The 267203-nt window shown below is 45.5% G+C and overlaps 2 protein-coding genes, 1 long non-coding RNA gene and 2 pseudogenes across 13 annotated transcripts; 1 reads left to right on the top strand and 4 right to left on the bottom strand.

Moving 5' to 3' along the window:
* The first annotated feature begins 42596 nt into the window (after positions 1-42596).
* Positions 42597-154734, top strand: CHD2 (chromodomain helicase DNA binding protein 2). 11 transcript variants are annotated; one of them, XM_070775052.1, is made up of 41 exons: positions 42605-43195; positions 43536-48704; positions 49232-49355; positions 56975-57072; positions 61501-61732; positions 65677-65763; positions 67370-67431; positions 73950-74054; positions 76829-76969; positions 78547-78680; positions 79376-79601; positions 80918-81018; positions 81897-81941; positions 82089-82267; positions 84270-84394; positions 87607-87823; positions 89610-89699; positions 90581-90771; positions 101146-101334; positions 103018-103180; positions 103513-103665; positions 105395-105466; positions 108552-108701; positions 109390-109538; positions 110687-110783; positions 111197-111289; positions 114704-114874; positions 115813-115988; positions 120817-120858; positions 121415-121554; positions 124412-124550; positions 124734-124884; positions 125996-126118; positions 127342-127470; positions 128302-128442; positions 130139-130273; positions 134644-134822; positions 136808-136907; positions 139462-139675; positions 144736-144982; positions 151261-154734. In XM_070775052.1, exons 3-41 carry the CDS (start codon positions 49350-49352, stop codon positions 151592-151594), a joined length of 5526 nt encoding a protein of 1841 aa, XP_070631153.1. In that variant the 5' UTR covers positions 42605-43195; positions 43536-48704; positions 49232-49349; the 3' UTR covers positions 151595-154734. The 11 variants fall into 11 exon arrangements, 9 of the variants coding, with proteins under 9 accessions (XP_070631153.1, XP_070631152.1, XP_019838864.2 ...); XR_011562553.1 differs by lacking the exon at positions 151261-154734 and adding an exon at positions 139799-140082 and having other exon boundaries at positions 42603-43195; positions 43536-49355; positions 144736-144874; XM_070775051.1 differs by having other exon boundaries at positions 43536-49355.
* LOC139178167 (adenosine 5'-monophosphoramidase HINT1 pseudogene) lies at positions 60697-61137 on the bottom strand (annotated as a pseudogene).
* Positions 105373-106021, bottom strand: LOC139178168 (uncharacterized). The gene is made up of 3 exons (XR_011562555.1): positions 105830-106021; positions 105619-105746; positions 105373-105506 (listed from the first exon to the last, which is right to left on the bottom strand). It is a non-coding gene; the product is annotated as an uncharacterized lncRNA (long non-coding RNA).
* Positions 154735-166964: 12230 nt separating the features above from the next.
* Positions 166965-216774, bottom strand: RGMA (repulsive guidance molecule BMP co-receptor a). The gene is made up of 4 exons (XM_019983726.2): positions 216626-216774; positions 195218-195333; positions 177824-178338; positions 166965-169315 (listed from the first exon to the last, which is right to left on the bottom strand). Exons 1-4 carry the CDS (start codon positions 216637-216639, stop codon positions 168593-168595), a joined length of 1368 nt encoding a protein of 455 aa, XP_019839285.2. The 5' UTR covers positions 216640-216774; the 3' UTR covers positions 166965-168592.
* Positions 216775-240646: 23872 nt separating this feature from the next.
* Positions 240647-241094, bottom strand: LOC109575701 (large ribosomal subunit protein uL29 pseudogene; annotated as a pseudogene).
* Positions 241095-267203: the final 26109 nt, after the last annotated feature.

Raw genomic sequence — 267203 nt, 5'->3', positions numbered from 1 at the left:
ATTTATAATCATTTCAAACTGTTTTTGAAATTATCTGGTAGAAGACTCTTGTGCATTTACCTACTAGTGTTTTTCTTACTGAATGTTACAACCTTGTTAAATACTGAGACTACTAATCCTGTTCCATGTTCTTAGTAAATAGGTCCCCTCATCTAGTGTTTGCCTTTTTTCCCCTTTAATTGGCTTATTTTTGGCCCAGAAGATGTACATTTATATTTGTTCAGTTCTCTCTATTGAGTCATCCATAATTCATTTCATCGCCTTTGAGGCCAGAATAACCTACTTATTGCATCTTTTCAAGAACTGTGTAGAAGTTGAAGGAAAGTCCATCTTATGCTTATAGCCTGTCAACAGGGGGATTTTCTAAGCATTTGTTTGTAGAGCTAAATTTATAACTCATTCCATCTTTGGATCCCAGGTATGTGGACTTAAGAAAACATCTTAGACATCCTTCTTTTAGGGGTTTTGCCTTATTGGTGCAACTTTCATGTGGAAAGCAAATCACTTGGAGTCGTCAAATGCCGTTTTTCTTTCTCCTCTCTTTCCCTTCTACTCAGAGTGGAAAATTACTAAAGGCTTGGTCTCTAACCTCTCAATTAGTTCATCTCAAGTCTTTCTTTCAAATTCATCCTCTTCTTGTGGCTACAACTAACAATGAATCTGATCATATCAGTCAGGGTTCTTGAGAAATAGAACCAATAGGATACACACAGACACACACACACAACCTCTCTCACATTAAAGCAATACCCGAGTGAAGTACGGAGAGGGAGGTTTATTTTAAGGAATTGGCTCACATGACTGTGGGGGTTGGCAAGTCTGAACTCCAAACAGCAGGCTGGAAACTCAGGCAGGATTTCCACATTACAGTCTTGAGGCAGAATTCCTTCTTCTCTGGGAAACCTCAGATTTTGCTTTTAAGAGATTCAACTGATTTGATGAAGCATTATTGAGGGTAACTTTCTTTACCTAAAGTTAACTGATTGTAAATGTTAATCACATTTACAAAATATCTTCACAGCAACACCTAGTCGAGTGTTTGACTGAACAACTGGGCACCATAACCCAGCCAAGTTGACACATAAATTAACCTTCACCCTGATCTTCCCACTGGATTGGCTTTCTTTATATCATATACCTAGTCTTCTGTTCCTTTTAAGGTTTGTCTGTGAGTATGAGTAGCTTTTATTAAACCCTGAGTATGTAGTCCACTAGCTTTTATTAAACACTGAATATGTAGTCCACTTGGAGGAGGCAATGGCAACCCACTCCAGGATTCTTGCCTGGAGAATCCCATGGACAAAGGAGCCTGGCAGGCTACAATCCAGGGGTTGCAGAGTCAGACACAACTGAAGTGACTTAGCACACACGCATGCCGTCCACTAGCTTTTGTTGAACACTGAGTATGCAGTCCACTGTGTGTGCTGTGTTCTTAGTTGCTCAGTCATGTCCGACTCTTTGTGATGCCATAGACTGTAGCCCGCCAGGCTCCACTGTCCATGGGATTCTCAAGGCAAGAATCCTGGAGTGGGTTGCCATGCTCTCCTCCAGGGGATCTTCCCAACCCAGGGTTCGAACCCAGGTCTCCTGCATCGCAGGTGGATTCTTTACCCTCTGAACCACCAGGGAAGCGGTCCACCAGCTTTTATTAGATGTGTCGTATGATTTTGATAACACTCACTTGTGGGTACGATCATTGCCAGATTGTTTCTATCGTTGGTTCCCTGGCTACGCAAATGTACTGCTCTAGAAGTAGAACTGCAGTGAAGCCCAACCTTGGAATTAGGAGGACATCATGTATATCTCTGACAGTATGGTTATTGGAGAGTTTGAGATCTGATAGGATATTTGATAAGAGGAATTGTTGATGGTGCATTAAATACCCCTTGTCTGGGGGTGGTATGGAGGTTTGGGCTAAAAATACCAGCTTTGTCCAGCTTTGTCCCTTACTAGTCTTGGGAACACAAAGCAAGGACTGGGAAAGGGAGGATGGAGGCATTGGTTGGTCAGAGTGCCACTAAATCAGAAGAAGAATATGGAACCAGATGTGAAAACCTGCAACTGCTCAGATACTGGGAGGAGGCAGGGTGGGAACCACCCTAGCAAAGGGGATGGAGCTATGTGGGCAGCTGCTGCCAACCTGGCAATGAAGCACAGCTGATGTACAGGATTGCAGTTATGGGAGGTAAAAAAGGACTTTACACCCCCAGCACTGATGGTGGGGTGAGGACACAGTCTTGCATCCAGGTTCTCATCCAGACAGAAGAAATAAAGTTGAACCTGCTTCTTTCTCATAGGACAGGTCAGTCCTTGGCTTCCTGAAGACTCACAGTCTTGAAACTAAGAGCAGTAACAATCACTTTTCCTAAAAAACGAAGAATCTGAGGTCCAGAGAGTTCAGTTCAGTCGCTCAGTCATATCTGACTCTTTGCAACCCTATGGACTGCAGCACGTCAGGCTTCCCTGTCCATCACTAACTGCCAGAGTTTACTCAAACTCATGTCCACTGAGTCAGTGATGCCATCCAACCATCTCATCCTCTATCATCCCCTTCAATCTTTCCCAGCATCTTTCCCATACATAGGACTGATTTCCTTTAGGATTGACTGGTTTGATTTTCTTGCAGTCCAAGGGACTCTCAAGAGTCTTCTCCAATACCACAGTTCTAAAGCATCCATTCTTCAGCGCTCAGCTTTCTTTATAGTCCAAATCTCTCACAAGGGGTCATTTATAACTGTATTCACATGTGTTATGAGTTGTGCCCTCTCCCCTCCAATTCATATGTTGAAATCCTAACCCCCCCAGTGCCTCAGAATGTGACCTTACTTGGAAATTGGGTCAGAGACGTAATTTGTTAAGATGAGGTCATACTGAAGTCGAGTGGGCCACCAAAAATGGGGAAACTCTACAGACATTGCATACAGGGAGCAGTCATGTGAAGATGAAAGCAGAAAGCAGGGTGATGCTTCTTTTTTTTCTAAATAAAATTCCCATTTTAAAAATAGCTTTATTTATTTAGTTATTATTTTTGACTGTGCTGGGTCTTTGCTGTGCAGTCTTTTCTCTAGTTGTGGAGAGCAGGGGCTACTCTCTAGCTGCAGTGCTTCTTACTGCGGTGACTTCTCATGTTGTGGAGCACAGGCTCTAGGGCACGTGGGCTCAGTAGTTTCGGCTGCTGGGTTCCAGAGCCCAGGCTGAATAGTTGTGGTGCACAGGCTTAGTTGCACCGCGCCATGTGGGATCTGCCCGGATCAGGGATCAAACCTGTGTCTCCTGTATTGGCAGGCAGATTCTTCACCACTGAGCCACCAGGAAAGCCCAATGTGTTGCTTCTGTAAGCTAAGAAACACCAAAGGTTGCCAGCAGTCATCAGAAAGAGAAGAGGCTGAAACGGATTCTTCTTCTTGGTCCTTAGAGGGAACCAAGCCTGCTAGCATCTTGATCTTGAGCTTCTAACTTCCAGAATTGTGAGAGAATACATTTCTGTTGTTAAACCACCCAATTCATGGTATGTTATTACAACAGCACTAGGAAATGAATACGACATGGAAGCACGTGTTACTTCATTTTTAGTTTAGACCTAAGCATGTGGTTGTATTCGTGGCTACAGTTTATTACAGCAAAAGAATATGGAACAAAACCAGCAAAGGGAAAGACTCTAAACTTGGCTCAGGCCCAGTGTCACAAACAGCTCCTCTGTCATCGATAGAAATCACTTCTACTCTGGGTTTGATTTGCTTGACTTCACCCTCTTGTACTGACGTAGGTCCATCTCTCTCAAGGCTCAGTGGCCTAAACACCACACTCTGTTCCACCTTCCACCTCTCCTTCTCTCCCTTCCCTCCCATAATAGTAATAGCCAAGTCTCATAGCAATGTAAGATACACCAGAAACTGTTCTAAGGGTTTTGTATATCAACTCAGCTAATCTTCATAACAACTCAATATGGTACGTGTGTTGTCATTGCTGTTCAGTCACTAAGTCATGTCTGACTCTTTGCAACCCCATGGACTGCAGCATGCCAGGCTTCCCTGTCCTCTACCATCTCCCAGAGTTTGTTGAAACTCATGTCCATTGAGTCGGTGATGCCATCCAACCATCTCACTACCTCCCTTTTAAACAAGAGAAAACAGAGGAATAAGCGGTAAAGCACATTCTTAAGATCTTACAACCAGTAAGTGGCACAACTTCAATTCAAAACCCTGTGGTCTGGCCCCAGACCCAAGGTCTCAGCTCTGTAGAACTGCCTCTCAGACTAACACACTCTGAGCTGCACACAGGCACGGGCCCATGGCCCAAAGCTGAGCTAATTACAGACCTTCCAAACAGTGAAAAACAGGAACACTAACAGAATCAAAGCCTGTCCTCTACTAGCTAAAACTCCACTTACAAGCGTTTCCAAATTTCTTGAATGGCCATAGCTACTGTTCTCTGTAATGACACTATGAACCACAGAATACTGAAGTGCTTTATGAACTCTTAAAAAAAAAAAAAAGCTGTGCATAATAGTACAACAATGTGTATGTAATTAATGGCATTGAACTGTATATTTTAAAGTCATTAGGGGAATTCACTGGTGGTCCAGTGGTTAGGACTCCACACTTTCACTGCCAAGGATCTGGGTTCAATCCCTGATTGGGGAACTAAGATTCTGTAAGCCATGTGACTCAGTCAAAAATGAAATAGTAAAATAAAATAAGGTGACTAAGATGGTAAACTTTATGCTGTGTATTATTTTACCACAATTGTTAAAAATGCAGATACAGTTCTATATATTTTAGTGTGTTATGAATGACCCTTCCTCATGCATCAAAGGAGACTTTAGAGAGAAAGGTAATACTTTTATTTGGCCCTCCATCCTGATTTGAGGAAAAATGACATATCTAGAGTCCAATTGCCACTTGAAGCCTGGTCATGAAGATCAGGTGACCATTTGTATAATGCTGGTTTGAAAACAGCATCAATGCCCATAAGATAGCATCATGAATGTTTAATTGCCCTGTTACATATGGGAACAGCAACGTGATTCAGTTATCTGTATATTCTTCTTCATCTTCTTTTTCATTATAGGCTATTACAGATCTTGAATATAGTTCCCTATAATATACAGTAGAATATAATATGCAATAGGTCCTTGTTTATCTATTTCATATCAGTAGCTTGTATCTGCCAGGAGGCTTCCCAAGCCTTTGGGGTAACCCCGCATCCTCCCCAGTCGTGGAGATGTTTTCTCCTTCCAGAGCCGGGAGGGGGGTCCACTTCCATCCTCATCTGTGGTCTGCGTTGACTCTCATCGGTTTGGGATATCCACTGTTTCGAATCTTCTTGATAGTCTGCTTCTTCTAGAGATTTTTTTTTTTTCCTCTCAAACATAGAAAACAAACATGGTTACCAAAGGAGAAAGAAAGGCGGGATAAATTAGTAACTGGGGATTACTAGATACAAACTGTGTGTGTGCGTGCTCAGTTGCGTCCCATTCTTTGCAACCTCATGGTCTGTAGCCCGCCAGGCTCCTCTGTCCATGGGATTCTCCAGGCAAGAAGACTGGAGTGGGTTGCCATTTCCTCTTCCAGGGGATCTTCCTTGACCCAAGGGTCGAACCCATCATACCTCTTGCCTCTCCTGCATTGGCAGGCAGATTCTTTACCACTAGCACCACCTGGCAGATACAAGTTACTAATATGAAATAGATAAACAACAAGGACCTACTGTAGAGCATAGAAAACCATATTCAAGATCTTTAATAGCCTATAACGAAAAAGAAGATGAAGACTATATAGATAACTGAATCACTTTGCTGTACACAGAAACTACCACAACATTGTAAATCAGCTGTACTTCAACTTTTTTTTTTTTAAAAGCTTTTTTCTCTGTCCAAGGCTGTTGATTCTCAGCACCACAGTTTCAGTCCTACAGGGAACCTGCTCAGCCTCCCACCAGTACTTCTTCTATTTTATTTCCTTCTCAGGTATTAAAAACCTTACCTCTGCTCTCAGAAACCAAGACCAAACAGGCCTTTACAATCTCCAGGGCTCCCTTCTGCTTTTTCCTTGTAGGCCAGGGTATTGTTGTTGTTCAGTAGCTAAGTCGTGTCTGACTCTGCGACCCCGTGGGCCGCAGCATGCCAGGCTCCTCTGTCTTGCACGATATCTCAGAGCTTTCTCAAGCTCATATCCATTGAGGGGGTGATGCTATCTAACCATCTCATCCTCTGCCACCCCCTTCTCCTTTTGCCTTCAATCTTTCCCAGCATGAGGGTCTTTTGCAATGAGTCGGCTCTTTGAATCAGGTGGCCAAAGTATTGGAGCTTCAGCATCAGACCTTCCAATGAATATTCAGGGTTGATTTCCTTTAGGATTGACTGGTTTGATCTCCTTGCTGTCCAAGAGACTCTCAAGAGTCTTCTCCAGCACCACAGTTTGAAAGCATCAGCCATCTTTTTGATCCAACTCTCACATCCATACATGACTACTGGAAAAACCATAACTTTGACTAGACGGACCTTTGTCAGCAAAGTGATATCTCTGCTTTTCAATATGCTCTCTAGTTTTGTCATAGCTTTCCTTCCAAAGAGCAAGCGTCTTTTAATTTCATGGTTTCAGTCACCATATTGTTACTTAGCTGTGAATCAAACCCATGAGTACAGCTATGGTCTTTATCCATTGTATTTACAACTAAATATTTAAACAGAGCACGGAGTTCCTTAATTGTTCTATACCGAGACTGAGGAGAAAGGAGTAAAGGACTCCTTTCAGTAGCTTTTCTAAACTTTATTTTGTATGGTAGTTGTACAAAGTTTTCTGTGCTAAAGCACATCCCTTCCCCTGTCTTTATTTATTTATGTAAATTGACTGAACTGGAGACTTCTGGTGAAGAAGGGGTTAAGACTGCAGCCCAGTGGCATTTTAGGAAAGCAGTAAAAGCTTCTCCTTGGCTGTGGCCTCCTGAGAGTCTTAATTTTTACTCAGCCTCACAGTTTTTCCTTCTAAATTTCAGACTTTTCCTTGCCTTTTTGGGTCTTCTCACTGTAACAACACCCTTCCCTGTAACTCTACCCATATTTCTTGAACTTTACATGTTTTCCCACTTTTGAGTACACTGGAAAATAACAGCTCCTAGAATCTTGTCCTTCTCTTCTTTTTCAGTTTTAAACCATGTCTGTCAGAGCTGGGGAATTTAATGCCTTCAACTTCACCTTTAAACTTGGTCATGTCACACATAACACTCTCTGACTTCCAAGTCTGAAGTGATGTACACTGATTTTTTCTGCATATCCCGCATACTTTGCTGTAGTATGCAGGATCTTTTTAGTTGTGGCATGTGAAATCTAGTTCCCTGACCAGGGGTCGAATCCAGGCCCCCTGCATTGGGGATGCACAGCCGTTGGACCACCAGGGAAGTAGAGTTGTATTAATTTTTGCATGATATATACTGCACTCAGTATGAAGTAGGACTTGGCTGAAAGGCTTTTGAGCAAAGCTAGTTATCTATTATATAGTTTGCTAGTTTTAAAAAAACTAGGCATTTGTTAGCTAATTAGAGGATTATACAGTGTACCTACATTCTTCCTTCTTGATGCTTTGGGCATTTTTCCTTTATTACCGAACGGTAAAGACAATGGAAACAAATCACCATTGATTCAGATGGCAGATGAAGAGCTTAGAGGGAAGGACAGAACAATGAATTTATTGAAAATCTCTGGTGGAGATCAGGAACATGATAAGCCATAATGAACCGCAAGTGTTGGATTTTGGTTGGGGAGGGGCAAGCAGTTTTGGAATGTGGGATAGAAAACCATGAGACATGTAGTTTTGTCCAGAGTTCTGACAAGCACAGGGGAGCCAGAATGAGGCCTGCGCCCCTGGTCCCTGGAGGAGCAGCCGTTTCTTTACCTGTCTCGGGCTACCTTTACGTAGATGCTTCTCTTTATCCCAGTTTGAATAGCTGCTATGTCAATGGACTAACTTTAACATGTATGACTTTTCAAAAGCACGGCGTAGGGGACTGATGCCAGCTCTGCTACTTCCTACAAGTAGGAGCACCCGCCTCCTACTTCTGCTTACCTAGGTCCTCACAGCTCAGGGTATAACTCCACTTCTCTAAGAAGCTCCCCCAGGCAGTCCCCACCGTCTGTTCTCTCCTCCCCTGGACCTCACGAAGCCATTCTTATTTGGCCCCTCGTTTAGATCCTTAATCATATTCCGGCTTCCATGAGACACTCACTTCATAAATGTCCCTCTTGCCACCTAACTTGGATGACAGCTTCTCAGGGGCAAGGCTCTTAGCACCTGTGTGTGCTGCATTCTTGGAGTTCCTGCACAGATGGGGGCTGACGTGACGGCCTGGGAAGGAAAGCAGTTGCTCATAAAGGGAGCAACAACAGAAAACAAACTTCCAGGGTAAAAAAAAAAATCAGCATGAGAGGGTTGCAAAATATTACTGTAAGTGATACCAAACATACAGTTTGACTACGTTCTCTTACTATTAGGGGGTATTTTGCAACCTTGATTGACAAACTTTGAAAAAGCCTTGGGCATTTTAAGTAAAGCAGACAAGCAAAAACCAGACCTCCAAAAGTCAACTCTTTACCGCTACCTGATCTTACATGCTTCTACAAAAGAAAAAAACTAAAATAAGAAGTGAGAAAAATGGCCTTTAGATTCTGAGTAGCTGGGGACCAACAGGAACGTCACAAAGTCACCAAATTCATTCATTATGCAGATAGGTGTAAAATGCTAATAATAAAAGACTACTGTATCTTCTCCACTTGACTAAGTCACTGAAATGAAAACCCAGGATTATTAGATGTCTAATTAACTGGATGGATCAGAGGAAAATCTCATCCGTAACAGTCAAAAATTCTTCTGCTGGTTTTAGACAGCTTCTAATGTCCTTTCCTATTTAGCGCTGTATAGGAGAAGGCAATGGCAACCCACTCCAGTACTCTTGCCTGGAAAATCCCATGGACAGAGGAGCCTGGTAGGCTACAGTCCATGGGGTCCCAAAGAGTTGGACACGACTGAGCGACTTCACTTTCATGCATTGGAGAAGGAAATGGCAACCCACTCCAGTGTTCTTGCCTAGAGAATCCCAGGGACGGGGGAGCCTGGTAGGCTGCCGTCTATGGAGTCGCACAGAGTCGGACATGGCTGAAGCAACTTAGCAGCAGCAGCAGCAGCAGCAGAAAAGGGAAACAATCTTATTACATAATTTCTCAGTAAGAGAAGCCATGTTTTCCTTGAGTGGGTAAAGAGTCTTCTAAAGAGAAAAACAAAACAAGATAGAATTACCCCTGTATATAAAAGTTACATAACAAAAGTACAAATGTTATATGATACCAGTTATATGCTACTGAAAACGGGCATATTCATAGAGACTGAAGGCAATGGCACCCCACTCCAGTACTCTTGCCTGGAAAATCCCATGGATGGAGGAGCCTGGTGGGCTGCAGTCCATGGGGTCACTAAGAGTTGGACACGACTGAGGACTTCACTTTCACTTTTTCACTTTCATGCATTGGAGAAGGAAATGGCAACCCACTCCAGTGTTCTTGCCTGAAGAATCCCAGGGACGGGGGAGCCTGATGGGCTGCTGTCTATGGGGTCACACAGAGTCGGACACGACTGAAGTGACTTAGCAGCAGCAGCAAGGTAGAATAGTGGTTACCGTGGGCTGGGGAGGGAAGAATGGAGGATTATCATTTAACAGGTACAGAGCTTCAGTTTGAGATGAAGAAACAATTCTGGTGATAAATAGAGGTGATACTTACACAACATTGTGAAATATTTAATGCCACTGGATTGTACATTTCAAATCATTAAAATGGTACATTTTATATTATATATATTTTATCACAATAAAAACTTTAAAAAATAAGTAGCAAGAACAACAGTTTTTGATGAGACACTAATGAGATGTCACCAAGAAATTACATAAATTTGAAAATGTTAGTTGCTCTGCCCATGGGATTCTCCAGACACGAATACTGGAGTGGGTAGCCATTCCTTTCTCCAAGGGGTCTTCCCAACCCGGTGGTCGAGCCTGGGTCTCCTGCATTGCAGGCGGATTCTTTACCATCGGAGCCACCAGGGAAGCCCAACTGTACAGGAAACAAATAAATTAATGTTACACAATTTTTTTAGGAGAACCCTTAATTTCTATTCCACAGTCTGTCCTTTAAGAACTTAATATATACAGTAAGTATAACTATTGTACAAAAAATAATGACACTGTGAAAAACACAGAAGGTGTTAGCTCGTTCAAAATTATGGTTGTTTCCTGTATATGAGTCTAGAGTCTCAAATCATGTCAGGCTTGAATTACGTCAGCCGAGTCCAAGTTCACTTTGTCAAGGATATGGATTGAGAATGGAATTACATCCTATTCCTGGGTTCTGGAGAGGCAAAGCAGTAGTCAGGGTCACTCTGTTAGCACAGACTTATCCCAGGGTCAGAACCCAGAGGCCAAATAGATCTCAGTATTTGTTAGCTGCCGTGCAATTTCTGAAGGTCACCATCCCATTCGACCTAGGAGCTCACAGATCAAACTGGATTGGCTCATCCCTGCTTAAAGAGCAAGCCTGAAGACAAATGACTGCTAATTATTATCCCATTTTGTGTGCAGAGTAATTTTTTTTCCTATGAGATCTCATCTGACCGTCATACTTAACTGCCCTGCAAATAAAGCGGGGCAGATAGAATCATCTGTATTATATGACTGAGGAAGCCATGAGGGTTAGGTCCAGGAAGGCCAAGTGTTGAGGCTTTCATGGCTGTGTTGGGTCAGAACCGAAGCCTTTTGGTTACCAGAATTCCTTTTCTGCAACTCTACCATCCACGTAGGACTGGGGTTCAGGTGAACGCACTTGTCTCAGGCACAAAATTTAAGAGGTGCCAAATCAAGACAAATAATATTTTTATGTAATGTTTTTAAAGGGGAAAATTAATGCTAAAATATCCCTGATGAACAAAATATCAAATATTTAAATCAAGACTGGCTATTTGCTGGGGCTTCCTTGGTGGTGCGGTGGTTAAGAATCCACCTTGCGATGCAGGGACATCATCAGTTAGATCCCTGATCTGGGAAGATCCAGAGGCATGGGAGCAACTAAGTGTGAGAGCCACAACTCCTAAGCCTGTGGCTCTAGGATCTCTGCTTTGCGACTAGAGAAGCCATCACAAGGAGACTCCCACACCGCAGTTACAGAGTAGCCTCTGCTCTCCACGACTAGAGAAAACCAGGGAGCAGCAACAAAGACTCAGCACAACCAAAAAAAAAAAAAAGGAGGGGGTGGGGGGATTTCCCTGGCTGTCCAGTGATCGAGACTCTGCACTTTCCACTGCAGGGCGGGGTGGGTTAAATCCCTGTTGGTTGAAGAACTGCTGCTGCTACTGCTAAGTCGCTTCAGTCGTGTCCGACTCTGTGCGACCCCATAGAGGGCAGCCCACCAGGCTCCCCCGTCCCTGGGATTCTCCAGGCAAGAACACTGGTGTGGGTTGCCATTTCCTTCGCCAATGCATGAAAGTGAAAAGTGAAAGTGAAGTTGCTCAGTTGTGTCCGACTCTTCTCGATCCCATGGACTGCAGCCTTTCAGGCTCCTCCTTCCATGGGATTTTCCAGGCAAGAGTAGAACTAAGAACCGGTTATTTGCTTGTTCTCTGATCTTGAGTTACTGTGTAACGGGAATAGTTGTTTCCCCATCAGCCTGAGGTTTCCAGGCCCCCTAGGCTACCTCATCCCCCTCCTGTGGGTTTATGAGGGTTGATGATGCTGTGCAAACAGACAGGGAAATATGAGGCTTTCTACAGAGTCACAGGTTATGTTTGGAGACAAGTATGAGAACCTGGCTGCAGAGAGCCAGGGAGCAGCCAGGACCAGGTTGGATCCCACAGCTGAGGATGCCAAGGTCCATGTGCTCTGCTTGCTCCTGCATTGCCTCTGTCTACTCCCTCTCTTTCTAGTGCCTACATCTAGGAAAGAGAAAAGACGACAAGGTATCACCCTACGGCACCCTGAAAATCAGAGCCCAGGTGAAGTCCCAAGGAGTTCTCAGGACAGAGTCGCTTCTGGGTGGCTGGTCAGGGGCTATTGCATAAACATATCAGAGTTCCAGACAGTCTATCAGAGTGCCAGGGGCAAGATCTATTTTTGATCACTGACATACAGGGTGTGCCCTACTTTTAAGAAGCTCTAACTGGAGAAGGAAATGGCAACCTACTCCAGAATTCTTGCCTGGAGAATTCCATGGACAGAGGAGCCTAGTGGGCTGCAGTCCATGGGGTCACACAGAGTCAGACATGACTGAGTGACTAACTTTCATTTTTTCAATAAGTGGAAAACTATATTTACATAAGAAGTACATGAAATTGTGATGATTTACTTTGGCTAAATCATGTTGAAGCGCATTCAGTATAAAGTTCTCCTAATCTAGTTAATGGAATCTGATTACAGTTGGTGGGTATTTTAACAGAGCAAATCTTTCATCAGCTGATATTTGAGCATCTACAACTACGTAGTAGTAAACAAAGTCTAAGTAAGGTTTTCGGCTGTCAGCCAAAGCACGTGGAGCCTGCGCAGGGACATGTGCTCCATATACCCAAGTAGACAAATATTAAGCTATGAAAGAGCCCGTTGAGCACAGAATAACATAGCCATTGTTGTTTAGTCACCAAGTCATGTCCCACTCTTTTGCGACCCCCATGGACTATAGCCCACCAGGTTCCTCTGTCCATGGGATTTCCCAGGCAAGAATACCAGAGTGGGTTGCCATTTCCTCCCCCAGGGGATCTTCCCAATCCAGGAATTGAACTCGAGTCTCCTGCATTGCATGTGGGCTCTTTACCATCTGAGCCACCAGGGAAGCAACATAGCCATTAACTCATGGAAATTCCAAGGTGGGAAAGTAGTTCACTTTGGAGGACAGAAGACAGAACAGTTCGCATGAACTGGTTCAGTCCAACAAGCACAGCCCACTGTACTCTCAGGAGATGTGGGCTGCTCCCACTGAGGGCTAGGCAAAGGTGAGGGGCAGGCAGAGGCTAGATAGAATCACAGGAGCGTGACATCAGCAGTCTGGCTGAGTAGCTGCTTTATGAAGCTGGCAAACCACCAATGTTATGCTTGAAAGTGGCTATAGGAAGATGACTGAGAAAGAAATGGCTGAAGCAGTTAGAACAAAGCAGGGCCGGTACATGTCCAGGTCTGAAGAGCTCCAGAGGTGAGAGGTTAGTGGGTGATGCAGGAGGAAGGTCAAGGAGAGAAACACTTGAGACTGATGGTCATATCTGTAGGGGAGAGAATGTTGGGATGGCATGACTTCACAGGGGCTTGACCTGTCTGTCTGATAGGCCCCCCAGTCCTGCAGTCTTAGAGCCAACAGATAAAATACAACCACACTCTAAGTCATCTTGGTATTGTGATCCTTATAATAAAATCTGAAATATCTTTGGAAGGACATTGGGGAAACTGGTTGCATTGATTGGTTTCAGAGAGGAGCTCTGGGTAGAATAGGAAGAGAGAGGGGAGACTTTTCACTGTATAGCCTTTGAACTTTGAACCAGGTGTTAACTCTAAACCTTTTTTTTTTTTTTTAATTAAAAGATAAAATCCAAGTGTGTTGGAAAAAAGAATGAAATAGGAACATAAGGTTCTAGAGTACAATCTTCACAGGATCCGCCATCAAAAAAAACAAATAAGCAGGGACTCCCCTGGTGGTTCAATGGCTAATACTCTGCACTGCCGATGCAAGGGGCCAGGGTCCAATCCCTGGTCAGAGGACTGGATCCCACATGCTGCAAGATTCCACATGCCACCAACTGAAAGATCCTGCAGGCAGCAAGGAAGATCAAAGATCTCAACTAAGACCTGGCACGGCCAGAAAAAAAAAAAAAAAGCAAACTCCGGAAAATTTTAAACAAACAGCCTTATTGAGGTATAAAATTGACGTACAATAAGCTGCGCATATTTAAAGCATACAATTTGGTATGTTTCAGTGTGCACTTAACAGTTGCAGAACTATCAGCATGAAAAAGATATTCATCACCTTTAGAGATCTCCTCCCTCATGCCTTGTGATGTCCCTGTTTTACATCCCGCCCCATCTTTCTCCCATCTCCAGGCAACCAAAGCACTGATCTACTTTCTATTAGTTTGCATTTTCTAGAATTTTATATAAATGGACTCATATAGTATGTACTCTTTATTTTTGGCTTATTTTCCTCAGGCAAAATTAATATTGAGATCAACCCTGTTGCTTGTATTGATAGCTTATTCATTAAAAGTGATGGATTAGTATTCCTTTTTTCTTTTTTGGCTATACCACGTGGTTTGTGGGATCTTAGTTCCCTGACCAGGAAATGAACCTGGGCCCTAGGCAGTGAGAGCATGTACTCCTAACCTCTAGACTGTCTCCGAAGTCCTGAGTAGTATTCCCGTTTATAGACACGCACCTGGGTAAAAATCGTACATTAAGTATTTTGAACTGAACAAGAAACGGCCAACGTTTTCCAAAGGGGCTGTACCATTTGGCACTTTCAAAAGCAAAGCATGAGCGTCTTTTATCGTTGCTCTGTATCCTCCCAAGCTGGCAGAGTTTTTTTATTTTCATTTTTCAGTTTTATTGAGATGTAGATGACATACAGCATTATATAAGTTAAAGATATACACCATAATGATTTGATTTTCATCCATCATAAAGTGATTATCACAATAAGTTAACATCGGTCATCTCATATAGGTACAAAATTAAAGAAAGAGGAAAAGTGTTTTTCTTGTGATGAGAACTCAGAATTTACTCTTACTAACTTTCATAAATATCATACAATGGTATTAATTATATTTATCATGTATATTATATCCTGCTGGGACAGTCTTTTTAAACTCTCAAGTTCCTATTATGTACATAGTAATATCTCATTGCATTTTCAATTTGAATTTCCCCGGTGACTAATGATACTGAGCATCTTATTTTTCTTATTTGGCTTCACTGCTTGGCTTGCATAACCTTCATTCCCCAACCAGGGACTGAACTCAAGCCCTAGCACTGAACCAATGGACTGCCAGAGAATTCCCCTAGCATTATTTCATGTGTTTATTTACTATTTGTCTATCTTCTTTGGTGAACTCTTTATGTATTTCACTCACTTAAAAAATTGCATTTTTTATTTTTTTATTATGTTTATTTACTTTTCATTGATTCATGATTTCCTTACAATATTGGTCTGATTTCTGTCACACATCAACATGAATTAGCCACAGGTGTACATATGTCCCCTCCCTTTTGAATCTCCCTCCCCCCTCCCACCCCATCCCACCCCTCTAGGTTATCACAGAGCCCCAGTTTGGGTTCCCTGAGTCATACAGAACATTCCCATTGGCTACCTATTTACATATGTTGGTGTATATGCTCCCATGCTGCTCTCTCCATCCATCCCACCCTCTCCTTCCTCCCCCTCCCCCTTGTCCGTAAGTGTTCTGTATGTCTGTGTCTCCATGGCTGCCCTGCGAATAGGTTCATCAGTACTATCTTTCTAGATTCCATATGGCCCATGCTCTCTTCTCTCTGGTACTCTGCCCTGGTAACTCCAGCCACCGTGCCCTCCCTGGGCTTCCTGGACTGCCAGCCCGTCTCCTCAGCTCAGGGAGATGGCAGGGTTCTGCCTGGGTTTCCTCTCCCAGCACCGAGGCTTGGAGACAGGGTTGCAATCCAGGCAGTAAGCGGGGGTAACAGCAGTGCTTATCACATTTGTTTCCTGCACTCAGGAATCATGGTCCTTTGTTAGCTGATGCCTGATGTCTTAAGTACCCTTGCATTTTTCTTGCCTTTTGTCTGTTTGTTTCAGGCAGGTGTGTAAATCTGGTTCCTCAGGCTCTATCTTGGCTGGGAAGCACAAGTTCCCTTACACTCTGCTTGAAAGTTTGATAGAATTCAACTTAAAATATATATTTATCTGGCTGTGCTGGGTCCTAGGTGTGGCACATTGGATCTTTGCTGCAGCATTTGGGATCTTTAGTTGTGGCATATGAACTCTTAGTTGCAGCATGTGGGATCTAGTTCTCTGACCAGGGATCGAACTGAGGCCCCCTGTACTGGGAGTCTGTTGTCTTAGCCACTGGACCCCCAGGGAAGTCCCTGAACAGTTATTACTTACTTTGGAAAGCCTGAGTTGTAGGCACTCACCTAGCTATCATGGTATATTGGCAGAGTTAGATGAAGGCTCCCAGGAGACGGCAAAGAGACGCATCTGCAGGTTGTAGTCTGACTGAGGCTTCCCTGGGAATTTACGAGAACCTCACCTCGGCAACATCAGGAGTGAATCCTGGAGAAGACACGCTGCAGCACAGTGGGGGCACTGACAGGACAAGACAGGAGGCGAGTGTTGTGGCAGTTACGTGGTTCGGGAGTACGCTGTTCCGTTTTAATCTGCTTCTCACCTTGGTCTAGCAGTGGGTCAAAGCAGACCGTATCTGTGGAGGAAGAAGTGAGTCCTCAGCTGATCTAGATGGTGTGGCTTAATGGGGGAGAGAGGAATTTTATCAATACCTGGTCCAGATAGGTCACGTCCAGATTATAAGCTAGGTCACAGGTGTGACCCCTGAGTTAGGAAGATCCTCTGGAGGAGGAAAGGGCAACCCACTCCAATATTTTTGCCTGGAGAATCCCATGGACAGAGGAGCCTGGGGGGCTTCAGTCAATGGGGGTCACAAAGAGTCAGACATGACTGAATGACTGAGCAAGAAAGCAGGTTCACCTGGGTATTCAGTCCTCAGGCACAAAGGAAGGAACCAGGGGAGGCAGATCCCAATGAAGCTATCCTGGAGTCTGTCTCTTGGGTTACGCTGCTCCAGTTCTGCCTGGTGGCTGTCTGGAGCAGACTTGACAGCCTGGGATCTCTCTGTACCGTCCACTTGGGGACTCTGTTTGCCCACCTTCTGCAATAGATCTCCCCTGTCCTCTGATTATGACTTCCTCTTCCTTGGTTGCTCCCTTGCAGGATACATTCTCCAACAGCTCCTTGAGAAAGCATTCATGGGAGGTAAACTGTTTGAGATTTTGCATGAAAGTTGTCTTCATTTTACCTTCTACATGCTAGATACTTTGGCTAGAAGTAGAATTTGAAGTTGAAAATCATTTTTCCCTTAGTGTTTTGAAGATGTTGCTTCACTAACATGCTTTTTTTTTTTTTCTGGCCGTGCCTGGCACATGGGATCATAGTTCCCAGACCAGGCATTGAACCTGCATCCCCCGCTTTGAAAGCTCAGAGTCTTAATCACTGGACTGCCAGGGAAGTCCCTTCACTAACTTCTTGATTCCAGTGATGTTATTGAGAAGCCTGAAACTATTGATTCCTGGTCCTTTGTATGTGACCTTCCCTCCTTGAAGCTTGTAGAATCTTCCTTTGACTTCTATGTTCTGGAATTTCACAATGATGAAACTCAGTGTCTACTTCATCTGTTGGTCTTGCTTCTTGATCACCCTTTTCCAATTGGAAATTGTGTTCTTCAACTCTGGAACATCTTGAATTATTTAGTTGATGATTCTTTCCAACTCATTACCTTTGTTTTCTTTTTCTGGAGTTTCTATTATTCAGATGTTGAACCTACATGCTGCTGCTGCTGCCAAGTCGCTTCAGTCGTGTCCGACTCTGTGAGACCCCATAGACGGCAGCCCACCAGGCTCCCCTGTCCCTGGGATTCTCCAGGCAAGAACACTGGAGGGGGTGCCTACATGAGTTATCCTTTAATTTTGTCTCCTAGTGTCCATCACTGCAGATGGTGACTGCAGCCATGAAATTAAAAGACGCTTATTCCTTGGAAGAAAAGTTATGACCAACCTAGATAGCATATTCAAAAGCAGAGAGACATTACTTTGCCAACAAAGGTTCGTCTAGTCAAGGCTATGGATTTTCCTGTGGTCATGTATGGATGTGAGAGTTGGACTGTGAAGAAGGCTGAGCGCCGAAGAATTGATGCTTTTGAACTGTGGTGTTGGAGAAGACTCTTGAGAGCCCCTTGGACTGCAGGGAGATCCAACCAGTCCATTCTGAAGGAGATCAGCCCTGGGTGTTCTTTGGAGGGAATGATGCTAAAGCTGAAACTCCAGTACTTTGGCCACCTGATGCAAAGAGTTGACTCACTGGAAAAGACTCTGATGCTGGGAGGGATTGGGGGCAGGAGGAGAAGGGGATGACAGAGGAGGAGACGGCTGGATGGCATCACTGACTCGATAGACTTGAGTCTGAGTGAACTCCGGTAGTTTGTGATGGACAGGGAGGCCTGGCGTGCTGTGATTCATGGGGTTGCAAATAGTCGGACACGACTGAGCGACTGAACTGAACTGAGTGTCCATTTCTGTCCTTCATACTTTGTTTTCTCTGAGTTTTCTCCAATTTTATTATTCTTTCTATTGAGTTTTCCATTTCTGTCACTATGTTTCTTTTTCTTTCTTTGAATTATTTCTTTATATGGCATCCTTTCCTTTTTCATGGATCCAATATCATTTCTTTCCCTTTTGAAATACTAATGATGATTAAGAAATTTTATTTTTTAATATCCTTTCCCTTCATGGCCTGTTTTTCCTTCAAGTTACTTTTTTTTTTTTTCATTCCTCTTGGTTTTGGTCCTTATCGTTCATGTGAGAAACTTTTATTAGTTGTTTGGCATTAGTTATTTACTATTAACAATTTATTCCTTATCAAGAGTAGAGTCTGAAAGGGTGACTGGAAGCTCCGACTGTAAGATTGGGTCTTATTGTAACTCAGCCAAGGTTTTCCTCAAGAAAGAGCCCAAGACTTACACACAGGGGAGTGATGACATGATCCAAAGAAGCAGGAGTGGGGTTGGTGGGAGGGAAAGTGGCAGAGCACAGCATCAGCGTTAGACGTGTGCCGCAGCGACCGGTGGTCTGTTTCACAGCATCTTCTGAGTCCCGTAGAGTCTGTCTCAGCTGTCCAATCAGGGGACCAAAGTCTTCAAAGGTATCCTCACAGGTATTATCTTCCATAAATTTCTGGCTTCACATTCCTCCATGCTGATGCCGAGTGATTCTGTTGACCCAGAGACATCAAAGCAGCTTTGAGACAGAAAGTACATTCAGGGACGAGATAGGTCTAGATAGAGATAGTATAGGGAACTGGCTCAGGTGATTATGCCGAGAAATCTCATGATGTGTCATTTGCAAACTGGAGGGCAGAAGAACCAGTTGTGTAATTCAAGTCCAAGAACCGGGGGAGCCAATGGTGTAAGTTCCAGTGTGAGTGTAGGAAAAGACAAGTGACCCAACTCAAAAAAAAAAACATTAGGCAGGAAGAGTAAATTCTCTTGTCTGCTTTTTTGTTCTATCAAACTCTCAACCGATTGGATGAGGCCCAATATCTGCTCTGCTTCCCTGGTGGCTTAGCAGTAAAGAATTCACCTTTCATGCAGGAGATGCTTGAGATGTGGGTTTGATTCCTGGGTGGGGAAGATCCCCTGAAGGAGGAAATGGCAACCGCTCCAGTATTCTTGCCTGGGAAATCCCAAGGACAGAGGAAATTGGAGGGCTACCGTCCACAGGGTCGCAGAGAGTCAGACACGACTGAGCATCCATGCAGTATCTGTTCAGTCTACCAATTCAAATGGTAATCTCATCCAGGAGTGCTAATTAATATCTGGGCATCTTGTGGCTAGTTAAAGTGACACAGGAAACCCATCATATTTGCTCTGGGAAGCTATATGGAACTTGATGGAACAGTGGCTATGACTTTGGGTAGAATAACAGCTGAGGTCAAGAGGATTAGGAAGCAGTGCACAAAAGGTGTCTGACACATTGATCCTGAGCTTTTCTGAAGGGTGACCTGGTTGGACCATTGTCAGGAGTTAGGAATGCCCCCTGTGGGCCTTCGTCATAGACCTATTAGATTCCTCAAAAAGAGTCTTCCAATCTCATACCCAAAGGTAAATGTCACATTGCCAGCATTCTAAGAGCCAAATTGGGATTGTGGGTGTGCCCAGTTGTGTCTGACTCTTGGCAACACTATGGACGGTAGCCAACCAGGTTCCTTTGTCCATGAGATTTCCTGGGAAAGAATACTGGAGTGTGTTGCCATTTCTTCTTCAGGGCATCTTCCCGATGCAGGGATCAAACCCCTGCAGCTTGGCAAGTGGATTCTTTACCACTGAGCCTTGGGGCAGGACGACTGGAGTCATCTCACTTGCTGAGCATCTGGCCTCCGGATCTCCTGATTTTTGGTGTGGTAGCTAGGCCCTCCAATGTGCCTGGCATCCTTCAGACCAGAGACTCTCTCTTCAGAATAATCTCCAGTCTCCTGCTGGAATCAGGGATGGGATGTGAGCTCTAACTGCTTCTCAAACTGCTGTCACTCAGCTCTCTTTATTTCACCCTTCCCCTTCCCACTTAGTCCCAGTGATCCCCAGCTCTGGTTTCTGAGCCTTCTGAGTGTAAGTTGGGTTGGATCTTAGCTTTCTCAAGCCTGCTTAATTTTAAGATAACCTTCATCCATCTATTTTCCAGCTTCGGAAATTGTGTTGCTCACTTGTGTTCTTTCCCTGATAAGTTTATGAAAAGAAGAAAAGAAGGAAGTAAAGAAAGGGAAAAGAAAAGCTGTTTAATGCAGTTTGGGGATGGAGCAAAATTAGCTGCATGCATACCGTCTGCCATGTTAGCCTGGAACTGGCTACACATAGCTCCTTCGTGTCCTTCTGATTTAATTTACATGTCACCTCCTCAGAGAGGTCTCCCCTGACCACTCAACCTGTGGTTAGGCCTTCCATCAACATACCTAACTGATGACTACTTGGTATTTTCTTATGTACAGACTTCTGCCCCATAAGAATATAAGTTCCATGAGAACAGGAACCCCAGTCTATGCAGCATCCCCAGCTTCTAAAATGGTACCTGGTGGGACTTCCCTGGTGGTCCAGTGGTTAAGAGTCTGCCTTGTAATCCAGGGGACACAGGTTGGATCCCTGTTTGTGGAACTAGGATCCCATATGATGCAGAGCAACTGGGCCTGTGGAACCACAATGCAGCTACTGAGCCCGAGCCCTCAGGGGCCCCAGTGCCACAACTAGAGAATGCGTGCACTGCAGTGAATATCCCGTGTGCTGCAACTAAGACCTGGCACAGCCAAACAAATGGACTTTTTTTAAAAAGGAATAAAGTTTAAAAAAATAAAATAAAATAGTACCTGGTACATGGAAGAAATAAGAACTGTGTTCGGAAACCTTTTGAATATACGAGTTTCAAGCTTGCGTGTGATGTACCCTGGGAAAAAGAAAGACCGCCGTCTGTGAAGAAGGAGCAGGGTGTATCCAGAAATAAGAGAGGCTGCATGTAAGTCACGTGAGTGTGAGCAGCAAGAGAAACTGCAAAGAGCAGGAGCAGAGAAACTCTGCCTCTGACATCAAGGTCATCCTAGGTTTTGATTGAGCCTCCGTGATGAGTTGGGCTGACCCTCGAAGGGAGACACTCCAGGCAAAGGTGGATGTGTAGGACAGGACGTAAGGCGGGAAGCATGTCTGGCTGGCTCTTCTTTAATGGCCACCAGAGGAGAGGAGGGCAGAAACGGGAAACAGGCTCGCGGAGCTGCAGGGACGCAAGCAAGCAGCTCTGTCCTGCAGTGTGATGCCACAGCTCACGGGGACCGGGAGCTGCTGCCCATCATATGTGCCAGGGACCCTTACCATCAGCCAGGGACACTCCAGGGGCCATTCACATCTCTGGAGGTCCTGAGTGTTGTATGACCTTTGTTTCATTAAAAAAATAAAAAAAGGTACAGGTGTTTTGTGCAGCCAATGCAGATGACATATACACAAATTTTTTTTAAAGACTTTTTGGATGTGGACCATTTTCAAAGTCTTTATTGAATCTGTTACAGTATTGCTTCTGCTTTGTGTTTTAGTGTTTTGCCCACAAGGCAAGGGGAATCGCAGCTCCCAGACCAGGGAACGAACCCACACCCCTGCATTCGAAGGCGAAGTCTTAACCATTGGATGCCAGGGAAGTCCCCACAAAAAAATCTTTTTTAAGTTACCTTTATAACAGTAGCAGCTTTTAGCCCAGGAGATCGAGTTTTCTCCCTTTTCTCTCTTCATTAAAAAGGTAATACCTTCACATGGTTCAAAGTTCAAATGTCACGAAAGGATATAGAGTACAAAATGCCCTTCCCACTTGATTCTCCACCTTCCTCTCAGGTCTCCTCAGAGGTGACCAGTGTAAACAGATCCTTGTATCCTTCCAGAAATAGTCTCTGCCCATCGAAGTTTTTTTTTTTTGACAAGATTAAATTGGAACAGATCTACTTAGAGCGCATGAAGAGGCCTTTCCTCTGAGGAAGTCAGGGCTAAGGGCTGGGTTCTTCATTTTCACTGGTAAAGAGATACAGTAGTAATAGGAGCCTGCGGGGGCTGGGGAAGGGAGTGACCTCCTCTGGGTTCACTGGCAGATCACTTAGCACGAAAGGAACTGTGGTGGAAGTAGACTGTGGTCAGCCAGGTATCAGGTGCTTTTTTTCAGGACAGAGCTAGTCTACCTTCCCCGGTGGGTTTTCTTGGTGTCTTAGTGGGAAAGATTGAGGGCAGGAGGAGAAGCGGACGACAGAGAGTGAGATGGCTGGATGGCATCACCGACTCAATGGACATGGGTTTGAATGGATTTGGGGAGTTGGTGATGGACAGGGAGGCCTGGCGTGCTGCGGTTCATGGGGTCGCAAAGAGTCGGACACGACTGAGCGACTGAACTGAACTAGTGGTAGAGAATCAGCCTGCCAATGCTGGAGACACAGGTTCGATTCCTAGGTCAGGAAGATCCCCTGGAGAAGGAAATGGCAACCCACTCCAGTATTTTTGCCTGGAGAATCCCATGGACAGAGGAGCCTGGCAGGCTACAGTCCATGGGGTCGCAAGGGTCGGACACGACTTAGCAACTAAACCATCACCACCAGTCTAGCTTTAAAGAGGATGGCTAAAGGCACAGTGTTGACATGGCAAAATAAATCATGACTGTCATGTGTGAGGTGATAGGGAAAACATTTCCATTGGGTAGATAAGGGCCTTCTCTGAAGAAGACGTTATGTGGAATGTAAGCTTGGGAGAAGAAAGCTGTTTTCTGTAAGCCACCCAAGATGTATCTTCTTAAAAGGGAGTCACTCCACAATTGAACCGTGAGGATCCACAATTGGACAAGGAGTAAAACAGGAGAGCTAGAGGGACTTCCCTGGTGGTCCAGTAGTTAAGAATCTGTCTGCCAACACAGGGTTCCAATCCTGCTTCTGGAAGATTCCACATGCCGTGGAGCAACTAAGGCATGTGTGCATGCTAAGTTGCTTCAGTCGTGTCTGACTCTTTGCAAACCTATGGACTATGGCCCACCAGGTTCCTCTGTGCATGGGATTCTCCAGGCAAGAATATGGGAGTGGGTTACCATGTCCTCCTCCATGGGATCTTTCCGACCCAGGGATTGAACCGGAGTCTCTTATGTCTCCTACACTGGCAAGCAACTAAAGCCCAGGTGCCATGACTACTTAAGCCCATGTGCCTAAAGTGTTGTTCACTGCAACAGGAGAAGTCACCACAATGAGAAGCCCGAGCACCGCAACCAGAGAGTAGATCCTGCTTGCTGCAATTACAGAAAGCCCACACACAGCAATGAAGACCCAGCACAGCCGAAAACAAAACAAACGAACAAAACCAGAACTAGAGACCTAGAGTTCCCAGGTGGCATGCCAGGCGATTGATAGCAACAGGGTGGAGGATGGGGACCAGGTCTGGGAACCAGGATTAAGTTAAAACGGATCTGGTATCTCCCAGTTGGAGGGAGGCCCGATTCTGAAGGTGGAACATGTCAATGAAGTAGGGGAGAGAGCACCTGGCAAATCAGACAGCTCCCACAATGGCAGATCCAACTGAACCCATCTGGCAAGGGGACAGTCTTGGCCAAAAACTGGGAGAGGCAGAAGGGAATGGGTCTGGAGTCAGACTACTGGACTCAATGCTGGTTCTAATATTTCTTAGCAGTGTGGACCTGAGCAAGTTAAACTTGCGTCTCAGTTTCCTAACAGAGATAATACACAGTGATAATAACAGCCTCTCATAGGGGTGCTGTGTGATCACCTAAATCAACCTCCAATGAGGGCTTAGAACAATGCCTGGGGCATAGCTTACTCAATGTTTTTGAGTCATACCTATTTTTAATAAGGACCTGTTCAGGCCAGTTTTGCTGGCAGAGAAGTACTCCATGATGAACCGGGACAAGCAGAATCATAGATGGATTTCAGGTAGGGCTAGGAGGGAAAAGGTGGGGGGATGAACAAAGAACACACAAGAACGAATCAGGAAGGATGAAGACAAAAAGTTCAGGGTGGGGCTATTTCAGAGAACAAAGCCTGCAGCAGGTCTACAATGTTCAAAGTTAGATTGTGTAAAGGAATATCTCTTGGAAATTAAATGGAGAAAAGCTGAATTTCAGTTAAAGAAGCATTCTTTTTGTGTTCACTTAGAGCTCAAATTACACTCTTAAGAAGAATGGCCAGTTTGCACAGAAGGAACCCTAAGATCTATATAAAGTTAGGAGATTTGAGTTCTAGCCCTAGTTCTGTCCTAAGTAGCTGATGCTTTTCAAAAGAAGGGGCCAGACCTAGTTCCTAGGCCTCATGAATATTTAACATTCTCTGATTCTAATTCAAGAACAGAAAACAGGGTCTTAAGAGAATTTCAGAGTTGCCCACCTTTCCCCAAGACTCCTTCCCTCAAATAAATCCGTTAGGACTAAGAGCGTCTAGTGTTCCTTTCCTTTTTCCCAGGTCCCTTGCCAAAAGGAGCAAGATTTGTAAAATGCTGGCGTTGGGAGAGAGCCACTACTTTTTCTTTTCCCATCCATTTCAGTAAAGTTTAGGTTTTCAGTTATTTCTCGGTCTGCCAAGAGTTACTTCCAGATTTAAGTAGGAAGAAGGGGAGAGGGGGCGGGGAAAGATTTGCTTAAAGGAAGTGAAGCTTGTTTTGCCTGAGTTCTGGGAGAAGGTGGTTGGCAGGTAGACTATGACTGTTCAGCTTCAAACTATCGCTTTAACATACTGGGGAAGGGTGGAATCTGGCCCAACCAGGATTAAGAGATCCTGACTTACAAGGCCGAGTAACAACGTACCTAATACACTGCCTTTCATAAACGGTCAACAAGAAGGTTACAAACTCTCAAATAATTGGCATCTCAATTAGGATGCTTGGCTAGGGGGATGTGCTGGTTGGAAAATCACTTGGCTCTAATTCTTTGACCTTTAGGGAACGATTGGGTTGTTTAGAAGAAAAATCTTGAGTTCTACAGTTGAGGAGAAATGGCTGTTGCCCAAGGGCTATGAACCTGCATCTTGTTTGCCCGTCATCCTCTCATTTTCCTTTTTTTTTTTTTTTTTAAAAAAAGACAAAAATCTGAAGTCAAAAACACCGAATTCCAAGTTTTTTCCAGGAGCGAAGGCCCCATCTCTAGGCCACTGTACTAATAATACTGGCCTGGACTATTTCGCGCCTGGAACCCCCCTAGTCTTCTCCGAGGGGTCCGCACTGCGGGGTGCAAACCCACAAACCAGCTCCAAACCAAATGTTCCATCGTCAGCCAATCGCTGGCTGGGACCCCTCAAGAAAACCAGAGACACCTACAGAAGGTGAGTGGCATTAAGGCCAGCCTATCCGCGGGGAGGCAGCTGAAGGGGGTGGGTTCAGAATTAGCCAATAGTCTCCAAGTGGTTGTTGTTAGGCGGGAGGAAGACGCTTGCGAGCGTGCGTGAGGCCGCTCCCCGGGAAGGGGGTGGCAGGAAGCTCGAGGAGCCAATGGCCGCGGCGGGCGGGCGGTGGCGCGCATGCGTATTGCCACCTGGGGCTGCGGGCGGGAGGCGGGGGAGGGTGGGGGAGGGGAGCCGGCAGGAACGCGGCGGAGCTGCTGCCGCCGCCGCCGCCGCCGCCGCAGCGAAGAGGCCATGTTGTGTGGTGTGTGGGGCGGGGGGGAGGAGGAGGAGGGAGTAGAGCCGAGAGAGGAGACGGGAGAGAGACACCACACACACACGGCACAAGATGGCCGGAGAGGCAGCAGCACCCCGAGCTGTCAGGCGTTCCGCCGCGGCCGCGGAGCCCGCCGGCCGGCGAGGACCTACTCCCGGGCGGCCCCCAGACCCGCGGGAGCAAAGCGGCCGTGGCTGGGGGGTGAGGCGGGCCGCGCGCCGGGCTGGGAGCCCGCGGCAGAGGCGCCCGGGGCGGCCGGGCCCACGACGCGGAAAGCGCCGCTGCGGCAGCGGCCGCCGAGGCTCCCCGGGGCCCCGGCGGCCCGACCCGTACGGGCGGGAGGCTCGGGCGGGCGCCCTGGCGCGGGAGTCGGGTGCAGGCGACCAGGAGGGGTCGGCCGCGGCGTTCGGACCCGGTGAGTGGCTCCCCGGCTCCTTTTATTGTCCTTTGTCCTTGGGAGGAAAAGCAAAATGTCCTTGAGCGCGCGAGCAGGAGGGGGCGGCGGGCCGGGCCTCGCGGGCCGGCTCTCCCCCGGCGGCGCCGCTCGCTGGCTCTTCGGGCGGGAAGCGCCGCGGGGCCGGGGGCTGGGGGCGCGGGGCCCCGCTGCAGACCCCGCGGCGGGCGGGGGGCCGTCTTGCTGCCCGGACCGGCCCCGCGGGGAGAGGGGCGGCGGCGGCGACCGGGCGAGGAGAGCCCCCGTCTGTCCTGGTGAGTTATTTTGATATTTAGGGTAAGGAAAAAAGAATCCCCTTTTCATATCCTTCCAACTGCGGAGTTTTTTTTTAACCCCTTTCCCGTGAGGTGGGAACTCATCTTCGTGGTCGAATTTAAAAGAACAATGGAACCCTGACTACGTTTCAACAAAAAATAAAAACTTGTTTTTTTTTTTTTCCTTTTGGGTGTTGGCTTTTAACTCTTTCCAAGCCGATTTTGAAAACGGCTGCAGTGTTACAGATGAAAAGGTAGTTGCTGCTTGTTCAACCCTTTACTGACTTTAAGGTTGTCTTTTTAAAAATGCAAGTTGGAGGAGTGCTTCTGGTATTTCAAAAATTACGAAGCCAAGTTTACTATGTCGTCAGGGCTGTTTAATGGAAATAGATTATAATTACGGTGCTAGAAGATGACGTTTGATTAAGGTAGTTTATTTTACTGAGTGATTACGCCAAGATTGTTTGACATTCTGTTGTTTGAACGATGATTAAATCTACTGTTGGGGTACTTTTAAAAAGGTCATAAGGAGCCGTTATACCACACCTGAATGTTAGGAGGTACTTGGGTCAGTTCCTAGACTTTTAAAAGTTTAAGTTCGTCGTTTGATTATTTTTAAAAATAATGTATATCCTCACAAGCTGTGGTCGACAAAACTTCTGCAAAGGAATATTCAGAGACCAAATCCCTTTGTGAAGTTACTTTCTGGTAGTGTAAATATTAAAGTAGGATTGCTCGGTAATGGGCGATGAAGAGGAGCCATATTTGTTGCATGCATAAAAATCCAGTTATGCTCAAAATGGAACAGTATTTCAATAGTGTATTATGATTTTTTAAAAATTTGTAGAGTCCCCTGTACAGTCTAGAAATTTGAAACCTTGTCTGAGAGGGAATTTAAGTTTAGTGATTTGAAGAACAAACCACAAATGCACAAACCTTTGTGTATTTTAGAATATATTTGTCTTCGTCCTGCGGTAGCTCGTGTGGTGTTGTGGAGGTGAAGATCTACGTAAAAATAGTGTTGGGCAGATTTACGTAGTACTTGTAAAATCACAGGTACTGTTGTATTTTTTAATGTTTCTGAGGGTATTTTTGTTAGTGAAATTGTTTTATTTTCCTAATAGCATTCATATACTGCTACACGTTACATCAGTTGCGCATATCTTGATTTTACAGACTGTGTTGTTTTAACCGTTTTGGTTTTTCAAATCAACGTTTTTTGAAATTTTTGAACCTTGCAAGTCGTTTGACATTAATATTCTGAATCTTAGTTTTTCAGAATCCTCTAAATAGCAAAATGCAAAATAATTGCTAGTTGTTTAACCTCCTAAGATCTTTTTACATGAGAAATGGGGGAAGGGAGACTGAAAAGGTTAGAGACCTCAGTTTGAAATTGAATAAAGATCATAGATAGTACATGTTTTAGATTTGCTTTAAAGACAAAGCTAATATCCCACTTGGTGAGATCAAATAACTTGTGGTTTAAAAATTTAAAGTAACCAGTAGCCATTTTAACTTCACTTATTTCTCCTGGAGTTAATTTTTAATTGCTCATTTCTTGTAAAAGGTAGTTCTAGATGGTAAAGAAAATTTAAGATGATTTCAATCTTTACCAGTGGTAAACTTCTTTGTTTTAGTATATTGCTTGGCATCAAAGAAAAATAAAAATGAAAACAAGGTTATAATCTTAACCCTCTCCAAAGATGTGAATTCTTTCTTTTTTAATCTCCTTGCTTTCTCTCTAATGTTTATGCACGCACCCAAAAGATGAGGAAAACAAAGAGTGATAGGCCCTCTGATAAATAGCTGCAACCTCACATGTACAGGGAGCGCGTTGATGAGCATCTTCTTGATTTATCCAGTGAGCATGTCTCTGGAATATTTTCTCATTGTTCCATCACACTGAAACTTTGGCCAAGAATTGTTCAAAAATCAAAACACTGATATCTTTTTTTTTTTTTAAGGTAACTTACAAGATTAAAATTAAATTTGATTGACGATGATTCTGAACAAATATGCTGTTTATTTGAGGTAAGAATGGGTAAATTTTACTACTTTGACATAAAAGTAAGCTTATTAGGTTTTTATTTTCTTTGATAACTTATATTTTTGATACTGATTATGAGTAAGTATCTGAAATAATTTTACAAAATCTTTAAACCTTTTCATTGAGAAGTATTACGTACATAGCTATTGTAACTTAATGTGCCTTTTGAATAGTTTAAAATATTGAAGGTCCTTTAAGCCTTTGTTTAATTTTGGGACCAAGAAAAAGACTGATTATACTTTCAGGAAAACCATAAACCAAAGATATGGTTTTTCTTTTTTGCTGCCTAATATGCTGTGTAAACAGTTTTAATCTTTAATATTAAATAAGTTCATTGGAAAATTCAATCTAGTTACTATTCATATTAACATTTTAGGGGAGAATGTTTTAAAAACTAGCGTTTTGTGAGCATAGATTTTAGTTTTTGTTCCTTTTATGAAATAAGAACTTTAAAAACATGTATTCCTACTTGGCTTTTGGTGGTTCCATCAATGAATTGTTTAGAATATTGTTTTCTTCCCCCCCCCCTCCCCCCCAAAAGGTATGCCATTTTGAAGACTGAGACCATGGAATTTTGTCCTTGAGGATAAATCTTTGTGATAGTCTGTATTTTGTATAGCAAGTAAGTAAATGTTTTTACCCAACATATGAAGTCTAATAGCTACCAACATTTGAATAGGAAAATATCAGTAAAGGTTGTCAATGTGACATAAATTGTAGACTTAATCTCAAAAAAGGGATGAGGAAAAGCCCGTCAAGTGCATTTCCTTGTATCAAAGCAGTTTTGTGTTAATGTTAAAACAGTTGATACATGTGATTTATATCAGCTGTGAGACATTCAGTAATTTTCAGTTAAATGGTGATTTAGATTTATGGTTAAATCAGAAGTTGAGTCATCTTTACAATCTGAAATGTACATTCTTCAGCCATTTTTTTGGTGATATAGATTATGTTTTAGAAATGGCGTAGAATTTTTGTATCTGCAGATCTTACAATTCTTAAAAGAACTGTATTTCAAAAATTAAGTAGACCCTTTCATAGTCTAGTTATTATTTAGTGGATTTAAAATAGTCATTTTACCTATTTTTGTGAGTCTTTCTTCCCAAACAGGTAGAAAAATAAGTTATTTTACAGGAAACTAAAATGATGTGACAAGAGAGACTTGTTATCTATAGCTTAGTAAGTCTTTAGAGCTTGAAAGGAAGGAATAATTTCAACATGTATATGGTTTTTTGATATCCTAAAATTAGATACATGAATTTAAAAAAATAGGTACAGAATTGTCAGGAATAATTTCTTACTCCTTAACACTGAATGTGGAAATTAATGTCAAGTGATATTAACAAGGGATTTACCAGAGGAAATATGGAATATAATGAGATATCTTGGGAAATTTTAAGGATAGTCAAATAACCAATTAATTCATATAAGGGCAGGTTTGCATTTGTTCTTATAATTTTTGTGGATAATTTATCATTGGTGTTAGCTTATTCTGTTGATTCAAATAGATGATAGAGGTAATATTTTTATTTCTTTTAATTTAGCTTAATTTTTGCTTTTTGGTCCTTTTGCAGTTTGGTCAAATTTGTGTTTTTTATAATGTACAAAGGAAACCAAATGTTAGACCTTTAACAGTATAAAGTTTTAAGATGTCATATATGTAGAGTCAAGACATGTTTTCATCCCAAGCGTCTTTAATACAAATATCAAGGTTAGGGATTCCTTCTTGTAAATGATAGGATGTTACTTTGGCATTCAGATGTGCTTGGACACTGTTGTAAAAATTGAGAATTGAGCTTCTTAAGACACAAATATATGTGAAGTTTAAGGTAAGTTTAAGTAGAAATTGGCAGTGACTTATAATAGACTACCGAAGTTGTAATTTGAATCCATAAAAGTAAAAAAAAAATAAAAGACTTTAAGATTAAAATATTAAATGGAGATTTTAATTTTTTTGTGTAGTATTAATCATTATAAAAATACTTTAAATGATATAGAAACTCCTAAATTAACATAATGGAGTTCAGTTTTCCTTTTTATCACCAACAAAATAAATATCTTAAAAAGATCTGCATGTCCTTTGACCTTGATAATAATACGGTCAGTGTTTTGAAATCTGCTGAGCCAAGCTTGTAAAATTGGCAATATTTCTGGTAGACAAAAAGAATGGATACATGAGAGCAAATATAACCTAAGATTCCATTATTTTAAGTTTGTATAGTTCATAAAAAATTATTTAGTTTATTACTATTTTCTGTTTGAGTCAAAGTTAAAAATACTTAAATACTTGTTTTTATTTTAACATTTTGAATTCTTGAATCAAAATAACCTGATCAGGTTCGAGATTGAATTCCATTGTGTTTATCATTGTGGCAACAACTGTTTAAAAAATTCCCTGGAGTTCCACAGATAATGAAGGAAGCCATGCCCATAGTTAACAAAAGGCTTTCATGAACTATTGCATTATAATTAGAGGCTAGATTATATGAAATAGGTAATTTTGAATATAAATTTTCTTTCAAGCTTAGTTTACTATTCACAGTTTCTTGATAATTTAAAATTTTGGACTGTGGACAACCAATTAATTTGCCTTGTTTACTCTGATTTTCTTCTTTGTTGAGAGGGAAAAAAAGATAACTTGGGGATATCTCCATCTTCTCCATTAATGAGAGGTGTGTGAAAGAATGGAAAGAATAACTGATTGAGCAGAGAGGAGACCCAGCTTCTAATGTGAATTAGTTCTGTAATCTTGACATTTTATTCACTGTGGGCTTTAGTCTTCCTATTTTGTATAAAATATTTGGAGTTTTCCAATCTCACACCAGTTTGCTCTTAAATTGTGTGGTAAAAATAATAGAATGTCTAATTCTCTTAAACTGGAGAGCAGTTTTTATAATTTTTGCATTGCAAATTGTAGGTATTAATTTTATGTTGAAGAAATTTGAATAACGTGAGACCTGGGCCGGTAGTATACCTGACTTTCCTAATTTTGATGGTGGTTTTGTCCCTAAATTGTGTCTGACTCTTTGTGACCCCATGGACTATAGCCTGCTAGGCTCCTCTGTTCATGGGGTTTCCCAGGCAAGAATTCTGGAGCAGGTTGCCATTTCCTTCTCTAGGGGATCTTCCCGACCCAGGAACCTGCGTCTTCTGCATTGGCAAGAGGATTCTTAACCATTGAGCCACCAGGGAAGCTGTTTCTTAATTTTAGGCATTCTAAACTATTAATAAATAGTATAAATGCAGACAATGGAGAAGTGTCTTTAAAAAATAGAGATTTAGAATGCTGCAATGAAAGCGTCTTGAATTTTTTTCCTAATTATTTCATTAAGTAATTTAAAGATTAATGTATTTAATGTAACATTTGCAGCTGACTATCATGATTATAAAGCTTACATGCTTGGCATAACCTATATAATTTTCTCTGAATACAACTGTATTTCAGAGATAAATATTCTCTTACTCAGCTGCCTTTCCCTTCCAGGTTAAGTAGCTCACCACACTTAATTGTCAAATTGAGTGTTATTTCTGAATATAATTAACCATGACAATTTAAATTCAAGGATATTCTGAACTTTGCAAATAAAAACTGATTTGAATGTTTACATAACTTCCAAGAAGCATGTTTACTACAACAATTTGATTTATACATTGTGTAAAGCTAGATAATCCACTGTTTTGGAAAACAAGCTTTTGTTTTTTGAGTTTATTTGAAATTGAATATTTTCCAAACAAGCAATTATATCCTTAATATATATTACAGAGTAGTCAAAATCATTTTAATTTAGGTTATCAAGCTAAATATTTTGCTTAACTTTAGTGGTTTATGAGTTGTGAGAGTTTTCTTATAACTTGATGACTTTACCACTAGTATCTTATTTTTGTGAAAAATTTCTTATATTTCACAATGCTCTCAAACTTTATTCTTAATTAAGATGTTAGGTGGTTTTGAGGACTTCAAAAGATGACAATCAAATGTAAGAAAAGCACAGATGGCCTAGTGTTAATGTAAGACTGCACTAAAGTCATCTTTGCATTTTATTATAAAGTGACCAGCAATCATAATATACCTTTCAGTTCAGTTGCTCAGTTGTGTCCGACTCTTTGCGACCCCATGAATCGCAGCACGCCAGGCCTCCCTGTCCATCACCAACTCCCGGAGTTCACCCAGACTCACGTCCATCGAGTCAGTGATGCCATCCAGCCATCTCCTCCTCTGTCGTCCCCTTCTCCTCCTGCCCCCAATCCCTCCCAGCATCAGAGTCTTTTCCAGTGAGTCAACTCTTCGCATGAGGTAGCTAAAGTACTGGAGTTTCAGCTTTAGCATCATTCCTTCCAAAGAAATCCCAGGGCTGATCTCCTTCAGAATGGACTGATTGGATCTCTTTGCAGTCCAAGGGACTCTCAAGAGTCTTCTCCAACACCACAGTTCAAAAGCTGGATCTCTTTGCAATCCAAGGGACTCTCAAGAGTCTTCTCCAACACCACAGTTCAAAAGCATCAATTGTTCGGTGCTCAGCTTTCTTCACAGTCCTACTCTCACATCCAAAGATGACCACAGGAAAATCCATAGCCTTGACTAGACGAACCTTTGTTGGCAAAGAAATGTCTCTGCTTTTGAATATGCTATCTAGGTTGGTCATAACTTTCCTTCCAAGGAGTAAGCCTCTCAAATGAGGATCCTTGTTACTGCAAAATATTAGAGATAGATAGGAATATGAGCAAAATTGATATATCAAAGTTTGTAGTCTGCTTAAGGTGAACTTAGCTTGTGTTAGTGGCTCAGTTGTGTCTGACTCTGCAACCCCATGGACCCCATGGACTGTAGACTGCCAGGCTATGCTGTCTGAAATTCTCCAGGCGGGAATACTGGTGTGGATTGCCATTCCCTTCTCCAGGGGATCTTCCCAACCCAGGGGTCAATCCCAGGTCTCCACATAAAGGAAAGCTTTGTCATTTTGGAAAGGAGATTGAGTGGTAGATTACATCAGTGTCAGTAATTTTTGTGGTGGTGCAAAGTGTGATCCAACTTTTCATCTGGTTTTCATGGAGTGAGCACTCTGAACCACATACTTATACTGGTAGAGAGCTTTTTTTAATAAGCTGATGAGTTTTCCTCGGATATTTCTTTCATGGATATTCCCTTAAGTCATTCCTGCTCTACTCTCAGGGACTAAATCAATTTATTTTACTTGATTGATTTAGGATTTATCTTTGTTCAGTAACTGCCTTCTTTATATAAGGTCAGGTTAAATTTGGAAGCTTAAAAATGAGTAATGCTGTGTTTCTTATTAATTGCTTCATTTTATTAACTTGTTGGGAGGAAATTTTAGCATCTTGATCTTAGAAGAAATTTTGAAGCAGGTCTTTGCAATATTTCTTGGATATGAATAGTCAAAATGATTAATGGGTTTTGGTAAAGTTATCAGGAACTTGCTTTATAATTTGAAAATTGGAAACCTTGGTCTTGGAAAACATTTAAGGTAGCTTAGTTGTTGCTTAAATCTTAAACTTTATTTTACTTTCTAAAAATTCTTAAATTGGTACTTTTTTATATTGAACTTTTAAACAAAGCATTTTGGATAGTTCTTGCCATTATTTTGATTATTATAATCATACTTTGGCATAGGAGTGACGGGAAAAAGTATATACCTGTATTCTCAAAAATATACTCAAGATAGAGAAACATTGTCTTCCATGTTGGTGAAGTATTTCAGTCTAACCAGTGAAAAGTATGGGTATGGTATTTTTATCAAGCCACATACTTTAGAGAGGCTTAGTGTTGATGCTGGGAAAAATTGAGGGCAAGTAGAGAAGGGAGCGACTGGATGAGATGGTTGGATGGTATTACCAACTCAGTGGACATGAGCTTGAGCAAACTCAGGGTGATAGTGATGGACAGAGAAGCCTGGCATGCTGCAGTTCATGGATTCACAGGGTCCAGCAAGACTTAGTGATTGAACAAGTGTTGAGTAGGTCCATTTAATTAGTAGTAAAGGAAAGTTGGAAATTATGCTTAAGGTTTCTATCCCAGAATAGTGTTGATTTGATTAAGGTTCACGATAATATAGTAATACTGAAGAGTGAGAAACATGGCCTTGCCAGGATGGAAATGGACGTTTTCCTTTAGAAATGTTGAAAGCAGGTTAGATGAAGGACCAGAAGATAAAATACTACTCTTCTGTTGAGTGAGGTTGGCTCTGTTAAACAACTGTTTTAACAACCATGACTGCCTGTTAGGGAGCCCAGATTTTTACCTAGGAAGTTCTTGGGGACTGAGACTTAACATGTGTTTTTATAATAACATTCTACAGGTGAAGCTCCGAGCATTCAGGTTTAAGATTCTCTGGATTTGAACTTTTGATCTTTTGGAACTGTCTTTATAAATACATGTCTGGTAATTGATTCTGATAAGATGTTGAAATTTCCAAGTCTATTTTTGTGTTTCTATTCATAAAATTGTATTCCTTTTGCTTTCTGCAGGAATATGAATCCTGAAGCTGAATTACCTAAGGGGCCTCTACGGTGAAGTGAAATAGATGTTGGTGGAAGCATTTAGTAAGTTTTTACTCAATTTACATGTTTAATCTGTTTTTTAAGTTTAAATATGACTTTGGAAATTTTAAGTAAATGAGTCTATAAAAACAGATTTAGTGAGATTCAAAACAGTACAAAAATAGACCCATATGGTTAGGTGTGTACCAAGTTTATTAAAATCTTATTAATTTACTCCAACCTTTTATTACTTTCTGCTTTTCTAACTTAGGTTCAGGCAAAGTTTAAATGGCAAGAAATCATATTTGAATATGCTCTTAATACTATACCTAGGACTTCTCTTGACGGCCCAGTGGTTAACACTGGGCTCCACTGCAAGGTGCAGGGTTCGATGCCTGGTCAAGGAAATAGGAGGCCGCAGGCACAGCGCAGCCAAAATAAAAAACCTGCACCGTAGATCTAGGTGTTTGTAAACTGCCCTCTGTTTTTATAAATAAAATTTTATTAGAACACAGCTATGGTGTTTCATTTATACATTTTCTGTGTCTACTTTATTTAGAGCTACTGAGTAGAGAGTAGTAGTTGTAGCCAATGGCCATAAACCATTGAATACTTAGTATCTTGTCCTGTAAGCAGTTTAGCTTATTCTGGATCCTTCTTTTTTGTCAGCTTTACATATATAGAACTCAGAAGCCCTTGAATTCTCTTGGTAATAGAGCATACTTTTTACTGGATTTCATTGTTACTAATTCAAATAAATGAAGTAATCATGAGCTTTCCTTAAACTTGAAAGCCCAACAAAAAGTTCTTTTTACACTGGGGTTTTGCCTTGATAGTGTAGAAGGTTTGGTTACTACTATGGAATTTCTAATTCACCATCTGAGAAATAGTGAGAAAAGAGTGGTGAGACTGTATAAATGAATTTGGATGAATTTTCAAATGGATTTGTTTATTTTTGACAAAACTTTTTAGTATAATTATTTAGTAATTGTTTTATAAAAGAGTTTTTGAATCACATTTGCGTATCTAGATTCTATATGATAATCTTTGTTTCTCATTATTGTTTGAACCTCTATTATATAAATGGTGACTAGGACCTGTAAAATTGAATTTTTTTTTAATGGGGGGTGGTGAGGACAGAGATGAAAACTTACCTAATGTAGTATAATTTATTGACTTCATGCCTTCTATTTTAAAGTGCTTAATTGCCTGGCACATAGTGGGTGCTCAGTAAATACTTGTTAATTTAATGTATATAGTTGCTGTTGAACATTTGTCAACTAGTGTTTGGGGTCTAAACTAAAAATGAAGGGAAATTCATGGTTAAGTTTATAATGCTTTAAATAGTAACTTTTAGATATGCTTTGAATACTAAACTTTGACTCAGTAAAAGCTTAAAAGTTACAAGAAACCACAACGTTCAATCTTTTCATGAACATGTAGTCAAGTTTTAAACTAATAGGGATAATGGGGAAGATCTGATAATAAAACTTTTAAGTAAGATGATTTTCTTAGCCCCCATAGTTGAACAGCATAGTTTTAACAGTGTGAACAACAGCTGGCTGCTTTTGTTTCTTGCATGCCCACCTTATTTAGGACCCAGACTTGTTAATATATTTTAATCCTATTGAGGAGTCAAGCTGTTTTTGGTAATAAGACAATATGTGAATTGACTATATTAAATATTTTCAAATTTAAAGGCTGTGCAAAGAAGATTGAAATTATGACATAAGTACCAGGAAGATTCATTATGTGATGATAATGATCAATTTCTCCTTCTTACTGTAATTTTGTACCCATTTGTCCCACTCATTTTGCATTAAGTCTTTGAATTTTAACAAATTGTAACATTTATTAGAACCACTTGTTTAAAAAGTTGAGTCATTCATCTTTTTCCTTGTGCTCTTCCTGTCCTCCACATTTTTTTGTTGCTTGTAAAATGGGGGTTTGCTAAGAAGTAGAGGTAAGGAAGTGGCTTATTTTAGGGGAACCTCTCTTAAAACACATCCAGTAATAAATCACTTGCTTGAATTTCAACTAACAACTCATTTTACAGTATCCCAATGTGTTTTAAGCAAATTTACTGAATTAGAATTTAAAACTTTCTTGTTCAGTATTGTGTTTTTAATTTCTGGCTGTACAGTATTTGGGGATTTTAAGAGATAGTAGATACTTAATACCTTCTTACCATAAAAGTTTGTCTAGAACTGACTTAGAACAAGCAATTAAAAAAAAAAGTATAAGTGACCATTATAGTGGGAAAATTCTCTTAACTTTTCATAGTATTAGCTTGAAGCTTGTATGTTTGATGATGGAATTCTGGATCAAACCATCATCTCTTCAGTATGTTTGCAGTAATCCACAAATTGCTGAAAAGATATGGAGTAGTAGGGCTTTGATACTAAACCCTATTCAGTTTTCTGTACTGATCTTATTTTAATGCAACATTAGCATTATGTTAGTTACTCAGTCATGTTGGACTCTTTGTGATCCCATGGACTGTAGCCCACCAGGCTCCTCTGTCCCTGAAATTCTCCAAGCAAGTATACCTGACTGGGTTGCCATTTCCTTCTCCAAATGTGACATTAAATTCTCTTTAAAGCAGAAATTGTTTTTGTCTTTTAAATAGTTGACCCCAGGACCCTATAGATTTTTCAGAGATACCATGACCATTGGAATATAAATTGTTTGATTCATTAAGGTTAGTCTGTAGGTCCTCAGGTACTTTGGTTACTCTGGTATATTGGAGTAATAACTAATATTTATTGAGGTCGTTCTATATGCCAGGTAATGTAAAAGCTATAAATGTTAATCTTCACCACTACTGCTACATAAGGTAGGTACTACTGTTACTTCTGTTTTACAGATGAAGAACTGGATTTAGTTACCAATGAAATTTCCAGGCTCAACTCATGCATACCTTTTCACTTTTTTAACTTTGGTTATTTGCAAATTTAATTTTTGTAAGAAATTGAAATTCCATGAAATTAAATGGCTCATTCTGAAATCCTTTATTGTTCTTTTAAGTGCTTTGAATGCTTGACTTAGCTCTTTTGCTTATTAACAGAATGCTTACTTTCTGGGTTTTGATTTGCTTCATAGGAATGCAGATTGATCATGGCTTTTCTAGTACCAATCTTTTTCTTCATCCTACTCACCCCCCTCCCCCTTTTTACCATCTTATATATGATGACAGTATATATGATAGCACAACCAATATGCTGGTATTTTTTAATTTCTACTTTTGTCACACAAGATGATGTATTCTGTTAATTAATTTTGATATGATTTTAATATCATTTGGCTTCCTTGTGAATCTTTAAAAATATGGTTTTAATTTTTTAAAATAAGGCTTTAATATTTTACATAGTGTCAAGAATGGATTTTTCCTCTTGCCTTGTGGCAGGAGAGTATGAAGCCCTGAGTTTATCACTTAGTGTACTAGATTGAATAAATTGCACCTATTGCTATTGTAATGACTGTAACTTGATATCAATGCATTAATGTCATTGTTCATCATAATAGTATTTACATTCCAAACATCATTTAGAGCTTGATCCTTCATTGTAACAGTTTGAGAAATTGGTTTATAATTAACTAATCAAGAGGAATGAAGGTTTTTATCTTTTTACTTTAATATAGAGATATATGTCCCTTAATTTTAAGGAATGAACAATTCAAGTGGAAGCTATTTTACTGATCTGGGAAATAAATGAGTTATTTTTAGTTCTCCTTTTAGGCTGGAGAGATATGGGCAAAAACGTTTGGGAGAAATATCTTTTGTTTGATGTTTATTGATGTTGTGACACTCATTTTCAGTATCTGTTAAATGAGTGGTGATATCTCTTGGTTAATCATGTGATTTATTCAGTAGATTTTTGTACTGTATATAGTAGACAACAGCAACAATGAATCCTTATAGTTTTGGAATGAATGTATTAATTACCTAAAGAGCAAAAAATGCCCTTGTATTTAATAACTTCCAAGTCAGTCATCCAGACTTTATTGGTATAAATTTTAGTTTGAGAGCTGTAAAATTTATAGAGAAGATCAGAGTTAAAGCTTATTTTTCTAATTATGTTTGATCATGATGAATCAGGGCCATTTATTTAATGGTAAAATCTTCTGACTTCCCTTAATTCCTTTAGCTCAAATTATTTAAGCAGTTTTTTTTTTTTAATGAGGAAAATTTGATGTTTTTGAAATGAGAATTTTACTTGAATTTGAAATCTGATACATCAAATAAGACAGGCAGACACTCTGCATTTTGATCATTTTGTTTTCTAGTGGCTATATGTTTCCTGCATTCTCATGTATGTAGCTCAAGATTATCCATATCCATTTGTGTTACTTATGCAAAATTAAGATCTGTTGCACCAGAGAACTGCTATGATCCACTGCTTTGGTCTTTTTTTTTTTTTTTTTTTTAATTCTTTAAGATTCTTTTCCATATTTAGTTTTATTTGAAGAAGCTTGGAAAGTTTTCTGCATTGAGATTTAGAATCCATAGTGTTTGCTGTACTTTAGCTTTCCAGAATTGTGGATTTGACTTTTTGTTTCCATTTCTCATGTAGATAGTATAACAACATTTAACTATTAAAAATGTGACTCTTACTGCCACATTTTTATGGTTACTCTGTATCTGTGACAGGAAAAGAATTTTGTTACTGGTGTGCTGCTGTTTGTGCCATGCTTCTATCAGTGAGAAGTTGTCTGTGCAGCACATGCTACTTAATATAATACAATTTTAGAGTTTAAAGTTGTTACAAAATTATTAAAGCATTATGTATGGTAAGCTTATCTTCAAGGTGGGTAGATGTTGTCTGTTTGAAGGAATATGATTGTTGATATTCCAACAGCATTTTTTTTTTTTCTTTTAATGTTTTCATCAAGCACCCAGTCAGCTTGAAGAGTCTCAAATGGACCCTACCACTGAGAAATCAAGATGGCAGTCCACTATGGGGAATTGAGAAAAATGGATTAATACAAGAGTGCTGTGATAATATACAACCAAGACAGGGTTCTTTTAACATGGATTTCATGAAATGAATGAAGATATAGGTTTTTTAACAGCACAAATGGACAGTAAATTTGTCTTTCTAGAGACTTTTTGTATCATTAGGAATATTTTTGACATTTGGAGAAAAAGATGGCACATTAACAGATGATAGTTTGTATGCCTGGAATTTTTTCAGTTTGATTTGTATGAGTATGACCTTGTGGAATGTTAACTTTAATAAAATTTCTAACACTTTAAAATTTCTCAGTTTGGGTTTTTTTTTTTTTTTTTAAGCTCATGTTTCATTAAATATTCAGTGTCGCCTTAAATCACACTTTGACCTTTACAGTTGCCCAGCAGTCAAATGTACTGAATAAAGCTGGTAAAATGGAAATGGTGTGCTGGAAAATATTTTACTTGGTTGATTAACATTTGTCTTTTTACAAAGTTGTGGAAATTTATTTGTGCCTTAAAAAATGGTTGTTCAGGTAAAATACTATTCTATACTTTCTTAAAGCATCTTGCTTAACCAGTGGGTCAAGGATATTTGATTTTGTGAGACTTTAATGAACTTTAAAAAAAAAAATGCCTTTTGCTTCAGAATTCAGCATGAATGATAGAGTATTTTTCTGAATTAGTATGTTTTGATGGAAATGGTCCCTTTCACCTATGCTTATTAAATATTATAAATAAAACATCTTGTAGAATATCTGAATATTCAAATTAAACTGAATCCTCCTTTTGGCTTAATGGTTAATATTAGGTGAAGAGGTGTTGGATTTATAGGAAGGTCCTTAGGGTATTCTTAGAAGAACTTAACATTTTGGTGTCAATAATGTCTACAATAGATTTTATAAGATAAGATTGCTTATTGTATTTTTCTGATTCTGTACATTTAGAAGTTTAGAGTAAGTGAACCACACTATGTCATTGATAACTTTTGTTTGAATTCTGGGTGAATGCTGCAGTTTCATTCATTGATAATCAGTTAAAATTATTTTCAGTTACTATTATGGGGTGTGGCCGACTTTGATAAATGAATTGATTATATTTTCCCATTATATAGAGAACAAATGATATTTCAGCTTTTGTTTTTTGTTTTGGTGAGAAAATGTTAATCACGCCATATTTGTAATTAATGGCAAATACCAGGATACACAAGTCAGTGATCAATGGAGATGTATTCCTTCTCATTGGCTGATTTGAGTTGGTTGGTTGGTTTATATAGATCAAAAGTGGAATTTTGGATTTTGATTTTTGGTACAAAATGGTCTTTTGTAGAAAGTATGGAATTGAGACTGGGTTTTGTTTATGGATTTTACATTTACCTGGGTGCAGATTATTGCTTTCGTTGAGTATAAATCTAAAGTTGGCTTCTCAGTGAGGCAAGGGTGGTATTCTGGCAGATAACGTTGAGTAAGGAAAGTTGATTGCTTTTGGATGTGTGAATGTTTTCTTGGGGTGCTTGTTGAGAAAGTTGAATAATTTGGTTTTGGCATTAGTGATTTTGTTTACATAGATGTCATGGTTTTGATATGTAGGAGATATGTGACATTACTTTGGTAACTTTTCCATCAGATATGACATTGTTACTAGTTTACCATTGTTGAAATTGGTATATACTTAGAATTTGATTTGGAGTACAAGGGGATGGTTGAAATACATGTGTTGGTTTTGGAGGTGGAGTTTCTTGGGTTTGTTTTTTCATTGGTAGTTCCATGCTCTTGAATTTAATACCATTGTTCTGCGTGAATCAGTATGGTATGAGAATTTTTGGGGTATGGTTTTGGCAAGGTTGTATAATGGGTTAAAGAATCTTGTGAAAATACAAAGAAAAGTTGAGATTTTTGAATAAAAACTAGTTGCATTAATTTTTGCCCTAATGCAACTGAACACTAGGGAGGCGCTCTTGTGCCCCTTCCTTTCAGTTGGGATGGAAAATTCCCCCTTAAACTTAATCCTTAGATAATTTTTAGGCTTCATAAGGAAGGCAAAACTTGAATTTTAATTTATGAAACTGAGGTTTTGCTTTTATTTAGAAACCATTTTACCACGGTGGGGGTAGTTTTTAAAAAGATTAGTACTTAAGCTGAGCTTTATATTCTCCTAAGAATTATCCCTTTTTCAAAATGGCTTGATAAAACACCACTTCCTGTCCAGAGAGGAAGTTATTTTAGCTCAAGGACTGAAATATTTAGCAGATCTTTAGACAAAAGGAACAAATTACATTTCTCTCTGGCTTAAAAAGGGTGTTTGAGCCAGAGGGGGTTAAGAAACCCTCCCCCCTCCGCCTGATGGGGTGGTCTGGAGGGGCAGGGAGGGGTGGGGGTAGGGGTCCTTAGGCTCCCTGGGATGGAGGATCTTTTTTTTTTTTTTTTGGTGGAGATGAAGGGGTGGGTCTATGGTACATCACCTGAGTTGTGGGGTAAATGTAGAGAGTGTCAATCAAAGGCAGAGCTCAGAGCTGGGAAGGAGGCTCTAGATGGCGGCTGTGCCTTAGAGAGAGCGCGCTCAGCTCCCTGCCTTCGCCTCACTTTACGCAACTTTCCCTAACTTTCGGGCAGCCTCAGGGGGCCCCCGCAGCCCCCTGCCTCTCCTAGTGACTTACTGGGGTCGATTCGAACCTTTTTTAGGGAGAAAAGCAGCTTTTGGGAGCTTTCTTTTCGTGCCTTGTTGGAAAGAAGCAGCCGTACTGAGAGCCCAGGTCGTTGTTTTTTCCAGCTTAGAAGCCATGGCGCACCTCCATTTTTGTGCGCTCTCCTAATGAGGTTTTTTTTCTTCCGGACCCGTTTCAGGATTAATTGTTGCTTTATTTTTTTGAACAGTTAACATATTTGAGGATTATATTATTTATTTTTTGCTTTTTAGCGGAGAATTTTGTTTTTATTTTTAATTATTTGGGATCTGATATTTTTCTACTACTAGATAGGACTCTTGCTTTGGACCTACTACATGGATCAGGTAAGTTCACGATCATTAGTGGTAATTTAAAAGATTTACATGTTTAAGTTTGCTCTATTTTCTGTAAATATGTGAAATTCCTGGATGACGCAATAAGATACAGAGATTGTTATTTGTATCCAGTGTGTTACTTTGAGAAACTTTCCTTATTGATAGTGATGATTCCCTCTGTTCGGTTTATCATGTTTTTTTTTTTTAAGGAAAAAATAGAAATATTTTGTTTTCTGGTGTTTACCGCCGTTGTGTTATAACAATATCGTTACATAGTCAGGACTTTGTTCCTGATAATAAAAGCCATCGATAGAAGCTGGGACCTTACCTTTCTTTCAACTTTTGACAGTAAATACCTGGGCACAGGACTTCAAAGCAAACACAGATTCCCCCTCCCCCTTAATATTTAAGACTTAAAAGATGATGAGAAATAAGGACAAAAGCCAAGAGGAGGACAGTTCGCTACACAGCAATGCATCGAGGTATGAGCTATCAACTTTCTTCCTTTTTTCTTTTTTTTGGGGAAACCTCAGCTTACATTGTTTACCTTGACAGACAAGGATAGCTGTCTGTTTTATTTTAAGAATTTTACTAATTTGAGTTCGTTTTTTAAAGCGTGACCTTGAGATTGCTAATATGCCACACCCTAATTTTTTGGTAGCAATTTATGAAAGTTAAGTTGTGACTTAAGGCCTCTTACAGCAGTCAAAAGGTAAGGTACCTTTATTCAAGGGGGCCTTTCCTGCAAACCACAGGTTTTTTGACAGTAAATTTCAGTTTTTAGGTTTTCATGCTGTGGGAAAATGACCTTGTCGGTTTAGCCATTGCTGCATTGCACCATTTTACATACAAGGCAAATTTTTTCTTTGAAGAATCTAGGATACCCAAACTAGTAACTGAAGGCCATAGAGGAGCCTTGTGGTAGTAAATTATAGTAAATAGACATTTGAGAAAGTTATATGAATGAAAAAATGTACATTTTAAAATGAAATTGCATAAAGGACCCTTTGACTGATGCCTCTCAGTTTATATTTTTATTTGACTCTATGTTTCTTTTGATACTGTTGACATTTTAGGAAATTTTGGTAAGATTTAATCAAAACCTTTACTCTTGATGGTTACAGTTCCTGCATTTATAAAATCAAACCTGTGATCACAGAAATCTTGGAATACGATTAATATGCTTCTGTTTTGTGTGTGTTACTGTGATTCTAATTGTTTATTTTATATTTAAAATACTTTAAGGTTTGCATTTGTATGCTTATATTTAGACAATTTTCTCTGGTTGGTAGATGTAGTATTTTATCCTTGCATTTTAGTTGTAGCTGCTTTAAATTTATTGATTTATTTCGACAGAGTCGTCTGGAATGCTTTATCTTCTGAAGCTTACAAATGTTACTGTTTGTTCAAATCATGATTTGTTTCACATTTGTTGGAGTTCACCATATTAGTGACTAAGTAATAAAGCCTCTAAGATATCTTGTTGTATGAAAATCCTCTAAGATGTTTTGTTGTATAATCTGTATATTAATTTTCTAAAGTATGTATGAATACATTTCTTGATGTGTATTCTATGAACTGTCACATTACAGATTTTAAATTAATGCATTTAACAAGAACTTGATTGGTTTATATGAATTTTTTCCCTCCCCAGTTTGCTTTTACTTTTACAATTTTTTATAAACAATACATATTACTAGGTTAGTGATATGAAAGTTTTGAACATGGTTTATTTATAATGTTGAATTCTTATTTGTGTTATAAGACTTAAAATATTTTCACCCTTGCTTTGAAAAATACCTTTCCAAATTCTTTTGCAAATTGAATTGTCACATAGTTTGGATTACTGTCTTTGAAATTGAATTACCCGTGTAATTATCTAGGCAAGATTTAGGACAGAAAACTCGTGATTCTAAACTGATTTTTCTGAAAAGTGATGGTGACTTGAAGAAATAGGAATCCCCAGAAATCTTTGACAAATTATTAAAGATTCAATACCTAAAATTGGTACTCCCTTGAGTGAATGATTTGCATATTTCACATGGGTTCTGGCTTTCTCATGCAAGGTTTGTGGTTAACGTCATTGACCAGACTCTGCTTTCTAATTTAAAAAAATTAAATGGTTTTGTTATTCTTTCATTAATTTACTCTGACCTGGAGAACGACATGCAAGTTTCCATGCATTTGTTTTCTGGTTATGGGGTTGCAGCTTAACTAGGAGCATGCACTGTACTTTTGAATGTTTTGTCAAGTATATTTTGGTTCATACACCTGATGAGTGTCAAATATTTGAGACACCTTGAAAAGAAGATGGAGTTTTAAATTACTGTTCCCCCTAAATTGCATACTGATACATGTACATAATTATGACATCACTTCCTTTAAAAATTGTAAAGCTAAGAGAATGTTAGTGATGTTTTATTGTAGTAAATTGTTATTTTTAAATGAGCTAAAACTGTGACTTACCACAGCTAGTACTTGGTTCCTTAATGCTTCAGAATTTCTCCATAAGGACCTAGTTTCAATGGCACAAAGTCTAGTGTTTGGGGAATATTAGAAAAATCACTTTTGCAGCCTGAGCCATCAGAGGAAGGGAGGAGTTTGCAGGTCAAGTAAACTTTTTGGTCTGTGAAATTACTTTAGGACCTGGGAGAATTGAATGTGATCTGTTATTTTCCTGTTTTGGGAAATAATGGCAATACTTAATAGTCATTATGTAAGTTTGTTACTCTTTTGAAGTTAATGCTTAAGTATAATGTTAACACTTTGTGTGTCATGGTTTTTGAAGGTTAAAAGTTCACTTTCAAAAATGTTTTGATTTGGTATCTAAGTTTTAAGTATTTGAAACAAAGTTTTAGGGATGGACAGAGAAATGAGGATCACACACTTAGCTAAGACAATTCGCAGTGGGGGTGACTTCAGTAATAATGGGAAGGGAAGGGAAGGGCAAGTGAGTGGAAGTGTGCACACAAAGAGCTCTGTGTTGTAGGACGCTGCGTTTTGATTTTATCATAAAAGTTTATTAAAATTTATCTCCAAACCCTCTGCCTTTGAACCAGATTTATTTTGATAAGCTGGGCTGCGGGCAAAATCTGCTTTTTAAATCAGCCTTTTAGTTGTCGCTCTTAAAAGGCTGGTGATGGTTAGAAATTGGCATAATGCAGTTGCTTGTGAACTGGAACAGGGAGTTTTTTAAGTGGCAGCCATTTTATGATGCTGATAATTCTTATGAGTCGGGATTTTTTTGAGAAGACTGAAAATAAAGCAAATTTAAACCTGAATTACCAAAACATCTGCCCCTCTCCCCCCTTTTCGTTCTTTGGTACTGAAATAAAGGGCAGCTTGGTAGTTAGCGCAGGCAGCAGCTCTGAGTCCCTGGCATCTTGGTGCAGGTCCAGCTCAGTCACAAAATGGCTGTTCCTTTGTGCCGCAGCGCTGACAGACATACTGCATTGCACTGTGTACTCGCCAAACAGCAGGAAGTTGCCGTGCGGAGTTCAAAGGCCGGCCGGCGCCGTCGCCGACTGCTGATTGGCTGTGCGCGCGCCTGGCAACAGCGGGTCAACAGCGGCGGCCTTCGGGCAGGCTCCGCCCCGTGACGTCACGTCCCTCTCCACAGGGAGGGGTGTACGCAATGACGTTAGGTTGCGTGCGCAGCCTGGTTCGTTCTTTTTCGCGGAACCAGCCGCCAGCTGCGGGGCACGGGGGGTGGGGAGGGGCAGGGACGCTGGCTGGGACTTTCCGGTGGGCGGCCTCTCCCGGCGACGTCCTCCGCCCTGTCCGTGGCTGTCTCCACCCTGCGGCGTGTGTTCTTTGCCCAACCCTAGGAATGGTTTTCCTGATTTAGAAGCGGCTTCAGCTTTTGGAGAAAGTGAAGGACCTGCGTGTTGTTTTTACAATTTTCGTTTTCCTTTCTCATATCCTAGAGGGTTTTTTTTTTTTTTTTCTCTTTTTTATTTTTGTGTGTGTGTTTCCTGTGAAGATTAGTGAGTTTGTAACCATTAACCAAAAGCGTTTCACTGTTAGGAGATATTTTTAATTGAAAGTTCGTTAATGGTGTTACAGCTGTTTTAACACATGGCTCATAAACAAAGGGAAGATTATTTGAACTTGTCCCCGTGCATTTTTACTTGGTACCAAATATTTTCTCAATTGACATTTGATGGAGAAAAACTCAGGTCAGTATGTGCAAAGTGATTTATTTTTAAGGGATAATTAGGTAGAAAATAGCAAGAGATTTTCACCTTCTTAGTAACTATTAGTCTACTAATGTTAGGTTAACAAACGAATACATCAATAGCCATTCATTACTATAAACAAATGTTAGGAGACAAGTCTTTTAAGTGTTAGAGCACTTGCTAAAGAATAGTGACTCCCGAAGCATGTGCAATAGTGGAATTCCTTGGTAAAATCTTAGGAAACTTTACCCGTTCTGGAAATTTTAATTCAGTCCTGGCAAACTTGTTAAAATATTACAATGATGCTCATAGTCTGCCTTTTTAGCAACCCTTGCAAGGATTTCTGGTTAAAAAAATAATCATAGCTTACCAACCATGACTTTATAATTTGGTCATAAGTAAGGAATTTAAGCACAGAGGAAAAACAGTATTGGTCTGTACTCAATACTGTAATCATACCCCGGTGAAGAGTTTTTTTTCCAAGCTTTTGGGGGTGTTTTAACAGTAAATGGAATATCAGATTGTTGGCAATAGTTAAGACTTTTTTTTTTTATAGAGTAAAATATACTTCCAAAGAGATGTGAAACTCCTGAGTGCAGGTAGAAATGTTTATCTGGGCATATCATGAATTTTTTTCTGAGTCAAGTTTGTAGAGTAAAATTCACTACATTATTAATTGGTTTTGTAGATTCGCATAGTCTTTGTTCTTTAGGAGGAATTGTTGAAACTTCTAGGTGAAATTGGGTTTTCAGTTTGTTTTATAAACTTGTTCATCAAATATTCTGTAAATGATATTTCAGTTATATGCTCAAATATATATGATGAAAATTTTAACAGCCTTAGGGACAAGTACTTAAATTTGAAGATCATTAACATATTAGCAACTTAAGGTGAATATAAAACAAGTAGAAAGGTTTGTTCTTCCTATATTTTGTGATTGAGTTCTGGTTACATTAAAATTTTGTTTGCTAAATGCCCTAAATTAAAAGAGAATTAAGTAACACTGCAGTTGTGTTCTAGAATGTAAACTGCTCTGTAGTAGATGTCATAGATACTACTGTGTGAATTAAAATGACTATTATGATACATCCTTAGTCTCTGTGAACTATTTGCATGCTACTTGGAACCAGTTAATTTATTGAAGGGAAGTATTAGGTCTCTTCATTGAGCTTTCTATGGATTTTCCTCATGTGTGCAAAACGTCATGAAATGGCAAGAAAAGTGCTGGTTAATCTTTTTTCTTTCTTTTAGATTCTTGACTTGAAAACCTGCAGTTTCCATTTGATATTTGGCTTTTTGGAGTGTAACATCTTTAGTAAAGGTTAAGCAATTGCAGGAAGGTGGGCCAACTATTTCATGAGGTACTTTAGTTATAAAAATTTTTAGCAAGTTATTTTTTGAGAGGTGAATCTGGAAGTTCGGTTGCATTTTACTCGACAGTATGTGAAACTCACAGATTTTATAATTGGTTGGCTTCCTTCCTTCCATATGGAGTTAAACCCCTGACAATTGTGAGATCTACCTCCTAAAACCACTTATTTCTAGACTCCTGTCCTTTCACACAAAATGTAGCATAGCCAGCTTGTTCCTGACATAAATATTAAGTGACTGCTCTGTGTGACATCTGGTAATTTTATTCTGGATCAGAGCATCAATTTTTTAAGGGGTTTTTTTTTTTTTTTTTTTTGGGAAAGCCTTAAAACTTGGTTGGATTTCTTGAAGAGATATTTCCTTTAGGGAAGAAACAGTGTTTTGTTTTGTTTTTAATCACTCGAGAGTAATTTTGTATACAATTAAAAACAACTGTGTTGCCTTACTTATGCTGCTATTTGTTACTATAGCTGACTACTTCCCTCCTGCATTTCAGCGTGACTGCACATTGAATTCGAATTCATACCTCACCAAAACTGCCTGTTACTACGTCTTTGGAACTTGAGTGTTATTAGTATAAAGCCGAAACAACAAAAGTTGACACAGTTCAGTAAATGCCAGTGAGTGTCATATGTTTATTATCAGTGATTTAGCAGTGTTGGAGTACATATTTCATATTTGTTTTATAAGTGGAGGTTTATACGTTTTAACTACCTTCATTTAACTCCCTGTCCCCTCAGACTCCTTACTCCCCTCCCCCTGAACCATTCCCAAGCCCTGCCTCTGGTTCTCAAATCTCATCTCTATGTCTATCATTTACTTTATTTTTGAAATATAATTGACGTACAGCATTATGTTAAGATGCTTGGCTAATGTCACCTTTTTTGTTACTTTAGTGATAACTTTGGAGAGACCTCACAGTTTGGGGGGTGGGTCTCCTCTTTATGAGGAGAATGTTGCAGAAAAGTGATGAGGCATCACTGTGATGATTGTGATTTTATACCCATGTCAGTTCTGATGGGTCGTTTTGTGATTTGTGGCGTCTTTAGCAGTTCCTTCTCCGCCTGCCCTGGCGAGAGCGGGTGCAGTGATGAGCGCTAGTGCAGCATTGAGGCTTCCCTGCTGGCTCCGTGGTAAAGAGCCCGCCTGCCATGCAGGAGACACAGAGACGCAGGTTCCATCCCTAGGTGGGGAGGATCCCCTGGAGGAGGGAATGGCAGCCCGCTCCAGTATTCTTGCCTGGAGAATCCCCTGGACGGAGGAGCCTGGTGGGCTAGAGTCCACGGGGTTACAAAGAATCGGACACGGCAGAGCACACAGGCACGGTGCAGCCTTTACTTTAGTACAGACGACTTCTCTCAGTTTAGGCCAGTGAAGTACACTGCTGGAATTTTCTGATTTTTGAAGTGTGGATATGGGACCTCCCTGGCGGTCCAGTGGTTAAGACTCAATTCCGCTGCTGGGGATGTGAGTTCAGTTTCTGGTCAGGGAACTAAGATCCCCCGTGCCTTGCAGTGCAGCCAAAAAAAAAAAAAGTGTGGATAATGTCAGTCTTCATTGGGTTACAAAGATTAAATTATGTAATGCTGATAAAGTGCTTAGCAGAGACACTGTTAGGTTGAAAGTACTCAATAACTGCAAGCCACTAGTAACACTTTATTCCTCATGTTTCATCTTTCTTTTTCAATACTTTATAAGTTCCTCTTTAAGAGCCAGGTCGCCCCTGAGGCTGGTGGCCAGGCCTCCCACAGGAGTCAGTTGAGGCCAGTTAGGTTAAGATGATTTTAGAAGGCAAGATCTCTTTTAGTTCGTTGAAACCTTGGGTGTATTTTGTAGTTAATCCTAGGATTTTTTTTGCTTGCTTTTTCCTGAGAACCCCAGCCTTCTGAAGGGAGCGTGTGAGTCTCTCTGGGCTAGACCAGCTTGTGTTGAGTCATAGTCTTCTCGCAGTCACTCTGAGTAGAGGCCTTGTCTCCTCCTCCCTGAGCTGGTGTTCACTGCCCCGGTCTACCCTCTGCCTCGTCTCCATCTCAGGCTGTGCCAGAGGGAATGATTCATACCAAGGTGCAGTGCTGTTTGGATATAAATGTAACTGCTATAATATTTCAACAAATGTCAGATTGGCTGTAGGTTGCTTTTACTAGTCAGTCTTCCCCATAGTGGCACTTAATTTCATTTAACATAACGTGCAGTGTCCAATTTATTCTGTTAGACCTGTAGTCTCATGATTTGTGTTTCCCTTTCCCCTCCTTCCTTCATTTCCTTCACTTTTGGTTTATGAGTTCGTTGAGTTCTGTCTTTTGTTTGTTTGTTTCTACATCAGACCTTGGAGAGCTTCTAAAAATACCAATGTCCAGCCCAGCCCTTGTGATTCAGTTTTAAAAGCTCTCCACCTGTTTCAGATTTGCCTGTGTTTCCATACATTGACGTGATTCCCCATGTGTTTCAAATCTTCCCATGGCGCACTTGTTACATTCTTTCTAACCCTTCCTCCATTACCTGTCCTGGTTTCTCAGTTGCCTTTTTAGGGCAACTGGCAGTTGGTCTGGTAGCAGTGGGGGATGGGGTGCTAGTAAGGAGGTGGTGTAGGGAAAGAGGGAAAGTTTGCATTTGAACGGCGTGCCAGATCCTGCTGTAGCATACCTTTAAACTGTTCATAGTGTTGGGTTTTTTTTTTTTCCCTTGGCCCCAATTGCTTTAAACTCTTGCTCTGTCTCTTCCTTACTGTGATTGTCTTCTTAAACCCTCTTGTTCAGTTGCTCAGTCGTGTCCTATTCCTTGCGACCCCATGGACTGCAGCACGATAGGCTTCCCGGAGCTTGCCATCCAGCCATCTCATCCTCTGTCGTCCCCTTCTCCTGCTGTCAGTCTTCCTCAGCATCAGGGTCTTTTCCAGTGAGTTGGCTCTTTGTATCAGGTGGCCAAAGTGTTGGAGCTTCAGCATCAGTCCTTCCAATGAATATTCAGGGTTGATTTCCTTTAGGATTGACTAGTTAGATCTCTTTGCAATCCTAGGGACTCTCGAGACCCTTTTAGAGACCTCTAAAAGTTTGGATTGCATAATTGACTTTGAATGCAGTTACATTCCCTTCAGAATTCCTTCCCTCCCCCAGCTGAGGAAAGGTAGCTCAGGGCTGGAGCAGCTGCCCAGGGTCGTCCTGTGAAGCAGTGATTCACGGTCATATTTGTCACCCATTGGTGGGTTGTGAATTGTAACCAGCATTAAGAATGGAATAAGAAAATAGGATATAAAATAAACCTCAAGGTATTGCATATATAGGAGTGATTGCTCAGTCCAGCCATGGCTGGTAATCTTTCATATTGGATTTTTATCTTGAAGGAAAATAACATATGTGGTGAACATTTTATAAGAAAATACCAGAGTCGATTTACATTTTATGGAGCGCTCACTGTGTCAGGCACTGTTTTAAGGAGTTTCGAATGTAGATTTTATTTAGCGCGAAGGTTAGTGTAGCAGGATTGCTAGTGACCTCCTTCCGCTAGCTTTCCCAGGTCTACCGTCCCCAGAGCTTGCCTTTGAACTTCTGTGGGTGGTCCTGCATCCTGCTGAGCTTTTTTATACTAAACATGTCACCCCAATCCTTCAGTTTGGGTTGTATACCTAGCTAGAGCGTTTGTCGTTACTTCTCAGATTCGTTTTTGCTGGCTCTGCTTACAGTGTTACACTTGGGTTAAATATCAAACCAGTAGCTCTGATTGTTGAGAGATGTTTCATTGAAACCTGTGTTGATTTATTCTGGAGAAGTTCAGTAATTGCCAATGGCAGTGGCTGCTGTGAGCCTGCCGCTTGTTCTGAGTCCTGGGTATGTGTTCCTCTGAGCCGTCTGTCCTCACGTTGTATCTGTGAGGCAGGTACGACCGTTACTTCTCTGTTGTAGATGAGAAAACTGAGGCACAAGGGCGAGCAAAGGGTAGCCTTGGCTTCAGGCACTGGCAGTTTGGCCCCAGGATGAATTATTACAGATGGGTAAGCGGAAAGTACATAGGTGATTGAAAACGTAGAATAATTCTGTGTTCTGTTTACCTTAAACTTACTAAGAAACCAAAAGATGAAAATCACCTTCTGATGACTGATGGTGTGACTGATGAAGAGACACATTGCTTTTCAAAAGGCCATAAGGCCATACTTTTACAAGAAACGGTTCAAGTTAAATTGTTCCGGGAAGTGATTGCCCTGGGGGTAGTGGTGGGTGGGGGGAGGGAGCCCTGCTCTGGAACCTTGCCCTTGCCTGGTTTGACCTTCTCCAGCCACGAGTGCTGCAGCCCATGGGGTCGCAGAGAGTCGGACACGGCTGAGCGACTTCAGTGTCATGCATTGGAGAAGGAAATGGCAACCCACTCCAGTATCCTTGCCTGGAGAATCTCAGGGACAGAGGAGCCTGGTGGGCTGCCGTCTATGGGGTCGCAAAGAGTTGGACACGACTGAAGCGACTTAGCAGCAGCCACACGTGTACTTTGAATTTGGCCAGTTTGTAGACGCTGAGCTGCTCATTTTTCTCTTTTGCTGTTGGTAAGCTTAATTTCCCACTGTAGGCTTTGCATCAGAATCACTTGTGAATTCAAAACATACCTGATTGGATTTTGGGAGGGGAGGGAGGGAAAAGGAGACGGGAGGGGAGAGGAGGGCGTGGAAGGGAGGGGAGGGTGGGGAGGGGAGGAGAGGGATGGAAGGGAGGGGGCAGATAATCAGAATTATGCTCCAGGTGTGGCCTTGTAAAAGCCAGGGCTGGAACAGCTATTCTATGTGTGCACTAGAGAAGTAGTTCCTGATGGTGGGTGTCAAAAGTCCACTCCAGTTATTCGACCTTCCCATGGAGGTCGACTATGGCTGGTAAGTTATCCTTTAGAAAGGGAAGTGGGTGATGGGTCAAATTCTTGTAGTGCTCCTTTACTCTTGCCTGATTAAAAGGTCTGTTCCTTCTGAATTTAGCTTTATATAGGCATTTAAGTCCCCAAATCTACTTGCTAAGAATCACCTGAGTTGCTTGTTAAACATTCCAGGCTTGCCTGGAAGTTGTAACTCAGTCGTTGAGGGATGTATGTGTGTTCAGTCACTTCAGTCTTGTCTGACTCTTTGTGACGCTATGGACTTGCCTGCCAGGCTCCTCTGTCCATGGGATTCTCCAGGCAAGAATACTGGAGTGGGTTGCCATGCCTTCCTCCAGGGGATCTTCCCAACGCAGGGATCGAATCCGTGTCTCTCTGTGTTCTGCATTGGCAGGCAGGTTCTTTACCACTAGCACCATCTGGGATGGTGCCCAGGAATCTGTGTTGACAACAGGCTCCCTTGATTTCTGCACTCAGGCAGGTTTGGGAAATAGGGGCTAATGGGACAGGATTTGGGGTCAGTTCTGTTTCTTTTTAGCTATTGAATTGCAGACAGGACACTCTGAGCTTGTTTCTTTGATAGAAGTTAGAATTAAATAATGATTTAATAAACTAGTTTTGAAATAAAGGACACCACCTCCCCGCACCCCTGCAAAACTTTGGCAGCGTCTGGAGGTGTTGTTGGTTGGGGTTGGACGCAGTTGGCATCTAGCGGGTAGCAGCCAGGGACCCTGCTAAACATCCCACCATACACGAGCTTGTCTTTCTGCTCCACCCTCTCCCCAACGGGGTTGTCTGGCCCAGAACAGTGATGGCGAGTGTGAGAAATTGGTCTAAAACAGTACAGTTTTTGCCTCGAAAACTGTTGGCTGTTCTTAAAGTTGGGAGCCCTCACCTTTTCTGTGGACTGGTTCAGGGGCCTCACTTCCTGTGACAGTGTGGGCATAAGTTCCACATTTACTACTGAGGTTAGCAGCCAGGACGTTTAAATCTCTTTTGAACTCTGGAGTTACTGTCTTATAAAAGTCTAAGACAAAATTGCCTGAACGTTTATTAATAAGGAAAGAAAAGACTCAAAGGGCTGAAAGAAACTGGTTAAACAAGTTCATCCAGCCTCAGGGTTTAAATAGGGGTAAATACATCAGTTGATATGGTGGATTATGCCTTTGTTGTTCAGTCACTAAGTCATGTCTGACTCTGCGACCCCATGGACTATATAGCCTGCCAGGCTCCTCTGTCCATGGCATTTCCCAGGCAAGAATGCTGGAGTGGGTTGCCATTTCCTTCTCCCAGGGATCTTGCTGACCCAGGGAATGAATCCTTGTCTCCGGAGTTGGCAGGCGGGTTCTTTCACTGAGCCACCAGAGAAACCCATGGTGGTTTATAGGGCTAGTTTTACTTGTAACTGCCTTTCATTGCATGAAGGGTTGGTTTTCCATGTTACCTGGGTAGAAAGCTTGCCTTTTGTGTAGTCCTTAGGGCATTATCAGATCCGGATTGGGATAGGTGTTTGTGAAATGGGTATTTAATTTGTGCCTTACCCAGGCTTCTTGTTGTAACCCACTTTTTTTCCCTAGTGATTTGTTTGCCCGGATTCCGTTTGTTTTACGCTTTTTAAACCATTGAGGGCCACTCCTGTGTTTCCTGGTCATCGGGCAGCAGAAGCAGCATGATAGAGATGCAGGCGCCCTCTGCCTGACCCCAGCTGAGGATTCCAGGCAGATCCCTCCCCCGCCCCCGTCTCTGCCCCGGGCTACTTCTTGGGAGCAAGAGGTGGTTACTGATAGGACTTAACGTTTTATCTTCTGAAACTGTACATGGCATTTTGGTGTGCATTTTGTCTCATATGGGTTATTGGGTTGGCTGAAAAGTTCATTCGGCTTTTTCCAAACCTGAATATACTTTTCAGCCAACCCAATACCTTTATCTGAAAAGAGAATCCTTCGTGTTCCCAGTGTTAAATTCCCAAAGTATTGCTGAATCTGAGGATGATCTGCGTCAGAATACTGATTAGTTTTGCAGTGTTAGAAACACAGCTCTTTTTGAAAAGTTAAGTTCAGAAAAGTTCAAAGAATGAAATTAAAGTTTAAACAAGATAGGTACAGTTAAAATCCTATCTACCCCTTTCCCCTTGTCACTCTCGTGAACTTGGCATATGAAAAACTTTGCATTTTAAAAATTATGATTCGTGCAATATATTTTGTTAAAAAATATAGCCTTGAAATTGTCATATTTTTTTTTTGAAATTGTCATATTTTTATGGATGACACATCCCTAGTCTTAACTGCTGTAGTTAATTGCATAGTATGATTGAGTGACTGAACGGATGACTTTCATATTTTATCTTTGCATTTTCGTGTATGAACATGTAAGTTAATTCCTTTTCTAAAATCTTGTGAGCAGATCTCTGAATATTTTTATACTTTTCCACCTCTTGCACACATATGATGATTTATTTAGGTTATATACCCACTGATCAAATCACATGACTCATACGCGTATTTTTTATCTCAACTGGATAACACAAAATATGTTTCCAAAGCTTCTGCTGATTACTTCTCCAGTAATCATATATGAGTACTATTTTCCCTACTTTCTCATCATCCTTTAACGTTACCAGACTTTTTAATTTCTGCAGAGCAGATGACTGTAAATTTAATGTGTTGTAATTACACTTCCCAAGTTACTAGTGAGGCCTGATTACCTTTTTTTTTTTTTTAATGTTTATTGGCTTCTGCTGTTTGGTTTTTTGTAATTGCATGTTCATTTCCTTTGCCCAGTTTTTTACTGGAATTTTCTTTGCTACGTAATTCTTCCTACCTTGTATGTGTAAATGCTTTGTTGTGTGTACATTGAAATTTCTGTCTCTTGTCTTTGAACCTGACTTAAAATGTAGCTTATTCTTCAGAATCATGGGACTTGAACCAGAGGTGGAGGAGGTCTTAAAGATAGGATTCAACTTGTTAGAGGAACTATATCTAGTGTTTTTTATTACGAATAAGAAACTTGTGACTTAATGATCCCTGCCTTTCTATCCTCTTATGACACAAAGGAGTGATTGAGAAGGACTTGTCCTGCACACCTTTGAAATGGTTCTGGCCTTGGTCTCTTGCTGGGTGGTTTAATAATCTCTTTAACTGATTATGACAGGGACAGAAATACCACTTAGAGGTTAATACTGTGGATTTCATAATTGAGACTGGGGATGGGGTTGACATAGACACATTCTTGGGCGAGAACTCTTCTGTAAAATGAGGGTGCGGATTAGAGGAGAATGTTAACGTGACGCAGAAGTGCTCTGTAAATTGCTAGTTATTTTATTATTGATAGTACATAGTCTGGAAGTAAGCTTTATGGAATTCCAGTGTAGATTGCTTTGTGTTTTTACTAGATTTTCCTTTCACCACCACCAACCAGAAAAACAAGCTCTGCCAAGCAACTCGGCCATTTTGTAAGTTTAGGAAAAACAACCCAGCAAGTGCTGAAATGGTAAGTTCGTGGGCAGAGACGCGCAGGCTTGCTCTTCAGTCAAGTGTTGCTGTGCTGCCCTCGTGTGGTCATTGCTAAAGTGGTGATTGAAAAGGGAACAGCTTGCTTTCACAGTCGAGTTGTAAAGACACACTGAATCTCTGTGTTTTTGCCAGCTTGAAAGGGATTTTCAAGAGTTATCAAATCTTTTTTAGCAGTGAATGACAGGAAGTGTTAAGCTTTTTTAAATAAGTTTTTTCTATTGGAGTCCAACAGTTCCCAGTTTTGACTTCAGTCCCCTGTATGTATTTATGCATTGTGTTTCCATTGTTGTGGTTGTTCAATCAAAAATTACAGAACTTGTCTGCAACTTAGGTTTTGTGTAATTTTTAGGTAAACTTATTTTTCATGAGAATTCTGTATGTATGGTGGATAATCATTCTCAAGTTCCATTTTTCATTGCCTTATAGCTAGCTATTAATGCCATTGGAAATCAGGTAATTTTATGACTTTAATTTAGGTGAAAGCTTAGTTAAAAGACTACTTACCCTCTAACTTGATTTGTCCTTTTTTCTAGTCTTGTGGACTTTACATATCTCCTACTCTAAGCATCTCAGCCTACAGTTTAATATTGATAGTATTTTGTATTATCATTAGGCATTAACAGTGAATCTTCATAATATTTCAGGAAATTTCATGTCTTTGGAATTAATAATTAGGTCATCAGTATCTTAAATGTGGAGATATTTATAGTTTTTTCCTAAATATTCTTTTTCTAATTTTATATTTAGGAACTTGTCCTCCTAGAAGTAGTATGCAAATTAATTGTTATATCTTTATTAAGGCTTATTTTACCCCCCCCCCAATATTATTTTAGGTCGCTTAAATCTGACTTGTTTCAGAAATGATTTAAAAAAAAACAAAACCCTTGGTCTTACTCTCATTCATATCTTTAAGTTCATTTTGTGTAGGATTGGGGATTTTTACACCCCTTGCCTTGAATTTGACTCTCGGTTGAATTTATTATGAACAATTTGAAAGACTAAAAAGATTGATACATAGCGAACGGCTATGAACTCAACCACTCAGCCTCAGTCCTAAAACCTGTCCATATCATTTTCTGATTACATCTGCCTCCCTTTACCCCCAGAAGTAAATACAGTTGAAAATTCATGTTATGTCTTGGGTTTGACTTTCAGAGTTAACTGTTTTTGAGGGCTTCCTGTGTAGCTCAACTGGTAAGGAATCTGCCTGCAATACAGGAGACCCCAGTTTGATTCCTGGGTCAGGAAGTGCCCCTGGAGAAGGCATAGGCTACCGACTCGGGTATTCTTGGGTGTCCCTGGTGGCTCAGCTGGTAAAGAATCCGCCTGCAATTCGGGAGACCTGGTTTCAGTCCCTGGGTTGGGAAGAACCCCTGGAGGAGGGCATGGCAACTCCTGGAGAATACATCTGCCTCCCTTAACCCCCATAAGTAAATACGGTTGTAAATTTGATGTTTTCTCTTGGATTTGACTTTTAGAGTTACTATTTTTATTTTTAAATTGCACAAGTAAGTAATTCATGAAATTCTCAAGGTACTTCAAATAACCCACCCCATAGAGTAAACCAGTGTTAGCAGTTTGGTGATTAAAATGATTTTATGCACGTAGCTATGTTTTACCTAAAAGGTGTTGTATGCCTGCTCACATTTCCAGAGGTCACTTTCCTACACAAACACAAATATAGAGCTGCACATGAGGCATATATACAAAAACAGTTTTGTTAAAGTGCACAGTTTTAAAATCTAAATATTTTGCTCAGGAATACAGAGATATGGAAGTATATCAATGATATTTGTAGCTTATTAGTTAAGAGAACAGTTTAAAAATTATGTAAATGTCCCTTTAATAAGGGAGCAGTTTAAATATGTGTTCATCCTGTGAAGCCATTCAAAGAGAAGGAGGTATTCATGGACACAGGTGTACCCTGATGTGGGAACTGGTATCAAATTGTCTCTATCATGCATGTTGGCAGTGACTAATGGCATGGGTTGCAAGAGGGCGCAGGCCTGAGATGATCTATGGTGGAGACCCACACCAGGAGGGCCAGAGCCTGCACTTTCTAACTGGTCACTTCCTTGTGTTCCTTCTCGCTTGCTGAGCACCTTCTGAGTGGTCACAGGTGGAGAAGAAGTGAGTTGAGATGGTTAGTCACCTGGACTAGTTAACTTGACTGTGCCAAGGACCCAGGAGTCAGTCAGTGCGGTGGGGCCTTGAAGGTACTGAGTCACCATTTTACAGGGTTCAGGTTGATTGGCTGAGTCTCTAGGACTTTGAACTCCTGTGGTGAAATAAAACATGAGCTTTTTAGAGCCACACTTCAGGTGGAATTTCTGCCTCACTCCCCCCCAGCACTCTCACCCTCCGCACGAGGGTGGTAAAAGTGTTGTGCTGGTGGATATATAAGTTAAACAGACATGTAAGGTACTCGGCATCTATTACATGATCAGACAAATGATAAGTCGCTTTCCCCTTCTGCTCCCTTTCCCAAGGTAGACACTCGCCCACTCCCTGTGTTCTCATTGCTTCCTCGTGTCAACTGAAGTCCCTCTGACTGTATTTTGCTTGCTGTGGGTCACACGGGATATTTGGGTCAATGCCCCATCCCTGTGTACTGTCCTGTTCATTCTCTGGACACATCTGTCAAATGGTAGCACTTCGTTTCTGGTTTGGAAGAGAGTGGTGGTAGATAAACAGCCTCGCTCTTGTTAAAACACCCTTTCTGATTTTCCTGCCGCGTGTCTTTGTCTTCTGGTCGCTACACCTGAGGTCCTTTGTGTTGGCACTGCTTTAGGTTCTGGGTTGTTGCCTGCTTCCTTCTCTGCCCTGCCTCTCCTAAATGAATAGAGGGTTTCTAAGCAGAAGAGCTGGGGGAGCTCTCCACCTTTTTTTTTTCCTGTAGAGTCCATCACATTTAGGTCTCTTCTCTATAGTGTCCTCATTCCTGCCACCATGCCCCTGGCTCTCTTTTTAACATTGAAGAACATGCCTTCTGTTTTATTTTTTGGTGTGACTTCTGCTGTCGTTCACGTGTTGCGCTTTCCTGGGGGGGGCTTGGAATGATGAAGTTGGGGTTGTGTGGGAGTCCAGTGGCAGTCTTTATTGGACTAGACTCTTTGTTTATCCTTTTCTTTTAAGTCTACCAGGTCTGGGACTCACCTGCAGGAAATTTCAGGGCAGGAGATCTGTTGGGGTTACTGTGTATATGTTTTTAATTTGCACCTGTTTTTGAGAGCCATTGATTGGATAGTTGGAACGATTGCATTTTTACTGTTTGAGTGACTCTGCCTTGGTTTTGTTTTGTTCTGTGTTGTTTGCTTTTTTGTTTGTTCCTTTTGTTTTGATTTTGTCTTTGTCTTAAGGAGGGAGGGGCTGAATAATGAACAAATAAGACTTAGTGGATTCAGACAGATGTACCTGGTTTCAAACACTACCTGCGTCATCAAGAATTATTCAACTACTTTTATTTTATTTTCAGGCTATGCAGCAATATCTTTTATTATGTATGGGTTTTTAAAATTATTTTTGCAATATCTCCATACACAGGCCAAAAAAAAAAAATTGTTTAGCATATTGGAACTTGCAAACCTGATCACTGCATAGAGAAGGCAAAATTATCCCTATAGCACACTTAACCAGGAGGCCAGTTCATCTGCCGACCTCCAAGAACATGGAGAAGAACCTGATAAGACAGACTGGCCCCCATCTGAACCTTCATTCACCACCATTTTGATAGCCCTTCTTCAGGCCCAGATCAGCAGCACATTTCTTGGCGACAATCATCAAATGCCCAAGAAGACTTGCATCATCATCATCTGCTGCAGAAATCTGGGATGTATGTTTCTTGGGTATCACCAGAAAATGTGTTGGTGCTTGAGGGGAAATGTCATGGAAAGCAAGACACTGGGCATCCTCATAAATGATTTTGGCTGGGATTTCCTTGCGATTGATCTTATTGAAGATGGTGTCGCCGCCAGGCCGGGCGACCTGAGCCTTGGCGATCTCATCTGCCATCTCTGCCTCCCTCCCGTGCGGCCGGCTGGGGAGAAGGCTAGGAGGAGGGAGGTTAACTACTTTTAAGCTTCAGTTTTTCTTCATCTGAGTGAAGGACAAAATAATATCCCCCGTTTTATTTTATTTTTTCAAAGAGCTAATCTATATAAATTATGTGGCGTATGGCATCATGTAAGTAAATCAGGAAATGGTAGCTGTCAGGTGTCAGGGATGTTGAGAATGGCACTAGTGACATTATTTGCAAATAATATAAAAGTATGTTTGAAAATTTTGATCTCGTATTACCAAATTACTATCTGCTGTCATATTAATGCTAGGATTTTTCTTTTAAAACCGATTTATGTGGCAGTTCTTAAATTTTTTTTTTAATCTTTTTTTTTTTTTTTTAATTAAGTCATTCAGCATCTGAAGAAGCTTCGGGTTCAGACTCAGGCAGCCAGTCGGAGAGTGAGCAGGGCAGCGATCCAGGAAGTGGCCATGGCAGTGAGTCAAATAGTAGTTCTGAATCTTCGGAGAGTCAGTCGGAATCTGAGAGTGAATCGGCAGGTTCCAAGTCCCAGCCAGTTCTTCCAGAAGCCAAAGAGAAACCAGCCTCTAAGAAGGAACGGATAGCTGATGTGAAGAAGGTATCGGCCTTGCTTACAGTACAAGTGTGCCGCGAGCCTGGACCAGAGCGCAGGCCCCTGCGTTCCTGTGGGAAGCTCCTTAGTGTGTCTTGATAATGAAAATTCATCTGCAGCTGCCTTTTCTAATAATACACTGTCTCTGGATCTAAATGGGGACTGCTCTCTGCTCTACTAGTTAAGACACAGGGCTATGAGGAAAATATTAATAATTACATGAACCATCATATAGGGCAGAGAGACATTTTGTTGTTTTGATTTTTAGCATTTAAAAAAGATGGTTTCACATATATATATATTTTTTTTAGCACAATAGTAATACAAGAGAAAATCATTGACAGATGACTGTGAAATGCAGTTGTAGTTTGATGGATGATTCCAGTCCAAGAATAAGGGATGTTTTATTTTATTGAAGAATAGAAGGAGAAGTACTCCTCACAGAAAAGAAATTATCTTTACCTAGGCAATGTAGATATTCTTCGCCTAACAGAAGAATTTTCCAGCAGAGAATGCAAAAAGGTGAAAATTGAGTTGCGTAGAATTTTCTCACTGATGTCCAAACTTTTGGATGCATTCCTTTTGGGGAAAAATAATGACTTGGTCTAGGTAGTCATGAGATGCAGCTGATCTTTTGAAATTCTAATTTGAGAGAATTAAGTTTAGAATCACTAGAAATATTTAAAAATTGCTTTTAGAAATTTAAAAAGGTCTTATGCTGAAAGCTTTATGAGAAATCAGTTTTTCCTCTAAGATACAAATCTGTGTCTGCACACAAGAGATCTTCCCTGGAGGACAAACAATTTTAAATTGCCTACAAGTTCTGTAGAATAGCTTCAGCAATCCTGAAATTAAAAAAACAAAGTGGCTTTTAACTGTTGGCAGAATTGAGATTAACTGGTATTTCAGTTCTTCTGTTCCCAGTATAGTCATTGCTTAAGGTTAAATGGCCCTGAAGGATTGGTGGGAGGTTGGGGAATGCTGGTGGTGGTGTAGTGTTAGGGACAGGGAAATGAAAACTCCTTCTTAGCTAACTCGTCACCAGAGAAGGGACTTTCAGACACTCAAGGATTGTGCTGTGTTGCCTGCCTCAGTATGTGGAGGCCCTTCACAAGAGACATGTCAGGTGGTGACTTATTCCAGAGAGACCCTGTGTATGGAAGGTACCACTTACGGTATCTTGTCTGAGTGTCATTCAGCTCAGAAATTAACCTGCAGAAGGCCTTGCTTGGCTATTTTTTTAAACTTTTTTCTGAACAGTGAAGAGTTCTTTACTTGCAGAGAGTAAAGAAAGCCACAGAAACCACGACTTGCACGGGGTGTTTAAAACTTTACTAAAGTCATGTTGACTGGGATTCTGGGAATCAACTGTAAGGCCAAATGTCTATGTGTGTGTGTAATATACATATATATATGTAAAACTTAATTTAAGGAGAGACTGGATTAAGATTGCATGTCACAACGGAAGTACAGGTTTAGGCAGAAATATTAAAGTTAAGGTGATCAATTTTAAGAAGTTAATAGATGGATGTACTAGCCAGTTAGAATGATTAGGTTATGACTTTAATAATTATTCTGAAACGAGCTTCTAAAGAACCGCTCTTTGTTTTCTGTACACTCTTCTTTTTCACATGGTAGTTTTTATTGAAGAGTTGATTAGGTATCACTAGCCCTCAAAAGGGAGAAGGCACTGGCACCCTACTCCAGTACTCTTGCCTGGAAAATCCCATGGATGGAGGAGCCTGGTAGGCTGCAGTCCATGAAGTCGCTAGGGGTTGAACATGACTGAGCAACTTCACTTTCACTTTTCAGTTTCATGCATTGGAGAAGAAAATGGAACCCACTCCAGTGTTCTTGCCTGGAGAATCCCAGGGACGGGGGAGCCTGGTGGGCTGCCATCTCTGGGGTTGCACAGAGTCGGACAAGACTGATGCGACTTAGCAGCAGTAGCTGCTGCAGCCCTCAAAAGGACAGATGGGAACACAAGATGATTTTAGGATGTACACATTACAGTGTGTGTTGTAGTAAAGTCCCAACAGGTGAGCCTGAATGCCTCAGATTTTAAAATGGTAAAACTAATTAATGTAGTACCATTCCCAGTTAGTAAACACTAATTCCTGTGGAGCCACTTCATAGCTCTCAGGTTGAAGAAAGGGTGGATGTGGGTTGATTGGCAGGGCTGGAGCAAAGCTCTTGCTGCCTCCCTTTCTCTGCCCCACTGGTTCGAGTTGTGGACATTGGCTGCCTTTTTTGCCTTTATTTCCTGCCGCTTGATTGTTACTAATTCTTGGTTGGATCTTTTGTCCTCTGACTCGTATTATTCTAAGGTTAAGGATTCTTCCCTTGTGTAAACTGAGGACACTGACCTACGTGGTTATATGGCTTCTTGTTCTGAAATGCCTATTCCTAGAACAGCATGCTTGTTATCTTTGGAGGGGTTGTTTTTCTTCGGCTTTCCTGGGATTTTTTTTTTTTTAAAGGTACTGTTGATTATGTCCTCCCTTGACTTTGTGACATATTGTGTTCCTGAATCGTCTTTCATCATTTTTGTCTTTTTAGGGATCCACTTTCCACACATTTCATGATGAGCCACAGCCCGAGGCTTCTCTTGCCTCACTCCAAATATTTTCATGACCTTAGCTGCCTCCCGTATTTCAATGGCAAATCCAGCTTTCTAATCTTGGCTTTCAAGCATCTCTTCTAAATGTTTAACCCTGTTGTGCATCTTCACTTCAGTGTTCCACAATCTTTTAAATTCATTTTGCCTGTAGGTGATTGATTTCATTAAAAGAACACACAACATGGGCTTCCCTCATAGCTGAGTTGGTAAAGAATCCGCCTGCGATGCAGGAGACCGCAGTTTGATTCCTGGGTTGGGAAGATCCCCTGGAGAAGGGAAAGGCTACCCACTCCAATATTTTTGGGCTTCCCTTGTGGCTCAGCTGGTAAAGGATCCTCCTGCAATGTGGGAGACCTGGGTTCGATCCCTGGATTGGGAAGATCCCCTGGAGAAGGGAAAGGCTACCCACTCCAGTATTCTGGCCTGGAGAATCCCATGGACTATATGTATAGTCCAGGGGGTAGCAAAGAGTCGGACACGACTGAATGACTTTCACTTCACTTCACTCACACACAACATACTTATTAGCCATACCTGTGGGAAGAATAGAGGCTGGGGGTTAGACGAATCCTTAGAGCAGCAGGGAGAAAAGGGAGGCCTTTTGTATTTTTCCTTTTGGTTTGTTAATTTGAGTCTTTTAAAGTGAAAGAAGGTTTATTTGTGGAGATACACACTCCACAGAAAGACTGTAGGCATAGAAAGACTGGAGGCCATCTTGGAAGGCAGGAGAGGCCAAAATCAGGTCTTAAAGGCAAAGGGTAAATATTGTTAGTAACATGAAGTGTGCTGGAGCAGGGGCGCCAGTGGGTCTTGTTCTGAGACTTAAAGCTGAATGTTGGAAATAGTGAATTTTGACTGTATCTGGCATGTTGCACATCCTGAGGAATTTTTAAATATACACAAGTAAACTGATTCTTACTTAACAAAAAGTTGGTGGTGGGGTTCTATTGATTTTATTTGAGTTTCTCAGATGAGTCTTAGGCAGTCAAAGCTGAAACTGAAAGCATTAGGGACTTAAAATTCATAAGTAAATATTTTTTTAGTGGAAGCGGTTGTTCTCTTACGTCTCCATATTATTCAACTGTAAGTTTATATTTTGACAATGGGTAAGCAACGTACTTTCTAGTTTAATAGCCATGGAGTGATGAAGAGGCATTGTCACAACTTTAATGAGTTCTAGGGTAATTGCTTTATTCTTTTTAAAGATGGTCCTTTATTGTCTCATTAAACAAATTTGAATTCACTTAAATTGAAATATATGTTCCAATAATGTAAATAGTAAATGGGGATCAAGAAAAAAAGATTGATGTGTAGTCTGTTAATTTTACAGATGTGGGAAGAATATCCTGATGTTTATGGGGTCAGGCGGTCAAACCGAAGCAGACAAGAACCATCACGATTTAATATTAAGGAGGAGGTAAGAAAAAACAATGTTTTAAGGGAATATGATCACACTCCTTATCTTACCTCATCCTTTCTGACTCTGGTTTGTATTACCATGAACTTCAGGCATGGGAGTTAAGTGACTGGAAAGCAAGTTTTTTAAACCTAATTCAGCTGGAAAAGCCACATGTGGCTTTAAAAAAAAACTACCAGAAGATCAAGTCATAGGGTGTGCTTTAGTGGAGTGTTATATAAAACTGCCCTTGAAGTTTTGTTTGTTTGTTTCTCATAGTGCAGTTGATTATAGCAAGAAGTTTACTTTTTAAAGCATGGAGTTTGTAAATTCTAGATTTTGTTAACTGGGTCACCAAGCAACGGTGACAGTGAAAGTAGTTTCAGATTTTCTGCTGAGAAGGGAGCGTGTGCCTAAGTGATTATTTTACCTAAATTGTTAAAATTCGGTTTCCGAGTTCATTTTAATGTGCAATATGAATGCCTATTTACTTTCTGAGATTGAATAGATTGATGATTTTAAAAACTAGTGTTATATATTGGATTTTGTTGTCTGTATAGAATCAGACCTTTCCTCAGTTTGTGTGAAGTTTTTGGGGAAATCCTCTGTTTTAACTCTGTGTTAGGTTTATAGACTACATTCTGAAGAGGTGTTCTTTGGTCTCTCAGTGAAATGTCCCCTCTGCATTCTTTGGAGGACTTTGCTGTTCTTAACTATGTAACGTCCCACTGGTAACAGTTAAATATTAGTAGCCAAAGGTTAATGAGTTTGGGGCAGTAAGTATACTTTAAAAATGTGATTGACCATAACACACGCACAGCATTTGTGGTGTTTTATTTTGAGTGACCTCTCAGCTGGTTAACCTTAGTTAGCTTTCTTTTTCCATGTTTGTTACAGCCAAGCACATGGTGTATATACCTTTTCCCTTTTGTATATAAATTAACACATTGTTGATAGGTCACAGGACCAACAGAAATGGGAGCATCTTGCCGATTTGTTTTAACACGTGGGGAAAAGAGTTGTTCAGATGTCCGTGACTGTAATCGCTTGCTCTGCTGCTGTCAGCAGAGTACTGCTGGCTCATGACTGAACAAGCGCTGTATTGAGTCTGAAATGAAACAGGTTCTTAGTCACCGCCTTTAAAGGCACACTTAATGTTGTGTGGCATTTTTGTGCCAGACATTCTATATCAGCACCCAGTGTGGTCGCCATTAGACATGGGTCTTTTAAAATGTGTATTAGGTGAAATTAGGTAAAATGAAAAGTCCATTCCTAAGTGACACCAGCCACATTTCAGGGGCTCAGCCACGTGTGACTGCTGGCTGCTCAGTGGGCCACTGCAGATACAGGATGTTTCCTTCATCACAAAATTTTATTAGACTATGTTCTCTTAGAAGTCCAGCTGAAACAAATACTTCTTGGCGTTACAGGTAACTCAGCAGTAAGAGACAAATTAATTTTAAAAATGAAAGAGTGAACACCACCAAACAGAGGCTTAGGTGTCTTTCTGCCTGAAAGCTCATATTGAGTAATGTTGCATTGAGTAGATTGTGGAACCGGGGTTCGTGTTGTCCCTGAGAACTGTGAACTAAAGTCTGTGATCTTTTTCCCCCCTCACACCCTGAAGGCAAGTAGCGGGTCTGAGAGTGGGAGCCCAAAGAGAAGAGGCCAGAGGCAGCTGAAAAAACAGTAAGTCTCCCCTGGGGTGGTCCTGCCTGGGGAGTCGGAGCGTGCGGCTGTCTCTGGGCCCGCCTGCCTTGTGTCTGCAGTGCGCCCTGGGCCCCAGAGCCCGCTTCTGTCTCTGCTGTCTTGGCTTCCTGTCTGTCTGAGTCTGCTGCAGCAGCAGTGGCATTTGAACATTGGGCTGCTTTTCAGGGCACACCACAGCTATTCCATCTGATTTGCCCTATCAGCCCCATTATTTTTTTTTTCTTAAAAATGTGCACAAATCCCAAACATACAGGCATTTGGTGTTCTGTTCCAGTTAAGCAAGGAACACATGTAGACTGGCTGTTTTTCCTGTTGATTTGTTCTCTGTGTAGGTGTGATAAAATTATACTGATTGGACACCCATTTTAATATGAAATACCTTATTGTGTCAGTGTAGTTTTACTGTTGGCGGTTCATAAGCAAGAAAATTTTAATTCACGAGGTTGATGTGAAATTCCTTTATGATATGGATTATATATTTGTTATTGTCAAACTTTAAAAACTCTACTTATGGTAAAAAAAAATTGACTTTTTTTTGAGAAGTAATTAAATCTTTATGGGGTGGAATGTATGAACCCCTTTGACAAACTGAATTCTACAGCTTGTCTTCTCAGAAAAATACTCAAAACCCTGCACACAAATTCAGGGGTTTCTCATGGTAAACGGCTGTCCTTGGCTCTTGTTGAGAATCTCAGTTATATCTTCTCTGTTCTAAAGTATTGTAATCCTTAACTTGGGCTTCCCTAGAAACTCAGCTGGTAAAGAATCCGCCTGCAGTGCAGAAGACCCCAGTTCAGTTCCTGGGTCAGGAAGATCCCTTGGACAAGGGATAGGCTACCTGCTCCAGTATTCATGGGCTTCCCTGGTGGCTCAGACAGTAAAGAATCCAGAATCCATCTGCAATGCGGGAGACCTGGGTTTGAGCCCTGGGTTGGGAAGATCCCCTGGAGGAGGGCATGGCAACCCATTCCAGTATTTTGGCCTGGAGAATTCCATGGACAGAGGAGCCTGGTGGGCTATACAGTCCATTGGGTCGCAAAGAGTCAGACATGACTGAGTGACTAAGCACAGCATAATTCTTAAGTATTTGGCCAGAGGCACAGTAACGTGAGTCTTTAAATTTCCCCATCTCTAAAATAGGGTAATACTTATTCTGGTAACTTAACACAGTTATTAGAAACTATGGTCAGAAAAGTCATAGTGTTTAATTTTGCCCTGCCCAGAGGGCATGCAATTTCCATTTGTGCTTTAAATATTTCATTAGAGTTGCAGAAATGATGACTGTAGGCAAGCCCCTGCTTCGTGGCAGCTCAGAAGGCTCTATCCCCATCCCAGGGCCTGCTTAGGAGATCTCAGTTTCCCAGGCTAAAGGCTTCAGAGGCTTTTTGGGAAGTCCATGCACGTGTGTTTTCCTCCACCGTCTGGCTACATTCTGCTGGTCCATTGGTGGGAATCTAAATGTTCTGTACTTGAAAACCTGAACTCCTAATTTTTTTTGGCCACTGTGCATGTGGGATCTTAGTTCCCTGACCAGGGATTGAACCTTTCATCACTGGAGTGGGAGCACAGAGTCTTGACCATTGAACCACTAGGGGAAGTCCCTGAACACCTCATTTATGTAGCTTTATGTGGGTGTAAGAATCCCTCCAGCTTTCAGCCCCTGTGTAATACATCAGACTTGCTATTTTGACTGATTTCTGTATTTGCTTTTCCCTCTCCTTTCAATCCTGAGAGCTCTCCAAAGTACGCAGCTCTCAGAGGCCCTTGTGACTGTTCTTTGCCCGAGTAGAACCTTTCCACTTCTTGTCGGGGAGAGGGAGAGGGGGTGTCTTCTGTGAGGCTGCTTGTCTACTTCTGGGCTCTTCCTTAGGAACTTATGTAAGCGGAGGTTCTCCTCATGCCTGTTTGGTTGGGCCCTGGGCTGGCCTCCTGCCATGCCCTCCTCTGGGCAGCTGGAGGGCACTGGGGTTTGTGGAGAGCTCTTCTCCCAAGTCAGTTTAGTTAGTAACATAGATTAGGGGAGGTCCTGCAGGTGCTGAGACTCAGGTCACGAGAGGCGGCACTGCCGGGCCCTCTGTGGTCTCAGCAAGGGCGACAACCTAGTGTGTGGGCACATGGGCTTCAGAACTGAGCGAGACGCGCTCAGAGGAGTGGACATTGTGAAATATTAGCACGGGGCAGTGTTTTTCCAAAACACTGCAGATTGTCTCACAGATTTTAAAGTTTTTAAAAGGAACCATTTTTTAAACTTTTTTGGGGGGATTAATTTCAAAGAGTTGAAAAATTTTAAGGGTAAGAGCAGTACAAGGAATCCTGTATACTGAGATTCACCACTGTGTACCGTTTTTGCCCTATTTGCTTTATCATTGTGAGAGTTCTCTTTATATATATTTATGTATACACACAAGGTAATATTTTTTCTGAGCCATTTCAGACTAAGATTCATACAGCATGGTCTTTAACCCCTAAATACTAAGTGTGTGTTTTCTAAGAATAAGGATATTCTCTTTTGTAAGCAAAATACAATTTTAAGGTAAATAGATTTAACATTGGTACAATACCGTTGTCTAATTTGGATTCCAATTTGGTCATTCAACTCAACAATGTCATTTATAATATTTTTCTACCCACAGTACAGAATCCAGTCTCAGGTTAAATATTGTATTAGATGTCAGCTTTCATTAGTCTGGAGCACTTTCACAGACTTTATTTGCTTTTGTGACATTGACACTTTAAGGACTACAGTCTTAGAAGGGACTAACTCTGCTGGAGTCATGTGATTAGCATTTTAAAAGCTTAGAGGAGGAAAACATTCTTTTAATTAATTGGCAATTCTTTATGGTCCAACTCTCACATCCGTACATGATTACTGAAAAAACCATAGCTTTGACTCTGTGGACCTTTGTTGTCAGAGAGATGTCTCTGCTTTTTAATACTGTCTAGGTTTGTCATAGCTTTTCTTCCAGAGAGCAAGCATCTTTTAATTTCACGGCTGCAGTCACTGTCCACAGTGATTTTGGAGCCCAAGAAAAAAAAATCTGTCGCTGCTTCCACCTTTTTCCCATCTATTTGCCATGAAGTGTTGGGAGTGGATGCTCAATGTTGAATGTTGAGTTTTAAGCCAGCTTTTTCACTCTATTTTACCTTCATTAAGAAGCTCTTTAGTTCCTTTTCGCTTTCTGCCATTAGAGTGGTATCATCTGCATATCTGAGGTTGTTGATATTTCTCCCCACAGTCTTGATTCCAGCTTGTGATTAATCTGGTCTGGATTTCTCATGATGTACTCTGCATAGAAGTTAGATAAGCAGGGTGACAACATATAACCAACACACTCCTTTCCCAAGTTTGAACCAGTCCGTTGTTCCATGTCTAGTTCTAACTTGCTTCTTGACCTGCATAGAGGTTTTGCAGGAGGTAGGTAAGGCAGTCCCTATTCATGCTGTCCTAATTTGTGAAATGTTGGGTAGGATTTCTGCTGACTCATTGCAGTCCCAGTAGTGTTCAGCTCCACTGAACAGTGGTTCCAGAACCCTCTTTTCCACCTGGAATTTAAAAAATGATTTTATCTGTAATCATTTGAAGTTATTCTCCTGAGATTATAGTTGAGATTATAGTTGTTTCTTCCTTTCCAGTGCAGTAAAGTGGAAGTCTGTCACAGTCCTGTGACACAGCAGAAGAGAGTCCTTGTTAGAACAGATTTATCCTCTTCATTGAGACTTGCTTTTGAACACCATCCTCTTTGGGAAAATCGACTGAAAATCAGTGATGTTAAAGCAGTTAGTTCCCTGTTTTCCTTATCTGCCTTCTAAAGTGGAGGAGAAAGGAGTTCCCTTCTTTGAGCTCTTAAAGACAGTTAATTAGGAAGCCTCAGTGGCTCTTGGCCAAATTTTAGGCCTATTTTATTTTAAAATGGCTTTTGTTCATTCCCTTCTTTATAGTTGTTTAGATTCGATTTTTCCCAGTAAAGAAAAAAGGAATCCACTTTTTCCCAGTAAAGAAAGAAAACCATACCTAGTTAACTTGCATTCTGACTTTTTCCTATCTATTTATATGGCCTTGAGGCCTCAGTGGTCAAATCTTGGTATTTTTTTTCCCTCAGTTCCCAAAATTTTGGCCAAAGTTCTATTGAGTCCCATTTAGGGAATCCCACTGGTGGCTTCTTAGAACTGGATCTGGCAATTCAAGTCTCCTTTAACATGGAAAATATTTCAATCATGATCCTATATTTGAGACTTCTCTTTGTAGCCCAGCTTATAATATGGCTTAGTCAGGGAGTCTTCCTCCTACAGTCTACATTATTTGAGAAGCCAGCAAACTCTAGGGGTGGACGTTGGTTTCACCTGTTGGAGAGCCCTTGGGGCAGTAATCTGTTAGTAATTGATTGCCCTTTTCACTTCACCACTTAGACAGAATTAACAGTATTGCTGGTCCTAACTTGCCCCCTCCCCCACCATTCTTGAAAATTAAAATGAAATTTGAAATAATCCACCAATTTCAGATACATATATATAAAACTTCTTTCAACCTTTTAAGCCTCTTAACTGTTCAGCTCCTCCTGGAATGGTCTTCAGTAGGTTCTGTTGAGAATAGCAGAAATGTGGGTTTGACATACACCAAACAGCTTGTTCCCACTGGGCTTGATTTTCCCTCTGTGTGGGAAGAGTACTTTGGACCAGTTGCTTGGCTAAGTTTTTGTACCTTCTCATATTGGAAGATTTGAAGTCCTCTTGGTTATCTGTACGTCTACAGATCTGCAGTTTAACTGGAAAACTCTCAACCTCCATTCTCTCAGTGTCTACTGCCACTTTAGTCTCTAAAATTGTTGAAGCAGACCTCATTAGCTACTCTGATATAACAGTCTCAGTTCCTGGCAGAGTTATAGAAATTACGAATGACACTTGATTGTAGATCTTTCTCATCTCATCTGCTTTCCATTAGGTCTTACGTGCATGTTCTTTCAAGCTTGTTTCCTGTGAAACCACTGCTCTCCAGTTTGACTGTAAGCTCCTTCTAAGGGGTAAATAAACTGTTCTAGTCTTGGCCAAGGAAGGCTAGATCCTTAGGTGCCAGTCTCCCCACTGCTGGAGACATCTTTTTTCCTCCTGGCCATCACCATCTATTCCTTGGATCCTTTAGAACACATTTATTGTATGAGGCGCTAGGAAACGAGAATAAGGCGGGTGCCCAAAGCATGGTTTGCTTTAAAGAGGGAGGGATGGGTATTGGTGATAATAGCAGACCTTAATATTTTACCAGTCACTGTCCATAAGCACACTCTACCTGTCTGGCAGACTGATAGGATTCATTCTTTGTATTTAACAAAGGTGTATCTCCACTTGCCTGCCTTTGTGCCAGTAGAACTTGAGTAATGTACGTGGAAGTGCTCTATGGCCTTTTCATGGAAGGCTTGAGAACATTTTCTTTCCTGATGTTTCGACTGAATCAAGTGTAGGACTGTTTAGAAAGGTTCTTCCACTATTACTTTGAGTTATTTTCCCATGAAGAATATTGACTTGACTTTGCAATTTGACAGCAGTTGTCTTTAACATAACCTCATTTTCTGTACAGAGACCCAGAGGCACATGGTAATTGTTTTGTTTAGAGAGAAATCCTAAACCAGGTTCTTGCCTGTTGAGTTTTTTGTTTCCCTGGATGTTTCTCGACCAGTTGCTATTATGTGTGTTCCTTCCTTCTTCCCTGCAGGTGGGAAATGAGCTGAGTTCCTGTGATTTCTTTTTTGGTCTTCAAGGAAACTTCAGAAACTGTTGGGGCATAGCAGGGCACCTATAGGGTATGGCTCTCCCATGCCATCTGTTATCTTGATGAGCAAAAGGACACCTACTGTATTTAGTGATTATTAAAACTACTTCATTAGCTGGACAGGTTAATTAGTAGGTGGTAGGTTTATCATTAATAACATAATTTTAGGGATTGTTTAATCAACATTCTGAAGATAGCTAGTGTAGTACTCAAGAGAACTCTCTCAATAGTATCAGCATCATCTGAATTTGGTAACATTCAGATTTTTAGGCCTCACATTAGACCTCCTGAATCAAAAACTGGCTGTGGCCCAGAAAACTCTTGCAGCAAATCCTTTATATAGTTCTGATCCATACTAAAATTTGAAAACCTCTGATCTAGTATATATTATAGCTTCAGTCTGATCAATGATAATAGTAAATAAAAATAGAGTATTAGAGAATTGGCAACATTTTTTTTTTTTTTCAGAACCAATAGTTAAAAAAAAAATACAGCCTTAGCTTCATCATTTATTTTGATACCGGATACAAAATAGGAATAGATATTACACATCGCAGGAAGGAACCCAACCAAAATTTGAAGCTAAAACAAATCTTTTAGCATAATATCTAAAATATACACTTTCTGCCTTTTTTGGCTCTTCTGCTTGAAATTGGTTTTGTCAGATTCTTCAAGCGAAACGATCTCGAGGAACTCTTTTAGAAAAAAAAAAATTTTGCTTTGCTTTTGATCACAGAGAAAAACGGAAATGGGAGCTCTCGGACGATGAACAGGAACAAGGCTCCAGTGCAGAGAGCGAACCAGAGCAGACAGTGAAAGCCAGAAGACCTGTCCCCAGAAGGTGCCGTGCGTGCTTGCGCGTCCCTGCCTCTGGTTGAGCTCAGTCTGTGTTAGGTTGAGGAGGACGGTGTAGTGCTGGCACGGGGGCCTCAGTTGCCAAGCTGCAGTGTGTTGTGACTCTGGATTCTGAATGCCTGATTAACTTCTTGCTCATCTGCTTCGTTAGCAAGTAATTAGATGACTGAGCTGCTGTGGATTTTGTGTGTTTGCATGGTACATAGCTAGAGAGTGAATCTTGCTGTTTCATATTCCAGGTGGACTGGTTCTGAGGAACAAATATATCTTCCACTCTTAAAAAAAATCTCTCTGTGTATTTGACCAGGGTACAGATTCTTTTGGGGAGAACTAATTTTTCCTACGTTTAATTGGCTGATTGAAACATACTTGACTGTTTATTACCCTGTTCGTACGATCTATATGACATTAAGCAAAGAATCTGTCCAGAGATGGAAGTAGGTGGAAGTGGGAAGAAACTGGTAATTTCTGATCAGACAGATGGCAACAAAAGGTATTGGTGATGGGGGGAGGAAGACAGGAGGCAACGAGGCCCCAAGAAGATTTTTCTCCTTGCAGTGTTAGGAGGGGTTGGCAAATGTTGTCTTTGGGCCAAATCCCACTCCCTGCGGGGGTCCCCCCCCCCCCATTTTTATGTGGCCTGTGAACTCAATATAGCTTGTTTTTAAAAAGTTTTTGTGATGTGAACCATTTTAAAAGTCTTTATTGAATTTATTACAACATTGCTTCTGTTTTATGCTTTGGTATTTTTTGACCACAAGGCATGTGGGATCCTAGCTCCCCGACCAGGGTTCTGCATTGGAAGGCAAAGTCCAACCCCTTGGACTACTGGAGAAGTCCCTCAGTATAGCTTCTGGTGAACATTTGTAGTTTCATGATAAGGAACACTAAATTCGAACACTAATTAAGTGAAATGCTATCATCACTTCAAAAAGAATTCTGTTCTTCTCATTAGTAGATGTTGTATCACAAAAAATACACTTGATCATTATTATTTTATTTTGAATTTTTCTGTAAAATATTTGTTGAAATTTATTTTCTCTTGTTATTTAAGTACCTATTTGGTAGCCTCAACTTTGCCTCTTGTCTGAGAAAGTAAAAAATACTTATCCTCTGGCCATTTACAGCAGAAATATTTGTCTGTCCATGGCTTAGGATGTTGTACCTCCCCCCTCACCTTCCACCCCTGTCGGGAGATTCATTAGTGTTGTCTCCTTTCATCTGAGTTTCAGCTCTCAGCCCTGGAATCCACTCCAGGTCTGTCTTCTAGATTTTACCCATCTTTTATTGACTCTCTGGTCATCTGTCTGTGGAGTGTTGGTTATGGCAAGTATGAGAGAAAGAGATGGCTGTGATTGTGAGTTTCTGTCACTGTCTTTCTCCTCTCACTTTTCGCCGCTGCTGGAGTACTTGATTTCCTTGTGAGAGCTCCTAGTCTGTGGCCCTCAGTCTTGGCTGCAGGGGAGGCGCCGCCTGCAGAGGGCCGATCTCCTCAGCTGTGCCCGTGGTCTGTGGCAGGGCACAGTCTCTCAGGTAGTCTCCAAGGTGTCTTTTATATACATGGAAGAAAAAATGTGTAGTTATTTCTTGTCCTTTACTTCTTTATACAGATGATAACGTTCCATGCATCCTCTCCTGCATTTTTCTTTCATTATCTCTCTTGGAAATCTTTCCTTACCAATGCACGGAAAACTGCTCCCTCTGTTGTTTTTTATGGTCGCATGGTATTCTGTTTTCAGACCCTGATGCTGGGAAAGATTGAAGGCAAAAGGAGAATGGGGTGACAGAGGATGAGATGGTTAGATAGCATCACTAATTTAAGGGGCATGAATTTGAGCAAACTCCAGGAGATACTAGTAGACAGAGAGCCTGGTGCAGTCCATGGGTTGCAGAAAAGTCTGACGTAACTTAGTGGCTGAACAACAATAACAAGTATTCTGTTATTGAACTAGTCCCACTTGATGACTATTCAGTTTTCCTAATCTTTTGTTATTGCAAATACCACAGTGAATAGTTTACTGTGCCTGTATCAGTTTATATCTGTTTGTATCTTTTACTTATTCCCAGAAGTAAAATGGTTACATTAGTAACTTTGGTAGATATTTCCAAACTGCCCAGAAAAGAGCTGCCCTCAGCAACAGGCCGTGTGTGTATTGTGTCAGGCGATCCTGAGGAGCGGTGGAGAGTCGTTGCCTGAGAACCCCCAGTGCGGTCCTCCCTTCATCCTTGCCAGGGATGCTAAATAGATGCCAGAATCCACGGATGCTCAAGTCCCTTCTTATATGAAATGCTGTGCTGTTGTATTCCGTGTAGACTAGGCCTCTCCTCCCGTGTACTTTTAGTCATCTGTTGATTACTTTTAATACCTGCTGCAATGTTAATACTTATGTAAACAGCTGCTAATGGGCAGCAGTTTCAAGATTTGCATTTGGGAACTTTGTGGACTTCTTTTCCCCCCAGATAAGTTTTTGATCCCTGGTTGGATAAGTCCGTGGGTGTGGGACCTGCAGTCACAGCGGCCGACGGTGTCTCCTGTAAATGACTGGAGGGTGTCAGCAGTAGAACCGTTTTGTTTCTAGTGAAGCAGATTTCTCATGAACTAGAATCTCATGGAACAGGACCTAGGAATATTCATGTCTTAACATTCCCTTGGTTAATCTCTATGGTAAGCCCTGCTCTGGGCAGTACAGTTATATAGATTTGAAGTAGACACCAAATGATGAAATAAGGACTTGGCCATTTTTCCTTTTCTCACTTTAGAACAGTGCCCAAACCTCGTGTTAAAAAGCAACCTAAGACTCAGCGTGGAAAGAGGAAAAAGCAAGACTCTTCTGATGATGAGGATGAAGATGATGAAGCTCCCAAAAGGCAGACACGCCGCAGAGCAGCTAAAAATGTGAGGTAGGTGATGTCCCGGAAGGGTTTCATTAGTGAGAGGAAGGGGCATAGTGTAACTGGCTAGAGCTTGCTTTTAATAGGTCCAGGATCAGACATTTGACAGGTGAAAATAATGACCTGTGTCTTGAGATTGTATTCAGAAAGGTTCTTTCAAAAAGAATGGTCCTGGCCAATAGGAAAATGGAAATAATAGTGATAAATCATATCAAGCCTTCATTCCTATGAAGAGAACTACTTCAAATTCACGTTTCCTTGAGTGGTAGTGACATTATCTTCATTTCATACCATTCTTTGGGACTTCCCTGGCAGTCCAGTGGTTGAGACTCCATGCTTCTAATGCATGGGGTGCGGGTTCGATCCCTGGTTGGGGAAATAAGGTCCCACATACGCTGTGGTTTGGCCAAGAAAATAACAAAAATAAAAGTATAGCACTGTTTTTTAGGAAACACATTTGGATTGCAGTCTTACTTTTGAATTATACTTTCAATCAGATAAATTCCTTTGAGTTTCAGCTTATATAGTGTTGGGCTTCCTTTGTAGCTCAGCTGGTAAAGAATCTGCCTGCAATGCGGAAGACCTGGGTTCCATCCCTGGGTTGGGAACATCCCCTATTGAAGGAAAAGGCTACCCACTCCAGTGTTCTGGCCTGGAGAATTCACTGGACTGTATAGTCCATGGGGTCGCAAACAGATATGACTGAGCGACTTTCAGTTTCTTTATATAGTGTTACATGGATGTAATAATCTTATCAAGGTTATGATAGTGTATGAATAATTAATAGAAAATGAAATAAAGGAATAGATACAAAACATACATACTTTATACCAGTCAGAGGGCATTTAATTTCATTTTAGAAGGGTACATAGTTTTCTTTTGGTCTACTTAAAGATGGTGAAGCTGAATCCTGAAGTTATTAATAACCTGTTAAGTGAATCCAGTTAATAATTTGAAAGCTAAGACTAGGCTTTGAATATATTAATGTGTAGTTTAGCACTTTTTCCTCCTATAGCTAGCTGTACTGCATCCAGCATTGTGTTTTTCTCTTTTGTAACTCCCAAACCCTTTGTTGTTAATATAATATATGGTGGAAGGTTATGTTTTAATATTTTTAGTACCAGGAAGCATGCTCAGTGACTTGAAGACTTAAATTTCATATTCTTGTTATTGGGAGACAAAATGCAGGGTTGATGCATTAATCTTAGAACCAGTTTTTTCATTAGGCAATTTTTTTCATTATGCATTTTCTTTTTTTCGTAGTTGTTTCCTTGTTTATACATAATAATGATGTTGTTAAAAAATGAAAACATAAGAATGTCCTTGTAGTTTTCTGTGTCTTGCTTACAAAAATCACTTTAGTCAGTTTTTATTTTGAAATATGAGTTAGCCTTCCTGCCGCTATCTGTGAACATGCAGTAATACTTTAAGCAGGAACAAAAAAATGAACTTTGAGCCCACTTTATCGTGGCTGATCTGCAAAACACCATGTTGGAGCCAAAAGGGTTGTCCTAATGATCTTACGTAAGGTAATTTTGGATCTGAAAAGATAGTTTCTTATTTATTCGGCATTATTCCTCATGCAGTTATAAAGAAGACGATGACTTTGAGACTGACTCAGATGACCTCATTGAAATGACTGGAGAAGGAGTTGATGAACAGCAGGATAATAGTGAAACTATTGAAAAGGTCTTAGATTCAAGGCTGGGAAAGAAAGGAGGTATGCAAAGACAGTGCTTCATTCTTGCTATAGGTGGCAACAAGCGTTAGGGCAGGGAGCGCAAATGTTGAAGGAGGAATGGATTTAAGGGTCACTGTTGCCTCAGGCACAGAAACAGCTTCCCTTTTTCTGGCTTTCTTAACCCCCTATGGCCCCGGCCCTTCCCTGCAGCCTCTGCTGTTAGCTCCCTGAGTTCCTTCTGCGCCTCTTGTTTCTGCTTGAATGCTGCTGCTTCCTTGTCCATCTCCTCAGCCTGCTGCTTGCGTTGCTTCAGGAGCTTCTTGCCACCTTTGCGGCTAGACATGGTTCCTGCTGCCACTTCCCTGCCATTGGAAGCTGGCAGATTTCTCTCTGCTCAGAAAGGCCCAAATTTTATGTATTTAGTCTGAGTTAGTAGGGACCAAAACAAAAGAATGTTGCTGTTCCGTATTTATTGTGTTTGAACACAAAGATTTCTTTGATTTCACCAGCAAATTTTAGACTGTTTAAATGGGAAAAATTGGGTTTGCATCTTGAAAACATTTGAAATTGCTGGGCATGTTCATTCTGTATTGTTTGTGAATATCTGCATATTTGAAGATAAAGGATTTTGGTACTTCATCCAAAAAGAGACTCTTTAGATAACTGTGTATTTGGGAAGCTTTTCAGGGTCTGGTTTCATAGACTTCTTAAAATTTAACTGAATCTTTTTGCAGCCACGGGAGCTTCTACCACTGTGTATGCAGTCGAAGCTAATGGAGACCCTAGCAGCGACTTTGACCCTGAAAAGGATGAAGGCGAAGTCCAGTACCTCATCAAGTGGAAGGGCTGGTCATATATCCACAGCACATGGGAGAGTGAAGAGTCCTTACAGCAACAGAAAGTGAAGGGTCTGAAAAAACTAGAGAACTTCAAGAAGAAAGAGGATGAAATCAAGCAGTGGTACATTACCTTTCCTAGATAAAAGAAATACACTTGCAGCCTGGGGGAAGGGAGAGTTTTTAAATGGTGGAGAACATGACTGTCTAGAATATCAAATTTTGCCTCTGTCAGACTGAATGAACGTGGAGGCATCCATGGTTACCTTTTATAAAACTGTGACCTGAAGATAGTATGTATTTTTATGTATAGCCAGAAAGTCTGTAGAGTTTAATAATAACAACGAGTGTATGGGGCGTTTTTCAGACCTGATCTTGTCGTCAGTCCTCACAGTAAGCCTGTGAGATTTGTACAGAGTGCTATTTGTTGACAGTGAGCTGCAGAGCCGCTCTGCGGCCCTGGACGCCCGCAGCCTGAGTCCAGGCTCATGTCCTTGAGCACCTTGTCACTTTCTCTGGTTGTGCTGGCCTAGCCTGGGTGTCAGAAGTTTAGTGTTCTAGAACTCTCTGGGATATGGTATACTTAAAACTAATCTTGGTTTTACAGTTTACAGAAATGATGTGACAGGAATGTTCTGAAACTGTGATCACCTTGTGGTTTTTAGCTTGCTTACAGCTTTGAACATGTCAAGTTGTATGAGAAACGTGGGGCCACAATACACACACCCCTAAACTGATAATAAATAAGAAGTGTAAGGTCTCCCTGGAGACACACGCTTCAGTATCATGTGATCAGGTTAATTAGTGTTAGGAGTAGGGACAAATGGGTTCCAATTCCTGTTTGATTACTGTGCAGAATATGCTATTTCAGTAAATCAGATACTTTTTTTCTTTGAGTCAAAAACAAAAATATATATCTCTGAGTATGGGTAGTTTGTAAAGCAATTATTAGAATTTTGAAAGTCCTTGAAAGTTATAGTAGTATTTAATTTCAAGTTGCTGGTGTTGTTTTATAACTGAAAATAATTGGTTTTCTAAAAATGTCAACATTTAATCACTCCTAAAGTCCATCATATATGAAAAAAAGACATCTTTTCTTATAATCTGAGTTTTATTGGCCTTGTCTATTAAGATACATGAATTTATCACAGATCACATGAATTTATCACACAAAATAGTTATTTTTAGGTTTCTTTATAAAACAGACCACATCAGCAAGAACAACTGGTGTGTCCTTTAAGTCTGAGGTTTCAGTGTTTTCTACAAGTCTTACATGTTTTTCTTAAAATCTCTGGCCTAATTATTAGTACAAGATTACTAAAGGGACATATGAAAGTAAAGACTAAGTTTCCTTTCCTGTTTTGACTTTGCATTGATAGATGAGTATGGATTCTCCAGATCTAATTAGTATGTACTCTTCCTTGTTTGACTTCTGGCCAGGTTAGGGAAGGTTTCTCCTGAAGATGTGGAATATTTCAACTGCCAACAAGAGCTGGCCTCGGAGCTGAACAAACAGTATCAGATCGTAGAAAGAGTAATAGGTAAGTACATGGAAACTCATTTAAGCAGTGTTGGAGTTCCAGGAATAAAGGAACTTCCTTTTTTGGGAGTAATGTATAGATATTAAAAAATGTATTTTTGCAGGTGTAAGTTTGGAGAATAGTCAGATGCCTAGATTTATTTTGAAGGAAAAGCTAACAAGACTTGGTGGTAGATTTGGAGATGGGGGAAGACAGAGGGGTGGTGTCAGTATTCCTGACCTGAGCAAACAGGAGATTGGAGGTACCATTTACTGAAATAGCAAGACTGAGGGAAGAGAAGTCAAGAGCTTAGTTTGTCAGTTTGATATACTTCACAGTCATCTAAGTGGATAGTATTGTGAAGGCTGTAGAGTATGTGAATCTGGAGTTTAGAACTCAGTCTTAGCTGGAGATTGAAACTTGAGAATTTATCTCTGTGTAGATAGTATTTAAAGCCTGAGGTTTAATGAGATCATCAAGAAATGTACACATGGTGAGAGCAGAAGTCTGAGGGCATTCCAGCTTTTGAAAGTTGTGAAGAAACCAACAGAGGAGCGTGAGAAAGGCCCGCCAGTGAGGTGGCAGCCAGGGGGTAGGCGTGCCAAGCACCAGGTGGCTCGGGCGGCAGGTGGCGTTGCCAGTCAGGGAGGACTGGGGCTTGGTCCTTCCGCTCGGCAGTAGTCCTGGCCCGGGGGATGAATCCATGGGGTGGTGGGGCTGCAGGTGGGGGTAGGGAGACAGAGAAATGGGGCCAGACAGGGTCGTGAGAACAACACGGCTCTTTTTTATTTTGTTAAGATGTGAGATAGTAGAGTATATTTGTACTCTTGCTCACAGGGCCTGAAATGTCACTGTTTTCTTGGTTTTGTGATAACTTACCTGATTTTCCATTTATTTAGCTGTGAAGACAAGCAAATCTACACTGGGTCAAACAGACTTTCCAGGTAAGTGAGAGATTTTGTTTATAAATATTGTCTAAGAGCAATGCATGCTTTGCCACGTGGTGTTGCCTTGGTTACACATAAAACAGAATGTCACCCCTCTCCTTTAATTGGCAGTTGCTGATCTGTCAATTTTTGTATGTGAAATAGCTCACAGCCGGAAGCCGGCCCCTTCCAACGAACCTGAGTATCTATGCAAGTGGATGGGACTGCCCTATTCAGAGTGCAGCTGGGAAGACGAAGCCCTGATCGGAAAGAAATTCCAGAGCTGCATCGACAGCTTCCACAGTCGCAACAACTCAAAAACCATCCCCACGAGAGAATGCAAGGTGTGCTGACTGCTGGCGTTTGGGCTTTCGGGGAAAGGTGTATTGCTTAAAAGTCTGGCCACACACAGATGTGGGGGAGAGAAAAGACTACAGAAGTAAAGGACAGTTCTCATGTTGAAGAAGATGACCTAATCTTGGTATCAAAGGAAAACCATTAAAACAGGAGAGCAGGATGTGTTGTATAATGGCTTTACTGACTCATTTCATCTTATTATTTACCCAGTTAGATATATCTAGTTCAGAGATACTGTGGAGACTCCTTGAAAGAGTTAAAGCACTTTAAAGAGAAGTGGCAGGAAAAGGAAGTGACTCTGAATTCTACAAAAGACAAGGATCTGTACAGGCTTTCTTATTTGATTGATCCAGAGACTGGATCAACCAGTCTCTGCTAGACTGGTTGTACAGATCCTTATCTTTTGTTGGTATTTATTCCCTGTATAAAGTGGAATGCTTGGGTCCTCAGTAATAAAACTATACTTAAGATATGGCCTCTTTGTCCGAGAGGTTGTCTTCAGATTCATAGAACCAAACCTGTACCTATAAAAAGCAGTGTGTCACTGGAGGTCAGTGAGTGTGACGATATCCAGAGGCAGAAGTCACTGAGCCACAGGGATCACTGAAGGGGTTTTAAAACTAGAGGAAGTTGTGGTACATGAAGTGCCCTACCCTTGAAGAATAGATTGGAGCTGGTTAGACAAGATAAAAGGGGGCCCAGGTTATTGCCCTCTTGTGAAAGATACTAAGAGAAAAATGTTCTTGTAATATAGTTGGGGGACCACCGGGCCTCAGGGTTGGAAGAGGGAGGTGATATTGACAAATCAAAGTGTGTATGTATTGAATACCTTGAAGGATATGTTGACTTTATCCTGTGGGTATTGATAAGCCTACCCTCTTGAGCAGAGCAGCAGGCCAGAAACAGTATTTCATTTAGAAAGCTTAATCTAATGATTCTGTGTTGGAGACTCCAGAGTAAGTAATTGTTAAAGCCAGAAGGTCCCACCAGGAAGATGTAGAATAAGCCCCTGAAGGGAGAGTTGGTGTGAGGATGAGGACGGTAGCAGCAGTTGAAGGGTCAGACGGGAGAAGCTTTGTGGGGAGACTTGGCGGGAGTGGACAGCTGCGAGTGAGGCATCTGATTCTGTTGACTGCCCGCTGCTCACAGAGGAGAGCTGAGACAAACAGTAATTACCTTATCAAATACTTTAGTAGGATGACACTTCTTAATAGGGTACTCATTCCAGAGAGTGCTCATCTTCAGAGAAATGCTCCCTGCAAAAAAGGCTTTTGTGGGCACATCACTCTGGGATGCACTCCTGAATGAGCTTCTCCTGTTAACTCACGGCATCCACAAACATGGTAGACTTGAAAAGGCACGAGCCATGGGATGCATGTAACTTTTTAACCCAGTGTTTCCCAAACTGAGTTGCCCGTAGAACACACATTTTGTGCAAACCATAGAGACATGGCTTTACTAGGCTGCCAAATCCTCACACCTGTGAAGGTGAGAGCAGCATCTTTTCCTTCAGAAAGCCAGACTCACAGAGTTGGGGCTTCAAGGGAGGTGGGCTGCTTTTCAGAATTGACAAATGCTGTTACGGTAGCGTAGACAGACTTCCCGAGAGGCATTGTTTTGTGCTGTTTAGAGAGTAAGGTAACGCCAAGAGGAAAATAGGTGACTCACTGCCCCGCTGCAGAGATGATGCAGAGTCAGTGCTGTTTAATGATGTTCACAAGCTTACTTCAGGAAAGAAGCAATGACTAACAACATCTCGGGCTGCAGTCTGGCTTTGGGCATGTAGACAGCGATGCAGGAACTGATGGTCGGTTGGGTGTGGTTGGTGATACAGATGTGAAATTTCAGTTCTTATGCTTTCATGTAGAGTGCACAAATCATGGTTAGCATTTTAACATATGAACAGGTTTGCATATGAAGAAGGTTAACAGGTTAACATATGAAGAAGGTTTTCTTCATACCTGGTTTTTGTTCAATTCTGCATTTCAGGCCCTGAAGCAGAGACCACGATTTGTGGCTTTAAAGAAACAGCCGGCATATTTAGGAGGAGAGAATCTGGAGCTCCGAGATTATCAGCTGGAAGGTCTCAACTGGCTTGCTCACTCCTGGTGCAAGTACGTAGAAGATTATGTTTGATGTTTTCTCTACTGTTTCTGGCTGTTTAAGATGTTAGATGCAAAGAATTACTCCTTTTTATTCCCTTCTTCAGGGGATCTTCCCAACCGAGGGATTGAACTTGGGTCTTCTGCATTGCAGGCAGATTCTTTACCATCTGAGCCACCAGGGAAGCCCCATTGTATATTATTATTGTTATTTGTCACTATGTCGTGTCTGACTCTTTTGGGATACCATGGACTGTAGCCCACCAGGCTCTTCTGTCCGTGGGATTTTCTAGAATACTGGAGTGGGTTGCCATTTCCTTCCCCCTGGGGATCATCCTGACCCAGAGATCGAACCCATGTCTCCTGGATTGGCAAGTGGATTCTTAGCACTGAGCACAAGGGAAGTCCATTGTATATTATAGAAAAAAAAATCATATATATATGTGTGTGTGTGTATGTGTGTATATATATATATATATATGTATGTATGTATATATATGTATTTGATTAAGAGAAATCACTTCTGGGAATTGCCCTGTATGTGTAATTACCACTTTAGCCTGAAGTAAAAAGTACTTTGTTATTTAGTTATTGGGAGGGTAATAGCCAGCTACCTGTGTCATACTGTGTTATTCGTGAGCACAAATAGCAAGGTAATTTGCCCAAATCTTTGGTGTGGAAGGAATTATTCTAAGACGAGAGAAGATCTTTAATTTACATACTGGTGCTAAAGAGTCTTGTGATTCCCCTGCTCCCCAATTGCTGTACAGGCCATCCCATTTAGAGAAAGTTTTCTGACAGTTGAACTTGTGAAATTATCCTTCACTTTTTGTAATAAGATTACCGTAGTCTTGGGAAAAAAGAAGAGAGATGAGACAATGAGGTTTAAAGGTACTTTGAGACTGTACTCATGAATTTTATTCACCAAGTTCAATTGCAGACTCAAGTATTCCCTAATTACTGTGCATTAGGAACCCATGTAGGCCTTGAGAATTTAATAGTGAACCAAGACAAGACAGGATTTTCCTGTCCTCATAGAACATACAGGGTGAAAAGTACCTTTTTAAACCCCCTCAAGGTGTTTTATTTGCAAATATGTATTATATCCCTTGAAAAAGAATCCAAAGGTTTCCCCTCCTGTGTTTTCATCTTGCTTCTTCATGGTCCATCATGCCCACTGAGGTTGTTGGTACAATGAAAACAAACTGACGGGACGGGAGCAGGCCATTCTGCCATTTTTCTAGATCTTTCAGTTGCACATCAAATCTGGGCCTGGTCACTCCACACTTAGGAAGCCTGCCTCTGAGGCTCTCAACAACTTGTACAGCGCAGTGATCATGGATGATTTCAAATTTGCCAGCGTAACCAGGCTGCTTCTTCAGGGTTAGAAGCCTGACAGTGGCTTTGGAGCGTGGTTTGATAGGCACCTGGCATTTGCCTCTTCTCCGCACTGTTGGTATTCCTGAGAGCGCCAGCCCGGACACCCATGTGCAGCATCACGGCGGCACAGAGAGGCGAAGGAGGGAGGGGAAGCACCTATGTCTGTCTGCACATTCCTTCCCCAGATGGCAGCTCTTAATTTCGTCAGTATTTGGTGGCAAAGCAAGAATTCTTACTTCAGAATAGACTACAGCTCCAAAGCAAGGACGTGTGAGCTGCTTTTCTCAACGCTGAAAAGATGGCTTTTCATTACAGACATGCGTTTATGTGACTTTCCCAGTTGAGCCGTCTGCTTTTTCTCTTGTTAAAATTTATGTAATATTTAACATTCAGTGTAAGAAACAAAGATCTTGAGGTTCCATTCCTTTGACTGAGAATGGAGGTCTGAGGTAACTCCTGTTCTCGATTGCTGGAAGATTATTTTTGTTTCTGAGAATAGTGAGATGTGAGCTTCCTAAAGGACAATTACAAGCTCAGTGGAGCCTTAGAAGTTGTGTAACTAATCCTCTTGCTTTACACTTCAGGACACACTCTGTAGAGTCTTTAAACTCATTAATTCAGAACCAGCTGAAAAAGGCCCAGTTAGCTGCTGGGCCCTGGTTGTGGGAACCTTGCGTTAAGTAACATGCTGTTTTGGTCTAGTTCCAGAAAAACAGGCAGATCAGACCTCCTTTCATGTGTATAAATGGACAGTGGCAGTTTGCTAGGGAGAGGAAATGTTGGAGAAAATTAACCCTGTTTCCTCCCCAGTGGTGTGAAAAGGTGAGAGAAATAAGAGGGAAATCACTCAGGGATATCTTCTTGGTGAATTAAATGTCTTGTTTTTCTAATCAGTTAGTTGTCTTTAACTTGAGTATTAGTTTTTGTTCTCTCTGGTCCACTGATTAAGTGTGTATTATACATATGTAAACCTCCCGTGGCCTGATTTTCAAGAACCTTTTTATATTTTCAACCTTATGGCATATATGCATCCCTGGTTTCCTGCCAAATGGACTCTTTTCTATTTCCAGAACATATTTCCTAACTCTGGCTATTTTTTTAAGTTTAAATTAGGTCAAATTAATTAAAGTTTTTGCCTAGTATCTGGACAGCCCTTTCCTATTAGTACCCTGTTGAAATCCTGCCTGTCCTCTAGAGCCGTCTGTCTCAAAGTGTGGTCCAAGGAGTATACCCATATTACAGTGTATCCAGGAGTGCTTGTTAACAATACAGAGTTCTGAGCCCTTTTCCAGATACTCCGATTCAGCAGGTCTGGGGTAGGATTCAGAGATCTGATCTGCAGCCTACCCCTGCTAGATACTAGTATGTTTAAAGGAAGCTCTGTGCACCTGCGGCATGTAGGTCTGGAAAGTAGTGATTACAGCATTAAGTAGCCCAGTGGCAGGCAGTGGAATGGGTGGGCAGTCTGAACAAGGGCCCGTGACTGTCAGGCTGTAGGGCTCACCAGGAGTGGGGTAGCCCGTCTGCCTCTGCCTTCTGCATTGATGGAGCCCAGGGCATGTGCTTTACACCACTATTCCAAACCTGCCTTCTGTTATAAGAGGTAGATGGAAAGCGGCCCTTACAATAATCCAGACCTCGATTATACTTAGATTACTTGTTACCCTGCTGTCTTCTGACGCAGGAGACGATTGCAGAGGAGAGGAGAGACATTTGAGGCTCAAAATCCCTGACTTGCTGAGGAATATCGTGAGGCCTTGATGCCTCTGCTGTTTGTGCATGTACTGTTTTGTTTTTTGTTGTGAACTGATGATCTTTTTGTTTTTATCTTTTTCTTTCTGCAGAAGTAACAGTGTAATCCTTGCTGATGAAATGGGCCTAGGAAAGACCATCCAGACCATATCATTCCTCTCCTACCTGTTCCACCAACACCAGCTGTATGGCCCCTTTCTTATAGTCGTCCCTTTATCCACCCTCACCTCATGGCAGAGGGAGTTTGAAATCTGGGCACCAGAGATTAACGTAGTGGTTTACATAGGTGACCTGATGAGCAGAAATACGGTGTGTAAACAAAAAGAATTGGGATAGAATCTGTGTTATAAATGTATTTGGGAAATTGACCTAAAGCTATTATAGTCTTTAGTAAATTGTGCTTCTGACACTGTGCTATGCCCCTGTTACTGGGAGATTTCTGTATCACAAAAACACAATTCTGATAGTCTTAAAAACGTATGCTTACTTTGTAAAGAAAAACAACAGCTATACATGAACGGGAATCTTTCCTAGTTGGATTGCAGTATTAAGTTTTTCTTCTTTCTTTTCTGTCTGCTTTGAAGACCACTTAATTTACAAAGGATTATGCGATAGAGTTTACACCTTATGAAATGTTAGTAGTATTTGACAGGGATAGTACTGACAATACTTTAGTTCTTAGAATTTGTTTCCTAACTTTTAAAAAATGGGGCAGTTATATAACTTATAAGAAAGGAGTAAAAGGACGGTGAGCTATTTCAGAGCAGCAGACATGAGAATTATTTGTCTGATATCAAAGTTAACTTGAGCATCAGGAACTTGGAACACAGGGGCTTAAGTTTATCTTTGTTTGACAGATCTTTTCTTGGTAACGAGTAACATTTTTTAAGGTACTGTGTGCCAGGCCCTGTGCTGGGTACTTCATATATATTACCTATAATCCTTATGATAGTCTTTAAAGTAGATGATATTCTTTCCAATCAACTGATGAAGGAAATTGACAGAGAGGTTAACACTTGGCCTCAGGCCAGCTGGACTGTGGCAGAGCTGGGGTTGGGACAAGGATGTGTTCAGTCCCAGACCTGGGCTTTTTCACCACTGGATGTATGTTGGAATGAACTGTTCCTAGGAAGTTGCTGATGGTTTCATTGAAATTGCCTAACCTAAACTCTGACAGATTTCATTGCTCTAATTTTGAGTTTCTAAGTACATAATAGTTCCTCAGTTTGTTGATCCATCCGTTAACCATTAAAAAAGAAAATCTAGATTATGTAGAATTGCTTCAAACACCACTGCACTGAAAGGTGAGGGCAAAGAAAAAGAACTCTAAATAATTGTGGGGTCAGGTACACTTTCTTTTCTTCCCAGTACTCCTTTTCTTTGTTCTTCCTTCCCACTTGATGGTGATTTTCTCAAAAGCTCTCCTTGACCCATTCTCCATTCCTAACTTGATAACCAAACTGTAGGAGCTTTGTCATGGGCCATTGTGCTTGCTGGGTGTCCAGTTATGTACTTTATACTTTTGTATGAATGTGTTAGTTTTTATGTTTCTTTGCATTGATGTTATTTTCATTCTTACTAGGTTGTATTTTAATCCTGTAAGCCTCCCTTTCCTCCTTATTGGGGGCCACATCTTACTGCTATATGATTAATGAAATTTCTGACCAAGTCAGAAGTTGGAATTTGTTTTATTTACTAATAAAAGTATGCCCTACCCAAAGAATAATCAAATTATATTTCCTTAAGAAAATTCTCCTTCTGGAAGATCTCTAGATAAGTTCAAGTCACCAGGGTTTAATTACTCATGAAATGCATTTTTTTCTCAAATGTATTGGGGTGGGGGAATATGGAGAGAAGACTGTTTGAATTCTGGCAATAAAGTTTTTGCTGCTCAGTAATAGATCTTTTAATTTTAACTTGTATTGCTCTGTACTTTGGTTGCTTAGATCAGTTTAGAATGTATTAGGTATTCATTAAGTTCTAATTAGATTTAATTTTTTATTTGGCATATTTTGTTGCATCTGTCATAAGACTTGGTGATTATATAGAAGGCTTAAAGTAGAAATTGTGTCTTAATTTCTATTTTCTCTTATAGATACGAGAATATGAATGGATTCACTCTCAGACCAAAAGGCTAAAGTTCAATGCGCTTATAACAACATATGAGATCCTCTTAAAAGATAAGGTGTGTAATTGGTAACCCAGGAGTGTAACTTGTCCAAATGGTGTGGTCTCTGCCTCCCCCTTGCCATGTTATTTTTCTGTTTTTATTTAAAAAAGCCAACAAATGAAGAACAGAAAATCCATGAAGAATGTTAAGGTTATGTATATATAAAAAAACCCTAGAACCTTACAGTCGAATGGGACCTTGGGTCACCTAAGCCAATTGAATAAGACAGGATGAAAGGGGATTGAGGCCCACACCTGATAGGAGATTCTGGTCAGTCATTGGAAGCTGGTCTTGAGTGCCTCTCAGGCATTTGCCATCTTATTGTTAAGCACTTCTCCAGAACAGACATTGTGAATGGTCTCTGTGAAGAGGACAGAAAAATGAAGCTCTTTTAAATTATCTCCTTCTACCGTTACTATGAAATGTATGTGCCAAGTGATCCCATTGATGATGATAGGTGTAAGCAAGTTCAGCTTGTTTACAAGCTGTGGCTTGTAGTAGCTTGTGGCTCTTGGTGTTTCTGTGCTTTCAGGGTTGGGATGGAGAATAGGCAGAGAAGAATCTTAATTAAGGAGAGACTGCAAAATCATGAGTTTTGTTTTTGTGTTGTTTTTGCCCAGCTTACATACCAGTTTTTATGTTTTTGCTTTGAGGCATGCAGCGATACCTGAAAGACCCCCTGTAGGTTTTAGAGGATGACCTGCTCTTTAGAGTAAACACCAGTCTGGCAGCTAAGAGAATAAACAGAAGAGTCTTACGTACTTTTAAGTCAGTGAAGAATAAATGTTTCTGTGTAAACCTTTGTGATGGTATTTGTACAGAGATGATTAACACTTGAAAGTATTTTTAGGTTCCCTTCTGACCTGGTGGCTCGTTCTGTTTTGTTTTTACTTTAGACTGTGCTGGGCAGTATTAACTGGGCCTTTCTGGGAGTGGATGAAGCCCATCGGTTGAAGAATGATGACTCTTTATTGTATAAAACTCTGATTGATTTCAAGTCCAACCATAGGCTCCTGATTACGGGGACCCCTCTTCAGAATTCCCTCAAAGAGCTCTGGTCCTTGCTGCACTTTATTATGCCGGAGAAGTAAGCTCCTTCCTATGTATTTCAAAAGATGCTAGAATGTCTGAAATGCCAATGCTTTTTAACTTTTTTAGCAGACCTTAGGGAAAACAGATGGCATGGTCTGGGGAAAGCAAAGCATGGAACTGAGGCAGCAATAAAAGTGTGAAATGTTTTGTAACAAATGATAGAAAGCTCAGAAATCAGTCTGTTAAGGAAGAAAGCATACTGTCTACCAAGCATTTGAATTGTTTAATGCTTTGGAGGAAATAGTTGATAAATAGAAAACATTTCATACCTTCTCCCAGTAGCTATAAGGTCATCAATATAATTGGAATGGCGTATACAAGGTATACAATCTGAAAATAAAATATCCTAAATCTAAGCTTTTGATAGTAAAAGCATCAACTTGAGATTTGTTACAATTACCTATTTAAAGAATTGTGGGATGTCTTTACTGAAAAGATTTTTGTGGGAGAGATGGTATGTACATTTCATAAAACTTTAAAATTATCCAATGGTGTTTGATGATACTTGCAATCTAAATTGTTACCCTAATGTGGAATACCCTACTCAGCATCTGACCCATCTTAGCATTTTCTCCACCACTAATTGTGCTCCAGCCATTCTGGCTATCTTCTGGTTCCTTTAACAAGCCAAGCATTGCTATTCTTTTCTTTATTTTATTTTATTATTGTTTTTAGTGGATTGATGACTGGTTTACAATGTTTTGATTTTTGTCATATGTCAACATGAATTAGCCACAGGTGTACATATGTCCCCTCCCTCCCACCTCTCACCCGTTCCCCGCTCTAGGTTATCACAGAGCCGCAGTTTGGGTTCCCTGAGTCATACAGCACGTTCCCATTGGCCATCTATTTACGAATGTTGGTGTGCACGCCTCCATGCTGCTCTGCATTCATCCCACCCTCTTCTGCTTCTTCCCACCTTTGTCCATAAGTCTCTTCTCTCTGTCTGCCTCTCCATTGCTGCTCTGTGAACAGGTGCGTCAGTACCTTCCTTCTAGATTCCGTGGATATGTGTTAATATACGATATTTGTTTTTCTCTTTCTGGCTTACTCCACTCTGTACAGTAGGCTCTAGGTTCATCCACCTCATTAGAACTGACTCAGATGTGTTCCTTTTTATGGGCATTGTGTGTGTGTACCACAGCTGCTTTATCCGTCTGTTGATGGACGTCGGGGCTGCTTCGGTGTCTTGGCTGTTGTAAACAGTGCTGCAGTGGACACTGGGTCCGTGTGTCTTTTCGGGTTTGGGTTTCCTCGGGGTATGTGCCTAGCAGTGACACTGCTGGTCACATGGTGGCTTTACTCCTGCTTTTAAAGGAACCCTCGTGCCATCTCCCGCAGTGGTGTGTCAGTTGACATCCCACCCACGGCGCTGGAGGGCCCCCTTCTCTCCACACCCTCTCCAGTACTTGTTTGTGGATTCTTTGATGATGGCCATTCTGTCTGTGGTGAGGTGATCCCTCATTGTGGTTTTGATTTGCATTTCTCTAATGAGTGATGTTGAACATCTCTTCATATGTTAATTGGCCATCTGTATGTCTTCTTTGGAGAAATGTCTGTTCAGATCTTTCTGTCCACTTTTTGATTGGGTGGTTTGTTTTTCTGGTATTGAGTATTGTATGAGCTGCTTGTATATTTTGAAACTTAATTCTTTTGTCAGTTGTTTCATTTGCTATTACTTTCTCCTATTCTGAGGGTTGTCTTTTCACTTTGATTATAGTTTCCTTTGCTGTGCAAAAGCTTTTAAGTTTAATTAGGTCCCATTTAATTATTTTGTTTTTATTTCCATGATTCTAGGAGGTGGGTCATAAAGGATCTTGCTATGATTTATGTCACAGTGTTCTACCTATGTTTTCTTCTAAGAGTTTTACGGCTTCCGGTCTTACAATTAGGTCTCTAATCCATCTTGAGTTTATCCTTGTGTGTGGTGTTAGAAAGTGCTCTATTTCGTTCTTCGATCCATCTCGAGTTTATCCTTGTGTGTGGTGGTAGGAAGTGCTCTATTTCATTCTTTTGCACATAGTTGTCCACGTCTTCCAGTGCCACTTGTTGAAGAAACTGTCCTTTCCCATTGTATAGTCTTGTATATGTCAAAGATAACCTGCCCATATATGTGTGGGTCCAAGCATTGCTATTCTTTTTGTCTGGAATGTTCTTTCTCCTCATCTTCAGAGGGGAAGTCACTTATTAATACCTTTGCCTTACCTTACATGACCAGCAAACCTGAAATTCCTTATTGGACATGCTTATCTTCCACACCCCGTTTCATTTTCTATATGTCACCTTCCCCCCCACCCCCATTTATTTCCTCACTGATCCTGTGCCATTAAATTATGCATTTAGAAGTAGCAGGGATCTTGTTTGTTTATTCATCTGTGGTCCACAGACCTAGAATAGTACGTGGCATGCAGTAAACAGTTCAATTAAGAATTGTCAAGTTAATAGATGAAGCGCCACTTTTTTTTTTTTTTTAATTTGGAGAAGACTTGAGTGCTTACTCTGTGCCATAAACTGAGCACAGCATGTTTTGGACAGCCTAAGGAAATAGCTTATGGGAATATAATGTATGTACCATAGAATGTGGTACGGGAGATGTCAAGGGACAGGGAGGCCTGGCGTGCTACAGTCCATGGGGTCTCAACGAGTCAGACAGACTGGATGACTGAAAAACGGCAACAACCGTGGAATGTACCATTTTAAGTATACAAGTCAATTTTTTTTTTTTAAGTAAATTTATAGAATTGTGCAGCCATCCCCACAGTCTACCTTTAGAATATGTTCCTCACCGCAAAAAATTCCTTCTTGCCTGTTTGTAGTTAATCCCTGCTTCAACTTCTAGCCTTAGGCAGTCACTAAACAGCTTTCATCTCTAGAGATGTACCTTTTCTAAAAATTTCATCTAAATTGAATCCTAATAAGTAATCTTTTGTTTTTGGCTTCTTTTACTTAGCATAATTATTTTGAGATTCACCCATGTTATAGAATTTATAGAATTTATTAGGAGTTATTCTCTTATTATGGAGTCATATTCCATTCTATACACCAGTTGATGGATGTTTGGGTTGCTTCAGTTTGGGGCTATTTTGTTAATGACTATATACATGGGAGTGGAATTGCTGCATTATTCATAAAGTATATATTTAACTTCTTAAGAAGCTACCGGCTGTTTTCCAAAGAGACTCTACCTTTTTACATTCCCATCAGAAATGTTTGAATTTTTTCATTTCTATCATTGCTGATACTTGGTGTATTGTCAGTCTTCTGGATTCCAGCATTCTGGTGGGCAAATAGTGGTATCTCATTGTGTTTTGACTTGCGTTTCTATAATGACTAGTAGTGCTGAACATCTCTTCAAGTGTTCATTGGCCATTAGTGTATATTTGGTCGTATGTCTGTTCAGTCTTCCACCCATTTTTAAGTTAAATTGTTTACCTTGTTGTCCTTTGTCCTTGGACGTGGGGTATCTTTTGTTGTGTTCCAACATATTCCTGTCAATGGTTGTTCCACAGCTTGTTGCGATTTTGGCGTTCTCGCAGGAAAAGATGAGTGCACATCCTTCTACTCTGCCATGTAGCAGCACCCTTAATGAGTTGAAGAGGTTTTTAATTTTTTAAAAGTGGTCTAGATGGAAGTTCTTTATTAGACTCACATCTTCTCTTAAGGCTGTAGTACCTCATTTCTCCAGTGTAGGTAGATTCCTTTTATTTCTTGTCTTACTGTATTGGCTAGAATTTTCCATGTTGAGTACAGTTGGTGGGAGTAGGCTGTTGCAGGATTTTTGTTAGGTACTCTTTATAAGGTTGAGGAAATTTTCTTGTGCTCCTGGTTTTTGAAGAGTTTTTACGAGCTCTTGAGTTGTGTTGGATTTTGTCATGTGTTGCTCTTCTGTGCCTGTGGAGGTGACCATGTGATATCTGTTCTATATTCCACCCGTGTGGTATATAGCATTAGTTACCTTTTGGCTATTGTCAGTCTTTCATTCCTGGGATAAATCTGACTTGGTCGTAATGTTGAATCCTTTTTCTGTTTCTGGATTCAGTTTGCTAATACTTTGTTAAAGATTTTTCCATTTTTGTTCCTGAGGTACCTAGTTTTTTTGTTTGTTTTTGTTTTAGTGATGTCTTTCTTTCTGGCTTTGGTATCAGGATCATAGAATGAATTGTATAGTATTCCCTCCTTTATTTTCTGAAACAATTGGTTAAGATTTGTATTACTTTTAAAAATATTTGATAGGATTTGCCAGTGTTGCCTTGTGAGCTTTGGCTTTTCTTTGTGAGAAAATTTTTAATGAATATTTCCATTTCTAGTTATAGGTCTATTCAGGTTTTCTGTTTCATCTTGACTTTGTTTTGTTTTGTTAATTTGTGTTTAAGAATTAGTGTATTTCATCTAAATTGTTTTGTTTGTTGGCATAAAGCTAGTATTTCCTAATGATCCTTTTAATTTTTCAAGAATCAATACTGATCTAAGTAATACTTTGATTATGGTAATTTGTGTCTTGTCTCTTGGTCTTTTTATAATAGGTAAAAGTTATCAATATTAGGGATGTTTTCAAAGACAGCAGCTTTGGAGGTTATTGGTTTGTTTTGTTTTTTCTATTTAGAATTTCATTTATTTCCACTCTCATTTTTATTATTGTCTCCCTGTGCTTTTCATTTAGTTTTCTTGTTTTCTATTTTCTTAAGATGGAAGCTTAGATTATTGATTTAAGATCTTTTCTTCCTTTTCCCAATATAGGTACTTAAAGATACAGATTCCCTCCCTGTACTGCTATAGCTGCAGCCCGTAAATGTTGCTATCTTCTGTTTTTGTTTTAATTCATTTTCACCTGTTTTTGAATTGCTCTTTTGATTTTTTCTTTTGTGCATGGGTTTCTTTTTTTTAAAAAATGATTTGTAGTTTACTTCTGTCTTAGAGCACATGCTTTAAATGAATTATTTGTTATAGTCTAGTATGTTTTTTATTTTTGAGGATATTCCATGTATACTTGAAAAATGTTTATTCGGCCTTTGCTGGGTAGAATTCTGTGTCTGTTCAGTCACCTTTGTTAACAGTCTCCTACGTATCTTGCCGACCCCATGTGTAGTAGTTCTATCAGTAATTGAGTGAAGTGTTTTAATATTTAACTACAGTTGTTGAATGACCTACTTCTTTCAGTTCTGTCAGTTAGGGGGTTCTGTTGTTAGATGTGTGCACATTTATGTTGGGTTGACCAAAAGTTCATTTGAGTTTTTCCATAACATCGTACAGAAAACTCTAAATGAACTTTTTGGCCAAACCAGTATTTGTTGTTTGTTTCTGATGTATTGACCTTGTTACCATTATAGCACGGCCCTCCTCATCTCCAGTGCTGCTTCTCGCTCTCTGGGTCTGCTTTGATCTCTAGCTCCTCAGCCCTCTCCTGACGACTGTCTGCACAGTGTACTGCTTCCATTGGTTACTTTCGCCCTGTATCTTTCTTTAAGATGTGGCTCCTGTGGACAGCATATAGTTGGATTTTCCTTCTTCTCTAGTAAGATAATGTCTGCCTTTTGATTGGAGTACTTAGTTCATTCACATTTAGTAGAATTATTGATATGGTTGGATTTATGTCTGTTTTGTTTTCCCTCTATATGTCTTATTTCTTTTTTGTTCCTTTGCTTTTTTCTTTGCTGTCTTCTTTTGTTTCAACAAATAGTTTTTAGTGGTTGCTCCAAGGTGTTTAGTGTATACATCTTATCAAATATTCTTAAAATTAATACTGATTTAATTCTGGTAAAATATAGCAACTTTTCTGCAGTATAGCTCTGTTTTCTCCTCCTTCATTGTTTTAAACCCAAGAATACAGTGATAAAATGATTGCTTTATTCAGGCTTGTGTTTGAAGGAAATTAAGAAAAGAGAAAATATATTTATACAGTCTTACTTACCATTTTACTTTATCATCTTTTAGTGATCTTCATTTCTTCTTGTGCAGTCAAGTTGCCGTCAGGTGTCACTTTAGCCTGAAGGGCTCTGTTTAGTATTTCTTGTAAAGCAGGCCTTCTACCCACAAATTCTGTCTTCATTTGTCTGTGCTGTTCTCTTTTCACCTTTAGTTTTGAAGAATAGTTTAAGACTCCTCAGAAGACAGAGAAGCTTGACTGCTCTGATTATGCTCTTACTACAGCAGTTTTAGAACAGGCTTAGACTATTTCCTTTTTTTGCAGGCATCCTCACTATAGTATACTTGTGAGAGAGGAGGCCCCCCTCTATACTCCTCCTTCCTCTGCCTTCTCTTGGAACAGAGTTTCTTAACCTCAGCACTGTTGACATTTTGGGCTGGATAATTCTTTTTTTGCAAAGTGGGGGGTGGCTCTCCTTTGCATTTTATGGTGTTCAGCATCCATGGCCGCTACCTACTCCATGCCAGGAGTGATCCCCCTTCCTCAGTTGTGACAACCAAAAATGTCTCTAGACATTGCCGAGTGTCCCCCAGAGGGGTGAAGTCACCACCTTGAGAAGCACTACGCGAGAGAGTTCCTGCTGCCTCCCCGCATTGCCCATTCTGCCGTCCTCCCCCCTCCCCCCAGTCTCATTGCTGATCTTTCGCCTGTCCCATTTGCTGCTCACCTGCTCCTCTGCTCCTCCCACAGAGCTCTGTAAGTCAATAGCAGTCACCTTTTTGAGGAGGGAGGCAGTTTCCCCCTTCTCTTTTTAAACATTCTATTGTCCATTCTGTAATGAATACCCTGTCCGTCATGTATTAGCAGAAGCCCATGTTTTTATACAGTGTGTTTTTCAAAATGTGCGTGCTATAAAACAGATGATGAATGAAAGTTTAGAAACAGTGGGGGTATCACTTATTAGTGATCTTTGTTTTCTGAAATGGATAAGAGAATTTTCAAGTATATTAGAGTTTTCATATTGTTTTCTTGTATCTGACTTTTGATATACTGTGTATGTTTAGCCTCAGATTGTAGTGAGAATATGCCGCCTTAGGTGATGAAAAATGTGTCTCGTATCATATGGTTAATAACTGGATAGACTGAGATCGATATGTCTCATATCATATGGTTAATAAGTGGATAGACTGAGGCCAATCTCTGGTCTTCTGTGACCCAGGCCCATGTCTTTAAATTTCAAATTCTAAAGAGAAATAGTGCATTCTTCATAGCACCATAGAGATGAAGTAGAAGTATTCTGCATAGTAGGAACCTTGAGGCCTGTGGGAACTTATGTGCTCATTTTCTAGAGAAAGAAACGTGATGCTTAGTTTCCTCCAGTGAATGGCTAGCTAAGATTTGTCCTTTTGTTCTTGGCTAGCGAGGTGGATGGTAGGGATTTTGACTCCTAAATGGTCATAATTAATTTTTTGATGCTCTTAAGCAACTGCAGCGTTCCACCCAGCATGGGCTACATTTTGGGAAAAAAGTTTTATGTTTTTGTTTTTATAACTGAAGAGAGGAATTTTGAATTACTTTTTTCCACTAGAGATGATCATTCAGTTAGTGTTTGCCAAAGTTTTCCATGTGGCCAGTTGGGTAATTATTGGAGGGTGGATTGGAGTTAAGGGATGTACTTTGTGTATGTGTGTGTATGCGTGTGTGTGTATCAGCATGTGTATGTGTAAGAGAGCTTTTTCTCTGTAAACTTTGTTTTTAAAACATTATTATTTTCAGACATTTAAAAAAATCATTTTTCACGAAGGTGTATGTGTAAGAAGGAAATCCATTAGTTAAGGAGTTTAGATTTTCCTTTATTTCCATCTGAGCTTGCTGTGTGGCCAACAAATCCTGTACTTCCTCCTACCCTTTGTGGTAGGTCCTGAGGTTCATTACGGCTCTCTACAACCGTGTGTTCCTTTTTGGGAAGTGATCCGCTGAAGAAACGTCATTGTACAGAAGAGAGGTTTACTCATATAATTTCCGGACTTTCCCTTCCTCAGCTGTGATAGGCCATTGTTCTCAGCATCCAAAAGTTACTGTTCTTTTTAACCAGCTGAGATGGCATTTCCTTTGTGCAGAGTCGATCCAGTCGCCTTTTCTGCATAGCGACTCTGACCAGGAGCCCACCCTTACTGTCTATGGTTACTACCCTTACTAGAGACACATATCGTTGAGCCACTGTGTTCTGTATGTAGTGTTTTTGCAAAGTATGGGGCTTGCTTTTAAAGCGAGAAAGAGCTACGACTACATCAAAGAATTCAGCGTATACACATAATCATGTGCAAATGTGTATTTCATACCCACCTTACAAAATAACTTAGTTTGATAGAGTATTTTCGGAGATTTTTATCTCTTAGTGTTTTGTTGTTGTTGTTTTGCTTCTGCTGTCTAGTCCAGTCTGTGAATTTTTTTGCACTTTTCCTTTCACATATTTATCACAGGACTTCTAGTATACTGTTCTCCCTGCTTTGATTTAATTTTCTTCTTTGTTGTTCCTCATTAGAGTGAGCTTCTGTTTATGCAAAATCCCAAGGTCTGGAAAATGCAGAATTGTTTCTACTTCGGTGAGACGCATATGTTAAATAAATACAGAAGTTGATTAACAGAGGAATAGTTAAAATAGTGACTCTATAGGCTGTGATGTGGTATCATTATAAGTTCACCATGATGACGGTATACCTTTTATATCCGTGGTATTAAAAACTGACAGTTGTCCACTGCATGGACCAGCACATGTTTCTTAAAGAACTTGGTAGTCAACATTTCAACTAGGCATATGGTCTCTGTCACAACTACTCATCTGCTGTATAGACAGAAAGCAGCCATAGGCAGTTTGTAAATAACTTAGTATATATCTAAGAAATAATATCTCATATTAACTTTTTTAATGCAATAAGAATACACTAGGTGGGTGAAAATACTTGTTGCCTAAAACAGTAGGAGCAGTAAGTCTTGTTTTAAAAAAAAGTTTATTAAGTTTTTAGACTAGTGTAGTTTTAATTAAAATGTGTTATGTAAATTAAAACATTCCCTTGAAATTATTTATCTCCCAGCTCTTCAGAAAGTAGCTTGATGTATAGGAATGGTCTTTCATTTCCAGTTGCCTCATACATTTTGCGTTGAGATGCTGTTGAGATACCTCATTTTTTACATTGTTCCTTTTAATCCTCTTATCAGTTTTAATTCTTCAATTTATGTTCTTATTTTTCATAAGCAGTATGGCAGAATACAGTGTGCCTTTGGTTTGTCGAGGGAGAAGCTTTAATGGTATTCTCAGATCGCTACCTCTAAAGGTTGTTTTCTCTGCCTCTCTGAACGTGGTTGTTTCAGGCATTGCCAGGTGTCACTGGGCTTGAAACTGATGCTCCTGGTGCCTGATGGCATGCTTGGCCATTCCTGAGATCAGAAATGGCAGCAGACAGTTAACATCCTTGTGCCCAGAGGCAGTGCTGGCATTTGACTTTCTCTCTTATCAGAGATCTCATTACATGGTAGCTCTAGGTAGTGTCAAGTCCTGAGTTTATAATTCCGGGACTTGACTGACCTCGGCACAGCAGGGCCTCATCTCACCCACTGAGCTTCAGTCTGTACACAGAACTAAGCAGCTTCTTCCAAGTGCTTTCTTGGCTTTCATTTGGCAAGTCAGCAAGCTTATATTTTTCTAAGCCCCATGAAAGAAACTTCTTTCAATTTTTATTTTTGAAAGAGCTTTGATCATAGTGTCCCATACTGAATTTCTGCCACAGGTCCTTTAGTGATCGAAAGATGGTTGAATTAATATTTACACAGGAGAAACTTTGATCTGTAGAGTCCAGGCAGAATTTGTTATGGGTGACTTGTCTTTAAATTTCATTGATAAATTTTGTGCCTCCAAGTTCTGTTAGTATTAAATTTGTATCACTTACATCATTCTTCTTGTCTGGGGGTTGTTGTGTGGTTGATTGTCATTGTGATCTATTAACTTTTAAATCTGTGGGCAGTAAGGATGACTGATGGAAACGATATAGTTTTTACATTTGGTGACAGCCCTGATACCACCACTAATTATTCTTTTATCTCTGAATATTGTTTTCCCTGTAAATTGCAGCTTATTAAACGATAGCTTATGATTAATTTTCTGCCTAACATTTTATCACAATAACTTGTTACTTATGTACTAATTGCATGATTTACTGAAATATTTTGTGAACCCTGGATCCAGTGTCAGAATTGGAAACCTGCTATTATCCAGTATAGACTTATGAAATTGTTTCAGTTGATTTTTCCTTGCCTTTTGTTTTCCCTGCTCTTATATTCAAGAGCTAGTGAAAGATAAAATTTATTTATCCTTATAGGGAAGACTCATTTTTTTTAACGGACTTTTTTTTTTTTCTAGTTGGTTCCTTAAAAAAGAAATTTTAATTGGGAAAAAAAATTTTTTTTTTTTCTGTGTAATTGAGTAACACTGTTCTGTTTTATCTCTAGGTTTGAGTTCTGGGAAGATTTTGAAGAAGACCATGGGAAAGGGAGAGAGAATGGCTATCAGAGTCTTCATAAGGTGCTAGAGCCTTTCCTTCTCCGAAGAGTGAAGAAAGATGTGGAGAAATCTCTTCCTGCCAAAGTGGAACAGATTCTCAGAGTGGAGATGTCAGCCCTTCAGAAACAGTATTACAAGTAAGTCATTGGCTGAGTCAGGCCCGACTGGGATTAAGATCAGTGCCAGGAACACATGAGAGAGAGAACTGACAGGTAAACTGCCTTTTTTAGTGAAGTCTCAACACAGATTTAAATAGCAGTTTATTTGTGGTCGGAGAGAGGGAAATTTATTTTTAAGGAATTGCTTTGTTTAATTTTGTTGATGATTACTAATAGTTAACAGAGCTCCAAAGCCAAAACTGCCAAGTCTGGCCTGTTCAAAGACCTGCCTTCATTCTTGTCTCCTCCATTCCAGTTTCTCTTCTCCTTAGGTAATGATTACTGTTATATTTAAAAGTCTTAGTGTTTATCTTTCCTTTATTTTTAATTTTTAAAATAGAAGCAGATACACGCTAGCTTCTTCGGGCCTTTTGTCTTCTTATACAGATGGTAGCACACTGTGCAGTTTTCTGTACCTTACTTTTTTCACTTACTGATGCCAGACAGCTGTGCTGGGAACACTCCACAGTGGTGTACAGAGGCAGACAGCCCTTGCTTTTTACAACCGCATAGTGGATCTGTGGAAAAGTTTGTTACTAGTCCCCTAGTGATGGACATTTGGATAGTTCCAAATCTTAACTTTTATAAATAGTGCTGTAGTCTTTGAGCCATCCCTCTTTGAGATGGGTTCCTAAAACATGTGATTGCTGAAAGCGTAAAGAAATTTCACAGTGCAGAAGAAAAGTGCTTCTCATATTTTGGGGTTTGTGGTTAGAGCTTATTTGGATATGTGTGAATATTCACGCACCCCGTCCTCCCTTCTTTCCAAACTGAGTTGTAAAACACACTCATCATGAGCACTGTATTCTGTAAAACTCCCTTTTACACAATTTAAATGGATATGTAGCTTCTGTCATTGATATATCTCATTTATTTAACTGATTTTCTAATTTGTGATAGCTTAATTTCCACTTTTATACTATATTAAAGACAGCTTCAGTGATAGTCATTGTTTATGTGAAATATATAAATGTAACATATGTTCTAGTATATATATATATTTTTTTTGTTGTTGTTGTTGTTGCCTTGGCTTTCTAAAAAAAAAAGTACTTACTTTCAGTTGGAGGATATTGTGTTTGTCTCTGCCATACATCAACATAAATCAGTCATAGGTATACATATGTCCCCTCCCTCTTGAATCTCCCTCCTACCTCCCACCCTATCCCATCCCTATAGGTTGTCCCATAGCACCTTAATCATTGAGCTCCCTGCATCATACATCAGTTTTTTATTGTTATTATCCTCTCTTAATATTCCTGTGCTCAGCCAGGTTGAATATTGCTGTGCTCAGCCAGGTTGAATACCTGATAGAATGTTGAATGGTCTGACTCTGGAGATGTGTGAGATCTCCTGCTGAGGTGGCAGGAGATAGAAGGTAAAGCGCCCTTAGTTCAATGGTCTGGCTCTGGAGGTGTGTGAGGGCTCCTGGTTAGGTGGCAGGAGATAGAAGGTAAAGCGTCCTTAGTTGAATGGTCTGGCTCTGGAGGTGTGTGAGGGCTCCTGCTGAGGTGGCAGGAGATAGAAGGTAAAGCGCCCTTCCTCGCCTTTTCAGTTCCCCTCCGCCCCCATGCCCTCAGTCATAGTGTTTCCTTTTATAATCTTCTGGTATACCCTGTTCTCTTCCTTTGCATCTGATAATACCATTATTGTCTTACTTTGCAGATGGATTCTGACCAGGAATTACAAGGCTCTCGCCAAAGGAACAAGAGGAAGCACATCTGGCTTCCTTAATATTGTGATGGAACTGAAGAAATGCTGCAACCACTGTCACCTGATTAAGCCCCCTGAGGAAAACGAAAGGGAAAATGGACAGGAAGTTCTTCTGGTGTGTGCCTACCTTGTTTGTAATTAGTTTCTTAAGGACAATTTAATTTCTGTAGATGCTTTTACTCAAAACACTCCTTTTCCTCCCTGATGGCTCTTCAAGGAGCATCAAAAGAAGCTTTAAAAACAGGTGAGGAAAACCAAATAGCTAGGAAAAATCTGGAAAGTATATTGTCACAGATACCAGGTAAAGAGCATTTTAGGAATTGCTTGTCAGCTAGATTGCAGAAGGCTTCCAGAAGCTTTAAGATGATTTTAAAAATATGAACTCTTAGAGGTGAAGGGCAGATTGAAGTATCCTTTTGATCATGATCGTGTCTTTTCGTTCTTCAGTCCCTGATCAGGAGCAGTGGGAAGCTGATTCTATTAGATAAACTGTTGACAAGACTTCGAGAAAGAGGAAACAGAGTCCTTATCTTCTCTCAGATGGTGAGGATGTTGGATATCCTGGCTGAGTACCTGACTATTAAGCACTACCCTTTCCAGGTAAGGATGCTCGGTACTTAGGGTCTCTCCCTTCCTCTCTCCCTCCCTCCCTCCTGGGTTGTATGCTTTGCTTGTTAAATTAGCCTCAGGTAGAAAACAAAGAGTTTTCTTGTTTGAAACAAATTGAGATTAAGAGTCCAGGAGGGTCTTAATTTTACTTTTGTAAAATTAAGAGTTTTTGTCTTCATTCATTAATCTCCAGTAAGATTAGGAGAAAAATAAGGAGGAAGAAGGAGTTTCTTTAGCATAATATTTTTCTGCATGTTAGACAATAAAAAAACAAAAACTTATCTGTTATCTATGTATAGGCATATGTGCAATTTATTTGGCCTAACATTATTACATAAGTTTTTCTTTAGTTTTGGATGAACTAATGAAGTTAGGCTGATATTGAAGATACTTGAAGCTAGTGATTCTAAGAAGACCAAGCTTTAAAACTCAGTGCAGATTGTCTTTCAAAGTACCCTGAAAGGCCTAGTTACATCCATAATACCTGGTGTGGTCTTTCAGCAGCTGTCTTGATACTGTGGTTATTATCAGAAATAGCACAGCAGAAAGAGTCAGTGATCTTTCAGTACATCTGATCCCTGGCTGCTTTCAGGTCTGGCTCATCATTTGGCATCAGTGAAATAAGATGTTACTTTTTTCTCTAGGGAGTGAGTAGTCTGGTGTCTGCTCAGGTTATCATGCCTGTTGCCTTCGCTTAGTGAGAATACTAAAAAGAGGGCATTTGGGTTTTCTGATTTCAAGACTTATCTTTGGGTCAGGGCTGTCAGGTAGACTTGGTAGTCAGAAAGAAGAAAGGGGGTTCCCACATGTGATTCTGCCTGTGTTCAGGTGGCTCTGGGTTTGGTGGGCAGAGCGCTGAGCTGTGGGTCCTTCCAGATCCCGCCCCGCCCCGCCACTGATGACTGGCTAGCGGACAACATCTGTCTGGTCGGTTTTGCCCTCTGTAAAATGAGATAGTTTGTCTCAAGTGGTGATTAAGGGGCAGCAATATGAAAATGATTTTAAAGAGTGAGAAATGCTTTATATACAGTGTACAGGTAGTAATTCTTCAGTATCCACATGTTATGGTATCTCTACAGTGACATTGTTTTGGACCTAGAGTTGACATACAGTCTAATGTAAGAATTGTATGTGCTGGGAAATGCCAGAGGCTCTCTTGAGGATACATTTTGGCTGCTTGAATGCTTTAGTTTTTGGAAAAGCTGGGGTATATGACCAGCTGAATGTTTTCAATATTGTGGGGAAATGTCTTCCACACAAAATTATGTAAAGGATTTTTTGCTGTATATAGCAGTTAACATGAGGGCAGCTTTCAGCCATATTAACTTAGGAGCGTCACTTTTCCGCAGGAGCTAATTGTGAGGTGAGCAGTGGTAGTGTTTCCTGATTTCTTGAGTACCCACAGATGGAGAATCAGACAAAGCCTCTAAGCACAGCGTGGTTGCCGTCTTTCTCCTTATGTCCTAGCGGCAATTCTCATCCTTGGATGGACCTAGGTGGCCCTCAGAACCAGAAGCTTCTGAGCTTGAGTGTGTAACCAGAGAGCTTGGGGCATGTTGGGTGTGCTGCTCAAGCACAGCCCTGGACGGCACTTGGCCAGTGTGTTCTGGTTATTTTTACTCAGAGGGTGTTGGAGTGAGGAAGGTTTCAAGTCTTCTGTTCTATTTTGAGTGCAGCTGATTTTCCTACCTTATGATTTTCTCGTGGTTTATTTTTACAGCGTCTGGATGGTTCCATCAAGGGAGAAATCCGAAAACAGGCGCTGGACCACTTCAACGCAGATGGGTCTGAGGTACGGCATGCGTGGCTTTGTTACTTGGGCAGTCTGGGCTCTGTATCAAGGGGGAAAGCCTTTCTAGCTGAATGTACTCTGTTTCAGAAACAGTTCACAGTACAGTGTCCTACCTGATAAGAGAAATCACCGATGTAAAAGGTGGCTCTTACCTTGTTTGGTTGTCACCCCCGAAAAGCATATCCATGCTTGTTTCTCTTCCCTGGGCTGAATTAATGGCAGAGTAGCTCTGATATCAACCGAGTGCTCTCTGGTGCTCCCAGATGACAAATTTCTGAGCCTAGAAGAAAAACAAGGCCAGGTTGTGGAGGGCTGACCAATAGGATTAACTTTGACACGTGTGCTAATTCAGAAGGTTCTGACCTGTACTCTTGGTGACTTGAGTCTTAGAAAGTGTGTTTGTGGTGTCTCAGATTTGCTGGACCTTGGCAGGGATGTGGCTTAACTCCCTTGCTTGGGCTGATAGCAGCGTCGGTCCATCTGTTAGGTGTTCAGCTTGAATTTGGCAATATGAAGTATTTTGTTTTTAAGGCTTGTGTGGAAGAGCCCTTAGGACAAGCTAGAAGCCGTGTAACCTTGTAATGTGTGCCTGTCAAGCTGTTAAATACCGTGGGATTTGAGAGAAGGAGGGGGAAGAGGTTTAGCGTGGGGGGCTGTAGTGGTATGAGGAGGGGAGGAGGCCAAGGAGAGTGCTGGAGGTGGGACTAAGCAGTCTGTGGAGAGAGCGTGGGAGCCTCTGAAGCCCAGGCGGCTCTTCTGTGTAGAAAGACCGGACTTGACTTTCTGCTTCTCATGAGCTTTAAGCACTGCATCTGTCACTCCAGAGAGTCAGGACTCCTGCCCCTCGAATTGCACACAGGCCCAATTAGACTGTGGTATTCTGGCTTCTTCTCTAGCTTAAAATTTTAGTTTCCTTGGGGAGTTTTAGACACTAATCTCTTCAGAACCAAGGCTCTGAATAGTCAAGGACAAGAGGAATTGAATTATTAAAACTATTGATAACCATCTAATTCCCACTCCTCCTTTCCCTCCTCCGAGTTCCTCACCTGTGAACTTTGACATGATTTTGCTCCCCGCTTCGTAACCCTGCGGTGGCGACTTCAGAGTAACAGTCAGCACGCAGCCCTGAGCAAGCGTGCCGTCAGTGTCAGCTGTTTCCATTATTGAGAGTGTGCTGAGGTTGGCTTTTGTGCCCTACTCTAGGTTTAAACTCAGTGTGAGTTAGATGTCTTGTACTGCCCTGTGTCAGAAAAAACTAAAGTCAGTTTCTTCATAGTTCTCCACTCAGCCCTTTCCCCATGGCTAGAAGGAGAAAATGGTTTCTCTACCATTTTCTGCAAACCTGAGTCTTTCTTAAATTAATTTAAAAATTTATGTACTTTATTACTGGGGAAAAGGATTATATGCACATTTAGAAATTTTGCAAGTTGGTGAAGAGTACCAAGAAGAAAAGCTGTACAAACTCGCTCTGCAGCTTGCTATTCGTATCATTTGGGTCCATTTCATTCATCCCAGAGGAAACCGTTTATTTGTTTATATGTTTGCCCCAGTTGGAATCAGGCTGCATATAGTCCTGTTGTCACGTTTCATTCAAAATTCTACTCGAAGCATTTTCTCCGTATCATTTAAAGATTTTAAAAATCATGGTTTCTAATATTTCTCATGCCTATTCCCTCATTTATTTAACCATTTTATTGTTGTCAGATGTTTAGTTAAGAGGATGTGAGCATGTAAAAAAGGTTTTTAGTGCCTTTTGCTGAATCACTTTTTCCAAACAATTTATATTCATACTTTTTAATGTATTAATTTATTTGGTTGTGCCTAGTCTTAGCTGAGGCATGTGGGATCTAGTTCCCTGACCAGGGATTGAACCCAGGCTCCCTGCATTGGGAGCGTGGAGTCTTAGCCACTGGACCACCAGGGAAGTCCCTATATTTATACTTTTATGTATGAATACTTCTGTTTTACCTCACCCTTTAGTTTCATAGTTTTTTTAACCTTTACCTATTTGGTAATAGACATAACTAATATCTTAATATACTGCATACTACCTTTGATAAAGAATGCCATTGAAAATAATTTTTTATGATCATTCAGAGCTCAGATGTCGTTTATGTTTTAGATGTCTTATTCTCAAGTGTTTACCTGTGGGCTTCGCTCTAGAGTGTGGAACTGCTGGGTATTTCTACCAAGGATCACAGACTCAGTGCTTCAACACCCCTGGCGATCAGTTCTCTCTTGGAACTGTTTAAAGTTCTTGTGAGACAGCTCTCTCTATTTTTAGTTCTCCGACAGTGTTGGTGAATGACTGTTATTCAGACTGGGGAGACCCTTTCATTGCATTTATGTATATGTATTAAGTACAGCCATCTATCAAAAGATAACTCAGAACTACCAGTGTTTGAGATGCAGATACCACCTTCACGAGATGCAGATGGGCGTGGGCTGCCTGCCCAGTCTCTGTTATGCCGTTGCTGTGGAAGCTGGGATGCATCAGGGCCTGGGTCTTTCCCGTATGCGGCTCTTCAGCTTGTCCTTCCCTGGTTTCCTTGGTGTGTGTCTGTGGTGACTGAGGGCCCTGTGCTACCAGTGGCTCCGTCATGTCGCCTGTCAGTACAGTGTTTCTGTATTCCTCAGCAGCCTAATAAATGAATGGACATTTGCTCAATAAAGTTTCCTTGCTTATACGGACTGCCTGCCTTACATGGCATAACTCTCCTTTACCCAGGAAATAAGTGTGTAGACAACACACTGAAGTGATCTGTTGATAACTAAGTTTGTCTGTTTTCTGTTAACTACTTGTATACTAGCTTTAGTTGGGCAAGACCACTAATTCTTCTGCTCCTATTGCCTTATCCATTTCTACTTGACTCCCTTAGCTCATTGCACCAACTCTTACCTTTTAATCAAATGAAAATTCACTCTGCCATCAAGTCCCTGACATTCTTGTAGCCTCCATAAAGTTTGTCCATCATATCTCACTTTTCTTCGCACCTGCAGGGGTTTCCAGGTGTGAGGGCTTGTTGGACTGTGAGGCTGTTTCTGAGAGGCCACTGCATAAAGTAGTATATTGCATTGTGTACAGGACTTCTGTTTCCTGCTCTCGACAAGGGCTGGTGGCCTGGGAATCAATTTGGCTTCAGCGGACACAGTTGTCATCTTTGACTCTGACTGGAACCCCCAGAACGACTTGCAGGCACAAGCCCGAGCCCACAGAATTGGTCAGAAGAAGCAGGTCAGTGGAGAAGCCTTTGGATGTGGCTTGGAGGGGAGGTCGTTGTCTCTGGGTAGATACCTGTTAATTAGCTCGTAGAGAGACGCTGTCTTTAGGGCTGAGATGAGATGAGCCTGTAGTTATGGACCGGCTCTTTTTCACTGTTTGTAACGTGTATGACCAGTAACTTTCTGGCTTACTCAAAGGTGCATGATGAATAGACTTAGAATTAAAAATTTCTGTTTTTGTATAGAAAAGTTGTGATATTCACATTGTTCAGCACAGTCTACTTCTGTTAACATGGTCAGTGTTAGCGCTGCTGTATGCTGCTCAAGTACGCACTTGTTCCTTCAAGGATGAATTTCAAAGTCTGTTCCAGTATTAGCTACCATTTAAGTTTCATATGTGGTTGGAGATTCAGTTTTGGTAAAACAGATAATTCTTCAGCAGCATTTTTATTGTTAGGTCAAGGCTATAATAATAGTTCTTAGAGGCAATTTTTATTTAAGAATGTAGCATGCTGCCCATAGTAGAAGATATAATATATATTAATGCTTAAGTTGTCTGCTTGGATCAATGACTTACAAGTAGTAAGCCATAGCAGAGAACAGATTTTTTTTTTTTTTTAATTTCCCCTCTTGGTTTTAGGCAGAAATAACTTTCTATGTGTGTGAACAGGCCATAAGCATAACATTGCCTTTTCCTACAGGTAAATATTTACCGCTTGGTTACAAAGGGGACCGTGGAGGAAGAGATCATAGAACGGGCCAAGAAGAAGATGGTATTGGACCACCTGGTGATTCAGCGCATGGATACCACTGGCCGAACGGTTCTGGAAAACAACTCTGGGAGGTCCAAGTAAGTGCCAGAAAGGTGGGAGAGGTAGCAGACATCAATTTTACATTGTCATTTTGTGTAATTCATTCATTCTTCTCATGAGATGCTCTACAACAGACATTAATCCGTTGATTACCTGGAAAGGACCAAGCCAAAACTGCAAGATGGCACTTTGATTTTATTTTGCCTTCCCCATTTCTCCTTCCTCTTTTTTTTTTTTTTGGCATACCAGCCCTCTGCGTGTGCCCTCTTGTCTTTGCTGCCCTCCTCTTTTTTCATTTTTTTTGGGGGTACCAGCCCTCCGCATGTGCCCTCTTGTCTTTGCTGCCCTCCTCTTTTTTCATTTTTTTGGGGGTACCAGCCCTCTGCGTGTGCCCTCTTGTCTTTGCTGCCCTCCTCTCCAGCCTCTTGCTTTTGCCTCTGCCTGTCCTGTACGACACAGCAGCAGCAGTGGCAGCTGTGTGCTCGCCCTCAGGCTTCCTGCCTGGCACGTATTGCCTTGGACTTTTCAGCAGCGAGGCTGCAGCAGGTTGAGTTGGCAGCCGTTTCTTATTATTGGTAAAAATGTTGGGTGTGGAGATTGCCTTTCCTACTGAAAACAAAAGGGTATGAAAGGAAAATAGTTAAGTTTCAGCTAGCTTTATTTGGAAGCACAACAATTTCTCTTAGAGAGTTTACATTTTGACCAGGTTGTTGAGTATCTTCTGTGGCAGTCTTAACAGTTGTGTTACAGGTTAAATCAAATGAGCCCTTTCTAATTAGGTGATGATGATTTTCCACTAAAAAGAAAACTAGGACAGAAAAAGCTTGTTCTTTTATTTTGGACCAGAGAGCAGGTGTTTGAAAATTCTTGGTGAACAATAACTTTCTGAATTAAAGGATGAATAGAGGATTCCCTTCTGTCATGTTGCTAATTACCTTTCTTGCTTACTCATGTAAATATATGAACCAACCAGAAAATAATTGCTGTCTTAGTCTTTTGTTAAGTTTACCACTGCAGACTCATCCTGTGGATTAAAAACCATGAAATATTTGTGAGATCATTTTTCTTGTGGCAGAATTTCTGTTCTCACCAGTAGTTGGACCTCTTTAGGAAGAATATATATTTAGAACTCAGTAGAGGTTATTTGATGTCCCTAAGAGATTACAACTACATTTTACTTCTACAGTTCAAATCCTTTTAATAAAGAAGAGCTGACGGCGATTTTGAAATTTGGAGCAGAGGATCTCTTCAAAGAGCTTGAAGGGGAAGAATCAGAGCCTCAGGTAATTAATAGCAAGGCGAAAGAATGTCTTGATAAGTATCATCTGTGAGAGTCTAAACTTTTCTGGAAGCACATTCTGAGCCTGAGACTTTTCTAAAGAAAGAGTAGTTACTTGCAGAACATAGTTTCTCTTTTTCCTTATATGGCTGAAAGTGCTTACAGAATTGAATGGGAAAGAATGAGAAAATCATGGAGGGTTTTGACTTTGCTGTTTTTTATTCCAATTTTATTTCTTGAAATTTCTGAAGTGTCATCCTATGATTTGTATAAATAGTAGTTTGAAATGTTGGATATAAAACATTATAAAAACTGTGAGTGTAAAAGAAAATGGAATCAGAGAAGAGCGTTGGTTTATTTGCACCAGTATTCTCAGTGAATGCTGACCACTGTTGGCTTTTCACCATGTTCTTTTAGGAAATGGATATAGATGAAATTTTGCGCTTGGCTGAAACCAGAGAGAATGAAGTCTCAACAAGTGCAACAGATGAACTTCTGTCACAATTTAAGGTATTAAAATCATTGTCTGAGAAAGTCCTTGGCATTGATTTGTGAACCAATAATAAGTAATGCCTGTCAGTACTTTGTCAGTGCAAGACACTCTGTGCTTTTCTTTTTACCTAACTTAATTCATACCCCTTAAAATCACTCTCCAGAGTTCCAAGTATGGTGTGAATATAGACTGTACAGTCCTTCCCATGGGGGTGACCACCGAAGTAGTCCATCTTGCCCAGAGTCAGTGGACAGAAGAAAAATAGTTGGTGTGAGTAAGGCTGCAAATACGCTGTCAGTGGGACAGGTGGAGAACTAGATAATGTGGAGCTCCGGGAGAGACGTTAATAGAATCATAACAAAGAGAGGTCAGAGGTGTGAAAATAGAACGTGGCAGTGGGGAGGCTCCTGATGACTTCGTGGCATTAGGGAAGTTGTGGGATGGTTGGTGGTATTTGATAGAAAATTAAATGAGATCAGGACCAAACGCAAAAGCTGGATACCGGATGAGTAGGAGGTGACCGCATTGAGTATAGACTTTATTAAAAAACTTAGTAAGGAAAACAGTGAAAGTAATTTATAATGATGAAGGGTCAGGCAAGATAAGGTTTTTTAAAGGTGTTACCATGTTTCTAGCTTGAGGAAAGAGCTTGAGAATAGGAAAACACTGGAAGTTCTAAGGAAAGAAGGATAATTGGTTACACATTGCCCAGGAGGAGACTGGAAGGGATACAATCAAAAGCACAGATGGGAGAACTGGCCTTCGAAAGACAAAAGAAGAATCCACTTTGGAAGGAGAGGGGAGAGAAGATGTAGAAGCTCCAGGTGGTGACCTTACTTACCAGTAAGTGAGGTGTTTACTGAGAAGTGGAGAAGTTTGGGGATGGTGCCATCCAGGGGCCAGGAGTTGCTGGGAGGAACTTGATAGGGACTAGAGCTGAATTTAGAAGGTGGGGCTTCATGGTAGAGCAAGTCAGCAGGATCAAATGACTCTCCAGCATTACTTGAGGTCAGAAAAACTGGATCAGTTGTTCATCCCAAGGTGGAAGATTGGCTTAGGAGGCACAGAAGAGTCATCAAAGTGGCAAAGAGTTGCCCAGATTCAAGTGAGAATGTGGTTGAGTGGATTCATCATTGGTTGGTTCCGAGCATGTTAGAGAAGAGGGTAAGAGGCTACATGGATGATTATGTGTGGTAGACCCACTAGGACTGAGAAGTGTTTGGGAGGAAGCAGTACTTTGTGATGAAGTCCAGGGTTGGCCACAGGTGGAAGTTGTCGCAGTGGAAGAAGAAGAAAGGGGCTGAGTGGATCACAGAGCTCTAGGATCAGAGTTAATGTGTCTTAAGGATGCAGAAGATGGAGGTGAATTGTTAGCATTTCAACTGGATTTCACTTCTGTGACTAATGCTCCCTTCTTAAACAGAAGTAATCTTCATGATGGTGTCCTAGTCAAAATATCATATGATTATTTAGATCTGAAAAACTTCTGCATATTACAGATTGATCAGAAGCCAGATTATTGGTGATACTTGTCTTTCTTTAAGGCCCTTTTGGCCATTATGTTTCAGCATCAGGTTAGGTAGGATTCTGCTTAAATAGGGACTCTATGTCTGGAGTGCGTCACTGAATTGACTTTCTTTTCCTAATAATTCTTTTTTGTTAAGCTAATTTAACTTGTTGGAAACATAACAAACATTTCTTTGAGATATTTATGACTACATGTTTCTTAAGTAATAATAACCAATCCTTAGAAAATTCTTACTATACTGTAAGCACTGTTTTAAGTACATTCTGTATGTCAGTCCTTCAGTTTTTACAACAATATTATGTTGGAGTCACTTATCATCATTTATAGATGAGGAAACTGAGATGTAAGGAGGCTAAGTAGATTTCCTAAAGTCACACATGTTTGGAGTTGTTATTACTTCTTAGACAGGGATTCTGGCCTGTAGAGTGCTATTCCACTCTTGGGAAAGTTAAATTCCCAACTGCATGAACCCCTGATGTATCTGTAGTATTGGTATTTGTATCAACTAATACCATTTCAAAGTGAGATCTAAAGTAGTTACAAACAGTGCTTAACTTGAGAGATCAGTCAGATGATTCATTTTATGGAACAGAAAAATGTTAAATTTTAAATCTCAGAAATTACATACCTCTGGTTTTGTCCTGTAATATTAAAATTCTGATTGTGAAGACATGATATCCATGTTGGAAATTAGAGTTAATTTTGCCCGAAAGTTCTGATTTCAGTGTCAGCTCTTAAGTTATTTTGAGGAATGGAACTTCGTAAACCTCTTTAACTTCAGTCCTGACCTGGGGCCTGCCCACCACTGCTCAGAAGTGGCCAGAGTTGGTAGATGTTTCTCTGTAGCCATAGTCTAAGGCTTTCAAACTCATACATGCAGATGCCTTTCTTTCTGGGATACATATTATGTCTGTATAAATATAATTAAATGTCTGATATCAGGCTTTCCTGATAGCTCAGTTGGTAAAAAATCTGACTACAGTGCAGAAGACTGGGATTTGATCCCTTGGTCAGGAAGATCTCCTGGAGAAGGCAATGGCAATCCACTCCAGTATTTTTGCCTGAAAAATCCCATGGACAGAGGAGTCCATGGGGTCACAAGAGTCAGACATGACTTAGTGACCAGACTACAAAATGAAGTAAATGGAATATTATTCCCAGTTTGCTTGAATTTTTTGCGTTTTATGTTTTCGTTTTTATTCCTGAGACTAACGCACTTTTGAGCATGTGAAATTATGAAATACTGTTAGCTTCTGTACTTTTAATAAAAGTGAATCAGGTAACCAGTTGACTAGACAGTAGCTACTGCTTTGAGTTGTGCTTTGTTTCAGATGAGCTCTATTCAGTATCAGCTTACAATGCACAGGCCTGTCAGTCCACACTGGGCTAACATTAGGGGTTCGGATGTGATGATCTATATTTACTTTATTTTTGGCCACACAGCACAGCATGTGGGATCTTAGTTCCCTGACCAGTGATCAAACCTGTGTCCATCCACTGCAGTCTTGCAGTGGAAGCATGGAGTCCTAACCACTGGGCCACCAGGGAATTCCCTGCAAATATTGTCATCTAAATAAATCTAAAAGTTCTAGTTAATATATTAGAAAATGTGTATGATTTAATAGCACGTCTTTTAATAAAACATAAGACAGCTTGTATATTTTTATCTTTCTTTATTCTTCAGTAAAATTCCTGATGAACTTTAGAACTCGGCGAGTAGATTTTGTTGAGGGGATAAGGGAGAAATTAGTAGAAAACTGATTTTTTTGATTATGTAATATCATAAGAGTCCTCTTATTCATAGCATTTTAGATTCAAAACACTGCATGAGTTGGTGTTTCAGTAGATGGTGTTTGGGAAATAGTGAAATGTCGGTCAGACAGTGAAGTCCTTTTGTTGTAAGGTTGCCAACTTTGCAACGATGGAGGATGAAGAAGAGCTTGACGAGCGTCCTCACAAGGACTGGGATGAGATCATCCCAGAGGAGCAAAGGAAGAAAGTGGAGGAGGAAGAGCGGCAGAAGGAGCTGGAAGAGATTTACATGTTGCCTCGAATTCGGAGTTCCACTAAAAAGGTGATCAAGTGAGACAAAAGAGACGGATGTGCTTCTGACGTGCAGGGTTCCAGGGCAGAGTTTCGGGAACTTAGCAGAGGGAAGTGGAAGCTTGCACAGGGCCCAGGAGCGTACCTGGGAGACGTTCGATCTCTGCATCTTGGCCCTTTGTGAGATGGCTGGACGTGATTTGAGTTTGACACAAGGCTGCCTTTTGCACCTGAGACTAAAAGTAGTAATTTTAACAGTTGGGTTCTGGTTGGCAAGGCCTTCAGCTTTCAGAGTCAAATGTCTCTTCCTCTGTAAATGCTCGTTCATAGCACTTGGTATAAATACTTAGTAAGAGATTATATAAAGGTGCTTCAGTTACAAAGCGCCATCATAGGCACTATCTAATTTGATTTTTGCAAGAACATAGAAATAGATAAACTCTGTTTTTATTACTCAGTTTGTTGGTGATAGCACACTCAGGTTTGCCTAAGATCCTAGTAAATCAATATTAGCTAATAGTAGTTGTCATTGAGTATGCACAGTGTACCAGGCATAAGTCAGTGCTTTTACAGTAACTGACTCATTTAGTTCATATGAAAACCCTGTATTATAGGTGCTATTATCCCCATTTTACAAATGGAAAACAAAGGCATGGAGAGGTAATTTGCCCAAGGAAATAAACATGAACCTACAATCCAGATATTTTTATTCCAGTGTACTTAATGATGACCAGATGACCAGAGACAGTATGTACTTAATGATGACCAGAGACTGTATGTCTCTGGCAGTGTGAATACACAAGCAGATCTTCTTTCATTGCATGCTATCTGCCTCCTCCTTTCTTAAAGGCAGATTGACTTGCCTGATAAAATAGGAAGTTCCGAGCTTTAAGGAGTTAAGATGGGCTGGTCTTAGTCCTTAGATCACTTGGACCTGGCATTTGCTACAGTGTAACTTTGCGTTTTCAGGCTCAGACAAATGACAGTGACTCTGATACTGAGTCCAAGAGACAGGCCCAGAGGTCCTCTGCCTCTGAGAGTGAGACGGATGACTCTGATGACGACAAGAAGCCCAAGCGCAGAGGGCGTCCCCGAAGTGTGCGGAAGGACCTGGTGGAGGGGTTCACAGACGCCGAGATCCGGAGGTTGGTGGAGGCCCCGCTCTCCCTCCCCTCACGTGTGGGTGGGCATGCTGTAAGCCTCAGGTGATGCGTCCCTGACCTGGGGGACAGGGCGGAGGGCAGCAGGGAGACGAGTCGTGCCCAAGACCCCGGGATGATTCTGCCTTCTCCAGGCTTTTCCTCAGTTGAGCTCTTTGTTTACTTCTTGTTCTCTGCTCTGAACATTTCATGATGAAGAAAGTCCAGCCACGAGGAAAGAGGCTGTTGGAGGTCACCTTGGGCTGGAACTTTTTTTTGTTTTTATTGAAGAATTTGAGTACATACATGCATACATATTTAACAGTGTATATAGAAGAAATGGTATAATATAAAAAATTAAAGCAGTACAGATAACCCCAGTTTACTTTCTGTTAGCGTTAATACTGGTATCAGTTTGGTTTACTAATACACACATGTTGTTATACACAGCATATTGTTCGGCAGCTTGCTTCTTGTCACTTTCAGCCAGTTTTAGGTATCTTTCTATTTCAGTACTTATTACACATTTGTTGGTATCTGATTGACATCCCTCTGCCCTCCAGAAAAATCTAAAATTGTTGCATTGACACCATTTCCCCCTAGTTTCTGTTATCTTTTTAAACAGGTGAAGAAAGTAGAAACTGTGAAGATAGCTAGCTTTATGATCTAATCCATATTATTAATTTAACTGTATCATGTAGTCCTTTTAAGTCAGTATTTGAAACCATGAGGTCGTTGTTTCCCACTAAATGTTATACCTGTTCTGTTCTTCTTTATTATGGAAAAACGTAAATACATACAAGCATTGATAAGACGTCAGCAGCCTTCCCCTGGGCATCGTCTTAACCCTTGCGAATCGGTAGTCCATCTTGTATGTGGCCCTGCTTCTGCCGCCCCTGCCCCGAGTGTCACACAGTGAAGGCTGTGTGTTGTGCTATGGCTGAGTGGGAGGTGCCAGAGGTGTTCACTAGGCCTGCTTGGTTTACTGCTGTTCAGGTCTTCTGTGTTCTCTGATTGTCCTATGCATTATTGGAAATGGGTGTTGACATCTCTATTGTTGCTGTATTATTTATTTCCTCTATTTTGTCAGTTACTGTGTCCCATATTTTGGGGCTCTGCTGTTAGGTGTGTATACTTGATGTGTTGTGTTGATGGACTGGCCCTTTTCTCGTTATAAAATGTCCTTTGTCTCCAGCAGCAGTTTATGTCTGAAAGTTTATATCTTGGTTCAGTACTCATGTAGATACTCTAACTCTTTTGATATTGTATGTGTGGTATCTTTTCCCTTTTTTATTGCAATCTATTTGTGTCTTTGAATCTAACTTGCAACTCTTACAGGCTGTATTTAGTTAGATGATTTTTTAAAATTCATTCTATTGGTTTCTTTGTTTTGATTGAAGTCTTTAAATCATTTACATTTAATGCAATTACTGATAAAATAGAATTTATGTCTGCATTTTTGTTTGTTTTTTATGTCTTGTATCTTTTTTGTTTTGTTATTTCCCCCATTACTGCCTTCTTCTGTATTGCATGATTTTTAGTATACTATTTTAGTTTTCCTGTTTCTTTTACATTTTAAAAATTATTTTCTTAGTGGTTTCCCTGGAGATTATAATTAATATTTTAACTTAGAACAATTTAGTTTGGACTAGTATCAACTTAATTTCAGTGGTATTCTAAAACTTAACTCCAATTTAGGTACATTCCTTCTCCCTTTTTGTGCTTTTATTGTCAGGTTTAAAATCATTCAGTTCAGTTCAGTCGCTCAGTCGAATCCAACTCTTTGCGACCCCTTGAATTGCAGCACGCCAGGTCTTCCTGTCCATCACCAGCTCCTGGAGTTTACTCAAACTCACGTCCATCGAGTCAGTGATGCCATCCAGCCATCTCATCCTCTGTCGTCCCCTTCTGCCCCCAATCCCTCCCAGCATCAGAGTCTTTTCCAGTGAGTCAACTCTTCGCATGAGGTGGCCAAAGTACTGGAGTTTCAGCTTTAGCATCATTCCCTCTAAAGAAATCCCAGGGCTGATCTCCTTCAGAATGAAGTAAAAAATTACTGAAAAAAATACGTATACACTGTTTTTTACTTACTCAGGTATCCTCCTGAGGCTCTTGTTTATTCATGTGGATTTGAGTTGTTTCATGTGTTTTCCTTTCTGCCCCAAGTACTCTATTTTAGTATTTCTTTTAGGGCAGGTCTGCAGCAACAAGTTGTGTCTTGATTTATTGGGGAATGTCAATTTCTCCTTTGTTTTTGAAGGATAGTCTTTATTCTTTTTCTCTTTAACATCGGATAGTCTCAGTTGATTTACCTTTTCACTGATGTTTTTCTTCTGTCAGTTCACATCTACTCCTGTGATTTTTTTTCATCTTATGTATTGTACTTTTCAACTCCAGTTTATATGTGACTCCTTTATATAATTTCCATCTCTGCTAGTATTTTCCATTTAGTGATACATCATTCTCAAATTTTCATTAAATTCTTCAGACATGGATTCCTTTAGTTGTTGTATATATTTACAATAGTTGATTAAATCCTTTGTCTGTTAAGTTCAACTTTTGGATTTCCTAGAGACTATTTCCATTGAAAACTGCCTTCTTCCCCTGTATATGGATTATACTCTCTTGTTTCCTATAACTTTTTGTTGAAAACTGGACATTTTAAGTGGTACAGTGTGGCTAGTCTGGACATCAGAATCCCCCTGCCAGCCAGTTTTTTGTGTTTGCTGTTCATTGTTGTCATTGTTTGCTTAGTAACTTTTCTGGACTAGTTCTGTGAAGTCTCTGCTCATTTAGCTTAGAGCTCAGCTAATGATTGGGCAGAGGCTTTCTTAAGCACCTTAAGTCTACCAAACAGTAAATCTCCAGCCTTTGCTGAAGGACTCCTTGTGAATGCTGAGGCATGTGTTCAGTGCTCTTGCAGGCAGTTTACGACTTTGCCTTATCCTTCAGCTCGTGTTTATGTGGAGCCTGAGGACTGGTCAGAGGTGAGAGATGAACGGCTTCTCATGTCTTCGCTGTGCCTGCACACAGCCCTACACATGTGCAGCCTTCTAGATTCCCGGGAATATGTCTGAGCTTTTCAAAGACGCCTGTGAACATCTTCTCACCTGTGAACACCCCAGTTTTTCCATAGCAGTTCTTGATCAGCTTATTCATCCCCAGCTTATAATGCTGCTTCAGGCAGCCATGGTGTTAAACCTTTGTCTCTAATTAATTTTTGACTGATGAACTATGGACAGTGTCTTCACAAAGACCCAAGTCAAATGAAGACAAGCCTGAGAATGGAGTTTCTCAGGGTGCCATCGGTCAGGCCAGATAGCACTGTGCTCTGGGGAAGAAGCTTCTGTGGAGCTCCCGGCCCATTCTGCTCCCTGTAATGGCTGCTGTGTTGCTGTTTGCCGGCTGCTGTAGCTAGAAAAGGGGTTTTCAAGGCAGTCTTGGTGCTGGGGAGAGGGCACGGGAAATAGAGCAAGTCACAATGGCAGAGAGCTCACCATTCATACTGAGATTCAGCTGTTTTCTTGAATATATGCTTATAAGTTAGCTGCAAGCCTTTGATTAATTTCCAGCATTCCAACAAAGTTGACTTGGACAGTTTTTGCCAGTGTTCTTGTTGCTTTTGTGAAGGAGCACATTTTCAGGGGTTCTTATTACTCCATCATTCCTAGAATGCTTCTCTGTCTCACTATTATTTTGAAATAGGCTCAAAGGACATATTTCAGATGTAAAGTATGTGAGTATATGTCAAGAAAGAGAAACGCAGAGTTGGGGAATAGCCCTCAGGCTGGCTTTCACATACAGCACTTTCCTAATCCTTGTACCCATGCTGTTCCTTTAATGTTGTTTCTTAGCTGTTGTCACATTCATCACCACTTTTAAGAATCGCTACGCCTTCTCTTTTCATTTTTTTCTCCATGGTATCTCTTCTTTCACTGTTAGCTAACCAGATAATTTGGCATTTTATAGTGATGACCTTCATATATTGTGAATCTTGGTTTTTAGTGAAAGTGCTAGTGGTTGGCTCTAGGGAGGGGAACAGATTACACATATATTGGCATTTAGCATAGTTTAGGCTAGAGACTTGTGGAAGGATGATTAGGTTTTAGGTTGGAGACACCGTTTGGCAGAAGGAGTCGGAGTTTCCAAAATAGTTTTGCCTAAAAAGTTTAAAATCATATATTTTACTTTGCCTCATTACAAAAAGTACTTGAGGCAGTCCTAAAACTCTTCTAGTTGTATTATTGACCAGAACATAATGGAAAATATTGTAGTATGGAATTGGAAGTAACAGCAGTGGACTGAATAGACCAGTAAAACTGTATGGGATTTTATCATAAGAGTTGTGGTTACTAAATCATTTATTACCTATTACCTATTAACTTGTACCTTCTAAAACTGATAGTACTAGAGTTAAGCCATTTCCTTGGAGAAGAACACTCCAGTGTTCTTGCCTGGAGAATCCCAGGGACGGGGGAGCCTGCTGGGCTGCTGTCTATGGGGTCACACAGAGTCAGACACGACTGAAGCGACTTAGCAGCAGAGTTAAGCCACCATACTCAATTATATCCCTAAGCAGTTTCATGACCAGTCACTGAGAATAAAGTTGATCTTTGGTTTGAAAAGCTTTTTAGCACTCATTTTAAGTTGGCCATTTTCAAAGGCATTCAATATTTACTCGTGTAGTGGCAGTTGCAAGGATTGGGCAAAATCTCTTTTTGACCATTTTTATGTTTTTGACCATTTTTATGGCTTATATTTCGTCACAGGATGTGTTTGCACCAGCATAGCCGAAGTCTGCTTTTTAAATGTGATTTATTAATCATTTTCCTAGGTTCATCAAGGCATATAAGAAGTTTGGTCTCCCTCTTGAACGGTAAGCTTAGTAACACAATAGTTTCTTATCCACCTCTTTTTCCCTTCTGTTATGTAGCAGTTTCTTTTTTTGGTTCTGTTTTCCATTTTTAAGGTCTGGTACCTATTGACAGTCTGATTTTTTAGACATGACATGCTCCAGATGACTTGGAGATCAACAAAACATTTTGCAGATGTAACTGCACTTTGCTTCTAGGAACACTGCAGTGAATGGAAGTAGGCTGGAGAAAGGAAAGTGAGCACAAAGAGGCAAACTAGTGCTGATAGCTTCTGGGCACGTCACCCGACGGCCCATTTAGTTAATAAAGAAAGCTGAGCCCTTTCCCCTGTTTTCTGAATTAGTCTGTTTTTGTGGACTCTTCCAAGTCAAATTCTTTACGATGGAAAGTGAGTAAGTTAGTCATAGTCACTGCTGGAGGGTTCTTGTTGGAGCCTTGAACAGTCAGATGAGGAATGAAGAGAAAAGTGTCTTTGCAGGAACAAGCTTACGCAGAACCAAGCGGTAGCTCACTTGGGCACAGGCCTTGAGGGCTGTCCCGGTATGTGTCTCTCCTCAGGCTGGAGTGCATCGCACGTGATGCTGAGCTGGTAGATAAGTCTGTGGCGGATCTGAAGCGCTTGGGGGAACTGATTCACAACAGCTGTGTGTCAGCAATGCAGGAATATGAAGAGCAGCTGAAAGAAAATGCCAGCGAGGGTAAGTCAGCAAGTCTGCCTCAGTGATGCTCACAGACCTGGATCAGGATCTCTGCTGCTCAGGGGTCTCTTCTCCTCACTCTTTCTTCACACTTGTATCCTGTGCTGCCCTCCTTTTTGGAAGTGTGTATTCTCACCTGCCTTTACTTATGTGAGCTCAGTTGTTAGATCCCAAAGATTTACTCCCAAACGAAGTTGATTTGCCCAGGGTGCAGAGCACTGAACAAGTGGAATGATTTCTTTTAATGTTACTGTAGAAAGTTCACGTTGGCTTGGATGATGTAAAGATCTGAGGAGGTAAAGCCTGACTGGGCACGATTGTATCGTGGTTGCAAGAGAGCACATTACAGAGCACCAGAAGGAATTATCTCGGATGCACATACAGGTGTTGTTTTGTTGTGATAAAGGATTTAGAGGATTAATCCAAACAGACAAAGCAGTAGCTGAATATTATAAAACTCTTTGTGAGCGTGAGTCTTTTTTGGCACTAGAATTTGTTGTAATTGAATTTGACCTGTAGCATGTTTTCTCTTATACACCAAAAGCACTTTTGCCTGTCCTCTACAAGCAGGAGGTGTCAGGAGAGAGCTGAGGTCCTTGTTGTTAAAGGACGCCCTTACAGTTGACCCTCAGAGATGAAGGTGTGACCATTCCAGTTCCCTGGCCTGTGGTGTATCTGTGCAGTTGCCTCCATTCTTGTCTCCCTTCACTGAGGTTACTCACAGGAGGCTCTGTCAGCTGTGATTAAGGGTTCACACGTGGGAGGCAGCCAGTGTACCTGGAATCTTGGTCCTGATGGTTCTCAGCTGCAAGATCTGAGACAAATGATAGCCTTTCAAGGATCTGGTGCAGAATGGAGTAGTAGCCCTGAGTCAGTGGGCTTGGATGGCCACTTGAATAATTTCATACATGTGAAGTGCTTGTCGTCATGTTTGCCTTGCAGTGTTAGCTATTTCACCAAGTAGAGCATTATTTGTGCTCCGAAATTTTTTTCTTTATACTATTACTGAAAGTAATAGAATTTTAAAATACCTTGAATATAGTCAAAAACATTTTTTAGGTGTGGTTTTTGTTTTTTTTTCCCCATGAAAGAAAGAAAAACTTGAGTGGTATGGACAATGATCCAAATTTGTGCTTTTATAGCACCCAGAATACATTCAAAAGTAAACCTTAGCATTACAGTGCTTTTCTTTTTTCCTTGTAATTGGTTTGAATAAGTATTACACTCATACGGCTCAAAAATGAAAACCAACTATCCCTGTTTCTTGTCTCTTTCTAGAAATGTAAAATATATATATATGTTCAAAAAAGGAATAGATACTATTTTAACACAGTTGGTGATGTAACATGCATACTGTTGTACCTTGCTTTGTCCATCTCACAGCATATTTGGGAATATTTCCTTGTGACAGGTGCCCCCTCGCCCACATACCTCTTTTCTCTGCTTATTCACAATCTGAATCTGATGGATTGCTTCCTCTGGGCATTACTTAACTTATTTCCATATACCTGTATTTTCTATAAACTGGCATTGAGTGTATTCCTGAGTCCAGGTTTCCTGCATTGGCAGACGAATTCTTTAGCATATGCCACCAGGAAAGCCCCTTCCATAGACCTGTATTTTCTGTACACTGGCACTTACTGTAGTCCTGAATCCAATTTCCAATTCTAGTGTAAGATTATTGATACCTCTTTTCTCAAGCCAAGAAATTTTTGTTCCTAGAAATGTTAGCATAATCATGTATTTGTCTCACACGTGTTTCCAAATATTAATATCCAATTTTACTGTTTTTTTTTTTTTTGGTTTGGATTTTTGTTTGTTTGTTTTGGCTGTCTCTCAGCTTCCTTGGTCTTAGTTCCCTGGATTGAACCTGGGCTGTGGCAGTGAAAGCCTGGAGCCCTAACCATTAGACTGCCAAGGAATCCCCCCAGTGTTACTGTTAACAATAAGACTTCTCAATGCAAAGTCTGATTCTTTTGCATTTCTTTTTGTCCTTAAAATCCATGCTTTAGCAATGTATGAAGTACTGTGTTTTAAAATTGTTTGAAATTGTTCTTTTCCCTGTGTGGTTATGCCACCAGCTTATAATATGTAGTTCAGTATCTTTTGTTTACATTTCAGTTTCTAGGGACTGCTTTTCTTGTTTTTATGAAACTGTGTGTGTTTTAATTATGTAAACCATTTGCATGGCCCAGAGTCAGAACTGTCAAATAAGGAACGCATGGAGAACCTTGCCTTCATCCCTGTCCCCGGGGCTGTCTTTTCTCCCACAGACAAGTGCCATTATCTCACGGATTTCGACTTTGGCCAGAAAGTCTGTGGTTAGAGTTGACCTGCTTTGTTTTTGCCTCTAGGATTACTTTAATTTGAAACTCGACCTGGGGATAACCTTTCCATGACTTATTTTGTTCATCCTTTCAAATGTGTTAGGTATTAACTTGATCTCAGGCTTTTATAGTAAAGAAGTTCATCTTAAAAAAATTTATCGATGGGTTAAAAAACAAAAGAAAAATCTTAAGTGTTTATATCACTCCTTGAAAATCTTCTTTCATTAGTTTTAGAGCCAAAGTATAAAACAAAGAGGAAGATTAAAATACAATTATAAACACTGCTGGACTGAAAAATTCTAAATCTTAAAAAACCGAACTGTTTAGAGATTATTTTACAAACATTAATTGAGAAAACTTTTTGCCTTATTGATTGTATCTTTGGATTAACAGTAAACCAGAGATATACATTGAGGGAATAAGAGAGCATTTAGGATTGTTCACCTGCGTTTTAATTCTGTATACTTCTTCTGTGTACACTTCTGAACAGTGAATTCTCATGTAACAAATATGCAATTGATGTTCTTTAGGGAAAGGACCAGGGAAAAAGAGAGGCCCAACTATCAAGATATCTGGGGTTCAGGTTAATGTGAAATCTATTATCCAACATGAAGAAGAGTTTGAGATGCTGCATAAATCTATCCCTGTAGACCCTGAAGAAAAAAAAAAGTGAGTATAACATGTACCCACGCACGGGTGGTTGTGCCATTAGAAAACAGATTTGAAGTTACAGAGTAGTATTTTCATTGTCTTTTTGATGTACTAGAATGCTTTGTCTATGTTCATTTGTGTTTATTTCCAAATCAGAAAGGCCTCTCCTCTCACGTCTTCCTGCTTTGGAAAACTTTTCAGATATTGCTTATCCTGTCGTGTCAAGGCTGCACATTTTGATGTTGAGTGGGGAGTAGAGGATGACTCTCGTTTATTGCTGGGAATTTATGAACATGGCTATGGAAACTGGGAGCTAATTAAAACGGACCCAGAGCTTAAGTTAACTGACAAAGTAAGTGATTATCTGTGGTGCTGGAGATTTCTAGAAGATTTGTTGTATATCTTTTTATCAATGACTTACTTTTAACTGTTTTCTGAGGGGTGGGGGATCAAATTAAAGATTAGTACAACAGTAAATTCCTGGGGTTTCTATCCTTGAAAACATTACTGTCTTTAGTGGACTATGGCACTATTTCAGAGCTGAAGATAATAGCCAGGTGAAATTTTGGGGAAATACATAGGAGAAATCTTAAAATTCTGATATTTATCGTAGGTTAGATCTCATTGCAACAAATACCAGGGTTGGATTATTAATAATAAAAGCACTCCTTAGCCTGAGTTGTTGGCACTTTGTTTAAAACGATATTGGATCAGTTCTCCACCTGGAGAAAGAATGAGCCATGCCTTGGTATTTTTTGTAATGGAGTTAAACACGGGCTGTACTTCTCCCACAAAATTAAGCCTCCCACCCTATCCGTTGCACATCAGGCTGCCTAGTAGTGAGGCCGTGCTCAGAGCTGTAAGCAGGGAAAGCTGACTGGCTCAAATTTTCGTAGGATGCGCTCCATGTTGGGCTCCCGGCAGGGCTTTTCCCGGCACGTCCCTCAGTGCTCATCCCAGGTGCGGTGTTCTCAGAGGGTGCCAGCACCCTGCCATAAGCACTGAGACCACATCCAGCCTGGCCAGGAGGCCCAGCTGCGTCCTGGCGTAGCTCAGTGCTCTCCGGCAATGCTCTAAGAAGCATTTTCAATCTAAAACGAAGCTTTAACCTAGCTCCAGGGATTCCCTGCTCCTGGAAGGAGGAAATCCACGACGGCTGGGATGCTCTAGCAGATGAAGCCAACAAGCCCCTCCTACCTGAGTTGTTCTACCCTGTTAACAGCACAGGTAGGAGCCAGTGGGAGAGCTGGATTTCTCCATCCCATTTTGTAAAATGAGAACGGCTCATAAGGGATGTTCAGTGACTGGGAGCCATGGACATGAGATAGGATCTGAGGCTTTATCTGTGTTCTGGGTGGTTGGGGAGGGAAAGGATCGTTCAGCTGTTTGTCATCTCTGTTCATCCTGATCCACTAACCGGGCTGTGGGCCATGCCGGGTGCTTCTCTTCCTTTCCTGTTGAAGATTCTGCCCGTGGAGACAGATAAAAAGCCCCAGGGGAAGCAGCTGCAGACCCGAGCAGACTACTTGCTGAAGCTGCTCAGGAAGAGTCTGGAGAAGGAGGGCGCTGTGACGGGCGGGGAAGAGGTGAGTGCAGCTGCCGGCCTGGCGTCCCCCGGGGCCTGAGGCTCCTGCCCTGCAGGGTTAGGTGGGCAAGAGATGCCCCTTCCGGGTGCAGCACAGAATGCTATCCTCTCCTTGTCAGCTGTTGCTACTGGGAGTTCAGTGGTAATGGTTTGGTTGGTAATGGTAGGAATGTTCGTGTAGTAATTGAACACCTAAACACCTTGGCATAAACCCATTCTTCTAGAATACTGCCTCAAAATAGTTCTTATCTCTCCCAGTGCCACTGGTCTAGATAGACTTTCGCTATTGCTTTATGCCATTTCCTTGATTTTGGAATATAGATCTTGTTACTGTCTGAACATCACTGCATTTGCCTGTTCCAGCTAACACTGGCTACGTGTAGTCACAGGTCCCAGGGATAAAATGGGTAATTAGGATACACAGTTAATTCAGACAGTGGACTTCAGTTGCAGTGAGTGACCTTACCTGCTCAGTGAAAGATTTCAGCTGAGTTACTAATGGACTCCTCCTTTACCTTTTATTTCCTCAACTTGTCATTTCTCTTCAAGCCTGGAAAGATGCAAATCACAGTTAGGAGATAGTTCAGGTTACAGCCAGTACCAGTAGCCTTTGTGTGTACACACTCCTTAAGTGCTCCCAGAGCTATGCCATTTGTGTTAATTTCCCTGCATTATAAACAAAGCAAATTTCAGAAAACAAAAAATCCCAATCCCATACTTTGTCCTTAACAAAGTCCCATTATGTAAGTAATGTCACTCTTCACATATATGTTGAGGATATTCTGTAAGTTAGGTTCTGGAGAGAGAGATGAGACCATGGTTTTTACTTTTGGATAATGCTATATCTGAGTGGATAAACACATTTTCCTTATTTTTAGATACAGCATGCTTCTCCATTTTTTTATGTTCCTGTTACTATCTTTTGCATATTATTTTTCTTCTTATTTGTGCATAAGGTGATTTTCCTTCTTTTGAATTTTGTCTTGAGATTGAATTCCAAAAAATGGAGTCAGTGGGTTCATGAATATGGACATTTTTGTGAGGCACAGAATGATTTATTTTTTCCTCCTTCAGATAAAATTGATTGCACTACCATGAATTTTCTTTTGAGTTTCCTCTTTTGAATTATGTGGCTGCTACTATTCAAAGAATCGTAATGTTATGTGGTCATACTTTTGAGGGACTTGATTTGTAGTTTTATCATCATTTTCTTCTGGTTTCCAGGCCAAATTAAAGAAGCGGAAGCCTCGAGTGAAAAAGGAAAACAAAGCACCGAGGCTGAAGGACGAGCATGGAATTGAGTTTTCATCTCCTCGACACTCAGACAATCCATCAGAAGAGGGAGAAGTAAAGGTGTGAGGCTGCGTTTCAGTTGAGATGATTTTCTAAGTTACATTTATTGTGCCAGCTGGTGTAAAACCATTTGAAGTGTGTTTGGTTTACATACCAGAGTAGGTAAAATGGAAATAGAAATACGTGTATCTTTGCTTAACATGTGAGAGAGGAATATAGTTGTTCATGTAAAATCAGTGATTGAAATAATGAAAGCAAATAAAGGGAACCACGAAATTTAGTGATAAATGGCAGCTGATGCTCAGCCTCACTGTTGGGATGATAAGGAGTGGTGGAGACTGGTTAATCAGGGAGCACATGCCTCATGCATAGGGGCACCTATGATGCAGTTCATTGTTGGGCCAATAAAAACTCCTTGTGGTTCAGATTTGGCCCAGATCTGTCCGTTTGTAACCTCTAGTCTAAGGAAAGTGAAAAGTAACGTGGTAGCATTCAGCCTGTTGAATCAGGGACTGAAAACTATGGAATTTTATTTTGTTTCACTTTGAGGTTAGTTCCAGGAGGCTCAGAAGTGGGTATATGAACTAGCGTGGATTTGAGTCAAGCATACATAAATTCAAATTGTAGCAACCTTACCAGTTACTACCTAGCAATAAGCTCTTTGGTTTTCGGTTTTTTCCATGGGAATAATGATGCCTATGTAGTGAAGAGCATCTGCCTCTATAGGCTTCAGTTGAAGCAGACGGCTTTAAGGCTGTGCTTGAGAACACGCTTCTGTGGGCGCAGTGATGAACCATTGAGGGCAGTGCTTTCTAGTTTTTTTTTTCCTAGAAAGTTAAAGAGGGAATAAAAAGTTTGTGGCAAAAGCTCACAGCCCCATTTGTTTTCTAGGATGATGGCTTAGAAAAAAGTCCAACGAAAAAGAAACAGAAGAAGAAAGAGAACAAGGAGAACAAGGAAAAACAAATGAGTTCTAGGAAAGACAAGGAAGGGGACAAGGAAAGGAAGAGGTCGAAAGACAAGAAAGAGAAGGTACCAGTGTTGTTCTACTTCCTGAGATGCCCACAGCCTTTGGGATTCCCTTCTAGGATTTAGAAATAAAACGGGGTTTGAGGGCCCTGAAAGAATCGTCATTTCATGACTATATCCCAGGAGGAAGGATGGGGCTTCCCGTCAGGATGGCTGCAGTTCTCCCTGCAGAGAGGGGGCAGTGTGTGCGTGGCGGTATTCTTCAATGTAGAAGCCTTGCTCTTTTATTACACATTTCAGAGAGGGTGTTAGAATGAGATCAGGAAGTTACGTGATACATGTTCTCAGACTCATGGTAGAAAACCACCATCTACAGATGAATCTGAATACATGAAAGGTTTAGAGTTCGAACCAGATACTATCAAGAGTAGAAATGGGTTAAAAGCCTTGTTATTGTGTAATCTTCATATTTCGGTTTTATGAAGTTCATTCCAAACCTAGAATTCTGGTTCAGTGTTGAATCTTGCTGACTTCTGATGAAGTTATTTTTCAGTTAATCTTTATAATCATTGTTAAAACATGCAAATAACTGAATTCTTCCACCACTTATAAGTCTAACAGATTTCTTGATGAGGACATATGAAACTTTTTTTTATTATATGCATATAAGAACAAATATAAAAATTTGTTTAGGAAACAAATTTGTAGAAAAATTAGGCCAGGCTATTTGGATTGCCTTTTCTTCCCACATAGCAATATATCACAAATAGTTTTCCAAGCAAATAAATAAAAGTTAAAGCCATTTTTAGTAGATAAGGAAGATTTTGTTTGATTGTAACTTTTTGGAAGTAATTTAAGTTTCCCATATGGACATTGCTTTCAAATTTCTAATTATAAACTCTGTTGTGACACATATCTTTCTTTGCATTTGTGCTTCTGCAGAAAGATACCTTTAAAATGAAATATTTAAAAAATAGATGGACAGAGAACGATTTAACCAGCAACCGTGTACCCGATATTGGTACCAGCAACAGATATTGCAGCTGCTGACATTTTTCTTGTTTACTTCAAGTGGTTTTTTTCCGGCTGCTGTGTTTGGTGCTCCACACACCCATTACCAAACGCCCCTCAGTTGGAGCTCCCCTCTGTTCCTTCTCCCAGTTTCATTACTGTCCTCTGTAACACTGCTCTGACATTGGTATGAAACCACCTTACCCATGCTTTTATACTTTTCCTACATGTTATGTAATCATAAGCAAAGCATAGTATTGTTTTATGTTTTTAAATGTTCATACCTACAGTTAGTTTTTATTTGTATCTGTATCTCCATCATTCTGCACCCTTTCATGGATAAATGAGCTTCATCCACCTGCATTCATATAAATTCAGTCACTTAAACTATCTTAGTTATTTAGATTGAAGCATATGTTCGTTCTTAAGCTGTTAATAAAGTTGCTTCTTGCTCCTCTGTTGGAGCTCTTCAGTTTACAGTCTTAACCTCTTGATGACATTTTTGTACATTTCATTGATTAGGCGATAGAAGCCAAAATAGCACTGATGAAGCTAAAATTCTGTTTAGAGACAGGAATGGGAATGATATATGATTAAACTGTTAATAAAATGTGTTTGGCTTCATGATATCTCGAAACTGAGGCCGTCTAGTATACCCACTTACAGTGATGTGACGCAGCGAAGAAGTCCGAATGCAGGACAGGAGCACACAAATGACAATGACTCCTTGTAACTCTTTTCTGAAAAGCCTAAAGGTGGTGATGCCAAATCTTCAAGTAAATCCAAGCGCTCTCAGGGCCCTGTCCATATCACAGCAGGAAGCGAACCCGTCCCCATTGGAGAGGATGAGGAGGATGATCTGGACCAGGAGACGTTCAGCATAGTAAGTTCTGGAATCAAGGGGGCGGGGTCTGCAGCTGCCGTGCTTGCCTCTCCCAGTTCCTGCGGCCCAGCTAGTCGGTCTAGTAGGTCTAGTAAGCAGCATGGCGTGAGACGAGGCTGGGGTCCGGCCGTGTGAGCCGGAGCAGTGGTGAGCGTGGCCTGTTTCACATGCTCCTGTGTTGTGGGCGAGGAGCTGAGCCACGGCCTGGGGTGTGGTGCAAGCCGCGGCGCGCCGCCTCCTAAGAGACAGGGACGCTGAGGGGAGAGTCATGGACCAGGCCTTGCACAGGATGGTGACAGGCCAGCGCGTCCTCAGGGGCGTGCCCCTCATCAGAGCTGTGGGCGCGTGCCTTACTGTGCTGCACTCGTCCCCTTTCTCCTCCTCTCTTGAGGTCGCTTCCTCTCCCAAACTTGCCCACATCACTGTTCACTTGATTCCAGTGTATGTTCATTTAGTTTTGAAGAAAAAGTGGTCTTCCAACTCTCAGAATATTCCTCCTCTGCGGCAACAGTGGATAGAATTTTGACCTCGTCCTGTAAGACTCTTCTCTTGTTTTACCCTTTTTTGTGTGTGTCTGTGTTCCCAAAAACCTATATGCATATGTGTATTTTTTTTTTCTCTTCACGCTTATCTCATTTTTCTTAAATCTCTTTACTCTTCTTCCTGTGAGCTCTCTGAGGGAAAGTACTATGTCTTCTAAAGTAGGTGTAGATGATAGAAGTATCTCAGTAAGTGAGTAAATGAATAAATTAATTACACAACCGCCTCTCTGATCTGTTTCTGGTTCTTCCTTGACCCAGTATTTATAGGAGAACATCATTAGCTAATGCTTCTGTGGTACCATACTATTTTAAAAGTGGCTTTTACCCAACATTGTAAATCAGCTGTTTGTTGCTCTTGTTCAGTCGCTAAAGTCATCCCTGACTCTTTGCAACCCCGTGGACGGTAGCCCTCCAGGTTCCTCTGTCCATGGGATTTCCCAGGCAAGAATATTAGAGCGGTTGCCATTTGCTTCTCCAGGGGATCTTCCTGACCCAGAGATCGAACCTGCATTTCCTTCACTGGAAGGCAGATTCTTTACCACTGAGTCATGAAGGAAGCATCAATCAACTGCACCTGAATTTAAAAAAAAAAAAAGAAGGAAATCCCATTTATATATTCCAGCTCATTTACTCTTGTTTTTATATTATGATATCTTTTAAAAATGCAGACAATTTTCAGAAATATAATAGGCATTGATAGAGGTACCACAAAGTTTTGTCAGGTCTGAATTTTTTAAGGCTCAGACTCTAAAGTTGAAGCTCCTGGCTCTGCTTTGTTTCCTCCCCAGCAGTGACCACAATTCTAGTTTGATGTAGTTCTCATGTGTTGTGGTTCTCATGTGTGACTTCAGAGTTTTATTACTTAATCTCTTTAAAGACAGTAATAGTTCACATAATCAGCCAGGTATTGTTAGTGTGCTTTTTGTGTATTTTCTCCATGACAACCTGTGAGGTAAGTATTATCTCTGTTTTACCCCTTAAAAAATAATGTGAGGAGAGTTAAGTAACTTGTCCTTTTTCACAGAGTTAAGATGTAGAGCTAAGATCTTACCCACACGATTTGACCCAAGAGTCTGGGTTCTCCCCATTACACTGCACATCCTCCCAACTGTCCATAAGCAGCATGACTGCTGCTTCCCAGGTCTGGAACCTACTGATAAACGCCACACTGTATATCTTGTAGCTTGCTTCAGCATGCACAGTTTTGAGATTTATTCATGTTGTTAATTGTGTCTCTGATTTCAGTGTTTGCTGTTATTCTGTTTTATGATTTCCACAATTCATTCTTTATCCTATTGATGGACATTGGGGTTTTCCAAACATTCACCACTACAAATAGGCTACAGTGACATTGTAAATATATCATCAAACGTGTGTGTAATAGCTTCTCTAGTGTGTAGCTTGTGCAGAAAAGCCGGGTGTTTGTTTGGGTCCACACTTCTGCTTTATTAGATGTTGCAGAATTCATCTTCAAGGCAATTGTAAAGATTTGCTCTCTTTCTAGTGATGAGTGTGAGTTCTAGGTGCTTCCCAGTCTTGGAAACACTTGGTAATTTCTGACTTCTTACTGCTGCTGCTAAGTCACTTCAGTGGTGTCCGACTCTGTGCGACCCCATAGACGGCAGCCCACTAGGCTCCCCCCTTCCCTGGGATTCTCCAAGCAAGAACACTGGAGTGGGTTGCCATTTCCTTCTCCAATGTAGGAAAGTGAAAAGTGAAAGTGAAGTCGCTCAGTCATGTCCGACTCTTAGCGACCTGATAGACTACAGCTTACCAGGCTCCTCCGTCCATGGGATTTTCCAGGCAAGAGTACTGGAGTGGGGTGCCATTGCCTTCTCCGTCTGACTTCTTAATTTTTGCCAATCTAAGAGGTATGAAAAAATTGGCTAGTGGTGGTGTTGAACATTTATTTTCATATTTATCAGGTATTTGTGTTTCCAGTGAATTGCCTGTTCATATCTTTTGCCTATTCTAGATAACTTTTATATCCATACCTTCCCCCCCCCAATACCTGAGCATTTGTATTTCTCAAAAAACTTCAAGATAATTCTGATATGCGTCTGGATTTTTAAAAGTGATTACAGGTAGTCCTTACCTTTTCTATAGGAATCTTGTTCATGATACTAATCTTTTGTCTGTTACAGTCATTACAGGTATCTTCCAGTTTATCTTGTGTCCTTTTTAAAACTTTAAATATAATACTGAAAAGCAGATTTTAGGTATATGGCTATGGAGATTATCACGAAGTGATGGGAGTTTGTTGGATTTTTGTTGTTATGTAGTTATGTGGACATGTGGCTTACTGGTTCCTTATACTGGATACTTAGTGGCTGACAGCCATGCCCTACAGGTCAGAGAAATACTCCTGACTTACTCTGTGGTAATTTCCTTCTCAGTTCTTAGTTTTATCCTGGTTTTCGGACATTGGACTCTGGGAGTGGTCCCTGATATTATCTTAAAAATGTTTTCCACTTCTTTGTCAATCCTACATTTCTCGGAGATCTCCTCAGCTTTGTTTCTGAGAAGAAATGCCATTATTTCTTTTGAGGCTTTCGCTTCTTTGTCATTTTATTTCCAGGATCTTTTCCCCCCATGTATTTCTCCTAGATTTGTTTCCATCATTCGTGTTAGATTTTTCCAGATGGCATGGTGCTCCCTGGTTGTCTTCTGATATTTAAGAGTAAGGACTGAGCTTCTGATTGGAACCTCTGAGCATGTGCGTGGCACTTGATCGGCTCTGAGAGTGTTCTTCGTAGGGTGATCTGGCTGGGCTGCTTCCTCAGAAAACTTTAGTCGGGTGGTCAGCATCTTTTGGTTCTTGCTCTTGGGTGGTCAGGTTTTAGGCACAAGAATCCTCCAGTTCTCCTGATGGAGGATTAAGACCTGGCTTTCTTCATTCTGGAATCTGCGAGGCAAAAAAAAACAAACCAAAAGCCAAGCTGGTTGGTGGCTCATCTAATATGCATATATTACACATGTATTCCATATAATGCTGTTTTCAGTACAGCAGGCTTGCCCCTCAACTATGCCTGTGCAGCCCAGTTAAAAGACTTATCCTCTCCAGAGAATAAACTTCCATATATGTTGTTGGGCAGAGTTAGAGATCTGGGTGTCTGTAATGAATCTGAGTATCTATTCCTTTTAGGCAATCTTAAAAAAAAAAAATCCTTATTTTCAGCCTTCACCCCTACTGCCAGTGATACTTAGCAAGCCTTTGGGGGAATAAGTTTGCAGCATAAATCGGGCTGGCTCTCAGCTCTCTAGTAAGTATCTATTAAGTGATTTCACTTGCTGTAATAGTTTGCTGCTGTTGGTTTCTTGGATTTCCCTTGTCTTTGTGGGCTTATCTCTTCCAAAGTCAATTCCTTTACTGTCGTGTTAGTGGATGGAGACAGCAAGAACAAGTTTCTTGTGTTCAGTCCACCGTCTTTATCTGGAAGCCTTTCCCTCAGTTTCTTATAAGCCTGAAGGACTTGTAAATATTTCACCCTGCAGTTTTAGGTAGTTTGTGGTGCCCGGTTTTCAGGTTAGGTCTGTAGTTCCGCTTCAGAACTAAGTAGTTGCATCACGAATGCCCCTCTGGCAGATGGGGAAACAGCGGTGTTCTGGAGGCCAAGTAAAGTGTGAACGCCGCTGCTCTGAGCACTGGAGCCGAGACTGGAGCCTGACGTTTTTCCGACTCTCTAACATTTTTCTTTGTTGCCCTGCCTTTCTTTCCCTGCTTCTCTACAAGTGGTCATGTGGCCTGAGGGGGACTGTGTGTTCTCTGGGAGTTCAGGGCACAGGAAGCGTGGGGTGCAGAGGGCTTATGTCTCTCCTCTGTCACAGTGTAAGGAGCGGATGCGGCCCGTGAAGAAGGCGCTGAAGCAGCTGGACAAGCCTGACAAGGGGCTCAGCGTCCAGGAGCAGCTGGAGCACACGCGGAGCTGCCTGCTGAAGATCGGGGACCGGATAGCCGAGTGCCTGAAAGCTTACTCAGACCAGGAGCACACCAAGCTGTGGAGGAGGTAACCCGCCGTGGCCCTGCACGCCTGTCGCATTGTCTGTCCTGACTTGATGACAGAGTGTGTGTGTGTTAGGGATTCTATTTTTGTTTTATACAACATGACACAGCCACCTAATGAAAACATTTTTTCTCAGCAAAAGCTGACGACTGGCAGCTTACCTGCAGGCTTCAGTTTTCTTTTCCTGAAATAGCCTATTCCTCTGAGGCCAGTCTTGACTGGGTAAGATGATATTATTTTATGAGAGAAATACTGTGGTGCTGGATTTGCTGGCCTGTCCTCAGAATAAAGACTCAGTCTTTGAACCTGGAAGGGATAGAAATCATGTATAATTTCACTACTCTATCCATCTCAGGTTAATAGTCAGAGATAATATAACTAATTGGTTAGTTCTGTATCAGCTAATAAGAGGAGGCAAAAGCTCAAACCACTGGAGCTGTGAGTCTTCTTCTCTCTAATAGTTGAAGAACTCAAGTAGTAATTTGGATTAATGCAGTTAATCCAGAACTTCAGTTTGTAAGGCATCATGACTTACATAGGTTCATTTATAATTCATTTCTGATGTTTATAAAACATGCCTGTAATTTCTCAAAGAGAATTGTAACATTAAGTCTCTCTCTATACTCCACAGTTAACTGAACTCATATACTTCACAGTTAATTATCTTTGTGTAATATGCCTAACATCAGTGGACGGATTTTTGAGTGAAAAGGAGATTTAAGAAAACCTCTGTCATGATGCTATTCATAGCATGCTTCACAGCCATGAAAAAAGAACATTTAAGTTTTGAAATGTGACTTGACTTTCCTCTTAGACTGTTCCCAACTTCTGGATCCCTGTATCTAGCCGTCTGGCTCTCTTTTTACCCAGCTTAACCCCTATTGGAAGATAACAAAAGCTCACCATCCTAGCGTATAGTTCCATGAAGCTAGGCTGGATACTGTGCACTGTGGCCAGTCTGTGTTTAGATGTGCTGGGTACTGTGGTCCTGGCCTGCTGTGGTTCATAAGTAAGTCCTTGCCCACTCATGAGAAACTGTCCCTCATGCAGTGATGCTTGGAAGATCAAGTCTAGTAGGAATTCCAAGAAGGTAGAAACCCGTGCAGAGGAGCAGTCAGGGAGGGAAGACTTGCAAGGGGCAGGCAGGTAGACCGAGCCGGCGTGGGAAAGCAGAGTGGACCTGCTTAGATGGGAGAGTTCTCAGGCTTCAACAAAACGTTGAAAGTGGCTCTTAGGGTTTAAAGCAGGTTGTTAGGATGACTGAAGTGCTGCTACAGAGGACTTGAGAGAGAAAGGTAAATGGCTTTCCGTAGGAGGCCGCAGGTTTACTGGTCAGGAGCTGGACAGTGTTCTCTGAGCGGCGCTGCGTGGCGTGGTGTGGCTGCTCTCCAGGACGCGCGCCTTTCCTTCTAGCACACGAGGGTACCTGTGCCTCCGTGTTCTGCACACCTGCTCTACCAGCCACTGCCCTGTTGACAGTCGTGCCACGCACAGTGGAATCGGAGCGGGGCAGTCGCTTGGAGTTTCGAAGGCAGGAATGACAGGCTGTGGTGGTGACAGCTGGGAGGAAGGGAGGGGCAGCAGTGCAGAGATGCCCACCTGTACCTGGGTCCCTGGGAGGCGGTGGTGATGACAGACTGCCTGAGGGCCCAGGGAGAACAGAGGTGGGGCGAGATCTTAGGTCTGAGGTCACAGGCGTCAGGAAATAAGTTAGAGGGGTTTTAGCTGTGAGATGGAACCCTTGTCTCCAGATCAATGTAATATTGATAATGTAATTGTCTCCAGATTGTCAAATTCTGTTGACATTAGTTAGCTTCCGAAGGTGTATTTGTTATTGATGCCAAGACCTGAAAGATCATTTCTCTATTTTTTATACTTGGAAAGTATTCCAAGTATAGCAAAATCAATTAACTTGCCATCCATAAAGAGAAGAGTTATTTTTAAAATTCTATAATTTACCAGAAAAAATTTCTTCTTCTTTTTTTTAGGAACCTATGGATTTTTGTCTCCAAGTTTACAGAATTTGATGCTCGAAAATTGCACAAGTTGTACAAGATGGCTCATAAGAAAAGATCTCAAGAAGAAGAGGTAAAAATACAAATTTAAGCCTAATTCATACAAACAGATAAAAACCAGTTCTGCCAAAAAAATTCCCTCATTCCTGTTTTTGTCTCAGGAGATGATTGTAAACTCATAGGTTGTGGTCTGGAAAGGGCCCGGGGTTCCCTGCTCTTACTTTACAGATGGAGGCCTGGGTCCGAGAGGGGCTGCGGGTGGGTTCTTGCCTGCTGGGTTCTTCCGCCGTCTTAGCCGTGCACTTTGTCCACATACTCCACAAGCAGTCAGACTATCGGCTGAGACCTGATGGGTGGTAGTGCCAGTGTACAGGAGCCAGACAGGGCTGGCATTCTGATGAGGGCCTGTTCCTCTGTGTTCTTATGTCCTGGAAGCGTTTACTCACCAGGCTCTTCCCTCCATATGCACCTGTCTCAGCGGTGGCTTCTCAGTGTGGCTCTTGAAAGAGGACGTCGTGGGCAGCGCCCGCCTTCTCTCTTCTCTCTGGGCCATGTGCCCTTGGTGTCCTTCCAGCTTTTGCACACAGGGTACCAACCACTTGCGTAAAGGAGCAAACACAGAAGGGCGCCCAGGAGATGCTGCCCCTTCTTTGGTAGCGGGAGATAGGCACGAAGACATTTGGCCGATGCTGCAGGGCAGCGTTCCTTGTTCAAGTGTGTCCATTTGCAGATCTGCTGACTTGCCCTGTGGGCCCTCCCACCAGTTAGCCACGTAGAGCCAGTCTAGGAACACCCAGCACCTCCTTCACCACACCGTCCACTCCGCGGAGGCCTGCGGGCTGAAGGGTGCTCATCCTCTCCCGGATCGTCAGCACCTGGAGTCGTGCCAGGCGCAGGGCAGCTGTCTCCTGTTGCACACGCGTGTCCTGTGCCAGCACTGCTTTGAGCTGTGGGGCAGCACCGTCAAGTGGTTTATAATTTAGTTTCACATGGAAAAATATGTTAGAACAGCAATATACAGGAATACTATAATAACGCTTTTGCTGAATGTTAGCGTGAACTTTACGCGTTATGAAAAGTCTTTGAAAGAATAGTCAGGAAAAGCCCCAGTAAGGAGTGAAACAGTTGGGCAAGGCACTTGAGGGAAGAGGGGAAGTTAGGATAAGTGTAAGTTGGACATATGCTGTAAAGGGTAAAGGGCTTCATCAGTCAGGTTATCAGAAGTTAGATTAAGGTGGTAATGACACCAGTGGGCCTACTAGTTGGGGTTATTGTATACATTCACAGCCTTTCTGGAGGACAATTCAGTAGGGTTTACAGAAAGACTAAAACATGCAGTTCTTCTAAGAATTTAGTTAAAAGAGATAATTATTTAAATATGTTTATGTGGAAATGACTTCATGTATCCATATCAGGGACTATTCAACCATAAATATTACAGTAATATTCAGTAGGTATTCACATAAGATTTTCACAGTACATTAACTGAAAAAAGAATGTTAAGTAATACTTTTGTTTAAAACACACACACACATGTGCACACACACACAAGATAGGAGTTCCTCCTATGTAGTCTTGCTTTCCACAGTTTTAGTTAACTGCAGTCAGTCATAGTCTTAAAATATTACATTGAAAATTCCAGAGATAAACAATCCGGAAGTTGTAATTTATGCATGGGTTTGAGTAGCGTGGTGAAATCCTGAGCCGTCCTGCTCCATCCTGTCTGGGACGTGACCATCCCTTTGTGCAGCATGCCCACACTGGATTCACTGCCTGTGTGCTAGTTAATTGGTGGCCCTCGGCCGTCACATCGACTGTTACGGTACTGCAGTGCTGTGTTCACGTAATCCTTATTGTATTTGATGATAGCCACAAAGCCCAAGCGGAGTGACGCCGGCCGTTTGGATGTCCTCTTACTGTGCCTGCCGTGAAGTGCCACGGGCATATGTGCACACGGATTCGGTGCTGTCCTGAGTGTCAGGCACCCACTGAGGGCCTTGGACTGCGCCACCCAGGGACTGGGGGGACTACTGTGTGTGTGTGTATATATATATATATATATATATATATATAAACACATACCGGCCCAGATTATTAACAGTAATTCCCTTGGTGGTGAGATTTCACGTCACCTCACATTTCTTAGTGTTTCCTTACTATATTTTCTGATGTTTTTATTTTGAATAGTCATTTCTGTGGTAGAGACATGATGTTACTTAGATAGATGTTCAGTGTGATGACTTTGGCATGGGAACCAGTTCCCACTGGACCAGTCGGGGGGTTGGTGGTTCTGGTTTCACGTGGTCCAAGAGCAGCCTGCAGGAGGGCTGACAGCCTGGCACCTGTTCCTCACCCCAGGCTCTGACAGCCACGGGTCATGGAGACTGGCTTCCTTACAGTGAGGGGCCAGTAGGTGCAGCAGCAGATGGAGCTCTGTAGGGTTTTCATGCCCTGGAACTCAGTGGAGTTTATGAGCATTTTTTCTTAAGAAGGTATTAAGCAGCAGGGAAGCCAAGAGGGACTTGTCAAAAATCAAGAGGGAAATGTTCAAAGGTGATGATCTTTATACTGTTCTTGGGTACTGCGCCTAGGATCCTGAGGGTCTTTGGTTTCCTTTGGCTCTCCAGGAGCAGAAGAAGAAAGAGGATGTGATTGGTGGTAAGAAACCATTTCGACCAGAGGCCTCAGGTTCCAGCCGTGACTCCCTGATGTCTCAGCCCCACACCCCGCACAACCTTCACCCACAGAAGCCTCACTTGCCTGCCTCTCATGGCCCACAGATGCATGGACACCCAAGAGACAACTACAGTCACCCCAACAAGAGACACTTCAGTAATGCAGGTGAGTCGTCAGAGAAGCTTTAAGAAGAGGTGACAAAAAAATTGTTTTCCTTTCCAGAGACAGCGGCCCGGCCTTTGTGCTTCATTCTTTTCTCTCACTTTGTTGTCTTCTTTTTTTTCTCAGTGAAATAATACACGAAATAAAGATCCAAAAGGCTTAATTCAACTGTAGGAAGAACATAACTCACACAAGTAAACAAAAGACGAACGAGAGACTGAGGGAAACCGTTTACACTGTATATGAGAGTTACATGGTAAACTGGTAATACTGAAAAACCCCTTATGAATTGATAACAGCCGGATGACCAAATACAAAAATGGGCAAAGGTTAGGAATGGACAATTCATTTGGAAGAGGAGATTCAAATGGCCCATAGGACAAGATGAACAGTATTACTACTAGGGAAATGTACGTTAAAGTAACAATAAGTTAACCGTTTTTTTAACCCATTCAGATCAGCAAAAATTATAGGGTGAAATTCACACCAATTCCTGAGTGTGACTTGCTACTCCAGAAAATAGTCTGGAGTATCTAAATCCAGAGGCCCATTTTCTGGGAGTCTGTCCTGTAGAAATGCAGACACGTATGATGAGGGTGCTGTTGTAGCCTTGTAATGGCAAAAAGCTGGAAATAAATTGACTTCCCACTAATAGAAAGATGGTTAGATGAATAATAGGGCATTTATACTCTGTATTATTAGCAGTTGTTAAAAAAAATGAGTTGCTTTATAGATAAAAGTCAAAATTGGAAGGAAAAAAAGCAGCAGCAAGAACCACAGAATCTCTGTGGCATGTGTGTTTAACTTTACTAACGTGAAAGTCACGTACCGTAAAGAAGTGTAGCCATTTAAAATGAACAGTTCAGCGACATTTAGAACACTCACAAAGCTGTGTAACCACCACCTCTGTCAAGTGCCAAAGCGTTTTGATCATCCCAGAGAGAAAACACGCTTCATTTGCCCCTCCCCAGCTGTGGATTTACTTATTCTGGACTCTGTGTTAATAGCGTCACACAGACTCATGTAGTATGTGCTGGACCTTCACTGGGCTCTGGTTTTCAGGGTCTTCCCTGTGGCACGTGTCGGTACTTGACTCCTTCTGTGACTGAATGATACACCACTACGTGGTCGGACTACAGTTTGTTCTTTCACTAGTTGGTGGGCGTTTGGATTTCTGCTTTTGGTGGTTCTGAATTGTACTGCTGTGCACATTCGCATGCAATTATTTGAGTGCCTATTTTCAGGTCTTTAAGGTGTATAGCTAGGAACGTGGAATTGCTTGGTTATGTGATAATTCTGTGTTTAACTTTTTGAGGAGCCACCAAGCTGTTTCCCATCATAAATATTTGAATAATGTATTTGCATAAGCATAGAGAGAGATGTGAAAGCATACACACAATAGCAGTTACCTTAGACCTGGTGGCCCAGACAGTGGAGAGTGTGCCTGCAATGCAGGAGACCCAGGTTCCATCCCTGGGTCAGAAAGATCCCCTGGAGAAGGAAATGGCAATCCACTCCAGTATTCTTGCCTGCTGAATCCCATGGACAGAGGAGCCTGGTGGGCTAGAGTCCATGGGGTCCCAAAGAGTCGGACACGATTGAGCAATTAACACTTCCTTTTCTTTGTCTTTTTTTCTTCTAGGCTGGTAAAATGTGGGAGGATTGGAGAAAATTAATTTTTCCGTATCTGTTACTTCACTGGTTACAATGAGCATGAATTACTTTTAAAGATAAAAATAATAAGAAAAAAGCATATAGAACAAAATCTTAAAAAAATATAGTATATATCACGGGCCCCCAACCTACAGGATCTTATGCCTGATGATCTGAGGTAGAGCTGATGTTGTCATAGAAATTAAGTGCACAGTAAGTGTGATACACTTGAATCATCCCCAAACCAAACCTTCTTCCCAGTCTATGGAAAAATCGTCTTCCACAAAACCACTCCCTGGTGCCAAGAAGATTGGGAACCACTGGTATATATGGAAGCGTGGTATTAATTTTACGGAGAGTCAAATGTTCCATAAACTAACTAACTTTTTTTTTTTTTTGGTTTGGTTTTTGTTTTGTTTTGTTTTTGTTTTTTAATTTTATTTTATTTTTAAACTTTACATAACTGTATTAGTTTTGCCAAACATAAACTTTCATTTCATTGTAGTTTCTTTTTAAACTTCAGTGTTAGGATTTGCATTTGACTTGTTTTCTTTAAAGTACATTCTCAGCTTCCAGTAAAGTTCTCATGCCTTTAGAAAAATTGATGTTCTCCATCTTTTCTTCTTACTTGAAACACATTAACTGTTGATATTTAAAGATTCTTGTCCGCTAACTCTAATATCTGAATTACTGTGAGCCATTTTGTGTGTTTTCTTTTACCCCTTGGTTTTCAGTCATACAGCCCTGTCCTTTAGCGTGCCGAGTTATTTTTGTTTAAATGGCAGGCACTGTGTTTTAAAAATTGTACAAGCTCCAGATGATGTCACTTTGCCCCAGAGAGGATTGCTCTTTCCTCCCCCGTCATGCAGAGTGGGAGGCGATCCCTGCCACTGGTGAGTGGTCTGGTCCTCCTCTGGTCCCCCGTTCCTGGGGCGCGGCCCTGCAGGGTGCTCGGCAGGGGGCCTGCTGCACTCGCTGCCCCTCCCCGCCGGCCGCTGTTACACTCGGGTCTTGGTTTACCTGGCACTGGGCCTCCCTCAACTGTTCCGCTTGTCAGAAGGCCTCCAGCTCAGCTTTTCAGCCTTCCGCTCCCTGCAGATTCAGCAAGTGTTGTGAGGGAAAACTGGCTGTGTGCTTGGAGTCCCTCGAGTCTCCAGTGCCCCTTGAGCTTAGAAAGACCACCAAGGGCTCTGCTGGTGGCTCTGTTTCTCTAGCAGTGCTTCTCTGCTGGGAGAAGCCCAGATATTCAGCTGCTTGCTCAGGCTCAGAATCACAGATCTCTCCAGTGCACTGCGGTGACTTCCGCAGAAGTTGACTTTGGTTTTTTGCTCTTTGGAATCTTATCCCTTCTAGTCTTTATTGCTTGGGCTGCTCTTTGATGTCTTTAAGCAGATTATTTTCTGTTTATCTGGCATTTTCTAATCGTTTTTGGCAGGGTGTAATTCTGCAGTAGTTACTCTTATCTAGAAGAAGTTCCATATCTATTAATCCTAAAAATCTTGGTTGAATTAATTGATCTCCATTTTGTTGGTGGGGTGAGGAATGCCGGTACAGTAACGTGGTTGGAAAGTATTTCCATGTCCTTAGCTGCAGTCTTAGCAGTTTTACTGGGTTTTTTTTCCTCTTGGGATTAGACTGTGAGGTCACTGATTTTCTCTTCTGATCCTTAGAAAGAACTCTTCTTATTAAACTAACTCGTAGTCTTTGAAACTTTGGATTTGTCACCCCTCGGCTTAATAGTCAGTACTTCCCAACCTATGACCCTACCCCATGGAGGGTTCAAGAAGGAAGAAAAGCACTGTTTACTTTCTCTGGAAATAAATGACTTGGCTTGAGTTTTAAGCATCTCTACTACACCACATACCTTGACACCCTTTTGAAACCTTCTATTTCAAAATAGAAGGTTTCATCTTTTATTTGAAGATGGCTTCAGACGATCCTTTCATGTTGTGAAGGTGTGTCTTTTTGTTGTTTGTTGGTTCTTTGGTTAAATAATCAAAAGTTTTTTACTTCTTGGTCCCCTGGCCTGCTCCACCCTGGGTCAGCAATGAATTTAAGCCACTGGTTGACTTTGTATTATTTTGATGGTCTGAATTTCTAAGCCAAACAGGTTCCTTGATGGAATTATTCTTTGGCTTTGTAGAAAAACGCTAGAAGGGCAACAGAGTGAGTAGAGAGAGGTTTAGTTGGTGGCACATCTTTGACCTTAACAAATTGTAACAGGAAGATGGGTGTCCCGTGAGACCACAGAGTTCCTGCTGGTTAAAATCTCTGTGAGTTTCCCGAGATTGCTGTGACACAGTGCTGCAAACCAGGTGGTTTAGAAGAAGAGAAGTATGTTCTGCGGTTTCAGAGGCAGAGCTCTGCTATCAGCCAGGGGTCAGCAGGGTGGGTTCCCGTGTGCGGCCTGCGGGAGAGCCTGCTCCACACACTCTTCTGGTCTGTGGTGCGGGCCAGCAGGCCGTGGCGCTTTGGCTTCTGGCTGCCTGGCTCCGGTCTCTCTTCCTCTCTCCGTGGCCTTCCTCTACGCGTCTCTTTGTCCCAAATTGGATTTAGGGCCCAATGTAAATCCAAGATGATCTCAAGTCAGGATCCGTCCCTATAACTCAGAGACCTGTTTTCACTGACCTGTTTTCACTGCAGTCACAGAGGCCCCACGTGGCTCTACGTTGGGGGACCACATTTCAACCCAGCTGAGCCTCCTTTCCTGGACTTCAGTGTTTTCACTGCCTTTTATGATTCATAAGTGTGATTCTTCACCTCAGGAAAAAAGGGAGGCTTACAGAATCTAAAACAAACTGCAGTTTAGCTCCCGTCCTTGAGAGTTACAGAATCCAGAGTAGAGGAATCGCTTTTTACAGGAAGAATGCAAGGAAGTGGTGTGGGCTGAGGAAGAAGAGTAGCCTCAGTGGGTATGGTCTGGCAAGGTGTCCGGGGGCCAGGCATAGCTGACGGTACCAGCAGGTAAATAAACCTTAAAGGTATAAACAGAGGTATTACCTATAGCTGTGAAACTCAGCAGTGCCTTTTCCCAAATAATTGCTTGGTGTTGGGTTTTTGTTGTTGGTGTTGGGTTTTGTTTGCTTTAGTGAGATATCATTTTAAGAGTCTGCCCTGGATTGGAAGGTAAGCAGATAGAAAATGAAAAGCAATAAAAGAAAAACAAAGAAAGGAAAAACAAAAAGCAGTAGTTTTTAAGATTGCAGAAGGAGAAAGGTGTTAAATTTTCTTTTGCTTTAAACATTTTGGGAAAGAATGTTAGGACTCGTTACTTGTTTGATAACCAGCAGCACAGAGGCCAAGGAGGAAATGGACTGTCTGCGGCACGTGTCAGCCCTTTGCAGTTTAAACTTTAGTGAAAGTGAAATGCAGCCATTCCTTGCAGTCATGAGATTATTATTTTCTTGCAGATCGAGGCGACTGGCAGAGGGAAAGAAAGTTCAACTATGGTGGTGGCAATAGCAATCTGCCCTGGGGGAGTGACAGGCACCATCAGTATGAGCAGCACTGGTACAAGGACCACCATTATGGGGACCGGCGGCACGTGGACGCCCACCGCTCAGGGAGCTACCGCCCCAACAACCTATCAAGAAAGAGACCTTACGACCAGTACAGCAGCGACCGAGACCACCGGGGGCACAGGGACTACTATGACCGGTGTGTGGAGGGCCCTCAGACTCTCGGCACTGACCTCTGCCTGGGGCTTTAGGTTTAGAAGGGAGGGACAAGCAGTGCACACTTAATGTTCTTCTCCATCAGATGCTCATTCTCACTGTGCGCCGGGCACGGTCCCAAGTCTGGTCCAGTGTTCTGCCATCACGGCGTCTTCAGAGTGCTGGGAAGAAATAACGATGCAGCTGATGCTGAGTGCCGAGGGATGCGTGGATGAAAGAAGGGATTTTTGAGTTTTTCCTGAGGGCTGAGGAAGAAGGGAGGTTTGATTTGGGTCCGTAAAGAGTCAGTTAAGTAGAGAGAGATAGAATAGACGTCACAGGACCAGGGCAAGGATGGGCCCCTAAGATGAGCTGCCCACCCCGAAGATGACAGGTTGGGTGGTGGAGGGGCCTTGAATGCCACGTTACGTGAATGCCACGTTACGTTACAGGTTTTACGTGTCATTCTTGGGGCCAGGGAGCCACCTGTGGTTTCATCATCACACTTGCGTAGGGAGAGTTTGCTTTCTTCCTCTGAGAAAGTCTAGAGAATGGGTAGCCATAAAATGCTAGAATCAGCAGTCAGAATGGTGACTGTACTAGGCTCTTGGCCACACCAGGCGGGACCCAGCTGGTGGTACGCCAGGAGCTGCAGTTTCAAGGGTCAGAGCCTGTCCAAGTCATCCCTTCTCTGCAGCCATTATATCATGTTCCGATGGGCCAGCTTCTGTAAGAGTAGTTGTGAGAGTTAGGAAGGGCTAAAGAGGTTTTATCTCTCTTTAATTTCAGGACTTAGCTATATTTTAACTTCCTAGGAGCTTCAGTTTCCCCTAGGCTAAAGACAGGCTCTGGCTGCACCTAGAATCTAACATAGGAAATGTTCATATGAACATCTCCACATCCCGCCTTCTTTTTGGAAGAGCTGGTGACACCGGGCTGCTTTAGGGTAGTAGCTGTGGCTGAGCAGCAGCTGCCTCTGTTAGGCGGTCTGTGCCCCTCGCCCCCACGCGTCTGTGCCTCTGTTAGGCGGTCTGTGCCCCTCGCCCCCACGCGTCCCTGTCCTCTTGTCTGGCTCCAGTGGGCATTTGCCCTGCGTTGTTCTGCGTGGCTCTGCATTTCCATATCGCATAATTTTTCTTCTGCCTGAAGGACTTTGGTTTTAGTGTGGGTCTGCTGGTGATAAATTCTTTCAGCGTTTGTATGTCTGAAAAAGTCTTTATTTTGTCTTCACTTAACAGAAATATTTTCTGCTGGGTATAAATTCATAGATTGACAGGTATAAATTTATAGATTGACACTTTATTTCAGTACTTTAATGATGTTCATCTACTTTCTACTTGTATCATTTCTGATAAAAAATCTGTCATCTTTATTCTTTGCATAATGTGTCTTTTTCTTCACCACTGGTTTTTAGCAATTTGATTATAATGTGCCATGGTGTATTTTTCCTGTTTTTCTTATGCTTGGGAATTCTTCGAGCTGTACATTTATCATTTTTTCATTTTTTTATGATTATTTCTTTGACTACTTTATTCTGTTCCCTCACTCTTGTGAAGATTCCAGTTAGACATTTGTCTCACAGTTCACTGGTGCTGTGTTTTTTTTAAATGATGTTTTCTCTGTTTCATTTGGATAGTTTCCGTTCCTTTTTTAATCATGTCTGTCTTTGACGTTTTGAAATCTGGTATACAATTTAAAAATGGTTTTCTATCCTTGTCTGCTAATTTTTATCATTTGGGTCAGTTTCAATTGATTGATTTATTATTGCCTCACTGTAGGTCTTACTTTCCTGGTTCTGTTCTTTTCCATTTTGGTTTCTTATGGAATTTTGCATATAGTTCCTTGAGCTATCCCGTAGGGCCTTGTTGCTTCTCTCTTGTGTGATAGCAGTTTGTGTCTACTAATCCCACACTCCCGATTCATCCCTCCTGACACCCTTTCCCCTTTGGTGACTGGAAGTGTTTCTATATCTGAGTCTCTGTTTTGTAAATAAGTTCCTTTGCATCATTTTTAAAAATTCCACATGTAAACAAAGTATATCAAATGATACCTTTCTCTTTCTGATTTAACTTCACTTAGTATATTATCTAGGTTTATCCATATTGCAGCCAATGACATTTATTTTTTTATAGTTGAAAGTAATATTCCATTGTATATGTGCACCACACCTTTTTTATTTATCTGTCCATGAACATTTGTTTCCATGTTTGACTATTATAAACAGTGCTGCTGTAAACATAGGGATGTCTGTATCTTTTCAAATTAGAGTTTTGTTCAGATATATGCCCAGGAGTGGGATTGCTGGATCATATGGCAACTCTATATCAGCTTTTTGAGGAACCTCCATACTTTTTTCCATAGTGGCTATATCTATTTATATTCCCACTAATAATGTAAAAAAGGGTTCCCTTTCTCCACACCCTCTCCGACAATTTATTTGTAGACTTTCTAATGGCAGCCATTCTGACCAGTGTAAGGTGGTACATTGCACTTCTGATTTGTGTTTCCCTAATAATTAGCACTGTGAAGTATCTTTTCATCCGTGTGTCTTCTTTGAAGAAATATCTCTTTAGGTCTACCCATTTTTTAAGGTGTTTTTTGTTTTTAAATACGGACCATTGTTTTAAAGTCTGTATTGAGTTTGTTGTGTCCTGGTTTTCTGGCCGTGCAGCACATGGCATCTTCACTCCCTGACCAAGGATCAGATCTGCACCAGCTGCATTGGAACATGAAGTCTTAATTATTGGACCCCCAAGGGAGTCCCTCTGCCCATCTTTCAACAGAGTTTGTTTATTTGTTACTGTGTTGTGTGAGCCGTTGGTATATTTTGGAGATTAAATCCTTGTTGGTGGCATTGTCTACTGATATTGTCTCCCATTCCATAGGTTGATTTTTGTTTTGTTAATGGTTTTCTTTGCTGTCCAAGAACTTTTAAGTTTGATGAGGTCCCATTTGCTTATTTTTGCTTTTATTTCTCTATGCCTGATAATTTTTTATTAGATACCTAGTTAAGTGCTGGATATTTTTGTCTTCCTATAAATGTTCTGGAGTTTTGTCCAGAAGCAGTTTAGTTACTTGGGAACAGTTTGTTTAAGATCTTGCTGGTGGGACTTACGAGGCAGCACTGGAGCGGTGCTGGGGCGAGGGCACATGGGCTTCCCCGCTGTGGCAAGGCCCCTCATGGCGTTGGACCAGTGCCCCTTGGAGCAGAGGGTTCCAGTCTTGTTGGTGAGAAGAGAGCAGGCACTGCTCCAGCCCTGCGTGAGCACAGGGCACAAGCATCTCTTGTCCTTCTCTGTCTTCCCCCGTGGCCCCTGGGTAGTTTTGGCACACATACAGCCTGAGCCTTATCCAGCTAGATACCCAAGGGAACACCTTTGCTGATCTTTGAGCTCCTTTCTCTGCAGAACTTTCTTCTCTTGCACTCTACACTTGAACTCCAGCTGTGTTGGTGCCCCCGCCCCGTCTCAGGAAGCCTGGGCTTCTGCTGAGCTGGGTGCTTATAAAACTTACGTCATTCATTTCTCATCCCACAGGGAGTGTTGTTCTTTCTTTCCTGACATCTGGTGTCTTGATAACCATTGTCCACACATTTTGTCCCTTTCTGACTGTTTGAGCAGTAGGTATCTTGGCTGGAACCTGGGCAGTCTGTCTCTCTTTCCCTCCCTCCCATCCTCTCCCCTCCTCCTTTTTTCATTCAGGTGAAACTCACATAACATAAATTATTTTAAAGTGAATAATTCAGGGACATTTATTTAGTATATTCAGTGTGTTGTGCAACCACCACCTCTGTCAGGTTCCAAAACACTTTCATCCCCTTAAAGAAAATTCTGGCCACTAAGTAGTCACTCCCCATCTTCTCTCTGCCTAGCTTCTGGCAGCCACCCGTCTTCTGCATTCTGTTTCTGTGGACTTGCTTAGTCTGGACAGTTTGCATAAATGGAATCATACAATATGTGGCTTTTATGGTTGGCATTTTCAGATGTTTAACATGATATTTTAGAGCTTCATTCACACTGTACCATGTATCAGTACTTCAGTTCTTTTCATGGGTGAATGATATTCCAGTGTATATATTAGGTGTATACAAAAGTAATTGTGGTTTCAGACTGAATTTTCAATCACTGTAACTAGGCTCAACCACATCTTTCTTAAAACAGGAACCATTACAATCAACACATGTTTTCCAATGAGATAGAAGTTTGTTTATTCCTATAGCATAAAAGTCCGTGCTTTGGGATTCAGTGAACTCTTGGAGAGCATTTTCTGCCTCTTGCTAGTTGTGGAAGCATTTTGCCAACAAAAAGTTGTTGAGATGCCTGAAGGAAGTGGTCGTCAGTTGGCGAGAGGTCAGGTGAATATGGCAGATGAGGCAACATTTCGTGGTCCATTGATTGAGCTTTTGGTTTGTGTGACCTGTGGTCAGGTGTTGTTGTGGAGAAGAATTGGGCTCATTTTTCTGTTGACCAATACCAGCTGCAAGTGTAGCAGGTTTTGGTACATCTCATTGACTTGCTGAGCATACTTCTCAGCTGTAATGGTTTCGCTGGGATTCAGAAAGCTCTAGTGGATTAGACGGGCAGCAGACCACCAAACAGTGACCACGACCTCTTTTTGGTGCAAGTTTGGCTTTGGGAAGCGCTTTGGAGCTGCTTCTCCAACCCCTAACTGGTTGTCTTGTAAAATCCACTCTTCATCACACATCACAATCCGAGAAATGGATCGATGTTTTATAGAAAACCGGCGGTTGTTCTGATTTGTGGTCAGCTAATGAGGCACCCACGTACTGAGCTTTTTCACCTTTCCAATTTGCTTCACATGCCGAATGGCCACAGAATGGTCGACATTGAGTTCTTTGGCATCTTCCTGTATGGTTACCAGAGGACCATCTTCAGCGACTGCTGTCAGTGGGTTGCCATCTGCTTCCAGGGGCCGGCCACTGCATTCCTCATCGTGGAGGCTCTCAGCTCCTTTGCGAGCTTCTTGAGCCACCACTGCGCTGTACCTTCATTAGCAGTTTCTGGGCCAGATGCGTTGTGGATGTGAATTGTCTCTGCTGCTTTACGACCCATTTTGAACTCATTAAGAAAATCACTCGAATTTGCTTTTTTGTCTAACATCATTTCTGTAGTCTAAAATAAACATAAAGAGCAAGTAATATGTCATTAGCAAAAAAACGTGAAGTGAGAAACGCACATTAAAATGATGTACAACACATTTATTTAAGAATGTATTTCCACATCAAATGGCAAAGTTCAGCAATGCAAAACCAGAGTTACTTTTGCGTCAACCTAATACATTGTCCATTTGGTTTATCCATTCATTCATTAGTGGACATTTGAGTTTTTCTGTCTTTTGGTTATTGTGAATAGTGCTACTGTGAGCGTGGTGTGTGTTTGTTTGAGTATCTGTTCTCAGTGCTTTGGGGTTATTTACCTAGGATTGGAGTTGTTAGTCATATGGTAGTTCTAAACAGAACCACCAAACTGTTATCCACTAGAGCAGAACTATTTTACAGTCCCAACCAACTGTGTATGAGAATTGCAATTTTCCCACATTTCCACCAACATTTATTTTCAGTGTTTTGAATGTAGCCATCCTGACGGTAGTTTTGACTTGCATTTACCTAGTGATTAATGCTCATTAAAGATGTTGAGCGTCTTCTCATGTACTTTGGAGCCGTTTGTGCATCTCCTTTGGAGAAAAGTCTGTTCAAGTCCTTTGCCCATTCTTGAGTTGGGGATTGTTGTTGACTTTTACAGCTGCTCTGTTAACAGTATAATAGGCAGTTTGCCATAGTCCTGACTAAAAATCTTAATATTCTTCACATTGAGTCTGTTTGAAAGTAATTAACACTGCACTTACTGTTGAATATCTAGGTTGCTTGAGTTTTTGCTGTTATTAATAACTTGGAAAATGATTTCCGTGGCTCTTTTTCTCCTGGGCTGGGTGAGGAGCATGAAAGTGTTAGTAGGTCTTGCCAGTTTTCCTGAAGGGAATGTGAGTTTACAAAGCCATCAGTGAGTCAAGTTTGTGCTTGTTTCATTGCAGACTTGATGAGGCTCATGTCATTTCATGGGCTGTGTTTTGCCAACAAGTATAAAATAGCCCTTTGTTACTACTTTAGTTTGGTTTTGGTTTTGGTTTTGAGTTCTAGTAATGTTAGTATTTGCTCTTGAGTCCCTGGAAGTGTCCTCCAGCGTGAGGAAGAGCCAGTGGATGACGGAGGAGGTGTGGGAATCCAGCCTTGGTCTTCAGCTGATTCTCTTGTCTCTATTTCAGGCACCATCATGACTCCAAGCGGAGGCGATCCGATGAATTTAGGCCTCAAAATTACCACCAGCAGGATTTCCGACGAATGTCTGATCACCGCCCCACTATGGGCTACCACGGCCAGGGGCCCTCGGACCATCACCGCTCTTTCCACACAGACAAACTGGGGGAGTATAAACAGCCCCTGCCGCCGCTGCACCCCGCGGTCTCAGATCCTCGCTCGCCCCCTTCTCAGAAATCTCCTCACGACTCCAAGTCACCCCTGGATCATCGGTCTCCTTTGGAGAGATCACTAGAACAGAAAAACAACCCAGATTATAACTGGAATGTTAGGAAAACATAAAGGAACGCTTGGAAAGCAGGGGAGCGCAAGCGTCATGAAGCACCTGGACGTCTTTGGTCTGATCCACAGGAGCCGGTTACCCAGACCCGAGAGGGTGTTTCTGGACGCGGGGCTGCCGTCAGCCTGCTGCTGAGGGGCACTCAGAGTGTGGGGGCCTTCGACTCAGTCCGGCTTTGATCTGGGTCACCCCCTCCTGCACTTGGGCACCCATCGCATTCCGGCCTGGTCCTGGCCTCCCACTCGGATGGGTGCCAGGAGGAAGCGGTGATGCTTTTGTCTACCAGCTTCACGGGCTGTTTCCCTGTGAAGGCAGGAGAGGTCTTAGAGTCGTGAATGTTTTGTTGCCCTGGACCTCATTGTGGGGTCAGGGAAGGCACGAGTGCATGAAGGCTGCTGGGACCCGCTGGACACACGGGGTCTGGTGCACTCTGATGAGACGGATGCTGCTGACGGGGTGAGGGGACACGTGGGTGGGGTCTCGCACCACAGGACTTGCAGGGGAGCAGGTACCCCCTCAGACGTGTCCTCGGGAGAAGTGACACTCGAGCCTCACTGTGTGACAGCTGTGGTGTGGAGGGGCGGGGGTGGGGAGCCACCTCCTCCACGGCCTCTTCCCCAGCAACACTAAATTTTCCCACACTGTGTGTCTCAGAGGTGTGGTCTCCTGCGTGGGCCTCCTTTACTGCCTGCACAACCCCCCCACCCCCATCCCCCAACCCCAGCCCCACCCCTGTCCCCGACCCCGCTAGGCAAGGTAGTGGGTCCGCGCTGCAGTGGGCGGGGGCTGGCTTGCCTGGGAGTGGCCTTGAGTGCAGGGCGGGGCAGGGCAGGGGTGCGTGGCCAGAGCTCCCGAATCCACTTCCAGGTGGGCTCCCACACTGAGTGATGATGACTGGAGAGGACGGGGAGGGAAGAGGCTCATGCCTGGCTGGGTGCTGGCGGCACCGGGGCAGGGCGCTGGGGAGGGGGGTGGATGGGTTTCCCAGCCTGGGGGTGGGGGGGTTGGTGGTGTGGTCCGGGCGGTGGTGGGTCACCATCTGCAGCTCATCTTGGTTCCCTTTGCACAACCTGAGGAAGGAGGATTCATGGAATCACACATCTGCCATTCCTGCAGTGGGTGACCAGATACAAATCAGTTACTCCCTGTGGTGAACATGCTGCACTGCTGGTTGGAGATCATTAGAACTGAACTCAGTATGGTTTTAGAATGAGGTCAGGCTAAGTCTAAACCTAAGTTCACTGTTGCCCCCAAAACTGGAAGCCTTCAAGGACAGGGTGACTGAGCTGTAGGTAGGAAGAGCTGGACTAGAGGAGGGGATGGGAGGCAGGTTAGCTACAGCAGTTAAGCAGCCTCAGAACTCCTGGTTCTCGGGCCTTCCGTTCTGTTCACCTTAAATATAACTCACCAGTATTGTTAGAGTATCCAAAGGCCTTTCTAGACGGAGACAGAATAACTGACTTGAACGTGCAGTGAGCCTGTGAGTCTCCCGGCTCAGAGCTGCTGGAAACCCTTCCCTCGGTGTACACAGGGTCACACTCCCCACACTAACTGCTCCTCTACAGGGGACTTCATGAGTCACCATCTACTCACTCGCCGGTTCCTGGGCAGCACCACTCACGCCTTTACTGTTGCCTCACACGGTGAAGCAGGGGCGGCTCGGGGGGGCTCGTGCTCTCTGCTCCCCGGAGCGTCTTTGGCTCACCTGTGCCGAGGTCCTTGTGAGAGGCTGGGTCCACACAGCTGGTGTGGGGAGCTCCGTGGGCTCAGCACCTCCTGGTCCACTTCTCCTCCTGGTACTTGGGTTCGTTCAGCTTGGGCTTGTAGAGCACCTGCCCAGAGCACTGCCTGGGGGACCACAGCGGAGCCCCAGCCACGGTCACCCCACCGGGGCCATGCCTGAGTGCTGTGTGGGGGAGATAGGAAACTGTGTCTCTGCTCAGGTTGGGTTCCCTCCCCACAGTACTGACACTACCCGGGCCAGAGAGGAAGGGCAGGCTGGCTTGCAGGCCCCCGAGCCATCAACAGGCCGTGGGGTCCGCAGAGCAGGCCCCAGCTCGGCCTCCCCTGTAGGAGGTCGGGTCGTGACCCTTTGAGTTAGAGGGGCCAGGGGGAGGACTGGTGGAGCCTGCGTTTCAGAGTTCAAGGTTTTTGTTTTTTTTTTCCTCTGGAGTTGTTGATAGGAGATGCGAGTTATTCCCAAAGATGTCTCATCATGAGGAAAAAGGAGCTTCCTTTTGTTCACATCAGGACTTGTAGTGCCATATGCTGCCACAAAAGGCAGCATCAGCCAGATCAGTGTTAAATTGATTACAGAAAGTACAGTATCCTCACAAAAGCATCTGTTGAGGTGCCGGAGTGTGTGTGCAGAGTGGGTTGGTAGAAAAAGCATTTCCTCATAGTCAGTCAGTATGAATACTGTATGCTTCTGTCAAAACCAGAAATTTGCACAAATAGGAATTATCTGACTCGTGGATGGGAGAAGCCGCCCCCAAGTCTCTGAGGATGGTTTTCCATGGAGACTGGCTCTGAAGGATGTAGTTACTAGGTAGAGCAGGGGCCGAGGAAGAGGAGAGTTAGCGCCACCAGGAACCTGACCAGGAGCACGGATTCACCTGTGTGCCCTCGTCTCCGCCGAGGACGCGGCAACCCCAGACTGGCACCCCCATCGGCTGCTGCCCCGGGCTCCCCCTCCTTTCAGCCATTCCTTTCTCACACCCTCCGACGGGAACCCAGGACACCTCTCACGTCGTGCTGCAGACACTCTAACCTGATACCTGAGGGCCGCATCAGGGCGCATGCGCACGGTGCAAACGCAATCCAGTTACGAATTCACACAGCGACGCGGAAATCCTACAGACCAAAACCCACTCGTCAGCAGGAGCGGTGGGCCCCCGGCTCGTCTGGGGGCGGCCGTGTCGGCGAGGAGAGCCAGGCCAGGGGTCCAGGCTGCTTTAGTCCATCTGCGCCCCACTTGGTTGGGGACGGGTGATTTTTCTTTATTGTAAAATTGTGGACTTTTAAAACCTGTTGACTAAACAGTAATTAATTTATATTTGTGAAAAATGCCACTGTCCTAGTGATTTCTGATGTAAATAATGTTGTTTATATAGTATGTATTAAATTTTCCTACATTGTAAAACTGCTGTACTTTTGACTCTTGTATATTAAAAAGTGTTACTGAGGATTTTTAGAAGCAGGCGAACACGTTGCATTGCATTGGCGTGACCCGTGACCGGACTCACCTCCTCATCTCGCTTCCTCCTGTCGCTGGGTCATCAGGATTCTTGGACAGCTTGTGAAATGGAGCTTTTCCCCTACCCGGGCCCCTGTTGTGTCGTTGGGTCCAGGACCTAACACCGCACGCAGGTTCTAGACTTTTCTCCGAGTAGCAGAGGCTGACAGTCCCTGGCCAGCCGCTGCTGTCCCCTTCCCTTGCCTGCGCTCGCCAGGGTCCGTGCAGGGCGGCTGCCCCCTGAGTCCTGGGTGGGTCACGCCGGGCGGGGGCCATCCCCGGGGGTCCTTGCAGCCCCCTGGAGGAAGCCAGACCGCCGGGTCTGAGCCAGCCTGCAGCCTCGAGGGTAATTTTACAGTTGGGCCGTATATTCCTGAAGGAGGAAAGAGCACTTTATAATGGAAACACTGACACGAATGTTAACGAGCGATTTGGCGCAGGGGCGGCTCAGCTCCCGCAAGGCCCAGACGGAGGGAGGGTGGTACCGCGGTGAGACCGTCTGCACAGGAGGCGGAGAGGCCTGCCAGACCCCAGGGGTTTCTCCAACACTTGGTGACTTTGAAACCACACTTCAGCCGTCACGAAGGTCTTCCATTAATTCTCAACACCACTTAGGCCCGTGTGTCCGCTCGGAGCCTGGGGGTGAAGTCCTGTGGCGCCCGCCCAGGACACGCTGCTGCAGGGGCCTCCCTCGCCCGGCTGCGCTGGGGTTCCAGCGTAAGGAGTGGGAGTCAGAGACTCGAGGAAGAGCTGAGGGTTCTTCCTGACCATAAACTTAACTCTCAATTGTGTTGCAACTCACAGCTTGCCTGGAACCGCTCTCGGAAACTTTAAGAACAAGTGCAATAATCAGCTTATGATTTACAATAGCAGCCAGGCTTCTAAACTGACCGCTGCCAAAAACGCCTGCCTTTTACTGGAAGGAGTAGTCTCAGGCCCCTCCCTGCTCCCTGGCAGGGCCCCCGCACGTCTGGCATCCGGGCAAGTCCTCCTCAATTAGCGCCAACAGAAAGGTCACTTACTGAAACACAAGGCCCCACAGTTTGCCAGACCTGCGGCTCCGGGTTCCAACCTGTGGCTCTTAAAGGAGCAGGACCAGCTGTGCCTGAGGCAGTTCTTCCATCAGGTTTTGAGGTTGGAGAACCGCTGGGCTCACCTCCCAACCTGCATTTGTTCTGCTTTGTGAAGTGGGAGGAAGATACGGCTCATCTGGATAAACATCTGTAGAAACCCGGGCCTGTGGGGCCGCCCCCGCTGCTGCTGGTGGGGTCCTGCCCTGGGCTGAGTCTTGGGGACTCCAGGTCAGTTCTGTGCCCCGTGACAGGACTTCGTGTGGAATATAGGCAAGTCCCTAACCTACAGACTTCTGACCTCCAAGATGGACAGAATGACAGCCACTTTCTGCAGCCAGAGCTGCCCCACAGAGGGTTCACACCTTTCTCTGCATTTCTTTTGTGACCCAAGAGGAAACTGTTACCAAAGCAGAGTCCCCACTGACCCCATGCACTGAGATGGCCTTGGGGAAGGGGTGGTTTGGGGGTGGGCAGGGAAGCCATCCCTCGTCCCTTTGGCCCCTCTCTGTATGCTGTAAGACATGTGGCCTTTTCACCTTCATTTGCACAGGAAGCAGACGGCTCCTAGGGTAAGTGAGAACTCTGGCCATGGAAAAGAGAGAGGTTTGCAAGCCCTGAGGACCACGCAGAACAGTCAGCATCCATCAGTTCTGGGCTGGGGTGGCGGGGGGTGTGGGTCTAGGAGGGATGGTTGGGGGGACCTAGAACGTAATGGCCCTCACCCTGGAGCCGACCTGACAATGGGAGCCGCCTGTCCTGAGAGCCCTGCAGGGGGGCCCCAACAAAGCCTGCTCTGCTCCGGAGGAGATTAAACACAGGAGGAAGGCCCATGGGGACTGGAGCCAGGTAAACACGGAGACAGAGGGCGGCTCCTTCAAGGCTCCCAGGCCGGTGGGGAGACAGAGCTGGGACGAAATCATGAGAGTGAGGTGCTCCCCTGAACCGGGCTCTGTGCTAGGCTCTGTGACCCTGCCCTCTTTCAGCCGATTTCCTAGCTGGGGATTGGGGCGGGGGGCACGCCCTGGACAAGCATTCAGGAGGAGGACGAGACGTCACATACATGCCAGGGAGAGAGACGGGGGCCCGAGACGGCGTGAGGGCCGACCCAGGGAGGCATGGGTCTGGGAGGTGGGCACACTTGGCTTTTAACCAGCTGGCGTTCTTGGGTCAGTTTGCCACCTCTCCAAGCCTCAAACACAAACGATGTGAGAGCCTCCGGCCAGGCTGTGGTGACCTGCGTGAGGTCCCTGCGGGGTCTCTTGGCATCTGTGGATATTATCAAAGGGGCATGTTGGCACGTCCTGAGGCTCCAGGGTCCCTTGGATGCAAAGAGATCCAACCAGTCCATCCTGAAGGAAGTCAGTCCTGAATATTCATTGGAAGGACTGATGCTGAAGCTGAAGCTCCAATACTTTGGCCACCTGATGAGAAACGCTGACTAATTAGAAAAGACCATGATGCTCGGAAAGATTGAGACCAGGAGGAGAAGGGGATGACAGAGGATGAGATGGTTGGATGGCATCACCGACTCGGTGGACATGAGTTTGAGTAAGCTCTGAAATAGATGGGGAAACAGTGGAAACAGTGTCAGATTTTATTTTGGGGGGCTCCAAAATCACTGCAGATGGTGACTGCAGCCATGAAATTAAAAGACACCTATTTCTTGGAAGAAAAGTTATGACCAACCTAGATAGCATATTGAAAAGCAGAGACATTACTTTGCCAACAAAGGTTCATCTAGTCAAGGCTATGGTTTTTCCAGTGGTCATGTATGGATGTGAGGGTTGGACTGTGAAGAAAGCTGAGCGCCAAAGGAATTGATGCTTTTGAACTGTGCTGTTGGAGAAGACTCTTGAGAGTCCCTTGGACTGCAAGGAGATCCAACCAGTCCATTCTGAAGGAGATCAGTCCTGAGTGTTCTTTGGAAGGAATGATGCTAAAGCTGAAACTCCAGTACTTTGGCCACCTCATGAGAAGAGTTGACTCATTGGAAAAGACTCTGATACTGGGAGGGATTGGGGGCAGGAGGAGAAGGGGATGACAGAGGATGAGATGGCTGGATGGCATCACTGACTCTATGGACGTGAGTTTGAGTGAACTCTGGGAGTTGGTGATGAACAGGGAGGCCTGGCGTGCTGCAGTCCATGGGGTCGCAAAGAGTCGGACAAGACTGAGCGACCGAACTGAGCTGAGGCTGCGGGGAACCGCACCTGGCGACCGCTCTTGGCCGGGCCAGCTGGGTGGGGTCCGCCTTGGCTTTGGGGATCAGCACCGGGTCTCTGCTGGAGGGGCCTAGTGACGCGGTTCTAGAACCGTCCTGCAGAGGGCAGCAGATTCCCACTAGAAACGGCCGGCCGCGCCGCCCCGGCAATGAGCTACCCGGGATAGGAAGGGGGTCGGTCCCCGTGGCTGTGAGCCCGCACCCGAGCCAGAGACCTGGAGGCGCCCTGTCCCTGCGGGCGTGTGGCGGGGTGGGGAGAGAGGAAGGTGCCGGCTGCAGGGAGGCGCGGCCTTGCCGGCCCCCACCAGCCGTGCCCCGCCACGGCCCATTCTCGGGCGGGCCTCAGGCCAGCCGCGCAGGCTCTCTGCCCCCGGGGTGGTCCGGCGGCCCCGCTCGATGGCCACCTCCCGCCACCCTGCGGGGACGCATGGGCTCAGCCAGCGCCAGCCTCTCCTCCCTCCCAGCCACACGCGGCGGCGGGCGGCGCCGCCCTGAGCCCCGAGGCCCAGGCATCCCTCTGCGGCTCCCTGTGACCCTCTCCTTAGCTCTAAGCTCGCTGGATGGGGTCCGAGGCCCTGCACGACCTGACCAGCTCTCCAGGCTCATGTTGGTCTCCCGAGTCCCCCCGGCTGCAGCCAGCCTAAACCTTCCAGCCAAAGGCAGACCTTTGCCCCCGCAGCCTCAGATATCAGCAGATTGGCTTCCAGCCACTGTTTTCCCCTTCCTCCCTTGTGGTTCAGCTGGTAAAGAATCCACCTGCAATGCGGGAGACCCGGGTGCGATCCCTGGCTTGGGAAGATCCCCTGGAGAAGGGAATAGCTACCCACTGCAGTATTCTGGCCTGGAGAATCCCATGGACTACCGTCCAGGGGGTCGCAAAGAGTCCAACACGACTGAGCGGCTTTCACATCACTCACCTCCTGGTGCCTGACGAATCCTATTTCTCCCCAAGAGGCAGTTGGAGCTTGGTTTTCTCCACTGCCTTCTCTGACCTGCTGTCCCGTTCCTATCTGTCCCTTCCCTGTGCCCACAGACGTTGGCAGAGCCCCCAGGGTAATCCATTGCCCCCACGTTGTCACTGCTGACACCCCTGCTGAGAAGCGGGGCTCCCAGCAGGGCCCAGGTCTCTTTGGCTTCCAGTCCTGAGCCCCGATTCTGCAAGGGCCCTGTGGGTGTGAGGCTTGGAGCTCTTTCTTGTGCAGTGCCCAGACAGGGAATCCCGGGAGAGGAGGCCTGGGGTGCCCCCTTCCCTGGAGGATGAGCGGGCTGGGGGTCAGACCAGAGTTCAGGTCCCAGTCGGCAGGCCGCCTGGACCAGGGGGACATTTAAGGCAGACAGAAGCCAGTTCTGGGTGGTGGAACAACTTCCCCGAGGCTGCCTGGCCTGCGGCCCATTAGCTCTTCATTTGCTGGATTTTTAAGAAGGTCCAGGGAAATAACTGGAAGGGTAATGAGGCGATAAAGGCCTGGGGGAAAGATTGGTAAGCTGCCTTAGTTGCTCAGCCATGTCCAACTCTTTGCAACCCCATAGACTGTAGCCCGCCAGGCTCCTCTGTCCATGGGATTCTCCAGGCAACACTACTGGAGTGGATTGCCATGCCCTCCTCCAGGGGATCTTCCAGGCCCAGGTATCGAACCTGGGTCTCTCCCACTGCCAGCAGATTCTTTACCGTCTTAGCCACCAAGGCGGGGAGTATTAAGTACCAGCAATTTGCTAAGCATCCTCCCATCATAGCTCCTGGACTGGCTATGCTGGGCAGGCACATGGGTTCACAGTCCGCCGGCTGCCTTAGCCCAGGAGGGAGGCACCCAGGTCCTGGCCCCAGGCTCCCTGTGCCAGGCAAGAGAGTGAAGAGGCAGCGAGGTCTAGGGTAGTGGCCACAACAGGGAGGGGAGCTCCATGGGCTCACACAGGAGGGCCTACGGAGCGGGAAGGAGACCCAGGGCCCTCAAAGCAGCCCGGCTGAGAGTTTGGGTGCTGGTGAGACCACCTAACTTCAGATCAGGCTGCTCCCGATTGCCATGACCTGGGCCCAGTGTTAACCTCTGGAGGGTGGGGACCAGGGTTACCCGTTTGATGGGGAACAATGCCCAGCCGGGTTAAGCATCCTGCAGGGTGAGCCATCACCAATGCGGCTGGCTCCTCGGGGCGGCCTGGGTCTGGTGACCTGTTGTGAGGTCCAGCCCACTCTCTGCCCTCCGTACCCCAGGGGAGGCTGGAGATGAAGGCTCCGTGGGCCTCCCTGTCTCCTTTGGGGGCCACCTCTTCCCACACTGCTCTAGGCCCCTGTGGCCCCAGCCCCCTGCTCAGGGCCTTCCTGCCTCCTCCTCTGAACCCTGTCCTGGATCACTCTATCCCCTGCACAGAGCCAATGCCGCTTCACTCCCTGAGTCCTGGGACAGCGGATGCAGGTGGGAATCAGATTAGCCAATTCCTGTCCTGCTGGGTCCTAGTTCAGTGTTTCCCGAGTTGGGGCCTACAGATACAGGGAGGGTAGTCCTTTGAGATCTCTGCGTGCTAAGTCACTTCCATCGCGTCCGACTCTTTGCAACACTATGGACTGAAACCCGCCAGGCTCCTCTGTCCATGGGATTCTCCAGACAAGAAAACCGGAGTGGGTTGCCATGCTCACCTCCAGGGAATCTTCCTAACCCAGGGATCAAACCCACGGCTCCTGCATTGCCGGCAGATTCTTTACCACTGAGCCACCAGGGAAGACTTTGAGATCTCTAGAAGAATTTAAATTCCTTTATGTTTCCGTTTCGATGAACATCTTTTCAGTCATTAAGAAGGGCTGGAAGGAGAAAAGAACCTGGGACTTGAGGGGTGTATTGGAGCTGAAAGATCCACGCTGGCTCTCTGGTGGTCGAGGGGACTCACGCCCATGACAAGCTTCCTAGGGTCTGCAGAGTCAAAGGTGGGGGGAGCGGGGGGCGGATGATGGGCAGCCGAGCTGGCAAGACCTTGGCCCAGGCGGCCTGCCTCCGGCCTCCATCACATGGGGAGGGCCCACTTAGCCTCTGCGAAACATCACCCATTGCTTAAATTAATGCTATCCCATTGTGTTTTATTGGTCTTGTAGTTTTGTTTGGGCTTAATTAATAAATGTGTCTTGATTTTATAGTTGAGAGAAGCTATAATTATAAAGATTCTATCCCTACCTCATAAATTATCAAATGAACTTCAGCCCTGGAGGGGCCCGGGGAAATATTAGCCCCTAGAAAGCATCTGGATGTCATGTGTGTCTGGGAGCCCCGAGCTGGTCGTGACCTTGACTTGTGAGTGAATGAAGCCACCTGAGCTACAGGCGTGTGGGCAGAAGCCCCCGTCTACAGATGGTGGTTACCGGGTGCTGGACTTTGGGCCTGTTGCTTTATTCTGCTTTCTCCTTTAGTCCTCATGAAATTGCCACGAGGTCGGATTTTCCCCCATTTTCCAGCTGGGGATCCGGAGGCCCAGAGACTTGGAGTGACTCACCCGAGATCACAAAGAGAAGTGGTGGCGCTCAGATTCCATTCCAGCTGCTCCTGCCTCTAAAGGCAGAGCTGGTTCCTGCCCATCCAGTGACTTCTCTGACTGTCACTCAAGTGCCTCCGACGGGTACTGTCTTATCCTCCTGATGGCCCTGAGACCCTGTCCGGGTCCTTCCCCAGGACTAGAGATGGGGGCTCGGGGCCAGCATGTGGCTGGCTCAAGGCCAGAGAACAAGGCAAGCAACGTGAGGACCAGCGCTGGGCCATTTCCCCCGGCAGTTCTCATCTCCTCCTTGCAGTTCCATCCTCTGTGATCTGTCCCAGGTGGGTGGCCTGGGATCCCTGCTGTGTCCCCAACAGAGGGCTCAGCCCCAGACACGTCATAGGGTCTCACTGAATGCGTGTGGACTAAATGAAGTGTCCCGGAGCAGACATGCAGGGGACACGCCTACCAGGGTCTGTGCAGACAGGAGAGAAGGGACGGTTAGACACCCCCTCCAGAGGGAGGGGCCTGGGCACTTCCTGGAGGGATCTACCGCCCACCTCCTCCCACCCAGGAAGGATGCATCAACTCAAGGAGGCAGATGTTGGGGCTGCCCTGTCCTGAGGGCCATGGCATTGACCCTGGGGGTCCAGACTCCCCAGCCTTGACTTGAGGGCTGCCTGCTCACCAGGCCCATCTGATGGAGCCCAGGAGTCCAGTCACCTGAGCCTCAGGAAGGAGGCAGCTGGACGGGGCTCCTTGGTGACCCTCCAGTCCTTGGATAAGACAGTCGGCAGGGTACCTGGCATGCGGCAGGTGGCCCTGGCTGGGGCAGGGTGGGGGGCTCCAGGCTCCATGCGTTTGGGAGTGGGGTCTGCACTGGCAGCTGCAACAAGACTGTCCCCCAGCTGGGGGTGCTGATGACCGCCCCTGGACGGTGGTGACCCCGCCGAGGATCCACAGGTGCCTTTGATCCCAAGGCTCGAAGACTTCAGATCTGGGGGACCCTCTTTGCCCTCCTTGTTCTCTCCAGGGCCCATCGACATCCCTCTATGTGCCCAGCCTGCAGGTGAGGGTCTGGCCCCATTCCCTGCCAGCCCCAGAGCAACCAGAACCTTGGCTTGACGCCACCCCTGCTTTGGGGATCCTCAAGGGAGGGGCAGGTGGGTGGCATGGGATTTACCTGGAAACCAGATGGCATCTGCTTTCTAGGGCTCTTGTGAAAATGGTCACAGCAATTGTGAGTTCAGGGCAGGTGCAGAGGTTGGCATTTTGTCTGCAGAGGACATACAGTCATCTTCCCTTACAGGTGAGGGCGCCGAGGCTGGGAGCCATCCCAGGTCACCTATCACACAGTCAGGAGGGGACAGGGCTGGGGACTCTCTGTCCAGATGTCCACATGCCAGCTGCCATCCAGGCCCACCAAACCCAAGGCACAAGCCCTGCCCTGAGCTGAGGGCCTGGCCCTGGGCCGGGTGGGCCTGATCCAGTCAGCCAAACTCTGTTTCTGTTTCCTTTCCGACGAGCTGCGGACTGCTTCTCTACCAACTTCCAATCGCCTTCAGGGGGTCCCCCTTAGCCCGAGCCAGCTCACCCACATTCATAAAGTGCCCCAGCCCCAGAGACAGCCGATGCTGACACTGGGCTTGTGTGCAAGAGGAGCCTGGAGTGAACTTGAGACCCAGGCCCCAGCCTGTTTCCAGCAGACGATTCGGGTGTGTACTTCCCCAGGCAGATCTGCTTGGCCAGACTCCTTTGCTTTGGCTACAGGGGGTGGCCTGGGGAGGGCTCTGATTCCTGTGGGAGGGAGGGACGAAGGGGACAGAAGTGAGTTCAAATGCAGAAGAATCCATGAGGCTTCCCAGCACGACTCTGGGTGAGGCTGGAGTGACGCTGGGGGACATGCCTACCTCCACACATCATGCCTTGCACACCTGCTGGCCCATACAGTTTCTTAATTAAGCCCATCCTTCTGAGACCATTTTTTTAAATAGCCTGGGGAGCTATAGTACATGGGGTCGCGAAGAGTCAGGCATGACTGATGGATGAACATATAGTGAGACATGGCTGAAAAAAAGAAAAAAATGAAAGTGTTAGATTACTCAGACAGCTCTGAGGCCCCATGGACTGTAGCCCGCCAGGCTCTTCTGTCCAGGGAATTCTCCAGGCAAGACTCTTAGAGTGGGCACCCGGTGCCTTCTCCAGGGGATCTTCCTGACCCAGAGATGGAACCCTGGTCTCTTGCATTTCAAGCAGATTCTTTACTGTCAGTCATAAGGGAAGCCCAGTACAGCATGGCTACTGGTTACGAACTGCCTGGTTAGAGACCCGTCTCACCAAGGAGAACATAAGGTAGAGTGTTTGGTCTCTGTCGCATCCCCCAGCACCCATGATCATGGAACCCAGTCAATCAGGGGACACGCGCAACGGCAAAGGCAGGATGAGGGCCATGTCTGGCGGCCTCTCTGTTCTGCCAGGGCGCCGGGACCCGTGTGCGAGGCGATTTATGAATGTTAGCTCATTGGATTTCTGTAATGGCCTTGGGAGGTAGGTACTCATAATTCCATTTTACAAATAAGGAATCCAAGGTTCAAAAAATGCAAGGGAGACCACACAGTCAGCGACGGGCAGAGCCAATCTAGATGCCAAGCCGGCCGGCCGCCCGGGACCAGGGCCACCCCCGCTCTGTGCCAGCCCGCCCCAACCCTGCACACTGGCCTGACTCTGATGAGACCCCTCTGGCCTGGCTCCACTGCTTTTCCTCCCAGAATCTGCCCTCTTCGTTATGAACAACCCATGCTCCTTTGTGTTTAACGGCCCTTTCTCTCCTGTCTTCCATCCTTAGGAAGTCTGCCTTGCCAAGATGTCCAAGCTCCCGGTGAGTGGGGATGGGGCAAGGAGAGGGCCCGAGCTCTGTCTGCTAATGCATTTACCTCCAGGCGCAGGGCCTTGGAGTGTCTCTGCTCCAAACCCAGCCTGCGGAGCCAGAGGAAGCCGCTTCTTGGGAATCATTTAACTCACGACTCAGTGTTCCATATTCACGATGAAGTGCAAATTTCCGTGTTCAGGAGGGCAGCGAGTGGCATGGTACTTGGAAGGAATTCCAGCTGGTAGAGTTTAAGGTCCTGAACACGTTCCAAACCAAGCCTCTTATCTGGCGACCGCCGTAGCCTTTTCATCTGATGGCCTGATTTTTTTTTCCTGATTTTTTTTTTTTTCCTCTCTCCTGTGTGCCCCGGCTTCTTAATAATCTGTTCTTCTGCGCTGGCTGACTGCCAACAGCTCTTGGTGGTACTCCCTCCCCCCCCCCCCCCCCCCCCACCATTAGTGTTCATTTCATTCCAGTTTCTAGTGAGGGTGAGCAGCCTATCAATTTGGGCGGCTGGGTAACTGGGTAAGGCGTGTGTGGGATGTCCCAGCTTTTTTGTGTCCCTTCTAAGCTGGTTCTTCCTCCCAAAGCCCAGACTCCTGGTTCTCTCTGGTGTGCGTGTGCTAAATCGCTTTAGTCTTGTCTGACTCTGCGGCCCCGTGAACTGTAGCCGGCCAGGTTCCTCTGTCCATGGGATTCTCCAGGCAAGAATACTGGAGAGGGTTGCCGTGCCCTCCTCCAGGGGATCTTCTCAACCCAGGGGTTGAACCCGCATCTCCTGTGGCTTCTGCACTGCAGGTGAATTCTTTACCGCTGAACCACTGGGGAAGCCCCACCACCAAGCCCAGTAATGTGTGTGCTAAGTCGCTTCAGTCATGTCCGACACTTTGTGACCCCACGGACCCTATGGAACCCACCTCTCTTAAGTCTCTTGCTTTGGTAGGAGGGTTTTTTACCATTAGCGCCACCTGGGAGGCCCTTGGTTCTCTCTGGGAGCCTGCTTAAATAAGCACGAGGCTTAGAAAGAGCTCCCCTTCTACTTCGGCTTTGGGGTGGTGTGCAGGCGCACTGTCTTGGTTGACCTCGCTCCCGCGCTTCCAGGGCTCTGCGGCCCGCTCCCCTCCCGTCCCCCACCATCTCACTCGCCCCCTCTGGCCTTAGGGCAGCAGCAGCACCAACGCCAGGCATGCGCTGTGCCAGGCCCTGTCCTTGGTGCCTCACAGGAACGTACTTGCTGAATCGTCAAACAACCCTAGGGGATGGGCACCCCCCACTTTCTAAGGGAGTTGATGGAGGCTCAGAGCGGTTAGTGACTGGTCCAAAGTCACGGAGCTGGCAAAGTGGAAAGGCTGGGACGTGGCCTGGCGTCACAGTGCAGCTCGTCTGCCACCTGGCCTTTGGTATAACGGACTGGCAGGGATTTGGGGGGGCAAAACACACCTCGGTGTACATGTTGGCCCTGCCCTTGCTAAGGCACTCTGGGCCAGTCCATCTCCCTGAGCCTCTTTTTGGAGTCTGTAAAATGGGCGTGCATTTTACACGCCCATATACACATCTGATTCACTGGATAGCTTTAAATTGGGATGAGACTATGTGTTTTTTAATAATTTTTTTTTCTGATAGGGATCATTTAAAAAATCTTTGTTGATTTTGCTACAATATTGCTTCTATGTTTTTTGGTGATGCTGTATGTCTTTTATGATGTTTTATGTTTTTTGGGATTTTAGCTCCCAACTAGGGATCAAACCTGCACTCCCCACACTGGGAGGTGAAGTCTGGACCACCAGGGAAGTCCCTGTGCTGCGCTGTGCTTGGCTGCTTCAGTCATGTCACTCTGTGCGACCCCACGGACCATAGCCCGCCAGGCTCCTCTGTCCGTGGGATTCTCCAGGTAAGAATACTGGAGAGGGTTGCCATGCCCTCCTCCAGGGGATGGTCCGACCTGGGGATCGAACCTGTGTCTCCTGCACTGGGAGGCAGGTTCTCTACCAGAGAGCCAACTGCGAAGCCCAGGGATGTCCCTGGATGCAATGTGCACACAGCCAGTAGAGAAGCTGGCCCCGGCAGGCTCTGATCCTCTGCTCACCGATGGGCCCTTGGCAGTGCCGTCAGCCATTACCTGGGCTGCAGGTGAGGGGGCACCTCTGGACCGGAGGCAGCTAGTCCCCGCTCCTGGGTCTCACACTGATGGAAGAAGCTGAGATGACTCCTCCTGGATCTCAGGCCAGCCCACCCTACCTCAGCCCAACGGCCCTCCACGTTCCTCCAGCACATAGTCATCTGTTTTGGGGATGATGCCAGCTTTGCAAGGGAACCTGGACCCCTCAAGCCCCAAAGACAGCTCATAGCAAGGAAAGTAATTTCAGAGAAGTAGGGGGCTTTGGTTGTTTAATTGATTCCTCTTCTGCAGGCACTCAGCTCTCTCACACACACCCATATGCTACCCACCACCGACACCCACCATCTCCGAAGGAACCAACGTCCGTTCAGAAAACAAACTCTGACACACAGTCCAAAAGAAAATAACAAAACAAAAAAACCCCCAAACTTTACTTGCATTTAGCCATTAATAAATAATTTACAGTATGTACACGCGGTGACACTCCACACAGGTCGCAGACGCGGGACACAGTGAGGGGCCCCCACTTCCAAGCAGAACGTGATCAAACAACCAAAATAAAGTGCTTCACTTTTTACTTCCAACATAGGTACCATCTAAAAACCAGCAGGGAGGGGCCGAGGCCACACTCCCGTCGACCGCCCGCCCAGCCCGCGGCTTGGCAGGGCTTCCGAGGGGACCTCTTGGAGTGGGAGGCGGGGACCAGTCCGCAGCCTCCTGGGCCAGTGTATGAGAGGTCCCCGGGGTCAGCAGAAGGCGGCCGGCGGGGGGACAGTGATGGGGGGTGCAGGGCTTGCGGAAGGGGGCCCTCGGGGGCACGGCCACGCCTTTGGGGGCGGAGCCCAGCCCGCGGCGGCCTCTGGGGGTCTCTGAAACAGCAGCGGAGGCGGGAGTGGTCTGGGGTCCTCGGATGGACAGCCTGGCTGACGTATAGTGGGGAAGTCTCCGTGTGGCCGCGGGGCTTAAGAGGAAGTCCGAGCCAGAGGGGACCCTGCCACCGATGCTAAGCGTTGAGATATCTTCCCGCTCCTCGCCCCGGAAGGCAGATGTGTGGGTGGGCAGGGTGGGGAGCAGGGCTCTGGGGGTGGGGGCAAGCGAGGAGAAAGCAGAGGATGAGGGCAGGCCAGCTAGCCCTCTCCGCTGGGTCCCCGGTCCACAGCCTGCAGCCCCAGATTCCCTGCCCACTGGATCTTACCACCTGCTGGGGAGGACCAGACAATTTAAAAACAAAGGTTCGACTTCCTAAGGACGGTAGACGGGAAGGGGGACGGAAGGACAGGTGGTGGGAGTAAGGGGCCAGAGCAGGTCATTGCTCAGAGCGCAGGGGGCCTGGTCACGGGGGCCTGAACCCGTGCCCAGTTGGGGGGCGCCTGGTGGTCTCTGCTGGGCTCACAGGGAGGCCACGGGCAGGAAGGCATGGGGAGGGTGCAACGTTTTGGCCAAAGGATTCCCCCAGTTTTCTACAGACGCCAAGCAGCGCCCTGGGGCGTGTCCTAAAGGCCCAGCAGGAAGGGATGCCCTGCTCGGGGGTCCAGCCTGGGCCCGCCCCCGCCCCCGCCCCCGCCCCCGCCTCCGTGTGTGCGAGTGTGTAGTGTGTGTGCGTGCGTGGGCGCAGGCGGCCCCGGGGGGCACGTGTGCAGCAGTCAGCCGGGCCTCTCTCAGTGCATCGCAGGGGTGGGAGCAGCTTGACATGCTGCCCCGTCCAGGGTCTCTGGCGTGGGGTGGGGGCTTCGCGTGGGGGCTGGGGCTCTGATCTGCACATTCACACGGTGGGGCGCGCGGAGACGGGGGCGGGGGGGGGCAGCTTGTTCTCTGCACAGCTGGAGGTGACACACGTCACAGCACCCATCGCCACCACCCCCAGTAGCCGGTCCCCCGGGGGGGCAGAGAGGGGACATCCTATGCCCCCAGCCCTCGCCAGCAGGCAGCCCAAGGCGGCGGGGACGTAACTGTCCCCCGTGGGGCCCACGGGGCCAGCAGGAAGCCACCAGACCCCGTGCAGTGAGGGGCCGCCCCCGCGGTCTGTCCTAGGCGGCCCCCAGGAGCGCGGGGAGCAAGGCCAGGAGCAGGAGGGTGCCGAGGAGGGGCCAGGGGGCCGGGGGTGGCCCAGGGGCGGCCCCCGCCCGGCCTGGCGGCTCCCGAGTCCTCGCGTACAGGTGCAGCTTGTCCTTGTTGGAGTGAAGCATCTTGACGTCCTCCAGGGCGTAGTAGGCGGCCAGTGTGAAGTTCACGTCCCCCGTGGTGAGCAGGTCGAAGACGCAGGCCTGGTAGTACAGGTCCTCCACGGGCAGCTTCTCTTTGCACTTGGCCACGGCCGTCTCGTAAGGGAAGGTGTCCGGGGCTGGGGGCGCAGGGCTGGCGGCCGGCGGCTGGGGGGCACCAGGGCCCTCGGCCGCGCCGGCTCGGAAGGCCTGGAAGTCGATCTGCTGGTTGAGGGGGCAGCCCCGCAGGCAGAGGTAGAGGCCCTGGCTGTCGCGGTCCTCCACGGCGTTGACCACCTCTTCGGGCATGCGCACGGCGAACGTCAGGTAGCGCCCCACCTGGCGCACCACGATGGTGGTGCCGATGTACTTGGCCTGGATCTCCACGTGCTGGCCCGACACCTTCTCGGTGATTTTCAGGCTGTTGGCCCCGTGCTTCTCCCCACCGTTCTTGGAGCCGTCTGCGAAGGCGGCCGGCAGCTCGTCCATCTCAGCCTGGTACACCTTCTGGTCCACACACTCCTGGAAGTTCTTGAAGATGATGGTGAGCTGTGGGCCAGAAGGTACAGAGACAGAGAGGCGTGAGATGGTGCTGGTGACTGCAGGGGGACGAGGCCCAGCCCTGGACTCATCATGACGCTCTGCACGGAGCACACAGAAGGCCGGAGGCCCCAGGACGCTCTGGACTGTCCCTTCCCTGTTTTGGTCCCTGTTCGGTGAGACCTGTGCTATTATGCATTTAATATTTTTCTTTAAGACAATTTGCTTAATTTTTTTATTATTTATAAAGGGAACTTTAGAAACTACTTTTCTAAATAGAAAAGCAGCTCATTTACTATATGCAGAGGAGAATCATAAAACGACAAGCAGGGCTAATTAAAAATAAAAGGTCTTTATCCACTATGGTAGGTTGAATAACAGCCTCTAAGATACCATGCCCTAAACCTTGGAACCTGTTAAAATTCCAATACTTTGGCCACGTGATGGGAACAGCTGACACACTGGAAAAGATCCTGATGCTGGGGAAGACTGAAGGCAGGAGAAGGGGGCGACAGAGGATGAGATGGTTGGATGGCATCACCGATGCAACAGACATGAACTTGGGCAAACTCCAGGAGACAGGAAGGGACAGGAAGGCCTGGTGCGCTGCAGTCCATGGGTTCGCAAAGAGTTGGCGACTGGACCACAACAGCAATGGCAGATGGGATTTTACAGGTGGGATTAGGTTAAGGACACTGAGATGGAGAAATGATCCTGATGGACCCTAAGCGTAATCACACGTGTCCTTGTAAGACAGAGGCAGGAAATCTGACCGTAGAAGAGAAGGCAGTATTTCTACGGAGGCAGAGACTCAAGGGACCTGGCCCCAAGTTGAAGGATGCCGGCAACCAGCAGAGGCCTGGAAGAAGCAATGAACGGACTCTCCCCAGAGCCCCCAGAAGGACTGGCCTGGCCAACACATTGAGCTTTTTTTCTTTTCTTTAATTTAGGCTATTTTATTTATTTATTTAGGCTGAGCCAGCTCTCAGTTCTGGCATGTGGGATCTAGTTCCCTGATCAGGGATCGAACCTGTGCCCTCTGCATTATGAGCACAGAGTCCGAGAAGTCCCCATCTTGAGCTTTTTAAAGACTCGTTTCAGACTTTTCGCCTTCAGGAGTATAAGGGGCTCAATTTCTGTCTGAATCACTTAGTTTGTGGTACTTGTCACAGCAGTGACAGGAAACTGATACAGTCCACAACCAAAGGACGGTGAGCCCCGGGCTGAACAACACAGCAGCTAGAACAAAGGAGACTGCTGTGCACAGAAAGAACAAGCAGGCGAGGTCCACGAGGCAGAGGCCAGCAGAGGCCACGGTGGCGGGGCTGGCCCGAGGGGTATCCCAGCCCGGCCTTGGCGAGCAGAAGGAAGCGGTGGGGGAGGGAGGTGCTGGTCAGCAGAAGGGAGACGGGTGCTCCCTGCAGAAAGGGCAGCTCTGGCCAGGGGAGCAGGGAGGCCCATTTCTGCTGAGCCTGCAGCCGGGGCAGGGGCTGCGCTGAGCTGCTGGAGAAGCAGAAGCAGCAGAAGGCCAAGAAGCTCCATCAGGAACTCTCCTCCTAAGAACACAAACACAGGCTCACTCGCTGCATTTATTACTAACACGCCCGTATGGTGCTGCAGGGGAGGGGACAATACCCCCGATTTACAGATGAGGACGTTTCGGTTCAGAAAGTAAAGTGACTGGCCCCAAGGTCACACAGCCAGCAGGAGGCAGAGCTGGGACTGGGCTCTTGGTTTGCAGCCGCCGGACATTTCTGGCCAAAACAGTCATAGTGTGGGCGGCCTGGGAGAAGGACAAGAGACAAGCAGCCCACGGAGTGACCTGTCTCCCCATCATCAAGGGTGAGACGCGTGGCTATGCTTTCCTTCCTGATGTAACTAGGAAGACTGTGGGGGGCAGAGACATGAGTGAAGCTGGAAGCCCCCCATGCCTGTTCCTGTTGCCAGGGGCATGCTGTTTTACCACTGGTGGCTCTGGGTGCCTTGACAGCCATGGCACCACCTGGACCAAGGGCAGCTGGAACCTGGACTCGCAGCCTGAAGCCAGGCAGGGAGGAGGGGTGATGGGGGTAAGACGGTGCCCAGGCCTTGTGGGTCCCTGGCTAAAAGCCCACCCCCAACCTCTGCAGGGCCCCTGGGCCCTCATTCTCAGGCCTTGCCCTGTCACCCCCACTAAGCCTGGAGAAGAAGAGCCTCACCAGCTGGGGCACCCTGCCTCCTCGTGATGTCTGCAGGCCCAAGGGGCTTCGGCAAAGGGCAGGGCACTGCTGACGCTGCATGAGGTTGGCCTTGGCGGAATTCTCTGCCTGGGCCCCGGGGGCGGCGTGGTGGCTGAAGGCCATGATGGTGGTCTGTACCCCTCTCCCTGCCCAGGGCAATGTAGCAACGCACCAGAGGAGTGTCTGGCCTAAGGGTGAGCGTGCAACGGAGCAAGGGCCCAGACCTGCTGGACACCAAAGAGAAAACCCAGAGCGGCGGCAACGGGGCAGCGAGGGCAGGAGGGTCGGGGAGGGGCAGCCAGGACCGCAGGTGTGTGGTGGGCACAGGCTGGGGCCCGTCTGCCTGCAGTTCTGGGGGGGGCCAGGGGCACAGCCTGGAGCCCGAGGGGAGCTGGCCCCAGCTGGGGGCCTTGGGAGCAGGGGCTGAGAGCCCCAAGGACTGGAGGGGGAAGACTAGCAGCTACAGAAGGTTCTGGGCTGAGCAAACCAACAGGGCAGAAAGAGCGAGAGCCCACGGAGGCGTCCCCGGCTGCGTTTTGCCACTGTTCTGCAGGTCCCCTCACGTAGTGTAAAGCCCAGGGGTGACCAGCGGCGGATGAGGGCCCTCGGGGGGAACACAGACAAGACCCCGGCCCTTCTCACCCTGTTCCTGAGAAATGTGAGGATGTCTGAGAGAGGCTGACTACAGTATGACTTTGGGGGAACTCCAGGCCCCTGGGCCTTCCTGCATCCCTGCCTCCATCAGAAATGGTAAAAATTAGGGACTTCCCTGGTGGCCCAGTGGCTATCACTTCACACTCCCAACGCAGAGGGGGCCCAGATTCGATTCCTGGTCAGGGAATGAGATCCCCCATGCGGCAACAAAGATCAAATATCCCACGTGCAAAGACAAAGATCCAGTGCAGCCAAACCAATAAATGAATATAAAAAAAGAAACATTAAAAAACCGCCTCTTGTGACTGCATGGCTGTAAAGACTAATATAGTCCAGGCTGGCTCACACTGGTTTTCTCCTTCGGGCTCTAAAAGGAAGGCAAGCCTTTTCATGGGCCCTAGCCATCTAGGGGCGGAGGCGCTGGGGCTGCGGGGCCGGCGGATGACGAGGAGGGTGGGAACTGGAAGCACCGTGTGAAGGGGGCGCACCGTGTGGTCCTCACAGGACGCAAGCAGGGGCTGGTGCTCGGAAGCTGAGGCTGGAGGCGCTGCCCGAGCCACAGAGGGCGACATCAGGCGGTGGGGGTGGGGGGCCCGCGTGCCTAGCTCCCTGGGCCCGGGGGTTCCGTCTCCTCATCTCCCCCGGGAGGTCATAGCTGGTCTGGGGAGGCGGTCCTCTGGTTCACTTAGGGATGTCCAGGAGGGCTGCAGCCCCACCACTGTGCCCAGGCCCTGCGCCTCGGGCAAGCCCACGGCGCGGCCACTCCCCCACCACCCAGACCTGCACGGGGACCCACCTCTGGCTGCCTCACCTCCATCCAAGGCTTTCACCCCATGCGGAGGCCGCCTGCCTGCGGGGGGCGGTGGAGGGGAGCAGCCAGGGTGGTCTGGGCAGTGGGTGGTCCTGCCCCGGGGGTGGGAGGGGGCGTGGGCCGCGGGGCCCGGGGGTCCATTCCCGGTGCGGTGCGCAGGGCCACACAGACACACGGAGGCCGCGGGCGGGAGCGGGCCAGCCTTCCCGCTGCCATCGGCCTCCCTGGAACAGGAAAGGCTGGTTTCACTCTCCCCACCGTCGCTCGCGGAGACAGTCTGCTGGAAGGCTGACAGGCTGCTCGCCTCCTCTTGGCACCGGGGCCTGGGACTCAACCACAAGTAACAGCATGAAGGGGGCCTGTCGAAAGCGGGGCGGCCGGCTGCCAACACGGCCACGGGCGCGGCTGCCGCTCCCACAGCGCACGCCCCGCTCCCTGGGGGCCCGCGCCCCCCCACCACCGGGCGGCGGGCGGAGCCCCGTGTCATCAAGCGACCTGTGGGGCTAGACCTGGGGCTGGGGGCTGTGTCCACACGCGGGAGGAGGCAGTCCACGACCCCGGTCCTCACGGGCCCACACTGCGGGGGCGGGGCGTGATGTCACGGGCCAAGCGGGTGACAGATGCTGGGAATGCGGGTGCTCCGGGGAGCCTGCACGGGGCGGGGGCACGGAGACCCGAGTTCCTCTCCTCCCTGAGGCTCAAAGTGGGGTGCCCCCAGCACGGCAGGAAAGAAAAAAGCAGCGCAGGCGGGTGGGCAGGAACGGGAGGCAGGCCCCAAGGGAATAGGAAGCTGAACTGTCAGCCTGGGCTGGAAAACTCAAGATCCGGACTCTCCACGAGAACGGGGCAGGGGCGGGCCGAGCAGGGCTGAGCAGCTCCTGGGTGAGGTACCGTGGCTGGGGAGTGCGTGCGTGCTAGGGCACTTCAGTCGTGTCCAACTCCACGAGACCCCACGGGCTGTGGCCTTCCAGGCTCCTCTGTCCATGGGGATTTTCCAGGCAAGAACACTGGAGTGGGTCTTCCTGGCCCAGGGATCGAACCCACGTCTCCTATGACTCCTGCTTGGGCAGGCGGATACCTTACCACTAGCACCACCTGGGAACTGGGGATCGTGATGCCGGGGCTCCACTACCTTGGGGATAAGCCCGTACTCCGCCTGCTTCGGGGGTAAGCTCAGGGCCAGGACAGGCAGGAGGCCTTCCCCAGGGCTCCGGGTGGAGCCACCTGACGCCCCGACCCCGAGACCCTCAGCATCCCGCTGCCCCAGCCCCCCGTCTCGAGCACCCTCAGGGCTGATCTCGCCGTCCACCATTAACCCAGGGGCTGCTGGGCGCGAGGCGTCGCAGAACACAGAGGCTGGCACAAAAGAGCTGTCTGGCCGATGTTTTCTGAATCGGCGGAGAAACAAACACACCTGAGGACTGAAGGCCCACAGGAGAACAGGCCGAGGCAGGCCGAGAGCGCTGGAAAGCAGCCACTGGTGTCTCTCGCCTGGGCACACCTGGCCCTGCGGCCCGGGAGGGGCTTGGCCACAGACTGGGAGCCTGTGGCCGTTCAGCCTCCAGCAGCGCTCGCGCTGCCTTCTGGCTGACAGGGAGATCAGAGAGGGTGCTGCTCAAGTGCTTCTCCCGCCAGGAAGACAGAGGTGACCCTGGGTCATGGCAGAAAGGGGCTGCCTTCATTAGGGGGCTCTGCGGCAGAGTGCCAGGCCCATCTGGAGGCTCCACGCTGCAAGAGGAAGGGAGGTGCTCCCGAGTCTGCTTAGGCAGCTCTGCCGACCACAGTGCCCAGCAGTAAGCTGGCCACAGAGCGAGCATCTGAAGCGTGTGGGCCAGATGAATGAATGAATGGAACGCAAGAAGGAATGAATGAAGGAATGAACCGCCGCTGAGCTAAGGGTCCTACCGAGTGTCCACAGAGAGCCCAGGGTGGCATCGAGGCGTTCTACAGCCAGGCACCTCGCCCTGGCCTGTAGGACTCCCTGATACATGATCTAAAGGCTCTTTCTCTACCTCATCCCCCGCAGTCTAAGGTGCCAGCAGCCCCGCCTTGCTGGTCACTGAGCACAACCCCGCCCAGGTCTGTTATCACCCCTGATCCCCACGCCACGCTGGGTCAGGTCCCCCGAGGCCCAGAGCCCTCTCACACCCTCAGGAGCCTCCCTCTGCTCCCTGCCAGGACGGGACGGGGAGGCGGGGTCCCCCTCCACGGCATGTTTGCTGCTGGATTTAGAAGCCACAGCCTCAGGCTCCCGACACTCATTTATCTTGGCTCCTGGGAGAAAGGCGGGTAGGGGAAGGGGCCGCAGAGAGCAGCCGGGACCTTGCCTCGGGGCCCCCCTTGGTCTGCAGAGGGCTGGGCGTGGGGAAGAGGTGAGGCCACCCACCAGGCTTCATGGCCCCGGGGCCAGAGGCTTGTAAGAGCACCCACGGGGGCCGTGGCCAGCTTGTTTTCTACCCAGCAGCTGGTCCCCGGAGAGATCCCTGTGGGCAGGCGGGGGCCACCGGCGCAGAGGGAGGTGGCAGGAATTTTCCTGGCGGCCAGGTCACCTTGGTGTCTTACCCCGGGGTGTGGAGGGATGAGAAGAAACAGAAACACCCTTGTGGGCCAGCCTGGCGCTGCTCCACACACTGCCCTGCAACGTGCTCTTCTTGGCAAAACAGACCCACTGCCAGATCGGAAGCCCTGGGGACTCTGAGGGCCATGCCCTGGGGAGGCAGAGGTGTCCGTGTCGCCTGGGCTCCGATCACCCTGGGCCTCCTGGACTTGAGACCATGTCCTCTGGCTAAGTCTGAGTGTGAGATCATGGGAGACCCTCCCTGCAAACGGGGGGAGAGTCTGGAGGGGACTGGAATGTCCCATGGCCTGGGACCCGGCCACATCGGGGCTGCCTCTGGGTGGGGCTCTGAGAGCAGCACTCGGGTCTTGCCACCCAAACACTGAAGCCTCCCTGGATCAGAAGACGACTGGCTTTCGGCGGCCTCGGGGGCTTCCAGGTGGGAACCGCCTCTCCTGACAGCGAGAACCTGCGGGGCTCTGGAGTCCCCTGGCCCGGGTGAAATCCTAGCGCGGTTTCCAGCCGAACGCGCTTGGGTGGGGAGGCCGCTTTCCCTCTTGAAGCCTCAGTTCTGGATGTGTCAAATGGAGGTCCCCCGTCTGGGGAGGCTGCCTGGGTGGCCCCTGGGGTGCCCAGTGGGCTGATGCCTAATCCTCACTTGTTCCCTCTTCCCGATGCCCCTGGCAGCACGCTGCAGCCCCGTCCTCCAGCCAGCATCTTTAATGCCCTTCATGCCCCAGAATCACTGGGAGCTTTAAACAACACATCTGATCCCCACCCAGATATCTGGTGTCAGACTGGCTTGGGGGCTCCAGAACCACTATCCTCTAAAGTCTGCTTAGTTTGTAAACGTGCAGCCGCAATGGGAATCCCTGGGTAGGGCCGTCACCTCCAGGAGGCTGTCAGGCCCACTTGTCTGGGGTGGGGTTTGACCCCTATTGGACAGAAAGTGCAGTGATGACGACGGCAGAAACATACCTGCATAGAGGCTCCTCTTTATCAGGATTTGACACTGGGCTTCTACCAAAATACAGTTTGAGGCAAGAGAAGAATACTCCAAAAGTTTGAAACTGAATGCTCTGGGAGTGTTTCTAAATTTTCCGGATTATTAACCGCAGGGAAAAAATCTATCTTACATCTATACCCAATGTGCATGCACATGAACAACAGAAGCTAAATTTCCTAAATGTTTACTCTCCCACTGACAAAGCATTCACAAACTGCCTTTAAGGCAGGCTGCTGCTGCCAAGTTGCTTCAGTCGTGTCCGACTCTATGCGGCCCCATAGACTGGACTATGCAGCCCACCAGGCTCCCCAGTCCCTGGGATTCTCCAGGCAAGAACACTGGAATGGGTTGCCATTCCCTTCTCCATAAGGCAGGCTAGGTTTTGCTATCTTGTTCTACTCTGCCCACCCACCCCCCTCCCCCAACAACTCTATGCCTATGTGCTAGCTTGTGACCCTAGAGTGTTGCTTTCAAAGACCCCCCTAGTGGATGGTGGCTGGCAGTTAAAGAAACATCCCACTCTAGGCAAAGGGCAAAGGTGGTTCCAGGGTGTTTTGTTGTTTAGCCACTAAACTGTTTCTGACTCTTTGTGACCCCATGAACTGTAACTCGCCAGGCTCCTCTATCCATGAAATTCTCCAGGCAAGAATACTGGAGTGGGTAGCCATTTCCTTCTCCAGGGTATCTGCCCAACCCAGGGATCGATCCCATGTCTCCTGCATTGGCTGGTGGATTCTTGACCACTGGGCCACCAGGGAAGCCCTCCAGGGTGGTTTGCTGTGCTGTGCTGTGCTCTGCTTAGCTGCTCAGTTGTGTCTGACTCTTTGTGACCCCATGGACCGTAGCTCGCCAGGCTCCTCTGTCCATGTGATTTTCCAAGCAAGAATACTGGAGTGGGTTGCCATGCCCTCCTCCAGGGGATCTTCCCAACCCAGGGATCGAAGGAAAGGTCTCCAGCATTCCAGGCAGATTCTTTACTGTCTGAGCCACCAGGGAAGGCCAAGAATACTGGAATGGGTAGCTTATCCCTTCTCCAGGGGATCACCCAGGAATCAAACTCGGGTCTCCTGCATTGTAGGCAGATTCTTTACCAGCTGAGCTACCAGAAAATTCCTGCCTAAATATTCAGCTCGTTGACTGACAATAAGAAAATGTTGGGTGCAGGAGGTGTCAGGCTCTGGTGGGGGAAAATCTGGGCCCTCCTGATCCTAGGACCTGGTGCTGTGACACCCCGCCCCCCCACGCCCCGGCCCCCCAGCTTCCCCCATACCTTGCTGGTGGCAGTGGCCGCCGAGCCGGGCAGCACCGGTGTGTTGGTGACCTGCACATTCAGGTAATTATTGTCGATGAGCGGCCAGGCGCCCTGCACCTTGCAGGTCTGGAAACGGTCTGTGAAAGTCCGGAGGTGCGGGTCCCCGAAGAGGCCGCAGTGCGTGTAGTTGGGGGCAGCCGCGCGGTTGTGGAAGCTTTTCTCGTAGTGGCAGATCTCCGGGCTGTCCGAGCGCTCCTGGCTGTCCCCGGGCGGCGGCAGCGTGCGCAGGTGTGGCTGCGACGTGGGGCCATCCTTGGAGCAGCTGTGCTGGCTCATGAGGTCCTCGATGCCATGGACCGCCGAGTGGTAGGCCAGGTCCCCCCGGCAGGTGCGCGCGGTCCGCCGCGTGCACAGGGCGTAGGTGCGCAGTGCCGCGCAGAACTCGGGGGCGTCGTCCGCGGCCGGCGCGTGGCTGCCCGCCGTGGCGCTCCAGAACTCAGAGTTGCACTTGAGGATTTTGCACGAGGAGGAGGCTGCAGGGACGGGAAGAGGGGGTTGTCTTCAGGTTGGAAATGGTGAGCCCGGGCCTCCGGAACCCCCGCAACAGGCCAGGGCGGCAGGCACGTGCAAGGGAGGAAGGCGGCCTCTTCCCAGGTCCCGCAGGTGGTAGGTGGTCCAGTGTAAGGTCGGCCCTGCCTACCTTCCTTAGCGACCCTGGGTGGCCAGCCCTCCGCAGGCTTAAAGGGTTGGGGGAGCATGCCCCTATTTTCCCTATTCCAGCCCAGCCCCCCAAGCTTTCCGCCCACCCTGTGCCTTTGACACATTCACACCAACAGCAACCTGGCAGGGAATGAAGCCCCACTATTCAGTATGTGTTCTGATCTCTGCCGCTGTGTAACCTTGCACGAATCACTTAGCTTCTCTGTGCCTCAGTGGGTGCTCAGTCCTGTCCGACTTTTTGTGACCCCAAGGACTCTACAGCCCACCAGGCTCTTCTGTCCATGGGATTTCCTCGGCAAGAATACTGGAGTGGGTAGCCATTCTCTTCTCCAGGAGATCTTCCCCACTGAGCCACTTGGGAAGGCTGCCTGCCTCATTGTATCTATCTAGAATGTGGGGTAATAACAGTATCTACCCTATAAGGTTGCTCAAGTGCTAAAGGACTTAGCCCTGCATGGTGCACAGAGCAGAGACTCAATGAATGTTGGCCACTGTGATTATTCTACTAGCCCTGGTTCCCCGGCTTCCTCCACAGACTAAGGGCAGCTTCCCCCTCAGTTCTGTAGCTCCGCACACCATTATCCTGCTCTGGGAAGCAACTAAGAGTGATAACCTTGGACGTGCTCCAGTTCATGCTTTTTTCCCCCAAGGTCACTCACAAGCTCTGAGACCTTCGTGACAATTTTATTGTTGTCACTAAGCTGTACCTGACTCTTTGCAATGCCATGGACGGTAGCCCGCCAGGCCCCTCGTCCATGGACTTTTCCAGCAAGAAGACTGGAGTGGGTTGTCGTCTCCTCCTCCAGGGGATCTTCCCCACCCAGGGATTGAACCTGCAGCTCTGACATTGGCAGGCGGAGTCTTTACCACCGCTCCACCTCATGCCTGAGAACTGTGACTTTAACACACCTGAATCTTGCACCCCCCACACACGGACGCTGCCCTTCCCACCCAGCCTCCTGGGTTCTTCTGTAGAGCTCATGGAGACTACACGTGGCAGCAGGAGGGAAGCCTCTACATTGACTTCCGGGGCTATGGGGCCAGCAGACCAGCTAGGAGGCCCAGCGTTTGGCGTTGCAGCCCAGTCAGCAGAGGAGAGGGGGGGCTCTGGCTCCAGCCACACCTGCCTGGGCCGCTAATCTGGCTCTTAACCTTGGAAAAGTCTATTTACTGTCTTATACTGGCTACCTGATGTGAAGACCCGACTCATTGGAAAAGACCCTGATCCTAGGAAAGATTGAGCTGAGGAAGAGAAGGGGGCGACAGAGGATGAGATGGTTGGATGGCATCACTGACTTGACGGACATGAGTCTGAACAAACTCCAGGAGATGAAGCCTGGCATGCTGCAGTCTATGGGGTCACAAAGAGTTGGACATGACTGAACCACTCAACAACTGGCTTTTTACCTATACAATCAAGTGGGGATTAAAAGCAGGGACAGAAGTCCACGGGGGCAGGCTTCCAAAAGCACTGTATAGGCTGCCGCCCAGCCCCATACCTGGACAACCTATTTTGAGGCGCTCGCTCACCTCTGCAGGAGCAGACACCATGCTCCTGGAGCAGATGTGGCCTGCCTAAGTCACACAGCTGGGAAACAAGATCCTCGTCCTAAAATCCAGGCTTTTCCTCTAACGTGACCTGTGTTTGTCACACTGCTGGTAAACAAGGCCATTTCAGGTGGTATCTGGGTGAGCAGTCTTCTTTCAACTTGAGAAGTTACATATTTACTTAAATATGTATTGGGAAAAATAAAATAGATTTGACAGGAGAGCTACAGATTTCCCATTTTAAGTTGAAGAAGCGTGCCGACCAAAAGAAGCGGACCTGGTAAACGATAGGTGGTGAGGGCCGTGAACAGCTGCCGGCCAGGGAGACCCCCGTGTGGCTGCCCTCTCTGAAAGACATGTTCCTGGCCCAGGGCTCCTTTAAAAGGCGTCTAGAAGGGATGTCCCTGGTGGTGCAGTGGATAAGAATCCTCCTGCCAGCGCAGGGACACGGGTTTGATCCCTGGTCCAGGAAGATTCCACATGCAACTAAGAGTGTGCGCCCCATCTACTGAGCCTGCGTGCTCCAGACCTGTGCTCTGCAACAAGAGGAGCCACTGCAATGCGAAGCCCGTGTACCGCCAGCAAGAGAGTAGCCCCTGCTCTCCGCAACTACAGAAGCCAGTGCAAACAAGGAAGACCCAGGACAGTCATCAATTAAAAAAAAAAAAAGGTTGTGAGAAGATTCTCCGGGCCTGCCATCTTCATGATTCTCCAACCTGTGGAAGAGGCCCAAGGGCCCAACCTCCCTGTGGGCTGCAGATGCTACCAGGGCCTGCGTGGGAGACGGTAAAGGAGACTCTCGAGGCGGAGGGCTGGGTGTGGAGGGGATTGTGCAGAACAAGCCACGTGGAGGAACACAGGTCAGAGGAACTGGCTGATGCAGCCCCCAACCCTCCACCTCTGGTCTGCGCGATGTTCACTCCGGTAGCCTCAGTAATTCTGAAGCAGGTGAGCTGCCCTGCCCTGCTGCCTTCTCAGAATTCTGGAAAAGGCATCTCAGAGGAAACCATTCCGGCAGGACTGAGCCTCGAGTTGCATGGTGGCTGCTGTGGCTCCGTCTGCTGCCCACCAGCCCTGGGCCCCCCTCTGGCCCTTACCATGCTCAAAGGACATGAAAGACAGTGCCTGTCCCTTTACAGCCAGACTGCTGCAGCACACGCAGGCCTGCGTTGGCCTCAGCTCTCCTACAGAGCTCAGCTGGGGTGGCAGAGACAGAAGTCCCAGTCAACTGACTGTGTCCCAGGCTTGGTGGCTTGGGCCCCGCAGGTCCCACGTCATTCAAGGTCCCAGGCAGCCCTGTGGGCAGGCACTACAGCACCCCATCTCCTAGAGGAGCAGAGCCAGGCTCAGGGAGGCTGGCTTTCTTGCCTGAGGTTCCACTGTGAGGAAGAAGCAGGAATTGAATTTGGCCCTTTAGGTAAAGAACCCTCCTCCCAATGCAGCAGACACAAGCGACGTGGGTTCGATCCCTGGTTTGGGAAGATCCCCCAGAGGAGGGCATGGGAACCCACTCCAGTGCTCTTGCCTGGAGAATCCCATGGACAGAAGAGCCTGGGGGGCTACAGTCCACGGGGTCATACAGAGTTGGACCCGACTGAGCGCGCACAGTCGCAGACCTGAAGGGCCTAAGGGTCCTGAGGGCCTGGGCCCTCAGCAGCGCCAAGGCTTCAGATAAACTTGGTGCTTTCCTGATTCCCCCCAGCGGCCGCTGGGTGGTTCTCGGGCACACTCCCCCTCCGTGGGCTTCAGGGTGACTGCGCCTGCGGTGCTGAGAGGCCCCCACCCACCAGGAGGCCCACGTGCTCTGTGGCATTGCATCCACACTCGGGTTCCCAGGGTCTGTTTCTCAGGGTGCAGCCAGCAGCAGGCAGGGACTTGAAGGCTGGGGTCAGGAAGGTGCCTAGGGCAGGGCCCGCCTGCACTCAGATGGTGTGGGACATGTCGGGGGGCACTCCTCACTCCCATCATGTGTGGCTCCATCCCCCCCAAATGTGCAGTAGTGGGGGGCTGTCCTGCTATCTCCACAGCCTTGAAAACCAGGCTCAGAGCCGTGTCTCAGAGCTCTCTGGTGTGTCTGGAACCCATGACTGAAATCCCCCTTAAGGTGCCCCCACAAAGGGAGTCCCTCAGATGCTCGGGGATCTGCTCAGAGAGCGCTCCTCAGATGTCCCTGTGCCCACCAGGGGGCTCTGACCCCACTGGCCCCCTGGTCCTGAAATCTGCATTTCCGCCAGGCCCTCTGGGGCCAGAGCGGGTTCTTTTCTTGTCAACAGTCACAGCCTCAGAGGGGCCATTACTCCCCACCCCTTCCACCGCCACATGCACAGGTCTGAGGTGTGCGCTGGGAACTTGGTTTGGGCTGGGGGGCAGCAAGGAGCAAGCCCAGCAGGGAGCCCAGTTGCCAACGCAGAGTGGCCACGGCAGGCAGCTCTCATATGCTCATCCCTGCTCATCCGGGTGCCTTCAGCCACGGGGAGCGATGGGGATTGGGGGGGATGGCAGCCCTGCCCGCCCCCCAGGTGGCAGCAGAGGGTGCTCTCCTGCCCTCCCTGCGCCCAGGGTCCAGGGCCCTGCTCTCCGCCTCCATCTGGGTAGGGTGGTGGTGGTGGGGCTGAGCTCGAAGCTCTCAAGTTTCTGGAGAACGTTTGCGATGCTGTCACCTGGGACTGGGGCAAAAGTGGAGAAATCTGAAGGAGACGCTGCTCGTGCGCGGTGCTGGGCAGGGGTCTGGCCTGAGGTCCCGCTCTGTCCCCTCCTAGCACTTGTGGGGAGGGGCTTGGCCTGTTTCCACATCTGTGAAGTGGGGGCAGCACCAGCCTCAGAGCCTGCTGGAGACTGACGAGGTGGATGGGCAGTGCCTGGGACGAGTGGGCACTACCTAGATCAGAGTCCCTGCCAACAGTCTTGGAGGGGGACACATACAATCCCCGTGGGGTCAGAGGCTAAAGATCATGCGGCAGGGCTGGAAGGGGCCTGGAAGAAAGCCAGCACCTTCCCTGCTTCCTCCCCGGGAACCCAAGGATCACCCACAGCCTCCACTCCACTGCCTCCTGCTCAGGTCAGGGCCCTGGCTGGCCCTGGAACCTGGTCTTCCACCCTGACTCAGATCAGAGTCTGGGCAGCTCTTCCTGGGTCCACTCACACCCAAAGGCCCAGCCCCACCTGGATCAAGCCAGGACCGTGATGCCTTGGCCACACATCCCCGATGTCCTGGGTCTCCTCGGGCCTTGCACATCTTCCTGGTATCTAAGAGGAAGCCCAGGCGCTCTCATGGTAATGGACATGCAAGAGGCCACTGCGTAATGAGAGCGGGGGCCAGAGGTGGGGGACCCGTTCCCCTCTGCCCTCTCTCCAGGAGGTCGTGCAGCTCTTCCCAGCCCGGCTGCTGTCATTTCCTGGGGCTGGGGTTCCCAGGGAAGGGCGTTAGGGATGCCAGAGCTGGACAGTCCCCAAGGGTGGGGAGCCGAGGGGGCCCTGACCCCCATGGGGCCATCCTGCCGCCCTGTGTCCACTTCTGTAAATCACAGGCGGAAGCTCCCCCCACCGCCACCTCCCAGGTCAGAGACTTGGTGTAATCTGGCCCAGCATCAATAGGAAAAGTTCTGCATGGGCCGTCACCTGCCAGAGAGAGCCCAAAGCGGCTGATTTTTATGTGCTGTATCTTTAAAAAAAAGTCAAAACCACCTGAATTCCAGGCAGTAAACCCTAGCCTTTTCTGATGTGAGTGTTCAAGGAAGGAAGGAAGGCAAGTCTGAGAGTTTGAAACATCTTACTGTGAGTGGGAGGAGGAGGTGAGCTTTTCTGAGTGAGGCCGGCCTGGCTCCTGCAGACCTTGTTACGCGGCCAGGAGGCAGCCGAAGAGTGCAGAGCCAGGGCCTCAAAGTTCTCCTGAGCTCCTGTTTCCATCTCAGATGCTGCCATGTCTGTCCTAGGGCGGGGGCGGCTCTCAGGGAGCCCGTGCTAACCTTGGGTACCTGGAGCTCCATCTCAGGCACCCAGGAAAAGGCTAAGACCGTGCACAGACTTCTCGGAAGCCTAGGACACCTGATTTGTTTTTGACTCAAGCCTCTTGGGACTTAGGACTTCGGGGATTAGCTACTAAGAAACAAACAGAGGAGAATCCAGAGCCTGCAAAGACACTGGCCAGCCCAGGTCACCACTAGGAAACCCCTGAAATTCCCTCCGGTGCCCCATGATGCTGGACACTTGGCTCAAAAGGTGGGGCGCAGGCTGGGGCTGTTATGGGACCAAATGACTGAACGAAACTGCCCGCCCTGGCCAGGGAAGATAGTAGCCACCTGCATGAGTTATCTTAACAACAGGAGGTCCTGGTAAGGAACAAGGAACTAAGAAGCTACCACCAACTGGAAGAATGCAGGAAAGGTCAAAGGGAGACAGGAGATACCAGTCCGTATGTCCTACCAGCCTCCCAGAATCCTTGTTGGAATCCATCCTTCTCGATGCATGTACCACCAGGAAGGACGCGGAGTCAGAATGAGGGGCCAGAGACAACCAGGAAACCAACCCCATCCCGGGAAAACCTGGGGCTGCCAGCCACGTGGCAGCAGTTCTGGGCTCCCTCATCCTCCTGCTCTCCACCTTTCCCAATAAAGTCTCTCGCTTCATCAGCATGTGTGTCTCCTTGGACAACTCATTTGTAAATGTTAGACAAGAGCCCACGCTCAGCCCTGGAGGAGGGTCCCCTTGCCACAGCAGGACTTGGGGACCCCGGGGATCCATTCGCTCCCGATTTGTGCAGTGAGGCTCAGGGCTTCTGTTTCTCCGTGCAACTGGCTTCGTCGAGATCACTGTAACTACGGATTGCTTGGTGGGCAAACTCCAGGTCAGCTTCCTAGTGTGCAGCATGGAATTTTAAAACCCCGGGCCTGAGAGCAGCCACAGGTCAACAGTTTGCACCTCCAGCCAGCCCCCGCGGCAGGAAAGCCCCCTGCCCGGCGGCAGTCCGGCCTCAAGGGCCACCGGACCTCTGCTGGGCCGGGCCAGCCCCTCCTGCTCTTGACAGCTCCAGCTGTGGACCCCAGGTCTGCCGCTCGAGGGAGATGGGTGGGGGCTCTGGTTCTTCTCTAGAGCCACAGGGAAAGGGCTCAATGGTAACCCTGCAGATACTGGAGATGGCCCCTTGGCTTTCCTGGGCCGCCTTCTTTGGGCCTCACAGAACTGTGTCAACCATCTACGGCTGAGTTGGGGTGCCACCTCGTGCCCACAGATCCCCTGAGAACCCTCTGACTCCCGCACTCGTCACTCAAAGCACCTGTACCCCCTCCCCTGGTACCCCACCTCTGTAATCTTTCACTTTGTGGGGAGGTGGGATCCAGCCTGGTGGTTAAAAAAAAAAAATCTGCCTGCAATGCAGGAGATGTGGGTTTGATCCCTGGGTTGGGAAGATCCCCTGGAGGAGGGCATCGAAACCCACTCCAGTATTCCTGCGTGGAGAATCCCATGGACAGAGGAGCCTGGAGGGCTACAGTCCATGGGGTCGCAAAGTCGAGCTCAACTGAAGCAACTGAGCATGCACACACGGGCTCCAGACTACCTTCCTCGAGGTCTGAGACACAGCAGCGAGAGAAATCACAGCCACACGGCTTGCCTGACTTAATTCTTTTCCTTTAAATAGCAACCCAGAGCCTCTTGGAACAGAAAGGCGGGGGGCAGGGGGCGGGGTCCCGGGATCTGGGAGCAGCAGCTGTACAGACCCAGGCAGGATGGAGATATTTATGCACCGCCATGGCATTAGCTGCTTTCGGAGACCTCCTTTGAACTGTTAATCAAGCCCAATCTTTCAGAATAATAGCCTGATTATTACCGCCTTGTTTGCATAACAAAAAAGCCCAATAAAACTCTCTTCGCCGAGTGCCGAGGGGTGCGAAGGCCCGGCCCCGAGAAAGGAGTCTTAGGAATGTGGAGCCGCTCCTGCGCCTGAACCCGAGAATAAAGACAATGCAATTTGCCACAGAGAAAAGCCCAACAGACCAATAAATTACCCTCGTGCAAAGGGATTAGATCAGGTTTCACTGGCGGTGTAGGAGGGGTGGGGTGAGCCAGGAAAGAGAAAAAACCTGCCTCTTCTTAAAGGAGTAAGGCGTCTTAGAAGGCAAGCCCGCCCATCACGTTGGGTCTGCCCAGCTCTGTGGTCTGCAGGGTAACTGCCTGGGTTCGTATACTAGCTTAAGGTTCTGGACTCAGTCCGCTGCGTGCAGGCAAGGTGCTTCCTGCCATTCCTGGAACAAGCTCAGGTGGAGTCGGCTACAAAAACCACCGGGATGCTGGGGAGAAGGTTCACGTGTACAGAGATTGAAGGATGGGGGCACAGATAGTACCGGGAAGCAGCCGTTCCACGGGGTCTGGAAGGGCAGTGGGATTCGCCAGGTGATGTGGGGCAGAGGTACATAAGTCCAAGGGGCTCCGAAGCAGCTGGCACGGGTCGGAAGGCGAAATTCCGGATGGTGAGAGTGCGCTGGGAGTTTGGAGCCAGACACGGAAGCCCTGAGTGAAAGCCGGGGATGAAGCGAATGTGGTTCACTTCAAACTGCTTTGCTCGGCTCCGGTGCAAACCGTGTCCCCATTCACCCAGCTCCCAGTTGCCCGATTCCACCACAAGGCGGCGCTACACGAGGCCCAGCCAAGTTGACCCGGTCATCACAACCCAGCCTTGCCTCTTCTTCCCCTCCAGCTGCTGCTGTTCCAGTACCCAGCTCAGCCGTGCAGCAGCAGCCCTCCTCACAGCCCCGGGCCCCCAAGGTCCTCTTCAGTCCGCTCAGTCGCAGGAGTGGAAGTCCCCTCCTGCAACGCTGTGTCTGCCTCCGTGGTCCCTCGTGGCCTTGCCCCTCCTCCCCTGCCCATCTAGACACAATCCACTGTAACAGCTCCCCCCTGTGGCAACACCCTGTGTGGCTTCTGTTTCCCTGACTGCACCCTGATAAGACAGCCCAAGGATTTCAGGTCGGATCCCGCTCAAAGCGGGAAGCCCACCAAGTAATTTTCAGTAAGCACGTGGCACGATGAGAAGGCTATTTTAGGGAGTGGCCTAAACTAAGAGAGGGTGGCTTTAATTAGGGTAGGAGAAGGCAGAGCAGAGGGAGAACAGCTTCAAGGAGAAAGTGGAAGGGGTGAGAGCCCCCCCGCCCCTGCCCCGGGGCAGCAGTGATGCTGAGGCTCGTCTCTTAGCAACGAGTTGGGATGCGGATCCCCAAGGAGGTGGGAGATCTGCTCCCATTCTCTGGGAGCACCAGAAGCACCGCACTGTGGCACCAAGCAGGCGCAGCGGGCCACTCCCCACCCTCTCCTGTTCTCCAGCACCGAGGCTGGGAGGGGACAGGGGACGGATACAGTGCCAGAATTTGGCAAGCTCTGGCTGGGCAGTGTTCCGCAGTCTCCTAGCTTGAGAGGTGCCTGGGGCTGCCAGGCTTGTTGCTCCATCGTCCTGGCGTAAACACGCAGGTGTTTGGCGTCAGACACCAAAGAGGCACACACCCAGGTAAGGGACTGGCTTTTCACCAGGTGCAGAGGACCCTGCCTTACTTAACCCACAAGCAGCCAGAATGATCCCCTTTCCTCAAAGGTATTCCTCCCAGCTCAGCCTGAGAACGGTCCAAGGAACTGCCCTTGCCCGGGACTCCAGCGTGCCTCTTGGCCCCCCTGAGAGCACTGGGGACTTCCTCTGGGGACCGGCTGACCTGAGAAAGATGAAGGCAGGGGGAAGCCTCTCAGAGCATCTGTACTGGCTGACGGAAGGCAGGAGGGGATGTGTGCCCTTGTGCTAAGTCCCTTCAGTCGTGTCTGACTCTGCGACCCCGGGGACTGCAGCCCGCCAGGCTCCTCTGCCCCTGGGATTTTTCCGGCAAGAATACTGGAGTGGGTTGCCACTTCCTCCTCTGGCGGTGGCGGGGGGGGGGGGGGGTGGGGGGGGTGGGGGAGGGGGTGTGGGGGGGAGGGTGTCTTCCCAGCTCCTGTGTCTCCTGCATTGCGGGTGAACTCTTTACTGGCTGAGCCATAGGGGAGCTGGGGGTTAACTAACTCACTGCTAAGTGTGGGCAGAGGTGGCTGAATGCCACTTGCCGAGCTGGGCAGGCGGCACTGCCCCCTCGTCACACCCAGCCAGGCTTCTCTGTCCCAGCTTCCACACACGCCAAGTCGCTGCAGGAAACCACGCCGAGTGCCAAGGAAAAGGGCACACCTCAGCTTTCCCAACTGGACACCCTCCCCACCCCCCAGCTCCCCCTGGAGCCACACGCAGCCGGATCTGCAGCCAAGAGGGCCACGGTGGGCCTGTCAGCAGGGCTTCTCTGGGTCAGAAGGGCCCACAGCAGGCAGGAGCCGGGTGTGGGATCCCATGCCAAGACCACCCTGCCAGGAGGGCAGAGAGCTGAGCAAGCCTGGGTTCCACAGGGAGGATGGTTTGGGGGCAAAAGTGTCACTTTTCAGGTATAAATGAAGCTTGCGGGTGAGCAGTTTGGGCTTCCTGCTTTGAGGCACACTCCCTTTTCCTGAGTCTAGGTAGCTGCTGCTATGCTCAGTCACGTCAGACTCTTTGTGACCCCATGGACCATAGCCCGCTAGGTTCCCCTGTCCATGGGATTCTCCAGGCAAGAATACTGGAGTGGGTTGCCATGCCCTCCTCCAGGGGATCTTCCTGATCCAGGGATTGAACCCACGCCTCTTGAGCAAGTCTAGGTAAGGCTGACTTCAGAGATGAGAATTTTCCATTCTGGTCCTGCCTCCAGGAGCCCTGCGCTCCTCTGCTCAGCTGTCCCGGGTCAAAATCCACGTGAAGTGGCTTTGCTCCCCCACCTCCCTCCGCAGGCAGGCCCTTCTTCCACCTTCCTAGAGCAATGGGAGGACACCGGCCCGGCTGGTGCACACACGTGTGTGAGCCTGTGTTCCTGGAACATTCCTTAGCACGGGGAGCAATAATGGCTCCTTTCTGCAGGGACCTGGGCGCAGAGGGATCACTTTAATAGGCGTTTCGGTATTCCGACTGCCCGGGCGAAATGGTGCATGAAATGAATAAATAAGCAAAAACCCCAAAGACATAAATCTGACTTGGGAAAATTTGCACCATGAGAGCTCTGCCAAAGTGGCATCTGCTTTGAAATGCTAAGTCGGGGATGGACAGGGAGCGGAGAGGGTCTCTGGGAAGAGGCAAGAACGTGACAGCCGTGGGAAAGTGTGGTCATTCTTCATTCTGCTATCCAATCATATCTCCAAAGTTTCTTATTTTTCCCCTCTCATCATAAAGCCTTGTATGCTACACAGCTCAGAGTCTGAAATGCTACAGAGCACGTTCAATGAGGGTGTTTATCCAAAATCTGGCGTGTGGAAAAGCACAGAGGTCTGAGTTCTCCTCTTGGCTCTGCCGCTGACTCAGCTGTGTGATGTTGGGAACCTCTCTGACCCTCTGTCTCCTCATCGACACAGTGCGAATGATGATGCTCGGGGGGAGGGGTGCCCATCTCATGAGGTGACACATTTCAAACATTTAGCAGAATACCTTGGATGCTCTGGTCACTGGATAAATGGGAGAGCTTTAAAAATTGTTGTCTGGGGGGATTTCCCCAGTGGTCCAGTGGTTAAGGCTCTGCCTTGCCATGCAGAGGATGAAGGTTCGATCCCTGGTCAGGGAACTAAGTTCCCGCATGCCTTGGGGCAACTAAGCCTGTGTGCCACAACTGCTAAGCTCAAGGGCCACGACTAAGGCTGACGCAGCCAAATAAATAAATAAATATTTTCAACGTTGTTTTTCACAAGAACCTGTCGTACAGCACATGGAACTCTGCTCAATGCTATGTGGTAGCCTGGGTGGGAGGGGGTTTTGGGGGAGAATGGATACATGTATATGTACGGCTGAGTCCCTTCGCAGTTCACTTGAAACCGTCACAACATTGTTAATAGGCTCTACTCCAATACAAAATAATAAATTTTTAAAAAATTGTTGTTTTCCTTCAAATGATCATATTGTTTAGAATATAACAGTACCATGTCTCAAAGGCTATTCATGAGTGTTAACTAGTGATGGCGCCTGTGGGAGGTTGGAATTTTGGTTATTTCCATTTTCTTATGTATCCTTTTCTATCTTTAGGTTTAAAAATGAGTACTGTCTTTATAAACAGAAAAACATCTTTTGGAAAGAATGATTGAGATATCTGGACAACCCCCCTCCCCAAATCTGCGATCTCGGTCCATGGAGCAAAAAAACAAAGAGAAACACAAAGAAACGCAACGGTCCTGTAATTTCCGGGATTGTGCCAGGCGTGTTTGGGGTGCATCTCAGAGAAAAGTGCACGCAGGAACAGGAAATGGGGTTCCTGCCCTTATAAACAGATCCAGTGATTTAGAAGAAGATTAAAAACCCAAGACTCGGGAAGCAACCAGGACACGAGGAAGACAGGTATTAGCAGCCCAGGTGGCCGGTCCTCAGGTCATCGGAGGGACGGCGCTGGGCCCCGCCAGGTGGCACTGACCTTGGGCTTTGCCAGTGGGCGTTCCCTTTCCAAACCAGGCATGGCATGAGCAAGACCTAGCGGCTGCCCACCCATAAGGTGGGTGGGTGGTGGCAGGTACGGAGACCAGCAGGGACCTGGAGCCCAGGGGCATGCCAGAGGCCATGGGAATGAGGCTGGAGAGGAGTGTGGAACTGGATGTCAGCGGGCTCTCCCTTCTGGGAGCTCGGGAGAGGGTCATGCAGAGCCCTGAGCTCCTGAGCAACTTGGACAGTGGGGCGGGGGCAGGGGTCACCCCAGAGGCAGGTCCTGGGGTGGCTCAGCTGCTCGAGGCAGATGCCAGCGGAGACAGGCAGGACAGGGCGCAGGAAGGAGGCCCAGCGCCAGGCAAATGGACAGAAGGAGAGGCCCTTTACACCCAGGACTGAACTGTCTGCGGCGGCAGGATTAACAGACACAGGCCAAACCCTGGTCCCAGGACACGGAGAGTCCAGGGAGACCGACCATCCTGGGGTACCCAGGACTGAGGGGGCTTCTAAAGACACGGGACTCCCAACTTTAAGACTAGAAATTCCTGGCTCCACTGGAATGAGTTAGTTGCCCTAAAGAAACAGTGCCCTCAATTTCAGGCAGGCTGAATGCAGCCAGGCATTGAAACAGTATGACGCCCCAACCCCTCAACCAAACATAAAACCTGGATCCTCTAACAAGGGCCGGGCACATTGCACCCAAGAAGGACACGTTAGCAGGAACCGTATGACCTCCAACACAGAAAGTGGTCCCCATGCGATTCCCTCACCTCCACAGAGACCTAGACCCAACTGCCCCATCTCACAGAGTGTCCTTATCTGAGCCTGTTGATCGTCTCTGCCCAGTTCTCCTTTGGCACTGGGGTGACTGCTAGCAATTCCTCCAAGCTTGCAGCAGTTTCCCTTCCTAAACCTGACGACCAGAGATCCTCTCCTTATGCCCCAGCTCATCCTCAGGGCCAAAGGGTCAACCATCCACAGGACTTTACATCCCACCCTCCCTGGGAGCCAGGGCTCAGCCCTGCAGATCCCTTGGCGTGTCATGCACCAGCCTGCAGGCTGGCTCTACTGCCACCTGGCTCTGGCAATGGGACTCATTTCAGTCTCTCCCTCTGGGACACAAAGTCCTCCTGGGAGGACAACGATGTGATAAGCAGGTTGACTTGCTTGCACATTTTTGAATGGCAGCTCTCAGATAAACGTTCTCAACTCTAGAATGGCATGGATGTCCTTGGATACTACACAGGGCCTGGGTCTTTGCAAGCCTTAGTTTCCCCATGAGGATTAATTTCTAAAACAACTGCAGTTTAAAAGGAAAGGGAAAGACAGGAGGAAACATGGAAGGCACAGGGCAATAATTTTTCCAACACTGATCCTCACAGTTGAGGTGCATCAGAGCCCCCTGGAACGTCTGTCACAGTACAGACTGCATGTTCCACTCCCAGAGCATCAGCTTCAGTCAGTTCCTAACACGTTCCCGGGGGAGGCTGGTGCTGCTGGTCCAAGGACCACACTTTGAGAACCACCGGAGCTGGAGTACAGCATCCATATGTAGCCAACGGGAAGCGTGCCAACATGTCTACAACATATGACTTTGATGAGTTCCTCTTGGAAATCTGTTTTATTAAGTCAAGGTGGTTTCAGAGTTTTAAAAAGTATCTATTAATTGTGTTTTGAAGTGGATGTTATTAGTGGAAGACTCTCCTAAGAAGCCTTTCTTGGCCTCCCGCCACGCACCCCCCTCCCAACTAGACGTGGCCACCCTGTCCATTGGCTGAAAGTACAGCATCGTGCCCGCACACACCCTGATGAGCCGAGGGACATGGAAGGGCCCTTGTCCTTCCACCAGACCTTGGAGGTGGACGCCAGCCTTGCTCAGATGAGGGCCCCCAATTCTGTCCCCGCGTCAGGACCGCACGAGATGCGCCATGCATGCTGAGAACATGTTAGCACTCTCACAAGCCCTCTCTGTCTAGCAAGAGGTTAAGGCATCTTTCTCCACATAACTATGTCCAATTTAATTTGCACTCCTATGGGTTTACTCCTGGACACCATTCAAGTCCACTAGCACTGAACAAGCCTATGCTTTCATGCGGCTGTTCCAGAGGATTCCACCTGTCTTTGGAGGGAGAAGCCGGCACACAGGGCCCCTGACTGTCTCCAGCGCTTTCTTTTCTTTTTTCTCAAATGCCCACCCCACTCCCCACCAGACCTGCAGATTCTCTGACTTTATCCCCAAGCAGCCCCTCTGCCATAGGTCAAGAATATGATAGTCCATCCCTTTGTGGTGGAAATGATCCATTTCACCTCTTAAGAGCCTCTCTTCTTGACCCAGGATTCCGGAGCCCACACGTTCTCAGAGCCCCCCGGTGTATTCCATGCGGGCATACTGGAAGCTCAGTTTTCAGCAAGGTGGGCAATTTTGACTAAATGCGCCTGTCAAGGCCTCAAATTAGAAGAAACATTAGCCAGTTGGCATGACAGTGCAACAGCTATCTGCTCTATCTGCCAGGTTTTAGTTACCAGCCTTGAAGCCAAAAAGAAATGGGCTTCTTGGAAACAAGTGATGGAATTCGGGCTGTGCATTATATAACCCACCAGCTTTCCTCAGACTACGGGGGAGATGTTTAAAGTTTTCTAAGATGGAGAAATCAAACAGCAACCCCCTCCACCCCTCACCACCACCCTGGCAGCTCCCTCCTACCTCTGAGTACCTCCTGCCAGCCTTTCCTTTCCTCTCCCTCCAGCCCAAGAAGCTAACAAGTGCTGCCGCTTTAAGAGCGGGAAGGTGTTGTTTTAAGGGCCTCTAAGCCCCCCTTCTCAATTTCAGCTCCAAGCTGAGATCACATCCCCCATGGCAGCCAAGGGACAAAAGCCATTTATCAACCCATCTGATAAAACCTCCAGTGGGCTGGATCTTTATCTGGACCAAATAGAGATGCACACACACTGCAAACTCCTGCTCCTCCAAAAGGAGGGATTTCTTTTCTTTTTGAAAGAGGAGGGTCGCTTCAAATTTTATTTTCTTAGTTATTGGGAGGGAACCAAATCAGCCAGACCCTTCTATGGGGGGAAGCAGGAGGGGTGGAAACTGCCTTTTAAAAAAAAAAGGAAGAGGAGGAGGACTCCCTGCTGCTTGACCCGGTATGGAGGTTGTAATATTCCAGGGCGAGGGTGCACCGGATGGGTCCAAGGGCTCTTTGAGGCATTGACACCCTCCATCCTGTCTTTGGCCGGGGCCTCCACAATGGAATCCTGGGCTACAAGCAGGTTGCGGCTCACCCGGGACGCCCTTGGGGCGCGCAGGGCCGGGTGGGTTCCGGGGAGGAGGTCCCCCGCCCCGAAGCAGGGCTGGGGCGGGAAGGTAAACGGATCCTTTCTCCCTTACCGCTGCGGCACGGTCCTCCCACCGGGAGCCCCAACTTACAGCCAGGCCGGGTCCGGACTGCCCAGTTCTGCCAGTTCCTGAAACCCAGTTGGCTGAGGAGGAAAACAAAACAACCCAATCCCCGGTCTAACTCAAGTCCTTTCTTGCAAAGCTCGGGAGTGCGCGGGGGCTGCGGATTCGTTCCGGCTGCCGAGCGAAGGCAAGCTCTTTGCAAAAAGACACCTCGGAACCCCGCAGCACAATGGAAGTGGCCGGGAAATCCCGCCTTGCATCGGGGACCATTTGGTCCGTGACGCTGGGTTTATTTGTATTTTTTTTAGCAAGGGGAAAATGGATATAAAGCTTGGCGTTTCCAGGCTGTGAGTAGCATATGGCAAAAATGGAATAAACTTTAATGAAACATTATAAAGAAAACAGACCCGGGATTTAAGTTTCGTGCCTTCCCCCTCCCCCCGAAAGGAAAAAAAAAAAAAGTAAAGAAACTAGAGCGTTTGGGAAGGAACAAATGCTTCTCTGTGGAGTTGGTCTCCCTTCCCCCAACAAAAACAAGAGGTCCCGGCTCGGAGGAATTTGAAAGCAGCGATCTGCCAAAAACATTGTGAAAAACTATGGGGGATTCATTGGAAACAGATGGGCTTTTTCAGCTTTAATTCTGAAATTCTCTCCCTTTCTGACACAATAAAAACAAACAGGGGCCGACGCGGGATGTTATCACACAGGAACAAGGGGCCGGCGGTGCCCAGCCCGTGGGCTTCCCCGCGTGGGCAAGCCCGTGGGGGCGGGACGGGGTCCCGCGGGAGGGGGCGGTCCGGGCTCGGCGGGGACCTCAGAGGCGCCCCCGGCTCCACCCCTGGGCACCGGACAGGTCTGCAAACTGCGGGACGAGAAGCTAGAGAAAGTGCCCCCCGGATCCGAGTCCGTGCCTCCCTTTCTCCCCCTTCTCCGGGGCCCCTAAGGGGAACGTCCCGGGTACCCCCTTTTCTGGGAAGTTGGGAGACGTCCCCGGCGCCTGTGATCTCCCCGCCTGGCTCTTTCTCATTACAACCTGAGAGGGTTCCCCCAACCCCAGGTGCCCACGCGCATCCATCGCGCCTTCGGCTGGACGCGGGAGAAACAAAGACGCGTGGAAACGCGAGGCGGGGGCCCGAGGGCGCCCGGCGAACCTGAGCTCCGACTCGCCCGCAGACCTGTGGCCCGGCGCCGCGAGGAGACCTGGGGAGCGGGCCCCGCGCGCCCAGCCGGCCGTTCCCGGGCTGGAGCAGTGCCTTACCTGCGGGGAAGCTGCAGAGGAGGAAGGCGAGAGTCGGCCAGAATCCCAGGGCTGGTCGTCCTGCCCCTCTCCCCATACCCATCCATCCAGCTCGGCCTGTTACCACTAGCCTCTCCCTGGAAGAAGAGTTCAGGAGAAAAAGAAGAAGCAGATAAATCACGCTGCCGAGAAAGGGCGGCCTCGCTCCGCCGGCGGGAGCTGCGAGCCGGGAGGCTCGGTCCACCTCGGCCGCGGGCGCCCGGCGCGCCCCCCCGCCCCGCGCGCCCCTCCCTCGCCAGCCATCGCCCGGCTCCCCGCCAATGTCGGCGCGGCCCCGCGGCCCCCGCCGCCGCGCGGCCCGCCCCCTCGAGCTCGGGTTTCAGCGCGGCCCGCGGGGGGCGGGCGGAGAGGAGCTGGGCGGGGACCGCGCGGCGGCGCTGGCCTCGGGGACCCGGGGAAGCCGGGGACTGTGGGCGCGCCGCGGCGCCCCGAACCCCGCGGCTGTACACCCGGGAAAGGCCCCAACCCCCCCGAGACGGCCAAGCCCCGCAGAGTGCAAGGATGGCCGCGCGGCACCCCCGCCCCCCACTTCTTCCCTAAAAGTGGCCAGCCTAAGTAGAAACTGAGCTTGAAAAAAAAACAACCCAGGACCCTTTTACAACTAGACTGCAGTCCCAAAGTCGCCACTGACACCCGGGCTCTTCTCTCACTCCGACGTGTCCCGGGTGCAGGAGGCTGAAAAATCCACCTCTGATGTGTCCGGGGTGGGGCGGGTGGGTGGCCCTCCGGATCTCCCCACCCCCCCATCTCGTGGCCCCCGAGCTGGGGCCCCTGCCCAACGGAGGCGGCAGGGTAGCGACCCCCGCCCCCACGCCCACCCCGAGGCGTGGATGCTGCGGTCCGTGCACAGGGCCCAGACGCCGGGCACTGCCAGGGCAAGGCCACCAAGGCCGCTCCTGGGAGGGCATCAGGGTGGTGACTTCCTTTAACTTGGTCACTTATTTTTCCAGGAGTAAAATGTCTCCTCCTCAAGATTCCCGAGACCTCGCAGCTGTCTTGCGGCTGTTGGGCTATTTAAAAGAGACTGGCAAGGTCCCCTGAGAAAGGTCTTTTGGATGGAACACAAATAGGCCGGTGCAAGTGTGTTTAGTCAAACTCTTTGAGCGACCCCCTCACCTCACTTCCAAGCCTACTCATCTGGTTCTTTGAAAAAGACTTCTGAGTTTTTATCCCACTCCGATGTTTCTCTTAAGCACTGAGGCAGTCGGTCACTCGCTGCCGGCCGCGAAGGCCGCAGGGCTGCGTGTCTGCCTTTGGGACGCTGCCGGCCTCCAAGGGAGTGAAGATGCAGCGGAGAAAGCTCTGGGCGATGGGAAGAGGACCCTAGATCTGTATGCAACCGGAAGCAGTCAAAGTGCTGAACCTGGCTTCCACAAAACAGGTAGGAAAGAGGACGTAACAGCTCAAGCAGCCAGGCCACGGGGCAAAAGCCAGCCGTTGTCCCCTCAGGGCAAAATGCCATGATGGCCACTGCTGGCCCTTACGATCTGGAGCACCACCATACTTCCTTCAGAAATTTAGGTCTCAGTCCAACAGGCTCTAATTATCATTACCCACTCCCCCCTCAAAAAAAAAAAAAAAAAAAAGAAGGGATTTATTTTAAGCCCCGGTTGGCAAAATACTAGAGGTTCGTCTAGGGAAAGGCCACCACCTCAAAATCCAGGTCTCAGATTGCATTCCTCTCAGGCCTGGCCGGACTGGGAGCCAGACCCACAATTTATTCTCTAGAATCGCAGGATGGCCTCAACACAGTGAGGCCGGCCCAGAACCAGGCTGCACAGAGGCACCTTTGAGGTCCACCAATTAACACCCTCCCCTAGATCCTGCCTTTCACAAGTTAGTTCTAAAGCTTTTTAATGAGAGAGAAAGGGTCCATTAGCATTCCCAGCAGCCCCACCCCCACACAGCTGCAGTGTCTCCAGGTCAGAGAATGGGACTCGGGAACCCTGCAGGGAGGCTGAGAAGGAGGCCTGTGAGCAGGCCCTGCAGGCACTGTCCTTGCCCAAGAGTGGGGGCCTTTGGCTGCAGGACTTTGAGCCTCTACACTTCAGGGTCTTCATCTGTAAGGGGCAGGCTGATAACGTTGTCACCCCAAGACCACGACTGAATACAAACGTACAAAGCAACTGAGCAAGTCATGTGATTTTTTCTTCTGCTTCCCAATGCATATCAAAGTTGTTTACACTGTACTGTACTCTGTTAACTGGAGAAGGAAATGGCGAAACCCACTCCAGGGTTCTTGCCTGGAGAATCCCAGGGATGGCAGAGCCTGGTGGGCTGCTGTCTATGGGGTCGCACAGAGTCGGACAAGACTGAAGCAACTTAGCAGCAGCAGCAGCAGTACTCTCTTAAGTATGCTATCGTATTATGTCAAAAAGACAATATGTATGCCAGGTGGCACTGGTGGTAAAGAACCCGCCTGCCAATGCAGGAAATATAAAAGACGCAGGTTCAATCCCTGGGGTGGGAAGATCCCCTGGAGGAGGGCATGGTAACCCACCCCAGTATTCTTGCCTGGAGAGTCCCATGGACAGGGCAGCCTGGCGGGCTACAGTCCATGGGGTCACAGACACGACTGGGCGACTAAGCACTTGCATTGGTATACAGAGGTGGGAGGGAGGGCAGGATGGGGGGCACATGTACTCCTGTGGCTGATTCATGTGAATGTATGGCAAAAACTACCACAATATTGTAAAGTAATTAATCTCCAATTAAAATAAATTTTAAAAAACCAAGACAAACAAAAATACTTTGCTGCTAAAAAATGCTAACCGTTGAGTGAGCCTTCAGTGAGTCAGGAATCTTTTTGCAAGAGTAACATCAACGATCACTGATCACCTAACAAATGTATAAGTAAAGAAAAAGGTTGAAGGACTGAGCGAATTACCAAAATGAGACACAGAGACAAAGTCTGTGAAGCAAATGCTGTTGGAAAAATGGCACTGATAAACTTACTGGATGCAGGGTGGCCAAAGACCTTCAATTTTTTTTTTTTGTAAGAAAGCAGTGTCTGTGAAGTGCAATAATACGAGGTGTGCCTGTACAATCCGGGAGGGACACTGGGCCGTGGGCGCGCCCCAGCATTCCTGCTGGGGCCTGGCCGCCATTTGGGGAGGAGATCCAATTCCTACAGCATAAGGGCATCATTTGGGCAGGGGATACAACGGGCTTCCTTCTCACAAGGAGAGATGTGTGAGGCTGAATTTGGACATCGTAAAAGTAGAGATTTGGCTTTCACACAGCTAAGACTATGAAGAGAAATCCAGCCACAAATAGAGCAATATGGGGTTGTGTTGACCTTGAGGAATCTGTCTATACTGGCCAAACCAACCAGCTTATTATTGACAACTCCCCGGCTCTCTGCAAAAATAAGAAATTCTTGAAACGTAGGGTTTGGGAACTTAGCACTCCGTTTGCCATAGAAATTCACTTAACTCTGCGTGTAGCTGACTTAAGACTAACAGCTATCGTTACCTTCTGACCACCTCTGCATTTTCCCTGGAGACTTTGTCATGCTTCGGCTCCCTTTCCCTCAGTCTTGGCTCTGGAGGCAGCTCCACTGAACCATCATCCCTCCGTCTCTCCCTTTCCACCTTGGGGGGTGGTCGTGCTGTGTGATGAATGGGCAGAGGGCTCCTGGAAGGCAAGGTCTACATAAGGTTGAAGCCCTCCTGAGACAGGGATTTCTGGCTTTCCCAGCCTCTGGGGTATGAACAGGGTGTTCTCAAGTCCAGGGCCTGAGTCATCGGTCAAGAAATACATATTTAGGACTAGAGCATGCTAGTCCCTGGGGGACAAAGCAATCAATAAGATAACTCCTGTCTTCTGAACTGCTGGTAGAAATAGATATTAGAGGAAGGTGAGGGGAGAAAGCAGAGGTCAGAAGTGAACAGCTGACTACCCGGGGAAGACTTGACCCAAAATCTTGCAAGGTGTCTTCAAAGATTCATTTTCAGTAAGAATGATAGCAACAGGGGCTTCCCTGGTGGCTCAGTGGTAAATAATCCACCTGCCAGTGCAGGAGACACAGGTTCGATCCTTGATTTGAGAAGATCCCACATGCCTCAGAACAATTTTAAGCCCACGGGCCACAAGGACTGAGCCCACGCTCTAGAGCCTGTGCTCTGCAACAAGAGAAGCTGCTTCAATGAGAGGCCTGTGCACCGCTACTAGAGAGCAGCCCCTGCTTGCCACCACCAGAGAAGAGGCTACGCAGCAGCAGAGACCCAGCACAGCCAAATAAATAAATACAATTTAGAAAAGAATGATAATAATAATGGCTTATGCTTCAGTGTGCTCCCACATTATGTCAGGTGCCGGCTAAGTGCGTCACATTTCTAGACACTTTACGCTAAGGCAGGTTCTATTATTATCCCCATTTTGCAGATGAGAAAACTGAGGCTGGATGAACTTAAGTACTCACCCAATTACCAGCTAATAAACTGCAGAGCCAGCCACACCAAACCCCATCCCTGACATGCTGTATGTGTCTTTCATGCCAATGAAGCAAGTCCACACTGGGCTTAAAGTCAACGCAAGACAGATAAACTTAACAATCTCTTTCAATAAGGAATAACAGACTCTGACAGGGAGGCCCATAGGCACCGGGGGCCTCCAGCCCAGTCTAGGGTGCAGCGTGGGAAGTTCTCCCAGTGTGGGTGTGTGCCAGGGGAAGATGGTGGGCAAGGGAGGAGGCACAGGGCAGGGCTTCCAGGTAGAAGGAACACCAAAGATACCATTTACCAAGGTGTGGCTTGTCTGAGGAGCTGGAAGATCTTGATGATGGCTATAGGAGAAAGAGGTGAGGCTACAGAAAGAGTACGAGCCTGGCACATGCTCTGCTAGGGTGTACATCTTTAGAAATCAGGAGCTCCACCCAAAGCCTCCTGAAGAAGAGGGATTTATTCCTTTGGTAGACCATCTCAGAGGACTTAACAATAATACAGATGCCCAGGTGCCACTCAGGGCTTCCCAGGTGGTGCTAGTGGTAAAGAATCCGCCTGCCAAAGCAGGAGACTTAAGAGACGCAGGTTCGATCCCTGGGTTGGGAAGATCCGCTGGAGGAGGGAATGGCAGCCCACTCCAGTGTTCTTGCCTGGAGCATCCCATGGACAGAGCAGCCTGTCAGGCTACAGTCCATAGGGTGGCAAAGAGTCAGACACGACTGAAGCGACTTAGCATGCAGGCGCCACTTGGAGCATCTGAATGTGAATCTCAGGAGGTAGAGCCTTGGGTGTCCGCATATTTAATGAGCTCTCCCAGGTGACAAATGTTAGGGACTTGTAAGTTTTAAGTTCCGTCACCCTCCATCAACCTTGGGTGCACATAAGACCCAGGTTGAGTCAATCAGTTCATCCTCTTGGACTTAAAGTCCAGGAAAGACAGAGAAACCAATGATCGCTTTCACTAAAGCAGAGACTGGCATGTGACCCATGCTGACCAATCAGCACCTGTCCTGAGACTGTTGCCATGAGGAAGCACCCAGTTCTGATTTCTGATTCCTCTGTAGGATGGATCTGGGGATGGTAATCTGACAGGAAGGCAAGTGTTGATGAGTGCTGTGGGTTGAAGCTGTATCTGCAGCGTTGGCATATATATATCTTTATTATTAAACTTGAATTGTGTCTGGTGAGCTTTTCAGGAACTGATGGAGATTTTCAGGGCTAACCGTCCCCACATCACTCTTTAGCGTGTGATTCTCCCTGAAGCTTTGTCTTAGCTCCTTGGAGCCACCTAAGAGCCTGTTCCAGCTATGGGAGCCAACAAAGTCCTAGTTTTGCTGAAATTGGTTTGATTTTGGGTCTTCTCATGTCTAGGCATATTCCTGACCAACCAGGAGAAAGCTAAGGTCCAATTCTGGTCCCAGGAAGTATTTTTGCCATCCTCAGAAGTGCAGGGATGTGTTGTCAGTTCAGCTCAGTCACTCAGTTGTATCCGACTCTTTGTGACCCCATGGACTGCAGCATGCCGGGCCTCCCTGTCCTTCACCAACTTTTGGAGCTTGCCAAACTCATGTCCATCAAGTCAGTGATGCCATCAAACCATCTCATCCTTTGTTGTCCCCTTCTTCTCCTGCCTTCAATCTTTCCCAGAATCATGGTCATTTCCAAGGAGTCAGTTCTTTGCAACAGGTGGCCAAAATACTGCAGTTTCAGCTTCAGCATCAGTCCTTCCAATGAATATTCAGGACTGATTTCCTTTAGGATTGTCTGGTTGGATCTCCTTGCAGTCCAAGGGACTCTCCAGAGTCTTCTCCAACACCACAGTTCAAAAGCATCAATTCTTCCGTGCTCAGCTTTCTTTATAGTCCAACTCTCACATCTACACATGACTACTGGAAAAACCATAGTTTTGACTAGACGTACCTTTGTTGGCAAAGTAATGTCTCTGCTTTTTAATATGCTGTGTAGGTTGGTCATAGCTTTTCTTCCAAGGAGCAAGCATGTTTTAATTTCATGGCTGCAGTGATTTTGGAGCCCAAGAAAATAGTCTGTCACAATTTCCATTGTTGTGTTGTCAATGGCTCTTAATCCACGGGACTTCCCAGGTGGCGCTAGTGGTAATGGATCCGCCTGCCAGTGCAGGAGGCACGGGAAATGCAAGAGTCGAGGGTTAGATCTCTGCGTCAGAAAGATCCCCTGGAGTGGGAAATGGCGCTCTTTTTTTTTTTTTTTTTGGCTGGAAAAACTCATTTACTGGCAAAATTTCTTGAGCCTCCTCCACTCCTCACATGTGAGTAAATTTTCCCTGTACCACATTTTGAGGAACTCAGTTGTTTAGTGGGACCCAATCCTCTTTTGTAATTATCTCTCAAATTCCTCTATTTTAAAAAACTATTTTTAATTGGAGGATAATTACTTTATAATATTGTGTTGGTTTCTGCCCTACATCAACATGAATTGGCCATGAGTGTACATAGGTCCCCTCTGTCTTGAACCTCCCTCCCATCTCCCACCCCATGCCACCCCTCTAAGTTGTCACAGAACACCAGATCTAAGTTCCCTGCATCATACAGCTCAAATTCCTCTTTCAGACTTCAAGGGCTACACTGAGTCTGGCCATCTCAGATTTGATGAACTAGAGCTGCTCAATCTGTGCGTAACCTTTAAGGTTTTATAGACTTTTGATCATATCACCTTTCTGGCTTCATCTTTCCACGCTGACATCCTTCAAGAACAAAGCAGGCCAGCTTCTTGGGAAAGCCTTCTGTTTGGGTGATTACTCACCTTCCTACAGTTCTGAGATATCTTCTCTAGGAGAAGGTCATAAAACTGCCAGGTTTGGGTAGAGCCCAGGGAGAGCACTATTTTTGGCTTAGTGTCCAATACCATTTCTGAATGCTTGGTCCTGCATGGCCTTTAGCAAACAAACATTTTGCAAAGACCCTCAAGATTCCTTGGGAGCTATAAACAGCCTGGACACAGTCCGTTATTTCTGGACACAGTCCGTTATTTTTGTAATTTGGATTATGTTTTCCTAAGTGCATTGGATGAGGCTTGCCCCTGTGAAAGCTTAATATGCATCTTCTTGTAAACTCATAAACTGGTCCTGCAGTTAATCACCATGTGTTTGCCATCTCTCCACAGAGTCTGGAACCATTTCATCTGCAGGCCTGGAACCATTCATTCCTCCAGATGATCTATGGACATTTAAACAAAGTCTGGGAGCACTGGCAATCCTTGGGGATCCCCACTGTTTATAATTCTTCGTTTAGAAAAGTACCTGTTTATCATATTTTTTGTTTCCTATCTCTAAGGACAATTCCGATTCATGGCGATTTCCCCCTGCATTCTGGAGGAACTTACTGTTGGAAATGACCTTTGGGGTGGAACTTTGTCAGAAGGAATTTTGAACGTCTAAACATAATTCTTCCCTGTGTTTCTCCAGGCCTATTTCTACCTCCTAGAGGAATGCTAATAGTTGATTGGTCCAATTTCACGTTCTCTTTTCAGAAAGTGTGTTGTGCTTTGGCCAGTTAATTAGGACTTTACAAAGTGCCTGCTGACACTACCTTTTTAGTATCTGTTCCACCAAAGTGACTATTAAATGTGACCCTTCCTGGATGGGTGGGCTTCCTTTGTGGGCAGGAGGCCCTTGGGCGAGGGCCAGTGTGGAAGGAAAGTTGCCTTTTTTGGCCACCGAGATATGACTGCCATCTTTAATTGCCACTTCTCCCTTTCCTCCAGATGGTCCTGGGGTAGAGGGCCCCAGGCTTTCCTTGACCTGTTTGTTGCCATGACGATGCAGGAATCTCCCTGCTTCTCTTCTTCTAAAGTCTGGTTCTCACTGTCCTTACTCTGGCATCAGGAAACCTCTTTACCGTTGATTCTGGAAAGCCTTATAGTGTGTTCCCGTTTTGGCTTATCTTGTTGTTTTTTTTTTTTCCCTTTGCTTCAGGCTTCCTTTCTCTCTGTGTGCACACGGCTTTCTTGGTTCTGAGCTCTGTCCCTCACCCCGAGGGATGCTTATTTGTACTAATTAAAACACACAGAATTTTTTTTTTTTTTACAATATTTTAATGGATTTTTGAAACACACCTTTCCCTGACATTCCAATGGCTCTCTTTAGAAACTGAATGAATATTTCACCTTCACTTTGAAACCTCTCAATGGATTTAAAACACATTAGCAGATTTTATTTGCTCTTGGACATGTCTTTTGCTTGCCCAATGCCTCAGAGGGTGAAGAATCCGCCTACAATGCAAGAGACCCTGGTTCAGTCTCTGGGTTGGGAAGATGCCCTGGAGAAGGGAATAGCAACCCCCTCCAGTATTCTTGCCTGGAGAATCCCATGGACAGAGGAGCCTGGTGGGCTACGGTCCACGGGGTCGCAAAGAGTTGGACACAACTGAACAACTAATACTCTTCACGTGTCTTTTAATGTCTATGATCAGGTTAGTAAGATCCCTCCACTGCTACAAGGCAGATTCTTTTAATCAGTTTTTCTGTTTCATTCATTCAACAAACATTCACTGAGTACTGGGCTCTGAGCAGGTTTTGGGGGTTCTCAGATGAGCAGCAGACAGTTCGGCACCCCCCTCCTGGAACCCTGGGGGGGCAGTCAGATGTGGAGATGAAGAATTCTAGTTTTGAGGACTCTTGAGAGTGGTGTTTGTGTGGTGTCTCAGGAGCCTCATATTTATTTCCCATTCGGTTGCCACAAATCAACTTGGGACTTAACAAGGCTGGGGAGTCTTTCAGAACTGGGGTCTCTGTCAGTAGCTTCTTTAAGGAACTGGACCACTGACTGCAGAGCAAGACATCATTAGCACCAGGTATGGTGACAGCTATGGTGACAGCAACATCACTACTGGCCTCAAGACCGCAACACCATCTGTCAAAATTCCACCTTGTGAACAAAGCACGTCGGACTGCCCCGTGGGGTGGCACCCCTGCTTAGTTCAGTTCAGTCACTCAGTCATGTCCAATTCTTTTCGACCCCATGAATCGCAGCACGACGCCAGTCCTTCCTGTCCATCACCAACTCCCGGAGTTCACTCACACTCATGTCCATCGAGTCAGTGATGTCATCCAGCCATCTCATCCTCTGGCATCCCCTTCTCCTGCCCCTAATTCCTCCCAGCATCAGAGTCTTTTCCAATGAGTCAACTCTTCGCATGAGGTGGCCAAAGTACTGGAGTTTCAGCTTTAGCATCATTCCTTCCAAAGAAATCCCAGGGCTGATGTCCTTCAGAATGGACTGGTTGGATCTCCTTGCAGTCCAAGGGACTCTCAAGAGTCTTCTCCAACATCACAGTTCAAAAGCATCAATTCTTCGGCGCTCAACCTTCTTCACAGTCCAACTCTCACATCCATACATGACCACTGGAAAAACCACAGCCTTGACTAGACGGACCTTTGTTGGCAAAGTAACGTCTCTGCTTTTCAATATGCTGTCTAGGTTGGTCATAACTTTCCTTTCAAGGAGTAAGTGTCTTTTAATTTCATGGCTGCAGTCACCATCAGCAGTGATTTTGGAGCCCCCAAAAATAAAGTCTGACACTGTTTCCACTGTTTCCCCATCTATTTCCCATGAAGTGATGGGACCGGATGCCATGATCTTTGTTTTCTGAATGTTGAGCTTTAAGCCAACTTTTTCACTCTCCACTTTCACTTTCATCAAGAGGCTTTTTAGTTCTTCTTTACTTTCTGCCATAAGGGTGGTGTCATCTGCATATCTGAGGTTATTGATATTTCTCCTGGCAATCTTGATTCCAGCTTGTGTTTCTTCCAGTCCCCCTGTTCAGAGGTCCTCTTTGGAGGACCAGGTTGGCATGGGACATCTGCATGGAGTGTCTGCCCCAGAACCTTCCAGAAGCACACCCCTGCTGGTAGACATGTATGTGCATATTCATGATGCTGGAGAGATATAAAAAGGATTTTTTTTTTTTAAAGAAAACAGAGAGAGAGCAAATTTCCTGGACTTTCTGTTTCCTTCCATCTAATATCAAATTTATTTCAAGAAATTGAAACAGTATTATACATACATTAAAAAAAATCAATTTCCTGTTAAATGAAATAAATTCACTATCCCTGGAGGTCATGACTATTTACAGTTTCATGTGTATCTTTCTAGATATTTCTATATGCAATAAGCACACATAAAGTCAATCAATCAATCGATTTCTCTAGCTAGCTAGCTATCATTTTACCAAAAAGTATTAGCAAGCCCCCAAATGCTCCCTCCCCAGCGGGTACTTCCTATTTCATTCTGTCTCTCAGTGAAATAGCCCTGTAAATCCCTCCACTCATGGCAGGAGCTGAAGAGACTAAGAACTGAGTTCCCCAGCTAAAGGGGATATATGTCCGTAGAGAGAGATTTAAATATAAAACAGTCCATGTGAACAAAGAAGCAGACTCAGATTTACAGAGAGCCAACTAAGGGTTACTTGTGGGGAGAGGGGAGTGGAGAGGGGCATAACAGGGGTAAGGAATTAAGAGATACAACTTATTAAGCATAAAAGAAGCTTCAGGTATATTGTACAACATGGGGGATATAGCCAATATTCTGTAATAACTACAGATGGAGAATAATGGAGAATAACTTGTACAAATTGTGAATCACTATATTATATACCTCTAACATATAATACTGTGCACCAGCTATGTCGCTGTTGCTGTTCAGTCGCCCCGCTGTGTCCGACTCTTTGCGACCCCAGGGACTGCAGCACGCCAGGCCTCCCTGTCCCTCACCATCTCTCAAAGTCTGCCCACGCTCATGTCCATTGTATCAGTGATGAGTTGGCTATTTGCATCAGGTGACCAAAATACTGGAGCTTCAGCTTAAGCATCAGTCTCCTTCCAGTGAGTAGTCAGGGTTGATTTCTTTTAAGATTGACTGGTTTGAGTTCCTTGCTGTCCAACGGAGTTTCAGGAGTCTTCTCCAGCACCACAGTTTGAAGGCATCAGTTCTTCGGTGCTCAGCCTTCTTTACAGTCCAGCTCTCACAACTGTACGTGACCACCGGGAAGACCATAGCCTTGACTATATGGACCTATGTCGGCAGAGTCAGCTATACCCCACTTTAAAAATAAATGAAAATAAATAAAATAGTCCACGTGAGGAATGCCAACTGCCTTTACCAAAATTACATCCTCTTTTTCTCCTGGACTTAATTCCCATTTTCAAAAACACGTATTCTGTCTTCTCTCATCTGTTAGTAAATCCACATTTACTGCAACTTACACGGTGGAGAAGGAAATGGCAACCCATTCCAGTGTTCTTGCCTGGAGAATCCCAGGGACAGGGGAGCCTGGTGGGCTGCCGTCTATGGGGTTGCACAGAGTTGGACACGACTAAAGCGACTTAGCAGCAGCAGCACACGGTGGAAGGTAAGTAATCTGCGTCAGGTCATCCAGCTAGCTGAGTGGGGTTTGGGCAGGTTTGGGTGACTCCCAGCCATCACCTGCCACCTCTGACGAGCTCACTGGCCCCTTCCCAGGCACAGAGATGGTGGGTTTTCTGTCTGCCTCTACTGACCCTTGTTCATCTATTAATACGTGCTCATCTTACTCAGGACAGAAGGAAGGATTCCCTTTGAGATGCCCCAGTCTCATCTCAGGCTGAGCTGGAGGCCTTCAGATGATCTACTAACAGTTTTTGGGGTCGCATTTCCATAATGTAAGCCCCTCCTTTCACCTGTTTGTACCTCTCCTTCTTGACCGCTGAGACTCTCAGTAAGCTCCTGGAGTAGCTTCGTTCATTCTTTTGCTACATCTTCCCTTTCTCCCTAGATGGGACTGTCAACTAGCATATAGTTGGAGTTTCATTTATGAAAGTCTTCCTCACTTTCCTCTCCAGTTCTTGTCCGTGACTCCAGCCCACACCTACTAGTTGATCTACAGCTGCCAATCCTGCCTACAAAGGCCAGTACGGAGTGATAGCATTTGAGAACTGCTTACTTGTCAGTGTTGAGATTGAGAGTTTTTATTTATTTTTCTTTTTTTGGCAGCACGGTGCGGCATGCGGGATCTTAGTTTCCTTACTAGGGATCGACCCTGCGCCCCCTGAAGTGGAAGTGCGGAGTCTTAACCACTGGACCGCCAGGGAAGTCCGAGATTGAGAGTTTTTAGACACTGAAGTGGATACGGAGAAAGAGCGAGACCTGGGGTTCGGGGCAGTTCTACGTCTAGCTGCGTGGCCCCTGTCCCATCCTATCTCTGGACCCGCAGCTTCTCAATCTACAGAATCATGACCTGGGTGCCCCACTCCCCTGGGGGGTGGTGTCTCCCAGCTTCACAGTCTGGTATCTCTAGGGATTCAGTGACCAGGTATTAGCTCTGTAACTAAATGGCCTTGCCCACACCTGACTCTGAGGAGCCACTCTGGGGCCCCATCTGGACCATTTCTGGGTTCCCCCAAGCAAAATGTTGATGAGCAAGTAGGAAATGTTATTTGAAAAGTGACATTTGTATGTTTTAGTGCCAGCATGAAATTCTTCAGCAATCATTCCCAGCAATATGACCATATACCTGAAACCACACCTTGAAAACACTCAGTAGCCTCTTGTTTTAAAACAACTTTTGGGTGCCTATACTGAGATGCCCCAGGTTCCTACGAGGGAGAACAGGCCACCCAGTATGTTCCTCTTCTCATTCCAGTAAGTTCTTGGGAGAAGAACCAGCTTGGACCCATTTATCCACCAAATGGCAACTGTTTGAACCGACAGCGTGTCTGCATCTCCCCCAACCAGCAGAAGGCCACGGTATTTGGATTAATGAACAAGTAAGTTGGTGCCAAGCACAAATACCATAGGCATTTAGCAATAGGAACAGATAACCAAGTTATTCATCAAATTCAAAACTGTTTAGAATGGCTAATGCAAAGCTGAAATAAAGAAGATCCCCAGCTGATGGGTGGCGGAGAAGGGTGCCAATCTAGGAAAAAATCAGTCTATTGCTTTATGTGACATTTTCTCTACCACCATGGTTTTCTTTTTTTAATTTGTTGGAGGCTGACGGAATGTTTTCACTTTTACATTAGAGAGTCAGTATAGCACGCTGGCCAAGAGCACAAAGTCTGAACAGATACTCTAAAGCTCAGTTATCCCAACTGAAAAGTGGGGATATACTTTGGCTGCCTCATAGGGTTATTGTGAAGATTAAATGAGTTAACACAGTGATAGACCACTTAGAACAGATGCTAGGAAGAGAGTAAGTGTCGATAAGTAATTGCCAATGTTAGTTCTTGCCTGGACAATCCCAGGGACGGGGGAGCCTGGTGGGTTGCCGTTTGTGGGGTCGCACAGAGTCGGACACGACTGAAGTGACTTAGCAGCAGCAGCAGCATTCTTATATTACCAACAAGAACCAATTGTTTTGGTTGTAACAAAGTATCTACTATAGGTTACAAGCCTTTAGACCTGTGGGAATTGGGGAGAAATCCTCAGAATTCCCCCAAGGACTTTTATTTTGTTTTTTAAATTAAAAAATTACTTTTTATATAATTTTTAAAGGTCACACTCCATTTACAATTATTACAAAATATTGGCTCTATGTCCTATGTTGCACAAACACATCCTTACAGCCCATCTCACACCCAATGCTTTGTCCCTCCCACTCCCCCAGCCCCACTGCCAACCACAGGTTTGTTCTCTATGCCTGTGAGTCTGCTTCTTCTTCTTTTGTGATATTCACTAGTCTGTTGTATCTTTAAACTTCCACATATAAGTGGTATCATGCAGTATTTGTCTTTCTCTGTCTGATGTACTTCACTTAGCATAACGCCCTCCAAATCTGTCTATGTTGCTGCAGATGATGCTTTGACATCTTGGCAATTTGTAAGTAATGCTGCCATGAATACTGGGGTACATGTTATCTTTCTGAATTAGTCCCCAAGGACTTTTAGATAACCTTGACCTCTGGGTGGGTTCTAAGTGCGTTATCAGTTATACTCAAGTTTTGTTGAGCAACCACTATAAGACAAAGTCTCTCACGTAACTGTAGGGTCATTTCAACAAAGTAATGGACACAGCTGTGTCAAAATGAGGAGACTGAGACTCAGGGAGATTAAGTGACTTGTCCAAGGTCACTGAGAATATAAATGGCAGGGAGAGGTTCAAACCCAGGTCTTGTGGGGCCAAGTCCAGTGTATTTCCCACCAAATCATAGTTATTTCTCATTCTCACCAGGGTTTACTTTTTCCTGTTAGTCAAATAATATGCTCCATATATATAATGATGGCTCATGATTAGAGATGTGCATATGTTTAGAGATATATTGTTTTCCATAAACAAAGATATTAAAATATTTTAAGAAAAGAAAAAATTTCCTGAACCATCTCCCCTACTGTATCCCCACAAAAACTTAGGAAGTTGAAATAGAGAATTTTTTTTTCTTTCTTTTAGGTATTTTTAGGTCAAGTTTTCATAGAGTTTTCATAGAGCACTTACCTGGGCTTAAGAGCCTCTGTGTGTTATGCTCCGTTGCTAAGTCGTGTCTGATTCTTTGAGACCCTTTGGACTGTTGCCCGCCAGGCTCCTCTGTCCATGAAATTCTCCAGGCAAGAATACTGGAGTGGGTTGCCATTTATTCCTCCAGGGGATCTTTCCTGATCCAGGGATTGAACCCTTATCTCCTGGCTGCATCGCCTGCATTGGCAGGAGGATTCTTTACCACTTGAGCCACCTGGGAAGCTGACAGCCTCTGACCGACAGGTAAATATTACACAAAAAGATGTTTAGGGAATGCTATCTACAATATCAATTCATTGGAGTCCCTTCAGACCTCAAGCCATTCAGAGTCTGTCTTAAATTCAAAATCAGATGGGCTTCCATCTAGAAATTGGTCACTGACCCAGAACGGGAAGACTTGGGTGCCATCTTGGTTCGGTTTCAGTGTCATCTTGGCTTGGGTTTGCTTTACCCTCATTGACTCTTGGCCCAGGTGTGTACATGTAGGGAGCAATACGTTCCCTAGCAATGCACCCCTGAAGTCAGCAGACTCTGCCAATAGCATCTATTTGCTCATGAAGAAACCAGATGCTTGGAGTTTAGGAATCTCCTCTATCAAAACGCTCTCAGCAGAGAAAAATCAAAGCAATGTACAACCTCACCACATGTCTGAAGAGGGTCGTGTCAAGCTTTTCCTTACCATATGACCTTGAGATACCCAAGGACACAAGCTCCCATGAACTCCTTGTTCTGTGGCAGAAATGACCTACCAAACCTAGCAGTGAGGGGTTATTAGCAGGTCTGGACCTGTGAGGGAAGCGATCACGGACCTCCTCATGTCTACAGGTAAGCCAGTCCTCAAGCTCTACAGTTTCCATTTTTAAATTTTGGCCACACCACGAAGGTTGCAGGATCTCAGTTCCTTGACCAGGGATTGAACCTGGACCACAGCAGTGAAAATGCCAGATCCTAACCACAAGACCACCCGGGAACTCCTATAAGCTCTGTATTTCTTTGTGCTTGCATAAATGGAAGCCCATGTGAGAAAACACAGTTGTATTAAAAATCTATTTATTATTTATATTTTACCTCTTTTCCATAAAGGATATTGAATTAAATGTGGCTCAGACGGTAAAGAATCCACCTGCAATAAGGGAGACCTGGGTTTGATCCCTGGACTGGGAAGATCCCCTGGAGGAGGGCATGGCAACCCACTCCAGTACTCTTCCATGGAGAATCCCATGGACAGAGGAACCTGGTGGGCTACAGTCCATGGGGTCGCAAAGGGTCGGACACGACTGAGTGACTAAGCACAGCACAGCACACAAATGAAAGTTATGTACCCAAACTTCCAAACAAACATGAATTCTCACTCTCTTCAAGGTACCCATTGTTTTGAGGAAACCTGGTAGCTGTTACAACTCTGTGAATGAAACTTGCATCCCCACGTGCTTTTGTGCGAGGACCTGTCAAATCCCCACTCTGACGCAGGGTTTCCACTGTCGGTGGAGCACCAGCTGCCGGGTGGGAAGCCACAGTTCACCTGTAGACCATGCGACAAACTGAAATAAGGACGTGGGCCACTCACAGGTCCTGCAGGACGGACCTGGTGTACCTCAGGGGGCCACACAGGGAGGTCACGGCCAAGGGCGAACAGAGAGACAGGACTCGGGCCTCACGCCTTTAGGGGCCGTGGGTAGAGGGTGCTGGGGTTCCTGACCTAAGGCCAGATTGGTCAATTCAAACCAAAAATGTGGGCTTCTGGTGAGCCTGAAGGGGGTCTCAGCTAAGCGGGGCACAAGCGGTGGGTCCTGGGGAGAAGGAGAGACTGTGGATCATGACCATGACCCCTGGCTGTTATTTAGGGCATGCACTTGCATGAGGGGGCTGGTGTCAATTTAAGCTCCCCTCAGGCCTCCTGACCAAACAAAACAGATGCGGAGGCAGCGATACCACGGGGTAGCTTAGCTAAACCCTCAGCAGCCCAGCGGATTTGTTCCTATGCGTGCAGGCGTGCTCAGTCGCTCAGTCGTGTCCCACTATTTGCAACTCCAGGGACTGCGGCCCGCCAGGCTACTCTGTCCATGGGATTCTCCAGGCAAGAATACAGGAGTGGGTTACCATGCCCTCCCCCAGGAGATCGTCCCAACCCAGGGATTGAACTCCAGTCTCTTTTGTCTCCTGCATTGACAGGTGGCTTCTTTACCACTAGCACCACCTGGGAAGCCCAGAAGATGCCCTAGTGAGATAGAAGTGAACAAGCTGTAGGGCACTGGTACTCATATACGCTCATCCCGCTGCGTGTCCTGTGAAGGACACAGAATCTAAAAGACTTGGCTGTTTTACCAGATTGTTGACGGAATCTTTTGTTTTCAAGTTTCTGCCAGATTTTCAGACTGACAAACCCAGGATCCTGATTCCTGAAAGCTCTTCATCTTGGAGTGTTGCTTTAAACAAAACAATCGAAAAAAGAAAAGTAAACTCAACTGGCAATTTTATCATAGTTTTCTGCATAAACAGTGTCTGCAGCACTTTCATTCTTTACTGTAGTAAATCTGGATATAATAATTTTATAAGGTATGTAGCATGCATTTATGTTTGTCTAGTAGCAGTGACTTTTAATCTTTTGGTGGTGGTTTAGTTGCTAAGTCATGTCCGACTCTTGCAACTCCATGGACTGGAGCCCACCAGGCTCCTCTGTCCATGGGATTATCCAGGCAAGAATACTGGAATGGGTTGTCATTTCCTTCTCCAAAACGGCTGCAGAATTGATGAAACTGTCAGCTATTTAATCATGTCCGACTCTCTGTGACCCTGCGGACTGTAGACCCCCCAGGCTCCTCTGTCCATGGAATTCTCCAGGAAAGAATACTGGAGTGGGCAGTCATTCCCTTCTCCAGAGGATCTTGCCAATCCAGGGATCAAACCTGAGTCTCTCACATTGTGGGCAGATTCTTTACCCTCTAAGCCACAGAGACAAATTCTTAAATTTTTCAAAGGGGGCTGTAAGATATTTGCATTTGTCATTTTTTTACCAATTTCTGCCCAAATCACAAAATTTTTTTCCTCCAGCCCTTAGAATTATAAAGTTTCACACCTCAGTGGGCATTCTTGCCTCCTGATCCTTAGGCTCTAATGTGATATCGCATTTTGTCCTTATGGGTCAGATCTGGCTAAGAAACTGTCATCCTTTTAAAAGATGTTCATTTTTTCACCAAGGAAACTGACTTCTGACTGACTTTGTCTGCACACTTGGGCAAGGCAGTCCTTAAATTTTTTCTACCGTCCTGTTCATCGCTCTTCAGAGCAACGTTGCTAAGGGAAGGCAGGCTGAAACTGTCACTCAGTCAAAAGGAGGAAAGGAGAGGCCTGTCATCTGAAAGGCTGGATCTCCCCTCTTCAAGTTAAGTCTCTGTTAAGTTTGTTGAATGAATAACGAATGTTGTTTGAAAAGCAAAGCCATTCTCCTGGAGAGCCACAAGGATACTGCAGACACTTAAAAGTTGGGTGAACTTACAGTTGATGTTATAAGTCAAATTCTAGAACAGTGATCTTTAAGGAGGGGTGCCCTTTCGTTTCACGGAAGAGGTGGCAATAAGCCTGCACTCTGTTCAAGCTCAGTTTCATTTGGGTATATCCTGCCTCTCTTCCTGGGCGGCAGACTTTGGGAGAGAGTACCCCTCTAAGACATGACTTAATTTGGGGGCCACACTTGGCAAAAGCAAGTGCTTGAGTTTAATTCGCTTGGTAGCAAGGCTGAAGGGAAAAAAGCCCTTTAAACTTGCAGAACCTTGGCTCCACCTCTCCACCTCGCTAGGCATCAGTTTTGAGAGGCGGAAATGCCAGTACCTCTTCCTGACCGCTTCCCTAGAAGCAGCCAGCATCACTGTGAGAGTGACTTGAGACCCCGCCGCCCCGTCCCTGTGTTAGGAACGCTCTGTGCCTAATCATTTTGTGTCGTATCTCCTCACCTAAGGACTCCTCTATCTGGCCCCCACGGGCTGGTTTAACAGCCAAGTCAAGGGGCATGTGAACTAGGGGCTTCTCATCCTCCGCTGTGTATTATTACACACACTGGGGAGGGATTGAATCAGGCCTCAGAGACGCTTGGAAGGAGAGAAAGCAGACAGAGGTTTCCTAGTGAAGATCACAGAAGCCCTCTTTGAATAAGATGCCAGGTTACGGCAAGACCCTTTTTGTCCTAAATCTAGTTATTAACTAAACACCCGCAAAGGGGGACACAGTTTGCGATAGCGTGTGGAGTGGGCGGAGAAGCCGCCTCTCGTTTGGAATGTTTGCTCAGAGCATAGGCCCCTGTCTGTCACCTGAGAGGGAAAGGGTGGGAGCAGGGTTATTGAAAAAAGGATGCTGGGGACCTCCCTCACCACCACCACAGCTCAGAGGCTCTCGAGGGGGCAAGGACCCTTCCCACAAGGAGAGCACCACACCGCTCTACAAGGAACCAGCTGACTCTTCAGAACAGGGAGAGTCCGGCGCATTGCTAATATCATCTGCCCTGGAAGGTGGCAGCAAAAACCAGGCTCCGGCAGACGGTGGAGCCCGCCTGGCTGTGTGGGTGCCCCACCCACAGCCTTTGTCCGCTCTGTTTGCCATCCAACAAAGTCTGCCCCAGTTGCTAATTGGCGATCGTGTCCCTTATAAGGGAGGCCTGCTTGTTGCCTGCCCTGGTAGTGGAACAGCAGGAAGTCTCTGGGCAAAAAAAAAAAAAAAGCCATTTTTGTATATTATACCTCTCCTAGATGGATTTGTGCCAGACTCTTTTCCAGTTCTCCTTCAGCTGCCCTCCAGAGCACAGCCCACTTCTTTTCTAGGGGGTTAGGGCTCAAGACTCCCCTGACAAATCATTCATGTCTGTGATGCACAGGAGAAGATCACAGTCTGTGCACAGGTTTTGCCAATTTCTGCGACACGTGTCCAGAGAACATGCGCAGGCTCACTCTGGTGACATTCTAGGTCATGTCTGTGCTGTGTGCTCAGTCGCCAAGTCATGTCCCACGCTTTGCAACCCCACGTACTCTAGCTCGCCAGGCTCCTCTGTCCAGGGAATTGTCCAGGCAACAATACTGAAGTGGGTTGCCATTTCCTCCTCCAGGGGATCTTGCCCACCTAGGGATGGAACTCATGTCTCGTGCGCCTCCAGCGTTGGCAGGTGGATTCTTTACTACTGAGCCACCTGGGAAGCCCTGTGCTTGTGAGAGAGGACCCTAAAGCCAGAAGGAGAAGGTGATGGATCTTCTCCAGGTGAAAGCCTGCCACACTCAGTGCGACCTGCAATTCTGACCCGTGAGCTGGGCGCGCGGAGCTCTGTCGCCGCTGCGCTTCAGCTCAGCCGGAAGGTAAATAAATACAGCGGGGAAAACTCGTCCCTGGGTTAGCTCCTGCCGCCCAGAGAGACGCCCCGAGTCTCCCACTTTGAGAACATTCAACTTCGACGCCTAAAAGAAACGCGCGGCTCATCATTTCCGCTAGATGGCGCGATGTCCCCTAATCCGTCCGCAAGACACCCGATTTATAAAAATAAATACAATCCGACGCCTTCCGAAACCACATCACATAATAGCAGCTCGCAGGCTCCCATCAGAAAAAAAAAAAAAAAAAAAAAAAACCTAAATCTGGGGGAATTGACTCTACGTCCGAGCAAATCTACCGCAATCACATTAACAGGCTGCAATCAAGAATTGCACGGGGGCGCCCCCTTCATCGGCCCTCCCCCTGGGTACACCTGTTCCCCTGCCCCAGCGCTTCCGCTGGGATGGGCCACGGCTCGAACCACGCGCGGAGCCTTCTCTGCTCGGAGCTCGCCGGGTCCACCTGTCCGCTTAGGAACACCAGGGCCCCCCGGGATCCTACTCCTTAAGCACTCAGCCCAAGCCCCTCATCTTCCTGCCCACCTGCCCTTCCAGGCAAGGGACCACTCGGACCCGAGCCCACACGGAGCGCAGCGTCGATGCCCCCGGGGCCGGCACTCGAGCCGCGGCTCTAACTAGGTAGCCTGGCGCAGGGCAGGGGTACGCGGCCCGGGCGAGTCCGGCCAGTGAAGGCTCACGGCGGGACGGCCGGGTGGCCCGCTCGGTCTCAGGCCCCGCGGGCCGATCGGAAGGGCCGCCCGAGGAGGAGGTGGCAGCGCGGGAGAAACGGAGCTCCCAGCACGCGCACAGTGGTACAGACGGTCGCCGGGTGTGCCCAACCGCGCGCGCTGCGGGCTGCCGAGGAAGAGCATTTTAGGGGAAAAAAAGAACAAATACCAAACCACAAAAACTTTACTGCTGCCAAGAGCTCAAGCGATCGAGTCGCAGCAAAGCTCCAAATCTGGGCAAGATGAAAGCAAGATGAGACGCAGGGTTGGAGCGGGGGGAGAGGTGGGAACCAAAGCGGTGCGGTGGCCCGGGCAAGTGGCGGCGGCGGCGGCGCCTCGGGGCTGTCAGAGCCGGGTTGGTCAGGCTCCCGGCGCGCGCTTACCTTGGCGGCTGCATGAGCCCCTGCAGCCCGCGGGGGGTGGCGCTGGCCGGGCGGCGGGAGAAGAGGGGGTGCCGGGGCGCCGCTCTCGGCCCCGGGGCAAGGTGGGAGGGGCTCGGCAGGCGCTGGTCCCCGCCACCCCGGCCGTTTCAGCAGCGGCCCGGGGCGCGCCGCCTGCTCCCGGGCTGCATGCCTGCGAGCGCCTGGAGGAGCCGGCCCGAGAGCGAACCGCGAGTGCTTCCCCAGCCCAGAGGCTCGGGAGGCGCAGCCGGCGCTCGGGAGACAACTGCCGAGTCGGGCTGCTCGGGCCAGCCCCCTCCCTCGCCCGGCCCCCGCCCGCCGCCGCCGCCGCCGCCGAGCGCTCGGCGTCGCGAGGTTCGTTTGCGCGCGGAGGGGAGGGGGTGGGCCGGGCGCCCAGGGCGCGGGCGGGGGGCGAGGCGGGCGGGGCCGGCGGGGAGGGGGCGGGAGAGGAGGCGGAGGTGCGGACTCAGATTGCCCTGTCCTCCGCGGCCGCACCTTCCCGCATCAGCACCGGTTGAGGGGTGGGCTGGGGGTGCGCAACGCTGCAAATGGAGACTTCCCTAAACCGCGCCCGGGTCAGGGGGGAGCGGGCGACAAGTGCGGCGACCCTCGAGGCGCCTCCAAGTTTCCTAATCTCCCTCTAGGATGCCCGGGAGAGCACGTTTCCATCATCCTTTCCAAGGTGGTCCAAGGGTCAGGGACCGGGGCGGGGTCGGGGGCAGTTGCTCTGAGGTTTCTGGAATAGACCTTCGCTTCCAGGAGAAATGCCGCTGCTGTCTCCAGAGACACACCTTTGTTGCAGACTGAGATGTTTAAGACTCTTCTGTTGGAAAACCAACACACGTATGTTAAATGTGTAATGCACGAATACATTGTTGCGTACAAAGCTGAGGCATATCTAGAGAATAAAGACGACTGTATTACGTCCCCTCCACCTTGCAGCCGCTCCCCAGCGGTCACCTCGGGTCGGGGTGTGCTCCGCTGCGGGTCTTTCTCCTCCTTGCTCTGCCCTTTTACCCGCACACGCGCGGATTGCAAGTGGATTCTCACGGGCTTTTCAAAAGAAATGTTTCACCGCGCGGCGCACGCACACACTGGCCAGAACACGGCCACTTGAGCTGCGATAAATTCCCCAGAGGCTTCCGGAATCCGGAGAAAGATCCGGATCCCTGCAGTGACACACAAGGAGCCACCCCATCGCCCGCAAAATCTGAAACTGCAGCTGGGCCCTGAAGTCAGCCGGAGCACACAGCTCACGCCCCTGTTAGCGTTGCGCGGCTGGAGAAATTGGCCAGAGCATTTCAGACGGGGTGATGCCCTTGGTGTTTTTGTTTTTTTTTTTTTTTTTAACAGAAAACAAGCTGTCTTTGGATTTGAATGTGATGAGACCTCTTTGGATTTGCAAAATAAAAAGGTATTATCTACATTAAAACGTGATCGCTGTTTATGCTTGTGGTCCTGAGGGATGTGGTTTGAACTCTATGTTCTGTGTTTTATTGGCATTGAGATAGTCTATAGCCGGGATATAAATAAAATCCATGTGATTTAGCAGGAAGAGATTGGGTGTTGGGATCGCTGGTTTCTATAATTAGCTCTGACCTTGGGCAAGAGTTTTAGCTTTGCTGGGCCTCAGTTTCCTCACCTATAAATAGAGGAGTTGTGCTAGATGTTGGGAGAGGGAGCCGGAGGGGGAGAGATCCAGCCCTAACAGTTGGTGAAAACTGATTTCTTCCTTCCTCTGTCTTTCAACTCAGCTCTAACCTCTCCTCCTTAGGGATGGCTATTCCAGCACCACATGTTTCCCTTCCTAATAGTGATCTCACTTCGCAGTTATGCACTGGTCAGCATGACCCTTACATAGTGTGTCCTCCCATCAGACTGTAAGCACACTGAGGGCAGGAGTCTGGACCACTGGGGTCCTCATTGCATCCCCAGCATTTACTACAGTGCCTAGCACTTGACAGGCATGCCACAAGAATCTCTGAATCACTATCACCCAAATAGACAATTTCTTATTGCTTGTCCAACTCCCTTGTCATTTTTACAAAGATCTGTAAGTGGAAACATTTTAAAATGAAACCTTTGGAAAGGACCCAGCAGGGTTTTCCCTTCTTGGGGGACAAACACTTCACTGTCTAGATGAGGACAGACGATCCTCAGCTTAACCAAAGGTCGTGGAGACAGCTAGCTGCTATTTACCTTGATGAGCACCGGCTCCTATGGAGGCAACAACAAATATGAATGTTACTCATTAAAGTGCTTGATTAAGTTGGAACCAGGCAAAGGCAGTCACAATGCACACACGAGCAGTCAGACTTAAATGAGGCCATGGGGTGTGTTTAGGGTGCAACTGAACAAATGTACATGCTCTCAACCAACCATCTAAAACACTCCTGATATCAAGTTCCAGGGAATGCTTGTCTTTCTTTACTGCAAAGGATCTGAATTCCTTAAAAAAGATGAACAGGAAATGGGCTAACCTGGGTCCAAGAGTTTAAAAAAAATTAAAGCCATTATGAAAAAAGGGGTGGAGAGGGGAGTGAAGGTCTAATGCAGCCTGAGACTAATATCTGTAAGTTTCTCTCTTGTTCCGTGTACAGAGTTGCTGGGAGATGTTAAAATCTGGCTTTACATTTATAGAGGAAAATGAGAGGGGTGTGGTTTTCACCCCTTCTCGGCTACTTTTTTCTTTTCTCTTGTTTTCAAGGGATAGGTACAGCCCTGGATGCTCAACCCAAGTCCCTTGCACAAGCTTCTGGTTTCCACAGTGAGCCTTAGTCTGCTGGGAAGTGTGCCGTGTGGGTGAGGCTGATCAGGCTGGTGCCTTTGGGTGGAGGCGCCACCCCCCAGTGCAGGGAGCCCTGTGTTACTGGGGTGTGGAGCACGGAGCTGTTTCTGGTGAGCGGTGGCACCTGTAGGAAAGAGCGCACCCTCTGAAAGTAAATTCCCAATGAAACTGATTAAGGCTTCTTCCCAGCTGGCAAAGCAGTGTGAAGTGAACTGGCATGACTCTCCACTGAGGGCTGGCACCTTGACTGTCACTTTGGATTGAGTACCACTCCATCATGATTTTCCGGGTAAATTCAGGTTCAAAAGTAAAAGTGAAGCTTAAAGGAGAAGCAGGTCAGGAGCTGTCATAGGAGCCTCTTAAAGAGAGAGGGACTGGCTGTCCCACACCTGGCTTCAGTGAGACACAAGGAGGAAGTGGATGCTGAGGACTTAATTCATTTGGCATAGACCTGAAGAAGCGGCACGGGGTGGGTTGCATCCCAGAGGCATTGCCTGCTCTAATAAACCTAGTGCGTTTTGTGTCAAGCAGTTATTCTACAGCTGGCTCTGTGCTGGACCCTGCAGCAGGCACTTACTTGAGGAACAAGCCTCTGCCCGTAAGACACTTGCAGTCCAGCAGGAGAAAGGAAGGCGGAGCAGTGAAGTCTCAGTAGCTGGGGTTTGCGGGGGGCGGAGCCTCAGCAGCTCCATTTTTCATTTCATCAGCTTCTGTCCTCATATAATTATAGTGACACAGAGTGTTTGTGCAAATGCAGCTTTAAGGCCAGACTCTGGCCTTCCCTTCCAACCAGACTGCTGCTCATAAGTCGCTATAGACTCTCTGGAGTTGACACTACAAGGTAAGGGGTGGACAGTGTCATAGGATTTAGAAGGTAGGTTCATCACTGGTTGGAAGGATTGGGAGCAAGTCTTTATGGAAGAGGTGTCATTGGAGATGGTCTCCGATGGGTGGACTTGATTTTAGTCTGGATGTTAGGGGAGCAGGGAGAGTGTTCCAGGCGGAAGGTTGGGGGGAGCCCCATGAATAAAGTCCTGGAGATAGCAAAATGTGGGAAGTTCAATAAGGAATGGTTAAGTCTAGTTGGAATTTATGGGCTGGAATAGAGATGTGATGGAGAAGGAGGTTAGGGCCACCATGTAGGGAAGCTCAGCTGCAGAAGGGCTAATAGGAAACCACGAAGGTTACTGAGTAGAGAAATAACGAAAGTGAAGCTTCACTTTAGGCAGGTCAATGAAAGATGGTTTGGATAGATAAGAGTTGGGCAACCACCCAGAAGAGTCTGTGAATCTTGACACATTATTGTCGGGAGCATGACCCAGGGTGCTAAGACTGTACTGGGAGGTACAGAGCTGTAGAAGACACAAATGCTTTGCAGAAGTGGATGACAGAGGAGTATCAAGGTCGGTGTCAGATGGGGTGAGTTCTCATTACAGAGACTGGGAAGTTATGAGAAACTTGGGAGGGGGTAGATGGCGATTGGGCCAATCACCATTGTCTTTGCATGAGGGGGGGAGCCCCAAAATTCCATAGAGAAAATCACTCAGTTTTCCATATTTGACAGCAGGTACGTAAGTTTAAACTAAAACCCAGTGCTTGCGCTCACTGTAAGAAAAGCAGCCCTAGTTAGTTCATTGTTCCTCTGCAGCTTTTCTCCCCACAGGCCAGTCACTGCTGCCTGATGGTGTGTTAGTCACTCAGTCGTGTCCGACTCTGCGATCCCAAGGACTACAGCCCGCCAGGTTCCTCTGTCCATGGAATTCTCCAGGAAAGAATACTGATGTGGGCAACCGTTTCCTTTTCCTGACCCAGGGATCAAACCCCGGTCTCCTACATTGCAGGCAGATTCTTTACCATCTCAGCCACTGCTGTCAAGACCAAAGTAAGGCAAAATAAAGGTTGTTTTTTCTTTCTTTGGTTAGGTAAGCAAACCATCAGCTCAGGAATATAAAGAAAACAAAACCTCTCTTTACTGTCGTTTCATGCCTTGGGACAATGGAATAAGGTGGTGGAAAAAGCAGGCTTTTCTGACTGATTTAGCCAGGAGGAGAGCTGGAGGGTTCAGGCAGCCACAGCTGCAGGAGAACAGCTGGAATGTGGTGGGCGAGCATAGCCACCCACCCCACAACAGCATCCACAGAAGCCTGTTTTTGACAGTTCAGAAATGGGGGAAGTGGGGAGCAGCTGGCACTGCAGCTCCTCATGGTGACATGGCCAGAAGGGCAAGGCTTGCCAATTTCTTTGTCTCAAGGCAGGATCAGTTCGGGTTTGGTTTTGCTATTGTTTACTGAATGCTGACTGTGCCAGAACATTCTATGTTATAGATGCTTCCTTCCTCCTCATAGTGCTCTCTTTTGTTCAGTTGCAAAGTCGTGTCTGACTCTTTGCAACCCCATGGACTGCAGCACATGAAGCTTCCCTGCCCTTCACTATCTCCTGGAGTTTGCTCAAACCCATGTCTACTGAGTCGGTGATGCCATCCAACCATCTCGTCCTCTGTCGTCCCCTTCTCCAACTTTCAGTCTTTCCCAACATCAGGGTCTTTTCCAGCGAGTCAGTTCTTCACATCAGGTGGCCAAAGTATTGGAGCTTCAGCTTCAGCACCAGTCCTTCCAATGCACACCCAGGGTTGATATGCTTTAGGATTGACTGGTTGTATCTTCTTGTTGTCCAAGGGACTCAAGAGTCTTCTCCAGCACCACAGTTCAAAAGCATCAGTTCTTTGGTGCTCAGCCTTCTTTATGGTCCAAGTCTCACATCCACACATGACGACTGGGAAGACCGTAGCCTTGACTGAGGAGATCTTTGTCGGCAAAGTGATGTCTCTGCCTTTTAATACACTGTCTAGGTTTGTCATAGCTTTTTGTCATAGCAACCCTCTGAGAGGGTGCAGATATTCTTATTTTAGCAACAACTGAGATTCAGAGAAGTCAATGAGTGAATGAGCACGTGGTATAGTCAGGATCTGAATCCATGTCCAAGTCCCCAGACAGTGCATTTCCCACTAAGAATGTGTCCCATTTTCCCGACCATCCTCCTCCACCTCTCCTGCTCAGGGTTAAGCTGGAAACGTCAGTGCCCACAACTCCACAGAGCAAGCTTGGGCCCTACTTTTGGCAGCACTGCCAAGGCTGGTGGAGAAATATGTAGTGCTATCACTCCAGCCACATGCACTCGATGTTCACTGAGCAAGATTTGCTGATGGGATGTTGTTCTGGTAGGTTTTGGAAGTCTTTGTTAGTTTGTGAACCAAGGGGAAGGGCAGCCAGATTGCTGGGTTCCTTTAAATATTCAGATGTGCTTCCCAGGATGTAACTGAGTCACAGCCATCCCTGTGGCTCTTAGGATGGTGTTCACATTTGGATCCTTTGGAGAGGAGCTCCTTGACTGATATAAATAAATTCTCATTGATCAACTGGGGTTTTCACCTTGCTCCCTGACTAACTCACCAACATCTTCAGTAAAATGATTCATTAACATGTGAAAGCCAGATCTCTTGACCCTCCCAGAACCTGGCCCTCCTGGAATAAACTTAATTTAAAAATCTATTTCTTTTCCAGCTGAATTAATATTAGATTTCATGATTTGGGGCTTCCCTGGTGGCTCAGATGGTAAAGAATCTGCCTGCCAGTGTAGGAGACCCAGGTTCAATCCCTGGGTTGGGAAGATCCCCTAGAGAAGGGAATGGCAACCCACTCCAGCACTCTTGCCTGGAGAACTCCATGGACAGAGGAGCCTGGTGGGCTACAGCCCATGGGATCCCAAAGAGTTGGACACGACTGAGCGACTAACACTTTCATGATTTTAAACTTTGCGTTATCAATTGTTAAGCATTTAAAAAGAACAAGGAATACAACACTTAATTCAAATATTTTTACAAATAAACAATAGTACATTAAAAAAAAAAAGAAAAAGAAATTCTACCTCATGCGTGGAGGTCTTGTTGATTTTGTTTTCCAACCCAAACTGGGTTTTAAAGGCACTCCTGAGAGCACACCAGGTATTGAATCTAGTCCACAAATAAGAAAAATTCAGACAGATTGGAGTAGGGACCCTCAAGGATCTCCCATTGTCTGGAGGTACTGTTTATGGGGTTAAATTATTTTTTAACAGAAGAGGCCACTGGCATTCAAAAACATATAGATCAGTTAGGCTAAGGCTGGAGTGCTGTAATCAAGAGACTGAACAATAATATGACTTAAAGAATAAAATTTATATATGTTTTCTCGCACAGTCCTGGTGGGCGCTTCAGACTCCATGTACGCATTCTGGGATTCAGGTTATTTTCAAGTCATTGTTCCATGCCCCCCAGAGCCTTTTGGTGACTTGCATAATCAAAGCCATAAATAAATGGTTTCTGCTTGCATCATCATTTCTCCTAACGTGCCACTGGATGAAGTCACAGGTCCATTCCGAGCTGCAAGGGAGGCTGGGAAATTAATATAGTTAGGCAGCTGTTCTGTTTCCACGGAACAAGGGAGCTTCAGTTTTGGTGGACAACTGGCGGTATTTGGTGAACAGCTAGCAGCACCATGTCCGTCTGGCACATGGCACAGAGAAGGAAGTGTTGGCTGTGGGCTCCGAATACCTGGGTTTGAATCCTCGCTCTGCTGTTCCTAATTGGACAGGCTGCCTTATCTCTCAGAGTTTTGCTTATTTCCACTGCTGTGCCCCTCTTATTGCTCGATGGCCTCAGTCAAGGTTGCAGGGAATGAAAACCAGCTTGAGCTAGATTTGAGGAAAGGGAGATTTAGTTTATGGTCCAAGTTATCCCACAGAACCCAAATGCAGGAAGTATACATGAACCTTGGTAGAAAAGGATCAGAATTAGAGCTGGAAGCATTTGATGGGAACAGGAGGAAAGAGGGAAATTCCAGGAGTCAGCCATCGATTAGCAAGTCCTGTTGGTACTAACTCCAAAATCAGTCCTGACGGCACCTACTTTCTCCCTCTCCACCTCCTAGCCTAGTCCAGGCCACCCTCACGCCTTGGCTGAACCAACACAGCAGCCCGTGACTAGGCTCTCTGCCTCTGCTCATGCATTCAAATCCATTCTCACACAGCAGTCAGAGTAAAGTGTAGCTACAGTAACGAGATTGTGTCTCCTGTTTGAGACCTGCAATGTCTTTCCCACAGCACACAGAATCAAATCCCAGCTCCTTACCCTGGTTTACCAAACCCACAAGACCCAGCTCCTGCTCTGTCTTTGACCTCATCTACTGCTCTGCCCTCTTACACTTTGCTTCAGCTGCAGGGCCCAGCTGTAGCCATTCAAGTCATCTAAAGCTTGTTTCTGCCCCAGGGCCTTCTTTGCATTAGCTGTTTTCTGTGCCTGGGGTGCTCTCATCACTTCCTCTTCTTTGTTATTCAGAGCTCAGTATAAAATGCCAGAAACATCTATTTATTAAGTCCTGCATGTCCCACTCTTTGAGACCCTAGAGACTGTAGCCTGCCAGGCTCCTCTGTCCATGGGATTGTCCAGGCAAGAATATTGGAGTGGGTAGCCATTTCGTTCTCCAGGGGATCTTCTTGACTCCGGGATCAAGCCTAGGTCTTCTGCATTGCAGGTGAATTCTTTAACTTTTGAGCCACCAGTGAAGCCCACTAATTAAGTCACCAACTTTAATTCTCTTGATAGCAGTTATCACAATTGATAGTTTTCTCACTAATTTATTCATTGCTATACAATCCCCAGACTCTGTCACCCCAGTAAATGTAATGTAATATAAGAGCAAGGAACTATCTTGATCTTTAATTGTTTAGTAATATTTGTTGAATAAAACAATGAGTAAGCAAACCCTCGTCCAACAACACAAGAGAAGACTCTACACATGGACATCACCAGATGGTCAACACCGAAATCAGATTGATTATATTCTTTGCAGCCAAAGATGGAGAAGCTCTATACAGTCAACAAAAACAAGACCTGGAGCTGACTGTGGCTCAGATCATGAACTCCTTATCGCCAAATTCAGACTGAAATTGAAGAAAGTAGGGAAAACCAGTAGACCATTCAGGTATGACCTAAATCAAATCCCTTATGATTATACAGTGGAAGTGATAAATAGATTTAAGGGACTAGATCTGATAGACAGAGTGCCTGATGAACTATGGACTGAGATTCATGACACTGAACAGGAGACAGGGATCAAGACCATCCCCATGGAAAAGAAATGCAAAAAAGAAAAATGACTGTCTGGTGAGGCCTTACAAATAGCTGTGAAAAGAAGAGAAGTGAAAAGCAAAGGAGAAAAGGAAAGATATAAGCATCTGAATGCAGAGTTCCAAAGAATAGCAAGAAGAGATAAGAAAGCCTTCCTCAGCGATCAATGCAAAGAAATAGAGGAAAACAACAGAATGGGAAAGACTAGAGATCTCTTCAAGAAAATTAGAGATACCAAGGGAATATTTCATGCAAAGATGGGCTCGATAAAGGACAGAAATGGTATGGACCTAATAGAAGCAGAAGATATTAAGAAGAGGTGGCAAGAATACACGGAAGAACTGTACAAAAAAGATCTTCACGACCCAGATAATCACGATGGTATGATCACTCACCTAGAGCCAGACATCCTGGAATGTGAAGTCAAGTGGGCCTTAGAAAGCATCACTACGAACAAAGCTAGTGGAGGTGATGGAATTCCAGTTGAGTTATTTCAAATCCTTAAAGATGATGCTGTGAAAGTGCTGCACTCAATATACCAGCAAATTTGGAAAACTCAGCAGTGGCCAGAGGACTGGAAAAGGTCAGTTTTCATTCCAATCCCAAAGAAAGGCAATGCCAAAGAATGCTCAAACTACCGCACAATTGCATTCATCTCACACGCTGGTAAAGTAATGCTCAAAATTCTCCAAGTCGGGCTTCAGCAATATGTGAACCGTGAACTTCCTGATGTTCAAGCTGGTTTTAGAAAAGGCAGAGGAAACAGAGATCAAATTGCCAACATCCGCTGGATCATCAAAAAAGCAAGAGAGTTCCAGAAAAACATCTATTTCTGCTTTATTGACTATGCCAAAGCCTTTGACTGTGTGGATCACAATTAACTGTGGAAAATTCTGAAAGAGATGGGAATACCAGATCACCTGACTTGCCTCTTGAGAAACCTATATGCAGGTCAGGAAGCAACAGTTAGAACTGGACATGGAACAACAGACTGGTTCCAAATAGGAAAAGGAGTACGTCAAGGCTGTATATTGTCACCCTGTTTATTTAACTTATATGCAGAGTACATCATGAGAGACGCTGGACTGGAAGAATCACAAGCTGGAATCAAGATTGCCGGAAGAAATATCAATAACCTCATATATGCAGATGACACCACCCTTATGACAGAAAGTGAAGAGGAACTAAAAAGCCTCTTGATGAAAGTGAAAGTGGAGAGTGAAAAAGTTGGCTTAAAGCTCAATATTCAGAAAATGAAGATCATGGCATCTGGTCCCATCACTTCATGGGAAATAGAACAGTGGAAACAGTGTCAGACTTTATTTTTTTGGGCTCCAAAATCACTGCAGATGGTGACTGCAGCCATGAAATTAAAAGACGCTTACTCCTTGGAAGGAAAGTTATGACCAACCTAGATAGCATATTCAAAAGCAGAGACATTACTTTGCTAACAAAGGTTCGTCTAGTCAAGGCTATGGTTTTTCCTGTGGTCATGTATGGATGTGAGAGTTGGACTGTGAAGAAAGCTGAGCGCCGAAGAATTGATGCTTTTGAACTGTGGTGTTGGAGAAGACTCTTGAGAGTCCCTTGGACTGCAAGGACATCCAACCAGTCCATTGTGAAGGAGATCAGCCCTGGGATTTCTTTGGAAGGAATGATGCTAAAGCTGAAACTCCAGTACTTTGGCCACCTGATGCGAAGAGTTGACTCATTGGTAAAGACTGATGTTGGGAGGGATTGGGGGCAGGAGGAGAAGGGGACGACAGAGGATGAGATGGCTGGATGGCATCACTGACTCGATGGACATGAGTTTGAGTGAACTCTGGGAGTTGGTGGTAATGGACAGGGAGGCCTGGTGTGCTGTGATTCATGGGGTTGAAAAGAGTCGGACACGACTGAGTGACTGAACTGAACTGAACTAAACAAAAAAGTATGCTTATTGTTTGTAGCTCTTTTAAAACAATAAAATTTGAACCACTGTCTATTTCAACACAAAGCCCATATCATTTAAACTTCTATTCTTCCATTACACAGACCATAACTGATTTAAACCACTTCCTACTGTTGGATATTTACTGAACATAAAGTCTGCACATTCTCCATTATTTCCTGGAACACATTTGTGAGATAACAGAATCAAAGGATACGCTTTTTTTTAAAGGTTTATTTTATGTTTTGGCCATGCCTTAGGGCATGTGGGATCTCAGTTCCCCTCCCAGGGATCAAACCTGCACCCCCTGCATTGGAAGTGCAGAGTCCTTCCCACAGGACTGTCAGGGATTTCCCCTGGATGCACATGTTTTTGAGGTTCAGTGTAAAGTAAGGCCTTCCCAGGTGGTGCTAGTGGTAAAGAACCCGTCTGCCAATGCAGGAGACATAGGAGACTCAGGATCGATCCCTGGATTGGGAAGATCCCCTGGAGGAGAGCATGGCAACCCACTCCAGTATTCTTGCCTCTAGAATCCCATGGACAGAGGAGCCTGGAGGGCTACCGTCCAAAGGTGGCCCTATGGACTGTGTGTATACACACACACACACACACACACACATTCCATGAGAGAGATGTGTGTGTGTGTGTGTGTATGGAAGGAAAATTATGACCAACCTAGACAGCATATTAAAAAGCAGGGACATTACTTTGCCAACAAAGGTCCGTCTAGTCAAGTCTATGGTTTTTCCAGTAGTTATATATGGATGTGAGAGTTGGAAAAACCTGAGTGTCGAAGAATTGATGCTTTTGAACTGTGGTGTTAGAGAAGACTCTTGAGAGTTTGGAGAAGACTCTTGAGAGTCCCTTGGACTGCAAGGAGATCCAACCAGTCCATCCTAAAGGAGATCAGTCCTGGGTGTTCATTGGAAGGACTGATGTTGAAGCTGAAACTCCAATACTTTGGCCACCTGATGCAAAGAGCTGACTCATTTGAAAAGACCCTGATCCTGGGAAAGATTGAGGGCAGGAGGAGAAGCGGACGACAGAGGATGAGATGGTTGGATGGCATCACTGACTCAATGGACATGAGTTTGAGTAAACTTTGGGAGTTGGTGATGGGCAGGGAGGCCTGGCATGCTGCAGTCCATGGGGTCGCAAAGAGTTGGACACAACTGAGTGACTGAACTGAACTGAATTGAACTGATATACATATATTTGTATACACACACACACACATACATATCATGGAATATTACTCAGCCATCAGAAAAGATGAAACCTTGCCATTTTCAGCAACATGGCTAGACCTAGAGTGAAGTAAGAGAAAGACAAATATTATATGATATCACTTATATGTGGAACCTAAAAAGTGCAAATGAATCTATTAGAGAACAGTAACAGACTCACAGACATAGAAAAAAACATGGTTACCAAAGAGAAAAGCAAGACAGGGGAGGGATAAATTAGGAAGAGGGGATTGACAGATACACACTACTATATATAAAATAGATATAAAACCAGGATTTACTACATAACACAGGGAATAAAATAATATCTTGTAATATTCTATTATGGAAAATAATCTGAAAAAATATATAACTGAATCACTTTGCTATATACCTGAAACGGACATAGTACTATAAATCAACAATACTTCAGTCAAAAAAAAAAACACAAAAAAACCCTTTCTTGATAAAATAAAAAGTTAGCAAATACATATTTGTTTCCCCTCCTCCCCTTTTTTTTCTGATATCTGTGAGCTCCCCAAATCACTGGATCCGCTGCTTTCAGTGGCGGGCTTTCCATGTAACTGTGGTATGTGTTCTGTCTTAGGGCTCCCTGAGTGGCACTAGTGGTAAAGAACCCACCTGCCCATGCAGGAGACACAAGAGACCAGTGTTCCATCCCTGGGTGGGGAAGAGCCCCTGGAGGAGGGCATGGCAACCTACTCCAGTATTCTGCCTGAAGAATCCCATGAGCAGAGGAGCCTGGTGGGCTGCAGTGCACGGGGTCACAAAGAGTGGGACATGACCAAAGTGACTTAGCACGTACGCAGGCGTTCTGTCTAAAGGGGAAGCTTGCTACACTTTTTTCAGTGAGCCCCGGAAGAATGACGCCAACTCCCTTCAAATGCTAAGAAGGCGTTTCTTTACCCACAGTGGGAACTGGGGCTCCTCTGGCACCACCCCAAGGAGGAGGCTGTGCTACTAAGAACAGGGGAGCCTCGCCTACACCACAGGGCTGGTACAACTGTGGTGGGGGTGGGCATACTCAGCCCAGGAGAGAAGTTACCTTGGCACCAAGGAAGGTCCTCTGATCATAGGCTTGAGAAGATTCTGGAAAGCAAACTGAGGCAACGTGCAGGCAACATCTTCTCCACTACTAATTCTCTCCTCTTCCTCCCCATCTCCTGACTTCCTCAGATGGATTCATTTTAGGAACCTCGGGGCCTCCAGGGAAATTATTTAGGGGGCCAGTTTATGCAGCTGAAGTTAACTTGCTTGTTTTTAAATAACCAGGGTTTGGACATTGAATTTTTAATTTAGAAAACTCCAAAAATAAAGCAAGAGGCTAAAGGTAAGTAAAAAGAAAGCTTCATGATTTCCCCTACTGTTGGAGAAAAAAAATGAAAAATGCGTGGAGGAGCTTTTGGTCCAGAGCCGCAAACATGCATGATCAGTTACATGGATGCAGAGCCATGGCAGGAGGTGGGGCCCCCTTATCGCTGTCGGTGACTGCATCCATGCTAATTCTCAGGGCGGGAGACTTTGGAGGTATGATTAGGCGACTAGAAGGCAGTCTCCTATTCCTGAGAGAACAATCCTCGCCCCACTCCGCGTGCGATCTGCAGTAAGATCTTGGATTTGACCTATGCCTTCTGTGTCTCGAAGGATCAGTGATTGCGATTCGGTAACAGGACAGGACCAGCTCGCCTTTCTCTCTCTCCATCCTTCCCTCCCTCCCAAGGATAACCTCCATTTCGTTGGAATCAGGTTTAAGCAGCAACCTTATGAGGTGCCAGAGGCAAACTGGAACCCACCGTCAATGTGTTTTGGGGCCCTGACTGCCCCGCCCCCCAGAGCTGTCTTACAAATGAATAGGCTCCGTCTCTGGCGCGGAGTCCCCACCGAGACCGCTTGGTTTGCATTTCTACTCATCCTGGGGGCTTACCTTGCTATCATACTGTGTACCTGGGGGTGGGGGTAGGGGTAGGGGTGGTAGGGGGCGTGTGGGTGTTGTCCACTTGGAGATGAGAAGGGCTTGGGAAATGTAATTAAAAAAAAATCTTCTTAAAGGTTGCTAAGGAGAGCTTGCAGCTGGGTGGAAGCTCGGAGGGAGAGGCGCCGGGCAGCTCTAGCGCGGAGCGGGTCGACCCCTTTCCACCCACCAACCCAGGGCAGGGCCCAGCGGAGAGCTCCCCTGAGGTGGTCCAGGCACAGCTCGGAAGGCATCTGCCCTTCCTCGGGCCTGTGGCTTTCCGCGAGCGGGCAGCTGGGGAGAGGGATTCTCGAGTTCAAAGAGCCACCTGTTCCCCGCGGAGGAATTGGGGGCGGGCGAGAAGGGCGGTGGTGGGTGCGGCGGGGCGGGGGGGAGTCCCCCGGAAAGAGAGCAGGTGGCAGATTGCCTTCAGGAAAAGAATGCCCAGGGGACCCGAAAGCCAGTATTTTGGAGCCCAGACCCCTTGACCCTGGGAAGACCAACTGGCCGGAAGTCATGGGCACTTCTCAGTGATTAAACATTTTGCACGCTTTCACACGGGTTTAGCACTTTTATTATGTGGTTGAAAAGTACTCATACTGGGACAAAAAAATCTATAAATAAAAATTCGTTAATGAATGTGTGAAATCATAACCGAACCTATAAATTAATGCAAGTTAAAAACTCAGGTGCGTGAGGCGTGTCACGTGGTATGGAAAATGCTTGTCTTCAGGGGCCCCGGCAGCGCCCCAGATACCTGGGGACGTGGCCTACAGGGAACCCAGTAGAAGAGCGTTTAAAACATCAGCCCCCTCCCCGCAGTAATCTTAGTGATGAGGGGTCGCCGAGTTTCCAATTCTGTATCTTCAGCCCAGATTGGACCCTGACTTTTAGCGCTCATATCCAGATGGCTACATGGATATCTGGCAGGCAAAACTCATTTCCAGATTGAATTTTTCTCCGTCTGAGTTAGAAACCTAGAAGTTATCCTGGATTCCTCCCTCTCTTTCAGTGATGCCATGCCCTGTTTCGCCCGTGGCCATATTTGGCCAACTTTGCTTCCTAAAGCTCCTCTGTAACCCCCTACTCCACCCATCTCTGTCTCTTGACGCTCCTGGCCTGGCTCAGGCCAGCAGTGGTCCTTGTCAGGTTCAATAGAAACCACTTCCACAAAAACCTTTCAAAACTGCCTATTTGCCATACCACCCTGGTGCTTAACAATTCACCAGGTGAGGAAGGTCAATATGAGTAGTCATAAGAGAAATGCAATCACCCTGAGACACCACTACACACCATTCAGAGTAGCTAAAATAAAAAAATAGTGACAACATCAAATGCTGGTGATGATGTGGGCAAATTGTATCATTCATCCGTTGCTGGTAAGAATTTAAAATGGTCCAACTCTGGAAACCCTTATGGCAGAAAGCAAAGAAGAACTAAAGAGTCTCTTGATGAAAGTGAAAGAGCAGAGTGAAAAAGTTGGCTTAAACCTCAACATTCAGAAAACTAAGATCATGGCATCCGGTCCCATCACTTCATAGCAAATAGATGGGGAAACAGTAGAAACAGTGACAGACTTTATTTTGGGGGGCTCCAAAATATTGCAGATGGTGACTGCAGCCATGAAATTAAATGATGCTTGCTCCTTGGAAGAAAAGTTATGACCAACCTAGACAGCATATTCAAAGCAGAGACATTACTTTACCAACAAAGGTCCATCTAGTCAAAGCTATGGTTTTTCTGGTAGTCATGAATGGATGTGAGAGTTGGACTATAAAGAAAGCTGAGCACCGAAGAATTGATACTTTTGAACTATGGTGTTGGAGAAGACTCTTGAGAGTCCCTTGGACTGCAAGGAGATCCAACCAGTCCATCCCAAAGGAAATCAGTCCTGAATATTCATTGGAAGGGCTGATGCTGAAGCTGAAACTCCAATATTTTGGCCACCTGATGTGAAGAGGTGACTCATCTGAAAAGACTCTGATGCTCGGAAAGATTGAGGACAGGAGGAGAAGGGGATGACAGAGGATGAGATGGTTGGATGGCATCACTGACTCAATGGACATGAGTTTGAGTAAACTTTGGGAGTTGGTGATGGACAGGGAGGCCTGATGTGCTGCAGACCATGGAGTTGCAGAGAGTCAGACACGACTGAGTGACTGAACTGAACTCTGGAAAACACACTTTGGAAAATTGCTTGACAGTGTCTTAAAAAAGCCTAGCATGCAATTACCATGGAACCAGTAAGTACACTCCTGAGCAATTATGTTCATGCAAAAACCTATACATGAAGGTTCACAGCAGTTTTATTGTAATACCTCAAAACTGTCCTTCCATACTCCAGATATCATTCAATAGGTGAATGGTTAAGCAAACTCTGATACATCTATACCATGAAATAATATCCAGCAGCAGCAAGGACCAAACTATTGAGAGATGTAACAAATTAGATGAATCTCCAGGAAATGATACTGAGGGTAAAAGGTCAAACCAAGAAGGAATGGATGATAGGAATGTACAATTCCATTTATATAACATTCTTCAAGTGATAACATTTTGTTTCATTTTTTATCATTGTCCTTGGAGGACAGGGGTTTGGGATGGGGTGGGGAGAGCAGGAGGGAGGTGGGTGTGATTATAAAAAGGCACCATGAAGGACACTTTTGGTTGAACTGTTGAGTAGTTAGTTTGACCGCAGTGGTGGATACCCAAACCTGCAGAGGGGACAAAATTGTTTATCTTTAACACATGCATACATGCACACTGCTGCTGCTGCTAAGTCGCTTCAGTTGTGTCCGACTCTGCGACCCCATAGACGGCAGCCCACCAGGCTCCCCCGTCCCTGGGATTCTCCAGGCAAGAACACTGGAGTGGGTTGCCATTTCCTTCTCCAATGCATGAAAGTGAAAAGTGAAAGTGAAGTTGCTCAGTCGTGTCTGACTCTTAGCGACCCCATGGACTGCAGCCTACCAGGCTCCTCCATCCATGGGCTTTTCCAGGCAAGAGTATTGGAGTGGGGTGCCATCGCCTTCTCCATACATGCACACAAGTATGAGTAAAACTGAGAAATCTGAATAAGATGGGTGTAGATTGTATTAGTGGTAGCATCCTAGTTGTACTGCAAAATATTACCATGGGAGAAATTGGGTGAAGTGTAAGAGACTTTTCTGTATTATTTCTTACAACTGCTTGTGAGTCTGCAATGATCTCAATATTTTCTGTTAAACATTTTAATTTCTTTCTGTTAAAAATTTTGTGGTAAACTATACATAACATAATTTACCATCTTACCATTTATGAATGTTCAGTTCCGAGGCATTAATGCCACAGAATTAATGCCATGGAAGTAACTAATGGTTGTGATTAATGGTACAACCATCAACCTGTTCTTTGCCAGAGCTTTTTCATCTTCAGCAACGCAAACTCTGTACCTATTACTTACTAACTCCCCATTCTCTCTTCCCTTCATACTTCTTTTTTTCATCTGGAAAAAAAAAAGAAAAACCAAACAACCTTCCTTGAAACGGAGCAGGACCCTCTGGGCCTTGCCCCCCACCGAGTCCTCTGCCGGGTCTTTGTGGAAAACTTTAGTCAAAGAATAAGTTTAATCAGAGAAGTGAGAAATGCGGAAACAAAGGAAAACAGTCAAAGGAGACTAAATAATAATAATGAAGCCATTTAGCTTAGTCAAGGACCTTTAGTTCTTTCTCAAGGGCTATAGATAATACTCTGAGCCATAGCGGGTGAGTTGTCTTATAGATACTGCAACTCAGGTGGAAGAAGCTACCTACATGATGACCAGACTGTACCCAGGACATAAGCTGCCACAATTTCCAGAACTGGCCTCAGAGGAATGGAAACAAACCACCCTGGAACTGAAGACTAACTGTACCTAAAACAATCAAGATGACGCTGGTCAGACCACCGATGACCAATCTGAAGATGACTGTCAGAGCTGACTGTGGTTTCTGCATGTATCTCCCCCCCTCAATCTGTCTATAAAAGCTCTCACCTCCATTTGTCAGGGCAGGGGAGTCAGCCTATGAACAGATGTCTGCCACCCTCCCTCCCCCAGTTGCTGGCATCTGAAATAAAGCTAACTTTCCTTCCCACCAACCTGGGATGTCTATTGGCTTTTGAGCAGCAAGCAGGCAGAGCTCACACACACACGCTCCTTTCGATAACATCCTGAGTGTCTCATTGACCACAGGGCAGGCTCTCTCAGTGTCTTGAGCTGTTCTTGTCCTGGTCTTGCTGGTGTTCTGGCCCTCATGGGAACCTTGTCTGGCCTTGTCAGTTCCCTGGGAATTTTGTTGCTGTCGTCTGCTTGTTAGGACACTCAACTTCTCCCTGCCTTGTGGATTCAGTTTCAGGTCCCTTCCAAAGCCCTGGAAGGGCAGCTAGCAACGTGTTCACAAGGCCATAAGTTTTTTTTTAAAATTGCGGTATAGTTGATTTACAATATTTCAGGTGTGCTTATATATGTAGGGGCTTCCCAGGTGGCACTAGTGGTAAAGAAGCTGCCGGCCAGTGCAGGAGATATAAGAGATGTGGGTTTGACTCCTGGGTTGGGAAGATCCCCTGGAGGAGGGCATGGCCACCCGCTCCAGTATTCTTGTCTGGACAATCCCATGAACAGAGGAGCCTGGTGGGCTACGATCCATAGGGTTGAAAAGAGTCAGATGGTGACTTGGCAGGCACATGCGTATCTATACATATACATATTTTTTCTGATTCTTTTCCATTGCAGATTATTCTAAGATATTGGATGTAGTTCCATGTGCTATACAGTAGGTCCTCGTTAATCTATTTTATATACAGTAGTGTGTATATGTTAACTCCAAACTCCTAATTTACTCCTCCCCTCAAGCCATACGTTTTTGTAAATTTGCAAAAATAAAATATTTTCTCTGCAATCAGGTATGACCTTGGGCATTTTCTTTCCTGGTCCCCCTGCTGCCTCTACCATGCCTAAAGTTGTTGACTGTTTTGGTACGTTGGTATGTTCCATGGTTTTTTTCCCCAGGTTGGCCAAGCATGGATTTTTCTTTCAAGAATTTAAGTGTCATGAGAAGATCTGCCCATTATGAAACCATGTGAACCTTGTAAAACAGAATGTGTCAAGTACTCTAAAATATATTCCTGAAGATTTGGGAGAAGAGCCTAAACATAATTAAGAAGAAAAAGCTTATTGAAAAAGTTGATAAACCTTGAATATGCATTTTTCTTGGCATTTGGAAAGAGATTTTGGAACATTTCAATAGAAGAAGTAGGAAATTACAGACTCTTAATTTGGATGTAGATGAAAGAGAATCTATTTTTGTCATCTTTAAATTAGTTTGTTTATTTGAGAGCCAACAGATAAACTTAATGGACTATGAAAAAACATTAAAATAAACCAAGAAATAAATACAAATTATTCATACCTTAAAAAATTGTAAGAGAAATTTTTTTGATATTTCAAAGGCAGAAATTCACCAAGAGAAAGATATTCTCTTTCTAATAGAGGGGATGACTAAATCCTTGGATTTTTTTGATAAGCCAGTTAATTAAGAGGAGTGAATCATATGAACATGTTGGGAAAAGGCTTAAGTTTCTTGCTGATTTGCTCCAGAATACTGACATTGACAACACAATTTAAACTTATAATACACACTATAATAAGAAAATCAACACCAAACTGGTTAATGACATTCATCAGTTCAAAGAATTTGAAGAATCTCATAGTCACTGCCTAAGAAAATTTGAAATACCCGAACACTTCACAGCTCATATATAATCCTTGAGAGGTTCTCTTGGTTTTGACAACAATCCTACAATTTCCATGAACAAACCAGAAGTTAGTTGGGAAGTGGAAAAAATTCCTTATAAACTGTTAAGAATAAAAATAAAATTTCTATCAATCATGTCAGGAGAAGAACTGAATGATCTATTTTCCCTGCAGAAAAAATTACATTATTAGAGGAAGAGCAATCAGAGAATGTGTAGGACAAATGTGTAGGGATGAAAGTATTGCTGAGGTGGATTAGGCAGTTAATAAAAATATAGGTTTTTGGATAGTGTAATGTTTGTGATAGTTGATCAATTTTGCAAATTTGCAGTTTGTTGAGTTTTTTTGTTATTCTAAGTAAATATTCATTTTTGCACCTGATTTTGTATTTATAACTTCATATTTTAAAGGAAAGCCCTCAGATTGCATTAGCCCCACAAAATCTGGCTCTATCTCTACCCCAGGTCTCACCTCACCTCTCTTAGTTGCATGACTCCCTGGGATATTCTAAGAGCCCATCTAATATCATCCCTCCCAACATGTTAAAAAAACAAAACCCCAAAAAACTTTGCTTATACTTTCATCTTCCTGACCACGAAGGACAATCATGTAATGGACAAGAGCAGATATTGAGTTGGCAAAAAAATTTGTTCATGTTTTTCCAAGCTATCTTCTGGAAGAATCCAAATGAACTTTTTGACCCATCCAATATTTGGGAGCAAGGCTACCTGGGTCTGAATTCCATCACTCTGGCCTGGCTGCTTTGTGACCTCAGGCAAACTCCTTATGCTCCCAATGCCTCCATGTTTTCTTCTATAAAACAGGGATGATAATAGTATACACTGTAAAGTATCATTGTGAGGATTAAATGACTTCAATACACGAAGTGCTTTAAAAAAGCCTGGCATGTGTTCCCAGGACCTAGCAAGGGATCTGGCAGAAAGTCTGGCATGTGGTAGGTACTCAGTAAAGGTTGGGTTAACATGAGTGAGTGGCTTGCTTGTGGAGAAGGGCCGAGGCATATGGCTTAACAGGATACAGCCTTCAGTGTATCGATCTTTTTGGTCTTGAATTTGTTTCCCCATAAAACAGCGGTCTCACAGTGAAGTCCTTCATAGTCCTAAAATCCTATGAGTTAGTGGAGATACAATAATAAGTAATTGTACTATTCATTAGAGTGAACATTCACGGAAGCTCAATAACTTTAGTTCTCTTGACGATTTCTGGATACTTGCTCTTGACTCTGATTCTTCAAATATTTTCTGTAAGCAAGCAGGATAAAAATAGTAACAGCATCCCAACTCTAGACTTTGTGATTACAAATTCATACTCATCTTATTACTAACAGTTGTCAGTCTTGAACATCCTTATTTTTCTTCTCTTTAGTAGTATCCATAGTAACTTGTATTTTTATACATCTCTAGATTTAGGAGGTATGTGCTTGCGATGGTGAATTTCATGTGTCAATTTGGCTAGGTTATGGTGCCCATTTGGTCAAACATTTGTCTAGATGTTGCTGTGAAGGCCTCTCCAGACACGATTAACATTTACCATCAGTTGACTCTAAATAAAGCATTTTATTTTCCATAACATGGGTGGGCCTCATCCAATCAGTTGCAGCCTAAGAGCAAAGACTGAGGTTTACGAAGAGGAGGGAGTTCTGTTTCAACATTGGAACATTGAAACCTTGCCTGAGTTCCAGCCTGCTGGCTTGCCCAGCAAATACGTTGCCAGGCCTACAATCATGGGAGCTGAGAGAAGGAGAGAGATTTAAGATCTCTCTATCATATGTCTACACGTATATCTGAAACATATATTCTGTTTCTCTGGAGAACCTAGACTCACACAGCACTCCAATAGGTCAACTCAAGATGTATACAAAGTATGCATGCATTCATTCATTTCTTCGTCTAGTCAGTAAGAAGTTATTGAGATAAACATGTATGTGGCACCATAAAGGGGATTGAACATGATCTGTAAAATGTCACAGGAAGTCTGATGGACTCACACTGCGGCTTCCTGAAAATATCCAGTAGCATCTTATTAAACAACAAAATAGTAATCATTAAGGGCTTCTCTGGTGGCTCAGTTGATAATGAATCTGCCTGCCAATGCAGGAGTCTTGGGTTTGATCCCTGGTTCAGGATGATCCTCTGGAGAAGGGAATGGCAACCCACTCCAGTATTCTTGCCTGGCAAATCCCATGGACAGAGGACCTGGAGGGCTACAGTCCATGGGGTCACAAAGAATCGGATACAACTTAGTGAGTAAACCACCACCACCACCAGTAATTATTATAGGAGCTCAGAGGCACAGTGTTAGTTTGGTTTGACAAAGGGCGTTTTTTCTGGGACCTCTTGAGTCTAAACTTTAATGATTGGAAGATGAGATAGTTAGCAGAATGTTCTCCGAAACGAGATCCTTCTTTTTCTCCTAGATTCTTGATGGTACTCATCTTCAAATCTTGATATTTTTAACATTAATTTTTTTTTTTTTTTTTGCTGTGCTGTGTCTTTGTTGCTGTGCTTAGGCTTTCTCTAGTTGCAGTGAGCAGGGAATAACCTTCATTGTGGCGCACGGGCTTCTCACTGCAGTGTCTTCTCTTGCTGTAGAGCATGGGGCTCTGGAGCTTGGGCTCAGCAGTTGTAGCCCTCGGGCTTACTTGCTCCAGCACATGTGAGATCCCATGATCCCTGCATTGGCAGGCGGATTCTCATCCATTGTACCACCAGGAAATTCCTAACATTTTTAATCTGTGAAATGTTTTGATGTGGCCAAAAGACTTTGGGACTGTTTTGGAGCTGGAAGGTGGGAAGAGGGAATGAGAAGGCAGAGTGAGAGGGACAGGGCATCACGACCAGGACAGAGGGATCTGGTTACCAGTCTCGGCTCTGGCATCAACTGGGTGACCATGGGTACACCGCAGAGCTTCCCTAACTCTCATGTTCTTATTTGTAAAGTGGGGGAGAATCTGTCCTTGAAGGGCGATTAGAGGACTCGCTAAGATCACACGCACCGGATGCCAAGAACAGGATCTTTTTTCTTCCCAGCCGGCACGCTATCACTAGGTCGCCCCTCCCACCTTGCCTCCCGTGCGCCTGCGCCTGGGCCAACAGGCTCTTGAATCCCGTGGTGGGAGTGTAGCAGAAGGCAGCGAGCCTTTCCCTGTCCATTCATCTTCTTTGCAACTTTGCATTAAAGACAGAGAGAAGCTGACCTACCGGTTTAAAGCTCGAACACAAGCCATGCGCACTGTTTCCAAACTGTGGACGACACCTTTCTGGGAACCAAGCAGCAGACTTCTGACAGATGCTGCGTCTCACAGTTTGAGGGTCTGCTCTATGGCAGCGCCCAGGGGGTGCAGCCCTGTTCTCTCCTGTTACAGTAAGTCCCTCCATACGAGCCTTCCAACTGAGAACTTGAAAGCATGCGAGTGTGTATTCGCACGTCCAATCACGGAAGTTAGTTCTATTTGAGGAGACACTGTCGGTTTTGGAGGTGCAGGACCTGAACGTGGAACGGTGCATGAAGTTTGGAGCAGCTATTCAGAACGCAATCCAGTGCCACCGTGTCATCCATGACAAGAATAAAAGAGCTGCTACCCAGATATCACTGGATTGGTTCTTCAAGAGGGTGCTGCTGCTGCTGCTAAGTCGCTTCAGTCGTGTCCGACTCTGTGCGACCCCAGAGACGGCAGCCTGCCAGGCTCCCCCGTCCCTGGGATTCTCCAGGCAAGAACACTGGAGTGGGTTGCCATTTCCTTCTCCAATGCATGACAGTGAAAAGTGAAAGTGAAGTCTCTCAGTCGTGTCCGACTCTTAGCGACCCCATGGACTACAGCCTACCAGGCTCCTCTTTCCATGGGATTTTCCAGGCAAGAATACTGGTAGATACACTTAAATCCAGCAAGGAAGCAGAACCCTTGCCATCAATGTCAGGCGTGAGTGAACTCTTAGCTTGCCCTCTGTCTCCTATTGCCGACGAGCCTTCAGGTCTACCGTCTCCCACCTCCTCTCCCTCCTCCATCAGGAACTCTTCTGGCCTGTTCACTCCGTGCCAGCCCCTGTGTGCCAGCTGTTGTGATGTACTGTTCAAGGTACTGCACTGTAAGATCAAAAATGCTTTCTTATTATTTTTTTTTTTTTTTTTGCCAGTGGTCTGTCTGTTTTATTGACAGCTGGATGCTCAAGCCTTGACTGCGTACTTCCGGAGGGGGTACAGCCGCTCCTTCCGCTGCTGCTTCTTGGTCTTCAGGTTCTCTTCATGCTTGTTGAGTCGGCGGCGCATGGCACGTGTTTTCTTGGGCCGCAGATCCAGGGGCTCGTACTTCTTGCCCTTATAGAATTTCCTGAGGTTCTCTTTCTGAGTCTGGTTAGTGACGGTCAGTACACGGGCGATGGATTTACGAACCACTCGGATCTTGGAGAGTTTGGAAGCCGCGCCGCCTGTCACTTTAGCCACGCGCAGCTGGGACAGCTCCACCTTCAGGTCCTCCAGCTGTTTCAGCAGCTCCTCCTTCTTCTTGCCGCGAAGGTCTCGAGCCTTAATCTTGGCCATGGCTGTACAGTCTGCCTCCGCTGCCTTCTCGGAGGGAAAGAGGAAGAGGCCCTTAATTTTTTGTGTGTTTGTCTTTTATATGTTGTGTTTGTGTGAAAAGTATTATAAACCTATTACAGTACAGTACTATATAGCCAACTGTGCTAGCTGGGTACCTAGGTTAACTGTATTGGACTTAATAACAAATTGGACTTAGGCATGCACTCTCGGAATACAACTTGCTCATACATAGGGGACTTACTGTCCTCTTATCCTGTGGTGTTGGATGGCATCTTGAGTGACCCAGGAGAGCTGCAACCTGCTTAGAGGAGTCAGAGAAGCTTAGTCTGTGAGCCTAATAGCATGGTGTTTGGATGAGAGAGATGAGCTTGAATCCTGGTTCCTGGTCTCCCTATTCTAAAGAGGACAGTCAGATGTCCCCTGTTCAGGCTCTTGGAGCTGACATTTATAATATGAAAGCTATTTTTACTTTCACTGGGGTGGGATTACTACAGAACCCATCTGACTACAGAGGAACTGCAAAGAGGACTCTAGACCGGATCAACTCAATTTGTTTGGGATCTAGTTCCTTGTTTCCCAGACCTGGTCTGGCCTTGGAATCAGCTGAGGGGGAAGGTCTTGTTAAAAATGTAGGTTACCAGGACTCTTAACAGAGCTAATGAAATAAAATGTCTGTTGGGCATATGTGTTTATAAAAAAGGGACTTCTGGGTAGTGCTAGTGGTAAAGAACCGCCTACCAATGCAGGAGATGCTGGAGACATGGGTTTGATCCCTGGGTTGGGAAGATCCCCTGGATTATGGGTACGGCAACCCACTCCAGTATCCTTGCCTGGAGAACCTCAGATATTTGTACACCCCATGTTCATAGCAGCACTATTCAATAGCCAAAAGGCGGAAACAACCATGAGCGTGTTCATGGACAGAGGAAAGGAAGAAACAAAATGTATTCTACGCAAACAACGGAATATTATTCAGCCTTAAAAAGGAAGGGCATTTTGACACTTGCTACAACCTAGATGGACCTTGATGACATTATGCTAAGTGAAATAAGCCAGTCACGAAAGACAAATACAGTGTAATTCCACTTAAACGAGGTACCTAGAATAATCACATTCTCACAAATGGAAAGAAAGAGTGGTTGCCAAGGGCTGGAAAGAGAAGAAATGAGGGATTACTTTTGAATGGGCACAGAGTTTCAGCTTAGGATGATGAAAAAGTTCTGGAAATGGATGGTGATGATGGTTGCACAAAAGCATGAACGTGCTTAAGGCCACTGAAGTGTACACTTTAAAATACTTAAAATGGTGAATTTAATGTCATGAATTTCACCACACACATACACAAGCAGCACAGGCTTTTCTATCACAATGAGGCCGGGAAGTTAAAATTAAGAATCCTTTGCCATTCCAGGATAAAGAAGTTGTGGTACATAGACATACAATGGAATATTACTCAGCCATTAAAAGGAGCAACTTTGAGTCAGTTGATGTGAGGTGGATGAAACTAGAGCCTGTTTACAGAGTGATGTAAGTCAGGAGGAGGAAAACAATGATTAAATATTAATGCATAGAGGATAGAATCTAGAAAAATGGTACTGATGAATCTATTTGCAGGGTAGGAATAGAGATGCGGCACACACAGAGAATGGACTTATGGACACAGAGTGGGAAGGAGAGGGTGTGAGGAAGTGAGACAGCCACGTCGACGTGTACACATTACCACGTGTGGAACAGATAGCTGGTGGGAAGCTTCTGTAATACGCTGGGGGCTCGGCTCAGTGCTCTGGGACGACCCAGAGTTGTGCGATGGTGGTGGGGTGGGCGGGAGGCTCAACAGGGAGGGGATATATGTATACTTACGACTGATTCTGTTGGCAGAAACCAACACACCATTGCAAAGCAACTATTTTCCAATTAAAAATAAATGAAAAAAAAATAAGGTGAATAGGAAGAAATCACAAAAAAGAGAATCCTTTGCTGTTCCACATGGCTTCCTTTCTGCTCTTTTACCCAGTGTATCCTGCACGCTTCCTCCGGGCATTGCCACCCCAAGGCACCCTTTTAGATAAGGATGCAGCTGAGCGGGGTGCCTGGGCTGGGAGGCAGAAAGGTTCAGCTGGAGGAGCTGTGGAGGGATTTCCTGTCAAGCCACAATCACGCCACTGCTGCCGTCCCATCCTCTACACCCTCTGTTCGCTTTGCCGTGTGAGGACAGGCGGGCTCGGGGGAGGTGAGCACCAGACCCGCCTAGGTCCTAGGGACCACTCTTGGCTCAGCCTTCTCCCCATCACTAAGCTCCCGCGTCTGACATTAAGCAGCCAGGATGACTGACCCAGGGCATCTCACCCTCACCTCCTTGGAGGGTTAGGGGAAGTGAGAGCCTACAGCCTTCCTCCTGGGAGACAAAATCCGGTGGCCGTGGGAGTTGAAGGGTCAAGAAGGAAGAGAAGGGCAGGTTCCCAGGGACCTGCTGTTCCCCCAGCAGCCATCTGCTGCTGCCTGGGGTCAGAGCCACATTTTCCTACACGCTTCTCGCTTCTCGCAACTCAAATGTTGCCCTTGAATCAAGATTGTGGTTAAATAGCGCTAAATAATTAATCGCACTCTTGAACTGGTGTTCTCGGCCTGCTTATGCTTTTCTGGTTGCTTCTGCTGGTCTCTCTTTTTAATTCAGAAGTGGTATTAATAATTTATGAGCACGTCCGTGGTCACATATACCCAGGACCCGCCGTCACTCTGCGAGTCAGAATCAATACTGGGGAAGTTACAGCCTCCAACCTCAGGCTGTCTCTTTCCTGCTCTTTTTGGAACAGAAATGAGGGTCAAGTCTACGTATAGAGAGCTGGCCTGGATCAGGCTCAAGAGCTTTTTATTCTGTTCAACGACGTTGACAGGCGCTGGGTCCTGACAGACTTTAAATAGATGTACGTTCTGTGACAAAGAGCACCCAGGGAGAGAAATTAGAAAATGGAAAATGGAGCACTGCTTTTTATTCAGCCAGGACTTCAAAAAAGGGGGAGAAGGGGTATCTGATAAGCTGATTCCAGGAGGCAGAGTTGCAGGAGGAGAAGGCTCTGGAAGGTTTGGGATCCTTATTAAGGAAGTAAGCGGCCCCCACCAAAATGGGAAACAGAAGCAGGACTGGGACCTGGTGTAGGAGATCTCTGTGGTGCATTTCAGGCTGGCGGATAAAGGATGTCCTAAAGGAACCAAGAGGGAAATTGAGCACAAAGAATGTCCCTGGGCTTGCCTGTGGCTCAGTGGTAAAGAATCCGTCTGCCAATGTGGTAGATGCAGGAGATGTGTGTTCGATTCCTGGGTCAGTAAGATCCGCTGGAGAAGGAAATGGCATCCCACTCCAGTATTCTTGCCTGGAAAATTCCATGGGCAGAGGAGCCTGGTACACTACAGTCCGTGGTGTTCCAAAGAGTCAGACACAACTTAGCTACTAAACAACAGCAGCAGACTGTCCTCGATTACAAAATGTCTGCAGAGGACAAACGAGAACACTCTAAATATAGGACTGCTCTAGAAGGGGATCAGGGATGAGGGCGGGGTAGGTGGGAGATTCATTTTTACTGAATATGTTCCAGAATCTTAAAAAATTTTGCCATTTGTAAGTATTCTTCTTTGGAGGAATCAGGAAACGAATCCATGAGGACATCAACTGGAGGCAGGTTCAAAGAGGCTTATTTGTGGTGAACAAAAAGAAATCAGAAACACATAGACTGAGAGGGCTTTTTTCCTGGTTTGTAAATATTTTTATTAGGTCCTGTAAGTACTCTTGCCTGGAAAATCCCATGGACAGAGGAGCCTGGTAGGCTGCTGTCTATGGGGTCGCATAGAGTCAGACGTGACTGAGTGACTTCACTTTCACTTTTCATGCATTGGAGAAGGAAATGGCAACCCGCTCCAGTGTTCTTGCCTGGAGAATCCCAGGGACGGGGGAGCCTGGTGGGCTGCCGTCTCTGGGGTCGCACAGAGTCGGACACGACTGAAGCGCCTTGGCAGCAGCAGCAGGAGCAAAGACGTAAAACGCAGTTAAATGAGGTTGCACTATGCAAAATGACTTTATTGGTATTCAATAGGTCAGATATGGTATAATATTGGCAATTTTACACAGGTTAATCCAGAACTTTTCAACCTTGGCACTATTGACGTTTTGATAATTGTATGGTGGTGGTCGGGGGGATGTTTTGTGGGTTATAGGTTGTTTAGCAGCATCATTTGTCTCTATTCACCAGATGCCAACAGCACCTCCTCAAGTTGTGACAATCTTTGATTTTCATGTCTCCAGCAGGAGTAGCAACATAATTTTGGGGTTCAGTGCAAAATAAAAATGCCCCTTATATAAAAATTATTAAGAATTTCAAGAGAGTGACAGCAGAAAATTAAATGAAGCATGGGGCCTGGGGCCCTTCTAAGAGTGGTACCCCATTCCACTATACAATTTACAGGCCCACAAAGCTGATCTTGGTCTCCAGAAGCTGCCCAATGTGGGAACCAACCACTGGTTTAATCTAGTACAATTGGATCAGCATATACACATGTTCAGAGTTACAGAGAGAGAGTCCATCATTTTTTGGTTTGTTTGTTTGTTTTTTAAAATAAGGTTGCAGGAGATCTTAAGAAATGCTATAGCGGGACTCCAAGTACCAGGAGGTTTGGATGGCAGCCAAATCTGGCCCGCCACCTGATTTGTAAATAAAGTTTTATTGGCACACAACCATGCTCCTTTGTTTACACATTGTCTGTGGCTGCTTTCCCCTATGGCCGCAGCATTGAGACATTCCAACAGAGGCTGTGAGGCCAGCGAAGCCTGAAATATTTATTACTGGCTTCTTACAGGAAAAGTTTGCTGACCCTGTTCTTGATGATCGAGTTTGCAATCAGTGCTGGTGGTGATGGTTGTGGAACAGATGGAATTAGCTAGAAGTCCTTGGGTACGTGGTCCTCTAGACCTTGTTATCCACACAAGCTAGAACATTGAGTGTTCTTGTGGGGAGGTGATGGAAAACCACCCTGGACTTTTTTAAGCAGAGGTGAAATTTATAGGAAGGATATTGGGGGTATTCAGAATCAGTGGGTGGCTTAATTAATGCATGTGTGGACTGCATAAGATGGAATGCCTTGGATTCTTTTCATTCACCTTCCAGGCTCGTTTGGTAACCTGAGTGCATGTAAGAGAAAAATGAACAAGATAGAAGCTCTTTGAGCATTAACAGTTGCAGGATGAGCAAAGATAGCGTCTATGTGAGTTTTTATTGTATCCAAACAGGTTTATTTTATTCCTAATATTCTTTTACACGGCAGTTACTTTTATTTTTCTTTCATTTTTTAAAAAAATATCACATTGCTCAGGAGACATGTTTGGCAAAAGCAGTTGAAAGGAAAGACGTCTGATGGAAACTCAAGTGGTTTTGCATGAGCAATAATAATTATTATGATGATAGGTTTCCTGCCTAAGCCTTCTCGGTGGGTAGTATTTGCAAATTAAACACACCATGAAATATTCAGCTCCTTGCCACACATCTTGGGTGATTTGCATAATCCCCCTGCACGGGCTCTGGGGTGAGCTACTCCCTAATTAATTATTAAATTCCCATCTGTACAGTGTGAACAGGATAATGAAATTCCAGGAGGCCCTGAGAAAGGCCGAGCACTGCCTCCTGGAAGAAGGGTCTTGGCTTTCCTGGGCTTGGGTCCTTCTTCTGGCCACGGGTCCCTTCCTGGGCACCTCCCCCAAGGACTAATTATAGATCTGGCCTCTGACCGAAGCAGTTCCAACCTTCTTATAACCCAGGATTCCATGGTTCTGGTCTCAGCCCCTTACCACCCACGGCTCGGCCACCGAGGACTCGCCATGTGACTTTATAAGGACAATTTCAAAAACAATCTTCTTAGACTCGCTTTATGGACAGCCCCTAAGGCTCATTGCTATTCCCCTATTACTTCATTTCTGGGTGCGTTTTTCCATGTGGCAAAAGATCAGTTTTCCTCTAATTGTTCAGCAAAGAGTTTGAAAGCCATGACGCCCTTTCTACTGCTCTGTGTAAAGCAACCTAGAATACTTGTAGAGGGGTGGGTGGGCATCCTGGGTGCAGAGGCAGAGGTGGGCGGGCATCCTGGGTGCAGAGGCAGAGGTGGGCGGGCATCCTGGGTGCAGAGGCAGGGGTGGGCGGGCATCCTGGGTGCAGAGGCGGGGGTGGGTGGGCATTCTGGGTGCAGAGGTGGGGGTGGGTGGGCATCCTGGGTGCAGAGGCGGGGGTGGGTGGGCATCCTGGGTGCAGAGGCAGAGGTGGGCGGGCATCCTGGGTGCAGAGGCGGGGGCGGGCGGGCATCCTGGGTGCAGAGGCGGGGGCGGGCGGGCATCCTGGGTGCAGAGGCGGGGGCGGGCGGGCATCCTGGGTGCAGAGGCGGGGTGGGCGGGCATCCTGGGTGCAGAGGCGGGGTGGGCGGGCATCCTGGGTGCAGAGGCGGGGGCGGGCGGGCATCCTGGGTGCAGAGGCGGGGGCGGGCGGGCATCCTGGGTGCAGAGGCGGGGGCGGGCGGGCATCCTGGGTGCAGAGGCGGGGTGGGCGGGCATCCTGGGTGCAGAGGCGGGGGCGGGCGGGCATCCTGGGTGCAGAGGCGGGGGCGGGCGGGCATCCTGGGTGCAGAGGCGGGGTGGGTGGGCATCCTGGGTGCAGAGGCGGGGGCGGGCGGGCATCCTGGGTGCAGAGGCGGGGGCGGGCGGGCATCCTGGATGCAGAGGCGGGGGCGGGCGGGCATCCTGGGTGCAGAGGCGGGGGCGGGCGGGCATCCTGGGTGCAGAGGCGGGGGTGGGCGGGCATCCTGGGTGCAGAGGCGGGGGTGGGCGGGCATCCTGGGTGCAGAGGCGCAGTTACTGTGGCAGATGACGCTGAGGCTAGGGGCCACGGGAGCAGAGGATTCAGGTGTAATTTGGGGTCCCCCAAAGTGGGCTCACTCACCTGGAAACAGATTTCTGAGACAATCCCTGGTGATCACCTCAGTTTGGTCTTGTTTAGGAGCTATGTCTCTGGGTTTTTTGTATTTAAAAGCTGGTGCTCACTAGTCAAATTCTGTTTTTGGATACCCCAGAGAGAATTGTCCATAAAATGGCTGATATTTGAGATCTTCTGGGGTCCAGTGCATCTCAGACTTTCCTGTGTACGCACATTACCTGGAGAGTATGTTGACATGCAGACTCTGATTTCACGAGTCTTGGGGTGGGGCCTGAGATTTCACATTCCTGGGAAACTCCCAGATGGTGTTGAGGCTGCTGGTCCATGGACCACACATGAAGTGGTGAAAGGCTGGGAGACAAGCTCATGCTTGTAAATAGGGAGGAAATCAGACTCACAGATGAAGGGGAAGAGCCAACATGCCAATCTCACGTATGCTTTTATTTTTAGCTTTTTAATTAAAAACACGATTAGCAGGGATTGTAGCAAAGCCAGCATCAGACTTCTTTCTTATGCTTATTATAATCAGTTTTTCATTTCCACTAAGCTTGTGTTAAAATTTAGAAGTGGATCTAGAATTGCCCTGGGGTCTGTGCCTAGTATCATCCTGAGGTAATTGGGAATCTGCTATTTTTTTGTTTTTTTAAAAGCCGGGTGTGACTTCTAGGAAGTTTTGTTATCTTTCTGAGCTTCTTCCTCCATCTGTAAAATGGGGAAAATAATAGCACCCTCATGAAATTTGTACAGCTGGCATCATTGGGCGTAGGTTCTGGAATTGCTTAGCTGTTGTTCAGTCGCTAAGTCGTGTCCGACTCTTCGCAACCCCATGGACTGCAGCGCACCAGGCTTCCCTGTCCTTCACTGTCTCCCTGGGAGTTACTTTGACTTGGGTTCACATCCAAACTTTGCTGCGTAAGGGTTTTTTTTTCCTTCTCTGGCCTTGTTCTCCTCATCTGTAGTGTAGGACCAAGTTAGGACCAGTCTTAGAGGATTGTTGAGAGGGTTTCATTAAGAATAGGACCTGGCACATGGCAAGCACTCAGTAATGTAGATACACTGGAAGTCTATCAGCTTACGGAAAGCCTGGCTGTCAGCTGGTCTAAGGCAGAAATACCTGCCCAGGGGCGGAGAAGAGAGAGTGGGCTGAAGGTTTCCGATGCCCTTTGTTCTCTGATTTCACACTTGTGAAATGCTCCCTGTTGTGCAAACACTGTGTGAGGCTTGGTGGGATCTTTGAGGAAGAATCTTAAAGGGATCCTATAGGAAAATAGTCAAAAGGCTGATGGGGGCAAAAGAAATGCCAAATCTGACGCAAATGAAAAAGGTAGTCTGCTTCTGGGGGGGTAGCTGATACCACTGATTGAGCAAAATCACGAGGTTATCCTACTGTGAGTTGAGGAGAAAGTGAAGTGAAAGTCGCTCAGTCATGTCTGACTCTTTGTGACCCGATGGCCTATGCGGTTCATGGAATTCTCCAGGCCAGAATACTGGAGTGGGTAGCCTTTCTCCTCTCCAGGGAATCTTCTCAAACCAGGGATTGAACTCAGGTCTCTTGCATTGCAGGTGGATTCTTTATCAGCTGAGCCATAGGGAAGCCCAAGAATACTGGAGGGGGTAGCCTATCCCTTCTCCAGGGGATCTTCCTAACCCAGGAATTGAACTGGGGTCTCTTACATTGCAGGCTGTTTCTTTGCCGACTGAGCTATCAGGGAAAGGAACCATGGAAAAGCAAGAATTAGGTTGAAGAAGGCAGCCTTGTTGTTGGGGGCATCATTTATATTTTTAAAAAATATTTTATTTATTTATTGGTTGCCCTGAATGTTAGTTATGACACATGGGATCTCTGATCTCCACTGTGGCACATGGGATCTTTTTTTAGCTGTGGCCTGTGGGATCTAGTACCCTGACCAGGGATTGAACCCTGTCTGCTTCCTTTGGGAGCACAGAGTCTTAGCCTCTGGATCACCAGGGAAGTCCCCATTTCTGGGTTTGAATCCTCAGAAACTCCAGTCCTCTGAGAGAGGTAGCAACCAGAGTGATGCAGGCAGCATGCCAGGAAATCGGATGTTTCACCCAGGCTCCACCTGGCAAGATGGTGCTGTGTGGAGTGAGCAGGTGCCCTGGAGCTGAGTTAGATAGATTTACATTGGTTGATCCCAGGTCTAGGCCGTAAGACTGCACCAGAGCTTACAATCTGCTGTGTTCAGCTTGCAGATGTATTTGTTTGGTCCTCAGCGTTTGTTTTGTAAAAACATTTGGATTAGTTGTCAACAAAAAACTATTGGAGATTTTACATCAAAGTCCAGATTTTCCAACTACCAATGAGAGTGCATGCTTCTGGGCCTGTGTTCTATGTGGTAGCAACCTGTCTGCTCTGAATTAACCCTGGGACCTTTAGGTGGGCACATCCACTTAGGTAGGTCACCATCCCCACCTGGCTTGCTTCAGCCATTCACGGTCCCTGCCTGGCCTTGGTAGGCATGTTAGTTTGTGGGATACCCTATTGAGACTATGGACACGACTGAGCGACTGAACTGAACTGAACTGATAAAATGCAGGAGATGTAAGAGATGCGGGTTTCATCCCTGGGTCAGGAAGATCCCCTGGAAAAGGGCGTGGCAACCCACTCCAGTATTCTTGCCTGGAGAATCCAATGGACAGAGGAGCCTGGTGGGCTGTAGTCCATGGGGTGGCTAAGATTTGGACGTAACTGAAGTGACTTAAGCACGCACGCACACATAAAATGGTTTATAATGAGAACCTACTGTATAGCACAGAGAACTCTACTCAGTGCTCTGGGATGACCTAAATGGGAAGGAAATTTTAAAAATGAGTGGATTTATGTATAACTCATTTGCTTTGCTGTACAGTAGAAGCTAACACACCATTATATAAAGCAACTATACTCCAATAAAAATGAATTAAAAAATATGTCCTCGGTAGAATATGCTTAGTTTGACTCAAGTTCAAACTGACACGCTGAGGTTTTCCCCACCAAACCTCCTTAGTTGGTGGTGAAGAAGCTGAGCTTTGGCAAAGGAGGACCTTTATGAGAAGCTTGGGGTGATGGCTGAGTGTGAGTCAAAACAGAGTTAAAAAGAGGATTTTGGCCCTTTCTGTCTGGAATCATCACTATGCATTGATGACTGGAGAAAATAATGTAATTTGATTGTTCCACTGGGTCATTTCTGGGAATATGAAGACATTTTTCCAAAACTGGAAGTCCGCATACATTGGGAGAGTATCTTAAGGCCGGGTCCTGCGTTCTCCTTGGCGTCCACGCTCCCTGGCCCCCTGCTCCGTCCACGGCAGATGCTCGTGTCCCCGGGAAGCTCGTCTGCATTAGAGGTGACCCAGTTTTTTCCCCCACGGAACTTTGTTAGGGTTGAAGCCGTATTGGTCTGCTCAAGAAATCCCTAGCCTGCTTCCCCTCACTGCATGGCATTTGGCAGATGTGTTCTGCAGAAGGAATGTGGAGTATTTCCCTTTTCATCATGTCAGATCATCTGGCCTGGGCCTGGCCCTTCCCCAAGAGTCCAGTGGACACAGCTGGAGCCGGGCGGGGCCCAGGCCGGGTGCTGGCTCAAAGGCCGCAGCGGAGCAGGACTGATGAGGCCAGTGCGTCCCACGGGGTGGGGGAAGGTGCCTTGCATGACGCTCGGGTGGAAGGAGGTGGAGCATGTGAGGTCCCTGCCTGCTCCTCGGATCTCAGCTCTAATCCTGAGACCGTGGCCTGTGAACTCTCCCACAGAGCTCACAGCTCAACCCGGAGATCCCCACAAAGAGGAAGTCATTTCTGCAGCGGTGGGTCCAGGTTTGGGGTGGCTTGAGGTTAATACAACTTTTGGAATCTTTGTGGAGAAGATAAAATTACCCATAGAGAATTAAGGTCAATAGAGGGGCTCTGGCAGGGAGGAGGCCTGGTATCTAAGCTACCTGAGTGTCACAGGGAATCTGCCTTTTCAGTTTCTATTAGGCCCACAGGTGCAGTTGTTAAGGGTGGAAAGACATGTTGGGTCAGGTTTTGGTTGTTCACCTGTGCACATGCCATTGCTTGGTCACCTGATGGTCAGGGTAGGCCTGACAGGTGGGAGAGGGTGGGTATGAGGCCCAGAGGACCTGGGCGTATTAGGACATCCGTGGTGGATACTCCACACTGGGGAAAGTCAGGGAGACACTCCAAAGTCAGCAGAGAAGGTCAACCCAAATGTCAAGTGCAGAGGAGCCAGACAGAATTCAGAGAGGCCGGACTTTTGTTTGCAAGATTTTGCACAGTAGGTTAGAGGTTGAGAGCTATCATTTCAGAGCTTCACCACTCTGGATTTAAACACAGACCAAAGTGTATCTACTTGCCCTGGCAGCTGGATCCTTTCTTCGGTTGCAGATACTGACTTCTGGAAGACTGACTCCTTTGCAAAGCAGACAGGTGCCAAGCCTGACTCTCACTTCCCAGCTCTGAGACTCCCGTTTCTTTGTCTATAAGACTCACATCATACATGTTTTTGAAAAGTTGTGATGATCAAACTTGTTGATACAGGTAAAGGCCTCTACTATAATTTTAAACATAATTCTTTAGAAACCAGAGTAAGTGAACACATCTCTAATAGTAAGTATATGGCACTTCTGGAGGAGGGCCTGGCAGTCCACTCTAGGATTCTTGCCTGGAGAATCCCATGGACAGAGGAGCCTGGCCAGCTACAGTCCATGAGGTTGTAAAGAGTCAGGCGTGACTGAGCGACTGAGCACACACTCACACATGTGGCACTTACATACTTAATCTAATTGACACACAGGGAATCAGAAACATCAGAGATGAGGCATCCTTTGTAGGCCCACATGGAACATTTCCATAAACTGACCGCATTCTAGGTCTGAAAGTCTCAAATCTGAAGGTATATGTCGCATTCCTAATGACTGCCCTTGCCTTCATGGAATAAACTCAGCAATGTTGCTGAACTCACTTATTGATCTACCCTGTCAATACCCACAGTTCTTAAAAACTCAATGTCAAGTGAAGCCATGAAGCTGCAGAATATAAATATCATGTGATACCAATTACCTGAAATGGAAAACACACAAGTCTTTTTGTTTGTATGGATACATATTAACACTTAGATTAGTAAAAGCATAGAGACATGGTAGGAAGGATTTACACAACTGTTGTGAGTGTTTGAGAAGTTACTTAAATCAGAAATATTTTGCTAAAAAATAAAAAGTTCTGAAATAAATGCGGCGAGTCTACATATGTGAAATCTAGTCTGTGTTTACCGAGAGGATCGTCATATCCCTTACTTCATAGTCCTTATTGGAATGAAAAAGAAAAGGCTCAGTATTGGGCTCGTATTGGTATTTAGCAAACAAACAAATTTAGTTTAGTCCAGACTAGTTTAAAAAAAATTCTTTTAAAATTCATTTTAAGTTCTTTTAGGCTGAGCTGGGTGCTCATGGCTGGGCACAGTCTTTCTCTAGTTGAGGCGAGCAGGGCCACACTTTGCTGTGGTGCCGGGGCTTATTATCGAGGCTTCTCTTGTTGCAGAGCACAGGCTCTTGGTGTGAGGGCTCAGCAGCCATGGTGCCGGGGCTTAGTTGTCTCTTGGCAGGTGGGGTCTTCCTGGACCAGGGATCGAACCAGTGTCTCCTGTACTGGCAGGCGGATTCTTAATCACTGGATCACCAGGCTTTAGGGAGCATTCAGTGAGCTAACATGGGTGAAGGTTCCCAGGGCAGGCGCCTAGGATGGGTTTGCACTCTCCTTCCCTGTCTTCCTGTTCCCGTCCAGCCTCTCACGGGGAGGGTGTATCCCACGGCACTAAAACCATCGGCTCCCACTTGTCTGTTCCCTCCAAATCTGCTCAGCTCCACAGGAACTGGAAGCATCAGAGAGGCAGCAAGGAGCCTCAGACGCTGGGGAGACAGGGCTTCTTAGTCCATGGCCAACCCTCTCATCCCTGCATCTAATAGGGTATCGAAACACTCTCCTGCCCAGTCCTGCCTGGCAGGTCAGGGAGCCATGGGTGCAGGAATAGATGCCCTGCTCCTCCGTTATCCTGCTGTATTATTCATTAATACCTACCCTGATCTCCCGTTAGGCAATGGGCTTTCTTACCTTTTTAGGATAATTAGCTAACCTATTACACAATAAAACGTGGCTTGGTTTCCATGGTGATTTGCATGCTCTGTCTCTTGAGCTTTCAAAGGAGCCTATCTTAATCTCCATCAGCCCTACCACGGCTAGTCTCTGCCGAATCTCATTACAGGGAAAGTTTCCTTAAGAAAACACTGTATTTCTTAATGCTCCTTTGGCCGGGGCAAAAATTCCGACATACAGCATGACGATTATAGTTATCACTCTTGTATTCGTATACTTGAGGTTTGCCGGGAAAGCACCAGATTTGCAGTCTTCCTGAGATAGTCACAGGCACACACGCAGTGGTAACTGTGAGAAGTGATGGATGTGGTAACTTTCGTGGTGAGCATTTCACAATACGTGTGTGTATCAAACCGTCACGTGGTACACCTTAAATCTAGACAATTCTCTTTGTTAATTGTAGCTCCATAAAGCTGGTGGTGGGGGGGGGAGAAAATTTGCATTTTGGAAACAAAGGCTTCTTGGGTTCAAGTTCATTGATTTGCCTCCAATGCAGCCTGTAATCGAGAACAACTTGTTTCTCGTCACGAGTTTCATTATCATCAGGATGGATTAAACACTCAGCATACACGCTGTTAAGCATCTTAAAGACACTCAGGACGTGTGTCTTTGTGGCCACCCTGCAGATATGCGCGGTGAAACCTTGACGTCTCCGCTTGGGGAATCTCTGAGAAATGCATGAGGGATTTCAATCAATGGCTCAAATGGAGAGTGTGCAGATGGTCAAGCACTGAGAAATATTGGGCGGGCGGGAACAAATCATTTTGAGTCAGACCCAGTGGGAGGCATGCAATGTGGGCAACTTCTTAACGAATATAGACCCTCACCATCCCGTGCATTATTTACCCAGCTGCGCCTATTACTATTTCAATAATTTAAGGCAATTTGTTACAGGGCTAACTTGACTGATTGCAATCAATAAGCAAGAAGCCTTGAATCTGATGTAAACTGCTTCAGGAAACCAGCGGGTTTTTCTGGGGCAGCACAGTGCCCCTCCATTAACCCTTTCTGCCCCTGAAACATCTCAAGAAGGGTCTTAAGAGATGGGTGTCGAAGGGTCCTCACTGTGCCCTCATCCAGCTGTGGGATACACTTGGCAGGTTCTTTTTGCTGTTGCTACTGGAAGCGTGGTCCAGGCATTGGTGGCTTCAGTTTTAGCATCAGCATCATCTGGACCGTGTTAGAAATGTGAGTTCTCAGGCCCCTCCCACCCCAGACCTACTGAATCAGAAACACTGGGAGGGGGCCCCATTAGCTGTGTTCTAACAAGCCTTCCAGATTGTTCTGGTGCCCACTCAAGTTTAAGAAGTTTGCCCACTGGACTCAGGCAAGACCAAATGTTAAGATAATAATAGAGAACGTAACTGGAGTTTAGCTTTAATATCCATCAAATGTGCTTGTATCGTGGTCCCCAAGATTATGAGCTGCAAGGCATCTGACTTCTCCACCCCTGATACCCACTCCCCCGCATGTGTCACTTCAGCATCCTCTCCATCATAGCATCCTGCATCCCTCAGGCTCTGCTCCACGGCTCCTGCGAGCAGAGCTCTCACTTTCACACCCCACAGGGAAAGTTCTGGTTTTGCACATATTGCAACTGCCAGAATTGACAGAAGTGACATTTATTATAAAACGTGTATTTCGCTTTATCGCATCTCCCCGACGACTAACTATGACATTCCTTCCAACCCCCAAACAAATCTAGGAATAGAAAAAGTTCAGCAAGCAGTTTCTGGAAGAAGCATTTCTTGATTAGTGTCTCCTCTCTTATGACAGGGGAGTGACTCTTATTTCAAAAATTGAATTAATAGGCAGTATTTAGAACTGATCAGTATCTTAACCTACCCCCATCTTTACAACAAGAATAAGAGAGCTTCAGTATAGTTAATACACACATGTATCTAAAACAGCTTTTGTGAGCTATCATTCGCATACCATGCAACTTACCCATTTAAAGTGTATCCTTTGGAATTCCCTGGCCGCCCAGTGCTTAGGACTCACTGCCTTCACTGCCAAGGGCCCAGGTTCGACCCCTGGTCAAGGAACTAAAATCCCACAAGCTGTGTGGAGCAACCAAAAAATAAAAAAGAGAGAAAAGTATACAGTCTAAGCCACCCGGCTAGCTCAGATGGTAAAGCATGAGACTCAAACTACACAGGTCAGGGGTTTTTTGTATATTCTGAGAGTCATGCAACCATCACACTCTCAGTTTTAGAATATTTTCATCTTTCCCTAAACAAACTCTGAGCCCTTTATTCATCCCCACCCCCAATTCCCTCTTGCCCTGTAGCCCTAGGTAACCATGAATCCACTTTCTGTCTCTATGGATTTATCCATTCCAGACATTTCAATTATTTCATGTAAATGCGCTTCTTCAATATACAGTCTTCTGTAAATGGCTGATTTCCCTTAGCATAATGTTCATCCATCTTGTAGCGTCAATCGGAACTTTATTCCTTCTTTTTGGCCGAATCTCAGCACCGTTTTCCTTCCTGACTCCCTCCTCTTCACCATGTCACTTAAGTTGGATTTTAGCTCCAGACTGTTGTGTGTGTGTTTATTTTTAAGAATCAAGAGTTATTTACATGTAGTTTCATCATCAGCATCCTTTCCCCTTTTTCTCTCCTCTGCTTCTCCTTCTTCTTCCCCCCTCCCTCCCCCTGAGGTGGGAAGCAGATTCTTGCACTGAGAGATTTTCGAGCAGTGAAAATAATTTTAATAGGGTAGTTTATTTAACTCAATATACATAAAATATTATTTAAACGTGTAATCAATATCCCAAATTATTAATATTTCATATTCTTTTATTCATACACGATCTTTGAAATGCAGTGTGTGTTTGACACTTACAGCACATCTCAATTTCGGTGCAAAATCTGCACTAGAAATACTTGGCCTGCATTTGAATTTCATTAAGCTTAACTGTCATAATTTTTTTCACAGAGTGTAGCTCCCATATTGCACTATTTATCTAAAGTTAAAAATAAGCACTTGTAATTTTTCAAATTTTGAATCAACACATTTTTGATATTATTTGAAAGGTCTTATATTCTACAGGCAACGGTTTGGATCTTAATTGGAGATCTTTCACTCCTGCAGAATACATTTAAAAATTTTCTCTTCCTCATTTTAAGCAAAACTTCCATAGCTGAAATAACAATTTCTTTTACCATCTTTCCATCTAAAATTTTTTGTGTGTGTGTGTGTGCAAAAATCTAAACCATTTTATAGCTGGCCGAAGTTATAAACTCAGATTTGTTCAAATTTGTTTAAAAATCTTTGTTAGATACAATTCTGATATCTGATGACTAATTTTCTTGATTCTTTTCTGGCCATTGACAAGAAACTTCTTATAGAATTCTCTGTGTACTTGTTGAACATGTCTCTTAATAGTATCCACTTAATTGTCCTAATTTTTTGTTACACAACAGATTCTCATTTTACTCTGCTGCAATAAGTTGCATTTACTATTTGTTGTGAAATTTGCAGCATGCTTTCTTTTAGCTTCTTATTTTTTTTCTGCAAAAAATATTCATAAGCAAATTACAATGTCACATCATTGTGTAACAACATAATTAGAACTGAGTTAGTTCATTGATGCTGAGAAGATTGGGGATGAGTTTAATGCTAGAAAAAACACAAGCAGTTTGAATCTTGTTGCTGGGCATATTATGAAACCAAGCCCTATCAAGTGACTTTGTTAAGCGTTTCCCTCTTGCCTGCAACATGGGCTTCCCTTGTGGCTCAGATGGTAAATATCTGCCTACAATGCAGGAGACCTGGGTTCCATCCCTGGGTTGGGAAGATCCCCAGGAGAATGGAATGGCAACCCGATCCAGTATTCTTGCCTGGAGAGTTCTATGGACAGAGGTGGGTTCTTGCTTGGAGAACTCTATGGACAGAGGTGGGCTACAGTTCTTGCATCCCAAAGAGTCAGACACGACTGAGCGACCATCACTTTCACTTCACTTGCCTGTGACACAGATTATAGCACACAAGACAGTGCTCTGTGCATCTCGAGTGCCTCAAAGAGGCATTTTCCTTTCCTCCCAAAGAGGAGTCTGCACGTCATCAGAGCAACATGGGTCCATGGCGCTCCTCAGCAGGGATTGAGGTGGGGCGGTGACCTGAGATCATGTGCCTTTGAAGACCTCTGCCATGCCTTCTGCTGCCATCCCTCACTCATGCTGGCCTCTCCAACCTTATGTATGTTTCTTTTTTTAATATTTATTTTTATTTGTTTAGTTGGCTGTGCCAGGTCTTAATTGTGGCACACAGGATCTTTGACCTTCGCTGCGGCATGTGGATCCTTAGTTGTGGCATGTGGGATCTATTTCCCTGACCAGGAATTGAACCCAGGTCCCCTGCACTTGGAGCACCAAGTCTTAACCACTGGACCACCAGGGAAGTCCCCTGTGGATGAGTTTCCTGATATAGGAACCTTTTCAACACACCCGGATATGGCCCCAGACCCAGCACTGCGCCTGCCCAAGGGTGTAAGCACAAGAGTGATTTGGGCTCCAAGGTGAGGCGTTAAGGGGACTACAGCTACACCATTGGGAGGAACACTTACTTCACAGACAGAGATCCTGGGGCTTAAACAGGTACAGTGACTTGTCTGAGGCCACAGGGAACGTGGGCAGGACCAGGGTTGAGGGCAGGTTCTCCTGATGAATGGTTTGCCCACCTTCCCACGTGTAGGGAACTTCGAATTTATTGCGGTTGCTTCCTTTCCTTCAATACCCTTTTTTACTTTTACTCTGAAACAAGCCTGCTTAATGCAAACCCCGGGGGTCATTCCATTGTGTCTACTCCCTTCTGGGATCGATGCCGTCACAGTTCTGTTCCACAGTCTTTAAGTTTCTTTCTGGTTCCAGCTGAGATTGGAACTGCCCACTGCCCCGACCCCAGCCTCCAATTCCAGCCTTTGAGCTGCAGACTCATGTCCGCCTGCATCATTTTTTTCTTGTATTTTACCTTAATTTTTATTTTTTTCCTTTGAGTCATTTTATTTTTATTCATTATTGGAGCCTAGCTGCTTTACAATGTTGTGTTAATTGCTGTACTCCACTGTACATTCACTGTACAGCAAAGTGAATCAGCTGTACGTGTGCATATGTTCCCTCTTCCTTGGATTTCCTTCCCATTTAGGTCACACAGACCACTGAGTAGAGTTCCCTATGCTACACAATAGGTTCTCATTAGTTACCTATTTGTACATAATAGTGTTTATATGTCAATTCCAATCTCCCAGTGCATCCCACACTCCTCCCCTTCCCCCTTGGCATCCATACGTTTGTTCTCCACATCTGTATCTCTATTTATGTTTTGCAAATAAGTTCCCCTATACCATTTTTCTAGATTCCACATATATAATAATATACGATACTTGTTTTTCTCTTTCTGACTTATTTCACTCTGTATGACAGACTCTAGGTCCATCCATGTCTCTACAAACGGCACAATTTCATTCCTTTTAATGTCTAATATTCCATTGTATGTATGTGCTGGAGAAGACTCTTGAGAGTCCCTTTGGACTTCAAGGAGATCAAACCAGTCAATCCTAAAGGAAATTAGTCCTGAATATTCATTGGAAGGACTGATGCTGAAGCTGAAACTCCAATAGTTTGGCCACCTGATGCAAAGAATCAACTCACAGGAAAAGACCCTGATGCTGGGAAGGCAGGAGGACAAGGGCGCAACAGAGGATGAGATGGTTGGATGGCATCACTGACTCTATAGATATGAATCTGAGCAATCCCTGGGAGACGGTGAAGGACAGGGAGGCCTGTAGTGCTGCAGTCCATGGGGTCCCATGCAAAGAGTGGGACACGACTTAGTGACTGAACAACATTATATGTGCCACATTTTCTTTATCCATTCCTCTGCTGATGGACATACAGATAGCCAATAAACACATGAAAAGATGCTCAACATCACCAGTTATTAGAGAAATGGAAATCAAAACCAACTGCTTTCTTAACATCGATACACAGATGTCTCAAAATGTCTAACACAAGACTCTGATTGTCCATTGCCTACCAATGGTTCCTCCCTGTGCTCAGCCTTTTCCATCACATAAATGGCACCATAGTTCCTTCACTGCCTAGGGGAAGAATCAAGGAGACCTCCCTCACTCCTCTTTCTTTCATCCCCCACACTGGTGGACCCCAAAGGCACACTGGAAATCCATTCCCAGACTGTCACTTCCAACAGCTACCCCAGTCTAAGGCTCTTCCGAAGTTGCTGGACTTTATTTTTTTGGGCTCCAAAATCACTGCAGATGGTGACTGCAGCCATGAAATTAAAAGACACTTACTCCTTGGAAGAAAAGTTATGACCAACCTAGATAGCATATTGAAAAGCAGAGACATTACTTTGCCAACAAAGGTTCGTCTAGTCAAGGCTATGGTTTTTCCAGTGGTCATGTATGGATGTGAGAGTTGGACTGTGAAGAAAGCTGAGTGCAGAAGAATTGATGCTTTTGAACTGTGGTGTTGGAGAAGACTCTTGAGAGTCCCTTGGACTGCAAGGAGATCCAACCAGTCCATTCTGAAGATCAGCCCTGGGATTTCTTTGGAAGGAATGATGCTGAAGCTGAAACTCCAGTACTTTGGCCACCTCATGCGAAGAAAAGACTCTGATGCTGGGAGGGATTGAGGGCAGGAGGAGAAGGGGACCACAGAGGATGAGATGGCTGGATGGCATCATTGACTCGATAGACGTGAATCTGAGTGAACTCCGGGAGTTGGTGATGGACAGGGAGGCCTGGTGTGCTGCAATTCATGGGGTCGCAAAGAGTCGGACACGACTGAGTGACTGAACTGAACTGAACTGAAGTTGCTGGATCTACTACAATAACTCTTAGCTTGATCCTATAAAGGATTGAGTGTATACTGAAAACCCTTTCTTTCCGTAACTGCTAGATGGCCCGTTCAGAGTATGAACCAGAAAACGCCACTTTCTAGCTTCAATGCCCGTGATGGCCTCTGCCTGTCTCTAGAATGAAATCCAGGCTCCTTTTGGCTGTAAAGCACTCCCCAGTCTTTTCCAGGTCTGTCACCTCTCAGGAGAACAAGAGCTCTTTAGGCAGGGACTATTCTGTCCTGTCCGCCACTGATCCCGTGTGTCCAGCACACCGTGGGAGCTTAGTAACTGTTGATTGACTGTCTAACTGGTTCTACTCCTGCCTTGGCCTTTTTGCTTCCTTGTCTGACCACTGGACCCCAGATCCATCACTGAACCTTGGGATTCCAGTGCTCAGATCAAAGGCTGACAGTGGTGCAGTGATTTTTGTGATGAATACACTCATTTGAAAATATCAATTCAAGGTATGTCTGTTATGATACCTTCCAAGGAACTATAGCATGGTAAAGTTTGGAATTTGTTGGGAAGAGTGGATTCTTCTCCTTCACTCTGTCGCTCATTTTCATCTGAAAGCTCTGTTGTCCTCTGATTGGGGTCCTTTGAGCTTTGAAGACCGCATACTGTGTTTTGTCCAGAGGTCAGGCTGCAGCTCTTGAAGAAACTCCCACCTCCACCCCCACCCCATGTAGATTACTTTAAGGTGAAACGAGCCTGGGAATGAAGAATGCTCTTCACGGTAGGAAGCCACTAACACTTCTGCATTTGAGAAGAAGAGTAAGCATCAAACCATTAAAATGCTCTGGCTAATGAAACGGAAGGAAAAAGAGCTGTGAGAGCAGCATTCTCTACACTCATAAATACCAAGCAGTGTTCCTAGGTGACCAGAGAAAATGCCTGGGGGACTCAGAGACCTTTTCGGGGCATAGTGGGTTCAGCAGGGAGGGAAGGGGTCTGTGCCATTTTCCCCTTCCCCTAAAGGGCAGGCTCCGGGGTTGCAAACTTTTGGGCAACGGTCCTTTAGCCCAGCCTTCTGATCTGCCCCTTGGGTTCTTGTCCACAGGGCTCTACACATCCAGACTGGCTGCATTCTGAGGTTGGTCAGGGACTGTCCTGGGCAGAAGGGAAACATCACTGATGAGGCAGGAACTCCTTCAAATCCTTAGTGAGAAGAGATTTTCTGAAAGCTGCTTAGATGCTGGGATTCAGCCAGGGGTAAAAATGAGGAGCTCACACTCGTACTGAGTGAGACCTGACTTAAGTCCTTAATAAGTGAAGGACTACAGGCATCTGATGACTGCCACGTTAGAGCAAAGCTCGAATGGCAGGGACACAGAGGATGGGGAGATCAACACAGAGGGCAGGGAAAGGAGTCAGACAAGGGGCCCAGGTAAACAGACAGCCTGGGTGAGGGCCTGGGGCTGTGAAGCATCTTGGGGAGCTGCAGACAGAGCTGTCTGGCTGCAGCATCGGGTTTGGAAGCAAAGTTTACCCTGGAAGGTCAGTGCTGGGTTGGTCAGTGCAGGATCAGGTCTGCATTTTAGAAAAGATCAGTCTGGCCACAAGGTGAAAAGCAGATTGGGGAGGAAATGAGGGGTCAGAAGATATGTGCATCCCCAGTGTCCACTATTTACAAAAGCTAAGACATGGAAGCGACCTAAACGTCCATCAACAGGGGAATGGATGAAGAAGATGCGGTGTGTATATGTATACACACACACAATGGAATACTACTAGCCATAAAAGGATGAAATAAAGTCATTTGCAGCAACATGGATGGACCTAGAGATTATCATACTGAGTGACTTATGTCAGACGCAGACAAAAACCATGTGATACCACTCACATCTGGGCTTCTCAAGTGGCTGAATGGTAAAGAATCTACCTGCCAATGCAGGAGACACAGGTTCGATCCCTGGGTCGGGGACTTTCCCTGGAGGAGGAAATGGCAGTTCACTTCAGTTTTCTTGCCTGGAAAATCCCGCAAACAGAGGAGCCTGGTGGGCTACAGTCCATGGGGTCGCAAAGAATCGGATGGGCCTGAGCACACACGCAGCACTTACAGGCAGAATCTAAAAAGAAAATACTAATGAACGTATTTGAAAACAAATCTACAGTCACCAAAGGGGAAATGTGGGGGAGGGATAAATCGAGAGTTTGGGATTAACGTATACACACTATATAAAACAGGTAATTAACAAGGACCTACTGTATAGCGCAGGGAACTATACTCAATATTCTGTAATAACCTACATGAGAAAAGGATGTGAAAAAGAGTAGATATATGTATACATATAACTGAACCACATTGATGTACACCTGAATCTAACACAACAGTGTAAACCAACTATACCCCCAATATAAAATACAAAATTAAGTTAAAAAAGAAGACTGATGGTCTAACCCGGCCAAGGCTGCAGCGGGGTACAGAGGAGTGGATGACAGAGGTATCAAGCATTTAGGATCAGCAGGTGGTGGTGGGTTGGTTATAGGAAGAGTTGAGAATAATTTTCATGAACATGGCACATAGCTTTTTCCAAATAGATGGGGACAGGGGTTGTGGTTAGAGGATCAGATTTCAGGAGAAGATAGAGTTTGGTTTTGGACACACGAGTTTGAGGTGTCTGCAGGTCACCTGAGGATGCTCTGAAGGTAGGGTGCTCTAGTTTGGGGTTCAAAAACATTATCCCATTTTAGACATAGGTTCAGACCTAGGGACCATCAACTTCAGAGCAGAAACGGAAGCCAATAATGGATGAGATTGCCCAGGGAGATTACAAATATAGACACTGGGCTGGATCGACCAACAGGGCTTGCATGTTAGATTTCTCACATCCAGTGCCCTGGTGGCATGGAGAGGCAGCTGAATCCCTGGTAACCAGGTGAGAAACTGTTTCACTCTGAGGGTCAGCTGTGGACCTGCATATAAGCCTTGCTATGATGTTTAGGACACTGGGGAAGCAGGGTCACAGCTTCCCAGTAGAGGGACGGGGGTTTGAATTCAGTGTATTCAGTCTGAGTTGGGTGAGAGGGGAATGAATATCTAAATGAAGAGACCCTGGTGGCTAAACCTTGGGCCTGCGGGGCCCAGATCATTTGAAACAAATCATTGAAATCAAAGGAGACTTGCTCCCCTTGCCACGTAGCTGAGCTCTTGCTTCTTTCCGAGGTTGGAGCTGCACTGGTTTTGTCTGGAGTGGAGAATAAGACAAGTTGGTAAATACTCAGGAGGCACTGATGAGCTATTGATATTCTTAACCTAAGCAGCCAGCAACATGTCAACAGTCAATAGCTTTTCCCACCAGTTTAATCATTGCCATCTGCTCCATCTCACGTGCCCTTACTCTTCAGTGCTAAGTGTGATGGGCCTGAAAAGAGACACGTGGAATGTTGCTTTGTCACCAAAGAAAAATCCTACTGAGTTCAGGACTAAAAGAAGTGCCATTGTTGATTGCAAGATGAGTGTGGGCAGAGGAAGGCTTGAGCTTCCCTGTGACAACAGCCCCCAGAGGAGAAAAGGGCAGGGGATGTCCCTGTAAACAGTGACCAGGAGGCAAGGTGCTGGGACTTCATGCCAAAAAGTTGCCTGGGCAAGTAAGGGGCAGAGCAAGGTCAGGCACTGTTCAGCTGCTAAGAGGATCATGGTCAACTGCAACTCCAGCTGGTAAGTAAAGCAATGCCATGGGTGTGTGTTACTGAGACGCCTGGCCAGCATCAGGCACGACTGGATACAATGCTCAGGTGTACCAGACTTCGTCTCTCACCTCTTTCTTCTTCCTTTTGTGTGACTCTGCTGTTGGACAGGTTTTTCACACACAGTGGCTGCCAGCAGCTGTGGCTTCTTTCGTCCAGCTTTACAACGATATTAGCTGAAAGTTCTGGCTGAAGTTCCAGCACTGAATCTAACTGGTGTCCGTAGGACCTCTTGTCCATGCCCAAACCAATCACCATAGCTGCAAGGATGGACGCTTGGATAGATCTGGCTTGAGTTGGTGTTTCCTTGTTGAGATGGGGAGAGATGGAGATAGCCCCAACACAATGATATAGAAGGGCATGAGAATGGCGGAGGTGTTTCCCCAAAGAATAGTGGGTCCCTGGATGAGTTGAATGAGTAAAAGTCAAACAAGTGGGAGTCTTGCAATGAGTTGTGGAAGTGTCTGGTAGCAGAAAGCTTTGAGTTGCATCGTAATTCTGGCCATCACTCCATTCACAAGAGGACCCTAGTGTCATGAGGTGGGGAGCTTGCTGGGGGCAGGTGGGGCCCCAGTTGTGTCCGACTCTGTGCGACCCCAGAGACAGCAGCCCACCAGGCTTCCCCATCCCTGGGATTCTCCAGACAAGAACACTGGAGTGGGTTGCCATTTCCTTCTCCAATGCATGAAAGTGAAAAGTGAAAGGGAAGTCACTCAGTTGTGTCCGACTCTTAGCGACCCCATGGACTGCAGCCCACCAGGCTCCTCCGTCCATGGGATTTTCCAGGCAAGAGTACTGGAGTGGGGTGCCATTGCCTTCTCTGACCCAATTATGAGGGACTTTCAAATAACTGAATAGGAGAATAGATCAATAGTTAATTCAAACATTAAAAGAGTCTAAGTTTTGATTATTTTTACTTAGTTTTTAGTTCAGTTCAGTTCAGTTCATTCTCTCAGTCATGTCCAACTCTTTGCAACCCCATGGACTGCAGCACACCAGGCCTCCCTGTCCATCACCAACTCCTGGAGCTTGCTCAAACTCATGTCCATTGAGTCGGTGATGCCATCCAGCCATCTCATGCTCTGTCGTCCCCTTCTCCTCCTGCCTTCAATCTTTCCCAGCATTAGGGTCTTTTTCAGTGAGTCGGTTCTTCACATCAGGTGGCCAAAGGATTGGAGTTTCAGCTTCAGCATCAGTACTTCCAATGAATATTCCAGACTGATTTTCTTTAGAATGGACTGGTTTGATCTCCTTGCTGTCCAAGGGACTCTCAAGAGTCTTCTCCAGCACCACAGTTCAAAATCATCAAAAAGGATCCTTAGTTTTTAGGATATATTTATTAAAATATATTATTTTAAAGCCTACAAAAGTTAATAACAATTTAAACGGTAATGTAAGGAAAGATGGGCTTCCCTCGTGGCTCAGATGGTAAAGAATCTGCCTGCAATGCAGGAGACCTGGGTTCGATCCCTGGGTTGGAAAGATCCCGTGGAAAGGGGAATGGCTACCTGCTCCAGTATTCTTGCCTGAAGAATCTCACGGACAGGGGAGCTTGGCAGGCTAAAGTCCATGGGGTCGCAAAGAGTCACACACGACTGAGCGACTAGTAAATATAAGGAAAGATAATAGAAATTATGCATATAATAATTCTAGTCTTTTCTGCGTTGCTTAGTATATTGCTGGATCATTAGATGAACTTGAGCTTGGCTGAGCCCTGCTAGGACCCTAGATTTCAGGTTGGGTTCAGGTCTGCTGAAGATGGAGACGTGGAGCAGACCTGAAAGTGGCTATGCAGAGCGAGTTCTCATGCAAGTACAAGCAGCCTCCAGGCGAAGCCAAACCAACACAAGCCACCCAAGCACAGGTAGAGCCTCTGCACTTTAAGTCTGCTGATGTCTGATTGGCCAGAGCAGATCACATGGGTGGGCTCAGTCAGCTGGGCGGGGCTCTAAAGGGAGGGTCTGCAAAGTCACAGGGCAAGGGGTGGGCAAGGAAGGAATAAAAATGCTGTCTTCTCAATGGCAGAAGGGAAGGCACTGTACAGGTGTTCTGTGGATGGTCAGTATGTATTAGAAAGAAGACTTGTGTCCCAACTTGTGTCAACATCGCCATCAACAGCACTCCATTCTGGTAGAACTAGACAATTAACTAGCCTGCTAATGGCTTTAGTGTGTGGGTGTGTGTGTGTGTGCGCAAGTAATTATTTACCTGCAATGTACAGTGTCAGTGTCTTACAGTTTGGTTACTATTAATAAATTAATAGTAGAAAGGTGATTACAATGAATGTTTATGGACTTTGAGATTTAGTTTTGGATCCCAGAAGTTCATTCTACATGGTGCTATTTGGATTTGACCTCTTTTAGCTGAATGTATATATTTCTTCACTCTTGACCTTTCAGCGTGTGGTTAGATGTATACTGGTGCACCTCTCCTATTTCTTTCTCTCTTTGTCTCTCTCTCTCTCTCTCTCTCTCTATATATATA

The sequence above is a fragment of the Bos indicus genome, chromosome 21 (assembly GCF_029378745.1).
Source record: "Bos indicus isolate NIAB-ARS_2022 breed Sahiwal x Tharparkar chromosome 21, NIAB-ARS_B.indTharparkar_mat_pri_1.0, whole genome shotgun sequence".
NCBI lineage: Eukaryota > Metazoa > Chordata > Mammalia > Artiodactyla > Bovidae > Bos > Bos indicus.
This window is presented reverse-complemented; position numbering and strand designations above follow the sequence as displayed.

Coding starts and splice junctions, on each gene's coding strand:
- RGMA (XM_019983726.2), bottom strand. Junction 178,339..195,217: donor CCTCTGCAGCTTCCCCGCAG/GTAAGGCACTGC, acceptor CCGTCCCTGCAG/CCTCCTCCTCGTGCAAAATC. Junction 169,316..177,823: donor CGGCCACTGCCACCAGCAAG/GTATGGGGGAAG, acceptor TCTGGCCCACAG/CTCACCATCATCTTCAAGAA.
- CHD2 (XM_070775052.1), top strand. Junction 121,555..124,411: donor GAAAGAAAATGCCAGCGAGG/GTAAGTCAGCAA, acceptor GATGTTCTTTAG/GGAAAGGACCAGGGAAAAAG. Junction 136,908..139,461: donor AAAGATCTCAAGAAGAAGAG/GTAAAAATACAA, acceptor TTGGCTCTCCAG/GAGCAGAAGAAGAAAGAGGA.